At 43.2% G+C, this 287,808-nt stretch overlaps 2 protein-coding genes and 1 long non-coding RNA gene across 6 annotated transcripts; 2 read left to right on the forward strand and 1 right to left on the reverse strand.

Moving 5' to 3' along the window:
- Window positions 1-775: 775 nt before the first annotated feature.
- ODAD4 (outer dynein arm docking complex subunit 4) lies at window positions 776-152,160 on the forward strand. 2 transcript variants are annotated; one of them, XM_073607557.1, is made up of 12 exons: window positions 776-1,027; window positions 23,775-23,906; window positions 28,262-28,415; window positions 48,157-48,218; window positions 91,670-91,829; window positions 92,640-92,861; window positions 93,223-93,427; window positions 107,118-107,204; window positions 108,330-108,526; window positions 126,643-126,743; window positions 127,286-127,361; window positions 151,916-152,160. In XM_073607557.1, the coding sequence occupies exons 1-12, from the start codon at window positions 908-910 to the stop codon at window positions 152,017-152,019; spliced, it is 1,620 nt and encodes a 539-aa protein (XP_073463658.1). In that variant the 5' UTR covers window positions 776-907; the 3' UTR covers window positions 152,020-152,160. The 2 variants fall into 2 exon arrangements, with proteins under 2 accessions (XP_073463658.1, XP_073463657.1); XM_073607556.1 differs by having other exon boundaries at window positions 783-1,027; window positions 151,913-152,160.
- A 63,149-nt stretch (window positions 152,161-215,309) lies between these two features.
- LOC141114084 (uncharacterized) lies at window positions 215,310-231,882 on the reverse strand. Its single transcript, XR_012236867.1, has 4 exons — window positions 231,644-231,882; window positions 228,301-228,460; window positions 216,320-216,478; window positions 215,310-216,238 (listed from the first exon to the last, which is right to left on the reverse strand). It is a non-coding gene; the product is annotated as an uncharacterized lncRNA (long non-coding RNA).
- Window positions 231,883-236,815: 4,933 nt separating this feature from the next.
- On the forward strand, window positions 236,816-269,941 carry CNP (2'',3''-cyclic nucleotide 3'' phosphodiesterase). 3 transcript variants are annotated; one of them, XM_073608398.1, is made up of 5 exons: window positions 236,854-236,971; window positions 241,583-242,241; window positions 244,082-244,757; window positions 252,291-252,421; window positions 266,200-269,941. In XM_073608398.1, the coding sequence occupies exons 2-5, from the start codon at window positions 242,167-242,169 to the stop codon at window positions 266,659-266,661; spliced, it is 1,344 nt and encodes a 447-aa protein (XP_073464499.1). In that variant the 5' UTR covers window positions 236,854-236,971; window positions 241,583-242,166; the 3' UTR covers window positions 266,662-269,941. The 3 variants fall into 3 exon arrangements, with proteins under 3 accessions (XP_073464498.1, XP_073464499.1, XP_073464501.1); XM_073608397.1 differs by lacking the exon at window positions 241,583-242,241 and having other exon boundaries at window positions 236,816-236,971; XM_073608400.1 differs by lacking the exons at window positions 236,854-236,971; window positions 241,583-242,241 and adding an exon at window positions 243,691-243,820.
- The last annotated feature ends 17,867 nt before the right edge of the window (window positions 269,942-287,808 follow it).

Here is a 287,808-nt window from a genome sequence, read left to right on the forward strand (position 1 = left end):
GTACAAAGAACACACCATCGGTCTCCTCTCATCTGACAGGACATGAATCTGTGTGTTTACACACACAGATCCACGGTCCTGCTCAGTTACCGGGCAATCGCGGGTGCCCGGCGGACATCGCGGCCGCCGGGCACGCGCACCGGGACCCGAGCGATGCGGCGGGCGCGCGCGCCCTGGAAGGCTGCGCCGTCATATGACGGCGGCCCAGAACAACAGCTGCACCGTCCCGCCGTCATATGACAGCGGGCGGGCAGCAAGTGGTTAACAGAAACAAAAGCAAAACTTTTATTTTTTTTTAAATTTTCGGTCTTTTTTTATTTGTTTAGCAAAAAATAAAAACCGCAGAAGTGATCAAATACCACCAAAAGAAAGCTCTATTTGTGAGAACAAAATGATAAAAATCTACTTTGGGTACAGTGTTGTATGACCGCGTAATTGTCATTCAAACTGCGACAGCACTGAAAGCTGAAAATTGGTCTGGGCAGCAAGGTGTATGTGCCCTGTATTGAAGTGGTTAAACAAACAAAAAAAAAGCTGGAGTGGAGGCCACATGTTTATTGTAGACAGTGGAGCTACAGCTAAAGCCATTCATTGTTTGTTACAATAAAGTTCAATTTTTTAAAAAAAGTGGAATGAGGCCACGTGCTTCCTGTCAAACGTGGAGCTCCACTCCGCAGCCAGACCCCTCTCTCACAATCTGAGGAATTACTTTATACCAGCTGCACATGACTAAACTCCGCCCCATGAGCACTTTTTATTGGACCTCGACTTCCCTGCACATCATTGGCTGTTCGAGGAAGCTGGAGACGCCATGATTGTTTCCCTGTTGCTAAGCGATAGCCTTGGTTGCTAGGAACACTTTGCGGGATAAAGTTTGTGTGTGCAGACGGCTGGTGTGATCTCCGTGATGGCTGAAGAGGCGGATGGAGAGCAGGGACCCCGCAGTACCTTCACCACGTACATGGCTGAGGGGGAGCAGCTTTACCACAAGGGGGAGTACAGCAAAGCCAAGGAGAGCTTCAGCAATGTAAGAGAAGGGGTTGTGCATGGGGCTGGGACTTGTAGTTCTACAGAAGCTGGAGACACTTGTGCTGGGTAGAATCCGTAGGTGGGAAAATACAGGTTCTAATGGGGTTTAGCTGTTTTAAAGTGTATATAGCCATTAGTTTGTACTGTATAAAGTTGTAAAGGGTAAAACAATTGGTAAGTTTTTCATTCCTCCTGAGGAGATTTCTTGTCACTTCCTGTCTTGGAGGTGGAACTGGTGACAGTCGTACTGTCTGTAGATTTACTGTCCAGTCAGACACCCTAGGGAATAAAATAGCGGTCGTTGCAACTTTTTATGTCACAATTTTTCAAATACGTTTTTTTTTTTAATGGAAAAAAAAAACATTTTCATGAATTAAATAACAAAACAGTAAAGTTAGCCCAATTTTTTTTCTTGTATAATGTGATCGATGATGTTATGCCGAGTAAATGGATACACAACATGTCACGCTTTAAAAGTGCAAACACTCGTGGAATGGCGGCAAACTTTGGTACTTAAAAATCTCCATAGCCGACACTTTAAAAACTTTTTACAGGTTACCAGTTTAGAGTTACAGAGGAAGTCTAGTGCTAGAATTGTTGCTCTCGCTCTAATGCACGCGGCGATACGTCACGTGTGGTTTGAACAATGTTTACATATGTGGGCGGGACTTGCGTGCACATTCACCTCTGTGAGCGCACAGGGACAGGGGGCCCTTTAATTTAAAAAAATTTAATTTTTTTTTTTTTTTTTTTTTTTTATCACTTTTATTCCTATTACAAGGAATGTAAACATCCCTTGTAATAGGAATATGGCATGACAGGTCCTCTTTATGGAGAGATAAGACCCCACATCTCTCCTCCAGGCTGGAAAGCATCAGATCAAAAAAAAATGACAGATCTGATGCTTTCCAGCCGAGATCTCGGCTAACATCCGTGGCCCGGACGTGACATCATAACGTCATGCCCAGGCCTCCGACAGTCATAGAGATGACTGGTGACCATCTGGTCACCGGAAATCTCTATGCTCTTCATCCAGAGGCGGCTTCTTTCTCCGGGTTCCTGATGGCACAGGGAACCCTGGAGAAGCCACAGAGGGCAGAAATGTCCCCTCCTGCTGCCTGTAAGACCGATCAAGCGGCTGAACTGCCACTATGATCATTCTTGTGGTGCACAGAATCGCCGGCTGAAAAAGAAGATATCTGAATGATGCCTGTAGCTGCAGGTATCATTCAGATATCACCACTGAAAGTCAAAGATGTCATATAATGTCCTGGGGCTGGAAGTGGTTAAAAGAGAACTCAACCCATAACAACTTGATAAAAAAAAATAATGTTCTTTAGCAAGGAACATACATCCCACATGACTACTGTATTTATTGGCGTATAACACTCACTTTTTCACCATGAATATCGGGTGCAAATAGCGTGTGCGTGTTATACGCCAATACTTCAATTTCAGCTGCCTCGGAGGCAACGGGGGGGGGGGGGGGGAGGGCGGAACGAGTGCCGTCAGATTACATACAGTGAGAATCTCCTGTTTACTTGGTGGCCTCTGTAATAGGAAGTCAATAGATGGCAATGGCGAGGCTGCTGCATTGATGGCAATGGTGAGGCTGCATTGATGTGGACTAATAAGGCTGCATTGATGGCACTTGTGAGGCTGCAGGTGGGCCTTAATCAGGCTGCATTGATGGCAATGGTGAGGCTGCAGATGGGCACTGACCCTTATTTTGCTTCAAAGTTCCTTATTTAAAATTTTAAGTTTTTTCCTGAAACTTCCCTCTTAAAATGAATGTGCGTGTTATATGCCGATAAATACGGTAATTAGGCTACCAAAATTAGTGTGTGCTGTGTATCTCCTGCAGCATTGCTCCTTTCTCTTCTTGCAGGAGACTGCCATTTTGCTGAACCCCAGAGCCCCTGAACAGCAGTAAATCATAAAGTGGAACTAAACCCATCAATTTAATGGTTTCCAAATGTAGTTAGCAATCCTGGCATTCCAGGAATGTAACTCACATTTGTGAATCAAAATATAAGAGCGCTACCCAATGTTAATGCTAACACAACCGTGGGTGGTGACGCAATTTCCGGCTGGTAAGACGATGGATACTTCCGGTTCTGTTTTTTTTTTTTTTTTTTTTTAAAGTTTTATTTATTGCTTTTTTAACATAACAGATACAAACAAGACCCATTGGGTCACGCACAAAATAAACTATTTACATTTCTTCAGCATTGACTCTCTCCTCCTTCCTCCAGACCTCCGCTCCGTGAAAAATAAAAAACTAAGATAATAGTAATTAGGCCACCTTATCACAATAACAGTCAATAAAAGATTTAAGACATGTCAGATAGGTACATGTTAAAACCCACTGTACGCATATTCCATTAGGTACCACTCAATCCGCCACCGTAGTTTCACTATTCAACCAACTGCTCCACACTTTATCACTTTTTTTGTGGTATGCCCCTGCTAATGTATGTAGCCTTGTATAAAGGTGCAGCCCTATTCACCACACCCTTCCACGCTGACACAGATGGAGGATTAGGCTTTTTCCAAGACAACACTATCATTTTTCTAGCATAATAGATCAGGATCGTTAGCAACGTACGAGTTGCTCTCCTTGGGGCTAGATTGTCCACCAGCCCCAAAAGACACACCTCTATTGTGGGCTGTATAGGAATGGCTGTTACTTCTGCTATACATTCTGTAACTCCCGTCCAATATGCTTGAATGTTCGAGCAATTCCAGAAGATATGCATGAAATCAGCAGTGAGGGAATTGCACCACCAGCAACTAGGTGACCGGGAAGGGAACATCTTAGCTAATCTAGCTGGAGTAAGATATATGCGATGAACAAATTTAAATTGAATGAGTTGGTCTCTAGCAGAAACCAATCTAGTAAAATTAATGTCCCATACATTGTCCCAGTCATCCTCGTCCATCTGGGGGAACACCTCACCCACATCGCTCTACACTTTGCAAGGAGATCTCCCCCCCCTCACCGAACAGTTGTTTGTATATTGTAGACAAGGCCTTGTCCAAAGTGTCCTCCCTCAATAAAGACTCTATGCTCATTTTCGGGGTAATTCCAGTATTTCCAAATTGGGCATTGTATGCATGCCTTAGCTGAAGATAACGGAACAGGTGGGTGTTGGGAAGGTTAAACTTAGTTTTAAGGGCGTCAAACTGTAGAAGTTCCCCACCACCCACTAAATCTTTCAGTGTCTTAATACCAAATTTAGTCCAGATGATCGGATCTGGGTGCTCATAGCTAATTTAGGATTCTTCCAAAGTGGTGTGTGAGGAGAAATCTCAGAAGCACTGCCCATCTTAGTCACTGCCACCTATGCCCTACTGGTCGCACGCATGAATAACGTGAATCTATACGGAGCCCTGAAACGGGAGATGTTTCAGTGCCTCATAAGAACCAACAACCGCTGCCTCTAGTGTGTTAGCAGTGTCATCCTCAGGCACAACAAACCACCTATGTACGACTACTAGCTGACCCGCAAAAAAATATCTGTGAAAGTCTGGGACCGCCAATCCCCCTTATTTCCACGGCAGCTGTAACACCCGAAATTTAATGCGGGGGTGTCGTCCCTGTCACAGGAAAGTCGTTCTGAGCTGATCTATTCTTTTGAATATATATCTCGGAATCCAAACGGGAATTCTGAAATATATGCAGAAACAGAGGCAGAAATTTCATTTTTACTAAGTTCACCCTAGCTATGAGTGTCAAAGGTAAATTCTGTCATGCCTGTAGCCTGGATTTTAGTTCAGTCAAAAGTGGATCGACATTCAAAGCAATAAAGTCTGTTACGGAGTTGGATATATGTAACCCCAGATATCACCTCTACCCTCTGCAAAGGACAATCTGTGGGAATCTCACATCTGAGGGATGACGTCCTGAGTGATAGAATCTGGGATTTCCCCCAGTTGACCCTCAGACGCGAAAAACGAGCAAAGGAATTTAGGATGTCTAACGCTGCCGACAGGGATTGCTTGGAGTCTCGCAAAAAAAGAACCATATCATCCACATACAGTGCCGTTTCCTCAGTCAGGCTACCCACCGTTATCTCTTGTACCTCCTCAGAGGCTCGCAAGGCCGCTGCCAAGGGCTCGATCATGATAGAGAAAAGACCCAGGGATAAAGGGCATCCTTGGCGAGTGCCCCTATATATTCGGATAACATATTTAACTTTATGGCTATTGTAGGGCAGTGATATAGAATGTCAATCCACTTCCGGAACCTAGGACCGAATCCAAGTACCTCCAATACCACCCTCATGTAATTCCAATCCACGGAATCAAAGGCCTTTTCCAGATCTAGAAAGACCAGTATTCCACCACTGGAACTATCTGGGCCCAGCTGAGTGTGGGTGAAAACCCTGCGCAAGTTAATATCCGTGGCCTTTTTGGGCATAAACCCTGTTTGGTTTGGGGAGATAACCTGATGCAGGACCAACATCAATCTAGTAGCTAACAGTTTTGTCAGTATTTTGAAGTCCATATTTAATAAAGAAATGGGCCTATATGATGAACACTGTAATGGGTCCTTATTGTATTGTTGGCTAAGCCAGATATGAGCCTCATAAAAGGAGAGGGGGAGGCTTCCCTTTTGAAAACAGTCTGTGTATAATTGAAGCAGTCTGGGCACCAAGGTCTCCGAATAATGGCGGTACCACTCAATTGGCAACCCGCCGGGTCCAGGAGCCTTACCACTAGGGAATTACCCCATTGCCAAGGCTACCTCTTCCTCCAAGAACTCGACATCCAGAAAACTGCCAGATTCCTCTGGCAGCCCAGGCAACTGTAGGGTCCCCAAGGTGTCCCTAAGGTCCTCAGTGTCATATGAATCTATAGGGGAGTACAGTGACCTATAGAAGGACACAAACTCCCGTATTATATCTTCTCCGTCTCTCAATATTTGTCTGGACGGAGACAGTATGCAGGGAACTACTGTCAGGGACGTGTCCCCTACCGTCAGTAAAGCTATTAGTTTACCATTTTTTATCTCCTTTTTCAAAGACTCTTGCTGCACTCCTTTGCAACTGGGAAGTAACCACATCATGATAATGGAGGGATATATTCCTCCTTGCGAACTGCAACTGAGCCAACGTGGCAGGGGAAGGCAAATCAGCATGTGCCTTAGCGCATTCTTGCTCTTTGTCCTGAAGTTGTTGTTTTTCTGCACTATTCTGTTCTGTTCTCAGTGCTTTTATGGCTATGTATACCCCCCGAGTTGTGGCCTTGAAGCCTCCCACTCAGTGTGTACCATTGCTGATCCTTCATTAATCTGCTAATATGTATCAATGTGCGGTTTCAGCATCTCCTCCACAGTGGGTTCGTCAACCCACCTAGGAGACCAACACCAAACTCTCCTTGAGCTCCGGGAGCCCAGTCGCAAGGTAATCTGCAGTGGGTTGTGATCCGATAAGCCTCCTGGAAGATAGGCCACCCCAGTCACCAGTGATAATAATGTCCCATTGGCGAGCGCCAGGTCTATTCTGGAGGACGAAGCATGTACCGAGGACAAATAGGAATAGCATCTGTCCGCGGGATGCTTCCACCGCCAGATCTCTGTGAGACCCGCAGCTTCCGCCCAATGCGACAAGTCGTGGTTCGGAGCCCTATGTGGATTGGACGTGTCCAACGTATAATTAAGAATATTATTGAAATCTCCAGCCACCAGCAACTGAAATGGAGCATGTGCTGCCAACTTCTCCAACACCTCATACAGGATATTCCCTGTAAAAGGAGGGGGAATATATACATTTACCAGGGCCAACCTGCGAGAATAAACTTCAATTAGCACCACTAAGTGTCTGCCCCCAGGATCTGTAATTACCGTTTCTATGGAGCAAGGTAAGGACTTGTGCAACAAGATATACACACCTCTAGCATAAGATGAATAAGTGGCATGTATGGCTCTGTGTATCCAGGGACGTTTCATGGCCAAAATTTTGTTGCCTAGTAAGTGAGTTTCCTGTAAAAACATTATGTGAGGATGTTGGGCCTGTAAAAACTTCAGCACCAAAGCTCTCTTAAATTTTGAATTCAACCCCCTGACATTCCAGGAGATGATGCTAATATTCAAGGACATGACTGTAATTTAGAAATTTGCCACTAGATGGAGGCCTAGGAGCACAACTGAAGTATAGAGGCACACAGAGCCACACAGAATGCTGAAGAAAAACATTTACCCACCTACAAACATTACATTTTGGTGGAGCCTGTTTCCGAGTGTCCCCCGGTCTGCCAACCGTGCAGTTCCGAGGATGACACCACAAACGCACCACCACCAAAAAGGTGGAGCAGATACAAAAAAAAACAGAATATAAGAGAAGGCATGATCAAAAACTTCACTCCAAAACAATTCCCTGTCTTGCCAGCTTAAAAATGGGGTAGAAAACGAAAAAAAAAAAACACAAACCCCGCATCAGCCGGCAGACTTGATCCCCAAAACCAAAAAAACAAAACAAAAATGGAATATTGTCTTGTAGAATTATTCCATATGTCCCTTAGAAGGAACAAGTTCAGAGGGTGAGCACTGGCACTATACGCTTCCGTGGGTACTCTTTGCAGAGCGAGCATCTGGCTCCATATGTATTGTAGCCATGAAGCACCAAGCAGCTATACACATGCTGCAACATCTTGCAGGGAATGTTTTACACAGTACAGACAGGGTCTTTACAATTGCATCCCCTGACAACGCATACCGCCATTAAATCTACTGGAAAGAAGAACTTTGGATAGGATTATATGCAAGTGTATGCGCCTGCCAGAGCACAGTCAGCCTTCACTGTACCGGATTATGGTAAAGAACAAAAAACAAAACAAAAATAAACAATGATTCACTTCAATCCAAGGTATCCAGCCAATCTGAGACATCCGAGGGGACCTCAAAGAATTTCACAGTACCCCGGTGTTCCACCCGCAGCTTACTCGGGTACAGCATACTATATGTGAGTCCCTTTTCCCGGAGCCTCCTCCGAACCTCCACAAACATACAACGGCGCCTCTGCAGTTCCAGGGAAAAATCCAGGAAAAAATGCAGGGTCGTATTCTCAAACCGGAGCTGTGGTTTCTTCCGGGCTTCAGCAAGGATGGTAGTTTACAAACCTCACCAGGAATGGTCTAGGCAAGGCGCCTTGTGGTCTTGGGCCCGTGGGGACCCTATGAGCGCGCTCCACAATGTAAGCTAAGGATACTTGCTGTAAGTTGAGGATGTCCTTAAAGAAATTTTCAACAAAGCTGGCTGGATAGGAGCCCTCCGCGCCCTCAGGAAGGCCCACCACGCGCACATTATTGTGGTGCACTCTATTTTCAACGTCTTCAGACCGCGCCATCAGGGTTTTAACCGTGCGTTGTAGGTCAGCGTTACAAGTAGTAAAAAATTAAATATAAATAGAAAATGAAAAATTAAAATTTATATATAATAATTTTTCATTTTCTATTTATATTTATTTTTTACTGTTTATATTACCATTATTCTTTCAACACGCTATACCTTCAGCAGACTTACCCATATGATCTGTTGTGTATTCATACATTATGTGCATGGGTAATGTGTTTTTATTGTGCCTTGTTTTTACCTCTGTCTGTTACTGCATGTAGAAGAACGGGCTTTAGCTTAATTAGCTCTAGGAGGCAGGATCCTTTGAATGTCCGTGCTCTTGGCCGCCCCTTAGTATTATCTATCCACTTGCTGCTTGCAAGGAAGGGGGAGGTGCCGCTGAGCCCGCCTGCCTATATGAGACAGAGCGTGGAGTGTCGGCACCCCCTTTGAGAACGTCCTATGATGAAACGCGTAAGGCGGAGCACAGGTGGCACGCACGCCACGGATGGGCTGTCTGTTTATCGCTCCTGTGTTTCCTAGCCTATCATCGCCATAGCGATTGTGTTTTATACATTTATTTGTAATAAATCCTTTTATACTACACTATGGGAGCCCTTTTTTTGTTTCCTCCTGTGAGGACTGTGTTGTCTGCTGCCGAGGTGGAGCCCCAATTGGAGTACACTGTGAAACCCCAGTGAAGAAATATACAGGCCGGTGGAGGTACAGATCTAATACAGCCACTTTAGGAGAAAACCTGGATAAAGTTGCCCACTCTATGCCTATTACCCCTGTAGGGGTGACTACATTCGGTGAGTGGGGGAGCACCAAGTCACCATACCCGCTGTGAACTAAAGTCACCTGACCCTGTGGAATCTGTGGATAATTTTTCCCTTTAATATATTGCACTTATTGCTTTCAAGTTATTATGTTTGCCTAAGGATTTGAACTATACACTGGACACTTACTTATATTATGCAACCACTGTGGACATTCTATATATACATTTTTTGCACGTTTTATTAGGATGTGCACATACCCTTAGTGTTTATATCTAGGGTGGAGAGTGTTGTACCTTAGACTAGACTATTCACGTCTATTATTGTAGATTTGCACTATTGATTCACACCAGGTACACATTTATTATTCTATTATTATTTGGGTGGATTGATGAGGGTGGGCATGCATTCCACTGTGTCTCTTAGTGGGGGTTGCATCCCATTATCTCTCATCACTATCCCCCTATTTTAGCAGTTCCTAAACTCACACACTTAGTGAGTATCTACAAGGTGTAACCCCTTTTCTATTTTTTTTTTTTTTTAGACGATATCTGTACACGATTTTATTGCACTATTATATTTTCACGCTTTTAAGATTTATGTTAACGATATTTTGAGATCTACACTTTGGTTATACAAAATAGGCTTGGAGGTGAGCTGAAACATTTTAAATCTTATATTAAAGCCATAGAGGGTAGCGCCGTTTCCCCAACCACTCTATATTATTCTTGTAAGTTCCCTTGGGAACCCATTAGGGGAGGCTGCAACCTAATTTCCTAAGCGCGGATTCTTTGACATAATTGAGGTAGCTGCTGATTGCTCCATATCTGAGGGCTGCTGCGGGTCTTCTACATTCTGCTCCATGTCCCTCCAAAAGCTATAGAGCTGTTTGTATGGCCGCGGCTCGCTCTGCACCGGAGGACGCGATAACCACCGCATGTGTCACTGCCGGAGAACTCTGTGTCCTGGGAGGCGGCTGTTTCTTTGTCAATCGCCGTTTGGATGGCATCTAAGGAATCAGGAGGTGCCCCCAATCGCACTGTCTCCGTCCACCGGCCAAGAGACCACTCGCTGTAGGGTATCAGAACAGAGAGCCGGGACGGAGGCAGTAGGATGTGGATTATACTGGGCCCTGGGCATGGCTGTCAGCCCTCATATTGCTTGGCAGGATTATAGGGTAACTGAGGGCTATTATTCAGCGAGCTGGAGCAGGGGCAGGAGGTTATGGATGATGCTGGGTCCTTGGACACTGCTATCAGTTCTCGCAGGCAGTCTCCACCCAACACTGAACTGTTCTTAGCAATATGATGAGATAGCTGAGGGTTACTGCCAGAGAGCTGGGATGTAGGCAGGAGAATGTGGGTAGCGCTGGGCTTATTCCACCTGGCACTTTTTTCTGGGCTTGGTAGGACATTTAAGAGGCCGATGTCAGCAGCGTCCGCGCCCTGGATTACAGTCCGTACCGGCCGCGGCGCCCCTCCGCGGGCTGGCCTAGTAGGAAAATGCGGTGGGCGGCAGGCTTCGCTAGGCCGCACCAGGCCGGACCAGTTCGTGGCCGCTACAGGCAATCTCGGCGGCCCTGCAGATCACCGGACCTCACCAGGCACTATACAGGGCAGGCTGGATGATGATGGAGTCCCCTACCGTACCTCCAGGCTGGCAACAGCTCCCTCCATCAAGATGTAGGCCGGTAAAATGGCGGTGTCCGCGTATGTGCGGGCTCCGTGTTGCCCCTGCCAGTCCTGGACGGATCCCGCTCAATACAGACCCCGGGTCCAGCCAGACAGGTAGAGGGACAGGCTGGTAAAGAAATTAGCTAGATTTAGGCTGTGTAGCGTTTGGATGGCTAAGGATTAGGGTCAGGATGTCTGGAGCTCCTCTCTCCCACGTCTGTCTCCTCTCACCTCTCATCTGGACATGCCCCCCCCCCCCCCCCGGTTCTGGGTTTTATACATGTGTTAATATTTTCAAGTGTGTGTGTGTGTGTGTGTGTGTGTGTGTGTGTGTGTGTATTGTTTGTTCTTTGTGACCAATAAACGGAATTATGCTATATTGCTTACTGTGCCATTTGTTTACATCGCATGACGGCACATTGAGAATGACCTTTGCTGTAGGCTGAGACCTCGCCCATGGAACTACAGAGCCCAGCCATCTTCACAAAGCGCTTATGACTTCTGTCATGGGTGTCATAGTTATCTGGTGAGTGAGGACACATAGAGGGGAGCATGGATCGCACAGATTTTGTGTGTGTTTGTGGTGTTTTTGTTTTTGTTTTGTTTTTCCAGCACTTTACACTACATAATTGAAAATTTAAAGCTGCACTAGAAGATTATGATATGAAAATGTATGAACTTTTGAAGGATTTATGAATTTATTGACTTTAATTATGATGGATTGTTCTTTATATGGCACTGTGAGAATGATGTGTTAGCATTAACATTGGGTAGTGCTCTTATATTTTGATTCATGTTTAAAGGCACATGCACTTTGAGAGCATCAACCTAATTTATTAATTTGTTCACAATTTATAATTCTCTTATCAATTAATGCAGGAGTATATATTGGTGTAATATTTACATCTATACAGGGCTTTTTTTCTCCCGGAACGGAGTTCCGCCACCTCTGGCAGCCCTGTCCTTTCCCTCTTGTCAGTAACACAGAGTAACAAGTAAAGGAATCACTTCCTCCACCAGCTTCTGTGTATTAGGGCCCTTTCACACTGAGGCGGTTTGCAGGCGCTATTGCGCTAATAATATCGCCTGCAAACCGACCGAAAGTGCCGCTGCGGTGCGCTAGCAGGAAGGGAAAAAAAGTCCTGCTAGCAGCATCTTCGGAGCGGTGAAGGAGCGGAGTGTATACCGCTCCTTCACCGCTCCTGCCCATTGAAATCAATGGGACAGCGCAGCTATACCGCCGGCAAAGCGCCTCTGCAGAGGCGCTTTGCGGTGGTTTTTAACCCTTTCTCGGCTGCTAGAGGGGGGTAAAAAAACGCCCCGCTAGCGGCTGAATACCGACGGTAAAGCGCCGCTTACAATAGCGGTGCTTTACCGCCGCCCCCGCTTCAGTGTGAAGGGGCCCTTAGTGTCGGCACTGCATCCAGGGCACATGATGCTGGATGTTTACAGATAGATGTCCTAGGTCTCAACGCTGCAATAAACCACATTATTTGTAAATATAGGGCTTGAGGAGGCGGCTTCTTTCTCCACCTGCTGCCTGTTACAACTGTGTGTAGCACAGAGAGGAGTGAAAGTGCTGTGAAACTCCTCCTCTGCTCCTTGCTACATTCCTAATAGGCAGAGCTGCAGGAACGTCACTGTGTTGAAAAAAAAAAAGCCCGGGCACCAACTATCAGAGCCGTGATGACTGCATTCTGCAATGGGTGACAGAGCTGTGGGGGAGGAGGACAATCTGTGAACAGGTGAGAGAGCTTTTTGTGTGGGGGGGTGGGAGGATTTGTGAGAAAGCTGGGGGATCTATGAAAAAGGTGAGAGAGCTGGGGGGGGGGGTTGGTGGGTGTTTGTGAAAGGATAAGAGAGCTGCGGGGGGGGGGGGGGGGGGTCTGTAAAAAGGTGAGATTTGTGCAAAGGGGAGAGCTGGAAAAGGGGGGATTTGTGTAGGGGTTATAGCAGGGAAGGGGGTTTGCAGATCATGCAGAGGTGAAAGCTGTGAGGATAAGCTGTAGATGAGGGTGCTGAGGTGAGTTGTGGACTGGGGGTGTAATCTGTGGGGGGGGGTGCAGAGGTGAGATGTTAATGGGGTACAAAGGTGAGTTGTGGACGAGGTGCTAAGGTGAACTGTGGAAAAAGTGCAGAGTTGAATTGTGTATGGGACAGAAGAGGTGTGCTGTGGATGTTTGGCACAGAGCTGAGCTGGGGATGGGCACAGAGGAAAGCATGGTGGTGTGCAGAGGCGAGTAATTGATGGTTACTTTGAGGGGTGGAGGATTTTTGCTTGGAGAGGACAAGGGAACTTTGCTGGTGGGCAGCAAATTATACAGAGTTCAGTAACCAAGAGTATGTCATGTATGGCAGGGTATGCAGGGTGCAACAGTGAGGATTTAGTAAAATACCTTGTACATTACCTAGTCATAACTGTATGCTGTGCTATACATTACATACCTCTTACTGTCATATGTTACATTAATGGCCCCTGGATAATACTAATGAATTCTGCACTCTGTACAATGGGTTTTACATTATGTACTCCTGACCCCTGCACTCTGTATGCTGGACTGCACATTACACTCTATATTACATATTCCTGACCACTGTACTCTGTACACAGGGCTGTATGTTGAATACAGATTTCAGCAATCAGGAGTATGTAAGGTACAACACAACTGACAGAGCGCAGTGGTCAGAAGTATGTAACAGCCTAGTATAAAGAGAACAGGGGTCATGATTACATAATGTATAGCACAGTATACAGGGGTAGTGGTTAGGAGAGTGTATCATTTGCCTCAGATTATGTGTGTACATTACATACTCCTGATCATAGTCTCTATGCTGTGCTGTATGGTACATACTGTACCTTTTTCATGTTGTGTACTGTACATGTTTATGGCTACTGCACCCTGTATGATATGCACTTCTCTGCACTGCACAATGCATACTCCTGAGTCCTGTACTCTGTGTGTTTCACTTTTCTGAACCTTGCGCCTTCTGCGATACACAGTTCTGAACCTCAATCACACCCACTATTTGGCAACCGCATCATTTTCACTTCTAAAGGAAAGTGTGGCTGGAGGTGAGGTTGTGGGTGTGGTGGGGGCGGGGTTGTGGGTGTGGTTGGGGTGGGGCGTTGGCTGGGGAGGGTGAGTTCCAGCACCTATTTTCTGAGGAAAAAAAGCCCTGCATCTATATACCCATTAACCTAACTGTCACATTTCCTTGTGTCCTCAACCAAACTGTCCCTGATGTCCTAACTGATCACATGTGCAGCACCATGGCAATTGCAGATCAAACAGAATCCGCTTCATTCGCTGTAAAGGATAGGAGGGTTTAATTTTGCTTTAAAACTGTCAGCAGATTGGCCTCTACAAATTTGTCAGTGCCTAAAAGGTAGAGAGCAACTGAGCATATGCAGAGCAGGGTGAAACCGTGTATTACTGGATTTAACCTTTTTTGTACCACCTGCCCCACCCTATTAGATTGTAAGCTCTTCTGAGCAGGGCCCTCTTAATCCCCTTGTATTTTATTGTATTATAATTGTATTGTCTCCTTTTTTATACTGTAAACTGTTTGGCGCTATATAAATCCTGTATAATAATAATTTTAACCACTTCAGCCCCAAGCCTCTTTCTGAGATTTGGTGTTTTACAAGTTAAAAACAGGTTTGTTTGTTTTTTTGGAAAATTTCTTGGAACCCCCAAACATTATATATATTTTTTCCTAACACCCTAGAGAATAAAATGGAGGTCGTTGCAATACTTTCTGTCGCACCATATTTGCGCAGCGGTCTTACAAGCGCACTTTTTTGGGAAAAAATAATACACTTCTTTTTTTTAATTAAAAAATAAAACAACAGTAAAGTTAGGCCAATTTTCTTTTTTAAATTGTGAAAGATAATGTTACGCCGAGTAAATTGGCCCAATTTATGAGTAAAATGACCCAACATGTCACGCTTTAAAATTACGCCCGCTCGTGGAATGGCGACAAACTTTTACCCTTTAATCTCCATAGCTGATGTTTAAAAAAAAAATCTACAGGTTTTGAGTTACAGAGGAGGTCTAGGGCTAGAATTATTGCTCTTGCATTAACGATTAACAATTGTGACGATACCTCACATGTGGTTTGAACACCATTTTCATATGCGGGCCCTGCTTACGTTATGCGTCGCTTCTGTGCGCAAGCTTGGGGGGGGGGGGGGGGGCGTGTTTTTGTTTTTGTTTTTTTTTTTTGTTTGTTTTTTTTTCTTATTTATTTTACCTTTTTTTTTATTTTTATACTGTTCTTTAAAAAAAAAAAATTGTTTCACTTTTATTTCTATTACAAGTAATGTAAACATCCCTTGTAATAGAAAAAAAGCATGACAGGACCTCTTAAATATGAGATCTGGGGTCAAAAAGACCTCAGATCTCATATTTATACTAAAATGCAATTAAAAAAAAAAAGTCATTTAAAAAAAAAAAAAAAGACTCCTTAAGAGCTATGGGCGGAAGTGACGTTTTTGACATCGCTTCTGCCCAGCATTGGTATGGAGACGGGTGGGGGCCATCTTCCCCCTCACTTGTCTCCATACCTAACAGGACACAGGACCCGATCGCCTCTGCCACTACCAACGGCTCTAGTAAGCGGCGGAGGGCACCGGAGCGCGGCGGGAGGGGGGGTGCCCCTCTCCTGCCGCTGATGAAAGTGATCTCACAGAAAATCTGCTACACAGACCATTTTTATCTGAAAGCAGGCCGCCCGCTGAAGAAGAGGAAACCTGGGTTAGGGTAGCTAGCTGCTGCCATAACGATATCCCTCTTCAAAGTACCGACGTATAACGATGGCGGGCGGTCCGTAAGTGGTTAACCACTTAAGGACCGAGCCTCATTTTGAGATTTGTTGTTTACAAGTTAACCACTTAACAACCGGCCCATAGCCAAATGACGGCTACAGGGCGGTTGTTTAACTCTGGGAGGACGTCCAGGGACGTCCTCCCAGAATTCTGCTCTCGCGCGCCCCCTAGGGCGCGCACTCGAGAGCATCCGTGATCGCCGGGTCCATAGGACCCGGCGCATCACAGATCCCGGTAAATGGCCGCTGATCGCGGCCGTTTACCATGTGATCGCTCCGTCAAATGACGGAGCGATCACATGTAAACAAACCGGCGTCATCTGATGACGCCGGTTCCTCTCCTCCCCCTCTCCTCCCCTCCTGTGTACCGATCGGTACACAGTGACCGAAGAGGCGGATGGATGGATGGCTGCAGCGTTGTGGGCTGCATGTGTAGTGCCCACAGCGCTGCACAGAGACATCCAGCCATCCATCCATCCATGCTCAGCCATCCCCACTACTCTGCATGCCCTGCAATGCTGTGCAATACTCTGCAATTCCCTCTGCAATACCCCGCAATACTCTGCCATACCCTGCGATACCCCACAATACTCTGCCATACCCTGCGATACCCCGCAATACTCTGCCATACCCTGCCATACCCCGCAATACTCTGCCATACCCCGCAATACTCTGCCATACCCTGCAATACCTCGCAATACTCTGCCATACCCTGCAATACCCCAAAATACTCTGCCATACCCCGCAATACTCTGGAATACCCCGCAATACTCTGCCATACCCTGGAATACCCCACAATACTCTGCCATACCCTGCAATACCCCACAATACTCTGCCATACCCTGCAATACCCCGCAATACTCTGCCATACCCTGCAATACCCCGAAATACTCTGCCATACCCCGCAATACTCTGCCATACCCCGCAATACTCTGCCATACCCCGCAATACTCTGCCATACCCCGCAATACTCTGCCATACCCTGGAATACCCCACAATACTCTGCCATACCCTGCAATACTCTGCCATACCCTGCAATACCCCACAATACTCTGCCATACCCTGCAATACCCCGAAATACTCTGCCATACCCTGCCATACCCCGCAATACTCTGCCATACCCCGCAATACTCTGCCATACCCCGCAATACTCTGCCATACCCCGCAATACTCTGCCATACCCCGCAATACCCCGCAATACTCTGCCATACCCTGCAATACCCCGCAATACTCTGCCATACCCTGGAATACCCCGCAATACTCTGCCATACCCTGAAATACCCTGAAATACCCTGAAATATCCCGCAATACCCAGCCATACTCTGCAATACTCAGTGATACCCAGCCATACTCTGCAATACTCAGTGATACCCAGCCATACTCTGCAATACTCAGTGATACCCAGCCATACTCTGCAATACTCAGTGATACCCAGCCATACTCTGCAATACTCAGTGATACCCAGCCATACTCTGCCATACCCAGCCATGCGCTGCAATACCCCACAAAAATCTGCAATACTCTGCCATAACCCGCCATACTCTGCCATAACCCGCCATACTCTGCCATAACCCGCCATACTCTGCCATAACCCGCCATACTCTGCCATACTCTGCCATACTCTGCCATACCCAGCCATACTCTGCCATACCCAGCCATACTCTGCCATACCCAGCCATACTCTGCCATACCCAGCCATACTCTGCCATACCCAGCCATACTCTGCAATACCCAGCCATACTCTGCAATACCCAGCCATACTCTGCAATACCCAGCCATACTCTGCAATACCCAGCCATACTCTGCAATACCCAGCCATACTCTGCAATACCCAGCCATACTCTGCAATACCCAGCCATACTCTGCAATACCCAGCCATACTCTGCAATACTCGGTGATACCCAGCCATACTCTGCAATACTCGGTGATACCCAGCCATACTCTGCAATACTCGGTGATACCCAGCCATACTCTGCAATACCCAGCCATACTCTGCAATACCCAGCCATACTCTGCAATACCCAGCCATACTCTGCAATACCCAGCCATACTCTGCAATACCCAGCCATACTCTGCAATACCCAGCCATACTCTGCAATACCCAGCCATACTCTGCAATACTCGGTGATACCCAGCCATACTCTGCAATACTCGGTGATACCCAGCCATACTCTGCAATACTCGGTGATACCCAGCCATACTCTGCAATACCCAGCCATACTCTGCAATACCCAGCCATACTCTGCAATACCCAGCCATACTCTGCAATACCCAGCCATACTCTGCAATACCCAGCCATACTCTGCAATACCCAGGCATACTCTGCAATACTCGGTGATACCCAGCCATACTCTGCAATACCCAGCCATGCTCAGCCGTACCCAGCCTCTGTATGTGGCCAGGCTGTGGAAGTCTCACACATGTGGTATCGCCGTACTCAGGAATAGTAGGAGAATCTATTTTGGGGTGTCATTTTTGGTATATACATGCTATGTGTTAGAAATATTGTATAAATGGACAACTTTGTGTTAAAAAAAAAAAAAAGCGTTTTAACCACTTCCCGCCTTCCGTCATATGACGTCCTTGACTTTGTGCGGGGATATCTGAATGATGGGTGCAGCTACAGGCATCATTCAGATATCATCTTTTTCAGCCGGCGATTCCCTACACCATAAGAATGATCGTAGCGGCTGTTACACTGCTTGATCGTTCTTACGGGAGGCGAGAGGGGACGCCCCCCCCTCCTGCCGCCCTCCGGTGCTTCTACCGACTCACCGCTATGATCGAAGCCAGGATCCTTTTTTTTTTTTTTTTTTTTTTTTTTTTTTTTTTTATTTCAGGAACAGCCTAGAGGTGAGATGTGGGGTCTTATTGACCCCATATCTCACTGTAAAGAGGACCTGTCATGCCATATTCCTATTACAAGGGATGTTTACATTCCTTGTAATAGGAATAAAAGTGATCAAAAAATTTTTTTTTTTGGAAAAAAGTGTCAAACTAAAATAAATAAAGTAAAATGAACAATAAAAAAAAATAAAATTTTTTTTAAAGCGCCCCTGTCCGTGTGCTCGCATGCAGAAGCGAACGCATACGTAAGTCCCGCCCACATATGAAAACGGTGTTCAAACCACACATGTGAGGTATCGCTGCGATCGGTAGAGCGAGAGCAATAATTTTGGCCCTAGACCTCCTCTGTAACTCAAAATTTGTAACCAGTAAAAAATTTTAAAGCGTCGCCTATGGGGATTTTTAAGTGGTGAAGTTTGGCGCCATTCCACAAGCGTGTGCAATTTTGAAAGGTGACATGTTAGGTATCTATTAACTCGGCGTAACTTCATCTTTCATATTATGCAAAAACATTGGGCTAACCTTACTGTTTTGTTTTTTTTTAAAGCAAAATACATTTTTTTTTTTCCAAAAAAAACGCGTTCCAAAAATTGTTGCGCAAATATCGTGCGAGATAAAAAGTTGCAATGACCACTATTGTATTCTCTAGGGTCTTTGCTAAAAAAACATATATAATGTTTTGGGGTTCTATGTAATTTTCTAGCAAATAAATGATGATTTTTACATGTAGGAGAGAAATGTCAGAATTGGCCTGGGTGCTCCAGAACGCCTGAAGGTGCTCCCCTGCATGTTGGGCCTCTGTATGTGGCCACGCTGTGTAAAAGTCTCACACATGTGGTATTGCCATACTCGGGAGTAATAGCAGAATGTGTTTTGGGGTGTAATTTGTGGTATGCATATGCTGTGTGTGAGAAATAACCTGCTAATATGACAATTTTGTGAAATAAAAAAAAAAAAGAAAAAAAAAAAAACTTGATTTTGCAAAGAATTGTGGGAAAAAATGACAACTTCAAAAAACTCATCATGCATCTTTCTAAATACCTTGAAATGTCTTCTTTCCAAAAAGGGGTCATTTGGGGGGTATTTGTACTTTTCTGGCATGTTAGGGTCTCAAGAAATGAGATAGGCCGTCAGTACTTCAGGTGTGATCAATTTTCAGATATTGGTACCATAGCTTGTGGACGCTATAACTTTCACAAAGACCAAATAATATACACTAATTTGGGTTATTTTTACCAAAGATATGTAGCGGTATAAATTTTGGCCAAAATATATGAAGAAAAATTACTAATTTTCAAAATTTTATAACAGAAATGAAGAAAAATTTATTTTTTTACAGATTTTTCGCTCTTTTTTCTTTTATAGCGCAAAAAATAAAGAACCCAGCGGTGATTAAATACCACCAAAAGAAAGCTCTATTTGTGTGAAAAAAAGGACAAAAAATTCATATAGATACAGTGTTGCATGACTGAGTAATTGTCATTCAAAATGTGAGAGCACCAAAAGCTGAAAATTGGTCTGGTTATTAAGGGGGTTTAAGTGCCCAGTGGTCAAGTGGTTAAAAACAGTTTTTTTTTTTTTTTTTTTTTTTTTTCTTTTTTGCTAGAAAAGTACTTGGAACCCCCAAACCTTATACATTTTTTCCCTAACACCCTAGAGAATAAAATGGCGGTCATTGCAATACTTTCTGTCATACCGTATTTGCGCAGCGGCCTTACAAGCGCACTTTTTTTGGAAAAAATTGCACTTTTTTTAACTAAAAAATAAGACAACAGTAAAGTTAGCCCAATTTTTTTTTTTTTTTAAATTGTGAAAGATAATGGTACGCCGAGTAAATTGATACCCAACATGTCATGCTTCAAAATTGCGCCTGCTCGTGGAATGACAACAAACTTTTACCCTTAAAAAAATCTCCATAGGCGACGTTTAAAAAAATTCTACAGGTTGCATATTTTGAGTTAGAGGAGGTCTAAGGCTAGGATTATTGCTCTCGCTCTACCGATTGCGGTGATACCTCACATGTGTGGTTTGAACACCGTTTTCTTATGCAGGTGCTACTCACGTATGCGTTCGCTTCTGCACACGAGCTCGGCGGGATGGGGCGCGTTTAAAATTTTTTTTATTTTTACAATGTTCTTTAACCACTTGCCGACCGCCGCACGCCGATGTACGTCCAAACTTTGGCAGCGGATATCGTTGTTATGGCAGCAGCCAGCTGCCATAACCCCGGTATCCCGGTTTTCGTGTGGCGGTCGGCTTTGAGATAAAAGTGGTCTCCTGCGGCGGATTCGCCACGAGATCACTTTTATCGGTGGCGGGAGAGGGACCCCCCTCCCGCCGCGATCCGGTGCCCTACGCCGCTTACCGGAGCCATCAGTAGCGGCGGAGGCGATCGCGTCCTTCTCCTTGCTGTGCCTGGGGACAGGTGCGGCTAAGATGGCGCCCACTCGTCTCCATGACACTGATGGGTGGCAGCAACGTCAAAGCGTCACTTCCGTACATACGTCTTAAAGGCACGTTTTTTCTCAATGTCATTATTTTTTTTTTTTTTTTAAATGAAGAAAAAAATTTTTTAAAACGTCCCGACGAGCTCACGCGCAGAAGCGCCCGCATATGAAAACAGTGGTCAAACCACACATGTGAGGTATCGCCGCGACCGGTAGAACGAGCGCAATAATTCTAGCCCTAGACCTCCTCTGTAACGCAAAACATGCAACCTGTAGAATTTTTTTTAAACGCCGCCTATGGAGATTTTTGAGGGTAAAAGTTTGACGCCATTCCACGAGCGGGCGCAATTTTGAAGCGTGACATGTTGGGTATCAATTTACTTGGGGTAACATTATATTTCACAATATAAAAAAAAATTGGGCTAACTTTACTGTTGTCTTATTTTTTTTTTTATTCAAAAAAGTGAATTTTTTTCCAAAAAAAGTGCGCTTATAGGACCGCTGCGCAAATACGGTGCAAAAAAAAATATTGCATTGACTGTCATTTTATTCTCTAGGGTGTTCGAAAAAAAACAATATATAATGTTTGGGGGTTCTAAGTAATTTTCTAGCAAAAAAACCTAATTTTAAACATGTAAACACCTAAAATCCAAAATGAGGATGGTCCTTAAGTGGTTAAAAAAAAAAATGTCACTTTTTTTCCTGTTACCAAAGAATGTAAACATCCCTTGTAATAGAAAAAAAGCATGACAGCACCTCTAAACCACTTCAGCCCCGGACCATTTGGCTGGCCAAAGACCGGAGCACTGGCTCCCAAACAAACTTGACGTCCTTTTTTTTTTTTTTCCCCACAAATAGAGCTTTCTTTTGGTGGTATTTTGATCACCTCTGCGGTTTTTATTTTTTGCGCTATAAACAAAAAAAGTGTGACAATTTTGAAAAAAAAAAAAAAAAAGCTATATTTTTTACTTTTTGCTATAATAAATATCCCCAAAAAATATATTTTGGGACCATTCACATTTATACAGCGATTAGTGCAATTAAAAATGCACTGATTACTGTATAAATGTGACTGAAGAGGTTAACCACTAGGAGGGGGTTAAGTGTGTCCTAGGGAGTGATTCTAACTGTTAGGGGGCATGGCTATGAGTGACACTTATTGCTGCTCCCGATGAGAGGGAACAGACGATCAGTGACATGTCACTAGGAGGAACGGGGCGACGTTGTGTTTACACTGACATCTCCCTGTTCTTCAGCTCCGTGACACGATCGCGGGACACTGGCGGACATCGAGTCCGCGGGTCCCGCGGGCACGGTCATGGATCTCGTGGCAGGGCCACGCGCGTGCCGCCGCCGGCAAATTTATAGGGACGTACCTGTACGCCCATTTGCCTGTCCGTGCCTTTCTGTCGTCGTATATCTACATGCGGCGGTCTACGTGTGGTTAAATATGAGATCTGGCGTAAAAAAAAAAAAAAAAACTCAGATCTCATATTTATACTAAAATGCAATAAAAAAAAAAAAAAAAAAATTCACTTTTAAGAGCTATGGGCGGAAGTGATGTTTTGACATCGCTTCCACCCTGCAATGTTATGGAGCCGGGTGGGGGCCATCTTCCCCTCACTTGTCTCCATGTCAAGCACGGGGAAACATCTGACAGCTCCAGTAAGCGACGGAGGGCACCGGAGCGCAGCGGGAGGGGGGGCCCTTACCCGCCGTCGATTAAAAGTGATCTTGCGGCGAATCCGCCACAGAGACCACTCTTGTCGGAAAGCTGACCACCGGAAGAAGTGGATACCGGGGTTATGTTAGCTAGCTGCTGCCATAACGATATTCCTCTTCAAACTTAGGACGTATATTTTTGTCATCAGTAGTGAATTTATCTCAAGGACCCCTGTCCCACTACTCAGATCCATTCCCCTACACATGGACTACTCTCTCTCTCTCTCTCTCTCTCTCTCTCTCCCCAGTATCCACACGCCAAGCATGCCAATTTCTCACTCCCTACAGACTGTCAGGGGATTTCAAAATTGCTCTGACGCCACTTTCCAGTCTTCTATATTCTGCTCTCTCCACACTGACAGCACACCACACTATTCACTCACTGCTGTGTCTCCGCTGACCATTACTGTCTCTTATACTCTTCTCTCTCCCCACTGACTGTATTCCAAAACACTTATGGCTGTCTTCTATACTCCTTTCTCTGTCTACACTGACTGAGGTCCATGACTCTCAATGTCCTCTCCCAATGACCATTCCATGAATCTCAATGTCCTCTGCGCCCTGAGCTCACCCTTTTTTTGAAGTGAATTAGAGCCTCCGGGTCTAATCATGTGCTTAAAAAAAAAAAAAAAAAAAAAAAAAAAAACCCCATTGAAATCCATGCGTTCGATGCCCTGAATGTAGATTAGGGGGCGGCGCCCCTGCACCCCTAATGAAGCGACCGCCACTGATGCCTAACCTCGCTCCCCATTGTGTTTAGCCACTTTCCAACCCACGTGTCTATTCGACCCCCTCATACATTTTCTAGTTCTAGTAAACTATAAATAAAGCTATTACCTAGTAAGAACTGTTACAGCTCAGATTAAAAATAGTTACTTTGTAGTAATGTATTGTAGTCTTGTGTATATCAGGCAGTTACAGGTCAGTTTAGCTGTTTAATGTACTTGAACATCAAATTCACTCTGAGTGCTTGCTATGCACAACATTCCATGTTGTAAAATTCTTTCTGTTGTAAGTCCCGCTGAGTGCCCCTCCTGCCTGCTTTATATTTCACAACATTGCATTTTGTACCATGTTATAATTGCATATTTATTTTATATAATCTCTTTCATAGGCTCTGGAGTTACAGCCTACTGACAAACACTGCCTGGTAGCACGATCCAAATGTTCCTTAAAACTTGGAGATCCAGAAGCAGCTTTTAGGGATGCAGAAGCCTCTCTTCAAGAAGACGGGGACTTTTTTAGGGTAACATGGCATGCAGAATTTTCCTTTTTTAAATTACTGTCTTGTGTACCTGTTGGGGAGATTTACTGTCACTTCTTGTCTGGGCTGGGGGAGGCAACCACTGACACAGTATCATCAGGAGAATAAGTAAGGGAAAATCTAAAAAATGGAGATATATAAAGCCATAGAAGGCTAAGAAAGATTCAAACCCATCTCCACTCCTTTAGGGCTCTTTCACACAGGCGGGGAGGGGGGGTGCGTAAAGAAACGACTAAGCTGTAGTTTTGCCTGCCCACCCAAATGCTAACCTTTAAAAGATAGGTTCACCTTTGGGAACATGTTACAAGTTCCACCTGTTTTTAGGGTGTAACATGTCCCCAAGGCTGCAGCCGCTGCTTTCAGCCTTCTCTTCCTGTGACAGCCGTATGGGGGGTAGTTCCCCGCACTAGCTGTCACTTTTTGACACTGCCATGTCATTCATTCACAAAGTTCTATGAATGAATGGACTACAAGTACCGACAGCCTTTGCACTGTTGGGTGCTGTGGTAGTTCATTGAGTCTTACTGTCAGTGTAAAACTGCCTGCCCATGTGATGTATGGGCAGACAGCACTTAGTCTGCTGGTGTCCTGCTTGGCACTAGCGATCTGCTGATCACTGGTCCAATACTTTTCAGGCTCCTAAAACAAAAAATAGTAAATGCACATTTTGTTTATCTGCAAAAAAATGGGCATTTATTTATATTTTTTTAAAAGTGAACTTATCTTTTTAAAACCTGACAGGGCTATACACATGCTGTAACAGATGCTTTATAGCCATGGCATTTTTGCAGGGTTTGACAGGTGGCACCGCTTGCCAACCCCTGAAAAGTTATCCACCACAGAATGCCAATGTGAAAGAAGCCTTATATAAGTGTTTTTATTTCAGTTTGTGTCTTCTTTGAGAAATTTCACCTTCCCTCTCTCTCTCAGCAATAGGGGAACAGAAAGTAGGGATACATCTCCCCAGCGGGGGCAAAGCAGAGAGTGTGCAGTAAGAAATGCAGGCAGGAATATAATTCTAGCAAGAATAAATAATTTAAATGGTTCAAAGTCATTTCTTTTTCATACATCATGGGACATGGAGTCAGGTTAATATTCATTACCTACAGTGTTATAATCTACCTCCCAGGTGAATGGACACTGGTAGACCAAAGGTCTTCAGACAGGAAGTGATCCCCTGTATAACCCCTCCCACACAGGAAACACTTTATTTTTACCAGTGTCTGCAAGGTGGATGGCACAGTTTGTTTGAGTTCCAGGTCTCTAGTCTCACAAACGGTTCTTAAATGAATTAAGGTATTGACCGATTGGATCCATTTGAGCTGAACTCGCACGATTTCATTCCCGAATGTCAGTCCCGACTTCAGGAGCGATTTCAGAGACATCTGTGCAGGTTTCTGCACAGATGTCTATTGAAATCGCACCCTGAAGTCACTAGAAGTAGTACAGAAACTACTTTTGGGAGTCGGTGCAGTGCTGCAAATGCTGCGTCGCACCGACTCGGACGGTGCCATTGGTGGCGCTAGCCGCCGATTTGGCATGCGATTTGACATGTCAAATCGCTGCAATGTGAAACAGGGCTAATGATCATTTTTTACCCAGCAATATATATAACTATGAATGATTATGTACCAGATTTGTGTAAGTTAGTAAATAAATTATCAATAATCGCCAAACCAGTAGTAAAAAGCGCTTACCAGACTAGGTGGACCCCTTAATTATAGGAGGTCATAAGAGCCTGGGTTCCTTCAGGAACTAATTACAACCTGGATCTCTTGAGGGCACCGATCATCAACATCCGCCAGTGATCGAATAGAGACTGCAACTAGTTAATAGTAACGCTCTGTGGGTTTCATAATCGAATCCTGTCACCACTGCTGTGTGTGCAAGAAGACTGAGGAGCTTGTGGGAACGACACCAGCATTTTCTTTCCAGGACCAATGCACTTGTTTCATGAGTTTTAAAGGACATTTCATTTGCGCTGCACTAATTTTATTTTAAATTGTAATTTTGGGTTGGTGAATCCTGTAGTGTTCAGCTTGCATATTTTTCTTCTCTTTTATACATAGTGTGGTTTGTGCTGATTGCCCTTAGTTTAATTTATTAGTAAATAAATTATAACTGGCTTATTAGTACAGTGTAAGATAACCCATCAGGCCACGAGTGATATTGTGCTGGATCACAGACTTTTTTTTTTTTTTTTTTTTTTTTTTTTTTTATATTAAAGAAGTTTATTAATTTTAATATATCCATGGTACATACACATTATATCACATTGTTCCAAATGTAATATACAAAATTGAATAGACACTGTTAACAATCGAATTTCTAACAGATATTTGCTGTAACATACGTTTGACAATATGAAATAAAGACTTATACAATTGTGCGACCTCATGTTTTGTGTTCATGTCCTATATCATCAGCTATCCATATCTTAATGTTATTGAGCACACGACTCATAGGTTCAATCACGAGCAGGTTTCTAAATCTTGTAGCCATCTGTCCCAAATTTTTTTTCATATTTCATGGGGCATCCTCTGTTAGTGTATATAAATTTTTTGTACAGTAAAGTATTTATTTCTGCCCTCCATTCAGCAAATCCCGGGGGCGATCTCCTCATCCACTTCCTAGCTATTACTTTTCTCACTGAAAATAGAGTTTCTTGTAAAAAGATTCTAGTGTATTTGTCAACGGACTCAGGCAGTATCCCAAGTAGGCATAACTTAGGATCTAGTGTAATTGGTGATCCCATATTATCATGTAAGAACTTCACTACCTGGGTCCAAAGACCCTGTATCTGAGGGCATGTCCACATTAGATGAATAAATGTCCCCAACTCTTTCCCACACATTGCGCAAAGGCTAGACTGAGTCTCCTTGTATCTAGCAACCCTAAGCGGGGTTAGATATGCATGGTGGAGTACAAAAATCTGTATCAGTCTATCCGACAGTTTAGGTGAAGCAGCTCTAGTAGATTCCATGCCCTCTTCCCATTCCTCATCCTCTAGAGGTCCTATTGCTCTTTCCCAACGAGGCTTGAGACCATATGCTAGTTTAGAGGCTGTGGGGGTAAGGAGAATATTATAGAACGCCGAAATTAATTTTCGGGGGTCGTTATCCTTTACTATTGCCATAAGGGCATTAGGAATGGACTGAGGAAAGAGGGCCCGGAACTGTCTCTGCATTGCATGTTTGACTTGTAGATATCTACTGTATATAGCATATAAGGAGGGAGTGAAAATTCCTCTGTAAGATCACTAAAGGATTTGAGAGTACCATTTGAAATAAATTGATGTAGGTATAGGATCCCATAAGTGATCCATAATTCCACATCAGGTAATTGCATAAGTTCCGGTAGGTTCTTGTTAAACCATAACGGAGTATAATCATCATACTGAGGAATTCCCAATTTCTTTAAAGCTATGGCCCATATTTTACTATAATGGTATAGCATGGATTTGTTGTGGCTGTGTGGTTCTGTACTGCTGGATTCCACCACTATCGCATATATGGAGTCCTTAGTTCTCTTAACTCGTTTGGGGCAAAGTAATTGAAGAAACCTATCCCTATCTGTCTTATCAATATGATATAGTTGGGACATCTGTGACACTATATAATATAGGTTAAAATCTGGCAATGCAGTGCCTCCAAGATCTGTAGGGTTCTTGAGTACCTGCCAAGCCAATTTTGTGCCTACTGGTTCCCCACACAAATGGTTTAAGAAGAGCTTCAATTATTTTGAAGTATTTTAGCGGTCTATAAATTGGAGTATGCCATATTACATATAGAATTTTGGGTAGGAGAATCATTTTGATTACATTTATACGGCCCTAAACCCCTAACGGGAGACAAGCCCATACCTTAAGTTTGGATTTTATACGAGTGATTAACGGTTCCACATTTAATGAGATGTAGTCAGCTGGTTTCCTAGAAACATAGATTCCTAAGTATTTTATGACACTAACCCGCTGCAGTGGTAAGTTGGCCTGTATCTCAGATGGTGGGAAACTTTCTATAGACAAAATTTTAGATTTTTCCCAATTAATTTTCAAACCAGAGAATGTTCCAAACTGTTCAAGGATCACAGACTTTTAATGAAAATGAATAAAATAAAAATGGTAATTTACCCAGACTGTGTCATTGATTTTGTTAAACAATGTCTGAGTGTGATTATATGTTTGTTGGACAGGTAAATTGATCAGTTGGTTTCCAAAGACTGCTAACCTAGCTAGATCCCTTGTACAGTTCCCAGTCCACAGGCTCTGACTCAACCCCACCTACTATGTAACTATGTGACTAGCTTTATATAACTGATCTCTTCTCTCTGACTTGCAGGGCCTTTATCAGAAGGCAGAAGCTCTGTATGCCATGGGGGACTTTGAGTTTGCCCTTGTGTTTTATCATAGAGGGGTCAAACTACGTCCCGAGCTTCAAGAATTTCGTCTAGGAATTCAGAAAGCCCAGGAAGCCATTGAGAACTCAGTTGGAAGTGAGTATGGATTAATAGAATAAACTCTGTGCTTTCAAGAACTATGTCAACTGTTGTACCATTATGTTCATGTTGTTGACATTTATTGTGACTAACAGCTTTCTTCAAACATTGTGCATTTATAATATGGCTTTCTGCTTTACTAAGGGAGCCATGCTAATCGTTTTCACCAGCAGGTGGCACCACTCCGCTCTGGATCCTAGGGAATTCATAGTCCATGGCATCATCTAAGTAACAAAAAAAAATAAAAAATAAAAATTATTATATGTGTGTGTGTGTGTGTGTGTGTGTGTGTGTGTGTGTGTGTGTGTATATATATGTATATATATATATATATAATATATTATATTGTACTTGCATACAGTGCCTTGAAAAAGTATTCATACCCCTTGAAATGTTCCACGTTTTGTCATGATTTGTGATAGACCAACACAGTGGCACATAATTGTGAAAGAAAATTTATAAATGGTTTTGAATTTTTTTTTTACAAATATCTGAAAAGTGTGGTGTGCATTTTGTATTCAGCCCCCCTGACTCAATACTTTGTTGAATCACATTTCGGTGCAATTACAGCTGCAAGTCTCTAGAGTGGGCAAAAATTTCATTCTTCTTTGCAAAATAGCTCTAGCTCTGTTAGATTGGATGGAGAGCGTCTGTGAACAACAATTTTCTTGTCAAATTTGTTTATTGAATTTTAACAATTAGTATACATAAGTACATATGGTGGCAGCAAAAGTAAAGATCACATATATGGTAATAATATTGAGTTGTAGTTCCAACATAAACTAAAAGTAGTTTAACTAAAACCATTTTAGCATGGATCTTACTACCCAAAAGATTGTGTCATACATTGTATTAGAAAGGATAAAACCTCAGATGACCTCAGATAATAATTAAGACCTTTTTTTTTATTTATTTTTTTTAGTATAGTTTTTAACCACTTCAATACCGGCGTATTGTCAAATGACGGCCGCAGATGGGATCTCCCATCCTGAGTGGCCGCCATATGACGTCCTGGGCTTCCCGGCCCTCTAGGGGGCGCGCGCCCGCCGCGTTGCTCGGTACCCGGTGCGTGTGCCCGGCGGCCGCGATGTCCACCGGGCACCCGCGATTGCCCGTTAACCGAGCAGGACCGTGGATTAGTTGTGTGTAAACACACAGATCCACGTCCTGTCAGTTGAGAGGAGACCGATCTGTGTTCCCAGTACAGAGGAACACCGATCGGTCTTCTCCCCTTGTGAGTCCCCTCCCCCTACAGTTAGAATCACTCCCCTAGTAAACACATTTAACCCCTCGTGTCCCTCTAGTGGTTAACCCCTTCCCTGCCTGTCACATTTATACAGTAATCAATGCAATTTTATAGCATTGATCGCTGTATAAATGTGAATGGTCCCAAAAATGTGTCAAAAGTGTCCGATGTGTCCGCCATAATGTCGCAGTCACGAAAAAAATCGCAGATCGCCGCCATTACTAGTAAAAATTAAATAAATAAAACTTTTTTTAAAAATGCCATAAATCTATCCCGTATTTTGTAGACGCTATAACTTTTTTGCGCAAACCAATCAATATACGCTTATTGTGATTTTTTTTTTTTTTTTTTTACCACACATATGTAGAAGAATACATATCGGCCTAAACTGAGAAAAAAAATGGGGATATTTATTATAGCAAAAAGTATAAAATACTGTGTTTTTTTTTTTTTTTTCAAAATTGTCACTCTTCTTTTGTTTATAGCGGAAAAAATAAAAACCGCAGAGGTGATCAAATACCACCAAAAGAAAGCTCTATTTGTGGGGAAAAAAGGATGTCAAATTTGTTTGGGTACAGCGTCGCACGACCGCGCAATTGTCGTTTAAATTGCGACAGCGCTGAAAACTAAAAATTGGTCTGGGAAGGAAGGGGGTGAAAATGACCTGTATTGAACCAGTTAAATACAAAAAAAAAAAAAAAGAAACAATTTATTATAAAATCTTATACTACGTATTGGAACTATGTACAATTGGTATAATGATAACCAAGGAAATAAAAGTTCTGCTACCAGAACTATATAAAGAGTAAATTGAAAGAGGAGAGCGAGAATAGGGGGGGAAAGAGGAAGAGAGAAAGAAGATAAAAGAAAAAGTAGTCTTGGGTAGGAGAAAAAATAGGGAAGAAAGAAATGAGAGGTAGTAGGGGTCCCCGGGGAAGTACATGGTAATAAACACATACCATGAATACAGAGAATGGGAGTATAAATCGAGATTACCAAGGTCTTAGTAGGGAAGCATCAAAATTGGAAGGCAAAAAGTGAGTCACCCAGGGATTCCATATATTCTCAAATTCAGATATTTTATCTTGAGTTCTAGTCTCTGTTTTGCCATGGATCATTGCTTGATTGACTCCATTTTTAGTTTCAGCAATAATTAAGGACAGGCTGTAGTGATCTGTAATAGGAGTTTGAATTGGCGGTAGAAGAGTGGCTGGCTGGTTTTAAGTTAAAAAGTGCTATTGTAGGATCAGGATTGATAGGGATTTCAAACAGTTTTGAAATCGTAAGAAATGCATCTTTCCAGAAATTTTTTACTACCGGGCAATCCCACCAAGTATGAAGATGTTATTCAAGATCACCACAGCCACGAAAACAAGATGGGGAATAATTTGGAGCATATTCCGCAATTCTGACCGGGACCAAATAACACTGTTTGAATACTTTGTAATTTGTCTCGGTCGGACTTTGTTCGGACATTCCGACAACAAAATCCTAGGTTTTTTTCCGACGGATGTTGGCTCAAACTTGTTTTGCGTACACACGGTCGCACAAAGTTGTCGGAATTTCCGATTGCCAACAGCGCGGTGACGTCAAGCACGTACGACGAAACTAGAAAAGGCCAGTTCAGAACCAAGCGCGGCACCCTTTATGCTCCTTTTGCTAATCTCGTGTTAGTAAAAGTTTGGTGAGAGACGATTCGCGCTTTTTCAGATTCGTGGTTTTCAGATCGTTTTCTGCCGTTCAGTTTGTGCTTGTGGGTTTGTATCTGCTCTTCAGTGCGTGCAAGCAAGTTCCGCGTGACTTAGTCATTGTATTCTTGTTAGTTCGTTACAGTTTTTCAGGTCGCTCTTCACAGGCCTTGCTGTTCTTCAGTGCGTTCTGTTACTTCGTTCTGAGCAGCCGACCGTTTTCTAGCCATGTTGCGTATGCGTACTCCTCGTAGAGTTCGTGCTGTGCGGGGGCTTGGTGTTGGGGTCCTGACCTTGACACAAGTCCAGTCCATGAACAGGGTGGGGAGGAGTTCATGGACCAAGAATTGGTTGCTTCAGCGTGACCAGTTCTCTCATATGCCTTTGCTCCGTGAGATCCGTGAGAATAATCCTGATGATTTCAGGAACTTTCTCAGGATGACGGATCCCGTGTTTCACCGTCTGTTGGCTTCGCTGACCCCTTATATTAGCAGGCAGGATACCTGCATGAGGCAAGCCATCACTCCGGAGCAGAGGTTGGTCGCTACCCTGCGGTATTTGGCGACAGGGAGAAGTCTGCAGGACTTTAAGTTCTCAACAGGCATCTCCCCCCAGGCTCTGGGTATCATTATCCCAGAGACCTGTTCTGCCATCATACAGGTCCTGCAGAAGGAGTATATGAAGGTAAGATTTTTATCCTTTAATATCACATTTTATTGTATTTAATGTTTGCTAATATATTGCATTTCTTTCCTCGTTCCCTAATTACCATGATTGGAATATGCTGTGAATGTCCCCTTTGTCCTCATGCATGCTGGATTTTTATGTAATTTTTTTAGGTCCTTCAGACAGATTGTCCTTCACTAACCTCCCCAGCATGCTCTACGGGCCCTATATTCACCGCATGTAGTCACTTAACAATGTATTTTATCAGCTCCATAGTAGTGCTTTACCCCCAAACACCCCCTAAAATGTTTAGAAATGTTATTTTAGCTTTAAATTCTGGCAGAGTGACAGAGGCTTATTTTTTGTGGTGTCCCCAAATCATTTTTAGTAACCCTCCCTCCCCCAACTGCTAAGTCAGCTGATCCCAATTCTCTATCTATCCTCAATCATCTGTCTGCTGACTTTGCCAAACCCATACACACTATACCCATCTCTTTTGTGCTCTGATTTATGGATGAATTCCCCAAAGCATGTAGTGCAAGGGTCTGCCTGTATACTTTCCAATGGTACTGTTTGAATTTTTAAGATACTATTATTATCTTGAGTCAGGTAATAGCAGAATGTTCAAATGTGCTCAAATGTGTACAATGTGTATTTATATCTTTGTATTCGGACACTTCTTACCTGCCAATAGTGTAACTGAGGGGCTGTTCCAAGTAATACCCTGTATTTAGGCATTCATCTCTCAATGAAGTGAAGAGGGTTACCTGTCCAAGATTTCCACACCCCCCATAATGTTCGAAATGGCCCATGAGGGGGGGGGGGGGAATATGATAGGTGTACCTTATACTTTGGTGTTGTTGAATTCCCCTTAATAAATGCTATCTGGAGGTTGCCCCAGAATGTTTGTGCCTAATCTGCTTGCCATGTTTCTGTGCAAAAATATGAATTTATTTTTGTTTTCCTCAACAGTTTCCTTCCACGCCACAGGAATGGCAGACTGTGGCCTCCCACTTTGCCCAGCGGTGGGACTTTCCTAACTGCAGAGGGGCAATTGATGGGAAACATGTCCACATCATCCCACCACCCAACTTGGGGTCGTACTATTTCAACTATAAGGGGTTCAATAGTATTGTGATGTTGGCGGTGGTGTCGGCTAATTACGACTTCTTGTATGTGGACGTGGGGAAGAATGGCCGGATGTCCGATGGTGAAATCATCGCCCAGACGGAGTTCTACAGGCATCTCCAGAATGGCAGCTTGGACTTGCCAGCTCCAGAGGACAATGTGGAAGGACTCCCATTCATCTTCGTTGCTGATGAAGCATTTGCGCTGGGGGGACCACCTGATGCGGCCATTCCCGATGAGGACCCTCACCCCGGAACAGAGGGTTTTTAATTACCGGCTGGCCAGAGCCCAAAGAGTGGTGGAGAACACATTTGGAATCCTGGCCAGCCGGTTCCGCCTATTTCTGACACCTATCCATATGGCGGAGTATAAACTGAACCATATTATACTGGCGTGCTGTATTCTCCATAACTTTTTAAGGAAACATTCGGCCAACTATGCTGGCTCAGTTGGGCCTGAGGCCGGAGTGATACCTGAAACACTGACGGCGCTTGAAAGCGGCCGTCCTGGCTTGCCCTCCCTGAGTGCCCGTGATGTCCGGTTACGATACCTGGAGTTCTTTGCGGGTAGGGGGGCCATCAATATGCCTTCAAATTTTGTGAAGCCTTTTTCCAATTAAAAAAAAAAAAAAGAAATTCTTTGTGGACATTTACTGCTTGCGTTTGTTTTAGCTGACCCTGACAGCAATGTGTGTAGTCCTGAAAATGGTGTGATTGTGTAACCTTATACAAAGCACTGTTGGCTGTTATTTACTAAAGGCGTATACACTTTTTATACTACAAGTGCTCTTGAAACTGCAATGAAAATGCTCTTGTAGTGCAAAGAGGATTTGCCCTTAGGAAATAACCACCATTTTTTACGAAAACCGCAATTACATCACCACAAAATGTTGTCGCGTTGAGACAATAATCCACACATTCTTGATTAACAAGCTTTTTAATACCTGCACAATCACATGTGCATTTAGAAACGTTTTTTAGAACAAACCAACATGTTTGTTGTATAACAATTTTTGGGGTGGCATTATCAAAAATAGAAATGTCCATTTACGATAAAACAGGCCTGTGTAAAACCAACAAGAAAGACAAAAAACTTGAACTTACAAAGTTCACATATGGTAAAACCTGAAGGCAATATCAGACATGAGTATTTAGGAACTGTGTTTGATATTGCGTTCAGATGGGGTCAAATCACCCCTTGAAAAGCCAAATTTGGAAGATGCACACCAATTTACGAATGTCAACATGTGCGACCTGCCATCATGGGGGATCAAGGGACGTGTTTTGGGGGAGCAAGCCCTTCCTCACCGCTACTTTTATTATTGAGGAAGGGGTTGCACCCCCAAAACGCGTCCATTGATCTCCCATGATGGCAGATAGCACATGTTGGCACACTGTGTGCATCCTCCAAATTTGGCTTTTCGAAACATTTCAAAAATATTTTAAACATTGTACCAAACCAAAGTGATTTTGTGGGGTATTAAATTCGCCCCAAAACATCAATGATGTTATTATTTTTTTTTAATCACATCATTGATTTTTGACTTGAGGTTCTCCAATTCTAAATTACACCCCATGACCCCCCACGATCAGCATCTGGGCACTTTCTGATGTGAACGGATCTCGATCCCTAACAACACGATCACCTAAAAAGAGAGAAAACAAACAAAAACAGGTATCAAAAATCTGCCAGCATCCATCTCTTACCTGAGTCTGTGGTCGCAGACACTCACCTGTTGTGGTGCCTATTTCAACCACATCTTCTTCCTCCTCCTGCTCCACTTGGGTTGGGGGTATTTCACCTTCTTCCACAGGTGGGGGGTCTCTGGTCTCCTCGAATGAGGGGTGTCCTCCGAGTCTTTTCTCCCCTATGTAAAACAAAAAGGGTATAATTAGCACACAGTGATTTGATGGCAGAACTATAAATAGGAAACATTGCTTGGAAGTGGGGTACAATTGTCAATTTTAGCAGAGTTCAAAGATGTCGCTTTTTTATTGTCCTTTGTCAACCTGCAATACTTTACCTGTTTAGTACAAGCTTCACAGATGGAGACCCCCCTATAGTATACACTGGAGCACCTGTGTGCCCCCCCTAATAAAAATGGTGTTCTTGTGTCCCACACTAGTGCTCCAGTGTCCAGATGTGAAAACAGCTGCTGAGTGTCCTCTCCTTACACAGAATCTAGTTTGCATTTCATTCTAGTAACAAACCCATCTACACAACCAAATATTTTGCATCTAAGTAGGCCCTAAAAAATGTAGGAAAATGCATATGGCCTAAACAATGGTGTTTTTTAGAGGCCCGAAAAAAAAAATGTTTGATACGAACGAATAATGGGCCCATGAACATTAAAATTGACATTTTAAACTGTACAATTAAGAAAAGCATATGGAGCAGCACGAACGTAAGAAAGACAAAAAGAATAGGAACACAGCACAACTACTTACTTTTTTGCAGCACTCTCCAGATCTTTCGGTACTGCTTGGGCTCTCTTAATTTTAGGTCCGACCACCACTTCCTGAGCTGATCTTTCGATCGTCGTACCCCGAAATTCCTGTGCAGACTTTTGATCACTTTCGCCATGATCTTGGCCTTTCTGATATTGGGGTTGGGATAAGGCCCATACTTCCCGTCATAGTCTGCCTTCTTCATGATGTCCACCATCTCCAACATCTCCCCAAAGGACATATTTTTGGCCTTAAATCGTCTCCTTCTGGATCGGGACGTGTCCGGATCCGGGCTTTCCTCCTCCTCCTCCTCATTGCTATAATTAGCAACCCACTCTTCACCCACTGCGCCGAACGAAAAGGGGCGGGGAATAGACTAGAAAGAACGTCAGGGGCGGGCAGAGTTACACGCATGCGCAGTGTGTATAAAGCGTAACACGCGTGCGTAGTACGTACGATCTGTGAGCGGACGAAGGAGCATTGGACGCGCCAATCGTAAGAACGAAGGTAAGAGACAAACTTGTGCCTATACTGCTTCTAGATTGAGGCCTATATTGTAACAAGATTAGGAGAGTTTTGTCTGACATTAGGCTTTGTCTTGTGTTGTGTCTTGCAGTGAACATGGATATCTTATTAAAAGATAATGACTTCATGTCACTATTCATTGATATGTTAAGGGAGCTGCCATGTCTGTGGGAGATCAACAACCCACATTACAAGAACCAAACAAAGAGGAAGGCAGCACTGGATAAATTGTTGGAAATTGTGAAGCAGGTGATCCCCACGGCAGACATCACATTTTTGAAGATCTTAATTGGTGGCCTGAGGAGTACATATGTAAGGGAGCGCCGGAAAGTCCAGGATTCGCAGAGATCCGGAGCAGCAGATGACATCTATGTCCCCAGGATGTGGTACTATGACAGGCTGCATTTTCTGGCAGGCCAGACTTAACCCAGGTCATCCCTCTCCAGTCTTCCTTCCACACTTCCTTCCCTTCCTGGCCTTCCAGGCAACAACATGCGGAGGAGCCCAGCTTGAGCCAGGTATAGCATTCCTCTAAATATTGCTGGTTGTCCAATCAATGATGTTAACTAGATGTTAGTTTGGAGTACTAATTTAGGATTGTGATTGATGATGCAAAAACTAAAACCATGTCCCTTTTTCATACACAGGGAAGTCTCTGCCAGGGGGTGGCTGGGCCGAGCCGCCTGCCTGATATGCCGGTCCCTCCCCAACACCTGGAAAGAGAAAGTGGCAGGAGGAGGAGTGCCCTAGAGGAGGCTGCCATAGGTCTCTTTTGGAGGGCTACAGAGGCCCTGGGAGCACCACACACAGTGGAGGAGGACATTGCTGCCCTCATTGCCTCTAAAATGCAGAGGATGGAGGAGGGACAACAACTCATGTGTGAGTCGCTCATATTGGAGGCTCTTAATAAAGGTATGAGGGGCCAAATTACATCTCAGACACACCTTTGCGAACTCACAGATGGTCCTCCTCCTCCTTCTCCTCCTCCTCCCAGTCCTCCTCCTCCTCCAGGTCCTACTCCTCCTCCTGCCACATCTCCAACAGCACAGCCACAGCCCGGAACGAAACGTGGAAGGAAGACCATAAAGTGATGAACCTGGATCCAGTCTGGTCGGCCAAAAGATGCAGCCTCTTGTGGTACCACAGCCTGGGGACACAGATGTCATCTGCTGCTTTCCGGATCTCTGGGACTTCTGGACCAGACTACCCTCCCTTACATATGGACTCCTCAGGCCACCAATTTTGATGTTCAAGAATTGATGTCTGCCGTGGGGGTCCCAGGCTTCGCTAATTTCTCATGTTGATCCAGTGTTGCCTCCCTCTTTGTTTGGTTCTGAGCCCTTAATAAAGGAATTTTTGTTGGAATTATACTTGCCTATGTGTGTTTTACTTCAAAAAGGACAGTTTGTTGTTGAGGATTCAGGTACATTTCCAAAATACAATGTGAAATTAACAAGGGACACCAACAACAAACAATCTCCTTGAGATTAAATAATAAAAGATATCAATGGTGTTGTGGTAACTTGACACACAAAACACACACAAAAATATTCTGGAGTAAAACTAAAAATAACATTAAACAAAGATCAGCCTTGGAAAAAATACAAACGTAAAATCTAAACCAAAAATGGCTTAAAAAAAAAAAAAAAACATTCTGTCAGATGTGACAAATAACAATATATTCAGGGAATCCCAATAAAAAAAACAAAAAAAAAATGTTTGTGACAAGTATATGTGAATATGAGCAGCAAAACTACTTCATTCTTGTCACATTATAAAGAAGAAGAGAGTGCGCTGTATTAAAACCTTTTTTAACATTGCAGCGTGACAAAAGTGCTGTATCCATTGCGAACGCTAAGTTTACCCGACTGAGCTGTTCCGTGTCGGAATTTCTTCTGAGCATGCGTGGCACTTTGTGCGTCGGAACAGGCCATACACGGTCGGAATTGACGCGATCGGATTTTGTTGTCGGAAAATTTTATCTCCTGCTCTCCAACTTTGTGTGTCGGAAAATCCGATGGAAAATGTCCGATGGAGCCCACACACGGTCGGAATTTCCGACAACACGCTCCGATCGGACATTTTCCATCGGAAAATCCGACCGTGTGTACGGGGCATTAGGCAGCTATGTTTTGTGAGGATGACTTAGTTGTGATCCAAATCTTATCCCAATCGACTGCTTCCATTGAAAACCCAAGATCCTTCTACCACTTAGCCACATATGATGGTGGGTCTGAGTTGGGTTTAGTAATAAGATGAGTGTAAAGAGTTGAAATAAGTCCCTTAGTGTTTGGGTCACCTTTGCATATATTTTCAAAGCACATTCATTTATATAAATTCTTCCTTTGTATATAGGGCATAACCTACCGTATTTATCGGTATATAACGCGCACCCCAAGTTTAGGAGGGAATTTTAAGGAAAAAAACTTTTTAAGGAAAAAAACTTACATTTAAATGCCCATCAATGCAGCCTTATCAGTGTCCATCTGCATCCTTGTCCAGTGTCATTTGCAGCCTTGTTGTGTCATTTTGCAGCCTTGTAGTGTCACTGGCGTTTTTAAATATGGCGCTGCCGAGAGACACAGAGCCGGTCTTGTGGCTCTCGGCTGCTTTTCGGCTTCTCTCGTAGCCCTGTGGGCGGAGCCGAGAGCCGCCGACATTCATACATAGCCGAGTGTACTCGGCTAGGTTCGGCTAGCTCCGCTCACAGTCCTGCCCAGTCCCTGTGTTATGTCCATCATAGGGCGGGACTGGGCGTGACTGTGAGCGGAGCTAGCTGAGTACGCTCGGCTATGCATGAATGTCGGCGGCGATCGCTCCTCCGCTCACAGTCAGCGGGGGATCGGCGGGGATTGGCGTATAACACGCATCCGTGATTTTTTTTTTTTCCCCTGATTTTAAGGGGAAAAAAGTGCGTGTTATACGCCAATAAATACGGTATTTTTTTTTTTTAATCTGAAGATATCGAAAGAGCTCTGCATTAGGAAGTTTGTGTCTTTCACATCACTTATGGAAAGTTTTGAATGACGTAGAGGATGCTAGTTCACAGAGTTAAGTTAAATTAGTGGAGGTCCATGCTTTTAAAAGATTTAGGGGAAGACCAAGCAGGATAAAAAGGAGATTTTTAAGAAGTGATAAAACGGGTATATGGGGAGATTGTAGTCCATTTTATTAATTTTAAATGTATCCCAAATAGCTAGTGTATGTTTAGTTATAGGATTATTGAGTTTTTTTACGGTCGGAGGAATTGGACCATACGAGGTTGGTTATTGAAAGTGGGTCGCAATCTCTTTGATTCCAGCGCAACCCAAATCAGAATTTCACGTTTTGCGTGATATTTAGGGATATGGGCTAATTGAGCTGCATGGTAATAGGTGGTAAAATTAGGAAACCCTAGCCCCCCTTTGGGCTTTGGAAGGTAAAGAATGTGTTTGGGCATATGGGGTTTCAAGGAGCCCCAAGCTAAAGTTAATGCCTTACATTGTAGTATCCTGAGAAAGTATGCTGGAACAGGTATAGGTAAAACTCGAAAAAGATAAAGCATTTTGGGCAGTATAGCCATCTTTATTATGTTAATTTTACCTATCCAAGATAATGGTAGAGATGATCATTGTGTCAGAAGATTAGATATTTGACGCAAAATTGGAGGATAATTGGCAGTGAAAATGTCAGAAAGAGAGTTATCCCTAGGTAAAGAAGGCGTGAAGTGGACCATGAGAAAGGGAGGGATGTTTGCGCTTGTAAAATTATGAGGAGGTAAAGATATATTTTAAGACTATAGATTTTTGAGAGTTAATAATTAGACCAGATACGTGGGCAAAGTGATCAAGTTTACTTATAAGATTAGGAGCAGAAATATGAGGGAATAACAAAGATTAAGATATCATCAGCAAATAGGCAAAGTTTATGTTGGTGACCAGCTAAATCTAGACCTTTAATAGAGGGTTCAGTACGGATTGATTGAGCAAGGGGTTTAATAAGGAGGGGAAATAAGAGTGGGGAAAGTGGATATCCCTGACGCATACCCCATACAGATGTCAAATATATCCAGCATATTTAACATAAGCTTTGGCATTTTTGTATAATGAAGAGATCCAGCTAAGAAAATGAGGACCAAATCCCTAACGCTGCAGGACAAAATGTAGGTAATGCCACAAAACTGTATCCAATGCTTTTTTGATATCTAAAGATAAGAGACAGGTGGGTATTTGTCGCGATTCAGCTGCTTGAATTAGTAAAGTAGTCCTGCGTACATTATCTGCCGCTTGGCGCTGTGGGATAAAGCCGACCTGGTCTTTATTTATTAAAGAACCTATTACACTGTTAAAGCGGGTCGCTAAGACTTTCGCTAGTAACTTAATGTCAAGGTTGAGTAATGATATGGGTCTATAGTTAGAACAAGATGTATTATCTGACTGAGGTTTGGGGATCATTGAAATTATAGCTATTAATGTTGAGATCATTTCAGTCAAATTGGTTTAAAGGGGCTAGTTTTTTTTTTTTAGTGCTCGGGCTAAAAGAGTGTCTGGTTTATTCGCTTTAAGATAAAATTTATGTTTAGTCTTGCATAATATTTTTATCTACAGATTCTGATAAAGCACGTTTAAACCTTGACTTTTTTTTTTATCAAGCTGTAATTTAGTCACAGGGGTAGGCTTGTATTTAAATTCTGCTTCTAATTTTTGTTTTAGTTGTCTTTTGTTTTTCTCTTTGAAGAAATGAGGCTTGGCGTATACAAACCCCACAGAGAACAGGTTTATGGGCTTCCCATAGGGTCAGTGGGGATATATCGGGGGTCTCATTATTGCCAGGTAATCTTTTATGGCTATTTCTAGATCGGAGGAGTGTGATGGATGATTTAGGATTGAGTCATTTTAAAATGCCATGTAGAATCTTGTGTTTTGGGTATTTGAGAAGTGAAAGTACAGCACAGTTCAGGAGTCATGCCTACTGAGATCAAAATGTGATCAATACGGGAAAATGATTTATGGGGATGAGAACAAAAAGTAAATTGGCGCCTAGCAGGATTGATTTCATGCCAAGAATCTAATAAAGAGTGTTGTTGAAGTTGTTGGAACTTACGAGATTGAGAACTAGATGCAATAGGAGTATGGGATTTATCTAAAAAGGATAGAGGACTTGATTGGAATCTCCACAGATTAAAAGTGTGCCTGTTTTTATGAGTATAGGTATGCTGTGTTCCCCACATGGCTTCCCGCAAACTGCAAACAGGACTTCTTATGGCTTTCTTTCAACAATGGCTTTCTTCTTGCCACTCTTCCATAAAGGCCAGATTTGTGGTGTGCACAACTAATCGTTGTCCTGTGAACAGATTCTCCCACCTGAGCTGTGGATCTCTGCAGCTCCTCCAGCGTTACCACGGTCCTCTTGGCTGCTTCTCTGATTAATGCTCTTCTTGCCCGCCCTGTCAGTTTAGGTGGATGGCCATGTCTTGGTAGGTTTGCAGTTGTCATACTCTTTCCATTTTCGAATGATGGATTGAACAGTGCTCCGTAATATGTTCAAAGCTTGGGATATTATTTTTTTTTTTATAACCTAACCCTGCTTTAAACTTTTCCACAACTTTATCCTTGACCTGTCCGGTGTGTCCCTTGGTCTTCATGATGCTGTTAGTTCTCTAACAAACCTCAGAGGGCTTCACAGAACGGCTGTTTTTATACCGAGATTAAATTGCACACAGGTGGACTCTATTTACTAATTAGGTGACTTCTGAAAGCAATTGGTTCCACCAGATTTTAGTTAGGGGTATCAGAGTAAAGGGTGCTGAATACAAATGCATGCCACACTTTTCAGATATTTATTTGAAAAAAAAAACATTTGGAAATCCACTTCACAATTTTGTGCCAATTATTGGTCTATTACATAAAATCCCAATAAAATACATTTACGTTTTTGGTTGTATCATGATAAAATGTGGAAAAATTCAGTGTGTGTGTGTGAATTATTATTTTTCATATTATAAGGTATTGCCATATTGGGTAGTATGATGAGACAACACATCCTACAATATATAATACTGGTACTATATTCTGCTCAAAAGTGGGTAAATGCAACCTTCACTGAGACTAATGCCGCATACACACGATCGGAAATTCGGCCAGCAAAAGACAGATGAGAGCTTTTGGTCAGAAAATGCGACCGTGTTTATGCTCCATTGGACTTTTGCTGGCCGAATTTCCGCCAGCAAAAGATTGAGAGTGTGTTCTCAATTTTCCAGACGGAAAAAGTTTCTATCTGAAATTCCGTTCGTGTGTATGCAATTCCGACGCGCAAAACAACAGGCATGCTCAGAATTAAGTACGAGACGGAGCCGCTCAGTCTGGTAAAACGACCGTTCGTAATGGAGATGGCACATTCGTCACACTGCAAATTTTTAAATCTTTCAATGCAGCGCATTCTCTTCTTCTTTATAATGCTAGAATAATGAAGTTGTTTTGCTGCTTGTATTCACACAGACTTCTCACAAACTTACGGTATTTCTTTATTATTTCTCGTGATCTCCTGAATAATCTTTTTGGTTTTTAAAGCCAGATCTCCATAATAATGTTTATAATTAATTTTTATACTGTTGTGTGTGTGTGTGTGTGTGTGTGTGTGTGTGTGTGTGTGTGTGTGTATATATGTATATATATATATATATATATATATATATATATATATATATATATATATATATATATATATATATATATAATTATATATTTTTTTTTTTTTTTTTTTGTCACGTTTCCACAACACCATTATTATCTTGTCTTTGTAAATCTCAATGAGGTTGGTTGGTGTCCCTTGTTAATTTGAACGTTGTATTTTTTTAAATGTACCTGCCTACTCCAAAAAAAACTGTCCTTTTTGAAGTAAAACGCATAGGCAAGTATTTCTGAAAAAAAATATCCATATTTTTTGGGTCATAACAAAATAAAGAGGAAGGCAATACTGGAGAAACTGGTAAAATTTGCGAAGCCTTTGTACCCCAGGGCAGACATCAATAATTTTACAGTCAAAATTAATGGCCTGAGGAGTCCTTTATAATAGTGAGCACAATCCGGGCCAGGACTACAAGAGATCAGGAACAGCAGCAGATGACATATCATCTGTCCCCAGGCTGTGGTCATACAACAACCTGCATCTTTTATCAGACCAGACTGAACCCAGGCCATCACTTTCTGGTCTTCCTTAGACGCTTCCTTCCAGGCTGTGACTGTGGTGTTGGAGGCTTGGCAGGAGGTGGAGAAGGAGGAGGAGAACATGGAGGAGAAGGAGGAGGAGGACCATGGTTCAACTCACAAATGTGGCTTTGACTTTTGAGTTGGCCCCTCAAGCCCTTGTTTAGGGCTTGTAACATCACTTCCTCACATAAGAGGCGTTGGCCCTCCTCCATTTCCAGCATTTTGCAGGCTGTAATGTATGCAAAGTCCTCTTGAACACTGGGGGAGGGGGGGTTATGAAGGCCGCAGTAGCCTTCAGAAATAGGCCAATTGCTGCCTCCTTCACGTTACTCCTCTTCCTGCCACTTTTTGGTGGAAGGCGGAGGGGAGGGACCTGCGATTCTGGCAGGCTACTGGGCCCGGCCACCTCCTGGCTGCCACTTTCCACGGCCTGGCTGAGGCTTTCCTGTGTATTAAAAAGGGACCTAGTTTTAGTTTTTGGTTCATCAATCACACACAATTTTCAGCTCATGACTGTTGCAAATTTAATGTTAATAAATAGAAAAGACTATTATTCTGACCCCAGCATTTTTCATTCTTGTCCCAATCATTTGTGGCCACTACTGTCTAGTGATATGTAAACCACTTTGTGAAATCAGAAATTAGTAATCTAAATTAGCATATATTTTTACATCATTAATTTGACAACCAGAAATATTTTGAAGAATATGCTATACCTGGCTCAAGCTGGACTCCTCCACATGTTGCTGCCTGGAAGGCCCAGGTTGGACGTCAGAAGCCTCAGCTGGGGGGGAAGATAGTGTGGAAGGAAGACTGGAGAGTGCTGGCCTGGGTTCAGTCTGGCCTGCCAGAAAATGCAGTCTGTCATAGTACCACAGCCTGAGGACATAAATGTCATCTGCTGCAGCTCCTGATCTCAGAGAATCCTGGACCTTCTTGAGCTCCCTATTATAAGTGCTCCTCATGCCACCAATTAGGGCCTTCAAATAGGGGATGTCTGCCGTGGGGATCACTGGCTTCACAAATTCTACCAATTGATCTAGCGCTGCCTTTCTCTTTGTTTGTTATAATAGGGGTGGTTTACCTGCCACAGACAGGGCAGCTCCCTGTACATATCAATGAATATGGGCATAAAGTCCTCGTCATTGAATAGATCCATTTTCTCTGCAAGACACCAACACAAGACCAACCCTAATGTCAGATGAAACTCTCCTAATCTTGACCCAATATAGGCCTCGATCTATAAGCAGTATAGGCTACTGATGCACCAACTTAAAATTGTACCTTCGTTATAACGATCAGCGCTTCCGCTACACCTTCCTCCACTCACAGATCGTGCGTACGACGCACGCGTGTTACGCTTTATATGCACTGTGCATACGTGAAACTCCACCCGCACCTGACGTTCTTTCTAGAATATTCCCCGCCCTGTCTTTCGTCGCAGTAGCAGAGGAACATGGAGACACAGCAGGTGCTTAATAGCAGTAACGAGGAGGAAAGCCTGAAGCAAGAAATGTTCCGATCCAGGAGGAGGAGATTTAAGGTCTCAAATATGTCCTTTGAAGAGATGGTGGAGATGGTGGACATATTGAAGAGGGCCGACTATGTTGGGAAGTATGGACCTTACCTAAACCCAAATGTGAGAAAGGCCAAGATCATGACTAAAGTTGTGAAGAGTCTGCTCCGGAATTTTGGGGTACGACAATCCAAGGAGCAATTGAGGAAACGCTGGTCGGACGTCAAATTAAGGGAGCAGGATCAGTATAGAAGGATCAAGAAAGTGCTTCTAAAAAGTAAGTACTTGTCATGTGTTCCTATTTTTATCGGCGCTTCCGCTACACCTTCCTCCGCTCACAGATCGTACGTATGATGTACGCGTGTTGCGCTTTTTATACACTGCGCATGCGTGAAACTCCGCCCCCCGCCTGACATTCTTTCTAGAATATTCCCCGTCTCTTTTGTCGCAGTGGGAGACGACATGGCGGAGACACAGCAGGTGCTTAATATCAGTAACGAGGAGGAAAGCCCGAAGCAAGAAACGTCCCGATCCAAGAGGAGAAAATTTAAGACCTCAAATATGTCCTTTTAAGAAATGGTGGAGATGGTCGACATATTGAAGAGGGGCGACTAATGGGAAGTATGGACCGTACCTAAACCCAAATGTGAGAAAGGCCAAGATCATGACTAAAGTTGCGAAGAGTCTGCGCCAGAATTTTGGGGTACGACGATCCAAGAAGCAACTGAGGAAACGCTGGTCGGACCTCAAATTAAGGGGGCGGGATCAGTACAGAAGGATCAAGAGAGTGTAAAAGTAAGTAGTTGTCGTGTGTTCCTATTATGATTATTACTTGCATGCTGTGCCATGTGCTTTTCTTTACTGTTGGATAGTTTAAAATGGCTACTTTCATGTTCGTGGGCACAGTAATCGGTCGTAGTAAACATTGTTCATTTGCAAATGAATACAATGTTTTTGCCAGATACAGGGTTAACTACATTTGGTCATGATAAATTGTATTCAAAGAAGTTTAGGACATTGTCTAGATGTGTTTCGAATTGCAAACTTGATTCAGTGTAATGTAAGGAGAAGACACTCGGCAGCTGTTTACACATCTGGTCTCTGGAGCACAAGTGTGGGACACAAGAACAAACTTTTTAGGGTGTCCCACACAGGTGCTCCAGTGGATACTTGGGGTGTCTACATGTGTGAAAATTGTCCAAAAAAAGGGAAGTATTCCAGCATTGGTAAGGGAAAAAATCATGTCTTCAGCTTTGAACTGTGAACTAAGTATACCTTTTTGTTTCATTCTCATAGGGGAGCAAAACTCAGAAAATATGAGGACACCAGGGACCCCCCCCACACTTCACCTGAAGAAGGGGAACAAAGCTCACAACCTGAGGATGTGGAGGAAGGAGAGGTGGTGGAGGTTGTCACCACAGCAGGTCAGTGTCGGACACCACAGATTCAGGTAATAGATGGATGCCTGCATATTTATAATACATGTTGTGTATTTTTATTTTAGGTGATGTTCAGTTTGTGGTACCAAACTCCAGTGATTTCACCAGTGACAGTGCCCAACGGATGATCCAGGAAATCATGTTTTGTAGTCAGGATTTGGACATTATCCAAGAAAAAAAATAGGAGATTGAACAAAGACTGAAGAACATGATTGATGTACTAGGGAGAATTTAAATCCGAAAAAGATTCCTGGAATTTTTTTTTATATTTTTGACAAAAATGTTATCTAAAGTTTGAATACAGTTTAAAAGCCAAATTTGGAAGATGCACACAGTGTGTCAACATGTGCTATGTGCCATCAGGGGATTTCAATGTACACATTTTGTGGGTGCAACCCCTTCCTCCCAACTCTAGTAGGTGAGAGAAAGTGGTTGCACCCCCAAAACACGTCCATTGATCCCCCCCATGATGGGAGATAGCACATGTTGACATTAGGTATGGGATCAGAAAGAAAATCCCCATTTTGACTCACAATTTGTGTGCATCTTCTAAATTTGGCTTTTACAGGGGTGACTTCACCCAATCTGATGAAGGCAAGATCAAGACCTTTTTCACACTATAAAATGTCTGATATTGCCTTCTTTTTTGCAATGTTGAACTTTGTAAGTTCCAGAGTTGTGTATGTTATGTTTGTAAACATGCCTGTTTCTGTATTTTTTCAGAAATTTCAAGGTAAAACTTTGAAAAAAATAAATGTGGTGTGTGTTTGTTTTTTTTGTTTTTATGTTTTTTTTTTTCCGCCAAATGTTTTATTAAATGCACATGTGAATGTGCACGGAGTAAAAGGTTTTATACTCAACAATGTGTGGCTTCTTCTTTAAATGATCAATACCATTTTTTGTGTTAAGTTGGTGTTTACAGTGACAATGGGTGTTATTTAATAATGGAAAAACCACTTGGCACTACAAGTGCACTAGGAGACAGCTAAAAGAAACCCAAGCAGTAAATGAAAATCAAGATTTGATCTGATAAAAGAGAAAATTGTATTCAAAATGTGCTGGAATAGCAATGGCCCCCCTACCTGTAAAATATTCTACATACTTTTCTCGCACTTCATGGGCGCTTTGCGGGGGGCAAGCCAGGATGGCCAGCTTCCAGGGCCGTCATTGGAGTTTCTGAAAGTCCGGCCTCAGGCCCAACTGAGGCAACATAATTAGGATTATTTCACCAAGCCCCCACACAGCATGAACTCTACGACGAGTACGTACCTGCAACATGGCTTCAAAACGGTCGGCTGGTCAGAACGAACTAAACAGAACGCACTGAAGAACAGCAAGGCCTGTGAAGAGCGAGCTGAAAATCAGTAACAAGCGGACAAGAACGCACTGAAAAACAGATACAAACTGACTTCAGGCACTGAAAAGCAGATACAAACCCACAAGCACAAACTGAACAGCAGTGAAACGATCTGAAAAGTGCGAATCGTCTCTCACCAAACTTCCTCTAACATGAGATAAACACGAGATTAGCAGAAGGAGCCCAAAGGGTGGTGCGCTGGCTATTGAACTTCCCTTTAATAGTCCCGTTGTACGTCACCACAATCTGGACGGTTGGCCTTTGGTGTGACTGTGTGTACGCAAGACAAGCTTGAGCCAAATTCCATGGGAAAAACCACCATAGCTTTTTCCGACGAGAATTCCAATCCTGTGTACGCGGCTTAACAGTAATACTCTCATATATGGTACAACAGAATAAATTTTGCAGAATTTTGTTGGCAAAAAGAGAATGCTTCAGATTTGCATGTTGCCTTCGATATGTTTTCAGTTTAAAACTTTGGGTCTCTAGTTGTGGACAGCGCTTTAACCTGTTAATATTTACTTATGTTCTCAATTTAGCTCCGGCATCTGTGAAGTTGGAAAACAAAGAGGGAGTTGCATTCCTTAGCAAGCAAGAAGAGGTGAGTTATAAATCAGAGAAACATAATTACTGAAAATCTACTAAAATAAAACCTATTATGCTTGCAATAATGGCCTTTTGGGTTTTTGAGAAATATGGAATTAAAGGTACATCCTATTCAAAATATAAAAATAAAATCGATCTCCAGCTTTTAGTGAAGTTTTGAATTGTTCATTTGGACCCAGCTGGTCCAAACAAACTATTGCCTTCACTAACAAATGCAGCGACTGTGTGTGTTGTATAAACTGTGTGTAGCCTCAGCTACATACAGTATACAGTGCTGTGCTCCAGCAGTAGGATGGGAACTTCCCTGCCCACTCCAAAAATCAAGTTGAGCTGATCGGTGCTCAGCCATTCACAGGAAGCTTTGTATTCTATGAATACAAAGCTTCCCCCTGATTGGCCGATTTGGATATTGTGACATTATCTGCCTGCCTTTCTGACCCAGCCAATCAGATGAAACTTTGTATTCATTCATAGAATACAAAACACTATGTGAAAGGCTGAGCTCTGCTCAGCTCAAATTCATTTTGTTCTAGGAGTGAGAAGGAAAGTTCCTATCCCACTACCGGAACACAGTGCACATCTGTATCCCATCAGTGCACATCTGTGCCATGTCAGTGCTCTACAGTGCCCCATCAGTGCACATCTGTGCTCTACAGTGCTCATCAGTAAGTGCTCATCAGTGCCACCCTATTAGTGGATCCTCATCATCAGCGCCCGTCAGTGCAGTAAAAATGCGTAGAAAAATGAGTTTTCATTTTTTTTTTCCCACATTCCACAAAAACTTGTGGAAAAAAAATTACCTGTTCAAAAGACTCCTAGAATATATGTTGGGGTCATTTTGTGGGCGTTTCCATTGTCCTGGTGCTCCAGGGCCTTTTAAAAGTGATAGGTTGTCAATTTATATGTGTACACTAAGTTATGTCCCTAGAACGCCTGGCTGTGTAAAAGTCTCACACATGTGGTATTGCCATACTCATGAGGAGTAGCAGAATGTGTTTTGGGGTGTAGTTTTAAGTATGCATATGCCATGTGTGAGAAATAACTTGGTAATATGACAATCCTGTAAAAAAAAAAAAATCTTCATTTTGCAAAGAATTGTGGGAAAAAATTAAACTGAAAAAACTCACCATGCCTCTTACTAAATACCTTGGAATGTCTACTTTCCAAAAAGGGGTCATTTGGGGGGTATCTGTATTATTTTTACCACAGATATGTAGCAGTACAAATTTTGGTCTTAAATTGTGACAAATCCACACTGCTACCACTTGATCCTCTTATGTCGCCTCTTCCCCCAGCAGTGGATGAGATTAGGGTGGTAGATACATTTTGGTATCTAGGCATAGTTATTCACAAATATATAAGGGGTCCATATAGTGAACTTGGTGTTGAGTTATTCACTTTAGGGTCATCACAGAGGACAAGGGGGCACTCTTTACGCCTAGAGGGAAAAAGGCTAGGAGAAATAGGCTCCCTCCAGAGGTGGTTCTGGCCAGCTCAGTAGATTGTCTTAAGAAAGGCCTGGATTCTTTCCTAAATGGAAATATTACTGAGTACTAACATTTATAGGTGAAGTTGATCCAGAGATAATCTGAAAGCCTCTCTGGGATCAGGAAGGACATTTTTACCCTGTTGTAGCAAATTGGATCATGCTTTGCTGGGGTTTTTTGCCTTCCTCTGAATCAACTGTTGGGTATAGGTTTGTGTGTATGGGGTTGTATGATATAATATTTTTTATTTTATGTATTTTTATGGTTGAACTAAATGGACTTTGTGTCTTTTTTCAACCCGATTTAACTATGTAACTATGCTTTACAAATAGCCATTAAGGCTCAGTTCACACCTAAACTGGCCGCGGATCACCCAACAATTTTGGGTGTCCCTGTTCTCCATTTCAGGGATGAATCGGGGCAGAATCTTTGCCTGAATTCGGCCCTGAAACGGAGCCAAAGACCCACAGCGTTTCTGTGCAGTGCGCTCCGCAGCTGTCCCGGAGATATGTAAACTGGCTCCATAGAGAGCCGGTCACATTCTCCTGCTATGCGAATTGGATGTGGAAAACCCGCATCCAATTCACATAGGTGTGAACCCAGAAAACTGTGTATCCTTCTGCCACATAGATATCAATATAAAAAAATGTAAGCGTGATAGTAAGGAAGGTACATAGCGTATCATTTTTCAGTTACGGGTTTTATAGCATTTTAATCAGGTTGCATACATTATTCCTGTTACTTAATTGTAGCAAATATTTTCAGTGCAGACTGGCCAGTTGTTGGAGCCTTACAATGGAGTCCCTAAAGAAGGTCTCAACTCACTCGTAAACTTACTGGCTTATCCCCTTTAATCAAACCAGGGGTCTGCCTTAACTATAAGAAAAGGAAAGAAAAGATGGAAAGGAGGAAAAGGACTGCTAAAAAGAGTAGTCGTATTCAGTAGTCAGGAAAGGAAGTGGAAGAGAAGAGGGTTGTTCCTCCCATGACTCTTGAGATGACTATCAGATCCTTGGGTCGCACATTTTGTCAAATGTCTTATGAGTTTTGTAGTGCATTTGTCAGCTTTTTAAACCGTGATCCAACTTTTTGGTGCGTTTTTTGTTTAATGAGTTTTTTGGTGTTGTCACCCTTTTTTCCAGTTTTGTTCTATTGGGCAACCAGTAAGACATATGACCCTAGGTATTTAGTAATTTCCTCTTTGAATCTGAGAAATAAAGCAGGGTCTGGTAGTTTGGGAAGATTCACTTTAGTTATACTGTAGATCAAATTGTAAATCCTGATCCTGGATTTTTTTGGGTCATTACCTGCAAATATGAAACCTGGTCTCATCTGTCCATAGGATGTTGTTCCAGAACTGTGAAGGCTTTTTTAGATGTTGTTCGGCAAACTCTAATCTGGCCTTCCTGTTTTTGAGGCTCATCAATGGTTTACATCTTGTGGTGAACCCTCTGTATTCACTCTGGTGAAGTCTTCACTTGATTGTTCACTTTGACACACATACACCTACCTCCTGGAGAGTGTTCTTGATCTGGCCAACTGTTGTGAAGGGTGTTTTCTTCACCAGGGAAAGAATTCTTCGGTCATCCACCACAGTTGTTTTCCGTGGTCTTCCGGGTCTTTTGGTGTTGCTGAGCTCACCGGTGCATTCTTTCTTTTTAAGGACCTTCCAAACAGTTGATTTGGCCACACCTAATGTTTTTGCTATCTCTCTGATGGGTTTGTTTTGTTTTTTCAGCCTAATGATGGCTTGCTTCAATGATAGTGACAGCTCTTTGGATCTCATATTGAGAGTTGACAGCAACAGATTCCAAATGCAAATAGCTCCCTTTATTATCCTTTAAATTATCTGCTCCTTGTAAATGGGATAATGAGGGAATAACACACACCTGGCCATGGAACAGCTGAGCAGCCAATTGTCCCATTACTTTTGGTCCCTTTAAAAAGTGGGAGGCACATATACATACTGTTGTAATTCCTACACCGTTCACCTGATTTGGGTGTAAATACCCTCAAATTAAAGCTGAAAGTCTGCAGTTAAAGCACATCTTGTTCATTTTTCATTTCCATTTCAAATCTATTGTGGTGGTGTATAGAGCCAAAAAGATTAGAATTGTGTCGATGTCCCAATATTTATGGACCTGACTGTATATAATAACAAAAAATTTATAAAAACATTTATGCATACTTATAGGGCTCCATGCACAGAAATATATACATGTTCATGGATGGAGCGACTGAAAACGGAGTATCCTCAAATGAGACCAAAACTATCTTGCATAATTATATAACTGGTTACTGACAGATAAATCATCAGCCATCAAAAACAGGAGTGACTAAGGCCAGAAAACTGAAGGAGGAAGCTCTTCGTCAACTGTCCGATAGTAACACATATTGTAAGTTAAAGGAAAATCCCACTTGTAGCTATAAAAAGGTGTTGAGCGATCTTATAAGGAAAGGGGTTCGAATAGGAGTTTTGTCTGCGAAAGAGGGAGAGATTATGGTCCCTGACATCCCTATAACTCCAATATTTCACCACCTTTGAAAGACACATAAGGGTTTAACACCTTTGACTGGGCACCCCATAGTAGCTGGGTTTGGGTCCCTTTTTAATGAACAGCTTAGTTTCTGGGTAGATACCCAGCTACAACCTAATGTTAAGCTCCCCAACTCTTTAAGGGGCACTAAAAGACTCCTGTGGATAGTGTTATATGGGGACCCGACGACTGGTGGATTGTGTGTGATGTTTCTAGTCTCTACTCATCCATACCACATATTCTAGGTCTTAGAGCTGTCAGTTTCTTTTTGGGTCGCTACAGTAATTTTTCTGTGACACAGAGTTTTTCTTTCTCGTACATCACGGGACACAGAGCCTCAGTAATTACTGATGGGTTATAGGGTATCATTAGGTGATTGGACACTGGTCACACCCTAGACAGGAAGTTCAACCCCCTATATAACCCCTCCCCTTCCTGGGGATACCTCAGTTTTTTCGCCAGAGTCTTAGGTGTTGGTCATGAATAAGATGTGCTGTGCTGAGCTCCAAAGGAATATCCTATACTGGGACAAGCCATGCAGCCGGATCCATTCAAAGTGTCTTTTCCAGGCCGAATTGGATGGTACCCGGGCCTCGTGTCCGAAGAAACGAGGTTTTACCTGTAACGCTTCTCTTTTTAGAGAACTGGACCCCGGGATCCAGTATTTTATTTTTTTCAGCCATATCCCTGGCGGGGTGCTTTAAGGGGCCAGAACTGTGGATCCTCCTATTCATAGGGGGGCCCCGGTCTCTGAAGGTTTCTCTAAACGGAGCCCACCGTGAGAGGTGAAGATTGGGTCTGTTGCAACAGAACCCTGCAGCTGGATAAGGTAAGGGAGACTCCTTAAGAATTTTTCCAGTTCTTATAAGGTTTCTCCTTTAAGTAAATGTATGCTATGTCTATTGTCACCACCGGGGGCTGCCAAGAGCACATACCTTTTCATGCTTGATCTGTCTTGTCTCAGTTTCCACTCTGTACGCTCCTCCAAGCCATGCTCCAGGTAGGATGTGGGAAGGGGGGGTTTTTCCTACAGGGATTCTTCCCCCATGGCTTAGGTAAAGGCACAGGGAAGCAGTAGTATGCCGCTCCGCACGCCGCCGCCGCCATTACAGCGGCTTCCCATCCACCGGCCCTCCTCTCTCCTACGCCCCAGGCCCCCCCCCCATGCTATCCGAGGATCTAGAGCCTCGGCTCGCGCGGGAAACAGTCTTTTTTTTTTTAAAAAGGACGAAGTGGGGACGGGAGGGGTGGCAGGGGGGGGTGGAGCGTTAACGCAACGTCGGCGTGGTGAAATGCTCACATTGCAGGCTGCATACAGGCTATAAGGTGCACTCTTTTCAGATGCACATGGCCTATGGAGGGGGACACAGGCATTCCCAGGCAAACATTTACTTGAGCACCAGACTGAGACTTGGTAGCAGCGGCAGTTGCTGAACTACATTTCTCAGCAGTCAGTGCATTCTGGTAGTGCCTCTGCTTTTTGTGTTTTGCACTAGGGGCAAAAGAGGTACATATACCCCGAAAAATAGGGGCTCTAAGGGACTCCCTCAGGCTCTGAGGACCCCCCTTCTGCAGCACCTTCCCCCCTGAAGAACCTGGGGAAGCTGGCCAGGGTGAGCCGTCGGGGTCAGGCGCTGCAGCTGCTTCTGGCACTTCAGCCCCTGTATACATTACACAGGAGGTTCTTTCCTCAACCATTAATGGATTAGAGAAAAGACTGGTGGCCTTAATCGCATCTTTACTCTGTGAAAGAAAATGCACTAGGTCTCCATCTGCTACCCAGGACCCTCAAGCAGAGGAACTCTGGGGGAAAAAGGAGAGGAATCCCTCTCAGAGGATCGGGATGAGACTTATGATTCCTCTTCTGAGGAATCAAGTGGAGAAGGGCCCTCTTCAGCTTCTCAGGATGAGAAGGTGTTAGTGCAAATTTTGGCTGGATTGGTCCGCTCCACATTCAGGTTACCCGTATCTGAGTCAGTTAAAGAACCCACCTTTGGTTTGAGTTCACTGAAGCCTCCTCAAACTACACATGCTTTTCTGTTTTATGGTTACTGAAAAAGCCTATTTATTCTGAGTGGGATGACCCAGATAAACATTTTTTCCGCCTGGGGAAAAAAAAAAATTTTTGCAACACTTTATTCAATCTAGGAAAAATGTACTAAGATGGGAGGTATACCGGCAGTTGACTCCGCCATTCCTCCGTATATAAGTCTGGCTTGTCTTGTCGACAATGCTCAGATACCTAGGGATCCAACTGATAAGAAATTGGAATTCCTGTTGAAAAGTGTTTTTTTTTTTTTTTTTTTTTTCTTGGCAGGTTCAGTGGCAGAAGGTCCTAATAGCTCAACCTGCAGTGGCAGCAATCAGTCTGTCAATACTTGAGAGACCATGTTAAGCAGGTCCTCAAAGTTTTACCTGAACAGCAGGCCCGGGGGTTTGCCAACCTACCAGTGGCTTGCTGTTGACGCAATCAGAGATTCTATCATCCAAACCTTTCGCCTTGCGCTTGGGTTGGTACATATGCGTAGAATCTTATGGTTGAAAATTTCAGCCGAATCACCATGTAAGAAGCTTCTGGTTTCCCCTTCATGGTGCAAGGCTGTTCGGAGAGGATTTAGTATACGTCCCTCTTATAAACAGGCTCTGTCTCTAGTGCCAGGAGCATCAGCCTCCAGGCAGTCGCAACGGCCTCCTCCGTCATGCTCAAGAAATAAATCTCAGAGTCGACCCAGGGACAAAAGAAGTCCTGTGGGAGGAAGCCTACTAGACAAGATGCTAAAACCTCTTTATAAAGAAGTGCCCCCGCTCGCTCGGGTGGGGGGGAAGACTGCTACAGTTCTCAAGGCTCTGGTAGGAGGATTTCCAGGACAGATGGGTGATGTCCACATTAACTCTAGGTTACAAACTAGAGTTCCGAGAATTCCCCTCTCCTCGTTTCCTCAGATCAAATGTTCCCAGAAACCCAGAGAAAAAGAAGTCTCTCTTCTAGCATTGGAGCGACTTTTGTCGCAAAAAGTTATCGTGGTTGTTCCCACGCAAAAACGGGGATTGGGGTTTTATTCAAACCTTTTCACGGTTCCAAAACCAAATTGAGATGTCAGACCCATTTTAGATCTCAAGGATCTAAACCGATTCCTAAAGATACGATCCTTTCGCATGGAATCAATCCGGTCGGTAGTCTCCATCCTACAAGAAGGAGAATTTCTGGCGTCAATAGACATCAAGGACACATACCTGCATGTACCTATTTTCCCTGCTCATCAAAAGTACCTGCGTTTCAAAGTAGAAAGACGCCACTTTCAGTTTATAGCTCTGCCTTTCAGGCTAGCTACTGCACCTCAGGTGTTTACAAAAATCTTGGCCCCTCCACTGGCCAGATTAAGGGCCCAAGGTATAACGGTAATAGCATACCTAGACGACCTGCTCTTGATAGACTGCTTGGTAGCCCGCTTGGACCAAAGCTTAGTTACCACAGTCAACTACCTGGAATGCCTAGGTTGGCTCCTCAACTCAGAAAAGTCTTCCAGAAACCAGTAAGAAGACTAGAGTATTTCGGTCTGGTCATAGATACAGCCCAGAAGAGGGTATTTTACCCCAGACAAAGATCAGTACCATAAAGAACTGATTCAGGTAGTCAGGGCAAAGAAAGATCCTCCTATTCGCCTTTGTATGAGGCTACTGGGGAAGATGGTGGCTGCGTTCGAAGCAGTTCCCTATGCTCCGTTTCATTCGAGACTGCTGCAAAACAGTATCCTGTCTGCCTGGAACAAGGAGGTTCAGGCATTGGATTTCCCGATGCGTCTGTCTCCTACAGTGCGTCAGATCCTCAGTTGGTGGTTGATACTCGAAAATCTGCAAAAGGGAAAACCCTTTTTTTCCAGTTGCCTGGACAGTGGTAACAACAAATGCCAGTCTTTCGGGTTGGGGAGCAGTTCTGGAACAGTCGACTGTCCAAGGGAGATGGTCCAAGACAGAGAGGACCTTACCCATCAACATTCTAGAGATCTGAGCGGCATACCTAGCCCTAAAGGCCTGGACACTCAGGTTACAGGGTTGCCCTGTCAGGATCCAGTCCGAAAATGCCACAGCAGTGCCTTATAGCAATCACCAGGGAGGCACCAGGACTCGTGCAGCCAAGTGAGAAGTAAACCAGATCTTAATCTGGGCAGAAGCATGTGCCGTGCATATCGGCAATCTTCATTCTGGGAGTAGAGAACTGGCAGGCGGACTACTTGAGTCGCCGGCAGTTATTCCCAGGAGAATGGTCTCTTCACCCCGACGTCTTCTTGGCCATATGCCAAAGATTGGGGGTTCCGGATGTAGACCTCTTTGCATCCAGATTCAACAACAAGTTTCATAACTTTGTGTCAAGAACAAGGGATCCTCTTGCATGCGGGACAGATGCGTTGGTGACTCCATGGCATCAATTCTTCCTGATTTTTACATTTCCTCCTATTCTGCTACTGCCACGACTTCTTCGCAGGATCAGGCAGGAAAGGAAGTCGGTACTTCTGCTGCCCCAGCGTGGCCAGAAGAGCTTTGTATGCAGGAATAGTAAAGATGGCAGTAGGTCCCCCGTGGACCCTACCGTCACGTCCAGGCCTGCTATCCCAAGGTCCAGTGTTCCATCCTGCCTTACAAATGCTAAATTTGAGGGTCTGGCTATTGAAACCCACGTTCTGAAGAGTCGTGGGCTTTCAGGTCCTGTGATTTGTACCTTAATCAATGCAAGAAAGCCAGCTTCCAGAATGATTTATCATAAGAGCCTGGAAAGCTTAGATCTCCTGGTGTGTATCCAGGGCTTGGCATCCCAGAAAATATGTCATAAGTAGAATTTTTGACATTCTACAAATGGGATTAGAAATGAAGCTGGCCTTGAGTACCATCAAGGGCCAGGTCTCGGCCTTGTCAGTATTATTTCAACGGCCGCTTGCCTCACATTCTTTAGTCCGAAGCTTTATACAGGGGGTAACGCATCCTAATCCTCCGGTTAGGGCGCCCCTAAACCCCTGGGACTTGAATTTGGTTCTGTCATTTTTACAGAAACAGCCTTTTTGAACCAATACGTCAAATTCCCTTGGTCTTGTTGACAAGAAAGTTAATTTTTTCTGGTAGCCATTTCTTCTACTAGAAGAGTATCAGAATTAGCAGCTCTTTTTGGTAAAGAGCCTTATTTAATCATACACAAGGATAGAGTGGTATTGCGCCCTCATCCTAGCTTTCTACTGAAAGTGGTTTCAGATTTTCATCTAAACCAAGATATTGTTCTACCTTCCTTTTTTTCCAGATCCCTGTTCTACGGAAGAAAGGTCACTACATTCTTTGGATGTAGTAAGAGCAGTCAAGGCCTATCTGGAAGCAACTGCTCAAATTCGCAAAACGGATGTTTTATTCGTACTGCCAGAAGGTCCCAATAGAGGACAGGCAGCGCCAAGTCTACCATTTTAAGATGGATTCGACAAATGATTATTTAAGCTTACGGTTTGAAACAGAAAATTCCACCTTTTCAAATCAAGGCACACTCCACAAGGGCTACTAGTGCTTCTTGGGCAGTGCATCACCGAGCCTCTATGGCTCAAATCTACAAGGCCGCAACCTGGTCTTCAGTCCATACATTCTCCAGATTTTATCAGGTGGATGTGGGAAGGCGTGAGGATATCGCCTTTTGGGCGTAGTGTGCTGCAGGCAGCGGTACGAGGTTCTCAGGTCTGATTACACCCTACTTTGTGTGGTCCCCTCCCCTCAAATAGCATTGCTCTGGGACATCCCATCAGTAATTACTGAGGCTCTGTGTCCTGTGATGTATGAGAAAGAAATTTGGATTTTTATAACAGCTTACCTGTAAAATCCTTTTCTTTTGAGGTACATCACGGGACACAGAGGTCCCGCCCCTCTTCTAATACACTTATATTGCTTTTCTACAAAACTGAGGTATCCCCAGGAAGGGGAGGGGTTATATAGGGGGTTGAACTTCCTGTCTAGGGTGTGACCAGTGTCCAATCACCTATTGATACCCTATAACCCATCAGTAATTACTGAGGCTCTGTGTCCCGTGATGTACCTCAAAAGAAAAGGATTTTACAGGTATGCTGTTATAAAAATCCTATTTTTTTTGGAATGCTTGGACTATTTGCTGTGCCACAATTTCTTCTCCTTTTGATGACACCTATCTCCAGAGATGTGGAGCTGCTATGGGAGCTCTTCTTTTTTTTTTTTTTTCACCTCCCTCTCACTAATCTCTGTATGGGATGGTGGGAGAGGATCTGCATCTTTGGAGATGGAAATCCCTTCTGGACCAATATTAAACTGTACCGTCGGTATATAGATGATCTGCTGTTTATCTGCTATGGGGACATTAATAACTTAAATTAGTTTTTGGTCTATTTTAATGACAACTAATTAAATTCGCGATTCACTGGACAGATGAGTAGCGGATGAATCCCTTTCCTGGGCATCTCCCTCTCACACAGAGAAGGGCAGAGTAGTCTCTAGTCTATATAGGAAATCCCTGTTAGGGAACACACTCTTCCACTCCCATTCTGGACATCCCTGTCATATCATTCGTGGCATATCAACGGAGCAGTTCATACGGCTTAGGGGAATATGCAGTGAGGATGTGGACTTTGGTAATGAAAAGATGGCGATGACTGACAGGTTCCTTTCATGGAGGTACAATAGAGATGTTATGTTATCAATAGGGCTGTAGATGCCATGGATACCATCCAAAGAAGTGCATTACTACAGGATAAAAAGAAATTGCGTTCAATCGTTGGGGTTCCAGTGTTCTCTACTCCCTACAGCCTTGAATTTAGAAAGATTAGGAGGATAATAGAAGGGCATATTCCCATATTGAATGATAATGAGACCTTTGCCAAGATTTTGTCCAAAGGGTTTAAAGCTGTGTCTCGCCAAGCACCTACTTTGGGTAATGCTTTATCACCAAGCTATTTCAGTTATCGTGTCTACAAAATAGGGGATAGATTTATGGCATTTTTATTATTTATTTATTTTTTTACTAGTAATTGAAATACATAGCAGAAAGGCAGATCCCCATTCTGTCACTGCGGGGAACAATCGCGGGTGGCTGGCGGACATTGAGACCGCCGGACCATCTGATTGGCTGCCCCGCTGGCCAATGCGAGCGCGCTCATCCTTAAAAGTGCGTTCCCAGCTACGGCGATTTGCGGAAATGAGCCACCTTGCTGCAGTATAATGACGGCGGCTGGTCATGAAGCGGTTAATACAGATCCGGGCTATAGAGAAGATTTGGACACCCGGGGGGGGGTGACCGTTTCGGTGTTCTGTGCACGCGTAAAGTCTTTTAGATATTCACTTTGCAGACCAGAATTCTGAACAGCTTGAATTTTGAGTTGGACTTGACACACTTTTATAGTTGAAGGATGAATCAGATTGGATCCCAGGTGGTAATAATTTGGCTTAATACTTGTCTTTCTCTCCCCTGTTTTGGATGGTTCGATTTATTTGTCAGTAACCAGCCTAAATATACAAGATAGCTTTGGGATCACTTGAGAATGCCTTGGGTTTCAGTTGCTTCATAAATCAGATTTGATCCCGGGTGGTAATATTTTGGCTCAATACTTCAGTTTTTTGGGCTTTTGCCCTTCTGTTTTTGATGGCTTGATTTATCTGTCAGTAACCAGTTATATAATTATGCAAGATAGGTTTGGGATCATTTGAGGATACTCTGTTCTCAGTCGTTCCATCTATGAACATGTATATAGTTCTGTGCATAGACTCCCTATAAGTATGTATAAATGGTTTTCATACTTATTATATACGTGTTTTTGAGTTAACTGCTATACCATGAGTTCAACCTTTTGTGTGAGGACTTTTTTTTTTTTTTTGTTTAAACTTTCTTTATTGTTTTCCATCACATCTTACCTTACACATTCCAATATAAGCTCATTGATGACAGACATTTTTCTCATTTTAACATTAGCAATAACCTGCATATGTATAGATAACATAAATAATGGGTAGGAAGAAATAACAAAAGGAAGGAAGATAGAAGGGGAGGTAAATAAACTAGTGCTGTGTTGAAATAATAGTTGAGGCATTGAGAATGTGTGCCTTCAGTGGTGCCTGTGCAAGTTGTTTTAAGGTCCTGAATCCACAGGGGCGGAGACCAGCTGTGGTCACCACCAACCCCGGACCCCATAACCTGAGCCATATTGGTCTCCCAGGCCAGGGAGAGGCAGACCGCGGCATCCCGGACCGCCACCGCCCGGGGTCCACACCGGCGAAAGGGGGCTCAAGGCCTCCATCTAACCTCCCCCGGTGCGCCCCCCGAACCGTAGACGCATCCCCGCCCCCACAGCCCTCCCGGCCAGGAGAGCATCTCTGTTTCACATACACATAGTAACAGTATAATAGTTGCTAACATTCTGTTCAATCAACAAACAAATCCTCTAAAGACAGTGCTTATTAAAATAGAGAAAAGCAGAGGGAATAATTCGCAGGACATTTTAAAATACATTCATATGAATGCATCTGGTTCACATATGTGCGTTACATTCGCACTGCGCATTGCACAAAAAACGTGTGCGTTTTCTGGGCATTGCGGTGCGAATTACGAGCCCCTTATCTTCTATGGGAACGCATCTGCTTCGCAGATGCATTGCGTTCTGAACATGGATTTTCTCCTTCTCCTCACTACACCTCCCCCTCTCCCTGCTCACTGATCCTGAGCTAAAACGCAGAGAAGCCTTTGAACAGGAGATTTTTATCTCCCCAGTGAAACCTGAGCTTCAATTCGCACCGCACATGTGTGAAGCCAGGCTGACTCTATGTGGTATTGAGGAAGCACGAACTTCCGTGTGAAACATATCTACCGAGTTTTCCCACCCCTGCCTGATCAGTTAAGGTTGTTTTTATGGACTTTGTTCTACAATAAAGCCATTTTTTGCAAGTATTGAATGTGCAGCCATCCAATCGTTTGTATACGAGAGGCTGCAGCAGTGGCAGGGCGTGCATTTCATGTGCTGTGCAGTCTGAGCATCATGGCCGGCAAACATCACCTGTGAGCAGCGGTTTCTTATGGTACAGACTTGTCTAATATTAGACTTTAAAGTATAATTAAAGGCAAAACTTTTTTTTAGTTTTGGATAGAGTGCAGAGGGATTAGAATGCTTGTCAGATTTTTATTGCTGTCGTTAAGGAGATTCACCCTTTTTATTTGTCCTGTTTCCCATTCTCATTGAAAGTAAGAGTAAAAAAAAATCCCAAATTTTGGGCTGTCTCCAGAAAAGTAAGAGGAAAATTCTTTCAATGGGGGGGCACTAGTTCTGGGGACCCCAAGAAATTCATTTAATTCGCAGGGATTTCCTCTCTCTTTCTGTTTGGCTATTGGACAGGAAGTGAGGGGAAATCTCTGCAATGAGACACAGATGGCAGAAAAAAATCTGACACAGGTTATAACCCTCCCTTGTGCTATCCAAAATGGGAGGAAACATTTTTTTGCCTATAAGACCTCTTTCACACTGAGGCGTTTTTCAGGTGCTTTCACGCTAAAAAAAGGGCCAGCTCACAAAAACCTATTTTCATTCAAATCAATGAATGCTATCACACTGGGGCAGTGAGCTGGCAGGGTGGTGAAAAAACACCCCTCTCCATTCAAATGAATGGAAAGCGCTTCAAAAGCACCTGAAAAGCTCTTCAAAAGTGCTCAGTGTTTTACTGGCAGTTTACAAGCGCCTCAGTGTGAAAGGTGCCTTCTTCTACTTCAAAAAAAGCTCTCTAGGAATAACGATACATTTCTGGAAGGCCGGTTTCACACTGGGGCAGTGGGTGCGTCGGTGGTCAAACGGCGCTATTTTTAGCAGTGCTTTACCGTCGTTTTAGCGGCGCTATTTGGCTGCTAGCAGGGGGTTTTATCCCCCCGCTAGCGGCCGAAAAAGGGTTAAAAGCGCCCCTATGCCGGCAGTATAGCTGCGCTGCCCCATTGCTTTCAATGGGCAGGAGCGGACCGCTCCTTCACCGCTCCAAAGATGCTGCTAGCAGGACTTTTTTCAGCGTCCTGCTATCGCACCTCGGGCTTTCACATTGGAGAGACAGCAGCTGTTTCAGGTTGGTTTGCAGGCGCTATTTTTAGCGCAATAGTGCCTGCAAAACGACCCAATGTGAAAGGGGTCTTAGGGGAATTTTAACCGCTTGGCATCCGGAGGACGTCGTATGACGTCCTCGACTTTCAGGGCTTATATCTGAATGATGTCTGAGGCTACAGACATCATTCAGATACCGGCATTTTCAGCCGGCGATTCCGTACACCATAAGAACGATCATAGCGGCTGTTCCGCTGCTTGATCGTTCTTACGGGCGGCGGGAGGGGATGTCCCCCCCCTCCCGCCGCCCTCCGGTGCTTCTACCGACTCACCTCAGCGATCGGTGAGTCGGACAGCGGATCCGCCGGCGCCGGATGTTCACCATAGAGATTTCCGGCGGACCAGATGGTCGCCGGAGTCTCTATGATCGTTCGGAGGCCGGGCGCGATGTTACTGCCCGGCCTCTGCATTCAAAAAAACGGCGCCGCTTCGGTTGTGAAGCGGCGATCGTTTTATTTATTTTTTTGTTATTTTAGGCTTCCCAGCCTAGAGGTGAGATGTGGGGTCTTATTGACCCCATATCTCACTGTAAGGAGGACTGATCGTGTCATATTCCTATTACAAGGGATGTTTACATTCCTTGTAATAGGAATAAAAGTGATCAAAAAAAAAAAATTTTTTTTAAAGTGTAAAAATAAAAATTTTTAAGTAAAATTAACAATAAAAAAAAAAAAATTTTTTTTAAAGCGCCCCTGTCCCCGTGAGCTCGCACGCAGAAGCAAACGCATACGTAAGTCCCGCCCACATATGAAAACGGTGTTCAAACCACACATGTGAGGTATCGCCGCGAACGTTAGAGCGAGAGCAATAATTTTGGCCCTAGACCTCCTCTGTAACTCAAAACATGTAACCAGTAAAAAATTTTAAAGCGTCGCCTATGGGGATTTTTAAGTACCAAAGTTTGGCGCCATTCCACGAGCGTGTGCAATTTTGAAGCGTGACATGTTAGGTATCTATTTACTCGGCGTAACTTCATCTTTCACACAATGCAAAAAAATTTGGCTAACTTTGCTGTTTTGTTTTTTTTTAAAGCATGAAACTGTTTTTTTTAAAAAAAAAAACGCGTTTGAAAAATTGCTGCGCAAATACCGTGCAAGATAAAAAGTTGCAATGACCGCCATTGTATTCTCTAGGGTCTCTGCTAAAAAAACATATATAATGTTTGGGGGTTCTATGTAATTTTATAGCAAAGAAATGATGATTTTTGACATGTAGGAGCGAAGTGTCAGAAATGGCCTGGATGCGAAGTGGTTAAACTCCCCTTTTTTTTTTTTTTTTTTTTTTTTTTAGAATTTAGTTAGACCCCTTTCACACTGGGGCGCTTTGCAGGCGCTACAGCGCTAAAAATAGCACCTGCAAAGCGCCCTGAAAGAGCCGCTGCTGTGCCCCGAGACAGGACGGTAAAAAGAGTCCTGTTAGCAGCATCTTTGGAGCTGTGAAGGAGCTCCTGCCCGAATACCGCTGCTTAAACAACGGTAAAGTAGCGCTAAAAATAGGGCCGTTTTACCGCTGGCGCCCGTACCGCCCCAGTGTGACAGGGCTCTTAGCGCTATGTATTCCATTGCCCATCCGGAAGTCAATGTGAGTTAAACCTGTGTTTGTTTGTCCACTGTTTGGAATAGATGTAAATCTACTCCATGCTGAAATTCAATGTTACCTAAGATAGGTGCTAGAAGGATATAAGTTGAACTTAAAGTGGTTAAGACCCTTACATCCATTACTTGTATCCTCTCTGTTTTATAAATATCTAAAGTACTGTGAGTGAGTTTTTTTTTTTTTCTTTAAATTATAATCCTAAATACCTTTTCACACACCGCCACTCTGCAATCACATGAACCCCCTTCTCTCCCCTTCCCCAATCTATGGAGAGCAGCGGGAGGAGCTGAGATTCCCCTCTGACATCAGCCGGCCAGCAGAAGGGGGTCACATGCCCGCAGAGCGGCTCTGTGACAGGAAGTATTTAGGATTATAATTTTATAAAAAGCTAACCCACAGTACTTATACATCTGCCTAAAACAGAGGGGGATACAAGTAATGTGTGGTGTTTTTTTTTTTTTTTTTATTGTAGCGGAAATAGTGGCAGGAGGGAAGGGAAGGAGCAAGTAGCAGATTGGCTCTCGCACACATAGACTGAGCTGATAGGCAGGGGGAGAGAGAGGGACTGCGGGTTGACAGAGGCGCGTAAACTGACCACGATATCGTGGATCAGCAGCCACGATTACTGTGGTCAGCACACTAAGAGGGACCCAGGAACAGGCAGGATCAGTCAGGTATTTTACAGCACAGAGAGGGACAAATTACACTGCAACAGCACTATGTTGTTATTCATGCTTTAACCGGTTGCCGACTGCCCCACATACATATACTGCGGGGCAGCGGCTCCTACAGGTGAAATCGCATACCTGTACATGATCGCCTCTTCCGGGTTTGCAGCTCGCAGCATGAGCCAATCAGCGGGTCCAGCAGACCTGATGTCCTCCGGGTCCCGCCGATCGTTCACGAGAGAGACAGAATGGCGGTCTAACTATTTAACCACTTGACAACTGGGCACTTAAACCCCCTTCCTAACCAGACCAATTTTCAGCTTTTGGTGCTCTCACATTTTGAATGACAATCACTCAGTCATGCAACACTGTACCCATATGAAATTTTTGTCCTTTATTTGTGTAAAAAAAAAAAAAAAAGAGCTTTCTTTTGGTGGTATTTAATCACGGCTGGGTTTTTTATTTTTTGCGCTATAAAAGGAAAAAAGACTGAAAATTTGGTAAAAAAATGAATTTTTCTTTCTTTCTGTTATAAAATTTAGCAAATTAGTAATTTTTCTTCATAAATTTTGGCCACAATTTATAATGCTACATATCTTTGGTAAAAAAAGTACAAATCGGTGTATATTATTTGGTCTTCGTGAAAGTTATGGAGTCCAAAAGCTATGGTGCCAATATCTGAAAATTGATCACACCTGAAGTACTGGCGGCCTATCTAATTTCTTGAGACCCTGCATGCCAGAAAAGTACAAATACCCCCCAAATGACCCCTTTTTGGAAAGAAGACATTCCAAGGTATTTAGAAAGATGCATGATGAGTTTTTTGAAGTTGTCATTTTTTCCCACAATTCTTTGCAAAATCAAGATTTTTTTTTTTTTTTTTTTCCTTTTTTTTTTTCCACAAAATTGTCATATTAGCAGGTTATTTCTCACACACAGCATATGCATACCACAAATTACACCCCAAAACACATTCTGCTATTACTCCCGAGTATGGCAATACCACATGTGTGGGACCACATAGAGAGGCCCAACATGCAGGGAGCACCTCCAGGCGTTTTGGAGCACCCAGGCCAATTCTGACATTTCTCTCCTACATGTAAAAATCATCTTTTATTTGCTAGAAAATTACATAGAACCCCAAAACATTATATATGTTTTTTTAGCAAAGACCCTAGAGAATACAATGGCGGTTGTTGCAACTTTTTATCTCGCACAGTATTTGCGCAGCAATTTTTTGAACGCTTTTTTTGGGGGAAAAAAACAGTTTTGTGCTTTAAAAAAAAAAAAAAAAAACAGTAAAGTTGGCCCAATTTCTTTGCATAATGTGAAAGATGAAGTTATGCCGAGTAAATAGATACCTAACATGTCACCCTTCAAAATTGCACACGCTCTTGGAATAGCGCCAAACTTCGCTACTTAAAAATCCCCATAGGCGACGCTTTAAAAATTTTTACTGGTTACATTTTTTGAGTTAGAGGAGGTCTGAGGCTAAAATTATTGCTCTCGCTTGAACGTTCACACCGATACCTCACATGTGTGGTTTAAACACCGTTTACATATGTGGGTGGGAGTTGCGTGTGCATTCGCTTCTGCATGCGAGCACACGGACAGGGGCACTTTAAAAAATCTTTTTTTCTTTTTATTGTTCATTTTACTTTATTTTAGTTTGACTCTTTTTTTCCAAAAAAAAAATGTTTTGATCACTTTTATTCCTATTACAAGGAATGTAAACATCCCTTGTAATAGGAATATGGCATGACAGGTCCTCTTTACAGTGAGATATGGGGTCAATAAGACCCCACATCTCACCTCTAGGCTGGGAAGCCTGAAATAAAAAATTTAAAAAAACGATCCTGGCTTCGATTGTAGCGGTGAGTCAGGAGAAGCACCGGAGGGCGGCGGGAAGGGGGGACGTCCCCTCTCGCCTCCCATAAGAACGATCAAGCAGTGGAACAGCCGCTATGATCATTCTTATGGTGTAGGGAATCGCCGGCTGAAAAAGCTGATATCTGAATGATTCCTGTAGCTGCAGTTGTCCATTTATACAATATTTCTAACACATAGCATGTACATGCCAAAAATGACACCCCAAAATAGATTCTCCTACTCCTCCTGAGTACGGCGATACCACATGTGTGAGACTTCCACAGCCTGGCCACATACAGAGGCCGAGTACGGCTGAGCACGGCAGAGTATTGCGGGATATTGCTGAGTATTGTGGGGTATTGCAGAGTAGTGCAGGGTATTAGAGCATGGAGGGATGGCTGAGCATGGATGGATAGATGGCTGGATGTGACTGTATTTGTCACTGAGCAGCGCTGTGGGCACTACACATCCAGCCCACAGCGCTTCTACCATCGGATCCCTCCCCCTCTCCTCCCCCTCTCCTCCCCCTCTCCTCCCCCTCTCCTCCCCCTCTGTACCGATCGGTACAGAGAGGGGAGGGAGGAAACGGCGTCATGACATGAAGTCGGTTTGTTGACATGTGATCGCTCTGTCATTTGACGGAGCGATCACATGGCAAACGGCCGCGATCCTCTGGACCCGGCGGTCAAGGATGTTCTCGGGTGCACGCCCCAGGGGGCAGGCAAGAGCAGGATTCTGGGAGGACTTCCATGGACGCCTTCCCAGGATAAGCCGACCGCGCTGTAGCCGTCTTTCGGTTATGGCCCGGTCGGCATGTGGATAAACAAGGCAGATCGCCATTCTGCTAGTGGGGGAGACAGAGATCCTGTGTTTTTGCTAAACGGGAACATGGATCTCTGTCTTCTCACAGCCAAAGCACTCCCTAGGAGCACATTTAACCCTTTGATTGCCCCTGATGTTAACCCATTCTCTGCCAGTGTCATTAGTATTTTTTTTTTTCTTTTAGCACTGGTCCCCAAAAAGTGCCACTTGGTTTTAGATTTGTCTGCTGCAATGTCGCAGTCCCATTTAAAATCGCTAATCGCCGACACTACTGGTAAAAAAAAGTAAAAAGTCCATAAATATATCCCATAGTTTGTAAGTTTGTAGACACTATAACTTTTGTGCAAACCGGTTAATATACGCTTATTGGGATTTTTTTTTTACCAAAAATATGTAGCAGACTACATAGTGGCCTAAACGGATGAAGAAATTTTATTTATTTATTTATTTATTTTTTATTGGGAATGTTTTATAGCACAGTAAAAAATATTGTGTGTGGGGTTTTTTTTTTTGTTTTTTGTTTTTTCAAAATTGTTGGTCTTTTTGTTTTATAGCGCAAAAATAAAAAAATGCAGAGGTGATCAAATACCACCAAAAGAAAGCTCTATTTTTCAGGAAAAAAAGGACATCAATTTTATTTGGGTACAGGGTCACATGACTGCGCAATTATCAGTTAAAGTAAAGCAATGCCTTATCGCAAAAAATGGCCTGGTCATGAAGGGGGGTAAACTTTCCGGAGCTGAAGTTGGTTAAAGAAACGGGAACTTTTCTTCTATTTCCCCCCTTTTTTTAAATTAATTAGCTTTAAAGCTGTTATGGACCCCTATCTATCCCAGATTGCAAGGACACATGATAGAGGGTCATAATTTTTTAGGAAACCATATTGTCTATGGATAATGGTCCTCTAGGGCCCTTGTAAACTCACTGGGGACAAGGGCCCTAGAGGCGCCAGACCTTCCATATATTTTTTTTTTTTTTTTTTTTTTTTTTAGGGAGCATACTATGGTTTTTCTTGGCTCATGGTTTTGTGTTGCCCCATATGAAACAGACCGTTTTTTGATTTGGATATTGAGTAATTTATTTCTAGGGATCAGGAATGGAAGGGCCCAAAAGAAAAAGAACAGCCTAGGTGTAATATGTTTATTTACTGAGTATATGCTCCCAAACTACTGTACATTAACATTCTCTCTAGATCAGTTGAAGTTTGTTGAGCCTAGGCCTACACTGACACTACACTTCAGCTGAACTTGCACAATTTCATTTCCGCATTTCAGTCCCGACTTCGGGGGCGATTTCAGAGACATCTGTGCAGGTTTCTGCACAGATGTCAATGGAAATCACACAACCCGAAATCGCCAAAAGCAGTACAGAAACTACTTTTGGGAATCGGTGCAGCATTGCACCGATTCGGACGCTGCAATTGCTGCCGATTTGGTATGATATGTCAAATCGCATGCCAAATCGCCTCAATGTGAACCAGGGCTTAAACAGAGAGGGATAGTTTTGATGAAACCCTGTGCATTGCAGTTACCTGTATACCAAAATCGGGTATGGATTTGGATAACCATGTGAATTCGAAATTGGTTTGGAGTAATGCTTCTATGGGTGGTGGTAGATTCATGCCTTGGAAGTTTTAATGTGGTTGGTAATGCAGGAAGCAGAGAGAAAGGAAATTACAAAGCACAGGTGTCAGGAAGTAAACTCCTGCTGCCTATCCTGCTGTTCATGTATTCTACATTGCATTATATGGGACGCAGAATAGATGTCTAGAATTGCTTTAAAAAAAAAAAAAAAAAAAACGTATAAAAGCCAGTACTCAGTACAACTATTGGTCATGCATGGCTATTAGTAAATTAATCCTCACAAAAACAATACAATTATTTAAAAGTATTTTCCCTGTACTACTTTGTGTGTTCATCTGCCCTGAAACCCCAGCATTCAGCCCCCATTATGGGATAATTAGACAGACTCCTGTTTAGGGAACAGCCATTGTGGCCTTTTGTTGGATAACATAGCCTTGACTAATGACAGGTGGATCCTAAAGCTTCAGAAATTGTTGCTGGAACCAATTCGTCATTTAAATTATCTGAGTATAGTCCAAGATGCAGCTCAAGTGTCGTCAGGAAAGACTTCAAACCTTCTAGTCTTAAATTCACGATTTTCAGTCCAGGAGTCACCTGACTCTTTGCTTTTGCATGAGAGTCCTGGTCTTGAGACAATTTGCCCTTCACTGTGGACCTCAGTTTAGCTAGGTTCTATTGTCATGGGAGAAGTTAATCAAATTTCTGAGAGATCAATTCATTTGGCACGAAGGGCCAAGTTGTCTCTGGCCTGGTGGCTCATGAAGATCCCATATTCTGGAAGAGCCTCATGGTGGATGCCAGCATGTCGGGCTGTGGAGGAGTTCTGGACACTCTTATCGATGCAAGCCAATTGGTCATTGGAGGAGTCCCATCTCCCCAACAACATCCTTGAACTTCAGGTAATTTTTTGGTTTTTATTCATTTTTTTTTTTTATAACACAACGACAATTCACAAACGCACAGAACAATTCCCACATATATTCCCGCAAAAAAAAAAAAAAAAAAAAAGCATTACCATATTTATGCTTGCCAGTCTACGCTTCAATCTATATTCAGGACCCTTCATCTCTTTAATTACGCATTCAACTTAAAATTATCCTCCTCTTATGTCATTGTTGGATTGTTGGTTTTCCTCAGTATTTTTAACTTACTCATCATAGGCTCCTCCTATGTTTGTATGTCAATTCCTCTTGTCTTACATTAAGGTTAATTGCCTTGATCCATTGATCTATCGTTGGCGGGTATTTTGATATCCATTTTTGTAATATAAGTTTACGAGCCTTATAGATGGTTCTCAACCACATCACGTGCATTTCAGCTGGGAGGGTTTCTTTCGATATAATCCCTAATCATGTTATTTTTGGATCAAGATGGACCTGCGTGGAACCTAAAAAGTTTAAAGTGTTAAATACACTCTCCCAATAGCGATGCAATTTGGGACATTGCCACAGCATGTGTATATATGTACCTGTATCAGTGGTACATTTTGGGCAGTTTGGTGTAGCTGCTTTACCCCAAGAGATTAGCTTTAAAGGGCTATAATGGGCTCTGTGAATGATAAATAGCTGGGTTAGGCACTGTGAAGAGGATAAGCATACTTCAAATAAATTCTTCAAAGCTTGTTCACTTCCCACTCCTCATCACTAAGTGTCTCTAGATCCCTGCGCCACCACCCACAGCTACCCACTTGTGGATTAGTTCTAGCTATCATTTGTAAAGAGGAGTATATACTCCCTATAAGTCCCTGTTTTAGAGCATTTTGCAGTTACTGCCAAAGTTAAAATTGATAAAGAATTATATTTTAATAAAAAGGTCCTTGCTTGACTCTGCAGAGCATGCCGTAGTTGCAAATATTAAAAAAATAACTTATGGGTGTGGTCTGGACATGGCCGTGTGAGGACGTGCTGTTGAGGAGCTCCCGGTCCGTCCCAGCCTTTCATGCCCTTATATCAGTGGAAGCAGCAGTAGAATAGCGGCATGTACTCTGCTGGGAGACGCAGAGGGAAGAGCGCCAGACAGCACAAAAAAACACGGCCGAAAACACAGGAGAGCGCACAGCGGAACGGAGCCATCAGGCAGTACTTCCCTGACTCCCGAGAGCCATCCCCCGCTCCTAGATGGCGGCTGCCACGAGGACGAACGGATCTGTGAGTACCCCACAGCACTGCTCACTGACACCGTCCATGGCCCCCTGCACTGCAGACAGAGACATTACTACCCCTATGCTGCTCCGGGATGACTTCCAGGACACACAGGATCCGCATAATACACCTCTTACTCTGCATGCAGATGAGGAGCTGAGAGCACTGCTGCGGGCCTTACCGACCAGATTTTGAATCATTGGCCAGCAGGTTAGAGGCTTCTCATCACAGGGACATAGCCGCGGTGCGTACAGACATTACTGTTTTATCAGAACGTATGGGTGCAGGAGAAGCCACAGTAACAGATCTCTCACAACGTTTAAATTAGGTAGAACACACTCAAGCAACTCAGGTGAAATTAGTATTGACCCAGCAACTCCATCTAGAAGAGATTGAAGATCGCAGCAGGAGGAACAACCTTCGCATAAGGGGTCTACCTGAAGCCACGGGTACGGAAGATTTCCCAGCTACCGCTACAGCCATCTTCAGGGATATAGCGAGGGATGATTTCCCTACTACGCTAACCTTTGATCGGATCCACAGGGCGCTGGGACCGAAATCAACTGACCCGAATCGCCCAAGAGACGTGATCTGTAGAATACACCAATACACGCATAAAGAGATCATCCTACGAAAAGCATGGGAGATGAGAGATGTGGAGTTTGACGGAGCAACTCTCCAGATTATGCCTGATCTTTCAAGGGCCACCTTACAACGCAGAGCAATGCTGAAACCTGTACTTGAGCTTGCACAACATGCTGGCATCACATACCGCTGGGGCTATCCAATATCAGTGACTTTTAAGAAGCGATCACACTTCTTTACCTTGCGGTCCCATGCGGAGCTCCCTGCACTATTTGATTTTCTGGGGACGGACCCAGTGACTGTTCCAGATTGGCTTCAACTAATCCCAAGATTCACTCAGCGTTTTGGGGGTCCGAATCTAAGAAGACCAGGCTCGCCGAGACCACAACGTAATCGACGCAGATCCCGTGTCACATCTCCAGAAGAAGACAGAGAAGTTTAGAAATGATCGCTGTGGTGAGAATGTGTATGCTACCCCATTTGTTTTGATCTTATTTTCCGTTCCCCGGTGCACTTATAACTGGCTTACCTTTTTAAAGGTTTATCTGTTGAGCCCCCCTGACATTTTATTGAGTGTGCCAATTGTCCTCCCACCCCCTGAGGTGCAGCAGATGGACCATTACATCCGCTCCCCTGTCTGGCTACCCCAGGGCCGGGAACAAGTGCTGCGATGAACAGGGATATCTGAACTGGACTACAGGTATTGGACCATATTAACACTTCATTTCCCCCTGGTAGCTACAGACATATGGAACTTTATGCTGACGGTTGGTACAAAGACACCGTGTGTGTCGCAGGGTTCATGGGGACTTGTTTACTAAACTGCCTGTAGACTGGACACAACAGTTGAGACCCGCAATCTGGAGCTCAACCTGGGGACGGGGAGTGGGTCAGGTTTGAGTAAGTATCCCACCGTCAGACTATGTGATCACTTTCACGGCACTGAGACACCCTCGCTTCACATCAGTATGTCAGTCGGTAGGAACTATTCTAGCGGAACCTAGGCGCCCTGGGGATCCCTTGAGGGGTTGCCTCAGGGAGCCACTTCTCAGAACTTTGACAGCTCGATGTGGAATACTGTATGCAATTGAGTAACTGCCTTCCAGGGAGGTGACCAGTTAGAGAGATCAGAATATACCTGTTTTTGTTTAAACATGCTTGGGCTGGAGGGAGGACAGAAAACATTATTCAAGTTGTTGCAGGAGAATTTTTCCGTTATTTGAATATAGAAGATAAGCACTGGGGATGGGGTAGACTATACAGGGGACGTTTATAGGAAGTTACCCATAGTAATAATAATGCTGTGTTTTATGTTTGTTTTTTCTTTAGTTTTTTCTTTTTTCATCGGTTCATCTGGTAATGTTATATATGCTCACAATGCTCACATGCCTATATTATGTATAGGGGCGGGTGGGGGGGGCGGTCCGGGGTTAGCTCCCCTGGTCATAGTCCAACCTCATCCCCATTAGGCCGAAGCACCTTCCCAGTGATAACTGGAGTGTGTTTCATTGCAAGGAATTGCACATAGTTGTCTACCGACAATAATTACTTGAAAAGACAATCTATAGGATTGATTGTCTACTTTTGGTTTCTTGAGCTCCCTTTGCTCTTCCTTTCTCTCTCTTCCTTCCTCCTAACTCACCCCTTCTAATCTCTATATTTTAAACTAATTTTTTTTGGTTTATCCCTAGCCCCCCTCTTCCCACCCTTTTGGTACCAAACTTCGGTTTTGGCGCGAGCGCGATGGATCAAATTAACATTTTTTCATTGAACGCCAAAGGGCTGAATGTGCCTGAGAAACGACGCATGCTCTTGAATGATCTTAAAAGATCTAAGGCTGATATAGCGTTTGTCCAGGAAACCCATTTTAAAAAAGGCGTGCCGATGTGCTTGAAAAAACGATATTTCCCCTTTGCATATCACGCTACCAACCCCTCAGCCAAATTGAAGGGAGTGTCTATACTCCTCGCAGGGAAAGTGCCCTGGACACTAAAATTGACACAGAAGGGAGGTATGTGTTCCTTAAAGGACTGATAGGTGAGGTATTGGTGACTTTAGCGACGATCTAAGCCCCAAATGACAGACAGGATTTTTTCATATCCAAAACACTAAATGATCTGCTGACCTTTGCCGAAGGGCAGTTGATTATAGGTGGCGATTTTAATGTTCCCTTGAGCCCAATGGTTGACTCGTCAACGGGAACCTCCTCACTGCGGGGAAGTGTACACAAACGTATCACTAGGACACTGCATGAGGCCAGATTGATAGACGTGTGGAGACTTCTACATGCAGGGGAGAGGGACTACACGTTCTTCTCACCACCACACAAATCATACTCCCGCGTCAACTTTTTTCTTTTACCTCACAATCAGCTGGAAGTGGTGGAGAGAGTTGACATAGGGACCATCACCTGGTCTGACCACGCATCGGTTACCTTACGCTACTCTCTCTCACAGACAATGACGACAAAATCGAGATTTTGGAGACTGAACGAAAGTTTACTGCAGAATCCCACCGTATTAGCTGACGTCACAAAAGAGCTTAAACAATACTTTCTGACGAATAATATTGAGAATTGTGACCCTGGGATACTTTGGGAAGCCCACAAGTCTGTGATTAGAGGGATCCTGATTAAACACAGCACACATATTAAAAGGGAAAGGGAAAAACAGTTGTTGTTCCTTTTACAGAAAATCCACGATCTAGAAAAAAAGCATAAAAGTAACCCAACCCCAACAATAGAAACTGAACTCCTCACTTTACGTAGACAGACGGTTGACGTATTACAATATCAGGCAAAAGCAGCACTACAAACATGTAGGAAAATTTCATATGAATCGGGGAACAAATGTGGGAAGCTCCTTGCGAGAGCAGTTAGACAACAGAAACTACGTGCATATATACCCCAAATCATCTCCCCATCAGGGCAGAAAAAGGTACTACCCACACAAATTGCTGACGAATTCAGAAATTTTTACTCTTCTCTATATAACCTCCCGAAGACAGGTGTCACTGACACTGCAATAGGAGATTATCTTACCCTATCCAACATGTCTAAAATATCAGAAGAGGATGCAGCGGCCCTAGAAGAACCCATCACAATGGTAGAGCGGCAGGGCGCGCTTAAGCATATGAAACCGGGTAAAGCTCCTGGCCCGGACGGGCTGACCCTGCAGTACTACCAGACACTCCTACCGATACTAGGCCCACATATGCTGAAACTCTTTAACAATCTTACAGAGGGAGGCCATCTACAGAGAGACCTTAAGCGCCCACATTTCCCTTATACCTAAAGAAGGGAAGGATCCCTCGGCATGTGGCAGTTACAGGCCTATATCTCTTTTAAATATAGATCTCAAACTCCTCACCAAAGTCTTAGCAAATAGACTATCCCAGCATATGACAGACCTGATACATTTAGATCGGGTGGGTTTTGTCCCTACGCGCGAAGCCAGGGACAACACCACAAAGGTGCTCAACCTGATACATAGAGCCAACATAACTAAAGCACCATGCACCTTTCTCAGCACAGATGCTGAGAAAGCATTTGATCGGGTGAGTTGGAAATTTATGACGGCAGTACTTAAACACGTAAGATTAGGTAGCCATATGCTACAGTGGATTTCTAACGTTTACTCGAACAGCCAGGGTCAAAGCCAATGGAATCCTGTCTGATCCCTTCAACATTTCTAATGGTACCAGACAAGGATGCCCATTGTCACCCCTCCTTTTTGCCCTGGTACTCGAACCCTTTCTGAACACGATACGCAACAATCCAGATATCTCAGGGATCACTATAGATCGCCAGCAATACAAGATCTCGGCTTATGCCGATGATCTCCTATTCTCTTTAACTAACCCGATCATATCTCTCCCAAATTTAATTAGAGAATTCCAGAAATACGGGAACATCTCTAATCTAAAGATTAATTTTGACAAATCAACAGCAATGGGAATCAATATGTCGACAGAACAGCTATCCCTCCTGAAGACCAAATTCAATTTTAAATGGTCAGACAGTCACTTTACCTATCTGGGCACTAATATACCTAGGGACCTGAAACACACCTTTGAGCTGAACTTCCCTCCAATCCTTTGCAAGGTTAAAGAGCTGCTTGAAGAGTGGGGGCAAGGGTCTGCATTCGTAATTTGGGAGATGCAATTTAATTAAAATGTGCATTCTCCCAAAATTTCTATATTTCTAAATTTCAAGCCTTGCCAATAAGGATACCTGCTGGCTACTTTAAACAAATACATTCTTTGTTTATAAAATTTGTGTGGGCACATTCGAAACCTAGACTAAAAAGACGTTATATGACTCTGCCGAAACACTGTGGGGGTCTTGCCCTCCCTGACGCAAAACACTATTATCAAGCAGTACATTTAGGGAGGATCTTTGACTGGAATAGACATGAAAAATCCAAACTTTGGGTCCAAGTAGAGAACCACCAGGTTAATGTCCCCTTGAAAGGGGCTACATTGTGCTACGAGCAACTACCCAGGGACATGACTGTACACCCGATCATAGGGACTACGCTGTACGTGGGCTCAGGTATACTTAAAACCACTTCGCTAACATCTAAACAGTCCCCCTTATTTCCCATATTGGGAAATCCAGAGTTCAAACCAGGACTAGACTACTTAGAATACGATACGCTCTGGAACGCAGGCAAAGACTGCGCAACACATTATGTAGAAGAGGACCATTGGACCTCAGTACAGTCCCTGACGAAAGATAATGGGGGTTTTCAATTATCATTTTGGAAAGCAATTAGGTTGCACCATTTCCTTCATTCAATACCAGAACCTACAAGATTTAGACGCGACATGACAACCCTAGAAGAATATTGTAGAGGGGAAGGTACATTGTCCCAAGTGCTCTCCAAGACATACTCCCTACTCAACACACCAACGGAACAACCAGATTTGCTATTTTTGCGAAAATGGGAATGTGACCTACAATGCAACTTTACAGCAGCACAAACACAAAACATACTCCAACTCACACTGAAATCATCGATCTGTACTAAAATTCAGGAGACAAATGATAAAATTCTCACCAGATGGTATTACATGCCTCAACTACTACACAAATTTTTCCCTAACACTTCTGATAAATGTTGGAGGTGCTGCTCAGATAAAGGGACACTTTTGCATATTTTTTGGTCTTGCCCTCTATTACAAAATTTTTGGATAGCGGTTGAGACAATAGTCAAAAAATTTACGAGTCACATAACGCAGAGAGATCTCGCAATCTTTCTGCTACACGCCACTTCAAGCCCGATTAGATCATATAAGAAGCCAGTGGTTAGACATTTGCTTAATGCAGCCAAGTCCTGCATTCCAGCTTTATGGAAACAGAATACACCCCCTACGGTGGGGATGTGGCTGCGCAGAGTTGAGGAAATTAAAAAGATGGAAGACCTGGTACTTACGGCCCAACACAAACAAGACAAACACTCTAAAAATTGGTTGGCTTGGAATATGTATATCTTCTCAGATGAAGGACAAACTTTATTAAATTCTTGAGAATCCCCTTAATGGGGCTCTGTTGCAGGATGGGATCCTGACTCGGTCCATCGCGCTAGCGTCGACCTTGTACTCCCCCCCCCCTCTCTTTTTTTTCTCGTACTCTTTCTATTCTGTTTATATGTTCTATGTATTTAATTTTTTCTACTTCAACTAGTGGTCCAATAATCAGATAATAGACGATTTTCCATTTATACTAGAGATGTGGGAATTACGCAGAGGCAAACAATTACTTGGAACATGTTATTTATGGTGTATAATAATACTGCACGGTTGTTGATACGTTCACAGGTTACAAAGATAGATCTAAGAATTAAATGAAGCTTTGTGATGTTATAGATTAGTTTCCCTGCAGATAGAGTGGAAGCACTTATGGGAAAATATATGTCTGTTATATTTATCAGAATGATGTAAAAGACCACTGTTGTATTATGCCTTTAAGGTATTTCTTTCCTTTTTTATTTTTTATTTCTTATCTTTATTGAAAACCTTTAATAAAAATTATATTTGGAAAAAAAAAAAAAAAAAAGAAAAAATAACTTATTAGGCAAATGATATCTCTCTGCCAGTTTATCAAATGGTTGTAAAACCTCATTATCATAAAGTTGACAAAGAAGCAGAATTCCGGCCTTTTTCCATAAATCAGTATTTTCAGGCTTTGCAACCTCAGGTAATTGTGGATTATCCCATATGGGCATATATGGAGTATATCCCTCGTATTCAGTATCTTGTTGAATAGTAGTCCAGGTCATATGTATTAAATTCAATTAAATGTAGGATAGTTACATTTACTATAGAAGTAATAAGCTACAATTAACTGTACCGGTGGATCGATCGGCAGCTGGGAAAATATCATTTTCTGTATGGGGTCCTCATAGTCTATAACATTCCATCCATTTATGTATTTATCGGCGTATAACATGCACATTCATTTCAAGAGGGAAGTTTCAGGAAAAAAATTAAATTTTAAATAAGGATCTTTGAAGCAAAATAAGGGTCAGTGCCCATCTGCAGCCTCACCATTGCCATCAAAGCAGCCTGAATAATGCCCATCTGCATCCTCACAAGTGCCATCAAAGCAGCCTCATCAGTCCACATCAATGCAGCCTCACCATTGCCTTCAGTGCAGCCTGATCGATGCCCATCTGCAGCCTAGAGGGGACAGGGAGGGGGGCAGGACAAGTGCCGACAGGTTACATATAGTGAGAATCTCCTATGATAGATAGAACAGTGGTCCAATGGCGGCCCAGGAGACGGGACTTCCTATTACAGAGGCCGCCAAGTACCCAGGAGATTCTCACTGTATGTAATCTGACGGCGCTCGTCCCCTCCAAGTTAGCTAAAATTGAAGTACACGGACACGCTATTTGCACCTGATTTTCAGGGTGAAAAGGTGCATGTTATATGCCAATAAATACAGTAATTGCTGAAATTGGGATGCCAGATAATACAATCTGGCATTCGGAACAGCCAGGCCTCCTTCATCTTTTGGCAACTGTAAGATTTCTAATCTAATTCGAGGATGTTTATATTTCCATATAACTTCTCTAAACAAGGTATCTATGTGTTTGAAAAATTTCCAAGGAAGCCATACAGGGCAATTATGCAACAAGAATAGTAATTGTGGCATCCAGATCATCTTTATCAAATTAGCTCTACATATTATCGTTAAAGGGAGTTTACTCCAAATTTTTCCCACTTGCTTAAACCACTTAAATTATGGGGCTAGATTTCTCTCCACATATGTATTAACTTGTGATGTAACTTGTACACCTAGATATTTAAATGTAGAAACTACAGCTATTTGAGAGGCTAAATTTGGCAGACTGGTCACCAGGGGGTCAATCGGCAAAATAACTGATTTATCCCAATTTAATTATAAAACCTGATAAAGAGCCAAATGTATTGATTAAAGACATCACTGGCTTCAAAGAAGATGTGTCTCCCAAAAATAAAAGTGTATCATCTGCATATAAAGCAATCTTATCCTCTTCCAAGGGTTTACGAAACCCAATAATATTCGGCGATTGACGGACGGATAGAGGCAGCCAACGGCTCCAAAGCCAATGCAAAAAGCAAGGGTGATAATGGACATCCTTGTCTTGTTCCTCGTTGTAGGGGAAATGGCGCCGATATATGTCCATTTACCTGCACCTGTGCCACCGGTGCACCTTATAAACTGGGCTCCAAAACCAAATCTTTCTTATCAATGCCTCAAATAGTCCCATTCTATACTATCAAAAGCTTTTGCCGCATCAAGCGTCAGTATAGCTCTATTACCCAGATTTTCAGATGGGACCTGCAGGTTAAGAAATGGATGCCTTATATTCACTGCAATAGATCTATTCGGAATAAAACAAGATTGATCTATGTGCACTATCTTAGATATTACTTTCGCCAATCTAATGGCTGTCAGGAATGGCATGCCAGCACCCAAGATGGCTGCCGAAGAAGATGACCTGTTACCTCTGCCCCTGTCAGAATGCCATTGGTGCACACACACCCTGTGACCTCTTTTGATGCCCAAACAGGCTGCTTAAACTCAGTCAGTTTCCAGACTCAGTGCTGTCTGCTCTACAGCGTTCCCTGTGTATCCTGCAATTACTTACCTGACTTCCGTTCCTGTTGTGACCCGGCTTGCTTCCTGCCGTTCCTGTTTCCTGCCTGCATCCGAACCCGGCTTGTCCTCTACTCCGCACTTGCCTGCTCCTTCTGCCACTTCGCTGCCAGTCTGCTTATGACCCGGCCTGTAATCTGCTTCCGCTTCAGCCTCTGTTCCTTAAGTGCCCGTTTGTGTATGACCCGGCCTGCCTGTACCTGCCTTCTCTTCAGCCTAGAGGGTGCCACGATCCCTTCTGCTGCACCTGCACTTCTGCCTGTGGTGACCGGTTGTCCACTTGCTCCAGCTACCTGCCTACCACTGCTCTGGGATTCCTACAGACACCTCTACAGCCCGGCCGAGTGCTCCGATCCAGCGATCCTGCCAGGCACTCGTGCGAATCTGCATCTCGGTGCTTCCTGTCAGCCCTATCAGGGGCTCCAAGTCAGAGTTGTAAGAGAGGCCCTCCTCTGCATATCAGGCTCCATCACCAGGTACGTGACAGTAGTAGACAGCCATGTCTGAGCCTGTGCAAGGACCCTCTCCTATGGAGGAACTCTGCCAGCACCTAGCCGGATTAACACAAGCTGTAAAGGACTTACAACAGGGTTATACCCAGCTGGAAGGCCAAATGCAGACCTTGTCTGCCTCTGCTCCTGCTCAAGCACCTTCCACTTCTGGGATACCAGCAGCTCCTGCATTCGTTATGCTACTACCTGAACCCAGAGTCCCAACTCCTGAAAAGTTCCATGGAGAAAGTAACGAGTTCAGAGCCTTCCGCAACGCATGCAAACTCTATCTTTCGCTACAACCACGAACCTTCTCCCTGGAAGCCACCAAGGTCGGGTTTGTCATTTCCTTGCTTCAGGGGGAACCACAGGCCTGGGCTCACCGGCTCCTTGAACAAAAGGCCACATCTCTGACGGACTTGGCCTCTTTTTTTGGAGCCATGGCTCAATTATATGAAGACCCCCAGCAAGCCGCTACTGCCGAAGCCGCCCTTCACACACTTCAGCAGGGTCACAGGGCCGTGGAGGACTATGTTTCAGAATTCAGGCACTGGAGTTCCAACACCACCTGGAACGATGCTGCCCTGCATTACCAGTTCCGCATGGGCCTTTCTGATAATCTCAAGGATGAGCTAGCACGAACAGGTGACCCCTCCACCTTGGAGACACTTATAAATTTGTCAATCCACATTGACCGTCGCTTAAGGGATCGTAGGTCGGAACGAGCCACCGACCAGTCCCATCCAGTATGGATGCTTCCACGAGGGTCTGGTTCTTTAAGTCCCGCTTCACCTGCTCCTGCCGCATCCGCTTCAGACGCATCTGAACCCATGAAGCTTGGTCTCCTCCGCCCTTCTCTGACTACTGCAGAACGCCAGCGCAGACGCCAGCTAAATCTTTGCCTGTACTGTGGAGGATCAGGACATTATGCGAGGTCTTGCCCAGTCAAAATCCACAAGTGCCTCTCAGTTACATCTGCTTCTCCTCCATCTCTACCCAATCACTCTGCTCATCTTGCTCTTCCCATTTTGTTACAGCTCCCAGGAGGAACTATCCAGACCCCCGCTATAATTGACTCTGGAGCTTGCAGCTGTTTCATAGATTTAGCATTTGCTGCCAAACATCATATTCCTCTACTACCAAAGGCTCAGAGACTTTCTGTACATCTGGCAGACGGATCCATCATTAAATCTGAATTGGTTATTAACGAAACCATCCCGTTATCTACCACTATTGCCAAGAACCATCAAGAGCTTCTACGCCTAGATACAATAGCTTCCCCTCTGTTCCCAATCATTCTGGGTATGCCTTGGTTAAAAGCTCATAACCCCCACATTAACTGGGTTACAGAAGAAATCAATTTTCTTTCCCCCTATTGCCTTCAGCATTGTTGGCAAGAGAATCATCAGGACCAATCCCCCCTGCTGTGCAACGATTTGAAGTCCGCCAAGTCGTTCCAGTAGCATATCACGACTTTCTGGATGTTTTCAGGAAAAAAAGAGCAGAAACGCTTCCTCCTCATAGGGCTTATGACTGTCCAATCGAGCTCCTTCCTGGGGTTGAAGTTCCTTTTTGGCAGAATCTGAACTTGTTGCTTTTAAAGACTACATTGATGACAACCTTAAAAAGGGGTTCATTCGCCCCTCCACATCTCCTGCCGGTGCAGAGATCTTCTTTGTAGAAAAAAAGGACCACTCATTACGGCCCTGTGTGGACAACCGTGAACTTAATAAGGTCACTGTTAAAAAAACGTTACCCTCTTCCACTTGTGCCTGAATTATTCCAGCGACTCGGTACGGCCACCATTTTCACAAAATTGGATCTTCGGGGTGCTTATAACCTGGTTCGCATATGAGAGGTGGATGAATGGAAGACGGCGTTCCGCACACGGTTTGGGCATTTCGAATACCTTGTGATGCCCTTTGGACTTTGCAATGCCCCAGCTACCTTTCAGCACTTCATCAATGATGTCTTCTGAGATTTCCTGTATCTATTTGTTGTTGTTCTTGATGATATACTAATCTTCTCTCTCTCTCTAGATCACCACCGTAGTCACGTCAAGAATATATTGAGTCGCCTTCGACAACACGGACTTTATGCAAATCCAGAGAAATGTGTATTTGAACGCCAAAGCATCCAATTCTTGGGTTTAATCCTTTCCACCAAAGGCATCCAGATGGATCCCCAGAAGGTTACAGCCATCCTGGATTGGCCTGCTCCCAGTGATGAGAAGGCTGTCCAACGTTTCGTGAGGTTTGCAAATTTTTATCGAAAATTCATCAGAAATTTTTTTGCAATCATATCCCCATTACAAGTTTAACCAAACAAGGTACACGATTCTCTTGGTCTCTGGAAGCTCAGGAAGCTTTTGACACCCTAAAAAGACTTTTCACATCTGCATCTGTCCTGAAACGCCCTGACCCAGCCTTGCCCTACGTCTTGGAAGTAGACACCTTAGAAACAGCGGTCAGAGCAATATTGTCTCAGAGGCAGGGGGCTAAGGCTCTACTGCATCCACTTGCTTTTTTTTCCCGCAAGCTGTCAAATGCCGACAAGCCAGGTGGGCACTATTCTTTTCTAGATTCACTTTTCACTTAACATTCAGGCCCGGATCCAAGATTGCAAAACCTGATGCGTTGTCACGCTTGTTCAGCAAATCTGAAGAAATCTCATCTCCAGATACCATTCTATCCCCTGGGAACTTCCTGTTACTTCAAGGAGAGTTAATAAAACAAATTAAACAAACTCTAGTAATTAACCCTTCACCAGCCGGGGTCTCTCCTGGCAAAGGATGGGCTACTTTGGTATAAAGACAAGGTCTTTGTGCCGGAAGACCTCCAAATGGCCATCCTGGTGCGATGCCATGATCGTGTGCTGGCAGGTCATTTTGGCATTGGCAAGACAACGCTCATTTTGGTGGCCTGGGGTGGAAAATGATTGTAGGAAATATGTGGAATCTTGCACCACTTGCATCCGCAATAAAACCAGCAGATCCAGAGCCTGGGGTCTGCTAAAACCCTTACCTGTCCCCAGTAGACCTTGGAAGATGATCGCAATAGATTTTATTGTAGAACTTCCCCCATCTGAGGGCCACAACACCATTTTTGTAGTTGTTGATAGACTATCTAAGATGGCACACTTCCTGCTCATGAAAGGCACACCATCTGCTCGAGAAACAGCTCAAACTTTTGTCAAGGAGATTGTAAGGCTTCACCGGATTCCGGCCAATATTGTGTCCGACCGTGGAGTGCAGTTTACATCCAGATTCTGGAGAGCCTTCTGTGATTCACTTGGGATTGAACTTTCATTTTCTTCTGCATATCACCCAGAAAACGAATGGGCAGTGAGAGAGGACTAATCAAACCCTCGAACAGTACCTGAGATGTTTCTCCTCATTTTCTCAAGACGATTGGGCTTCTCTGCTTCCCCTGGCCGAGTTTTCTTATAACAATTCAGTCACTCTGCTACAAAGCAATCTCCATTTTTTGCAAACTACGGTTTCCACCCTTCTTTTATGTCTAATGCAATTCCAGATTCCCCTGTACCAGCTGTTTCCGAAACTATAAATTTCTTGGAACAAGACTGCTATCAGCCTCTGATAATTCTGTTAACATAAAAGAATTAAGGAAAAGTTGCAGTTCAGCCTCCCTATAGGATACTTTACTACTATACAAATTTTTACAGAAATCAACAAACACTGATGAAATCTCCAATGTGGTTTGTACCATTTCAGTTGAAGAAACTTGTAGTTCTACTACTTGTGCCATTGGTTTCTGAGATTTCACTATTGCTGCTAAAAGATGGCCCGTGTTTTCCCCATCCTCAAAATATGGTTGCTTGATCAAGAATGTTCTGCTTTTTTACGAGAGATATAAGCATATATCTGTTTTTGTACTCACTTCTGTTGTGTCTCTATAGTAGGATTCACTATATATATTGAAGTTCGGCCTTTAAAACATCTTCAGTCACTGAATGTTCCCAAGCCCTAGATCTTTTTTTGATCCTTCAAATCTGAGAGATAAATAATCCTCTCATATAAGCTTTTAGAGAGTCCCAGTAGATCTGTGAGCATACAGAGGGCTTGTTAACAGTACCATAGGCCAAAATATCAAATATTAACTTCTGCTTTGATGGAAAAAGGTCAAACCAGTAGGGATTAAGTTTCTATAGAGTGCGAATCTTGATTGAATTTAAGGCTAACTTAAGAACCAGCGGGGAGTGATCTGACAATCCTCTACCTGCATAGGTCACCTCAGTTATTGCATGCAGCATCATAGAAGTAACTAGTGCCAAATCAATTCTAGATTGGGTACTAGAGAAGCAAGAAAACACTCTTTCATTAGAGTGTAGCTTTCTGCAGACATCCATGAGACCAATTTCCCGAATATATTCGGCAAAAAAGGTACATACTGGAGTTGCAGAAATGGCAGCCAAACCAAAGAAGGAGGGTCGAGATGGTTATTAAATTTCCTACTATTAACCAAGGGACATCAGTTTTGTCAAAAGTAAAATTCAATAGTTCTTTAAGTATCTCTGAAGAGTATGGGGGTGGTATATATATTGGCTAACACATAATTTATTTATTTTTTCTATACATTGTGCGATATAAAAAGATATAGCGACCTTTTGTGTTTATTTGTACTTGTCTGCAGGAGAAGTCAATATCATTTGCTATCAATATAGATACACCTCTAGAATATGTAGTATAAACAGAATGATATTGCCTACTGTATTGTGCACGTTTCGAGTAATTTATTACTTATTAATTTGTGTATATTTAAATGGATCTCTTGCTGGCAGATAATAAGCAGAGAAAACTGTTTCAATGTAATAAATATTGCTTGTCTCTTTACTGGATCGCTAATTCCCCTAGTATTCCAAGATACTAAATCTTGCAATACATTTTACCATGGCTTTAAATCAAATCATCTCTAACAATGGAAAAAAGTCCCTTCTTTGTGAAAAAAGAAGTTCTATATTTATTTTAGCTATCTGGTGAGCACTTGTTTTCATTCTCATTTTACAATAGGCTGGGAGGGAAGAGGTTAAATGCTGTTTAACAGCCATGTCATTGCATGATGCTTAAAGCTAGGAAGATTACTTCCTGTTAGGTTTATCACTGGACATAGAAGGTATACTTCACTTGGTGAGTTACGTGGGAAGAATCCTCTCCTTACTGCAACTGGGTATGGACTCTGTGTTTTGGCTCTCTTCACTTTCAAGGGACAGATTTCTAACCGGTTTGTCTTATTTCAGAGATCATTTCTCTTTCACTCCTTCACCTTTGTGCAGGGTGTCTCCTATATACTTCTGCCTTTGCTTTCCCCTGTGAATCCATGAGATATGAATCTGATTCTCTCTGTGCTTCTAAGATTGTAAACTCTTTAGAGACATTACGGTCTACTCTCAACAACAAGATGGTGTTTCTTGTAGCCATGTCAAGGAATGTTTCTGAACTGGTAGCCTTAGGGCTCAGGCACACGGGCACCTTGGGGCCATACTGACAGTTTGCATCCAGGGTTGCACGTCATGCACACGCACTTTTATGCCTATACTATCATATACCCACACGCAGTCATTGATATTTATGGACAGCTGTACACATGAACTGTGGCTCCTAGGCATGGAAATAACTCAATTTTACATTTTATGGTGCCTGGGAAACCCTTTCTTGTGTTTGCATAGGGACAAGGTGATGTTGAGGCCCAGGACTTCCTTCGTGCCTAAGGTAGTTTTTAGACTTCCAGCAAAAAACAGACATTGCTCTCATCCCTCTGTCCATGTCCAGTTCCCCAAAAGGAAATGTCTGGATGAGGTTTTTTTCTGTGTGAGTCTGTTTCTCAGCCACTGCTTCTTCAAAAAAACAGTTTTTTTGTATTCTTGATTCCTTTTTCCTCCAAATTTCTGTTGTCCTTTTTCTTGGGCCTGTTAACCTCTGTATATGATCTGCCCCTCCTGGATGGCTTTTGGACATCCTAAGAGTCTTAAGAATACAAAAAATGTGTCCATAAAGAAAATAGGAATTTTGTACTCACTTTAGAGTTTATTGAAGGACACAGGACCATCTTCTCTGTGTTATTTCATGCTCTTGGTACTACTGTGCTACACAATCAGTGGTGTATCATCCATGTGTGCAGAGTGTACGTTGCACACGGGCATCCGAGGATAGTTGGGCCCACTGTGCACTGACTAAACTGCACAAATGGATGAGGCGCTGCAGCTGCGCCGGTTACTGCCGGTGCCAGCTCGGCATCACCATGAATGAGAGACACACAGTGCCCCTGCCAGGCTGCACTACAGACATAGTGCCGCTGTCCACTAATTTGTGAGAGGAGTGGTCAGGGGGCAGAGCCTGGCTTCCTCATGGTCAGTGCAGTCATTGACAGAGAGGAGAGTACAGCAATGAGTATACAGTGTATACATGGCTGCTGATAAGGGGGGCCCAGGCAGCTGACAAGCACATTTGTGGCCACTAAACTACAGTTCGTTCCTCCTGTCATTCTCTCGTAGCACGGCTTTGCTCTGATATTAGCTGCTGTGCTCAGTCTGACTCCACTTGTTATATATATATATATATATATATATATATATATATATATATATATATATATATATATTGCAATCCGCCTCAATCTTCCGCTCTTCTCAGTCCCACTGATTGTACTGGGTTAGTCTCCCTGCAGTCCTTCACTCCTGTACTCCTCCTCTTATCAGACCATCCTATCTCTCTGCGATCCCAGTGCCCCAGCTGCCCAGCTTATATATTATCTGCTCTCTCCCCTCTCAGCTACATTCTGATGGGATGCACAATTTGCTTCAACACCGTTCAGCAGCTACCTTTTTATCTTGTGCCCTATGTAATGTGCCCTGCACCCCTCCCCATGTTATGTGCGCTACTGACCTCCTGTACACTGCCCTGTTGAGACCCCCTGTTGATTTCGGTAAGGAATGAGTTTGAGGTTTTCTCTTTTAGGGTTTTTCCAGACCTGCTGTAGTCCCTCTGAAAAGTGATCCACTAAGGTGATATAACTGTGTCTGACAGACATTCAGAAGGTGGCACTGCACTCCTCTCCCTGCATTAACCACTGACCACCATACCCTGCACTCCTCTCCCACACATACTGCCCACCGCCATACACACTGCACCCCTCTCCTACACGTACTACCCATCGTCATACACTCTGCACTCCTCTCCTACACATACTACCCACCGCCATACACTCCACACTCCTCTGCTACACATTCTACTCACTGCCATACACTTTGCACCCCTCTCCTACACATACTACCCACCTCCATACACTCTGCTCCCCTCTCCTACACATACTACTCACCACCATACACTCCTCTCTTGCACATACTACCCACCTCTATGCACTCTTCTCCTGCACATACCAACCACCGCCATACACTCTGCACTCTTCTCCTGCACCTACTACCCACGGCCATACACTCCACACTCTCTTCTTCTGCACAAACTAGTCACCTCTATACACTCTGCACTCCTCTCCTACATGTACTACTCACCACCATACACTCCTTTCCTGCACATACTACCCACCTCTATGCACTCTTCTCCTGCACATGCTAACCACCGCCATACACTCTGCACTCCTCTCCTGCACATACTACTCATCGCCATACACCCCACAAAGTACATTTCCTATTTAACATTACCACATTCTGTACTATGTAAGTCATCTCAGACACTATTTAACCAAGCCTCCTTTAAGCCACGCACCATATTTAGCATAATTTAAACCATGCCCACTTTTTGCCATGGCGCACATTTTTTTTCCCAGCCGTCCTCTGGGCTCACTTTTTTGATTTTGCACACGCGCCCACTAATTTCATGATACGCTCCTGTACACAACTGAGGCATTATGGTTGTGGGTTGTCCTGTGCTGGCCAACAGCGTTATTGTTGCTGGTGTCAATTACTCCTGTAGGCAGCAGTATAACCCAAACGTGTAAGAATTATAACATATATTTCTGTGTCCCTTTTTTAAAAGACTTTAAGAAAATAATTTTACCATGAACACAAAAATACTGTTATTCTGAAATCTGTTATCGAGGATTACAGATGATCATTTTTTTTTACTATGTCTCTCTAGGTCTACTGAATAATTCTGCATTCTTGAAAGGGAAATGTTAATGGGCTGTGCCCTCTTTTCATCTTTATATTAGTGTTTTAAGATTAGTGTTTGTATCCCCAGAGTATTATGGGTTCTTATTGGCTATTATGGCAAAGGGCACAGCAAGAGCTGTGTACATTTTATACATTTACATTTGAGCAAAGCAGAAGCTCATGTCCACATATGAGTTTTGGATATACATTACACTTTTGCATGTTCCAGCTCCTCCAGTTGCATACTCAGGAAAAAATAGTTGCATTCAAGAAAAAATAAAGACAGGAAAAGTGGGACCCTCTCCTAAAGGCCACAGCATGTATGCAAACCCAGACTCAAACTCAGATATTTCACCACAATCTTTCTGAGGGATGTAAAAAAAATGTTAGTTTAACTTTAAATTTAGGTTGAACTAAGCTATTAACATAAGAAAGTACACTAGAGAAAGATTCATACTGATCTTCATATACATAGAAGTGTACTGTCTACCACAAACACATATAGTGTCCTTCATGTATGCTTTTACTATTTTCCAACCAAGAGTTGAAAACTAGCGGACCATGTCTAAAATGGGAACAAAATCTTAACATCAACCTTACAGAAGAAGACTGGGATCACATGCTACATAACATCCACAAAGGCTCAGTGAATACCACAATCCAAGAATCCGGATATAAACTCCTGGCGAGTTGGTATCTTACACCCATCCAATTAAGCAAATTTTCTCCCACATCATCCTCACCTCTTTGCTGGAGATGTGGAAATGAACGTGGTACCCTGTTACATATTTGGTGGACGTTCGAAAGTACAACCCTTCTGGAAGGAAATACACGAAAATATAACAAAGATTACCACCTATACACTAGACTTTACACCTGCACAATACCTTTTACACCACACATCCCTTCCACAATCCTTATACCACAAATCCGTGGCTCTACATCTTGTAAACGCAGCTAAAAGATGCATCCCACTGAAATGGAACTCTTCTACCCCACCATCAATTTCAGATTGGATACGCTATGGTTACCAAACAGCTGAAATGGAAGAGCTGATACATATGAGACAACCCCTCCAAATTCAGTAAAACATGGACTTGTTGGATCCACTACTCAAACTCTACACCAGTGTTTCTCAACCTTTTTACTGTGGAGGAACCCTTGGCGAAAAGTTTGAAATCTCGGGGAACCCCTAAAAAAAAATTGCAGATCTACAGCTCGTGGAATATTGGATCTGATTAGCGAGCTGTAGATATAACCACAATTATTGTAGAAATAGCTTTAAATATTAAAATAAATATTAGAACTTGCCTGACACCAACATTATAGTGTGAACAGGGGACATCAAAATCAATTGTTTTATTTATGTCCTTGCAGAGACCTACATTAGAACAAGCCCAAAATTTTCTATGCATATTTTTCATCAGTTTCTTTGCACATATGCTGTGAACGAGGTCTTGCTGAACTTGAACAAAACTCCCAAATATTGTGATCCATAAATAAGACAGCAGACTACGGGAACAGTTGGGCCTTGTTAACAACATACATGCATAATTGATGGGAAAATTGTGCAGATTTGACCTGCATAGAATACTTTGGTCTTGTCCACATCCGGAGACATGCTCTCTATGTGCTGTTCACACCATAATGTTGGTGTCATTTGAGTATCTTTCTCTGCATAAAAATGCATACATGTTGCATATTTCTGTGCAGAAAAAATGCACGATACCAATGTTGTTTTCAATGCGCATCGATACCTGGTGCTTCCTCTTAAGTTCCAACTCCTCTGAACCTGTGAGGGTGGTGCCAGGAGGAGTGCTGACAGTGGGAGCACATGGCTGATTGTTGCAGGAGGTGAGATCCTGTGTATGGTAGTGGCTGAATGCAGACTGCAGAAGGGGGAGCAGAGTATGGGGGCACACAGCTGGATCAGCCTGAATGTAGCAGGAGGTGCGACTATAATACCATTATGTACAATTATGGCATAACATAAAGCTATTATAATCTCACCTCCTGCTACATATAGGGCTGATCCAACCGTGTGCTCCTGTTCTCTGCAGTCTGCATTCAGTGCTGCCATATATACATATAGGATGTTGCCTCCTGTTCTCCGTTCTCTGCTCCTCCACCCCCCCCCACCCCCCCCCTGCAGTCTACATTTATCCTTTCTGTACATAAGGACTCGCATTCCAATCGAGCCATGTGCTCCTTTTTTCTGCTCCCCCTCCATAGTATGCAGCACTGCTACCGTACAGACAGAATCTCACCTTCTGGTCTGGTGCTTCCTGCCTTCATTCTCGGCTCTTGTCACAACTCCCTCTCTGTGCTCCCCACCTCCTTGGTCTTTTATCATGGCTCCCATTTTTCAAAAAATGGAGCACAATCTCGGTTCCCTTCACGGCTCCCTGCCTCCACAGTCTGCATTCTTGGCTTCATGCTCTGCAATTTCAGAACTCCCGCTCAGACTCTCTGCATTCCTCTTGACCCCGCCTTCTGAGTTCTCTTAGCCGGAACTACAGAGAAGGCATCAGGTATCAATGCACGGTGACAGTACTCAGTGTCAGCGCGCATTGGGAACAATGGAAACAACATTGGGCGGATATACATCCGCCACAATGTTGAATTGCGGCGGAACCCCTGGGGACTAGGTTTCTGCGGAACCCCGGTTGAGAAACACTGCTCTACACAGAGACCACACCCCTTGAATAATTAAACAAGATTTATTGGATATATCTTTCTCTTTTCCATGACCCATCTGCACCCCACTAATAGGAACCTCATACCCCTAGGTTGTAGAAACATCCTTCAAAAATGATTTGTTTACAGAGTCAAAATTCTAATGAAAATTCAATTAAATATTAAGATAATACAGTTTCTTCAAATAATCAGAAAAAAATGGCATAAGCACGATTGTAAGGACATACCCACACCCGGACACAGCTTGTTCCCCTTGGGGTGTACGGAAATGTTGGTAAAATATCCGACATCACTAAATTATTGTAGACCTAATAATACATATTACTTGTATGATATTGAGATGCTCCTTTTGTTCTTGGGCACTAACTACATGTTTAGTTTAGCATATCTATATGTACTCCATTATTGTTAGAAGCTTACAAATGTTGCATCTGAATTCTTGTAATTCTCTATTTATTTTCTTGCTTTGAAAAATTTCAAAAATTCAGTAAACAATTTGGAAAAAAAAAGTGTACTGTCTGAAAACTGTTAGACATTATCACAACAAATTGCTGTTTTGCTTTTTGTGTGTTACAGAGCAAAAAGGCTAAACAAAAAGCACCAACAAAGGTTCCCAAAAAAGACCCCAAACAGCAGAAGAAAGCAGACCCTTCGAAAAGTCAAAAGACTACACGTCAGCTACTGGGAGAAATATACAATGATATGGAGTATCTGGAGACACTGCTAAAGGATGAAGGTTGTCATCAACTTATGTAATCAAAATGTCATGGAGAAGTACAGTAGAAGGCTTCCTAGGATCTTGTATATATGTCCTCTATTAACCTTGTTCTGACACTTGTTCTTAACCTTGTTCTGACACTTGTAAGCATGCATCTCTTGGTCTTTATGGTGGATATAAAGTTTATATATATATATATATATATATATATATATATATATATATATATATATATATATATATATATATATATATATATATATATATATATATATATATATATATTATATGAGCTGGAATCTGGTGGTTGAGTCAGCCCCTATTTTTTATAAATATATTTTGTACACTCCAACAGTGAGATCACTCTGCCTATCTGCCTGGAAAATTAAAAATCCATCAGGGAGAGCAAGAACCATCATAATATCCACGGCAGGCATACAGACCCAGTAAATAAAGCATAAAAGTCATCAGACGATGATGGGTGATTTTAACTCCCCATCATCTACAAAAAACTGAAATATCTGTTTTGGGCGGACTAAACCATTAATTCTCATTACAGTACCTCTTTGCTAAAATAGAGAGTTACCATGAATTGTACACAGTATTTTTTGTGTTCTACATACGCCTAGTCAGCAAAGCAGCAAGAAGTAGTGATTTACCTGTATACATCTTTTATAGAGATCTAGAGAACTAGCATGCTTGTTTCCAAAGAAACACCAGATATAGGAAGACTTGGATCTGATGATAGAAATGTGCTTAATCTAACTGTAAAAGCTGGTGAATGTATGCTAATAATTCATATTTAAATTTTCATTTTAATTGTCATAGGCCTGGTGAAAGGAAATACTCGAAGTGGGTTGAAGCTGCAAGACCTGATAATGAATGCAATCACCTACCTGGACACACGCACAGAGTTCTGGAGGCAGCAAAAACCTATCTATGCACGTGAGAGGGACCGCAGAATATTGCAGCAGAAGTGGAAAAAACAACGGGCCAAACCATCTGATCCCCACCAATACCTCCTTAACAGCATGGAAGAGATTGACTTGTGTATGTACATATGTATTATATAGATATATAGACATATAATATTGTTTGACAGCCACTCCAAGACTTGTCTAATTATTTTTTCTAAATAAAGTCTTCAAGTAAGCTGTTCTGGGACTCCAGAATGTCCAAACTGTGAGATGGCCACAGAGCCCTTTCTACTCTCTTTCAGCAGTTCCGTTGTCAATTTTCCAACCTTCTACTTTCTATAAGTGCCTTTGTTGTAAGACGCTTGGTCTTTTTTCCCAACTTTGTGTAATATATATTACTACCACTGGCGTAAATCAAGGTCGTTGTTGAACATGAAGGTTAACTATGGTTTATTGACCGTATATAACTTACCATATTTTGGATCTTCTTCTAGTACTCTCCAAAGGAGATGCAGAGGGAAGCTACAAAAAGGCACAGCAAGTCCTAAAGAACATTAAAAGCTGGAAAGATGACATGCCTAATAAGCAGGAGATAATTGGGAATCTACATAGTTGCATAGGGGCTGCTCAGATGGACATGGGGCAAATGGATGAGGCTCTAAAAAGTCACAAAAAGGATCTGGAGATAGCAAAACAACGGTATGTTGTATAACACAGTCATTGCTGAATGTTTATATTTTCATGCAAAACTTTTAATGGCTTGGGTGAAATTTTATTCATATATTATTTTTTTTATTCTATACGTTATCATGCTTGTATTTATTACATGTTCAGTTTTAACAATTACATTCAATGCAGATATAAACACATCTAATGCATTTAAGTAAGGTATTTTTACATACAACCAATAGAAGTATCTAAATATGTCTTGATATCAGGGGCAGCTCTAGGAGCCAATCAGGCTCTGCTGCGTATACATGTGTTGACAGAGAACATGCTAAGAGGTAAGGAGAGCAGAGGGAGCTGGGTTGTTGAATTTTTAGTGTGTTATACTTTACTGTCCAGTCAGCAGGTGGGGAGGTGGCAACACTGTATTTCTTTAAAGCCCATCTCTGGCTTTAAAAATACACCATCATAAAGTATATGTAAAACCCAAACTTTTTTTTTTTGTTTGTTTTTTTAGTTCAATCTTTTTTTATTGAGAGAAGAAATGTGTACAGTACACAAATCATTCAATAATACATAGATATAAAGAACATTACATGTTTAGTATCATATATTCTTAGGGTATAGAGAATTCGTTAGCATCAACAGAAGTAGTTGGGTACATAGGCCTATGAAGCTATATCATCTAACATGACATATTAAGGGTCGTGAGCACCACTATTCACTCAACGAGCGGTGCCCACGCATTACAAACTTGTTAAGGCTTGTGGTATTGTGCTAAATGAAATTTCTCGTATGGAGAAACACTGTGAATCGCATATTTTCTGTCTGGCAAGACTAGAGATTATGATTAGGGTGTTCGTGTAGCACTTCAACATGTAAAAAATAGAGGAGGGAAAGAAGGTGGAAATAGGGGGGAAAAGACAGTATGGTAGGTAGATATTGAAAGGTAGACATTCCACTTAGGCTAGTCAGTTACGTTGGTAGAATCCTCAGCAGCCCATGAAATAAATTCCGAGGAATACCGAAACATAGACCATGAGGTCCAGGTCTTGGAGAATTGCTCCTCTTTACCTGATTCCTATGACAAGAGTCGTTCCAAACTATAAATTCGGTCCACTTCAATTGCCCAATCTCCCAGGAAAGGCATGCTTGTTGACTTGGGTAGAACCGTTCTAGCTGCTGCCAGAAAGTGGCGCAGAACATCTGTTTTGACAGATTTAAGTGGTCCAAGGAGCATAGATAACAGAACTACTTCAGGAGAGGGTGTAATTGCGGTCGCCATGGGTCTGCAGTACAGGTCGAGGATCATTTGCCAGAACTTCCGCACAGGGGGTCATTCTCACCAAATGTGGAGTAAAGTTCCCCTGGTTGGCGAGCAACACCAGCAGGTATCCGGGAGCGTCGAGTTTATCCAGTGTAAAGTGGAGGGGCATCTTTACCAACGGGTCAACAACTTGAACCCTTTTTCTTGAGCCTTGGAGGCTAGGGATATTTTGTGAGTCAGAATGAAGCACTTTTGCCAGTCAACGGGTGAAATGGAATGACCCAAATCTACCTTCCAGGCATGTGTGCATGGGGGGAGTTCGGAATTGAAAACCATATGTATGAGAGAGTAGAGTTGGGAGACCACATGCGTAGGGGGATCGAACCTGAAGCAACATGTTCTCCAATTCTGTTAAATCAGTAAGTATATTGGGCAAAGATGGGAAGGTACGAATGTAGGATATCACTTGTTGCCGCTGCAGCCAATGCGTCTAAGTATGAGGGGATGGGCCGGAGGGAACGTCCATATTTAGAGAAGAGTCTGAACGAAGGACTTGGGCAAGTAGTCTGTGGTCCTCTTTACACCAAGGTCCAAATCTCAACCCCTGCAGGGCCGGTGCAAAGCCAGAGTCCCAAACAGAGGCGTCATGGGTCCCTTTAGTGGGGATGAGGCCTTGGAGGAATTAAGTTGGGTCCAAATTTGTATTGTTTGTTGGGTGATATTGCCAAGGGGTATATCCCTCCTTTCAGGAATTCAGCGGGCGTCCACAGCAAAGCGTGGAGATCTATGGGATTTAGATGGCTCTCTATTTGTACCCATAATTTGGTGGAGGAATGGTGAAACCAGTCAAGTATACACATGAGCACTGCTGCTCTATAATATATAGAGGCATCTGGAGCGCCAGCTCCACCTCAAATTTTGTGGAGCGATAGAGTTTCATAGCGTATCCGTGGCCCAGCCCCCCTTCAGATAAAGGAGGAAAACAGTTGGCGGAGCTTCTTAAAGAACGAGGAGGGTATGTAAATAGGAATTGTCTTGAACAAATATAGAAACTGAGGGAGAACGTCCATTTTTAGAGCATTCACCCTGCCTAGCCATGACAGGCATTTCTTCGTGTAGTTTGAGAGATCCATCTTGGTTCTTATCAGAAGGGGAAGGAAGTTCATGGAGAACAATTGGGACCCGTCTGTGGGCACTTGGATTCTGAGGTAACGGATGGAAGCGGAGCCTGTTTTAAAGGGAAACTTAGTGGAGACTTGGCGGAGGACCTCTTGGGACAGTGAAATATTCAGGATTTCTGACTTGGTATGATTCACTTTGACGTTGCTCAGCTTCCCAAACCTCTTGAATTCCTGCATTATGGGTGGTAGGGATAGATGGGGTTGGGTCACAAACATTAGTAGGTCATCGTCAAAGAGAGCCAGTTTGGAGTGAGTGGGGCCTACTGAGATACCTGAAATGGTGGGTTATTGCGCAAAGCAATTGCCAGGTGTTCCATGGCAAGGACATAGAGAAGGGGAAACAGAGGATAGCCTTGCCGTGTCCCATTGTGGATAGAGAATGTGGGGGACCATGATCCATTCACCCAAATTCTAGCGGATGGAGAGGAGTAGAGGGACATCATTCGGGATAGCATATTGGGGGCCAGACCTATCTGCATTAGAGACAACTGGAGGAATTGCCAGTCGACCCAATCAAATGCTTTTTCCGCATCGACCGTCAAAAGGCATATAGGGACATCATGGGCGTGGGCATAGTCAGTAAGAAGCAGGGTTTTCAGGGTGTTGTCCCTTGCCTTGCGACCACTTACAAAACCAGGTGTATGAGGTGGTGGGTAGCAGCGGCTGCATTCTATTGGCTAGAATTTTGGCATATATTTTTAACTCTACGCCAATTAATGATATGGGCCTATAATTTGTACACAAAGTTGGGTCCTTATCTGGTTTTGGCATAATGGCAATGTGGGCTTCAAGCGTTTATGGAGGAAACGCTGAGCTTTCTGATAAGGAGTTGAACACCTTAGTTAAGAAGGGGGTCAGTAGGGAAGCAAATATTTTATAGAATTTAAGAGTGAAGCCATCGGGACCCCCGGGCTTTTCCCGGATGGGGTGGCCGATATCGCTCCTATGACCTCGTCTGCAGTAATTACCTGCTCCAGCTCTTCTACAGTATCGCCGTCCAATGTAGGAAGCGCTGTTTCTGCAATCTAAGACTGTCTATCAGTCACAGGGGTGGGGGAGGGACTAGACAAAATGCCAGGCGATGGGTTAAATAGTGATTGGTAGAAATCTCTCAATGTGTGCGTTATCTTGGAGGGCTCACTGATCGTTTCCCCAGATGGGGCCTGAATATAAGGTATAAGGCATGCAATCGTTTGATTACCATTTAAAAAAATTTTAATTGCACACACAACTCCACATATATACAACTCGCATTTCAAATGAATAAAAAACGCCTTTAAAAGTGCTAAGGATCACCAATGTGGGGGCTCGTTTATGATGGGTTTCAAGATCTCAAAGCTTTTGCATTGCAGACATTACTGCGGCCGATCGTTCCTTTCTCAAGCGGGACCCTATCTGAATAAAGGTTCCTTTCCAGGACAGCTTTAAGTGCCTCCCACTGTAAGGGTAGTGGGGTAGTGTCCAAGGCATGATCTGTAAAGAAATAAATGGTTTCTGAAAACTTTTGGGAACAGTCAGAGTTCGTAAGGAATTAATCATTCAGCCGCCATGTCCATTCCTTCACCGGAGTGGGAGGGGCCGATAGTGTCAGAGATAGATAGGTGAGTGGTCACACCAAACCATAGGGTCTATCTCACATTCGGGTGACCAATCCAAACGGCTATGATCAATGAGAAAATAGTTGATATGACTATGAGTGATGGAACTGTTAAAAATGAGTATAGTTGCAATTTTTTTTGGAAACCGAACCCACCAAATGACGATTAGACGGAGGTCGTAAATAGCCCGTTTGAAGGCCCTCAGCTTAGTAAAGGAGATGGATGAGGGAGAGGTTGATGAGTCTAGGAGCGGATCCAAGGGGGTATTAAAATCCCCACCTAAGATTAGTTTACCTTCTGCGAAGTCTGACAAGATCCTCATATACCGCAGAGCAAACGTTATTTGATTAGTATTCGGTAGGTAGAGGTTGGCGATCATGAAGTTCTCTTTATGGGGTACGGAATTTACTAACAACACATACCTTCCCTGAGGGTCAGAGAGCTGGTCTGTCAGCTCAATCGGAAGTGTTTTGTGGAAGGCAACAGAAACACCTTTAGTTTTTTGAGAGGGGTTTGTACTGTGGAACATCTGTTAAAGTATCTGTTGGAGCAGGAAGGGGTGAAATTAGAATGGAAATGAGTTTCCAACACATTGACCTGTTTATGCATGTGGTAGAGGATTTGCCCTCTTTTGGATGCAACATTGAGGCCATTTACATTGTAAGAGCAAAATTTCAGGTGAGGACGAGATATCACTGTGTGGGCCATAGTTGAATGGGAAAGAGAAAATCAGATTATAGACAGCAGAAAGAGGGGTGGGGAAGGGAAGGGGAAACTAATAAGCTGGCAGAGATATACCAGGATAAAAATTTGGTAGGGGGACACCTAAATAAGGAGCCTAACAAACTCTAAGGGGTCCGCAAGGACTGGGACACCATGTGAAAAATCACGTAATTAGGCACAGTTCGTGCCAAGCCTATTGAGAGTGGGAGGTCGAGATGGAGAATCTGAGCAGTGAGCCCAGTAGCATAACAGGCACAGATAGCTTAGTTGAGGCACATCAATATAGTAAGGCATTTAAACTGTAGAACACACAGCGGATCATTTGAGAAGGAGGGTGGCGGTCTGTGTGGGCAAATATTCTTGATTAGGATCACCCTCACCCCTTCACAGAGGAATTTTCTATGCATGAAGTAACACCATGGGGGGGAGGTATTCATTTTCAACATATGTTATCCATAAACTCCAACAGGAACCCTGGAAACATAAACCTGAGTAACAATACTGAAATCCGTAAAAGAATAGCTTAACATCTTAAAGTGAAACTAGGCGGCGTAGGAGACACCGTAAATGGGGAGCTATAGAAGCCCACGTGGACATTGGCAAGAGACCATGGACCCAGCAAGTCCATCCATTGGCCCCTCCGCCTGTATCCAGGTCGGACATCTCTGCCAAACGCATACAGATTGGGCAAGTGCAGTAAAGTATATTGGAAGCTCAAGGACTGCATATTCAGATCCCAGCTAGGTACAGCACACCAGCAAAGGGCAGGGAGGAGACCCGATATTTGTTGCACCATATGCTCGTGAGGCATTTGAGTTGGGGGCTGGTCATTTCATCGCCCACGGTAACACATCCGGATGAAAACAGCAGCAATAAAAAAAGGAAAACGCAAAAACAAAAAATAAAGGGGTCCAAACACAAACCTGTCCAGGAAACAAGAAGTGTGCAGTGAACTTGACTGGTGCTGGGTATATGAGGAGTGTTGATTTGGCTTCATGTAGCAACCCAGAGCTGTCCTAATCTTCCGGTGAGGTAAACCGACGCACACTAGGGCCCATAGAATGTGATCTGTACCTCAGATGCCTACAGCGTTGTGGGAGAGGGTCACGTACTTGCACCCTGGTGCGGTCATCTGGTGGATCCATCCAGTTCGGTACATCAATTTGGGTCCTGCTCCAGAAAGAGGAAGAAGGGTGGGAGTTGATCTGGGTCAGATAGGACAAATTTATGGTCAGCCCTGGTCACCTTAATACTGAAAGGATGACCCCAGGTGTAAGTTGCTCCGGCTTGGCATATCTGGTCCAGCAGCGGGCGGACCATGCAACACATATAGAGTGTTGCGAAAGAGGTGGAGATGGATTTCAGAACTGTCAAAGTCCACTGGTCATTTTGAGTGTCAGGGCAGACACTGCGGTCCCAGTAGTTGAGACTTGCTGTTGGAGGGCATGGAGGACCTTGTGGAGCGAGGTCTCCATTTTGACCGCCCCAGGACTCAAACTCTGCCCGGAAGGCCGACGGGAGGGCAGAGGCCTAAGATCTGGAAGATCCTCCTGAGGCCTGAGGGGTCATGCCCACTGGATCTGTGTCAGGGAGCGAGACAATAGGGGGGGATCATCCGATAACTCACTGCTGTCTGTCGCCGCCTGAGCGGAGGGAGGAGGCATGCTCTTCCCTGTGTTCCGAGCGGGCGCCATCTTGTCCTTGGGAGTACGGGGTTCTAACTGAGATGTGCAGAGCAGGTACTGCTGAATCGTGCCCCGTTGTAGCTCTGTGGATTCAGCAAATCAAGAGCTGTGTGTAGACATACTTTTTAGAGATAGCCTGTTAGCTTTGGGCGGTCATGAAGCTCAGCAGCACACGTCTTCAGCCATCTATGGTCGGCCATGCCCCCAACTTTTTTTTTTATTTTTTATAGTTTTGAATAGAGCATGGAAGGTGTAGTACTCCTGTCAGGTTTCTTTTTTGCTGTCTGTTCTTTTGGGGAGGTTTCCCTAGAGATGCAAGTAAGAGCAGGGAACTCTTAGACAGTTATCAACGGAATAGGTGTGATCACTGGAACATTTTCCTCACCTCCTGCTCCTGTGACAACTCAAATTTTTTTAAGACCTTTTCTTTACTTCCTATATAAAACACAGTGGTCACCAGGATCAATAGAGATGGGGTAATCTTCCTAGCAGAATCAAAAAATAAGACATTACAGTTTAAGACACTTTAAATAAACATTTAATATGTGAAAATATATTTACATGAGCACTATGGGCTTTCCAAAAATAGAACACAGGGGAACTTTGTACCCCTTTTTAGACCTTTTCTTCAAAACGTTGAATGGAATGATTTAGGGGTAAAGGGGGAGAAGGAATCAGGAATCCTCATTCACGCATTAAATTGTATGTGTAGATTTCTGCTTGAGCTCCTAAGCTACTGTCATTTATAGTTTTACATTAAGGACTTTATTAAAATTGTTTTTTTTTTCACCTCTGTGCATTGCTAAATTAATTTTTACAAATGGCTTCTTATTTTTGAGGTCAGGTGCAGTTCAAACAACATTTCTTTCTGGAACATCACGGGACACAGAGCCTCAGTAATAACTGATGGGTTATATAGTTATCACTAGGTGATTGGACACTGGCACACCCTAACCAGGAAGTTCAACCCCCTATATAATCCCTCCCCTCACAGGGATACCTCAGTTTTTACGCCAGTGTCTTAGGTGATGGACGTGTAAAGATGTCCTGTGCTGAGCTCCAAAGGGAATATCCGATATCCTATACTGGGGCAAGCCAGGCGAACCGGATCCATCTCAAAGTGTCCTTTTCTAGGCCGAATTGGATGGTACCCGGGCCTCGTGTCCGAAGAAACGAGGTTTTACCTGTAACGCTTCCTCTTTTTAGAGAGCTGGACCCCGCATATCAGAAAATGGTTTTCTATCCTTATTTCTGGCCGGGTGCTTTACAGGCCCAGAACTGTGGATCCCCCTATTCGTAGGGGCCCCAGTCTCTGAAGGTTTTTTCAAACGGAGCCCACCGTGAGAGGTGAAGATTGGGTCTGTATAACAGAACCCTGCGGCTGGATAAGGTAAGGGAGATTCCACAGAATTTTTTAATTCTAGTAGGTTTTCTCCTTTAAGGTAAATGCATGCTATGCCTATTGTCACCATCGGGGGCTGCCAAGAGCACATACCTTCTCATGCTGATGTCTGTCTCAAGTGTTGACGCTGCACAAGCTCCTCAGGCCAGCTCAAGGTAGGATGGGATGGGGGCTCTCCTCAGGGATATCTCCCCCCAGACTAGGGGGAGGCCGCTGGTGGTCTGTAGAGGCGGTTGTACACCGCACTTTTGCCGCCGCCATTGCCACGTGCAGGCCCCATCACTACCGGCCACTCTCCTTCCTCTCCCCTCCCCCAGCTTTCCCTCCATGCTGTCCCGGAGGGTCGGCTCGCGCTGGAAGCGTGCGGTTTTCGAAAAACGAAGGGGGGGGGGCTGGGCGTTAGCACAGCGTCCAGCGTGCTTAGACGCCCACAGGTGCTGGCTGCAGGCTATTAAAGGCACAAGTTACAGGTGCACTAAGCCTTTGGAGGCACACAGAGCTGACGGTCGCATGTAAGGTGGGACACAGGCATTCTCCTAGGCAGCATTTACTAAGGTAACACCAGACTGGGCATTTGGTAGCCGGACTACATCGCTCAGCAGTCAGTGTTCATTTTGTGATACCTCCACCTTGTTGCTTTGCAAAAGGGGTAGAAGAGGTTCAAATACCCCAAGAACCAGAGGCTCTAGGGCAGTGATGGCGAACCTTGGCACCCCAGATGTTTTGGAACTACATTTCCCATGATGCTCCACTACACTGCAGAGTTCATGAGCATCATGGGAAATGTAGTTCCAAAACATCTGGGGTTCCAAGGTTCACTATCACTGCTCTAGGGGATCTCATTCAGGTTCTGAGGATCCCCTTTCTGCAGCATCCTCCCCCCCTGAGGAGCCAGGGGCGGCTAGCCAGGGGGAGCCGTTGGGGTCAGGGGCTACACCTGCTTCTGGCACTTCAGCCCCTGTATACATTACACAGGAGGTTTTTTCCTCAACCATTAGAGGAAAGATTAATGGCCGTGATCACATCTTCACTCAATGGAAGAAAACGCACCAGGCCTTCCTCTGTTCCCCAAGACCCTCAGGCAGAGGAGCTCTGGGATAAAGGAGAATCCCTTTCAGAGGATCAGGATGGGACGGATGATTCCTCTTCGGAGGAATCGGGTGGAGAGGGACCCTCTTCGGCTTCCCAAGAGGAGAAAGTCTTAGTACAGATCCTTACTGGATTGGTCCGCTCCACATTTAAGTTGCCCATAGCTGAATCAGTTAAAGAACCCTCTTCTTCTTTAGGGTCACTGAAACCTCCTCAAACAACACATGCTTTTCCTGTTCATAATTTACTTGAAAAGCTCCTTTATTCTGAGTGGGATCACCCAGATAAAGTTTTTTTCCGCCGAAAAAGTTTTCAACACTTTATCCTATGGAAGAAAAGTTTATGAAAATGTGGGGAACACCGGCTATTGATGCCGCCATTTCCTCCATAAATAATAGTCTGACTTGTCCTGTAGACAATGCTCAGATGCTCAGGGATCCTGTGGATAAAAAGATGGCATCCCTATTGAAGGATGTTTTCTCCTTAGCAGGTTCAGTGGCTCAACCTGCAGTAGCAGCGATTGGAGTCTGTCAATACTTAAGAGACCATGTTAAGCAGGTCATCAAAGTTTTACCTGAACAGCAGGCCCAGGTGTTGGCTAACCTTCCAGCAGCCTTATGTTATGTTGTTGATGCCATCAGAGATTCTATCATGCAAACCTCTCGTCTTTCACTGGGGTTGGTGCATATACGTAGAATCCTATGGTTGAAAAAATTGGTCAGCCGAAGCACCATGTAAGAAGCTGCTGGCTGGGTTTCCATTTCATGGTGAAAGGTTGTTTGGAGAAGACTTGGATAACTATATCAAGCGAATCTCTTGTGGGAAAAGCACTCTCTTACCTGTTAAGAAGAAGAGTAAGCATCCCTCTTTCAAACGGACTCTTTCCCCAGCGCCTGGGGCTTCAGCCTCCAGGCAGTCTCGAAGGCCTCCTCCATCTGGGTCAAGAAACAAGAGTCAACCCCAGGGACAAAAGAAGTCCTGGGGAAAGAAGCCTACTAGGCAAGACACTAAGACCTCTTTATGAAGGGGCGCCCCCGCTCGCTCGAGTGGGGGGAAGACTGTTACAGTTCTCAAGGCTCTGGCAGGAAGACTTCCAGGACAGATGGGTAATCTCCACGGTAACCTTAGGGTACAAGCTGGAGTTTCAAGAATTTCCCTCTCCTCGTTTCCTCAGATCAAGTGTCCCCAGAGATCCAGAGAAAAAGCAGTCGCTCCTCCTAGCGTTAGAGCAACTTTTGTCGCAGGAGGTCATTATGGTGGTTCCCGTGAAGGATCAAGGATTGGGCTTCTATTCCAACCTTTTTACGGTCCAAAAACCAAATGGGGATGTCAGACCCATTCTGGATTTAAGGGATCTAAACCGATTCCTAAGGATTCAATCCTTCCACATGGAATCAATTCGGACAGTAGTCTCCATCCTGCAGGGAGGAGAATTTCTGGCATCGATAGATATCAGAGATGCATATCTGCATGTGCCCATTTTTCCCTTTACGTCATTCAGGACAGCCACTATTGAGAGATAGTCTCCTCCTCTTCCTGTAGGAAACACTCCGCCAGCCCATAAAACTCTCACTTCCCCTGCCAGACCTCAGTTAATAGTGTTTCCTCCGGTGGGGAGACACTGTGCAGAGAACCAGGCTGATACAGTCAGGGAGATTGTGGCCTCTCTTAAACATCCCCAGGGAAGCAGGGGCTTTCAGCATTTGGATGGCGGTACATACCTGTAAACAGCAGCCACCCCTTCCTTGTCAAGCGTGGCATCAGGCTGTGGGGGACCCCTATCGCGTCCACAGGGCCGCAGCAAGGAGACACTCCGCTCTCCCTGTACACTGTACAGGCCGCATTTTTTTGTTGGAACGAGCGGGCCGGACGACGGGCGACGTCATTTCCGGCGGAGGGTGGATGTCTACCTTTGACCCGCGACTTCTGGTTCTGGGTCGCGGTGCTGATAGGGGGTCGGGCTCAGGCTGGAAGGAGTCGTTTTACACGTGCAGACAGTGTGAGACTCTGCACAGACAACCACCTGCAGTCATGTCTGAGGCAGATGCTGCAACTCATGCGGACGCTATCTCCAGCCTTCCGAAGGTGAGAGTTCCCTGGGGAGGGGTCCTCTCTACCTAGGATTGTCCCCCCCCATGTATGGTTCCTTACTTAGAGGGGGGACAGACCCCCTGGGTGGTCAGGGGGTGGGGGTGACTCAGATCCCTACAGGTGGGTCGGGTACACTCCCAGGGTTGTTTCCGTTAAAAAATCGCTGAATGTAATATGTTTTCTGTATGTAATTTCAGAAATCCACCGAAAAGACAAAGTCCACTCATGTCTCTAAAAAGAAGTGTGCCTCTTGTAGGGACAGTTTAGGGGAAGTTTGGACCAAGGTTCTGTGTAAAGAATGCATAGACTCCCTGGTAAAGGAAATGGACTCTGAACAGCAGTCTGGCTTGGCAGCCTCTGTAAAGGAACTGTCATCCACCTTTTCATCTTTTAAAACGCTTTTTGAGAAATTTCAGCTTCCCCCTAATCCCATTCAGCAGGATACAACCCCGCCTCATGCTCAGGGCTCTGCTCCTGCCAGATCTACTAATATAGCTACGGCAGAGGAGGTTTCAGGCCCTTCCGGGGTGGAGCTTAGGCAACCAGACAGTGGCACTTCTGACTCCCATGAGGAATCAGAGGGAGAGGACCAGGACGGGGAGTCAAGGAAAATCTCCAGGTATAAATTGTCCCTAGAGGAGGTGGAAGATCTCCTAGGGGCAATATATACAACCCTCGGTATACATGAGGATAAAAAACCCCTATCACTCCATGACCTTATGTACAAGGGATTAGGAGAAAGAGAAGATTTCCGCATTCCCGCCTATTCTGCTACTGCCACGACTCCTTCGCAGGATCAGGCAGGAAAGTAAGTCAGTACTTCTGGTGGCCCCCGCTTGGCCCACAAGGACTTGGTATGCGGAAATAGTAAGGATGATGGTGGGTTCCCCGTGGACCCTACCGGTACGCCCAGACCTGTTATCTAAAGGTCCAGTGTTCCATCCTGCCTTACAAACGCTAAATTTGACGGTTTGGCTATTGAAACCCACGTTCTGAAGAGTCGTGGGCTCTCAGGTCCTGTGATATCTACCTTGATCAATGCAAGGAAGCCAGCTTCCAGAATGATTTATCATAGAGTCTGGAAAGCTTATGTTTCCTGGTGTGAATCCAGGAGTTGGCATCCCAGAAAATATGTGATGGGTAGAATTCTTGATTTTCTACAATTGGGATTAGAGATGAAGCTGGCCTTGAGTACCATCAAGGGCCAGGTCTCGGCCTTATCAGTATTATTTAAACGGCCACTTGCTTCGCATTCTTTGGTCCGAAACTTTATGCAGGGGGTGACGCGTCTTAATCCTCCGGTTAGGGCGCCCCTAAACCCCTGGGACTTGAACTTGGTTCTGTCTGTGTTACAGAAACAGCCTTTTGAACCAATACGTCAGATTCCTTTGGTCTTGTTGACAAGGAAGTTAATTTTTCTGGTAGCCATCTCTTCTGCTAGAAGAGTATCAGAATTAGCAGCTCTTTCCTGTAAAGAGCCTTATTTGATTGTACACAAGGATAGAGTGGTATTGCGCCCTCATCCTAGTTTTTTACCGAAGGTGGTTTCAGATTTTCATCTAAACCAAGACATTGTGCTGAATTCCTTTTTTCCAGATCCCTGTTCTCCGGAAGAAAGATCACTACATTCTTTGGATGTAGTAAGAGCAGTCAAGGCCTATCTGGAAGCAACTGCTCAAATTCGCAAAATGGATGTTTTGTTCGTGCTGCCAGAGGGTCCCAATAGAGGACAGGCAGCGTCAAAAGCTACCATTTCTAAATGGATTCGACAATTGATTATTCAAGCTTACGGTTTTAAACAGAAGATTCCTCCGTTTCAGATCAAGGCACATTCCACAAGGGCTATTGGTGCTTCTTGGGCAGTGCATCACCAGGCCTCTATGGCTCAGATCTGCAAGGCCGCAACCTGGTCTTCAGTCCATGCATTCACCAGATTTTATCAGGTGGATGTGAGAAGGCATGAGGATATCGCCTTTGGGCGTAGTGTGCTGCAGGCAGCGGTACAGGGTCCTCAGGTCTGATTGCACCCTACTTGGTTGTGTTTCCCCCCCCTCAGGTGGCATTGCTCTGGGACATCCCATCAGCTGTTACTGAGGCTCTGTGTCCCGTGATGTTCGAGAAAGAAAATAGGATTTTTTATAACAGCTTACCTGTAAAATCCTTTTCTTTCGATGGACATCACGGGACACAGAGGTCCCGCCCCTCTTCTAATTAACTTATATTGCTTTGCTACAAAACTGAGGTATCCCTGTGAGGGGAGGGATTTTATAGGGGGTTGAACTTCCTGGTTAGGGTGTGCCAGTTTCCAATCACCTAGTGATACCTATATAACCCATCGGTTATTACTGAGGCTCTGTGTCCCGTGATGTCCATCGAAAGAAAAGGATTTTACAGGTAAGCTGTTATAAAAAATCCTATTTTTAGGCCTTTCCTTTTTTATATCTTTAGTTGGTTATTAGACATAGATTATATTTATCTCAAGGCCACTCAGAATTTCAATTCATTAGTGTTGCAGACACCTGGAGCATTGCTCTGCATTCTTTCTCACAACCAATGTATTTATTCATTGCCCAACATATTCATCAAAAACTCTTCTTCGTGGTTTCTTGTGGATTTTTCATCAGGAATATATCCGTACTAAAAAGAGCTCAAACAATATTTTTAATTAAAATCCATTTTCTTTTCAGTGACTTACCTGAAGCAAAATCGCGGGCATTGGATAATATAGGAAGAGTATATGCACGGATTGGGAGATTTAAGGAAGCCGTTAAAGTGTATGTATGTGAAAAATAAAGTATTAGAAAAAAATTTGAGCAAAAGATTGGAATTGGGTGTGCCTATTGTATTTTCAGTTAGGATATAAATACAGGGCTGGTTTATGCAATCCTTTAAATCATCAAAGAACCATTAAAGTGGTTGTAAACCCTTACATATACCCCGTGAAGTGACTTGCCTCAGGTGTTACACAGAGCTGAAACAAATTCTCCTACATAAGTTGTGCCTGTTTATCTGCAGTCTTCTCTTCAGCAGTTCAAAGCCCAGAATGTATAAAGCTTGTCTGAGCTGTCAGGAAAAAAGGGGGCAGAGAGCTGAAGTTTCACACTGCAGAGGTCAGCGAGGAGAGCTCTAAGAACTGATTGGAGGGAAGGGACACTCCCCCTTCTTGCAGCACACAGGAACAGAGCTGAGGCTGTCAATCAGCTGGAGGTCCCTCTCCTGTCTCATGGTGTCAGGAAAACAAACTGGTCAGAAGTTATTCATGCTGATAGAGGAACAAAGCAGCAGGCAGAAATGTCACTCAGTGCTCTGAATAGAGTACACATTATAGAGGGATGTGCTTTGTTCATATTTCATGTCTGAGGTTTATAACCACTTTAAACTTGCATGCTCTGTTAGTCAGCTGCCATGTGAAGCTTTGAACAATGATGTTCTGGCACTGTCTTGATAAGTTGTGTATTAAATTTATATTGCAATAAACATTGTGTTTGATGTATAGCTGTAACTCCTGCCCTTAGACCTCCACAGTAAACCCCTAAAATTGCAGACTGGGTATTTCCTGCTGCTGATCGAGATAACTCCCCAATCTGTTATTTCAGGGCATCCCAGGTGTCTGCAGTATGCACATGCTGTCTGTTGCAACATTTTCTAAAGGTACTGCACCCAGCACCTCCTGCAATGCAGAGCCCCTAACAGCCTACTGAAGGGTACCCTACATCGCATTGTGGGAAATTTAGGAGGTTTTTCTGCAGTAATGGACTGGAAAGTTATTTGGTTCGACCAGCACCTCGTGGTCTAGTTTGCATTGAGGGTTGATTCTGGGGGATGACCAGATTGCTTTAAGGTGCTGGTCAGCCATGGCCATTTCATCAAACTTGTGTTCTCAATATATTATAATATAGGTGGGAAGAGAAGATTCCACTGGCAACATCAAGCCTAGAGAAGACTTGGCTGTTTCATGAAATTGGGAGATGTTATTTAGAACTGGGATTGTTAGAGGATGCAAGAAACTATGGGATGAAATCTCAAGAGGAAGCAGAAGAAGCTGGAGATGTAGAATGGCAGCTCAATGCCAGTGTCCTTGTGGCACAGGCACAAGGTAACCACCTGGTTTTCTGTACAGTAATGTTCCAAATCGATACATTTGTTATACAGAAGCTTTTATCGCATTCTAATCTATAATTGGGCATGCTAGAGACTGAATCGGACAAAATGCGGTTCCCCATAAAATTTACATTTGTTTTGCCTACAATTACTCATTTTCAGTTTTCTATATTACATGATTACATTTAAAGTGAACCTATGTTCATTTTCATGGCAGTAAACTACAGGCAGATTCATAGAGTGGGTACTTCACTTCAAGATACCTGCACATCTGGTCACATGTGAGAGTCACAAAGCCCAGGATGTTCTGTTATATAAAAAGCAACTCTTTGAGCAAAGTTGCATTCGACCCAGCCCTTCTATGCTATTGTGTTTTTTTTTGTTTGCTTTTAATTCTTTATTTATGCATTGTACACTTACAGAAGATATTTTGGGTCAGGCTGAGTATAGCCTACACAATTGCATCCCAAATAGACAGTACTGTCTTATAACATGTATGCTCTTACACAGACATTGTACATCCAACATTCTGACCGTGTGTAGGCTCCATCAGACATTTTCCATCGGAATTTCCATCACACAAAATTTGAGAGCTGGTTCTCAAATTTTCCAACAACAAAATCCGTTGTCGGAAATTCTGATCGTGTGTACGTAATTCCGACGCACAAAGTTCCATGCATGCTCTGAATCAAGCAGAAGAGCAGCACTGACTATTGAACTTAATTTTTCTCGGCTCGTCGTTTGTGTTGTACGTCACTGCGTTCTTGACGTTCGGACCAACTTTGTGTGACCGTGTGTATGCAAGAAAAGTTTGAGCCAACATCCATCGGAAAAAAAACATGATTTTGTTGTCGGAATGTCCGATCGTGTGTATGAGGCATTAGAGAGGACAAAATAATGTACAGTCAGTGGGACATCAGCATGCGCTATACTGCATGTTTACAGAAGGATTTGGCAGATGCCTCATAAATTTACTGGACCTAGGACAGCATCACCGGTCTTGGAACTAAAGGAAGAGAAGTATGTTGGTCAGCACAGTGCATGAGTTTTTAGTCATATAGTAGGCTTCATTCCCTAATATATTGGGAACAAGGAGGGAAGCAAAGGGGAACTTGAGGGGTAGGGATCCTGAAACTAGGTGGGATGAATTTTAACTTCAAAACAAGAGAACAGGGCATAAAGGGGTAAGAGGAAAAAAAATTGGGTTGGGAGGGTGGAGGAAGGGAAGAGGGCAAAATAGGTGGAAAGGTGACTGGGAGGAAAAAAATGACAATAAGGGGGGAGTGGGAGAAGCAGAGAAGACAAACAATTCTCCGCTCCATCAACGCCCATCCTACCCCCACGCGAGACTGTCGAGGTTGCGCAGTGTTTCTCAAACTTTTTTTGTCTTGCAGGTCACCAAAAAGATGTAAAAATCTTCATGGCACACCGGAAAAGATTTAACAATTTTTTAACAAACTTGGACTATTATAAAGAGGAGAAAAAGGCGATTGTGGCTAAAGTCTATTTTTGTAACCAGCCCTTAAAAGTTCATGGGGGGGAGAGAGAGAATCCACCTGGCCTGCTGGTCCAAGTACTCAGACACATCATACATAGGAGGTGCTTCCGGTGCTGGTGAAGTTGGTACAGGGCTCGTGCTCTCGGAGAGCTTGAGAAAGGAGCGTTGCGGCCTCTCTATGGACTACCGCACATGCTTTGAAACGCGGTGCATCATTTCCTCCCATAGATCCACTTCCGGCAGGCGCTGCGTCTCACGCTGCACTCTAGCACTTGCCGATTGCCATCAAGTCCTCCCACCCTGGCCCCGTGGGTCTGACCTCTGTTAGTCTTTGCTGACGGCTCCCAAAAATATTTTTCAAAACTCCCATGACACACCTACAAATCTCTTGCGGCGGCACACAGTTTGAGAATCACTGAAGTAGGGGATTAGTTATGGTAGGGGTTAGGTCCCAGCTGATCAATGTAGATAATTCACCTAGAGTCCTGGGGTTCCAAGTATTAAGTCTAGGTACTGTGAAGTGCAAGTATAACCCGTCCATGGCAGCCCAGAGTCCCTAAATTTGTCCTCTCCATTATAGTGTGTTGCAGTTAGGCTCTTCATGGATCTAATTTCATTCAGTCTAGCAAACGTAATGTTGGTGCAAAGGTATTAAGGTGATATGTACCAAATATCCCAGGGGGTCTGTGCCGAGATCCACAGATGTCAGTTGGAGGACCACGTTCTTAACTCCCATGCAGAACTGCTGTGATAGGGGATAGTGTCAGAAAATGTGCAACAGTGTACCTGGCCCCTTTGACACCTCCAGCACAGCTTTGAAACTTTGAAAGTTTGTACCCCTGTTCTTGGAATCTGCTAATTATGAATTTGTGGACTAAGCAGATACATCTTTCCATTTGTGCTTTGATGAAAGAAATTTCTAAGTCCCATTTTCAGATGTATGGGGGCACCGCTGTAGGGTATATTCAGCATCTTCTATATTAAGGATAAAAAATGGGATACAAACTTCCTTTTGTTTACATAAGCATTTAAAGGAGGGCATTGGTCTGGTGTAGAGGCCCAGATCCGGGATTGATTGCAAAAAATGTCAGGGGCTCAGTGGGACGCTGCACCAGGTCAGATGTGCTGCAGTGGCAGACGACCTTCCTAAGTTGTATAGTGTATACAGTGGGGAAAATAATAATTTGATCCCCTGCAAATTTTGTAATTTTGCACACTTAAAATGAAATGAAGGGTCTATCATTTTTTTATCATAGGTGTATTATAAATGATGGCAACAGAATATAAACCAAAAATCCAGAAAAAACACATGATACAAATGTTAAAAATTGAGCTGTAGTTCAGTGAGTAAAATAAGTATTTGATCCCCAAGCAAAACATGACTTAGTACTTGGTGGAGAAACCCTTGTTGGCAAACACAGAGGTAAGACATTTCTTGTAGTTGGTTACCAGGTTCGCACACCTCTCAAGAGATATTTTGGTCCACTCTTCTTTACAGATCTTCTCAAAATCCTTAAGATTTCTTGGCTGTCACTAGAAGTTTCAGCTCCTTCCATACAATTTCTATAGGATTAAGGTCTGGAGACTGGCTTGGCCACTCCGTAACCTTAATGTGCTTCTTCTTAAGCCACTCCTTTGTTGCCTTGGTGGTATGTTTTGGGTCATTGTCATGCTGGAAGACCCATCCACGACCCATCTTCAGTGTTCTAGCTGAGGGAAGAAGGTTCTCATTCAAAATTTTACAATACATGGCCCCGCCCATTGTCCCATCAATGCGGCAAAGTTGACCTGTACCTTTAGCATAGAAACAGCCCCAGCAGTCAGCATTTTTCTTCCACCAAACACAGTGAGTCGCGTTAATGCCAAAGAGCTCAATTTTGGTCTCCTCAGATCCATAGCACTTTCTCCCAATCCTTCTCTGAATCATTTAGATGTTCATTGACAAACTTCAAACGGGCCTGTACATTTGCCTTCTTTAGGAGGGGGACCTTGCAGGTGCTGCAGGATTTCAATCCATGGCGGCGTATTGTGTTACCAATGGTTTGTTTGGTGACTGTGGTCCCAACTGTCTTGAGATCATTCACAAGCTTCTTCTGTGTAGTCCTGGGCTGATCCCTCAATTTTCTCATGATCATCCTTACCCCATGAGGCAAAATCTTGCATGGCGCTCCAGATCGAGGGCGAATGATGGTTATTTTGTATTTCTTCCATTTGCAAATAATCACTCCAACAGTTGTCTCCTTCTCACAAAGCTTCTTGCTGATGGTCTTGTAGCCCCTTTCAGCCTTGTGAAGGTCCACAATGTTGTCCCTGATGTCCTTTGACAGCTCTTTGGTCTTGCCCATGATGGTAAGGTTTGAGTGGAAGAAAGATTCTGTGGACAGGTGTCTTTTATATACATAACAAGTTGATGTTAGGAGCACCTTCTTAAATTGACAGGACTATTCTGTGTACCACATGAGCACATACTGTAGCCAGTCCATGGGAGCTAGAATTCTTGTTGGTTGGTAGGGGTTCAAATACTTTATTTCTTTCTCGTACATCACGGGACACAGAGCCTCAGTAATTACTGATGGGTTATAGGGTATCATTAGGTGATTGGACACTGGTCACACCCTAGACAGGAAGTTCAACCCCCTATATAACCCCTCCCCTTCCTGGGGATACCTCAGTTTTCTTTCTCGAACATCACGGGACACAGAGCCACAGTAATTACTGATGGGTTATATAGGGTATCACTGGTGATTGGACACTGGCACACCCTATCAGAAAGTTCAACCCCCTATATAATCCTTCCCCTTGCAGGGATACCTTAGTTTTTACGCCAGTGTCTTAGGTGATGGACGTGTAAAAGATGTCCTGCGCTGAGCTCCAAAAGGGAATATCCTGATATCCTATACTGGGGCAAGCCAGGCAGACCGGATCCATTCAAAGTGCCTTTCGTGGCCGAATTGGATGGTACCCGGGCCTCGTGTCCGAAGAAACGAGGTTTTACCTGTAACGCTTCTCTTTTGAGAGAGCTGGACCCCGCATATTAGAAAATGTTTTTTCTAGCCTAATTTCTAGCCGGGTGCTTTACAGGCCCAGAACTGCAGGATCCCCCTATTTGTAGGGGGCCCCAGTCTCTGACGGTTTTTTTCAAACGGAGCCCACCGTGAGAGGTGAAGATTGGGTCTGTATTAACTGAACCCTGCGGCTGGATAAGGTAAGAGGAGATTCCACAGAATTTTTAAATTCAAGTAGGTTTTCTCCTTTAAGGTAAATGCATGCTATGCCTATTATGACCACCGGGGGCTGCCAAGAGCACAAACCTTGTCATGCTGATGTCGGTCTCAGTGTTCATCGCTGCACAGCGTCTCCGGCCAGCTCAAGGTAGGATGGATGGGGGGGATTTCTCCTGATTGAATGTTCCCCCCAGGCTAGGGGGGGAGGCCACAGGGGTCTAGACAGCGGTTATACCGCTTGGGCACCGCCGCCACCGCCGCCATTGCCATTTTTTCAGGCAGGCCCATCACTACCGGCCTCTCTCCTGCCTCCCCCTCCCCCAGCCTTCCTCCATGTTATTTCCGGAGGGTCGGCCAGCGCGGGAAGCGCTCATTTTTTTTTAAATTCATAGGGGGGCGGGACGTCAGAACAGGTGCTTAGACTCCCACTCAGGCCAGCTGCAGGCTATTAAAGCACTCTGCACAGGTGCACACAGCCTTCGGAGAGACACAGAGCTGACAGTCGCATGTAAGGTGGGACACAGGCATTCTCCTAGGCAGCATTTACTAAGGTAACACCAGACTGGGCATTTGGTAGCAGGGCTTTTAGCCGGACTACATCGCTCAGCAGTCAGTGTTCATTTTGTGATACCTCCACCTTGTTGCTTTGCACTATGGGCAGAAGAGGTTCAAACACCCCAAGAACCAGAGACACTAGGGGATCTCGGTCAGGTTCTTAGGGCCCCCTGTCAGCAGCATCCTCCCCCCCCCTGAGGGGCCAGGGACGGCTAGCCAGGGAGAGCTATTGGGGTCAGGGGCTATACCTGCCTCCGGGAATTCAGCCCCTGTATACATTACACAGGAGGTTTTTTCCTCAGCCATTAATGGTTTAGAGGAAAGATTAATGGCCGTGATTACATCTTCACTCAGTGGAAGAAAACGCACTAGGCCTTCCTCTGTTTCCCAAGACCCTCAGGAAGAGGAACTCTGGGATAAAGGAGAGGAATCCCTTTCAGAGGATCGGGATGGGACGGATGATTCCTCTTCGGAGGAATCAGGTGGAGAGGGACGCTCTGCGACTTCCCAAGAGGAGAAAGTCTTAGTGCAGATCCTTACTGGATTGGTCCACTCCACATTTAAGTTGCCCGTATCTGAATCAGTTAAAGAACCCTCTTCTTCTTTGGGGTCACTGAAGCCTCCTCATACAGCACATGCTTTTCCTGTTCATAATTTACTTGAAAAGCTCATTTATTCTGAGTGGGATCACCCAGACAAACGTTTTTTTCCGCCGAGAAAGTTTTCAACACTTTATCCGATGGAAGAAAAGTTTGTTAAGATGTGGGGAATACCGGCCATCAATGCCGCCATTTCCTCCGTAAAGTATAGTCTGACTTGTCCTGTAGACAATGCTCAGATGCTCAGGGATCCTGTAGATAAAAAGATGGAATACCTATTGAAGGATGTTTTCTCCTTGGCAGGTTCAGTGGCTCAACCTGCAGTAGCAGCGATTGGAGTCTGTCAATACCTAAGAGACCATGTTAAACAGGTCATCAAGGTTTTACCTGAACAGCAGGCCCAGGGGTTGGCTAACCTTCCTGTGGCCTTATGTTATGTTGTGGACGCCATCAGAGATTCTATCATGCAAACCTCTCGTCTTTCACTGGGGTTGGTGCATATACGTAGAATCCTATGGTTGAAAAATTGGTCAGCCGAAGCACCATGTAAGAAGCTGCTGGCTGGGTTTCCATTTCGTGGTGCAAGGTTGTTTGGAGATGACTTGGATGACTATATCAAGAAAATCTCTGGTGGGAAAAGTACTCTCTTACCTGTCAAGAAGAAGAGTAAGCGTCCCTCTTTCAAACGGACTCTTTCCCCAGCGCCAGGGGCTTCAGCCTCCAGGCAGTCTCGACGGCCTCCTCCATCTGGGTTCAGAAGCAAGAGTCAACCCCAGGAACAAAAGAAGTCCTGGGGGAAGACGCCTACTAGGCAAAGCACTAAGACCTCTTCATGAAGGGGCGCCCCCGCTCGCTCGAGTGGGGGGAAGACTGCGACAGTTCTCAGAACTCTGGCAGGAGGACTTCCAGGACAGATGGGTAATCTCCACAGTAACCTTAGGGTACAAGCTGAAGTTTCAGGAATTTCCCTCTCCTCGGTTCCTCAGATCAAGTGTCCCCAGAGACCCAGAGAAGAAGCAGCCGCTCCTTCTAGCGTTAGAGCGACTTTTGTCGCAGAAGGTCATTATGATGGTTCCCGCAAAGGACCAGGGAGTGGGTTTCTATTCCAACCTGTTTACGGCCCAAAAGACAAATGGGGATGTCAGACCCATTCTGGATTTAAGGGATCTGAACCGATTCCTAAGAAATCAGTCCTTCCTTGGAATCAATTCGGACAGTAGTCTCCAACCTGCAGGGAGGAGAATTTCTGGCATCAATAGACATCAGAGATGCATATCTGCATGTGCCCATTTTTCCTGCTCATCATAAGTTTCTGCGCTTCGAGATAGGAGGGCGTCATTTCCAGTTTATGGCTCTACCTTTTTTTGATAGCCACTGCACCTCGGGTGTTCACAAAGGTCTTGGCCCCTCCTCTGGCCAGATTAAGGGCCCAGGGTATAGCCGTCATAGCATACCTAGACGACCTGCTACTAATAGACCGTTCGGTAGCTTCCTTGAACGGGAATTTGAGGACCACTGTCGGGTATCTGGAACACCTGGGTTGGATCCTCAACCTAGAAAAATCTTTCCTAAAACCAGTAAGAAGACTGGAGTATTTAGGTCTGATCATAGATACAAGCCAGGAGAAAATATTTCTACCTCAGGCAAAGATCACTGCTTTAAGAGAGCTGATTCTGGCAGTCAGGGCCAAGAAGGGTCCTTCTGTCCGCCTTTGTATGAGGCTGCTGGGGAAGATGGTGTCTTCATTCGAAGCAGTTCCCTATGCTCAGTTCCATTCAAGAATGCTGTCGGCCTGGAACAAGAAGGTTCAGGCATTAGACTTTCCGATGCACCTGTCGCATGCGGTGCGTCAGAGCCTCAATTGGTGGCTCATACCCGAAAACCTGCAGAGGGGGAAATCCTTTCTACCGGTTACCTGGACGGTGGTAACAACAGATGCCAGTCTGTCAGGTTGTGGAGCAGTTCTGGAACAGTCTGCGATTCAGGGGCTATGGTCCAAGACCGAGAGGACCTTACCCATCAACATTCTGGAGATCCGGGCGGTATACCTGGCCCTAAAAGCCTGGACTATCAGGCTACAGGGTTGCCCGGTCAGGATCCAGTCCGACAATGCCACAGCAGTGGCTTATGTCAATCATCAGGGAGGCACCCGGAGCCGAGGTGCTCAAAAGGAGGTGAACCAGATCTTACTCTGGGCAGAGATGCATTAGCCATGCATATCGGCAGTTTTCATTCCAGGGATAGAGAACTGGCAGGCGGACTATCTAAGTCGCCAGCAGCTACTTCCAGGGGAATGGTCTCTACATCCCGACGTCTTTTGGAATATATGCCAAAGATGGGGGGTCCCAGATGTAGATCTCTTTGCATCCTGATTCAACAAAAAGATAGACAGATTTGTGGCAAGGACGAGGGATCCTCTTGCATGCGGGACGGATGCGTTGGTGATTCCGTGGCAGCGGTTCTCACTGATTTATGCATTCCTGCCTATTCTGCTACTGCCACGACTCCTTCGCAGGATCAGGCAGGAAAAGAAGTCGGTACTTCTGGTGGCCCCCCGCTTGGCCCAGAAGGACTTGGTATGCAGAAATAGTAAGGATGACGGTGGGTTCCCCGTGGACCCTACCGGTACGCCCAGACCTGTTATCTCAAGGTCCAGTGTTCCATCCTGCCTTACAAACGCTAAATTTGACGGTTTGGCTATTGAGACCCACGTTCTGAAGAGTCGTGGGCTTTCAGGTCCTGTCATATCTACCTTGATCAATGCAAGGAAGCCAGCTTCCAGAATGATTTATCATAGGGTCTGGAAAGCTTATGTTTCCTGGTGTGAATCCAGGGGTTGGCATCCCAGAAAATATGTCATAGGTAGAATTCTTGATTTTCTACAATTGGGATTAGAGATGAAGCTGGCCTTGAGTACCATCAAGGGCCAGGTCTCGGCTTTATCAGTATTATTTCAACGGTCACTTGCTTCGCATTCTTTGGTCCGAAACTTTATGAAGGGGGTGATGCGTCTTAATCCTCCGGTTAAAGCGCCCCTAAACCCCTGGGACTTGAACTTGGTCCTGGCTGTGTTACAGAAACAACCTTTTGAACCAATAAGTCAGATTCCTTTGGTTTTGTTGACAAGGAAGTTAATTTTTCTGGTGGCCATTTCTTCTGCTAGAAGAGTGTCAGAATTAGCAGCCCTTTCCTGTAAGGAGTCTTATTTGATTGTACACAAGGATAGAGTGGTACTGCGCCCTCATCCTAGTTTTTTACCGAAGGTGGTTTCTGATTTTCATTTAAATCAAGACATTGTTCTGCCTTCCTTTTTTCCAGATCCCTGTTCTCTGGAAGAGAGATCACTACATTCGTTGGATGTAGTAAGAGCAGTCAAGGCCTATCTCGAGGCAACTGCTCAGATTCGCAAAACGGATGTTTTGTTTGTGCTGCCACACGATCCCAATAGAGGACAGGCAGCGTCGAAAGCTACCATTTCTAAATGGATTCGTCAGTTGATTATTCAGGCTTACGGTTTGAAACAGAAGATTCCTCCGTTTCAGATCAGGGCACATTCCACAAGGGCTATTGGTGCTTCTTGGGCAGCGCATCACCAGGCCCTTCATGGCTCAGATCTGCAAGGCCGCAACCTGGTCTTCAGTCCATACATTCACCAGATTCTATCGCCTTTGGACGTAGTGTGCTGCAGGCAGCGGTACAGGGTCCTCAGGTCTGATTGCACCCTACTTGGTCGTGGTTGCCCCCCCTCAGATAGCATTGCTCTGGGACATCCCATCAGTAATTACTGTGGCTCTGTGTCCCGTGATGTTCGAGAAAGAAAATAGGATTTTTTAAAACAGCTTACCTGTAAAATCCTTTTCTTTCGATGGACATCACAGGACACAGAGGTCCCGCCCCTCTTCTAATACACTATATTGCTTGGCTACAAAACTGAGGTATCCCTGCAAGGGGAGGGATTATATAGGGGGTTGAACTTTCTGATAGGGTGTGCCAGTGTCCAATCACCAGTGATACCCTATATAACCCATCAGTAATTACTGTGGCTGTGTGTCCCGTGATGTCCATCGAAAGAAAAGGATTTTACAGGTAAGCTGTTTTAAAAAAATCCTATTTTTCCGCCAGTGTCTTAGGTGTTGGTCATGCATAAGATGTGCTGTGCTGAGCTCTAAAGGAATATCCTATACTGGGGCAAGCCATGCAGCCGGATCCATTCAAAGTGTCTTTTCCAGGCCGAATTGGATGGTACCCGGGCCTCGTGTCCGAAGAAACAAGGTTTTACCTGTAACGCTTCTCTTTTTAGAGAGCTGGACCCTGGGATCCAGTATTTGTTTTTTTCAGCCATATCCCTGGCGGGTGCTTTTACGGGGCCAGAACTCTGGATCCTCCTATTCATAGGGGGCCCCAGTCTCTGAAGGTTTCTCTAAACGGAGCCCACCGTGAGAGGTGAAGATTGGGTCTGTTGCAACAGAACCCTGCAGCTGGATAAGGTAAGGGAGACTCCTTAAGAATTTTTCCAGTTCTTATAAGGTTTCTCCTTTAAGCAAATGTATGCTATGTCTATAGTCACCACCGGGGGCTGCCAAGAGCACATACCTTTTCATGCTTGATCTCTCTTGTCTCAGTGTCCACGCTGTACCCTTCTCCAAGCCATGCTCCAGGTAGGATGTGGGAAGGGGGGTTTTTTCCTACAGGGATTCTCCCCCCCCACGGCTTGGGTAAAGGCGCAGGGAAGCGGTAGTATGCCGCACTGCACGCCGCCGCTGCCATTACAGCGGCTTCCCACCCACCGGCCCTCCTCTCTTTTCCGCTCCTGGACCATGCTATCCGAGGATCTAGAGCCTCGGCTCGCGTGGGAAACGGTCTTTTTTTTTTAAAAAAAAAAAGGACGAAGGGGGGGCGGGAGGAGTGGCGGGGGGGGGGGTGGAGCGTTAACGCAACGTCGGCGTGGTGAAACTCTCACATTGCAGGCTGCATACAGGCTATAAGGTGCACTCTTTTCAAATGCACACGGCCTATGGATGGACACAGAGCAGACGGGCGCATGTGAGGTGGGAGACACAGGCATTCCCAGGCAAACATTTACTTGAGCACCGGACTGAGACTTGGTAGCAGCGGCAGTTGCTGAACTACATTGCTCAGCAGTCAGTGCATTCTGGTAGTGCCTCTGCTTTTTGTGTTTTGCACTAGGGGCAAAAGAGGTACATATACCCTGAAAAATAGGGGCTCTAAGGGACTCCCTCAGGCTCTGAGGACCCCCCTTCTGCAGCACCTTCCCCCCTGAAGGACCGGGGGGAAGCTGGCCAGGGTGAGCCGTCGGGGTCAGGGGCTGCAACTGCTTCTGGCACTTCAGCCCCTGTATACATTACACAGGAGTTCTTTCCTCAACCATTAATGGATTAGAGAAAAGACTGGTGGCCTTAATCGCATCTTACTCTGTGAAAGAAAACGCACTAGGTCTCCCTCTGTTACCCAGGACCCTCAAGCAGAGGAACTCTGGGGGAAAAAGGAGAGGAATCCCTCTCAGAGGATTGGGATGAGACTTATGATTCCTCTTCTGAGGAATCAAGTGGAGAAGGGCCCTCTTCAGCTTCTCAGGATGAGAAGGTGTTAGTGCAAATTTTGGCTGGATTGGTCTGCTCCACATTCAGGTTACCTGTATCTGAGTCAGTTAAAGAACCCACCTTTGGTTTGAGTTCACTGAAGCCTCCTTAAACTACACATGCTTTTCTGTTTTATGGTTACTGAAAAAGCTTATTTATTCTGAGTGGGATGACCCAGATAAACATTTTTTCCGCCTAAAAAAAAAAAATAAAACTTTATCCTATGGAGGAAAAATGTACTAAGATGTGGGGTATACCGGTAGTTGACGCCGCCATTCCTCCATATATAAGTCTGGCTTGTCTTGTCGACAATGCTCAGATACCTAGGGATCCAACTGATAAGAAATTGGAATTCCTGTTGAAAAGTGTTTTTTTTCTTGGCAGGTTCAGTGGCAGAAGGTCCTAATAGCTCAACATGCAGTGGCAGCAATCAGTCTGTCAATACTTGAGAGACCATGTTAAGCAGGTCCTCAAAGTTTTACCTGAACAGCAGGCCCAGGGGTTTGCCAACCTACCAGCAGCTTTGTGTTTTCTGTTGACGCAATCAGAGATTCTATCATCCAAACCTTTCGCCTTGCGCTTGGGTTGGTACATATGCGTAGAATCTTATGGTTGAAAATTTCAGCCGAATCACCATGTAAGAAGCTTCTGGCTGGGTTTTCCCTTCATGGTGCAAGGCTGTTCGGAGAGGATTTAGTATACGTCCCTCTTTTAAACAGGCTCTGTCTCCAGTGCCAGGAGCATCAGCCTCCAGGCAGTCGCGACGGCCTCCTCCGTCAGGCTCAAGAAATAAATCTCGACCCAGGGACCCAGGGACAAAAGAAGTCCTGTGGGAGGAAGCCTACTAGACAAGACGCTAAAGCCTCTTTATGAAGGAGTGCCCCCGCTCGCTCGGGTGGGGGGAAGACTGTTACAGTTCTCAAGGCTCTGGTAGGAGGATTTCCAGGACTGATGGGTGATGTCCACATTAACTCTAGGTTACAAACTAGAGTTCCGAGAATTCCCCTCTCCTCCGTTTCCTCAGATCAAATGTTCCCAGAGACCCAGAGAAAAAAGTCTCTCTTCTAGCATTGGAGCGACTATTGTCGCAAAAAGTTATCGTGGTTGTTCCCACGCAAGAGCAGGGATTGGGGTTTTTATTCAAACCTTTTCACGGTTCCAAAACCAAATGGAGATGTCACCCATTTTAGATCTCAAAGATCTAAACCGATTGCTAAAGATACGATCCTTTCGCATGGAATCGATCCAATCGGTAGTCTCCATCCTACAAGAAGGAGAATTTGTGGCGTCAATAGACATCAAGGACGCATACCTGCATGTACCTATTTTCCCTGCTCATCAAAAGTACCTGCGTTTCAAAGTAGAAAAACGCCACTTTCAGTTGATAGCTCTGCCTTTCGGGCTAGCTACTGCACCTCGGGTGTTTACAAAAATCTTGGCCCTTCCGTTGGCCAGATTAAGGGCCCAAGGTATAACGGTAATAGCATACCTAGACGACCTGCTCTTGATAGACCGCTCGGTAGCCTGCTTGGACCAAAGCTTGGTCACCACAGTCAACTACCTGGAATACCTAGGTTGTTTCCTCAACTCAGAGAAGTCTTCTTTAAAACCAGTAAGAAGACTAGAGTATTTCGGTCTGGTCATAGATACAGCCCAGAGGAGGGCATTTTACCCCAGGCAAAGATCAGTACCATAAAAGAACTGATTCAGGTAGTCAGGGCAAAGAAAGATCCTCCTATTCGTCTTTGTATGAGGCTACTGGGGGAGATGGTGGCTTCATTCGAAACAGTTTCCTATGCTCAGTTTCATTCGAGACTGCTGCAAAACAGTATCCTGTCTGCCTGGAACAAGGAGGTTCAGGCATTGGATTTCCCGATGCGTCTGTCTCCTACAGTGCGTCAGAGCCTCAGTTTGTGGTTGATACCCAAAAATCTGCAAAAGGGAAAATCCTTTTTTTCCAGTTACCTGGACAGTGGTAACAACAGATGCCAGTCTTTCAGGTTGGGGAGCAGTTCTGGAACAGTAAACTGTCCAAGGGAGATGGTCCAAGACAGAGAGGACCTTACCCATCAACATTCTAGAGATCCATGCGGCGTATCTAGCCCAGGTTACAGGGTTGCCCTGTCAGGATCCAGTCCAACAATGCCACAGCAGTGGCTTATATCAATCACCAAGGAGGCACCAGGAGGCGTGCAGCCCAAGGAGAAGTAAACCAGATCTTAATCTGGGCAGAAACATGTGCCGTGCATATCGGCAATCTTCATTCCGGGAGTAGAGAACTGGCAGGCGGACTACTTGAGTCGCCGGCAGTTATTCCCAGGGGAATGATCTCTTCACCCCGACGTCTTCTTGGCCATATGCCAAAGATGGGGGGTTCCGGATGTAGACCTCTTTGCATCCAGTTTCAACAACAAGATTGACAACTTTGTGTCAAGAACAAGGGATCCTCGGGGATGCGGGACAGATGCGTTGGTGACTCCATGGCATCAATTCTCCCTGATTTTTACATTTCCTCCTATTCTGCTACTGCCACGACTTCTTCGCAGGATCAGGCAGGAAAGGAAGTCAGTACTTCTGCTGGCCCAGCATGAATAGTAAAGATGGCAGTAGGTCCCCCGTGGACCCTACCGTCCGGTCCAGACCTGCTATCCCAAGGTCCAGTGTTCCATCCTGCTTTACAAATGCTAAATTTGAGGGTCTGGCTATTGAAACCCACGTTCTGAAGAGTCGTGGGCTTTCAGGTCCTGTTATTTGTACCTTAATCAATGCAAAAAAGCCAGCTTCCAGAATGATTTATCATAAGAGTCTGGAAAGCTTAGATCTCCTGGTGTGTATCCAGGGCTTGGCATCCCAGAAAATATGTCATAAGTAGAATTCTTGACTTTCTACAAATGGGATTAGAAATTAAACTGGCCTTGAGTACTATCAAGGGCCAGGTCTTGGCCTTGTCAGTATTATTTCAACGGCTGCTTGCTTTGCATTCTTTAGTGCGAAGCTTTATACAGGGGGTAACGTGTCCTAATCCTCTGGTTAGGGCACCCCTAAACCCCTGGAACTTGAATTTGGTTCTGTCAGTTTTACAGAAACAGCCTTTTTGAACCAATATGTCAAATTCCCTTGGTCTTGTTGACAAAGTAAATTTTTTCTGGTAGCCATTTCTTCTACTAGAAGAGTATCAGAATTAGCAGCTCTTTTCGGTAAAGAGCCTTATTTAATCATACACAAGGATAGAGTGGTATTGCGCCCTCATCCTAGCTTTCTACCGAAAGTGGTTTCAGATTTTCATCTAAACCAAGATATTGTTCTACCTTCCTTTTTTCCAGATCCCTGTTCTACGGAAGAAAGGTCACTACATTCTTTGGATGTAGTAAGAGCAGTCAAGGCCTATCTGGAAGCAACTGCTCAAATTCGCAAAACGGATGTTTTATTCGTACTGCCAGAAGGTCCAAATAGAGGACAGGCAGCGCCAAGTCTACCATTTCAAGATGGATTCGACAAATGATTATTTAAGCTTACGGTTTGAAACAGAAAATTCCACCTTTTCAAATCAAGGCACACTCCACAAGGGCTATTAGGCTGCAACCTGGTCTTCAGTCCATACATTCTCCAGATTTTATCAGGTGGATGTGGGAAGGCATGAGGATATCGCCTTTGGGTGTAGTGTGCTGCAGGCAGCAGTACGAGGTCCTCAGGTCTGATTACACCCTACTTTGTGTGGTCCCCTCCCCTCAAATAGCATTGCTCTGGGACATCCCATCAGTAATTACTGAGGCTCTGTGTCCCGTGATGTGCGAGAAAGAAAATAGGATATTTTTAACAGCTTACCTGTAAAATCCTTTTCTTTTGAGGTACATCACGGGACACAGAGGTCCCGCCCCTCTTCTAATACACTTATATTGCTTTGCTACAAAACTGAGGTATCCCCAGGAAGGGGAGGGGTTATATAGGGGGTTGAACTTCCTGTCTAGGGTGTGACCAGTGTCCAATCACCTAATGATACCCTATAACCCATCAGTAATTACTGAGGCTCTGTGTCCCGTGATGTACCTCAAAAGAAAGGATTTTACAGGTAAGCTGTTATAAAAATCCTATTTTTACTCATTGAACTGCAACTCTATTTATAACATTTGTATCATGTTTTTTTTTTTTTTTTCTGGATTTTTGGTTGATAGTCTATCTCTATCATTTAAAATACATCTATGATAAAAATGATAGACCCTTCATTTCTTTGTAAGTGGGCAAACTTACAAAATTGGCAGGGGATCAACTAACTATTTTCCCCACTCTACATCTAGTGCGGCCAGTCTCCACTAGGCATAACAGCTGTCTATTGTCAGTGCCCAGAGAACATTTCAGGTTAGATAGCACTGGTGTCTGTGAGGATGGCTATGGCGATGGCCCCTTTTGTAGGGAAATGTGATGGAACACCTCTATTGTGGTGCCAATGGTGGTGAGGTGTCCTTTTGATAAATGTTTAACCATTGCCCAGGGAAGGGCAGAGAGGGTGACGGGAGAGGAGTGTTGTTCAATCTGAGCCCATAATTTGGATTGCGGAGTAGAACACCATGTCGCCACTCTGGATAAATGTAAAAGTTTATAGTATTATGCCAAGTCAGGGAGACCCATGCCTCCTTTTTTTTGGGAAGAGTGAGGAGAGCAGGTCTCGTCTGAACCACCTTGTCATTCCAAATGGAGAACGCTTGAATTAGGTATGAGATCTTGGGTGATGTCTTCATTTTGAAGGCATTGCAGCGACCGAACCATGTGAGGGTTAACATATGCCATTTGCGATGAATCGATCGGATCTTAGCTAATAGGGCATTGAAGTTGACTTTGTATAATGGTGATGCGTTTGGAGTAATTTTAGTACCTAGGTACTTGATAGCCGATGGGGCCCAGTGGAATTGGTAGTTTTGTTTTACTTTGACCACTGTATTGTGTGAGAGAGTGATATTCCGATATACATATTTTGAGTGGTTGATGGAAAAATTTGAGTGCTCCCTATACAGAGTAAACCGATTTAGGAGTTGAGGCAGGGAGGACTCCGGCTTCGTGAGGAAAAATAAGCGCTCCTCAGCAGTGATCTTGTGGTCCATATTCATTAGTTAGAATCCCCGGATAGCAGAGTTAGAATGCACCTTACACAAGAAGGGTTTGAGGGACAGGGGTCAAAGGCCTTCTCCATGTCCGTTGACAACAGCATGAGGAGTTGGGCCTTCAATCAGGTGGAGTGTATCGGGTCAAAGATTTTTGTAGTATAGTCTCTGTGGAACAAAGCCTACCTGGTCAAATTGAATAACCTGCGGAATGTGGATGAGCAGCCTATTGACTATAATTTTCGATAGAATTTTTGAATCCACATTCAGGATAGTGATGGGTCTATAGTTCACTGCACAAAGTGTGGTCCTTGTCATAGTTTGGAATACCCGTTTATGTGAGCCCTAAGTGTATCTGGTGGGAGGTGTCCTGCAGTAATAGAATTTTATATGCTCAAATTAAATAAGGGGAGAGTAGGTCTTGAAAGGTTTTGTAGTAACTAAGATAACTTGTCGGGGTCTGGGGCCCTACCTATTTTAGTGGAGGCGAGGGCAATGTCTAACTCGCTACTGAGATCGGGGGCTCAGTAGTGCCACCAGACGCAAGAAAGGAAGCGATCAAATTGGCTCTTCAGGAGGGGTCTGCGGCTCAGGGCTGTTGAGGCTGTATAACCTGTGATTAAAATGTGTAAGGGACTTGGCTATATAGGCCGAGTCAGTTACCTTAGAGCCTTCAAGCCTTCATGGGTGGTTAGTTGCATTACGAGTTGCTTCAATTGCATTCCCCACAAGGCCTGCCCTAAAAGGGTTCTTGGTTTATTCCTGAATTCATAAAAGGAGTGTTTACATCTGCAAACTTTATACTGAACCTCCTTGTATAGAAACTAATTGAACTTCTGTCTCAGAGCCAGCAGCTCCTTCTGCGTAGAAAGAGAAAGAGACTGTTTGTTTATGTACAGCCTCTAGCTGCCTTATTTGGGTATATAAAGCAGCAGTCTGGTTAGTCCACTCCTCCTTCAGCCTGGCCCCATGTTTAAGGAATATTCCCCTAATGGTACATTTTGCAGGCCTCCCATAGAACTAATGATTCAGCCTCCAGAAACATCATTCAGTTGGAAATGATGTGAGAGCCCGGGATACCTCAGTCAAGGTGGTACGGTCTGTTAGTAGTACTTTATTCAACCTCCAAGATGACGTTTTGGCCATGGTAAGTAACTTGTCTAACTCCATGTGTATAGGAGCATGGTCTGAAAGGAGGATTAAATCAATCAAAGTGGAACGAACCCTAGACTGTTCCTTTGGGGGAGAAAGAAGTAATCTATTTATGAGTATGTCTGGATGGGGGGGAAGATGTATTCTTTCATTATGGTGTCCGAAATGACAGATGTCCACCAAATTGAGAAGGTGGAGTTCTGCCTTCAACCATCTCAAATAAGAGTAGGAATAATGGCGTGTCCCCTTGGGATCTTTATAGATACAGCGTGGCACTGATTGATCCTTTTGAACCATCTGCACCATTATATTGTTTTGCAGCACTAAGTTACAGAGTACCGGTAACTTCATGTGAGATGCCAATTTTTCACTCTTCCTCATTTTCAGTGAAACTAAAGGATTACCAGTCGGCTGTTGGCAACTTTGAAATCGCATTAAAAAAAGCAAAACTTGTAAAGAATACGGAGGCAGAGCAAGCCATCCTTACTGTGAGTAAACACTTCCTGACTTGTATTTTAAACCAGTAAAACCATTAGGGAAAGAATTGTGTAGGTGATCTGCTTCCCATGATCAATCTTTACCCTTTTTGTATAAAAACTAGAGAAAGTGATAATGTCTCTTGTCCGCAGGATCTAGTTAGAACCTTATACCCGTTTTAAAGCGGAATTGAAGTTCAGCTATAATAAACGGTGAGCAGGTAGGCTTTTGGCAAAAAAACATACAATGTCTCTTCTGCAACAAAATGACCCTACTTGCCTGCTCACTATCTTCTCTGGTGCTGTAAACTGAGCTGCGCATTACCATGCAGCATATACCAAATTACCATGTAGTAAACTGTATATGAAACAATGTAACAAATTGCGGACAGGTAGTTTTACCAGCAGCTCAAAATGGCTACTAGCCTAAAACAATAGGTACTTTTACACATGTACAGGTATTTGTAAATGCCAAATGCTCACACAACTCTTGTTTTAGGTTTATTGCTCCTTAAAATGTCCTGAAAATATAAACAATTTGTATATTTTTGTAGGCCCTTGAAAATGCAAAAAGGGAAAGTGAAGAGCCGCTGAATTCAGAACATAGTGACAAAGAAGATTCTCCTAGAGGTATGCTTCAAAATGGGGCCCACACCTTGCCAAATCCCTGTCTGTTGGGTAGATCAGAAGGTCTCCCAGAAGGCTGGTGGACCTTTACCTGTAGCAGTTCTCTGGCCTTTCATGTCTTGGTTTCCCCTCTGCAGCATCTGTAGTGGTGTCTGGGATTCCTTACCTCCCTATAGTGTGTTCTGTCCTTTTTGGGTGTATGATTGTTAAGCTGTGTTGGAACCCTATCCCATCCTCAGGTTAGGCATCCCCATTTCCATTTCCCCAATGTCCAGATTCCCATCTATAGGCTGCTTCCCCTGAAGTTCTTTGGAATGTGTCAGCCACCATTTGACACCTTTGGGCACAACAGAATATCATACATTCCAGCTCAGAGCCAGTGGGCAGGGCAACCCGTGGAGCAGTTATTTTAATCTGTTTTGTGTGCAATGCTATGGCTCGAGGCTGCTGTCGATCGAGTAGACAGTAAATTACCTGTTCATTTCACTTGACAGCTGATGCTGTAAAGGAGGCAGTGAGGGCTACATGTAAGGATACTGCTGACAAGGAAGCAGTTGTGCATGGCACAGGCCAAGGGGTGGTAAGTGGAGGAATTTAGTGACAAGTGCCTCTTAGTTATCATAGTTTCCCCAACTGCAGTTTGTATCATGATTTTGAATGTTCACAATGCCCAAACCTATCCAACATTTTTAGGATTTTAAATTCTACAGTACCTTTTAGCCAAGTAGATTAAAAATGTAGTTAAAGACAATGTTACTGCTCTTCAGATGTGCAAACATGTAGAGTTGATGTCAAATAACCACATGTATTGGGATATGCAGGAGAATAAGAGCCAAGGGTTTCTTGTTCAACAAACAATTAAATATGCTATTTTCAAGGAGTGGAAAGATTAAAAGTGGAGAATGTGTTTTACCTTTTACATGAAGAAGTGCTTTCACTTTTCAGAGGGCACAGCAGCTATTTGGTGACGTAAGCCGTTCGTATGTCCTTATATATGCATCTATCTGCAAAAACATTTCTAAACTGAATGCTTTCCTACCCTGATGATATTGGCTATTATAGAGCTTCTATGAATGATTAAACTGATTTTCTGTTCATATAAATGAAAATATAGACAGCGCCTGCTTCACCTTAACACTGATTCCTCTTGTGCATGGTGCCGTTTGGACGTGGATAAGGAGAGCTCTGTCCAGCCGCCAGCCTTATAGCTCCAGCTATGACAGCCAGAACTCCTAAACCCCGCTCTACGCTCGGCAATTGGTCCGGGTCCGAATCGGTGTCTCATCCGCCCTCAGTCGGCTCCATTAAGCGGTATCTGGCCGCAGACAGATCCAGTCCCGCCAGACGCGGCGGGCAGGCCTGAGCCCCGAGGTCAAGTATCTCCCCCTCCTCACACGCCGCCTCTGTCAGGGAGAGTTCGCCTGCTTCCTCCTGTTGCTCAGATATCATGGAAGATCCAGGGTCGCCCGTAGATTCAGACGTGACAACGCTGGTGAGTGGTCTTAAAAAAGATCTAGCTGGGATGTTCCACAGTCTAGAAAAAGCTATTAAGAAAGAAATCACAGCTGTTAGAACAGACATGTCTCACACCCTGACCAGAGTAGAGGAAACTGAACAGCGCCAGGATTCTCATGCATCAGCCATTAAAGAACTACTGGAGTCTGTCACACAGTTAGCTTTTTCGCACCGTGCCTCTCTATATAAACTCGAGGATCTCGAGAATTGCGATCGCAGAAATAATCTGTGCATCAGGGGGTTGCTAGAAGCAACCGGAGATAATGATCTTGAGCCATCTATCCGCGGTATTTGCAATACAATACTGGGCAACCCCGTTACTGGCCCATCGACCGAGTTCACCGTGCTCTGCGACCTCCTAATGTCACATCAGACCAGCCTCGAGATGTTATATGCCACTTACACTATTTTGAAGATAAAAACGCCATCATGACCAAAATACGGAACACCCCTTCTTTTGACTTTGATGGCGGCCATTAATATCTTCCCTGATCTCTCCAAGGAGACCCTAGACCGGCGCAGAATTCTGAAACCGCTCCTTGAGCACCTGCGCTTGGATGGAATCGTATATAGATGGGGCTTTCCTGCATGTTTAATTGCTACTAAAAATGGTCGCCCTCACACCCTCAGATTCCCAGAGGAGCTCCCTTCCTTCCTGCAGGATCTCAACTTGCCACCATTGGAGCTCCCGGGTTGGCAGGACCCAATCCCAAAATTTTCAGCTTCACAGGATCTTACATGGTGGAAAACCCCTTCAAAGAAACGGCGCTCTTCGATTCCAGGATCCTCACAGAAGCGCAACTGAGACAAATGTTCTTTAACCCGGATTCCCATCTCATACACTTGTGCCCATCGCTTTTGCGTCCTTTACGCTGCATTCAAGCCTCTGAGACATTTGTCCAGTCCTCACTACATCGGAGTTGATGACGCAGGCTTGAATACATATTGGGTAATACTGTGTCAGTTACCATTATTTTTGTTTGGTTTAGTTCTATACTACGTTATCACGTTTACTGAGTTCTTGTTTTTTCTGTATTACATTATATTTTGCTGGAGCTAATCTCCTAAGGTGTCCACGCTTTTCTTACAGGCTGAGTGCTGCCGGAGCACACCGCTCTTATGCACTTATCTCATTGCAGGTTCTCTACCCCCCACCCCCTGGGGTTGGTGAGTGCGAGTTGTCTACAAGGCGCTCTATTCGATCTCTTTTTAGGAATCTGGATGGCGACTTGCTCTCTCCCTCCCCACAGGGATCACTGCAGATTTCTGCGTGAGCTTCTTGTAATTCCCACGAGAATATCATTACTGAAAGAGGCCAATTTACCTCAGTTGCCCAGATTGGTCCTTAACCACTTGCCACCCACTATATAGCAGAATGACTGTGGCAAAGTGGTTTCAACATCCTGACTGGGCATCATATGGGCGTCCTATTAAGCCGCTGCGCACCCCCGGGGGCGCGCATCGCGGCGATCTTTGTTGCGGTGTGTCAGTCTGACACACCGCAACTCCGATCTAGGTAAAGAGTCTCTGACGGAGACTCTTTACCACGTGATCAGCCGTGTCCAATCAAGGCTGATCACGATGTAAATAGGAAGAGCCGGTGATCGGCTTTTCCTCACTCGCGTCTGACAGGCGCGAGTAGAGAAGAGCCGATCGGCTGCTCTCCTGGCGGGGGGGTCTGTGCTGATTGCTTATCGCCACAGCCCCCCCTCGGATCCTGCCCAGGACCAACATCAAGCCGCCCAGGACCACCAGGATGGCCATCCACACTAGACCACCAGGTATGCCCCCCCTAGATCCCCAGGGAAATGCCAATCTGTGCCCAGGCAGCTGCCAATCAATGTCCAGGCAGCTGCCAATCAGTGCCCACTCTCAATGCCTACCACTGCCAGTGCCACCAAGGATGCCTATCAGTGCCCATCAGTGCCATGTATCAGTGCCCAGCAGTGCTGCCTATCAGTGCCACCCATAAGAACCCATCATTGCAGCCTTTCAGTGCCCACCAGTGCCGCCTATCAATGTCCATCAGTGTCGCCTACCAGTGCCTGCTCATTGGTGCCACCTTATCAGTGCCCATCAGTGAAAGAGAAAACTTAATTATTTACAAAATTTTATAACAGAAACAAAAGCAAAACTTCTTTTATTTTTTTTCAAAATTTTCGGTCTTTTTTCATTTGTTTAGCAAGTAATAAAAACCGCAGAGGTGATAGAATACCACCAAAAGAAAGCTCTATTTGTGGGAACAAAATGATAAAAATTTTCTTTTGGTACAGTGATGGATGACCGCGCAATTGTCATTCAAACTGCGACAGCACTGAAAGCTGAAAATTGGTCTGGGCAGGAAGGTGTATAAGTGCCCTGTATTGAAGTGGTTAAAGAAATGAAGGCTGACTTCTCTGTTGAAGAATTTCATAGCGTGTTGAAATCCTCTCCCCCTGGAAAGGCCCCTGGACCTGACGGGTTCACCATTTTATACTATAAAACTTTTAGCGACATCTTAATCCCGTGTCTTACAGCCTATGCCAATTCAATTAACCACTCTTCAGGTTTACGTCAAGAATCTCTCTCAGCCCACATATCTATTATTCCCAAACCCGGAAAGGGCACCACCCTTTGTGGCAGTTACAGGCCAATTTCTTTGCTAAATATTGATGTTAAACTCTATGCCAAGGTAATGGCGAATCGACTACTTCCTTTACTGCCCAGATGGATCTCTGCAGACGAATCTGGCTTCATACCCCTCAGAGAAGCAAAAGACAACTCCCTGCGGACCATTTCTTTTGATCCAGTATGTACGTAGAGGTGCCCAATCCACCCTACTCCTTTCTACGGATGCTGAAAAAGCTTTTGATTGTCCCAATCCACCCTATCTTAAGACAACCTTGCGTCATTTTGGATTCGGGCCTAAGATGTTCCATCCTATTTCCTCCCTGTACTCCGATCCTACCGCACAAATCCGCATAAACGGAACACTGAGTGATCTCTTTACCCTACATAACTGTACTAGGCAGGGTTGCCCCCTATCTCCCCTCCTCTTTGCCATCACCTTAGAACCTTTCCTTGCCACAGTTAGGCATAATGTTAACATACATGGCATTAAGGTAAATAATAGAATTCATAAATATGCAGCTTACGCTGATGACATGCTATTTTTTATCCAACAACCCCGCATTTCACTTCCAAATCTAATGTCAGCTTTTCCCACCTTCCAAACGATATCCAATTTTAAAATAAACCTCTCCAAGTCTGAAATTCTGAATATTAACATACCGAAATCAGAGGCAGATTCACTGAAGCCCCTCTTCCCCTTCACATGGGAACAAACGACCATGAAATACTTGGGCATATATCTCACCCCTAACCTCCACTCCCTTTTCAAACATAACTATATTCCCCTACTAAACAGTGTTAGAGAAGGTTTAAGAAAATGGTCTAGCTTATCTCATTCTTGGTTAGGTAAAATTAATATAATTAAAATGAACATATTGCCTCATATCCTTTTTATCTTCCAAATGATTCCACTGGGTGTTCCTATAGGGTTCTTCACTATAATGCAGTCCATGATCTCCCGCTTCATCTGGCGGAACAGCCACCCCAGAGTATCTAGAGAGGTGTTATTTCGCTCTAAACGTTTCGGAGGCCTGGCTCTTCCCAACCTTAGAGCCTACTACCACGCGGTTGTGTTGTCAAGATTGGCAGATTGGAAATATGCTAAAGACTCTAAGTTATGGGTACAACTAGAATACTCTCTGAGTGGCACAGACTTCTCGGTTGCCCCTTGGATACCCCAATCCTTCAGGGACCTCGCCCACACGACCTCGGCACTCACCACATCCTCCTTAGATGTTTGAACAAAAAAGTAACTAGCTCTTCTAGGTTTATAAGAGGGCCGTGCCACATCCATGAAATATATATCGACTAAAGAAAAAAATTCCCCTAATTGGATTTTCCGGCACTTGCACAAAAATTGTATAGAGTATAAACTCATATAAGAATAAAAGCAATGTTTTTATTTAAAGATTATAAAAAACATAATAAACATTCCAAGCAACGGAAACATGTTTGATACATACAATTCAAAAACAATACTGATTGTGTTAAACTAAACAATCATATTTCTAAGATGGGGGCTCTTATCAAGCCCATTAGTTGTATTCCACTAAACAGTGGTATTAATACAGTGGAAACCCTTTTCAAGCCCAACGCGTTTCGGGGTGTATTAGATTTCAGTCCTTCTTCAGGGGCTTAATTGGAAAGAGGAATTCATCTGAATTAATTAAAAAAGCGTAATAGGTAAGTTACCATACATCTTTTTATGTAGATATCTGTCTATGTAGGTTGAATGATCCATTGATCACCTACCTGTGATGTTAGCGTTGCTTATTTTAGAACCAATGGTAAAAGGGAGAACGAGAGTACTTGAGAATAAGATGACAGATGGTTGTAGTTTGTATATATGAAATGCTGCTCTCTAAGTACTTCACCCGTCTGTCTCAGTCCCCCAAATTATGGGTATGTAAAATTACACCTACCCTGCCCGTCCCGGATGTGTGCCGGCCACAGCGGTGCACTGGAGCAAAAAAAGGGGAGAAGGCAAACCTATAGGTAAAGTTTGAATAAATATAAATAACAATAAAAATCAAGTAAATTCCTATTCAATATAGTTGATTTTGGGAAAAAAAAAAAAAATTTTTTTTCTTTTCTTTCTTTTTTTTCTTTCTTCTCCTTTTGTGTATATACACATATATGTATGTACGCGTAGCATACACACATACACATACATACACAGAATTCAAATGGGTCATTTTTATTGCCTCCTTGTAGACGGATACAGATGAGAATTAAAAAACATCAATATCAAAACAAAAAAGTATGAGGTAAAAGTATAAAAGGCAATAATAAGAACTAGTGAAGAGGAAAAGCCTCTGGAGTATTGCTGCATGTGAATCTTTTAATGTCCCAAAGGCAATAGTGTGGTATTATCTATGGTATTACTACTTATAAGTGTTTTGAGTATTCCAGAGGCGATAGTACATCATTGTAGTCAAGGCAAAATAATATAGAAATGTATTAATAAGATATATACATATTTAAAGTGTTCTATAGCAAAGACGGTATAGACAAGAAAGTTGCCTTGCATAACTTGTTAGGATAGTTACCATATCATCTCTGCAGAGTGCACCTAAATTGCACCTGTAGACATGGGTATTTTTAATTTGAATTAGGGAGCAGCAAATATTCACAGGACATAAGAAGCAAAACTAGTGTGAATAAATGTGGATCAAGAAAAGACATAAGTATAAATAGATTCTAGTGAAGTAATAATAAGTAAATACCTGTAGTTGAATATTTAAAGTTTTGGCCAGCCACAGATCCCAGCATCCGGCAGACACGGTGTCTGAGCTGGGAATGAGTGAAGCTGGTTTTTAAGTAGAGTGAGTTCCAATCAGCTGGCGCGATAATCGCGCTCAGCTGATAGATGGAACTCATCAGTTGGAGAGCCTTCATATTGCTCCCTGGGACAGAGATGCGCGGCGCCGCCCCTACCGCGCATGCGCGAACGCAGCTACGTTGGGACGGCGTCACGCACGTCCGCCCCACCGGCACGGAATGCCTCGCCGGCGGACTGCGCATGTCCGCCGGAGTGGCAATATGGAGGAAAGGGGGGCGTGATGTTAGGTCGCCCTGGTAACCTCCTACGACGCCGCCCAGATCAACATTCTGGGTGGCTTTCCGTGCCGGGTGACCGCTGAAGCCACACGCACCCAAGGCGAGACAGTGGAAGGCAGACGCAAATGGGCATATGTGTCATTATTTTAGAAGTAAAATGTACATACTATGATATTAAATAAGGTATACATGCTTCGGTATAAAGTAATCAGGGAGCAGCAAAGGTATCAGCAAAACATATATTTTCTAATCAGAAGTCATCATATATTCGTAGGATTAAATTAAGGAGTGGGCAAAGAACTGGTACTACAGATGTTTCTTCTAGAAAAAACATGGGGCAATAGACATAAACATAAAAGGAAAGTACATTCCATAATTATTTGTTGATTACAACAGACTGTGCTTAATTAAATGGACAGTATACATTTGGTGATACAAATATTATTTTTCATCAACGTTCTGTATGACAATGGAAAACAAACAATTGATGTTGGTAAACAGACTGATATATTAACAAATATAGTTATGAAGGAAGACAACAAATTTAAAAGTATTATCATAGCAATACTATTGATTTGCCTGAATAAATGCACACAAAGTCTCTGCATCCAACTAGTCCTGATGGAGAGACTACATATGTATGGATATGTTTGTATTTACATCCAAGAATAGGTAAAATGATTTCGTTGGGTATAGTGAGATTTTACTATATCAACACTAATAATCGATAAAATCGCCATGTGTTTATGCAGAAGTCGTGTGTGCATCGCGACAGGCATCTCAAGAGTTTACAACGCAAATGTCAAATGCATATTATTATATGGCGTTCAAATGTAGTTGTGCTTCGAAAGACCCGAGTCACAGGGGAGGACGACCGGGACAAGACTCCGATCCGTGTCATGTGTTGTTTCTCTATCCTTACTGTGGATTGTAGAAATTCTTATATTAAGGTAAATCTATTGTTCTATTTTTCCATTCCACCGGAGTTGAAGCCTTCGAGAAATGGTTTAAAGCATACAGCCTCATTAAGGCCAGGGGGCGAGGTAGCCTTTAATAGGTAAATCCATTTAAGCTCTTTCTGGAGCAAAATCTTGTTCCAGTCGCCCCCCCTGGGACTCGGGTGCACTCGATCCAGAATTAAGAACCTAACCCTGGGGAATTTTCCCCCATGTACTAAGGCAACATGGCGACCCAGGGGAAGGTCAGGATCAGAAGTTTGCATGGACACAATATGTCTGTATGCTCTTTTCCAAAATTCTTGTTTTGTTTTCCCTATATAGAAACAGCCGCAGTTGCACTGGAGTAGATAAACCACTCCAGTGGTTCTGCAGTTAGCAAAATGTCTCGGATACAGTTTCCTTCCATTAGGGAGGATAGGGTTCTTTTGTGTACACATATATGCACAGTAACGGCAAGAACCACACATGAACGTTCCTTTATATTTGCAATGTACCTTTGTTGATTCGTTTCTAAACTCACTACTTGTTATCTTGTCACCAATAGATGTCTCTCTCCTAAATGTAAACTGAGGTTTGTTTGGTACTAGATGACCCAGAGATGGATCATGGGTCAGTAAATGCCAATATTTCTCAACTATTTTTTGTACTTGGCGGTGTTGTTGATTGTATGTCGTTATAATACGGAGTGGGTTGGTGTCTTTCTGTCTGGGGGTCTGAAAGAGCGTGTCTCTAGGTTTACTCATTACTCTTTTGAAAGATTTTTTCAAGGATTTGTGTGTATATCCTCGTGCTAGTAATCTATTTCGTAAGTTCGCCGCTTCTTTCAAAAATGTATCATTATCGGTACAATTTCGTTTGATTCGAAGAAATTGTGAATACGGTATAGAGTCTATAAGAGGCTGTGGGTGGAAACTCGTAGCATGCAGTATAGTATTTCCTGCAGTACTTTTTCTAAACAATTTAGTGGACAGTTTTCCTTGTTCTTCTTTATATATTTCTATGTCCAAAAAAAAGTAATTCGGTTTTGATCAAAAGACATTGTAAATGTCAGATTGAAATCATTTTTATTCATTCTTAATAAGCACTGCTCGAGCACATCCAAAGGGCCGTCCCAAATGATCAAAATATCGTCTATGTACCGATACCACCCCACAGTGTGGTTGGTATATTGGGTAAGGCCATCATCAGAGAGGAAGGCTTTCTCCCACTCCCCCAGGTACAGGTTGGCATACGACGGGGCACAACATGTCCCCATCGCAACCCCCTGCACCTGGAGGTAGTGGGAGCCATTAAAAGTGAAGATGTTATGAGTAAGAATGTGCTCGAGCAGTGCGACGATAAATTCATTGTAGATAGGGTCTAACTGTGGATTCTGTTGCAATATATGTCTGATTGCTGCGAGTCCACGTTCGTGTGGTATCGAACTGTAGAGCGTTTCTACGTCGATTGTAACTAGGAGGGCTTGATCTGGTACATATAGAAGGTCCAAGATTTGTAGAAGATGAGTTGTGTCCCTTACATATGATGTTAAAGCAACTACAAAAGGTCTCAGGTATTCATCGACCAGCTTACTTGCGTTGTCGCTGATCGAACCAATACCTGAGATAATGGGCCTGCCAGGTGGGTCTGTCAGGCTCTTGTGTACTTTGGGAAGTATGTAAAATGTCGGGATCCTAGGAAAATTATTTCTTATAAATGTCCAGGTAGATTTATTGATTGTATTGTTCAAAAACGCCGAGTCTATCAAGGTGTAAAACTCTCTATTATATTTCTCGACAATGGAGGCCGGCATACGACGGTACCAGTCTGCATTGTTGAGAATTTCGTTACAAATGTTAATATAATGGTCATTGTTTAAGACAACTATGTTTCCTCCCTTATCTGATGACTTTATCGTGATTTTATTATTGTTAGCTAGGGAGGTTATTGCCTCAGATTCTTCTGGCCTTAGATTGAGGGGTCCCTTCATCTGTATTTTGAGTTTCTCTAAATCACCATTGACGAGTTTCAAAAAAGCTGCTGCATTTGGGCACGTACTTGGCGGACATATATCAGATTTTTTCTTGAGTTTCGATATTATTGGATAGGTACAATCGACCATATCCAATTTTTCCACCGATTCCAAAATTTGAGGAAGGTCTATTCGATCGATTAGATCGGTTGTATCACTCTCCTCAAGGAGGGCGATTATTTGATCCAAAGCTTGATTTTCTTGAGGAGTGTATTTGAATGTGATGTCCTGTTTTTGATAGAGTTTTTTTAAGATTACTTTACGGATAAATAGCTGAAGGTCCTTATAAAGTTCAAATTTGTTTAAATTATAATTAGGGCAAAAATTTAGACCCTTCTTTAAAACCGATATTTCAGCTGTAGATAAAGAGTGTGAGGACAAATTAATGATACTGAGATCCGAATCTGTAGATGTCGGTATCTTAGAATAGTCCTCTATAGTGTCATTTGTGTATAAGTATTGAGATTGGGTGGAGGCGGTCTGACGCCCGCCAATACTTGATCTAAAAAAGAAGAATCCTTATGACTTGGATCTTGTGTATTTGTAATGTCCTGATTTAGAAGAGATATATGTTGTTGTGATGCATGATACGGTGTGGGCAAGTTAGAGGGTTTCTCAAGAGGTGCGGTGCTGGTGTGTGGGGTGGTAGGTGTCCTTTCTGAGATTTGTTTTTTAGATTTGTGTTCTAATGTTTGGTCACCTTGAAACTGTCGTTTAGTGCCAAGTGTGGGTTTAGTTTTAGAAGAAGTGGGAGGGGGATTGTGAGGTAAAACTTTATTAGAACGAGGATTAACTAGTGCATTAATGTTTCTTAATGTGTTTCTATTTTGGTTCCATTTATATGCCTTACCGCCTTCGAATGCATTTTTATCTCTTTGAAATTTTTGACTCTTTTTAATAAGGATATCTTTATTAAAAGATTCCAAGTGAATCTTAAGTTTTTTCTCTTTATTCATGACTGATTGATGTGTTCTAAATTTTTGTAGCTATTCACAAATTTTTGAAATTTAGATGTTTGAGACGCTTTACGCAAAATATATGCCTGGGCTTACGACTCCCCCTTGATGCCTCTCCTTAACCACAAATATTTTCTACCAGGCTTACTGGACCCAGGATTCAAATCCTGGGCATCCGAAGAACCTTTTTTGCTACATCATGTTCTCCGATCCAATACGCTTAAACCGATTTCCGAACTTTTCCATTCCAAAACAATCACATTTATGGATAAATTGAGAGTTAATCAAATCTAACTCTACTCAAGGACTCTACCTCAACCTCTACGTGGTTTAAAAGAGCTCCATAACGTTGAGGAGGTGTTCAACCAAAAAGACCCACCTCTACATTGCATCTCGCTATTTTACAAAGTTCTTATCAAGCTTCAAAGTCCTGCTCACCTGACCTTCTTGGCTAAATTGGATACGGATCTAAACTCCCCCCTCATGGACAAGCAAAAAGACAAAGTCTTATGCCGCGTACACACGATCGGACTTTACGGCATACTTGGTCCGGCGTACTGGATTTCGTCGGACAATTCCATTGTGTGTGGGCTCCAGCAGACTTTGTTTTATCTAAAGTTTGACGGACTTAGATTTGAAACATGTTTCAAATCTATCCGGGGAACTTGAGTCCGGTCGAAAAGTCTACTTGTCTGTATGCTAGTCCGATGGACAAAAAACGAGGCTTGGGCAGCTATTGGCTACTGGCCATGAACATTCCTTGTTTTAGTCCGGTCGTACGTCATCACGTACGAATCCGTCGGACTTTGGTTGATCGTGTGTAGGCAAGTCCGTCGTAAAGTCGGTTGAAAAGTCCACCGGGCAAAGTATGCCGTAAAGTCCGGTCGTGTGTACGCGGCATTACAATTGGCTCATGTCTCCTCTCTTGCCTCAAAAATGGCAGAAGTTAATTATAAGTTACTTACTAGGTGGCACTATACACCATCTAAACTGCACCAAACGTTCCCCACCAGTTCCCCATTGTGCTGGAGGAACTGTGGGAACAAAGCTACCCATGCACATATATGGTGGACCTGCCCAATTATCCGTCCCTACTGGACCAACATCCTCAACCTACTACTTCAAATCACAGGTATCTCTCTTCCTAATGACCCATGGACCATCCTATTTCACGCTACTAAGGACTCCATTGGCATATATAAGCATTCACTTATCCCTCATTTGCTGAACACGGCTAAGGCTCTAATACTGACCCTTTGGGGTCATTCAACAATCCCAACCATGAAAATTTGGCTGCAAAAAGTGCCGAGGTTCATCTCATAGAAGACATTACCCATAATATCAGAGACACATATAAACGACATAAATTAACCTGGGCTCCTTGAATTGAATTTATGTCCACCCCCGACTACAAAGAAATTATGTCAAAAACCCCAAAAGACTCCCACTCAGGTTCCTCTAATTAGTTATTATATATATATATATATATATATATATATATATATATATATATATATATATATATAATCTTTTCGCTGAACAGGACTTATTTCTCTCTCGCTTGACCCTAACGGTCTAATTTTAGTCACTTTAGGATTGATGACATGCATGCCAACAACCCCATCTACCCCTCCTACCCTTCCCCATACCCCTTTACTAGTCCCGTCCTCCACCTCCCTTCTTCTTTCATCCCTAACTTCTTCCTTTTTCCCCCCTCTATACTTTACCTCTAGTTCTGTTTAATTGAAACTGTTCCTAAGCCGGACAAGTTCCTTCCTTTTTTCTTCCTTCTGGAATAGTTTAAAGGTATGCACAGATCCATGCCTTTTTGTAAGTGCATACAGGTCTTAACCCCTCTTTTAGTTTGGTGATCATTGCATGTTACCTATAATAAGACTATATTGAACGTTTACGTGGCCCAGTGTACTTTGTACTTTGCACTTTACCCTATAGTCTGTTATGTATTTCTCTCTACTCTGTTTGATATCAGAAAACAGTTATTAAACAAAAAAAACACTAATTCCTCTTATAAATGTACCCAGTTGGTATACTTGTACGTAATATTAACCTAGGATAATTGGATACAACATATGGCTATGTATCGACATAATTGATCCATTACTAACATGAATGCATGATTAGTGTGAACCAAATATCCATTATTAAAAAAAGTGAAAATGATAAAGTAATAAAAAGTGACAAGTGTTGATTAAAGGTGACAATAATACAATTAATTAAAGTGCATAAAGTGATGAAAGTGCAAAATAGTCCTTTTCTTTGTGCAAGAAAGTGCTATAGTGCTCCGTGTCCCAATGGAGTTAAAGATCCTCCTCCTGGGGATGTTGTAAAATTCCAAACTCACCAAATGGGTTGGACTCCTTTGCCTTACAGCAAAAAAAAGTCAGACGTGCCTGTAGGTCATTTGTTGCGGACCAAACCCAATGCTGTAACCTCTGGTTGCTTCTGGTATCTCCTCTGTGGTGGGTATCCTCCAATTGTGGCTCTGGAATTTCCAGGGTAAATCATATGCATGCTGGAAGAGATGTGTTTGTTTCATAAACTGTTTGTGATGTAACGCATAGAAATGGCTCTGCATACATGTGACCATCTGCTCAATAGGGATAAGGTAGGTGGATCAATGCATGAAAATAGGGCTGTCTGCTCGATAGTTTTTGTTATGAAAACCCACATCTACAGATAAAATCCTGCTTGATGTTCATTAGCTTTAGTCTGGTCACCTTGCGGGTTCCATAGCTGGCCTTCAGCCAGTCCTTAAATTTAGGTCAACATATTGCGGCTCGGTTCACACTACTTCGACCTGAAAGTCGTGCGACTTTGCCAGGCGTCTTCCTGTCGATTTGCTGGTGACTGGATTGGACTTAAGTTCTACTTTATAGGACTTTCAGGAAATGCCTGGATGATAATCCTGTAATGTCAGATTTCAAATACATCAATATAGTTGAGAATCTGACTTGAAGGCGACTCCCATTAAAGTCTATGGGCACAAGTTGGATAGAAGTGCCCTTGAAGTAGTACAGGAACTTTTTCTAAAGTTGGAGGAACTTCAGTAGTGCTAATTAAAAAAACTTTTTTGTTTGTATGCTCTCTATGGCTTCAGGAGCCCCAGCTAAATCCAAGCTAAGTCGGTAGTGTACCCATACACTATTAGTCGGTACGGATGTTAATACATTTTTTTTTTTTCCTCCATAGGTTCTTTTTTTTATTTTGGATTGTTCACTTTTTAATCTTCTTTTGATCTTAGGGGAACCGCTGAAATAGTTTTAAACACTGGTCTGGTGTGTACCTTATTCAGAACCTTCACCAATCATTAAGTGTTTATATTCATACCACTTGTGTCAGTCCTTCTCCTATGGCTTTTTCAGTTGGGGATGAAATAGAGGAGGAGATTAGGGCAGTATTTTCTCAAGAATCCCGTGAATCTGTTAATGCTGGTAATGATCAAACAAGGGGGCTGTTTAAACCGCATCAGAAATGGAATATAACATTTCTAAACCATAAATGGGATGTGTCATCCCTCGAATCATATGTCCGCAAAAAATAATACCACGGGGGCTCAGAGAACGTGTCATCTCGGCATAGCACCTCCACACTGAGCCTTTTTTGCTTAAATGAAAGGAATTATTTGTGGAGCATGGTCTTGGTGTTATGCGAGTGATAATTGAGGAGGAAAGAAGACAATTGATTGAACTTAATGCTCAGATTGAGGAAAGTACAATATTACTTAAACCCAGGGCTTTTTTTCTCAGAGAAAAGGTGCAGGAACTCACCCTCTCTGTCCAACTCTCCGCCCCAACCATGCCCAAACCCCACCCCACCAAACCCCACCCCCAGCCACACCTTCCTTAGAGGAGAGATTTACAGTGGCGCCAAAAAATTGTAATGCGTTAAGGCTTAGAACTGTGTATCACATAAAGAAAATTCCCCAAAATCCCCCCCCCCACCAGCTCTCCTCTCATTACAAATCCTCCCAGCTCTCCTCTCATCACAAATCTCCCCCCAGCTCTCCTTTCTGCTGACCTCCCCCTCCTCCTCTTCCTCATCCTCCACACACATACTTTCTCAGCTCACCTTTCATCACAAATCCCCCCCAAGCTCTCCTCTGTGTACAATGCTCTCCCCTCTGCTAAACACACACAAACTTTACCTCTCTGCACATATTTCCCCTCCCCCACACACTTCCACAGTGCACTCCTCTCTGAATGAACTCTCTGGTCTCAGCAAAGCTCTCCCTCGTTTTCACAGGGACAGATCCCTCACCTCTTCTGCCATCACCGCTCTCCATGGTATGTGCAGGCTTTTTTTTCTGCACAGTGCAGTGGACTGGAGAGCTCCTCCTAGTGTAGCACAGAGCTGAGGAGGTGTTTCTGGCTTCTTCTGCTCCGTGCTACAAAGTCTGAGTAGCGGCGGCAGGCAGGGATGGAAGCTTCCTCCCAAATCACTGCAGCAGCTGAAGGATGGGACATGAGACCTCACAGTGATCGAGGGCAGCAGCCCTAATTGTGCAGCGCTAGCACAGAGAAACCAGTAGAGGAAGTGCGCTGTGCAGAAAACTTCCTCTACTGGCTTCAATATTAAATGACTGGCTGGCAGGGCCGGACTGGGAATAAAAACCAGCCCTGGAAATAATTTTATACCAGCCCCATAGCATTATTATACCAGCCCAACAGCATTCACGTCATTATTTTCTTGTTCATAAAAAGGGAAAACCATACATTTTAAAGCACATTTGAAGACCGTATTTATATATAGATAAGACAGATATGAAAGCACATAGGGCTAGGGAGACCACCTTCCACAGAAAGAATACACTAAGGTGGGGTGGGTTACTGATATAGGGGGGAAACCTTTATATCAGTGCCCCCTTACATTATTGTATTTACTCCCCCCTTACATCAATGCCCCCCCTCAGACTGGCCTGGCGGCGGTGTCACTGACCTCCTCTCAGGTGCACCTTGCAGGGATCAGTCGGCTGGCTCCAGCTTGGTGGTTCTGGTTTTCCTATAGTTTCCTCTCCACAGTCCACACATGTCTGACTTTTCCCATGACCCCCTTCCCGGCGGTGCTCCCATTCTTAACTCCTCTCCAGACTCCCTCAGAGACTGCAGACATGATATGAGAGAAGAGATGGTCAGAGGTTGCTGGCATGATACAAGAGATGGTTCGAGGCTGCGGGCATATTACAGGAGATGTCAGAGGCTGCGGGCATGGTACAGGAGATGTCAGAGGCTGCGGGCATGGTACAGGAGATGTCGGAGGCTGCGGGCATGGTACAGGAGATGTCGGAGGCTGCGGGCATGGTACAGGAGATGGTCAGAGACTGAGAACATGATACTAAAGATGTTAAGAGAATGTAGACATGATTTAGGAGATGGTCAGAGACTGCAGACATGATACCAGAGATGGTCAGACTGCGGACATGATACAAGAGATCAATGTAGCCTCACCAGTGCCCATCATTGCCGCCTCACCTGTGCCCATCATTGCCGCCTCACCGTGCCCATCATTGCCGCCTCACTGTGCCCATCATTGCCGCCTCACTGTGCCCATCATTGCCGCCTCACTGTGCCCATCATTGCCGCCTCACCGTGCCCTCATTGCCGCCTCACCGTGCCCTCATTGCAGCCTCACCATCATTGCAGCCTTACTGTGCCCATCATGGCCGCCTCACCGTGCCCATCATGGCCGCCTCACCGTGCCCATCATGGCAGCCTTACCGTGCACTCATTGCAGCCTCACCATCATTGCCGCCTTACTGTGCCCTCGTTGCAGCCTCCCCCACCATAATTGCCCCCTTACTGTGCCCTCATTGCAGTCTCCCTCACCATCATTGCCGCCTTACTGTGCCCTCATTTCAGCCTCCCTCACCATCATTGCAGCCTCCCTCACCCTCATTGCTGCCTTACTGTGCCAAACAATGTAGCCTCACCAGTCAGTGTGTGCATTACGCACAGCGGGCATCTCCTGCTCCTGCTGTCATGGAGCTCAGTGTTAAATGTTCAGCCGAGCTCTGACAAAAGTCCCGCCCTCCTCCTATACCAGCTTGTGTGATAGACAGAACATTGCATCTATCACACGAGCTGGTCTAGGAGGAGGGCGGGACTTTTGTCATAGCATGGCTGACTATTTAACACTGAGCTCCGTGACACAGCAGTCTCCCGCTCTGTGTTACAAGTAGGCAGGAGAAGCGCTGCAGCCACAGCATAGATTAAAGCGGCCCCAGAGCAGGTAGCCTACCGGGAAATGTCCCGGTATCCCGGGAGGCCAGTCCGGCCCTACAGGCTGGAGAGGAGAAGGCTGCCAGAGGTCCCGGAAACCCTGTTCCGGTGAGTTCCGGCTGAAAAAAAGCCCTACTTAAACCCTATAGTGATAAACCAGACTTTATTAAGTATAATGAACTGTGAAAGAAATTGATAAGGTGCAGAAAAACCTTAAACTTACTAAACAGTCTAAATTCCAATGGGACTTGGATGACTAGAGGAGATGTGTTTTGATATTACAGTGGATTCCGAATGCAGTAGTTCCAAAAAACAACTGTATCGCTCCCACTTCTCAGGCAGAGGTCCCCACACGTCTGAGAGTGATCAGGATGACCATCGTTCAGTCACTTTTTTAAAGGAGGAGACCCCTGTCGAATGAAAGGGAGACCCCCTCATGGGAAATTTTGAAGCCCACTGCTTCCCAAAGGAGAAACCAAAACGGAAAAGATGGAGGAGGAGACAGGAATATTACCAGAGAGCAGCATAAAACAGCCACCAGAAGTCAGAAACATCATTGACTGACTCTGAGGCTGTGGTGGCATCTCAATCTGAAGGTGATAAAAATATAGATATAATTAACCTCTCAAACTTTAAACTTGAAGATGGACATATAAAACTCCTCCGCCGTGGCCTCTCCTTTTCTCCAACTAGCAAGATGAATCAGTTTGAGGTCTTCAAGGATGTATCCTTATTTCTTCGGAAAGTGTACCTCTGACTGATCCATCAAACCAAGATTTTGTGAAGGGCACTATCCCCGGGGATAGACAGGCACAGGAAGATCTCATTTCACTACTCGAGGAGAACCCCAGCTATGATGAAATGGAGATCCCAGTTGAGGATCCATGGAGGAGACCGGCTAATCTTACTATTCGATCCATTAAGATGCCACAATTCAGGAAGAATTGCTGGCTGGGGGTTTTCCTAGATTTAGTGGAGGAGGATCTTAACAAAATTAGATGAGAGTTGCCCTGAGAGAACTCACTGAAGCTCCAGATTTGATTATTAAGCCCAGTGACAAGGGAGGGAATGTCCTCCTCTTATCTGAAAAGAATTATGAGGAAGAGATTCTAAGACCATTATCAGATCAATCATCATATACCAAACTTGAGACTAACCCCTTCCCACTAGTTATTGGTTCACTTAATTATAAGCTCCTTCTTGCGTTTGAGACTTCTCTTCTTACTAGAAAAGAATTTTGATTATTTAAGTGTAGATGTATTTAATATCCCCACCATATACACTATTCCCAAAGTTCATAAGGGCATTACCAGCCCCGCTGGGCGCCCAATAATCTCTGCTATTGTGGGACCATTGGAGTGAGTTGGGAAGTATCTGGATGCCCTGATCAAGGGAATTGTAATGGAATTAGCTTCCTATGTTCGGGACACACGTAATGTCCTAACTAGAATAGCTGGGGTGGAGGTACAGGGGGGTGCTATACTCGTTGGTATTGATGTGGAGTTCCTCTATACCTCCATCCCTCACCACTGTGGGATGGCTGCGGTGGCCCACTTTTTCAAAATCAAATATTCCACCATGGCATCACAGAATTGGTTAATTCTGGAACTTTTGGAATTTGCCCTCACAACTGTTTTCAGTTCATGGGGAAAAACTATGGACAAATTAGGGGGACCTCTATGGGGGCGCCTTGGGCACCTGCATACGCCTGTCTCCACGGGGGGTGGTGGGAGGAGTTCCTGATGTACCAGTCACCGATGTACCTTGGTACATCGATGACATCCTCATGGTCTGGAATGGAGGGGTACAGTAGTTTCATGTCTGAGCTTAATGCAAATTATAAAAATATCAGGCTCACATATACATGGAACCTCAAAACCCTGCCCTTCCTGGACCTTTTGATTGCCATTGACAGTGGTCGGCTGGAGACCAGAACATTTAGAAAAACTACTGTAGCCAACACGCTTCTTTTGGCCTCCAGCCACCATCTCCCATCATTAATCAGGGGACTCCCAACTAGCCAGTTCCTCCGCATTCTGAGAAACTGCTCAAATGAGACTGCCTATCAATCTGAGTCAGAGTCACTATATCAAAGATTCAGGCAAAGGGGATATTCCCATAAAAACATCAGGCATGCACGCAGGAAGGCCTCATCAACCAAGCGTAGCGATCTTATTACCCCCCAAAAGACACAATATCTGTACCACACAGCCACTACACAGCAAATTTCTCCAGTATGAATTATTACATGCTATGGGGCACAATGGGGGAAGGTCCGGTCAATTTTGGCCAAACATTGGTCGATCTTGACGAGATCTCCCGTTCTTTTGAATATTGTCGGTCCAAGACCATTATTGGTCTCTAGGAGAGCAAGGAACTTAAAAGATAATTTGGTGCACTCAGAATTCACAAGCACTCCATCTTACAACTGGCTGATGAACATCCCCCGACCTAAGGTCTCATGTGGCCACTGCCATGTCTGTCAGCATGTAGTACGCACAGATAAATTCACCGATGCTGATAATGAGATGGTTTATCAAATTAAAGAATTTATCAATTGCAGTACAGAAAAGGTCCTATACATTTTTGAATGTCCATGCCAAAAAACTATACGTTGGCAAGAGCAAATGACAGTTACGAGTACGTATTGGTGAACATCTGTGCAGCATTAGGAACATACAAAAAAGTAAGGATAAGGACAACTCAAAATGGGGTCCCATTGCACAACATTTTGAGAGGTTTCATAATTCCTCCATTGATGGATTTTAGTAAGGGGCTTTTTTGCCTTATCCTTACCCAACCGCAGAGGTGACTATGACAAAGTGCTTCTGCGGAAGGAAAAGGAATGGATCTTTAGGTAACGTACCATGATCCCGAAAGGGTTAAACACTGAACTAAGCTTACAAATGTTTCTTGAACATTCATTTTTCAGATTGGTATTTATACGGTAAAAACATTAAAACCAGCACAGTAGTAACTATTTATATATGGTTACAATTCATGTGGTATTTAAGGAGTAGGATTAGGTGCTCCTTATTATCGATAGGACATTTATATGATGGTTTACTCTCTCAACAATCTCCTCCTCTATTTTGGAACTGTGAATTTTGCTTTATCTTCTTTTATAATATGACTGCCTGGTATGAATGCCGTAGATGAATTATCTAACTGGTTAAATTGTGCAGTAGTGATACCAGTATTATCACAGATTTGAACTGTAATAACACTGTTTCAACGAATTAGAATTTTAATTGTGACACTATAGCTGTAAGTAATCCAGTGGCCGTTTTAAAAGTGAGGAATGTTGAAAGGGGAGGAGTATTCCCATTATAAGCATGCCAAGAAGCCCATTGCATTGTTCTGACGAAGCTCACAGAGTTACATAGTTACATAGTAGGTGAGGTTGAAAATAGACACAAGTCCAACCTATGTGTGTAATTATATGTGAGTATTACGGAGTTACAGTACATTAGTATTACATTGTATATCCCTGTATGTTGCGGTTGTTCAGGTGCTTATCTTATAGTTTTTTTTAAACTATCAATGCTCCCTGCTGAGACCACCGTCTGTGGAAAGGAATTCCAAATCCTTGCTGCTCTCACAGTAAAGAACCCTCTACGTAGGTTAAGGTTAAACCTCTTTTCTTCTAATTTTAATGAGTGGCCACGTGTCTTGTTAAACTTCCTTCCGCAAAAAAGTTTTATCCCTATTGAGGGGTCACCAGTACGGTAGTTATAAATTGAAATCCTATCCCCTCTCAAGCGTCTCTTCTCCAGAGAGAATAAGTTCAGTGCTCGCAACCTTTCCTCATAACTAATATCCTCCAGAACCTTTATTAGCTTAGTTGCCCTTCTTTATACTCTCTCCATTTCCAGTACATTCTTCTTGAGGACTGGTGCTCAGAACTGGACAGCATACTCCAGGTGCGGCTGGACCATAGTCTTGTAGAGCAGGAGAATTATCGTTTTATCTCTGCAGTTGATCCCCTTTTTAATGCATGCCAATATTCTGTTTACTTTGTTAGCAGCAGCTTGGCGTTGCATGCCATTGCTGAGCCTATCATCTACTAGGACCCCCATGTCCTTTTCCATCCTAGATTCCCCCAGAGGTTCTCCCTCGTGTATAGATTGCATTCATATTTTTGCCACTCTTATGAGCGAAATGCATTGACATCTTGGGGTCCTACCGCCCGGCTCTCTTGCCGCACCCATGTGGATCCATCCTTCGCTTCACTCTGCTAAGCACGGAACCGGTTGAGCACCACAGTATCACGGACAGTCCCGGGGTGGAATCGCTCCAAGTAATGCATACCTGGATGAGGTTTACTCTAACGATGTCATGGAATGCAAGACAGCCTAATTGGGAGACCCTGTGAGCCTTCTGGTGGTGATCTCAAGGTCACAGACGGACCATTGGAGCAGGCTACGTGACGGGTAAGATTAGTCTATGGGACGGCTTGTCCCGCTTCTATATCTTCCCACTGCGTTTAAGATTAGAGACTCTCACACCAATATATTGCTGCAGCTTCACATACTAGAGATAATCTATCTCCACCTGTAGGCTCTTTTATTAATGATTTCAATGTCTATACCGTTCCCATCCGAGATTTACCTGCATACATCCATATGAATGATTTTTGGACAGTGCATCTCAGCTCTTCCCATACTGCTGGTTACTGTGGCTGTTTCTTCAGAGAGGTATTCTTGGCTCTGAGTTTGTGACATTTTCGTCTCGTCTGTTGATTTAAGGGATCCTTAAACTGTATGCTCCTCCAGTATGTAGTGTCACTTGAAGCCTATTCCCAGACTGTTTAGCATCCAGTCCCTCCCGTGTATGTGAGAAGCGAATGTTTGTGTGCAAGTTAACCTGGGCTGTTTTTATTTATCTATATTGTGACAATGTTCCCATAATATTTTTATATTTTTGGTGAAGGTTCTGTCCATTTTGGCTCATTAGCCAATTGTTACTTTTTTATAAACTTTTTATTGCATCCAATAAAGTTTTTGTACTCATTCCGCAGTGTGTTCCATCAGACGCTTCTAATTAAACCTATGTTGGGTTCTGCCTGAAAGTAGACACTCACCACTTGACTAGTCCCAAATATTGCACTCTGGTGCTGTCTGCAGTGCAACATTTCAGTAGTTCAAGGAGGACCTAACACACCAAAGTTGCACCTTAGTGTGAATCCCCCTTCACATGCTGTTGGCAGACAAAGAGAGTCCACCACACCCTATACCAGGAGACATTTCTCACTGTGGTCTGTGCAGAGTTAGCAGTAGTACTATTGCTTAGTTTTTTAGTAATATATAACGGAGAAGGCCAAAAAAGGTGCAGAAAAGCTACATAGTGTAGTAATGCCTTTATTAAACTTGCACACAAAAAGACAGACAGTAAGTATTGCACTCAGAATTGTAGGCACAGAGGGCACACGTGTAGGAAAGCTCAAGGGCTATGTGATGCATCAAATGTGAAGCCTGTGCAGCTGCCGCTGGAGGACAGAGAGCAGGATCGCGCTACAGAGAGATAGCAACTGGCCACTCCTACGTCTATCAACTTGCACAGGCTTCACTTCACATCGGATGTGTCACTATGCCTTTTGAGGCTGAGTTTGTTTTTTTTTGTACATGTGTGCCGTCCGTGCTTACACTTCAGCAATACTTGCTCTCTGTTTTTATGTGCAATGTCTGCACCCCTTTCTGCCCTTATGGATTGCTAGATTGCTCTTTGGATTCCCAGCCCAGTTTAAAATGGCAGCAAAAACACATAGCAAGTGATGGCTTTATTATGTTTAGTACACAGTTATATCTCCTAGAATATAAACGCTGTGATTTTGGTACTGTACAAATATATCATGTGACATGTAAGCTAATATTTCATATTTAATGTTTTTTATATTTGTATGTTAATTGATTCATTGATTTATTTAAAGCTATAGGCAGTAGTTGGCTTTTGGTCACCAAGTGCCTTGGGTTATAGTTTTTAGGTCTTTGCTAGTTTTTAGTAATACATGTGATATCAGTTTAAGTTTAATCTTTTTTCATGTATAGTTTGTAGTCATATTTGTACATGAGGGTGGCCATATTTGGTCATTACTCATAAAGGTTCTCATTCCTGACTGTACCTTGTTAATCCTTTTCTTCTCATTGCAAGTCTGTCAGGGAGGGTCAGGTTGATTTAAAATAATGGTGTGTCTGCAATCTGTGATGAAACACCCATAATGCTCTCTAATGCTTTTACCACACGTAATGGATTGTAAGCTGCAATATAATACATTCTTGCTTTTCAGTTTAATACCACTTTAAGGTAATTGCTAACAGAGAAGTTAGGAGTTTAGGGGCATGTTAAAAGTTAAAGATTTTTAATTTAGGGGTTAATTTTTTATCAATCTATTTCTATTAATTCTCAAGACTAGGTTCCATAATCTGAAAGATACATAGTAGGAGGACATCAACATGCTTACATAAACCAGTGTTAAATTGGAAAATGACATAAAAAAGCATTATGCAATCAAGACAGAAATTGACCAGGGCATGAAATCAGTTAGGTGTTTCATTTTAAGAGTTTTGATGCACTTTAACTTTAATTCCTTGCATGTGTGGATGCCAGAGTTCAAGGGCACCATACAGTTTGTTTTCATAGTAGTGTGATTATAGTAGTTGTTTGCATTTTTTTTTTTTTTCTGGAGCTGTATCTAATCAAGGGACATCTGATCTATCCCTCCATATCCCTTTACAGCAGGATTGTCAAACTGGTGGCCCTCCAGCTGTTGCGAAACTACAAGTCCCATATCATGCCTCTGCCTGTGGGAGTCATGCTTGTAACTGTCGGCCTTGCAATGCCTCATGGGACTTGTAGTTTCGCAACAGCTGGAGGGCCGCCAGTTTGAGACCCCTGCTTTACAGCAACAAATCAGTTGTGATGATGATTTTTTGTTTTTGCTCCTTCAGCAGGAAGTAGATTACTTTTGCAAAGATCTTTTGCTGCAGACTTTACTACTGTAGATACTGTTGTACAGCAAAAGGTCCCACCTGCTGTTACACAAGTCTATAGTCAGTGCATGCCTCTCATGCATACTTTTGTATAGATATTCTAGTTTTAGAATGGCACATAATAGAAAGATTGCTTGTCATGAAAGCAAACAAACCTAGGCGTTTATCATTTGTTATATACGCTGGATTTTGATGGTGTCACCTTTTGTGTCTTCTAGAAGAACATGCATCAAGTGTAGAGAATCAAGGGGAACATATGTCAAGTGGAGAGAATCAGGAAGAACATATGTCAAGTGGAGAGAATCAGGAGAGAGAGTCCAGATAATTATGCTTAAATACGGAGTCTGAGGATGTAAAATTAATTTACTTTGGGTATATTACAGCAGAATGTCAGTGCAATGGTAAATTGTGCTCATTGTCTGTTTATTGAGCAAGAACATGTAAATAAAACATTGCATTTACAATCTTTTGTTTCCGAGTTTGCATTATTTACGTTATTTACATAAAACTGGCAATTCTTGTCGCACATGTAACAGTATTAAATTGAATTTACATTTTTGCTGAGAAAAAATAATGCTCTCTGTCTAATTAAATAATAAAAAATATATATACATAAGCACACACAGAGCTGTGCAAATATTTTAAATGGGTGTGAAGAAATCTACAGGTGGCGAACAGGAGCTGAAGCCATCTTTTACCATCTCATTTACATTTATGCAACCGGGAGCACCATTTTGTTGAAGTCTACTGGAGCCTGACAAGCTGATTCTGTCTTGCACCAACCTTCTCACATACTGATCCAACTGACACAGATTTGGAGGGGCATTCGAGCGGTACTATTTTCATTGTTTTGGCTACATAGGTGTGAAGAAATGTTGTGATGTAAGAATGCTTTAAAAATATATATTTTCATTATTTATTTCTCTCAATTTACAAAATGCAAAGTGAGCGAACAGAAGAAAAATCTAAATCAAATCAATATTTTGTATGACTACCCCTTTGGCTTCAAACCAGCATTAATTCTTAAGCTGGATAGATACTATACAACTTTTGTTGTTCAATTTCCTTTTAGATTTACCTTCAACTACAATGATAGACCAGATATAGGAACGGATTCCCCTTCTATTTTATTATCACTTATATTTTAGCCATTTTTGTTTGTTTTGTTGTTAATCTTTTCAGTGTTGATATAAATAAATAACTTTTTCATGCTTTGTATCAGAAATGTAATTTTAGTGCCATTCTAAATCTTTACACTCCCTGCCCACTTTATTAGGTACACCTGTTCAATTGCTTGGTAACACAAATTGCTAATCAGCCAATCGCATGGCAGCAACTCAGTGCATTTAGGCATCTAGACGTGGTGAAGACGACTTGCTGAAGTTCAAACTGAGCACCAGAATGGGGAAGAAATGGGATTTAAGTGAACATGACATGGTTGTTGGTACCAGAGGGGCTGGTCTGAGTATTTCAAAAACTGCTGATCTATTGGGATTTTCACACACAACCATCTCTAGGGTTTACAGAGAATGGTCTGAAAATATCCAGTGAGTGGCAGTTGTGTGGACAAAAATGCCTTGTTGATGTCGGAGGAGAATGAGCAGACTGGTTTGAGATGATAGAAAGCAACAGTAACTCAAATAACCACTCGTTACAACCAAGGTATGCAGAATTCCATCTCTGAACGCACATCGCATTGAACCTAGGAGCAGATGCGCTACAGCAGCAGAAACCCACATAAGGTGCCACTACTGTCACCTAAGAACAGGAAACAGGCTACAATTTGCACAGGCTCACCAAAATTGGACAATAGAAGATTGGAAAAATGTTGCTTGGTCTGATGAGTCTCGATTTCAGCTGCGACATTCAGATAGTAGGATCAGAATTTGGCGTAAACAACATGAAAGCATGAATCCATTCTGCCTTGTATCAATGGTTCACGCTGGTGGTGATGGTGTGGGGGATATTTTCTTGGCACACTTTGGGACTCTTCGTACCAACTGAGCATCGTTTAAATGCCTCAACCTACCTGAGTATTGTTGCTGACCATGTCCATGCCTTTATGACTACGGTGTACTCATCTTCTGATGGCTACTTCCAGCAGGATAATGCACCATGTCACAAAGCTCAAATCACCTCACCACTAGTTTCTTGAACAATGAGTTCACTGTACTCCAATGGCCTCTACAGTTACCAGATCTCAATCCAATAGAGCACCTTTGGGATGTGGTGGAATGGGAAAATTACATCATGGATGTGCAGCCGACAAAGCTGAAGAAATTGTGTGATGCTATCATGTCAATATGGACCAAAATCTCTGAGGAATGTTTCCAACACCTTGCTGGATCTGTGCCACAAAGAATTAAGGCAGTTCTGAAGGCAAAAAGGGGTCCCACCTGGTACTAGCAAGGTGTAATTAATAAAGTGGACAGTGAGTATATGTCTAGAGGAAAAGAGATTTAGCCTCCACATACAGAAAGGCTTCTTCACAGTAAGAGCAGTAGTAAAATGTGGCATAGACTCCCTCAAGAGCTAGTTCTGGGCAGCTCAGTAGATTCTTTGATTTATTCAGGGAAGCCTATTCCACACCCACCTAACAACAACTGTCCCCGAGCCCCCCCCCCATCAAATCATTCTCTGCAGCTATTACCTTTTGTACCACCACCCCCTCCCTTTAGAATGTAAGCTCTATGAGCAGGGCCGTCCTGTACCTTTTGTATTGTACTGTATTATAATCGTGTATATCGTGTATTACAATAATAATAATAATTTGTTTTAAAAAAGAGCTGGATGTTAACATATATAGGTAACAAAAAAACAAGAGAAGTAGCCCTGGGACTTTAGATGAGGTAAAAGAGGTTTAGCCAATGTTCACAGCGAACACTGAGACAAAATCAATTTATTTGTTTCAAAATGTTATGTAACGGAGCGACAACAACAATGATCGTGAGTTACCGGGCATAATAGCCAATGCACACAACACAGATGAAATTAAATATACAAAGATTTATTACAAGTGTTATACATCAATGAGCAACAATAAAACTCGAAAGTTGCTAGGCCAGTAAATACACATACACAATAAGAAAATAAAATGTACATACATATGGACAGGAAAGTATGTAGACATAATGCAGACATCAATAATACCCAGCATGTACTGGCATAAAACAAGCATCAATAAGGCCCTATGCAATCCACGAGACCCTGCTCGCTTCTTCAGGGGCGGATGCATGAATGTTGTATCTGCAATGTAAGTGATCAGATCAATAGGTGTATATTGTTGATAAATGGGGGCAGGTGGAATGATTGGCAAGAGAGGTCTGAAACAGAGACCTCATACTTACCGAATGGCTGAGATAAATCGCTAAACACTGGATATCAAGATGGCGGTCATGTAGTGCATCCAGCTCAGGAGCTGAGGAGGTGGAACAAACAAAAGCCACAACAAGGGAACATCCGGAGGATCAGCACGGTCTGGATAGGGGTATTTCTCACTACGGTCTCCACTTGGCCCCTTGAAAATCATGTCTATAAAATGTCTGCAAGGATGCACATATAACAGAGGGCATAATAATTGCAAAATGAGCTTAATGTATAAGGTTCTAAAATGTAGTTTATATATACATAAAGATGTAAATAAATTAAGCTTATTAGAGTATGTTAATATGAAGGACTATCTGAGATATGGTAAATATGGTATTGTGGCTTTTGTTTGTTCCGCCTCTTCAGCTCCCGTCACTCCGTCACATAACATTTTGAAACTAATAAATTGATTTTGTCTCAGTATTTGCTGTGAACATTGGTTAAACTTCTCTCACCTCATCTAAAGTCCCAGGGCTATTTCTCTTGTTTTTTTGTGCACTATTAGGGATGGAGGGGTCACATCAGACCTTAATCTCCTTTTTTTCTTTTTTTTTTTCTTTTTTTTTCTTTTTACATATATAGGAAATAATGTCCAATTGCCTTCTGGGTGATCAGGAAGGATTTTTTCCATCATTGAACCATGCTTTGTTTATTGTTTTTGCCTTCTTCTGAAAAGGATTGTGTACATGAAGGTTTTTTAATGTATTTGTTTTCTATTGGTTGAACTTAAATGGACTTGTGTCATTTTTCCTTGTCAAAAGAAGTTTATTGAGTATACAATGTTATAAAGATACATAAAGTAAGTTTACAAGGATCTATAAAGTAAGCTCATTGTTTTACAGTAGGGTTTATGTAGGTAAATATCATGAAATTTCAAATATTAAACATTGGGTTCACGTAAACCTAAATTAAATTAAAGATATATATCATTTCCTTAGTTACTTTTGTAGGTATTTAAATGATTTATACCTACTATACATATTGTTTACAAGTAGAGTGTATATAGGTCAAATAAATTCTGATAATGAGCTTTAATCGTAAGGTGGAGAAAAGGAAAGAGAAAGAAGAAAAAGGGTTGAAAGGTAGAGGTATGGTCCACAAGGTTGTCCCGCTCCTCAGTTTATTATTCTTTTTAGTTCTCTTTGAAGCCTTAGAATGGGTGTCTCTGTAAGTCATTTAATCTGTTACCATGGCAACAGGACAGAGTCATTGAAGTTTGACAGGAACTGTTGTTTTATCCAAGGATGCCAAAGTTTTTCAAATTTTGGAATTTGATTTTGATCGATGGCTACCATCTTAGCATGGGACATTGTATTATTCATTCTGTGAATTGTTTCTGCTAGTACCAATGTAGGAGATTTCCATGCCTTGGCCACTGTTTGTTTTGCAGCCGTTATTAATTGGATCATAAGTTTGAATTGAGAGAGTGTTAACCATTCCGGCTTTAGATTAAGTAAAGTTAAATATGGATCTGGTTGTATTATTTTTTTAAATATTTTAGATGCAATCACGAAGACTTCCTTCCAGAAGGTTTGGATTACTGGGCACGTCCACCATATGTGTAAATATGTGCCTATTTCTGGGCATCCTCGAAAACAAAGAGCTGAGGTATTAGGTGAATATTTTGCCACTCTAGCGGGTACAAGGTACCAGCGAGTTAGGACTTTATAATTTGTCTCCAGTGCTAAGATGTTGGGTGAAGATGACTTAGATGTGAGCCATATGTTAGACCAGTCCGTGTCTTCTAAAGTTCGTCCCAGGTCCTCCTCCCACCTCTGAACGTAAGAGGGTCTATTAAGATTTGCTACTCCATATAATTGATTATAAAGTGATGAAATTGTACCTTTAGCAAATGGATCTTTTGTACAGATTGATTAAAAAATGGATAATTGGGATAATGGTGTATCCCCCTTTAGGAATGGTGTATAGAAATTTTTGATTTGGAGATATCTAAATATCTCAGAGTTTGGTAGATCATATTTTTCTCTAAGCGATGGGAATGAAAGGAATGATTTAGATGCTATGAAGTCATTTAGTGTCTGAATGCCTGATGTTGTCCAAGCTTTAAAAGAATTTGGGTAGATCCATGCCGGATAAAAGGCCGGATTTCTGATAAAAGAAAGGAGAGGATTGTGTGGAGATTGTAACTGATATTTGGTTTTTTAGTTTATCCCAGAGAGATAAGAAGTGTTTAGTTATGGGATTATGAATTTTAAAGCGGTCTTTAGGATCAAGCCATAATAAATTTGATATTAATAGAGGGTCATTTTCTGAAGCCTCTATAAATACCCATAATGGGATTTCCTGTTTTGCATGGTATTTGGACAGACTGGCCAAATGTGCTGCTCTGTAGTAGTTAGTAAAATTAGGGTATCCCAGGCCTCCTTTATTTTTGGGAAGCTGTAGTGTGTGTATAGGTATACGTGGTTTAGAAGAGTCCCATATAAACGAAGTTGCTCTTTTTTGTACTATTCTCAAAAAATAGGAAGGAATTGGAATAGGGAGGACTCTGAATAGATAAAGCAATTTGGGTAGAATAGTCATTTTGATTGCATTAATCTTCCCTATCCAGGATAAAGGAAGTTGCGACCATTGTTTTATTAGATTTGTGATTTGTCTTAATACAGGAGGATAATTGGTTGAGAATAAGTCAAAATGAGATGCTGTTAAATGAATTCCAAGATATGGAATTGATTTTTCTGCCCATGTGAATGGGAGTGCAGCCCTAGCCGGGATCAATTCCATGTTTGTGAGTGAAATATTAAGCACTAGGCATTTCTTAGGATTAATCATAAGGCCGGATAGGGCTGCAAATCCATCAAGAGCTGGTATTAAGTTAGGACCAGAGACCTGTGGTGATGATAGAAAAAGTAATATATCGTCTGCAAATATACATAATTTGTGTGTAATACCTCCTACTTCAATGCCAGTTATAGTTTGGTTTGTTCTGATGTATTGGGCCATGGGTTCGAGTATAAGGGCAAATAATAAGGGAGATAATGGGCAACCCTGTCGGGTACCTCTTTCGATATTAAAGGCTTCAGATTTGTATCCAGCATATTTTATATAGGCTTTGGGTTTATTATATAATGCTTTGATCCATGTTAAAAAGTGGGGTCCAAAACCCCATTTTTGTAATGAATATTGCATATATTGCCAGGATACTGTGTCAAATGCCCTCTTAACATCGAGAGATAGAAAATATAAAGGGATTTTCCGTTTTTTAGCAATATGTGCCAATAACACTGCCCTGCGTATATTATCGCCTGCCTGTCTATTTGGCATGAAGCCTACTTGATCTCTATGTATTAATTTTCCTATAATGCTATTGAGGCGTTTTGCTATTATTTTTGCTAATAATTTAATATCGAGGTTTAACAGAGAGATAGGCCGATAATTCACACAGGAAGTATCATCAGAAAGGGGTTTTGGGATCATACAAACAATTGCCATTAGTGTTTCTTGCCGAAAAGAATGTCCATCTAGAAGTTTGTTAAAAGTTTCAGTGAGAATGGGAGAGAGTATTTCTGAGAATGTTTTATAGTATAAAGCCGAGTAGCCATCTGGGCCTGGTCTTTTGTTAAGTTTTAGGTCTTTTATGGCGTTAGCAACTTCATCTATAGTTATAGGCTCATCCAAACTGCTTTTTTGATTCTGAGATAACTCAGGTAAGGTTATTTTTGAGAAGAAGGATTCAGCCTCTGTAGGATTAAATTCATTGTTTGTCTTGTATAAAGTTGCGAGATGTGAGTGAAATTTATGGACTATTTTAACTGGATTATAAGTGTAAACATTTTTTGATAATTTCAAAAGTATTGGTTTGAAAGATTTGTTAGTTGAATTTAATGCCCGAGCCAAATATGTACCTGGTTTGTTTGTATTCATGTAGAAATTGTGTTTGGAGCATTTGAGGGATTTATCAACTGACTCAGTGAGAAATAGATCGTATTCCAATCTAGATTTTTCCAGATGAGATTTTGTACTCTGAGATGGATTATCTTGAAATGATATGTAGGCTGCATTAAAATTGAGTTCTAGTTTTTTTGCTAGATTTTTGCGTTCCCGTTTAAATAGTGCCATTTGTCTTTGTATTGTACCACGCAAGACAGGCTTATGAGCTTCCCACAGTGTTATTGGGGAGATGTCTGTTGTATTATTAATTGATATGTATTCCTTTAAAGCTTGTTCAATGGCCATCTGATGTAGTGGGTGTTTGAGCATTATGTCCGGTAAGTACCACGTTGGGTCATGCGCTTTTGGTATGGCTGAGGCTATAGTAGTGTATACTGCATTATGGTCAGACCACGGAATCGGAATTATATCTGATGCAATAATTTCTGGTATCATTCCTATTGTTAGAAAAATATGATCTATTCTGGTGAAGGTTTGATGGGGGTGCGAGAAATAAGTGAATTTCTTTTTCATTGGGTTACTTTCTCTCCATGAATCTACCAGATTGTATTTGGAAAGAAGTTGAGAAAAAGGTAATCTAGAGGTTATTTTGGATGGTGTAAAAGGTGATTTATCTAGAAATGGGAGGAGGACCTGGTTCGAATCCCCACACATTATCACTGTTCCTATTTTGTGTGTATTAATCACTTGTAATATATGTGAGAGGAATGGTGTAGGTTGTTTGTTAGGAGCGTAGTAGGAAATCACCGTGATTGCTGTATCCATTATATAACCCATGAGTATCAGGTATCTACCTTCTGGGTCTTTAATTTCTGATGATAAGGTGAATGGTGTGGATCGGTGAAATGCAATTAGAGTTCCCCTTTGCTTGGTACAGGCAGAAGCCGTGTAAATTTGTTGATAAAAAGGAGAAATATATTTTGGAGTAGAATCTTTGGTGAAGTGTGTTTCTTGGAGGCATACTATGTGAGCCTTCTTGTTATGGAAAGTACGGAAGGCTTTGGTCCTTTTTTGAGGGACATTTATTCCCTGAACATTCAGGGAAAGTATATTCAGTAGTGCCATGGCAACAGATCAAATAGTTTTGACTTACTTTTTGTTATGCAGAGCTGACTGCGCAGATCAACCTGTGTGGACTGAAGAGATGAATAGATAGAAAAGAAACCAGTGAATTCTGGAGTAAAGAGTAAACAAAAAACATATGAGATTAGATGATACATTGTATAAATTATTTTTTGCAAGTAATCACAATTTATCCGTGAAAGAGAATAAATATCTCTCTCAGGGGAATAAGTGCCTTCGTCACACTCCCACATAATATGGTTGGGAGAATGAGGAGGGCTAATGGGGGTACACGGATCTTCCGCTTACAGGAGAGAAGTGCTATGTCAAAAGACATCAAAATGATGTTTCATTAATTGGAGTGCAGAATATAGTTTTTGTTGAAATTATTTATTCCAGGGTGGTTGTATATGGTTAGTCTTGCCCTGGGCTAAATAATTCAGTTAGAAAGGTACTGTTAATAACTTTGGTATTGATGAAGATAGTTTGAATTATTTTGTGATTTTAACCCTTTTAGAGTAAACAATTACATATTTTATTCATATGTAACTGTTTAGATATGTTAACTCATAAAATTGAGGTTGTATTGCTTCAGATTAGAATAAACAAAAACATAATTCTAGGAACTAGTTAGGTAATATATTAGGTAATATATTTGTTTTAAGAAAAGAAAGAAAAAGCTTCCATTACTTCTGGATTATTGAACATATTTGTCCTAAAAAGTAATAAATCTATTGTTATTACCTGATAATATATAACTGAACAAGAATTTCCTTATTTCACTTATATATTCTAAGGCTATATGAATCAGAAGTAATAAGAAATATAACTGGAATGTAACATGATCCCACACAGTGTGTGACTATCAGAATGCAGTTACATTCAGTTATAAATACAGGTTTTTTATAGAGAACCATCTCTTAGTATAATAAATGAAGAGATATCAGGAATTAGGATGTCAGTCCATTGAATCTTCTTGGTCCATGGATGATGTGGCATAACGGCCTCTTTTGTGAGAATGATGATTCCCATTTTGTTCTGATATTTTCTGGGTGCTGCCTGAAGGTGAAGATGATGCCATTCTTCTGCGTGTGGGAGTGTTGCTGCTTGTGGGTTCTGTCAGATTTAATTTTAAAAGGGTTTGTTGTAGTTCATCTGCTGATCTGCTTCTGTAAATTGTACCTTGGTAGTTAAATCTGACTGAAAAGGGGAAGCCCCATTGATACATAATGTTGTGGCGTTGCAGTTCCATTAGTTGGGGTTTCATGGATCGTCTTTTAGTAATAGTAAGTTGGGATAGGTCAGCAAAAATTTGATAATTGTGTCCTTGAAAATTAAGTTCCTTTTTTTCTCTTGCAGCAATTAGTATTTGTTTTTTCGTTCTGTAATAATGAAATTTTGTGATTATATCACGTGGGGGTCCATCTTTCTTTTTGGCTGTGAGGGCTCTGTGTACTCTGTCCAGTTCTAAACGTTTAATAGGGATATCTGGCTTTAGTTCTTGTAATAGAGCAGTAATAGTAGATTGCAGGTCTGTCACAGTTTCAGGTATTCCCCTTATGCGCAAGTTTGAACGTCTGGCTCTATTTTCGTAATCTTCGAGCTTAGTTTGAAGTATTAAATTCTCTTTTTTTAATTGTTCCAATTCTGTTATATTTTCTTGGGTTGTAATTTCAATTTCATCCATTTTTATTTCTAAGGCTGCGGTGCGGTTTCCCAGCTCTCTTATTTCTTTGGTTAGGCTTTTTGTTATTTGGTCTGAGGTTTGTTTTAAAGCCTTATGAAGCATCTTTTCAAATTGTAATAATATTACTGGGGATGCTGAGGAGGCTTGTGGAGAAGTTTGTGAGAGGATTTGTTCTGTATCTGACTCAAATGGAGAGTCTTGCTGTGACATTTTCTGTCTGTGAGAGCGCCCTGATGCTGTATCTTGTGAGGTGATTGGAGCTGCTTCAGCTGCAGTGAGTGCCTGTGAGCTCTTTGTGAGGTGATTTTTATTTCTGCCACGGCTTCCTCCCAGTACCATATTTCCTGCCCAAACTTTCACAGTTTGTTCCCAGGGGTAAAAAGGTTCAAATGGATACCTTTTGAGCCTGCAGGCTCCGCTTTGTCCTTCTCTTCTCTCCTCAGCGGTGTGGAGCTCTAACAATGCATGTCTGCTCTGCTAGGCTCCGCCTCCTGCCCCCCTGGACTTGTGTCATTTTTCAACCAGACAAACTTTGTCTATGTAACTATAAACAGTGGGGCAAATTATAGAGCAAAATGTGCACTTGTTGTCTACACTTGTCAAATGTTGCAAAACGAGAGCCTTGTGTGTACCTTAAAGCGGAGTTCCACACAAAAATGGAACTTCCGCTTTTTGGAACCCTCCCCCCCTCCGGTGTCACATTTGGCACCTTTCAGGGGGGAGGGGGGTGCAGATACCTGTCTAAGACAGGTATTTGCACCCACTTCCGGCATAGACTCCCATGGGAGTCTACGCCACTTCCCGTCCCCACCGCGCTGTCTGCTGGGAACACACAGCTCCCAGGAGAGAGCGGGGACCACTTGGGATGCGCAGCGCGACTCGCGCATGCGCAGTAGGGAACCGGGAAGTGAAGCCGCAACGCTTCACTTCCTGATTCCCTCACCTAGGATGGCGGCGGCAGCTGCCGAGAACCGAGCGGGTTCTCGGCGTCCCCTGCCGACATCGCTGGACCCTGGAACAGGTAAGTGGCCATGTATTAAAAGTCAGCAGCTGCAGTATTTGTAGCTGCTGGCTTTTAATATTTTTTTTTTTTTGGCGGTGTGGGTGAACCCCCGCTTTAAAAACAGACATCTATAATACTTTGTTATCCTAAAGTAGTATTAGAGCAGGGGTAGGCAACCCCCGGCACGGGTGCCACAAGTGGCACGCAAAGCCACTTTTGCCGTCACACGACTCCCTCCCCATCAGCAGAGCAGCACAGGGAAGTGTCAGTGAGATACAGCTTCTGCCCCACTAATGCATTCCTATCTCAGAATTCCCCATGCTGCACCTGCACTAAGGGGGAGGCACTGTGCCCTCGCACATTGTAAAAGATGGGAAACATTGTTTGGTTCTCTAACTTTGCTGTAGCTGCGATCGCCAACTCTTGTGATGGGGATGAGATTGGGTGCAGTTCTGCTAAGGGGGTGGCCCCTGTTTCCAGGAGGATGCCTGTGATTGGCCACTGCTAAAGCTAATCACAGTCCCTTTAGCCCCACCCATCATCAGGAGGAAGATGCCTCGCTTAAGTTGCCACTACCAATCTCAGAAAGAAGGGATTTTACTGTGATTGAGAACACCACAATCAGGTGACAGTTTGTTGAATTACTGTTGAGCTTCTGGGAACTTTGTTGAAATATATACATAGTATATCAATACTTGTTCTGTTTTGTCTTGGGTGGGTATTTTTGATTTGTGATTTTATTAAATGTACTGTTTTAATGTTCTCTAAGGGTTAAAGGGTGGAGCAATCTTTGCCACACCTTAAAATTTAAGGGGGTCTGAATACTTTCCATCCCCACTGTATATATAGTCGAAGCTCTTCAACCGGGATGGGTGTTGAAGTAAAATAGTAAAGTATCGAACAGGCAGAACTTCAGCAATGCAGGTTTATTAACAGCTGATAACATACAGGTTTATGTTCAAAGTATTACAAGATACAGGTCTAATTTATACAGTTTCTTACAATGCAAGCATATTAGATATAGGTATTCTTATCCTCTAACCAAATTGAAACAATTGTGAATTGTTCTCACCTTGAACCAGAATGGGTCTTTTCTGGCAATTCTTGGGAACCCGTCACCTGATAGGGAAAGTCGATCGGCCGGTGGTCTGGTCCCCTCACAGTTCTGGGTTCCAGCTTGACCAAGTTCGTGAGGGAAATTCACCTGAGACCACATTCTGGAACTGAAGTGGCAACGAGGGTCAGTTTATGTGGCCATAGAGTTATGTGTGCAGTAAGACTGATTTAGAATTTCAGCTAAGAAGTCATTCCTGTACATTTATGTTAAGAACATTTGTGACAGGCTGTGGTTAAACACAGAATCCCCCCCCCCCCCCAGCATAGACATCTGTGCTCACCACACTGACGCTCACCTTCCTGTAGCTAGAGTATGTCTAGCTGATTAATAAGATAGATAAGGAAACCGCAAGAGCAAGACCTGCAAACTTTGCAAGAGTACAAAGGATTCGCTTTGCTAAATTGCTTTGCATCAATAAGAGTAGGTTGGCTGTTTTAAAAGGTTAGAATATTTTGTATAACGGAAATGTACCGCCTGTTCGCTTGTGACACAATATGCTGAAAATTATATGTACTCTGTATGAGATGTATTGGGCACTCTTGACATGTAGACACTAGTCGGGTCAGGAGTATCCATTCTTTTTGGCCAGAAAGATGGAATAAATCTCCCATACCAGAGTTCTTTGTCCAGCAATGTCATTCACTGATATCCTGCCTTAAACCTGCTACTTTATTTGGTGCATTGGCCGTGAGGGGGGAATATTGGTGTGACCTGTTGAGGCAGGTGGCACCGTTTTCCACCAGACCTACAAGGAGTGGTCTGGGGGGCCAGCCCTGTGGGCTATATCGTATTCTCAAAAGGCGCCTTCTAGAACTGTTATCTAGGAGACTGCGCTGTGTCCCATTTGGTGGCCTGCTGTGGACGACCTTGGTAGCGTCAAAAGGACCTGGGAATCTGAGAAATATATAGCTGGAGCTCCAACGGGAACAGGTGAGAGTCTTTTTACTTTTGTTTTTGGATAACAGTCAGACAGCCAGCCAGCCTCTGGACGGATCGAGAGAAGGGAAGCCTGATCACCTTCCGAGAGAGACGTCCGTTCAGATGATTGTGCATCTTTCGGACGAATCCACAGCCAGTCAGTAATTTTTGGGTGGGAGTGTCTGGTATGATGTGTGTATGAGACATCACTTTGTGGTGAGGTGACAGTGGACCTCTTCTAAGTGCGTTTCCTGGCCGGGAGATCGCGCCCAGGCCACTGACCGAGGGAAGCGTTGTCTATTGTTCCTACTTGTGTCGAGGATTCAGACCCCTTACTGAATTCTCATTATTTACCCTACCCTCTGTGTCTGTCTTGGTGTCTGTTAGGTTACAAGAATGGGTGGGAAACATAGTGTTGAATCTCCCCTACAAGCCATGATCTCCAACTTTAGGAAGGGATTTTCTAAAAACTGTAATTTAAAAGCTTAGTCCTGAGAAATTGATAACATTGTGTGAGAAAGATTGGCCCCACTATGGAGCGCGGTGGCCCCCACAGGGAACCTTTGACTTAGAGACCATTGACCGATTATTTGAGAATATTATGTCAGACTCACAGAAACATGACCAAGACGCACCTTCCAGGAGAACTGTTCGTTCGGATGATTGTGCATCTCTTGAATAAATCCTCAGCCAGTCAGTTAGGAGGAATATCCGTCCGGATGATTGTGCATCTCTCAGATAAATCCTCAGCTAGTCAGTCAGGAGGAATGTTTGTCCAGATGATTGTGCATCTTTCGGACAAATCCTCAGTCAGTCAGCTAGGAGAAAACGTCCGTCTGGATGATTGTGCATCCTTTGGACAAATGGGAGATAAAGACCTGCAGTGGATAGAAGCCACAAAAAGAGGAACAGTGCAGAATTATGGTTATGACAAGAGTAGTGCCACTGACAAAACAAACAAAACACATATATTCTCAACCCGAAGAGACAGATCAGCCTCCCCCGTATGTAGAGGAACGGATCTCAGATAGAGACAGGTCAGAACCATGTCCAAATGCCCTGTCCAGTAAACAAGGGGACTCAAGATGTTGTGCACCTACATCAGATTCAGCAAGTTTTCAATGCCAAATCTCAGTAAATATACTCCGAACTGTAACACTCTGGGTATAGGCAGGACAGAAATAGGGAACTCAGTAGTAGTCAATGGGCTCCCCAATCAAGTGTCCACTTCCACTCCGAGAAATCCTGATGCAAATAGCTGGACCCTTGCCCCGTCTTTCAACATACCTCTGCAAATGCCCCTAAGAAAACAGGCGACGGAGGAACATCGGACTCTAGTTTACACCCCTTTTTACCACAACAGATTTACTGAACTGGAAGATTCATAACCCTGCCTACTCTAAGAAGCCCCAAGCCATGACAGATTTGCTCTGGTCAATAACTCAGACCCATAACCCCACTTGGTCAGACTGCCAGCAACTTTTATTGACCCTTTCTAATACTGAGGAGAGACACAGAATTAACCAAGCAGTGCAGAAATAAATAAAGTCAAAAGACCCTTCCTATTAGAAAGACTTTGTAGTTTTGGAGGGGGGCATCAAGTCCAACATCAGTTCCTGTACATGCCAGATTCCCCTATTCCCTTGCTGGGCAGAGACTTACTTGCTAAACTCAGAGCACACATAAACTTCCAATCTGACGGACAGGCTATCCTAAAATTGCCCCATCCCTTTGAAGCCCGCATACTGCAAGACATCCTGGGACTATGGGCAGAAGACAACCCACCAGGATTAGCCAGACACATTTCCACAATCCTTATTGAATTAAAATCAGGAGCCACTCCAGTCATCCTGAAACAGTACCCAGTCCCTCAAAAAGCCCTAATAGGAATACAAAAGTACTTAAACAAATTCCTACACTATGGGATTCTAAAACCCTGTCAGTCTCCCTGGAATACACCTCTACTCCCAGTACAGAAACCCGGAACAGCTTACTGTGGTCCTGTTCAAGACCTCAGAGCGGTCAATCAGGCTGTAATGACCATCCACCCAGCGGTCACTAATGAACTGTTACAATTACTGTGGGAGGCAGGTTATAAGGTGTCCCGGAGAAAGGCGCAATTGTGCCAAGAGACTGTAAAGTACCTGGGATTCAGAGTATCACAAGGACAAAGACAATTGGGAGAAGGCAGGAAAGAAGTTTTGTCAGATTCCCACCCGACTACCAGACGGCAAGTACGTGAATTCCTGGGAGCGGCAGGATTCTGCTGAATCTGGATACCGGACTTTGCCACAAAAGCCAGACCCCTCTATGAATCCACAAAGGGAGGAGAAAAGGAACCCTTTCCAAGGGGAGAACAACAAAACAGAGCATTCCAAGACATTAAGGTCTCCCTAATGCAGGCTCCTGCTCTAGGCCTGCCGGATAGCCAAAAAGTCTTCTATTTGTATGTCAGTGAAAAACAAGGAATAGCAGTAATACTTGGGGTCGTGGCAGCGCCCTGTAGCATACCTTTCGAAACAACTGGACACTGTAGCTCAGGGATGGCCATCCTGCCTGTGGGCCATCGCAGCAACAGCCCTCCTTGTGGCCGAAGCTGACAAATTGTCATTAGGTCAGGAGACCTATGTCCGAGTCCCACACCAAGTACAGGCATTAATGGATTATAAGGGAAATCACTGGTTTACTAACAGTCGAATGGTTAAATATCAAGCTATGCTGTGTGAAAATCCTCGTATCCACTTAGAGACTGTAAACACTTTAAACCCAGCCACTCTGCTCCCCACCTCACAAGAACCCCTAACTCATGACTGTCTCCAGGTAATGGATGAAGTATATGCGAGTCGACCAGACTTGAAAGACAGCCCCTTAGAAAAGTCAGACGCCAAATACTTCACTGACGGGAGCAGCTTTGTAAAAGATAGGGTCCGCTATGCAGGCTACGCAGTTGTCACACTGGAGGCAGTGGTGGAGACAGGATCTTTACCGCAGGGAACCTAAGCACAGAAAGCAGAACTGATTGCACTAACTAGAGCATTGCAACTGGCTGCGGGACTGAAACTAAATGTCTATGTAGACTCTAAATATGCTTTTCTGACCCTTCATGCACATGGAGCCCTGTATAAGGAGAGAGGACTTATTACATCTGGAGGGAAGAGCATCAAATATGGGACAGAAATACTAGAACTGTTAGAGGCAGTATGGGCCCCCTCCTGAAGATACACTGCGGAGGCCATCAAAAGGGAGACACCCGAGTGGCTAGGGGAAATAGGAAGGCAGACCAAGCAGCCAGAGATGCAGCATGTCAACAACCTCTACAACAGATAATGGCCCCACTGTTTCCTGTCCCACTTTCTGAATGGGATCCAATTTACACAAAGGCAGAACAGGAATGGATAAAGACGGAACCTGGGGAGTACCGGGAAGACCAGTGGTATCAACTGCAGGATGGGAGAATTGTTGTCCCAGCTGCTGTAGCAACTGAACTAGTGACAGAATTTCACAAGGGGACACACATGGGAAAAACAGCCATTGAGAAGGCCCTAGAGGGACCTTTTTATATTCCCAGGCTACCCACATTGGCACAAGCTGCATCCAGCAGATGTGTAGAATGTACCCGCAATAATCCAAGACAGGGACCTATACCACCCCCTGGAGTGCAAGCTGTAGGTGCCTCACCAATGGAAGAATTGATGGTTGACTTCACTGTCATGCCCCCTGCAGGTGGATACAAATATTTGTTAGTAGCCGTTTGCACCTATTCAAACTGGGTAGAGGCATGGCCCACACGGACTGAGACTACAAAAGAAGTGGTTAAATGCCTGACTCAGGAGATAATCCCCAGATATGGAATCCCCTCTGCCATAGGCTCAGACAATGGCCCTGCCTTTGTCCACAAGTGCCTCCAGGAATTAGCAACAGCACTTAAGATTACTTGGAAACTACACACCGCATATAGGCCACAAAGTTCTGGAAAAGTTGAACGGATGAACCGCACACTCAAGTCACAACTGGCCAAGCTCTGCCAGGAAACCCAAATGAAATGGACCTTGATGTTGCCCATTGCTTTACTGAGAATTCGGAGTACCCCAACAAAGAGGACAAATCTGTCCCCTTTTGAGGTACTGTATGGTAGGCCCCCACCCATCATCAGAGGGATAAGAGGAGACTTGCATCAGATAGGAGGGGTTGTTAACCGTGAACTGATACAGAGACTTGGGGAAAGTATGTAGGACATAGGGAAATGGGTTCAAGAGAAACTTCCCGTAAGCTTGTCGAACCCAGTACACCCCTTTAAACCAGGAAACAGTGTGGGTAAAGGAGTGGAACTTAACCCCACTAGGACCAAAATGGAGAGGTCCTTACACTGTTCTGCTATATACCCCAACAGCCATTAAGGTAGCCGAGGTGACACCCTGGATACACCACTCCAGGGTAAAACGAGCTGCTGACCTCACAGACTCCTGGAACAGCACAGTAGATCCCCAAGATCCTTTGAGACTGAGATTGACCAGAGAAATCAGAAGGAAGAACTCCAGCCCTGTGTTCAGCACACCCCTGGAAGCTGCTAAATTTACGCACGGCAGAAGATAGACTGCAGCCCTGCGGCCAACACACTCCTGGAAGCTGCTGGCTCAACGCACGGCGGAAGATAAAGGATATCTACTAAGCTCTACTCCAACCACACCCCGGACGCTGGTTGGTCTATGCATAGGCTAAAGCCTGAGGACATTCATTGGTGTAATGTTTACTAAAATCTTTATAATGAGACTGTTAATAGACATAATAGTGATACTGACCGGGCTAAAAGAGGGGGAGAGTAACTCATGTGACCCTTGTATAAAGACCACTAGAGTAGCATCCATAACTACCAAGATGTTACTATGGCACTCCCATTATCAATGCAAAGGCATAGAAACTGGTACTTGCATACATAATGAGACTACCTATTCAATGTGCTCCGTTGAAAATCAGATAACCTGTTATAACCCCACTTATGCACCCTATAAAACCTGGCTAACCGTTCGAAGCTTTAGTTCCACCGGTAAGCTGAAATAGTATGTAATGGGACCTCTGCGCTACTAAATATACATATAAAGTAATCCAAAGTGTATAGAAACATAAGAGTGGTGCTGCAAAATCAAATAGTGCTCACTGAATCACCATCAAAATAAACTTTGTAAAATAGGATTTCGCGCAAACACATAAAATGAAAATAAATGATAACTGATAAATCACATGAATGGTGTGCAACTAATAAATAATAAAAAGTGTCCAATAATGGTGAAAAGTGCAGGCTTCTAATTTCCAGTTGGACAATTTAGTGAAAGATCAGCTGGTTGATAAACTTCCATATATAATCAATGGTGAGATAGCTTCTTTCCCTTAAAAAAGGTCTCCCATTGCCCTTACCTTAAGGGGCTTAAGATAAAGCCTTAATGTAGATACAGGTGATGACCTGGGAGAAGTAGGAGGGTGTCCCCTGGTGGTGGTTCCTGGTGAGTGGATACTCTAGTCACTTCTGATCTGGAGCGATTCAGGATCATGGGCTCCAATCCAACCAAGTAAGGAAAAAAGAGGGAAGGAACACGAGGGCTTCCAATGGTGTAGTTTGTTAAAAAGATGGTTTTATTGCATCAAAAAAATAAAAAATAACTTTCCAAAACGGTGGGTTAAAAACATACACACTGTGGGTATAGTGTGCGGTGGTGACAGACAAAGATGGCGGCGAGACGCCGTCACCCGGTGCAAAACTTCCGGTTCACATTGATAGCGCTTCTGGGTTAGAGCAGTGTGTAGTGTCGTATGCGATGGCTAACGGGATCCTACGCGTTGCGTCACGTGACCTCGTGACTTCATCAGGGATTCTGATTGGTCGAGACCTCCGTAGATTTATAATCAGTAGCCGGAAATTGTTTTGACGCCATGTTTGTGTAGTCTAAATGATCTAATAGCGTCAGAGAGTACTGTTCTATCGAAATGCTGAAATGTTAACATACTGTGCAGGTTTAAAGTTAATAGATAATAAGGCAGTGATTCATATGTAATCAAATGGTGATTAAAAAGTGCAAGTATATTATAAATATATGAACTTAAATATGTGCAATGTACTGGTACGTGGACATACTGCCATCTTGTGGTGAATCAAAAAAGATACTATGTAATTGTGCATATACCTACAGGCAGTAATAAAGTGTCTCGCAGTGCAAAAGAGGTAAGTGATCGTATATCATTTCCTACATGGATAATAAAAAAGTGGATGGTAGAAAATTAATATAAAATCATAATAAATTAAATTAATTGTATAATGTAAATAAGATTTGTTTCAAGTGCTGCCATCATGTGGTTAAGAATTAAATTGCAATCCTCAATCATTCCTTTTAAGATTAGATGGGAGGAAATCTCAATTATGTATTATGAACATCTAATATTTAGGAAAAATACAAATTCAAATTCCATTGTGGGGATTGGTACTCAATTATTAAAAATGTTAAAAATATTGTTAAAACAGCTTATGATAAAAATGTTGATTTAAAAAATGATGAAGTGTCCCGGAATATTGGCACAAGGTTTACAGTGATAAAATCAGATAATAAAACAATACATTAATAATCACTGATGAAGCAGTTTAGGTCAAAGTCTATATTTAACCCATTAGGTGCTAAAGTATTCATTTTGTATATCCACTGAGATTCCTTTTGGCTAAGATTACGAATTTTATGACTACCTCTCCATGCCTTGTGGTAACGTTCTATGCCCCAGAACGTCATTTCGGCTGGGTTACTATTGTGGACCTCGGCAAAATGTCTCGAAACATTATGTTTCGGGAACTTATTTATTATGTTTTGCACATGTTCTTTGATTCTGACTTTTAAGGCTCTTTTTGTCCTTCCCACATATTGCAAGTTACAAGAACATTGCAAGACATATATGACCCCTTCTGTGTGTCAGCTAATAAAATCCTTGATTGGGTATGTGTGTCCTGTGTTGGTTGCTACAAACTCAGTTTTTTTACTTTGAAATTTTCTCGACCTTTGGCATGCAAAGCAGTATTTACATGGAAAAAAACCTTTTCCATTAAAAAAAGAAAACGGATTGGTGGATGGGGGATCCACTACGTTTTTAACTATTATATCTCCTAGTGTGGTAGCTCTCTTGTAAATAATGAGTGGTTTATCTGGTAATATATTTTTCAGATGTTTATCTTCTTTTAAGATATGCCAATGTTTCTTTATTATTTTTTCTATGTCCTTATGGTGGACATTGAAACTCAAGATTAATGCCGGTACCTCAAACGGCATGGTAGGTTTTTTTTGGGAGTGTAGCATTGTTGTCCTGTCTAGAGATTGAACCAATGAGATTTGTTTATTAATGAAGTTGGAGTCGTATCCTTTTTCCAAGAATCTTTTTCCGACTACATTTGCTTGTATTTCGTAGTCCGATTCTTTCGTGCAGTTACGTTTGATTCTGATTAGTTGCCCTTTTGGTATGTTGAAGAGCCATGGTTTATGGTGGCAACTCGTGATGGGCAAGTAACTGTTTCTTGATACCTCTTTGAAATGGGTTTTCGTAATCAATCGATTATTATCAATGATGGTATCCAAATCCAAAAATTGGATCTGCTTGTCATCAATCTTCCAGGTGAGAGAGATGTTTTTGTCATTCTGGTTAAGTCTAGTTAGGTATTGCTCCAGTGACTCCCTATCTCCATTCCACACAATTATGATGTCATCTATAAATCTTTTGTATAGTTCTAATTGGCATGGGGTGTTAAAAACCGCTTCGTCTTCCCATTGTGCCATGAACGCATTAGCCACACTGGGGGCATATTTTGCTCCCATGGCAATTCCTGTTATTTGTTTATAGAATTCTTGATGGTGCCAAAAATAATTATTTTGGAGGGAGAAATGGATACATTTGATCAAGTACTTGCGTTGTGTACGATGTAAACTGGAAAACTGTTTTAATACCCACTTGGTAGCTTCACACGCCTGGTGGTGTTTGATACTAGTGTATAAAGAACACACATCGGTTGTGGCCAGCAGGGTTCTTCTCTCAAGGACAGTTGGTGCATCCAGTAGTTGTAAAATGTGTTTTGTATCCTGTAGGTAAGCTTTTGTGCATTGAACGGCTGGTTGGATGAAGTTATCTATATATTCGCCCAATCTGGCTGTTGCTGAATTTATGCCGTTTACAATAGGTCTTCCTGGTGGGTTTTCACAATTTTTAATGTATCTTTGGAACCGTATAGATTACTGGTATTCTGCACAATTCTGGTACTAGGTACTTGGCTTCTTTATTATTAAGTATTGATTTTTTGACTCCCTTTTGGACTAGTTGTTCAAGTCCACGTTTAATTTGTAACGTAGGGTTTCTCTGTAATTTAGTGTATGTGGACTCATCAGAAAGTTGGCGTTCTATCTCTTTTAGATAGTTATCTTTGTTTTGTAACACTACTCCTCCTCCTTTATCGGCTGGTCTTATTACGAGGTCCTTTCTTTTGGTTAATGCTTGTATGCCCTTTTTAATGTGAGCTGGGTCTTTGATATTTTTTATTTTTAGTTGGTCCAATTCTTTTAAAACTAGATCTTTAAAAACTTCAATGTGTTGTTTGTCCTGTATCTGGGGGTTAAAAAGAGACTTATTTCGTAAAGTGCTATGTTGCATTAAGGTTTGTATGCTTGGTCCGTCATTATTCTTTACTTGTGGGTTACTCATGATGGCCTTCTTGATCGTAATTTTTCTTACATACTTGCGAATTCCAATGTATGTGTCGAATTTATTCAGATTTTGGATGGGCGCATATTTTAGACCTTTGTCGAGGACCGCTAGTTCTTCTCTGGTTAGTTCCTGTCCGCTTAAATTGAATATACCCTCGCCTAATATTCTCGCTTTCTTTTAGGCTCTCTTTCCCGCTCGGCGTCCTCTCTTGGTTCTGGGGATCTTCTGGGATGATCCTCGTGGTGTCTTCGTCTTGGTGTGCCGTGTCTCTCTTGTTGGTGTCTTCTTGGAGATTGTCGTGTGCGTTCTTGTCTCCGTTTCGGTGAGTGGTCTCCTCGATCCTGATCTAAAAAATCAGCCCTATGTTGTTCTTGATAGTGATTTGATTGACGGTAGTCTGTATCATGGTATGTTGGTTGTCTCAGTGGTTCAAATCTATTGTGAGTTGGAATTGGGCTTCTTTCCCATCTGTTGGAGGGTTGGGGATACGTATATTCTCTGTATTCTCTATTTTCCCTTTGATATCCCTCGTATTGGTGTCTGTTTGGGTACGATCTATCATAAGTTGTACCCCCATAAGGTCTGCTTAGTTGTGGTTTCACATAATGGTCTCCGCTGTGGTATGGTTTCCTTGGTTGTTTTTTGAAAGGTTTCTTTCTGTTGTTCCTTGGAGTCTGGTATCTGTAATTGTAGTGGTCCTGGTATTCTGATTCCCGTCTTGGTGTCACGTGTTCCCCATTTCTCCAACCTTCTGAAGTGTGGGTTGTTGCAGAGGTGCTTGCTTTTGGTTCCTCTATTCTCACTTGGCGTTCTGGGGTGGAGTAAGTGGAGGTGACTAAAGCGTTTTCTAATTTAGACTGCCATTTAAAAACCTGATCTTCTTTGTAGTCCGCACAGTCTCTATGATACTTTTTTATCTTCCTTTGTTGGACTTCCAAGTCTTTAGCTAAGAGGTCTTTATTCATTTGATTGGCTAACGTATTAAAATCACTAGAGGCTTTAAACGGTTCAATCTTGAGTTTCAATTCTTCTATTTGTTGTTCTATATAGAGCATTTTCCTTCATTTTCTTTTGAGCAGAAATTCCAAACCTTCTAAGCTCTTGCTATTAAAGAACGCCAAGTGAGAATAGAGGAACCAAAAGCAAGCACCTCTGCAACAACCCACACTTCAGAAGGTTGGAGAAATGGGGAACACGTGACACCAAAACGGGAATCAGAATACCAGGACCACTACAATTACAGATACCAGACTCCAAGGAACAACAGAAAGAAACCTTTCAAAAAACAACCAAGGAAACCATACCACAGCGGAGACCATTATGTGAAACCACAACTAAGCAGACCTTATGGGGGTACAACTTATGATAGATCGTACCCAAACAGACCCCAATACGAGGGATATCAAAGGGAAAATAGAGAATACAGAGAATATACGTATCCCCCAACCCTCCAACAGATGGGAAAGAAGCCCAATTCCAACTCACAATAGATTTGAACCACTGAGACAACCAACATACCATGATACAGACTACCGTCAATCAAATCACTATCAAGAACAACATAGGGCTGATTTTTTAGATCAGGATCGAGGAGACCACTCACCGAAACGGAGACAAGAACGCACACGACAATCTCCAAGAAGACACCAACAAGAGAGACACGGCACACCAAGACGAAGACACCACGAGGATCATCCCAGAAGATCCCCAAAACCAAGAGAGGACGCCGAGCGGGAAAGAGAGTCCAAAAGAAAGCGAGAAATTAGGCGAGGGTATATTCAATTTAAGCGGACAGGAACTAACCAGAGAAGAACTAGCGGTCCTCGACAAAGGTCTAAAATATGCGCCCATCCAAAATCTGAATAAATTCGACACATACATTGGAATTCGCAAGTATGTAAGAAAAATTACGATCAAGAAGGCCATCATGAGTAACCCACAAGTAAAGAATAATGACAGACCAAGCATACAAACCTTAATGCAACATAGCACTTTACGAAATAAGTCTCTTTTTAACCCCCAGATACAGGACAAACAACACATTGAAGTTTTTAAAGATCTAGTTTTAAAAGAATTGGACCAACTAAAAATAAAAAATATCAAAGACCCAGCTCACATTAAAAAGGGCATACAAGCATTAACCAAAAGAAAGGACCTCGTAATAAGACCAGCCGATAAAGGAGGAGGAGTAGTGTTACAAAACAAAGATAACTATCTAAAAGAGATTGAACGCCAACTTTCTGATGAGTCCACATACACTAAATTACAGAGAAACCCTACGTTACAAATTAAACGTGGACTTGAACAACTAGTCCAAAAGGGAGTCAAAAAATCAATACTTAATAATAAAGAAGCCAAGTACCTAGTACCAGAATTGTGCAGAATACCAGTAATCTATACGGTTCCAAAGATACATAAAAATTATGAAAACCCACCAGGAAGACCTATTGTAAACGGCATAAATTCAGCAACAGCCAGATTGGGCGAATATATAGATAACTTCATCCAACCAGCCGTTCAATGCACAAAAGCTTACCTACAGGATACAAAACACATTTTACAACTACTGGATGCACCAACTGTCCTTGAGAGAAGAACCCTGCTGGCCACAGCCGATGTGTGTTCTTTATACACTAGTATCAAACACCACCAGGCGTGTGAAGCTACCAAGTGGGTATTAAAACAGTTTTCCAGTTTACATCGTACACAACGCAAGTACTTGATCAAATGTATCCATTTCTCCCTCCAAAATAATTATTTTTGGCACCATCAAGAATTCTATAAACAAATAACAGGAATTGCCATGGGAGCAAAATATGCCCCCAGTGTGGCTAATGCGTTCATGGCACAATGGGAAGACGAAGCGGTTTTTAACAACACCCCATGCCAATTAGAACTATACAAAAGATTTATAGATGACATCATAATTGTGTGGAATGGAGATAGGGAGTCACTGGAGCAATACCTAACTCGACTTAACCAGAATGACAAAAACATCTCTCTCACCTGGAAGATTGATGACAAGCAGATACAATTTTTGGATTTGGATATCATCATTGATAATAATCGATTGATTACAAAAACCCATTTCAAAGAGGTATCAAGAAACAGTTACTTGCCCATCACGAGTTGCCACCATAAAGCATGGCTCTTCAACATACCAAAAGGGCAACTAATCAGAATCAAATGTAACTGCACGAAAGAATCGGACTACGAAATACAAGCAAATGTAGTCGGAAAAAGATTCTTGGAAAAAGGATACGACTCCAACTTCATTAATAAACAAATCTCATTGGTTCAATCTCTAGACAGGACAACAATGCTACACTCCCAAAAAAAACCTACCATGCCGTTTGAGGTACCGGCATTAATCTTGAGTTTCAATGTCCAACATAAGGACATAGAAAAAATAATAAAGAAACATTGGCATATCTTAAAAGAAGATAAACATCTGAAAAATATATTACCAGATAAACCACTCATTATTTACAAGAGAGCTACCACACTAGGAGATATAATAGTTAAAAACGTAGTGGATCCCCCATCCACCAATCCGTTTTCTTTTTTTAATGGAAAAGGTTTTTTTCCATGTAAATACTGCTTTGCATGCCAAAGGTCGAGAAAATTTCAAAGTAAAAAAACTGAGTTTGTAGCAACCAACACAGGACACACATACCCAATCAAGGATTTTATTAGCTGACACACAGAAGGGGTCATATATGTCTTGCAATGTTCTTGTAACTTACAATATGTGGGAAGGACAAAAAGAGCCTTAAAAGTCAGAATCAAAGAACATGTGCAAAACATAATAAATAAGTTCCCGAAACATAATGTTTCGAGACATTTTGCCGAGGTCCACAATAGTAACCCAGCCGAAATGACGTTCTGGGGCATAGAACGTTACCACAAGGCATGGAGAGGTAGTCATAAAATTCGTAATCTTAGCCAAAAGGAATCTCAGTGGATATACAAAATGAATACTTTAGCACCTAATGGGTTAAATATAGACTTTGACCTAAACTGCTTCATCAGTGATTATTAATGTATTGTTTTATTATCTGATTTTATCACTGTAAACCTTGTGCCAATTTTCCGGGACACTTCATCATTTTTTTAATCAACATTTTTATCATACGCTGTTTTAACAATATTTTTAACATTTTTAATAATTGAGTACCAATCCCCACAATGGAATTTGAATTTGTATTTTTCCTAAATATTAGATGTTCATAATACATAATTGAGATTTCCTCCCATCTAATCTTAAAAGGAATGATTGAGGATTGCAATTTAATTCTTAACCACATGATGGCAGCACTTGAAACGAATCTTATTTACATTATACAATTAATTTAATTTATTATGATTTTATATTAATTTTCTACCATCCACTTTTTTATTATCCATGTAAGAAATGATATACGATCACTTACCTCTTTTGCACTGCGAGACACTTTATTACTGCCTGTAGGTATATGCACAATTACATAGTATCTTTTTTGATTCACCACACGATGGCAGTATGTCCACGTACCAGTACATTGCACATATTTAAGTTCATATATTTATAATATACTTGCACTTTTTAATCACCATTTGATTACATATGAATCACTGCCTTATTATCTATTAACTTTAAACCTGCACAGTATGTTAACATTTCAACATTTCGATAGAACAGTACTCTCTGACGCTATTAGATCATTTAGACTACACAAACATGGCGTCAAAACAATTTCCGGCTACTGATTATAAATCTACGGAGGTCTCGACCAATCAGAATCCCTGATGAAGTCACGAGGTCACGTGACGCAACGCGTAGGATCCCGTTAGCCATCGCATACGACACTACACACTGCTCTAACCCAGAAGCGCTATCAATGTGAACCGGAAGTTTTGCACCGGGTGACGGCGTCTCGCCGCCATCTTTGTCTGTCACCACCGCACACTATACCCACAGTGTGTATGTTTTTTACCCACCGTTTTGGAAAGTTATTTTTTATTTTTTTGATGCAATAAAACCATCTTTTTAACGAACTACACCATTGGAAGCCCTCGTGTTCCTTCCCTCTTTTTTCCTTACTTGGTTGGATTGGAGCCCATGATCCTGAATCGCTCCAGATCAGAAGTGACTAGAGTATCCACTCACCAGGAACCACCACCAGGGGACACCCTCCTACTTCTCCCAGGTCATCACCTGTATCTACATTAAGGCTTTATCTTAAGCCCCTTAAGGTAAGGGCAATGGGAGACCTTTTTTAAGGGAAGGAAGCTATCTCACCATTGATTATATATGGAAGTTTATCAACCAGCTGATCTTTCACTAAATTGTCCAACTGGAAATTAGAAGCCTGCACTTTTCACCATTATTGGACACTTTTTATTATTTATTAGTTGCACACCATTCATGTGATTTATCAGTTATCATTTATTTTCATTTTATGTGTTTGCGCGAAATCCTATTTTACAAAGTCCACCGGTAAGCTGATAAACCGTACACTGATCACTAACCCCAGCATTGCAGCAAGCCTGATTTTTGATGTGTGTTCTGCCATCAACCTCAACCACTTCCCAAGGGGAAGGTGTGGAGGATTGGGATGGGAGAGAGAGTATTTAAAAAATGACAGGTACATCTGTTCAGGGAAACTGGGACCTAGCTGTGCAAATGTGGGATGGAACTACTGCCCCCATTGGAGGTGTGCTGCTTGGGGAACATGGGGAATGAAAAATCAGGATGCAGTTCTACAATCTTTAGCTGGTTCATCCAGCTGCGCAGTGGAGAGTTGCACCCCTGTGAATTTCACCATACATAACCCTGCCCGGTTTTTAACACAATGGGGAAATAAATTTGGAGTTCATATTTATGGTAAAGGATCAGACCCCGGTACAGTTGTGTATGTCTCAGAGACTGAACATACAAAGAGTGCTAATCATCAGCTATTCCATTCCCTATATGAAGAACTAGCCACTGGTATGGAAATACCCCCTAGCACAAAGAAACTGTTCATTGAACTGGCAGAAAGTGTGGCTGAAAATTTACAAGTGACAGATTGCTATGTGTGTGGAGGAACTAACACGGGAGACTAATAGCCTTGGGAAGCCAGGGAAAAAGATTATGATGTGCCATTCAGTGCCACCTCTGAGCAGCCCCCTGAGCGAATAAGGTCAGAATGGCACCTGAAAACATCAATAATTGGGAAATATGGTATAGCCAGGTCGGGTCCCCAGTATAGAACACATGTAGGAGAAATGGCCTGTTTAGGACAACAGTTTTATAATAACACTTCTAAAAATACATCCTGGTGGAGTGATACAAACGTACCTGTGCCTGACCCACACCCTTTTACCAATTTTACTCATCTAAAAGGGCTATGGGAAAATCTCACCAAAGAATCTAACTGGAAAGCCCCAGAAAACTTGTACTGGATTTGTGGGAATAAAGCCTATTCAGAGCTCCCCCAAGATTGGTCAGGAGCCTGTGTCTTAGGCACATTAAAACCTTCATTTTTCCTCCTTCCACTGGGGAATAGAGAAGAGCTGGGAGTCCCTGTGTACATAGGTTCAAAGAGGAAGCGGAGGTCATCTAGTCTAAAAATAGGAAACTGGAAAGATAATGAGTGGCCCCCAGAACATATCATCCAGTATTATGGTCCGGCTACATGGGCCGAAGATGATAGCTACGGTTATAGAACACCAATTTATATGCTTAATCGAATTATAAGGTTACAGGCTGTATTAGAAATAATTACAAACGAAACGGCTGCTGCCTTAAATTTGCTTGCTAAACAAGGAACTAATTTACGTGCTCACGTTTATCAGAATAGACTTGCCTTAGACTATCTGTTAGCTACTGACGGTGGTGTCTGTGGAAAATTTAATCTGAGTAATTGTTGCTTAGAAGTGGACAACACAGGAAAAGTAGTTGAGGAAATCACTGGTAGAATGAAAAAGTTAGCTCATGTGCCAGTCCAGACATGGGATGGCCTCAAGGCTGGTAGCTGTTTCGGAGATTGGGGTTTCCCCAGTGTATATGGGGTAAAGGCTATATTGGGGATCGTTGTAATAATACTTGTAGCATGTCTGCTGCTGCCCTGTCTGATTCCCCTTGGGACTAGAATGATCCAGAGTTTAATTGAGGCCACTGTAGAAAGAAAGGCTGTGACCCATATTATGGCTATGTGGAAATACCAGCCATTAACCCCCCCAGGACTAAATAAAAATGAAATCTCAATCACATTGGGCTCTGATCCATTAGAAAGAAGAACTGTATGCTATTTAGTGATGCTTAATCTCGCTCATATTAATCGCTATGATTATGATCAAAGGGGTGAATGAAGTGGCAACGAGGGTCAGTTTATGTGGCCATAGTTATGTGTGCAGTAAGACTGATTTAGAAGCTAAGAAGTCATTCCTATACATTTATGTTAAGAACATTTGTGACAGGCTGTGGTTAAACACTGAATTCACCCTTTCCCCCCCTTCGCATTGACATCTGTGCTCACCACACTGACGCTTACCTTCCTGTAGCTAGAGTATGTCTAGCTGATTAACAAGATAGATAAGGAAACCGCAAGAGCAAGGCCTGCAAACTTTGCAAGAGTACAAAGAATTTGATTTGCTAAATTGCTTTGCATCAATAAGAGTAGGTTGGCTGTTTTAAAAGGTTAGAATATTTTGTATAACGGAAATGTACCGCCTGTCCGCTTGTGATGCAATATGCTGAAAATTATATGTACACTGTATGAGATGTATTGGGCACTCTTGACATGTAGACACTAGTTGGGTCAGGAGCATCCATTCTTTTTGGCCAGAGAGATGGAATAAATCTCCCATACCAGGGTTCTTTGTCCAGCAATGTCATTCACCGATATCCTGCCTTAAACCTGCTACTTTAGAACAAGTTAAGAAGTCTTCTCTGACTCGTACGAGGAGACAAGTTACGGACAGATACTTGCCCATTGGTTCTGACCTCTATGATCCTTGCAATAGGGCAGCATACACAGAGTTCAGCCTTATGAGCTCCTATCTGACTTGTCTGTCTAACAATTGTAGAGCTTGCATTTATATACCCTTTTACAAGTCTTATCTTAACCATATCTCTTACATATTATTGGTCGCTAAGATCTATGTGTAACGAGCCCCTTGCTCGCTCTGTTCCACTCTCCCGACACTCCTCTGCAGCTATTGAATCAGATTACAACGTCTGATGGTTCGGTCATCCAATGCTCCGGGATTAGAACTTCAGCTATGTGCCGTTCTAACCCAGTTGTGATAGCTCAGAACAAATACCAGGCAGGCTGTATGTAAGTTCAAACAGGAATTCCTTTATTGCAATATACGGGCTCTTTTATACACTAAAAGTGGAGGTGCATAACTCCGACTCATATTACTCTAACAATACACCTGTAACCTAATTAACATGAGCTAATTAACTAATCCCTTTAGACAGCCTAGATGACTCAGACATGACCTTTAGGCCAGACTGGCCGTCTTGTAGGTCAGAAAATCCAATCAACATTATTACAATAGCAGAGTTAATTAAACACAAACAAAAATGGGGATCTAATGACTCTTTGATCCCATACTAGAGACTTATTTACAATACACATTTTAGCAGACAACAGACAGGCAGCTGGAATTGATGACATTAGCATTTAACAGTAGGAGTCCCAACGGTATGAATCAGTCACTATTCCAATATGGCAAATCCAGGGTCCCCAGAGTCTGTATGTCCTGGGGGACCAGGACCCGAATCCACAGTAATACCACTTCAAGGGTCCCCAGGCATACAGCTCACAAAGAGCATGGTTCCCCCAAATGCCAGGGTCCACGATCAATCGGCAAGAGGCTAGCATACAGTCCCCTCCAAAAGTCTCTCCCGGCTAGGTCTGTCACATTTCTCCCCTTTCGGCAGGAGACTAACACAGGAGGAGACCCCAGACGGGTTGACTCCGAAGTTAGTCAGTAGTTCCAGTCCTCTAATGCCTGTACCCACACAGTACCCCAAACAAATTGTTCCAAACAGAGTAATACTCACCTAGCCAACCTCTGCCTCTCTCAGAGAACATATTTGCCGCTGGGGAGAGGCCTGGACTGGCCCTTCTCCCTGGAGTCCTTTCTGCCGCTGGAGAGAAGACAGGGTGTCTGGGCTCACTCCGTCATGCTGTTGGGGATCTGGGCTGACTGCCCAGCATCCCTGGGGTATACAGGTGGAGACTTAAGTCCCATCCACCTTCACAGGAAATCCATCCTCTGTTAGTTGAGGGCAGAGTCCAGCAGTACTCTGCCCTGTTGCCAGCCCTTCTGCTGGAAACCCCACACCATCTGCTCCGGCTAACTGTTGGGGAGGGACAACACACACCTCCTCTCCCTTCTCCTCCTGTATCTGCTGCTGGGAAGTGATTGCCACCTTCTCACCCTGAGCCTCCGAAACTGCCACAGGTGTGGGGCAGAGGTCTTGGACCCTCTGTCCGGTTGCCAGCGCTTCAGCTGGGGAAGTTCCTTGTAACTTCACAGATACTTCTATTGGTGCTGGGCAGAGCACAGTGAAGTTTGGCCCTAATAACAGCTCTTCTTCTGCTGGAGGCTCACCAGGTTGTACTTCCTCAGCAGAAAAGTCTATCAAATCCCCTGTCTCTGCAACTGGTGTCTGTAGATAAAGGTTCACCATCTCCTCTCCGTGGAACCCAGAAGATGCTATCAGTGCTGGGCAGAGGTTAGCAGAGCTCTGCCCCGTTGTCAGCACTTCAGCTTTGGGGATAGTGATCTCCAGATTTTCCACTGCCGATTCTCTGGCATTCTGCTGGACAGGCACATTCCTCCATCCAAGATCATCCAATGCAGGAACAGGTTCATCAAGGTCAGTCAGCACTTGCTGCATCCGCCATAAGACCTCCGCCTCCATAGCTGCGGGTGCAGGTTGGCAAAGCACACCGTTACTCTGCCACATTGCCAACTCTTCAGCCAGGATTTCAGAGTTGTCAACTGGTATTTCCTGATAGTCCCAAGCAAAGGGAGCACCACCCTGCTGCTGAGCAGAGTCTAATAGCTGTTTGTAGGCGATCTCCAGCTCCCATTCCTGAACGGCCAGAAACTCCAAATCTTCCTGTGCCCAGTGCACTTCTGAGACATTCAGTCTCCGCTCTCTGTGCTCCATTATTTCCTCCAAACACCACTCCCGATCACTCCCAAAGTCAGGGTCCCTGGACAGCCTCCAGTATAACAATCCCAGGCCATTGTAGTCAAAGCCTTCCGTGGGGCTGTCATCCGCTGTCCACGGGCACACTTGGGCTACATACCACTGGAGGGCTCTGTAGCTCTCGTCCAACCGCATTTCTGCCCGGATCAGCCTGCTTAACTCGGCTGTCCACTCCTGGTTTGGCTGTTCCCCCAAAAACAGCATTCGCACTTCATACTGCGACCAGTACCTCACATGGATGGAGGGGAGAACTTTTCCCTGGTGTCGCTGCTCACGGGCTAGCGCTTCCTTCCAGAGTTCACAGTGGATAGAATCAAACCATCCTAGCATCCTAGCATCCTGCTCTGATACTGGTCCTCTGTGCTGTATCTGCATCTCTCGCAACCTCCTTCTGAATTCCTCATCCATGGTGGCTGGTATCTCTCCTCTCCTGCTATCCTGCTACCTTGGATCCAGGTGATGGTTTGGATGTGTTCACGGCAAGGAAGCATGATCCCATCATTCCCTCCACGGCTCTCACGTAAGTCTTTCAGCGTGGCTCTCCTGCAGGCTGGTTTGGAGTGTCCCAGTAACTGGAGAGCAAATCCCACGGCTGCCAACCAATGTAACGAGCCCCTTGCTCGCTCTGTTCCACTCTCCCGACACTCCTCTGCAGCTATTGAATCAGATTGCAACATCTGATGGTTCGGTCATCCAATGCTCCGGGATTAGAACTTCAGCTATGTGCCGTTCTAACCCAGTTGTGATAGCTCAGAACAAACACCAGGCAGGCTGTATGTAAGTTCAAACAGGAATTCCTTTATTGCAATATACAGGCTCTTTTATACACTAAAAGTGGAGGTGCATACCTCCAACTCATATTACTCTAACAATACACCTGTAACCTAATTAACCTAATTAACATGAGCTAATTAACTAATCCCTTTAGACAGCCTAGATGACTCAGACATGACCTTTAGGCCAGACTGGCTGTCTTGTAGTTCAGAAAATCCAATCAACATTATTACAATAGCAGAGTTAATTAAACACAAACAATGAGGATCTAATGACTCTTAGATCCCATACTAGAGACTTATTTACAATACACATTTTAGCAGACAACAGACAGGTAGCTGGAATTGATGACATTAGCATTTAACAGTAGGAGTCCCAACGATATGAATCAGTCACTATTCCAATATGGCAAATCCAGGGTCCCCAGAGTCTGTGTGTCCTGGGGGACCAGGACCCGAATCCACAGTAATACCACTTCAAGGGTCCCCAGGCATACAGCTCACAAAGAGCACCGTTCCCCCAAATGACAGGGCCCACGATCGATCGGTAAGAGGCTAGCATACAGTCCCCTCCAAAAGTCTCTCTCCCGGCTAGGTCTGTCACACTATGTCAATGTAACTAACCATAAATCTGACACCTGTTCTACAACCAGATAAACTTAATTATTCCCCAAATTCCTATATGTTCATTAAATTGATTTATAACTGGTTTTGTCCAATTAAAAACACCTGTGTAGAGACAGTCTGGCACCCAGCTGTGTTATCAAACTCTTCTCATCTTGATAAGATTTTACTAAGTTCAAGGATTACAGATTTGGGAGAATGAACTTTCAATAACCCCACCAGATGTTTTATATGTTTCACTATATACATGTATTTTAACAGTTTTAATGAGGGCACAAGCAGACCTTTGTTTGACCGTGTCAAACTTAATTTAATGTGCTGTACATAACTTTAATTATTTCTAAACCACCTGTTTTCTTATCTTTATCTGTCTGATTTATATGCATTTCAGACTTGAGACAATTCTTTTTAACTTGAATCTATCCTAATGAACTTTTACCCAGTAGACTATCTTAATACATTTTCGAGAACACCTGTGTACAAGTACTTGTCATAAAGCAGAGGTCATTTAAAGTTCAACACTTAAAAATGAAGACTTTCTAAATCTGGAAAACACAGTATACATTATTAAAGATTAATAATTGTTGCTTTACTTATTGAATAATAATAATGATAAAACCACTACTATATGATAATATGAATAATAATAATTATCAATAAAATATATGCAAATCAATATGAATAATATGAAATACATTGGCTAAGATGAGATTCTACAACATTTCCCCCCTGTTGAGGCATAAGCCTCACAGCAATTATGGTAAAGATGACCCATCATGCCCTTCAGAGACCCCAATTAACCTGACACTTATCACAAATTGTCCAGAAAATAAAAACAAATCAGTCCAAAAAATAAATAAATCAGTCCAATCAAAAACACTGCATCTTCTTCTGTAGCTGCAAAGTCCTTCTCCATATGTGGCACGGAAAACATAGTTGTCAGTCTCAGTGGCATCGTGATCATTCTTGCCACAAACTTCTTGTAACAGGCAACAGTTACTCAGCAACATCACATCAAGGATAACAGGGAAGAGGAACAATCCGTTTAGCTAGTGAACGAAAGCCAAGTATGTGGTTCCAGGGAGCATTCAGCAGTCTCAGTCCCATAAGGCTCTGCCTTTTCCTGCAATAGGTCTTTTCAGCTTAGCCAAGTGCTTGAGGTTTTTTGGAGAGATCTCCTTCTTCATCATCATTTGCTGGTCCAGTATCATAGCACAAGCTGCTTTGGATGCTGTAAGACACAAGTTCAGTGCATACCTGTTCTGCAAAGGTACAAGTCTCAGATGTTCCTTTATTGCATGAAATCCTTCCTTTGTAGCAATTAACATTTGTAACAAGTTGCATCATGTCTTCTGCGATCACCCGATATTTGTCTGGATATAAAATACACTTCAAAATTATAGTTATAAAAAAATTAAAATAATAGTCAGTGTCAGGATACAATAGGTCTTTGGCAAGCACTTCAGGGCAACCTACAAAGCAATGGCTCCTACACTCTCATTTTATCTAATAACTTAATTTATTGTGTTCCTTTTACTTCTACAACATCCGCTAAAATAATATACATGTATCTATATACTATATACTCTTAGAATATTAATAATAATTATCTGTATAAATCCCTTGAAGTACATATTTTCAGTACAAAGTATTTTATATAGACTATTCTTTTACATTTCCCAACCTATACTATTTCCCATACAATAATTGTAAAATTCTTATAATTTCTTAACCTTGACTCTACCTATCAGTCACTATTACCCTGGTCATGTCATGCTGTCAATATAGTCAGTCCAGATATTTCATTAGTTTTAATGTTGTAGTCTTCCCACAAAGTTTGCTAAACCCAAAACCGTTTCACTTTTTGTCCATTGCTGCACATACTATACTGCAGAATATTATACAACAGTCAGCATGGGTCTCTTCTGTCAGTCACAGCTATATTGTCTAAGTTAGTAGCCTACATCTCCTATGACTTAAAACTTGAATTATAAAACAATATCAAGATAAATATCAACGTATCTTATAAAGCATCAATATCATACATTCTTATCAAAAATGTCATAATCCTTACATTTTACTTCCCCACTTAGTTTTATCATTTTTTGAAAAAAAAAAATTGTTTATAATGATTGAAGATTTACTCAAAATGTAACTCTACTCACAAAAATGTGATAAAATAAGGTTCATTAGCTAGAAAAATACATTCCACATTAATTATTATGCTACCATTCTACTGAAGCCCAGAACCTTTGAGCAGCAGTAGAATTTCAGGCCTCTAGATTTTAATCAAAGCAAAAAAAAAAAATAAAAATAGAGCACAACTGAGCCTGTGTAGAGCAGGGTGGAACAGTGGATTTTAAACAGTATAGGCACTTATTTTTTACTGTGTTTCATAGCTGCACCTGCAAAAGGGGTCAGCCTCAAGTAACCCAGCGGGAATTAATTTTCTGACCAAAGTTCCACTTTAAGGAGTTCACAATAATAATACTTATAACATATATAACAAACAAAACAACAGTAAGTCTCTACATACAGAGTATCACAAATAATTAATTAGAATTGTCCATTATGAAATACTTCCAATGTCTTTGTCTGCAACAGTCTCTTGTATGTATTCCACTTGCACTTATGTGAATAACACTCCTGCTAATCTCACTCAGACTTTGACTACTATAGAAACGGAAAATGTCACTGTCACAAATGTGGACTTAAATGGACACTTGAATTGTGAATTCTTTCACTTCCTTTTATGATCTTTAATGTACTTGCAGTCATCAAGAGTTACTGACATACATTCCTTTAGTGGCTTTGACTGGAACAAGAGATCACATCTAAAACAAGGATCTGTTTAGAAACAAAACTACACCAATTTGGTTAATTATTTTAAACACATGAACATTTTATCTCCCTCTGTACAGCATGAAGTCTAAGCAACTATCATTTGCCTCTAGAACGCCTAAACTTAGTGACAAATCTATCCAAAGTTTCATATGGCCCAGTAAATTGTATTTAATTTGGTCTACAACAGCCCATACAACCTATTCACAAATGAATATGAGTGTGGACACAAGGTTCTATTGTCTATGCCAAGCATAGAGCAGAATGGAACTGATTTTTCATAAAAATGGGTATAATTATCTGATATCAGTGCTGTATACACCCCAATCCTGGGAAAAACTTCCTACATCAGACACTTAGCTGTTGTCTCGTACATTTGCATGACCATATGAAAAACTTTGATCTACTTTAAAAAGGAGCAGACATTTATTAAAGTATATCTATATCTACAGCTTTGTTCTTTCATTGCAATATAGTCTATATTCAGGCACACAAAATAGACTTTGTAGAACTACATTTTGTGAAACTACATTGTGATTGTTCATAATTAAAAAGAAATCAAAATAAAATTACATGGTCACTTGCACAGTCTGTTAAATCTAAAGAGGTTAAAATGTGCATTACGATGTCCCTTCCTTAAGAATAATTATATACAAATTGTATTATTAATTAGATCATATTAATGCAGAGTGACCCTAATCCAAAAACTGTCTTTGCCACCTGCAGTAGCATAACTAGGAACTTGAATAATAAAAAATCAAAAGGAGTGAAATTTTACATATGTAAACGTGCTGGCTGCTCCTGGAATAAAGAAACAAATTATTTCTTTAGGCAAACTAATAATCAGCCTGATGATTACTAAATATTGTAATCAGGTAGGACAAAATATGTTATAACCAATACCAATAAGGGACCTTGCTCACCAGAGCTTACAAGCTAAGATTAAAAATTAAGACTTTAATTATCTAACTCACCCCCCTGTATGTGCTACATATAGCACGTATAATAGGATGGTAGCACTGTTGTTACCATGCATCACTCTTCACTATTCTTTTTAGAAAATAAGAAACAAATATAAATTTGGAGTTCCCTTGTACCAAATAAATAAATCCCATTGCTATCTTTGTGACTACTACTAAATAGGCAAATATATAAAGATGACAGTATACATAATACTGTACAATAAGATAGGGACATGACAAAATAAACAACAAAAGCTACAAGGGAGAATAAGCACCCTACTTACAAGAGTGATACACTAAAAATAAAATGCACCTTGCACTACTGCAGTCCATAATATAAAAGACATAATACCTATTATAACCTACAGTTTATATTCTAATAAAAAATCAACAAATGTTTAAGAATAAGAACGTATTCTGAGATTCTTCTGGTCAGCTCATCACGTTTCTGTCTAAATTCACCAGACAACTCCTTAAGCATGCGCCTTACAACTCAGTACATAGTATTGAGATGAACTGTCACAAAGTGATTTAATGTTTTTGCACATATGTGCTGACAACTATTTCTAAAATGGTGGTTTTACCTTCTAAGCTCCTAAACACATACTGAAAAAAATACAGTATTTCTACAACTGTAAAATCTTTTTAAGCATGACATGAATTATATTAGCAGCATTGAATTTATCTACAGATTCAAGCTATGCTGGGACTTGTGGTTCTACAACAGATAGTACTTAGAGAGCAGCTACAACAATGAGATATATACATAAATTGTATCTAAGCACCCAATAAGGGGAGAGATCATTACAGTCATCTGTATCATCAAAACGCCTAATATTCTTATGAATATAAACTTCAGTATTATTTATGTCACATTGAATCCTCTGCCTATTGCAGTATTTTTGTTTTCAGTTTAAGATGCTATGATTACCTACATACATTTTCCTGCCAGAAGCAGTATGCTAGATACAAAAAAATATGGGTGAACTTTGTGTCGTAAATTACTTAAAACGAACAACTTTCTTTTTTTTTCTACAGTTTAAATAACTTCTAACTCCTCAGCCCATTCATGGCGCTATCCAGCTGAGGTACATATTCAAAAGAATATAAAAAAGATTAATGAATCGTGCCTTCCACACACACACTCACTCACTGCCAATAACATTTAGAACTTTGACGCTAAAGTCAATCAGTCACCACAGATGTATCAATCCCTAGCCTCTCCACAAAAGACACATACAATCATTCACATAGGGATTCATTTTACACCTCATACAAAAAACACACACACACACATTTAACTCATATAAATCCTCCTATCAAATACTAATAACAAGTGTCACGAAATCAAAGATATGACAAAGAAAGTTCTAATTGTATTTGTATGGAAGATACATACCATTTCCCTATTCATCATACACTATGCAGAATTCAGCATCATTTGCATACTTCTTACAATTCACTCATAGAACTAGCACACAGGGTCCTTCCACACCGTTTTTACAACCACTACAGACTTATTCTAAACTAATTTGGGAGATGATCAGTCTCCCTCACACATACAATATTCCCTAACAGTTTACAAAGATTACAAAGAAATTAACTTACATTTGTGAACATTCATTAACAAAATGTCATTATCTTCTGTTTTCTATATAGCAATACACAGTCACTCCACCTAGCAAAGTATGCATACACATGAACACAAATTCCTGACTATATATAAATATACAAATATTCACAGAATTATTAAAACTGACAGGTTAGTTAGTAATTACTTATGGACAACAGTGCTCAGAGTAAAGCCAATAGGCCCCGTACGCGCATACGTCTCCTTACCAAAACGCTTGTCTCAAGACATGAAAAACCGCCAAGTCCTGCTTGCCAAGGCGATCAGGAATGTATCAACCTGATCTTAACTCAGTTAGTACACAGACCGTCATAACAGATACATATACACACATACACTTATAGCACAAAGACAATACATACCTTTTAACTTTAACAAATGGAGCTCCAAAACCTTTACCTCATTTACCTGTCAGGACTTACCTCTCCTGACATTTCTAAATTCATGAGTATTATTTTACACCACAATTTTTATGTTCAATATTATACAAAACAAAGGTACCTTTTTCTACTAGTAGCTACATATCAGTACTGTTTTTGTTTTTAACTTAGGCTTTCCAGGGGTCTGATATCCCCAAAGCCTCCTCCAGATTGATTCCCAATCCAGGATACCAACATGCATGTTAATTTAGGCAACTCAAGAACCTCTACCAAACTGGACTTACCAGTCTAGGATACCAATTCTTCCAGACCTCTTGTAGGTCTAGGATACCAATCAAAAATAAACGTCTTCTAGACTGATTTACTCAGTCTAGGATACCAACACGCATGTTAAAGGTAGGTTCTCTAGGGGTCAAAATATTTACCCCAAAACCTCGTCCAGACCTCTTGTAGGTCTAGGATACCAATCCAAATAAACCTCTTCTAGACCGATTTACTCAGTCAGGATACCAACATGCATGTTAAAGGTAGGTGCACACAGAGAGTAGCTAGCCTTCTACAGGGGTTCCCCTTCGGAAAAAAATTGAAAAAAAAATTCTACCCAGGGTATCTCATCCTGTACAATGCACTTTAAGGCATTCAGAGTTGAGAAAACCCAACCTGCCATCACAAAGATCTACCTGGTGGACAGCGATACCCCAACAACAACCACCTGCCCCTCCTAGCGCTAGCAAAACACGGCACAACACAATGCAGAACTAATAGGTGTCTGCTAACCTGATATATTGCGCAATATTGTGTTGAGCTCAGTGCCTCACCAGCAGGGAGTTAGGCAAGATCGGAGTTGAGGTTATGCTGTCCCCGTACGGGTCACCAAATGAAGATAAATAGTAAAGTATCGAACCAGGCAGAACTTCAGCAATGCAGGTTTATTAACAGCTGATAACATACAGGTTTATGTTCAAAGTATTACAAGATACAGGTCTAATTTATACAGTTTCTTACAATGCAAGCATATTAGATATAGGTATTCTTATCCTCTAACCAAATTGAAACAATTGTGAATTGTTCTCACCTTGAACCAGAATGGGTCTTTTCTGCCAATTCTTGGGAACCCAGTCACCTGATAGGGACCAGTCGATCGGCCGGTGGTCTGGTCCCCTCACAGTTCTGGGTTCCAGCTCGACCAAGTTCGTGAGGGAAATTCACCTGAGACCACATTCTGGAACAAGTTAAGTCTTCTCTGACTCATACGAGGAGACAAGTTACGGGCAGATACTTGCCCATTGGTTCTGACCTCTATGACCCTTGCAATAGGGCAGCATACACAGAGTTCAGCCTTATGAGCTCCTATCTGACTTGTCTGTCTAACAATTGTAGAGTTTGCATTTATATACCCTTTTACAAGTCTTATCTTAACCATCTCTCTTACATATGATTGGTCGCTAAGATCTACGTCAATGTAACTAACCATAAATCTGACACCTGTTCTACAACCAGATAAACTTAATTATTCCCAAAATTCCTATATGTTCATTAAAGTGATTTATAACTGGTTTTGTCCAATTAAAAACACCTGTGTAGAGACAGTCTGGCACCCAGCTGTGTTATCAAACTCTTCTCATCTTGATAAGATTTAACTAAGTTCAGGAATTACAGATTTGGGAGAATGAACTTTCAATAACCCCACCAGATGTTTTATATGTCTCACTATATGTATTTTAACAGTTTTAATGAGGGCACAAGCAGACCTTTGTTTGACCGTGTCAAACTTAATTTAATGTGCTGTACATAACTTTAATTATTTCTAAACCACCTGTTTTCTTATCTTTATCTGTCTGATTTATATGCATTTCAGACTTGAGACAATTCTATATAACTTGAATCTATCCTAATGAACTTTCACCCAGTAGACTATCTTAATACATTTTCGAGAACACCTGTGTACACATACTTGTCATAAAGTAGAGGTCATTTAAAGTTCAACACTTAAAAATGAAGCCTTTCTAAATCTGGAAAACACAGTCTACATTATTAAAGATTAATAATTGTTGCTTTACTTATTGAATAATAATAATAATAATAAAACCACTACTATATGATAATATGAATAATAATTATTAATAAAATATATGCAAATCAATATGAATAATATGAAATACATTGGCTAAAATGAGATTCTACAACAATGTGAACCACATGAACGTGCCACAAGACTTACATCATGAAATGGACCTGAAGTGTACCCTGGTCTGCTGGTCAGTATACCAGAAAAGGGGGCAAAAACATTCAGATAGGGTTGAAAGCTCTTTATTGGTTTAGTGTTATTCACTGTTGTTTGACTTGAAAAGATGGATGTTGACCCACGGGGCCAGACTGCTAGGTTTTGAATACTGTGAGGTGGAGAATGAAAATGATCTTGGAAGTGAGCCAGGTGACGTCTACACAGTACCTGGGCAGCAGGGCTATTACTGGTAAACTCGCTTAGGCCGTAGAAACCATAGTAGGCCAGGTAGATGGCTGCTTGAATGACCAAGCTGGAAAGAACGCCAAATGGGGAACGAGAGAGGATAGACGACATGTCTCTGAAGATGGTACTCGTCATGGGCAAGCGTTTGGAGTTGGCTATGGGCTGCTGCTTCTGAATGCCGTGTGGAAATGGCTTGGATCGCATAGGTTGTGAAGGAGGATGGCTTTGCGAGATCCTGTAAGGCCAGGAAGTGTTGGATGCCGGCTAAGTATGGTCTGATGGTGTTGGGTGATAGAGCCAACTGAGTATGGCAATATGAAATGAAAGCTAGTATGTGCTTAATGTCTGTTAACTTTGCCGCGGGCAGGATGCCAGAAACTTGCAGAAGGCATTCCAAGCTGTGTGGTAGGCCTTGAGTGTGTTGCGGGATAAGGATTGATTGGTGAGTTGGGTCGTGCTGTGAGGGTACTGCTTTAACGTCAGCTGAGACCAAGGTGGGATAAGAGATGACGTTGGGTCGGCTCCAGGTTTCTGCTGGAAAGATGAAATGGAAAAAAAAAGTTAAAATGGGACAGTGCATCTGTTGTGACGTTGCACTTGCTCGGAATGTATGTGCAGTGCACATTGAACTGATGCTGCAGGGATAATTGTACCAGCCAGCATAGGAAGGACATAACAGGGATCGACTTGGACCTGCCCTTGTTAATATCGGCCATGGCCTGGTTGTCGGTGGCAAAGACCACCGTTTGTCCGGTCCGGGTATGGCTCCAGACCTGAGCGGCTGCCACGATCGGGTATAGCTTGAAATGAGGAAGACTGGATGAATCCGGGAATTAGGAGCATCTCTGGAGGCCAGGTCCTGCAAACCAATGATGGCCAAAAATTGCAGCGAATCCTGTGGAGGCTGTGGCATACGTTGCTACCTGCGGTGATAAAGGTGACGCTGATGGTATGAACATGGATATGCCATTCCAACTAGTAAGGAACTCATCCCACATAGACAAATCCGCTGCTGCTGCGTCTAGTCTAAGTATTTGATCGGGGTCCTGTCTGAGAGAGTAAGACAGGATCGTCCCTGGGGAATAATTCTCATTGAGTTGAGCATCCCTAAGAGTGATTGAAGCTATTACTTAGTACATCCCTGTGCACAGGTAAAGTCATGAAGAACCGACCTGATACAGGTTGGTTTGTCGGGGGGCAGGCTGGTCTGCATGAAGCGGGTGTCAAGGTTGACCCCGAGGAAGGTGATAGTGTGCTGGGCCTTCCACTTTGTGTTCTGCTATGGGCACATTGAGATACCCAAACACCACTCCTAGCCTATCTAGGTCTACTGGTGAGGGATTGTGCGAAGGTGTCAAAGAGCCACGGCTGTTTTTTTGCTTTTTTTTGAGCCGAAGGTCAGTTTAGTGGCGAAGTGATATGACTCTTTCTATTTAATGCCGTGCCAGCACCAGAGGGACGGTTGGACGGGTAGAAGCTTAAATGCGTCTGATATGTCTGTCTAGAGAGCCAGGCGCTTGTGCCTATTTTTGATGATTGGAGGACGAAACGCGTCAATGAAGTGACGTCATCATGCCATTCAATCCGGCAATGGAACTTACACACAAGCTGCAATACTGCAATACTGACTTGCTGAAAAGAGACTTTAAGAAAGGCCGGCTGGCCCTGTCTCTGGTATAATAAAGCAGCACCTGGTATTGACAAAAGGATTGCAACTACCTTTATCCAGCAAAACTTTTAAAGGTTTGAAATACAGCTCTGTGACCATCATCTAATAGATCCAATCAATGGTTCATTGAACCCCAGCTCCATTGAAACAGTGTAACAGTGAGTACTTTCTCTGGCAATTGGCCATCTATACTGTTTCAAATAACACTGCATTGCTGAGATTTGACTGGAAAAACGATGTGTTATCCTAGCCGCTGTGAAGTTGTTACATCTACAGATATGATGACATTTGTTTACTAAAACAGAGAAACTAGCTGCCTTGAAAATAGATCAAGACTTTTCATCTGCTGTTCATGTCCTTCCTAATTAAGGATTTACTATCTATTGCTGCTTTCTCTGTGAAGTCAAGAATCAAAGGTTTGCATTATTCAATTGCAACACTTTTTGGCCAACATTATTTGCAGTTTTACATAACCATCCATTTACTATATTGAGTGAATATTTGCTGGTTGAAATCAATGACCAATTATAATATACACGATTATAAGGAGACATTAATTTGCTACATACGGAAAGCTACCTCCATTAGGACTTGATATAATCAGTGTCTATTCTTTATGTAAATCTTTGGTCATTCATGTGTTGGCCCTGGTAATCAAAGATATCCCTTTGTCTTCAACACAATTTGGCAATTTTGCTATTTTTGCTCAGTGTGCACTTTATCTAAAACGGGAATTCCTACAGTTTTTTGATACTTAGATTTTTATCTTTATCATAGAATTTCCAGCATGTGCGTTGACAATCCAGATTGTCTTTTTAAGGTGTCTTATACAGGAAGTCTGTCATTGATACAAATTTCAACTAATAAATTAATTGAATCAAACTGCTTGGTTATTGGTGCTCTTCTTTTCATAGTGTTGTCTCACTGTTCATTCCACCAGATGTCTTGCTGATTATTTGTACCTGTGTTGTTAAATTTACATGCAAAATATGATATTTACTTAAGACAATCATATGTGGTATGCCGGCTCCATCTAGCGTTCCTTTTTGGTATTGCTGCAGTTGTTCTGTTTTATTTGACTTACTGTATGTGTAGTTAAGGAAGTTATCAGCAAGCAGGGAATGCTGGGTAGAATCTTCACAGGAAGTGAAGCAGCCACCAAGATACTCAGGAAACAACACATGTATTTCTCAATCTATCGCCATCACCCCTTAGAGAACTTAAAATATACGTTTTTACGATCATATCTTGTATTGTATATCATTGTTTCTGCAATGTATGTTGTATTGTATGCAATATTGTACTTATTGTAGTCTATTTCTGTTATTTGTAGTTTCACCTGGCTTGTTCTAATAAAACTGAGATCAAAGAAATATGGTATCTGAAGTTATTGGGACAAGAAGGTTTAGCTATCTGCCCCAGAGACAGAACACTCACTATCTCAATTTCTTTATGCTAATTACTAAAGGCACAACCACACTAAACAGGTGAGCCAGTTGATTCTTTACCTCTCTTTAAAACTGTGTTCCGTTTTCCTTTTTATTACTATTTTGATGGCGAGGATCACCTTGTCGACTGAAGCATATTTCAGGGAGAATTCCTCTGAAGGATTTAAGGAATTCAAACTCGGGTTGTGGGAAGAATGAGGCGCAGGCAGGTCGTATACTGAACAAAATTTTATGTGAAGCTGAGAAATGGCAGAGGACATGGACTGAAGAGACACCTGCTGGGAGCTGAGCCCATCTGTTGGTGGTGGGAAGAGGAGCCTGAAGAGCTCGGCTTTCCTGGCTGTAGCGGGGAAGGGCACGCCCCTGTGCCTTAGTTCCGCTGTTAACTTGGGGATGGTTCTTCCCCTGTGGGACTGCACGCTGCCGCTCTCTGAAACCAGAGAGGGTGACAGAGGGACAGATGTGAGGTCTTAGCTGCTGGCCTGTGACATGGCTGTGGCTGACTTGTGCCCTAGTTGCAAAGTCCTGGTTTTTGAGGTCAAAAGCTTAGTCGACCGGAACCTGGGGGAATAACGTTCAACCTGGTGCAGGATGGAACTACCTGAACTCGACTAACCTAGAGGAGAAATGACAGACGGGCAATGGAGAGTGGCTTTATGCCATTAGAAGGTGAATGAGGGTCTCTCAACTTTAAGATGCATTTTCTAGCGACTGCAAGGGAAACCTTATCGGGAGGTGAACGATGGTTAAACAAATGAATTTGAAACCATGAATGGAATTTGAAGGAAAATGGCTTTGAGAACAGTTGGTCTGAAGCTATGTGGGCCTATGTGCCTTGTTGTGACTAGGTTCAAACTGGACCGTAGGGTGAGCCGTACTGAGGGATGTCTGTCAGTGACGTGACAAATCATACAGTGATCTGAATTTTAAAGTGAACCATTGCATCGCTGAGGCGACCAACATCGAACAACAGTGGAGCGTGTGACGGGATAAAATAAACAAAAATGCACAAATGACCCGACGCAAAGCGACTGCTGGACCTAAGGAGAACATGACAGACAATATGCAAAATGAGATCACTGAATGATTGAAGTGATGGTGACACGAATCGGGGTGCCATAACTGTGACTTGACGGTGAACCGAACTGTGGAATATGGGATGAAATGAGGGCAAAATGAAATGAGCGTATTTTTTATTTTATTTTTTATATAATGAAATCAGTGAAATGATTACCATGACAGAGGCACGAATCGGTGTGTCGCGAATGCGACTGACAACGAGCCAGACTGGTGGACAATTGGAAAAAAATGGAACCGCGCTAATGAAACAAACTATGCAAGTGACATCTGTCCATCATTTAGTGAAAAACCAGGTAAAAGGTATATGAAACATATATAGTACACATCACTAAACATATGCATTAAATGAACATACAAAAGTGCATATTCCATGTGCAATAGTGAAAATTGCAAAGTAATTTAATAAAGTCCATATAGGTAAATGGGATAAATCACCCAGGTGTTGATAAAAATGTGGTTAAAATCCTGATGGCTAAGGATAAAGTGTTTGGTCCACCACTACCAATGAAGATACTGGCCGCTTACCAGAGACCCATGACCCCCCACTACAGAGGGTCTGGGTAAGCTGTTAAAACTGGTTGCTCCAGACCACCATCAAGGAACCAAGTAGTGTCACTACGATGAGACATCAGGGGCCTCGATGTCAGATGGATTAATGGCACAATGGCGGGACATCAAACTCTCAGCAACGTGGTTAACCATCTGTTCCTGGAGATCCTTTTTGTTTGCAGCATGCACCACTGTTTCTGTTTTTAGCAAAAATCTGTATGCTCCGCTGTGTTCTTGAAGTACTGATTCCTGACAGTGTGTACAGCAGAGCATAGAGCTGGAGGCAGCACAGTACTGGACGGAGGGTGGAAGTGGGGAGCAGGGAATGAAATGAGATGAAATGACTAAAACGAGCCGGCACGAATCAGTGCATCGTAGATGCGACTGGGTTCAAATCAGAGTGACGGGTGTATGAGACGCATGGATGATTGTCACGAAAGAAGTACAAATCGGTGTGCTGCAGTTGCGACTGACAACGGACTGGACTGTGGAGCATGGAACTGTATGAGACGGAATGACTAGAATGAGCCGACACGAATCGGTGCATCACAGATCACAGAATCTGTCTATGGAACAGGAAATAATGGCTAACACGAGTCGGCGTGAATTAGTGCGTCGCAGATGCCACTGAATTTGAATCGTAGTGAAGAGTATGTGAAATGAACGAATTAAATGTTTGCCATGACAGTGGCACGGATCAGTGTGCCGCAATTTGCGTCTGACAACGAACTGGACTGTGGAGCATGGAATGAAATGAGATGAAATGACTAGAACGAGCTGGTACGAATCGGTACATCGCAGATTCGACTGGATTCGAATCGGAGTGAAGGGTATGTGAAATGTAACAAATGAAATGATTTGCCATGACAGAGGCCGGAACAGTGTTCGGCAATTTGCAACTGATAACGAACCAGACTGTGGAGCATGGAATGCAAGAAATGGGACGACTAGCACGAGTCGAGACGAATCGGTGTGTTGCAGATGCGACTGGCTTCGAATCGGAGTGAAGGGTATGCGAAATGTAACAAATTAAATGTTTGACATGACAGTGGCACGAATCGGTGTGCCGCAATTTGCAACTGAGAACAAGCCGGACTGTGGAACATGGAAATGCATGAGTTGGAATGAGTCAACATGAAACGGTGTGTCGCAGATGCGACTGGGTTCGAATCGGAGTGACAGGTGTATGAGATGAATGGAATGATTGCCACGACAGAAACACAAATCGGTGTGCCGCAGTTGTGACTGACAATGAACAGGACTGTGGAGCATGGAAATGTATGAGATGGAATGACTAGAACGAGCCGTCACGAATCAGTGCGTCACAGATGCGACTGGATTCGAATTGGGGTGAAGGGTATGTGAAATGTAATAAATGACATGATTTGCCATGACAGAGGCACGAATCGGTGTGTCGCGATGGCGACTTACAGCGAACCTGTCTATGGCACAGGAAATAATGGCTAACAGGAGTTGACGTGAATTAGTGCGTCGCAGATGCGACTGAATTCAAATTGTAGTGAAGGGTATGTGAAAGGAACGAATGAAATGATTTGCCATGACAGAGGTACGAATCGTTGTGCCGCGATTGCGACTGACAACGAACTGGACTGTGGAGCATGGAATGAAATGAGATGAAATTACTAGAACGAGCCCACACGAATTGGTGTGTCGCAGACACAACTGGATTTGAATCGGAGTGAAGGGTATGCGAAATGTAACAAATAAATGACGTCCATGATGGAGGCACGGATGAGTGGCAATTTGCGACTGACAACGATCTGGACTGTGGAACCTGGCATGAAATGAGATGACAAAACTAGCCGAGACGAACCAGTGAGTCGCTGATGCAACTAGATTCGGACCGGAGGGTAATGCGAACTAAAGCAACTGAAATGATAGACACTGTGTTTCTTAAGTGAAATGGGCCTACTACGGTGTGAAACAACGAGGTACGAGAATGTACGAATGAAATCGATGAAAAACGACTCGGTGTTTGTGCTCACGAACTGAGCCACAAGTTTGTGGTTTTGCACGAGGCTAAAATAAGGCTGCATACGGAGAATTAATGATGACTCGCAAGTTCCGTAGCGGGGTTTCAGTTACACGGGGTATCTGGCAAACAACGATGCGTGAAATGAAGAAAGGATATACGAGTCCTACCTGCGACAGTTTGAGCACGACACGAATTACGAAAACCACGAGTGGAGAACCGAAAGCCTCTGGAAGTACAGACACGCAACTCACGAACACCGAATGAGTTGGAAGAGTCGGCCTAGTGGCGTAACGATTGGGCACCGGAACCGACAAAGACCACAGACGAGTGGGCTGCTTAAATACCCCCTGGACTCCTACCATAAATTCAGGCCACCATACTGGCCTTATATATTATATATACACATACATACACACACTCTATAAAAAATTCTGTATGTGTCACTTACTACTGACCCCTCAGCTCTGCATCATCTACTACTATCAACCTCTGCATCACCTACTCCCAACCTCTGAACTTGCGTCACTTACTACTGAACCCCATGCACTCAGTGTCCCATTAAGCCACAGCCAGTGTTCAGCACAATGAAAATCCCATCCAACTTTTGCTGTGGCTCAGAGCGCCGCACTTTTTCTCAGCTGTGGGGGCCCAACTTATGACCCTGCACACCGGCCAACTGCTTTTAGAAAATGCCCCTGACCTGAGCTCATCATTGCGTGTCCATTCCGGATGCTTGTATGTGACATCACATACAAGCACGTGGGCTGGATGCGAGATGCGGATCAGCGGATGAGTGGTGGTACACATGGGCAGGGGGTTACAGTGGTGGGACACATGAGCAGGGGGTTACAGTGGTGGGACATGTGAGCAGGGGGTTACAGTGGTGGGACACGTGAGCAGGGGGTACAGAGGTGGGGCAGATGTGCAGGGGGGTATAGTGGCGGGGCAGGGGAGAAAGGAGGTACATTGGTGGGACGGATAAGCAGGGGGGTACAGAGGTGGAGCAGAGGAGAAAGGAGGTACATTGGTGGGACAGATGAGCAGGGGGAACAGAGGTGGGAGAGAAGAGCAGGGGGGTACAGAGGTGAGACAAATGCACAGGAGGTGCAGTGGTGGGGCAGATGAGAAAAGGGGCTACAGTGTTAAGACAGATGAGAAGGTGGTTCAGCGGTGAGACAGAAGAGCATGGGGGTATGGCGGTGGAGCAGATGTTCAAGAAGGTACAGTGTTAGGCAGATGAGAAAGGGGGTACAGGGATCGGACAGAAGAGCAGGGTGGTACAGTGGTTGGGCAGGGAGTTACAGTGGTGGGACAGATGAGCAGGGGGTACAGTGGCAGGGCAGATGTGCAGGGTAGTACAGTGGTGGGTCAGATGTACAGGGGGTTACAGTGGTGGGGCAGATACACAGGGGGTTACAGTGATGGGACAGATGAGCAGGGGGGGACAGTAATCTGAGGTGTGGAGTTGCAGGAATTGGGGCTGATCTGAGACATGAGAGTGCAGGATGTTAATTTGTCACCATTACTCAAGTAGTTTACAGCATTTGCTTTATAAACAATCCTTTTTGTGATTGAGGTGTGAAGTTGACATTTTTTTGTTATAAAATTGGCACGCTCAATTTCTTTGAAAACTTTTTTCGGCACACTGTTCAAAAGGTGGCCTATTAGAGACAAATATATTTATATTGTTTATAACAACAAAATAAAAATAGAGGGATACCCTCACATCAAACATCAAAATCGTAGTATTGATAAAAGATACAATGGTTTTGCATGTATCAAATTGTTGAGAGTAGTAATTGTGGTTGCAGAAAAACACGATCACATACTGAGAACAGAAAAGGAAAGGCTCAAGGTAGCATAAAAAGAAAGTGAAGAAAGGGCAAGAAGGAAAGAACGGGGGGGAGAGAAATCACGGTATAGTTCCCGATGCACCAGTTAATAACATGTCTTTCAGGGTATCAGAAGTGGAGAAATTGAGCCAGACTTACCATAGGAGGCCCTGTTTTCCGGATGCCACCGAGCCCGGGAGCATGGATAAGAGCGCTATCTCCGGAGTGGGTGTCAAGCTAAAGTAGTATTAAACCCCTCGTCATTTTTAGCTTAAAGTGGTAGTAAAGGCCAATTACAAGTATTCCTAATAATGCTGCCTCCCCCCTACCTTACCTATGCTGCAAATCCTGTATAAAGAAAGATCTGTGTAAAAACCTTTTTTTTAATCCACTCCGGCACAATCGCATGATCCTGCAGCTCTCCTGTAGAATGGAATGCTCCACAATGGCTGGAAGCCATGATGTCACCTGCCTCTCCCCTGCAGCAGCCTCTCTCTGAAACAGGGCAGCCAGGGCTGCAGGATCATGTGACTGGACCAGAGCAGATTAACTACCTCCCACCTGCCGTATTGTAAAATGACACCGAGTGGGATGCTCTCTTGTTCTGGGGAGCCATCATATGATGTCACCGCTATTGCGCGCCCGTGGGGTGGAGTGGGGGGAGGGGGGCGATGACTCGGCTCTTTAACCACAACTTTAACTCACATGTAAATGCGGAAGTGCCATTTTTCGGCTCTCCTCGCTTCACATTCTGTCAGTGTGAGGCGAGGTGAGCCAATCAGTGGCATCTCCTCACAGCAGAGTGTGTAGAGGAAATCAGGGCACTGATCATCAGTGCCCTGATTATTAATGTAGCCCCAGCAGTGCCACCAATCAGTGCCCATCAGTGACACCAATCAATGCCCTTCAGCGATGCCAGTCTGTGTTGCCTATCGGTGCCACCTATCAGGCATTTTTATTTACTTTTTTATTATGTGCAATTAGCCTGATCTTCCACTTTATACACTGAGCACAATAAAATAAACATTCCCAAGTAAATTGTAAAAAATTCTTACCCTAGCGCTTGCAGTTTACAATTTTCAATGCTGTTGGCTTATGCGCTCTCAATCCTGCTTCCCTGAATTTCTGGTTCTCATAGAAAAAAGTTGGACAGTGCAGTCTGGAGTTAGCCTGTTAGCTTAGAGAAGGAGGAGAAGGGAGGAGCAGGGGGGGTACCTTACCATCTTAGGCTATGGGGCTGTGTGCTTCTGTTGGCCAAGTCACCACTAGTGGCGGCTGGTGAAAACATTTTTTGATTTTTTGGTGGAGCGCAAACCCCTCAAGTTTCTTTCAGCAGGGCTGTCATGCGGCACCGAGCACCCCTTGTCTGGCCGCAGTGATCCCGTAAACTTTACCACTCCACCAACCTCAGGATGTGTTTGCTATCCATCACATTGAGCGCTGAATACTAGACTCCCTGGGCCGGCTGTATACCGGGGACACCGCAGTCCCGGCACACTTTCATGCCTGGCAATGGAAGGCAGACTGGGTCCCCAGCGGGGTGATCGGACAGGGGGAGGAGGTGAAGGGGACTTACCAGATGATGATGAGGATGATGCAGCAGAGGAGAATGTCACACACCACTGTAGCCTCTCATTGTACTATCACTGATCCCTCCTCCCCGGATCACACTGAGACCATCCCTCCAGTGTGCACTCCATCCTCTCAGTAGTTCTCTAGCCGGCTAACCGATCGCTCCTCCCTGCAATCACAGGCATGTGCGATCCTATCGGCAGAGCGGAGAGGGGCAAGAGCTGGAGACTGAGTGTGCACGAATCAGCATCAGGATAATCCAGGATCATCCCCACAGCCAGGAGATACAAGAGCCATAGGGAGGACATGGACAACAGGTGACGGTACCCGGAACTCGGCCCCTCCACGTTTTCCTCTGCGTCTCCTCCCGGCCTACCCGATCCACCTCCTGTGCTGATTGGCTGGGAGGAGAAGCCAGAAAACAATAGCAAATATTAATTGGCTATTGTCACAAATGAAAGATGAAAGGGAATTGGGACTTTATATAAGGCAATGACTGGGTGGATTCATATACCTCCATCCCTATTATATACTGTATTATGAAAGAAGGGGGGGGAATTAATGGGTCTTTATATGAAGCACACAACTGAATGAATGAACCCATAGGTAAATAATGGATGTTTAATAATGCAAAGGAGTATACATACATCTTAGTAACAGTAGAAAATAGTAAGTCTCAATAAATAACATCTAAATATTTCATGAATGTATACAAATAAGTAATCCAACATGATACATCATATAATGGACATTTAGTATGCATACCCAGAAAGCAATACGCATAATCACATAAAAATATGATAATATACAGGGAACGATTCAGGAAATGCTGTGCTCCGGGGAGAGCACAGCTAAGGGAAGGGAGAGCCGGGACTGCATGGTGGAGTCCGGGGATGATATAGAGGAGGTCGGGCTACTGCATGCAGGGATGTGGAGAGGCCGGATATGGTATAGATGAGCCTGTAAATGGCTGAAGATGCTTTACCAGAGAAGGCATGTCAGTTGGGTAGCTGCTGCTGGAGAAAAAAACCAATGCCAAAGGACACGTTGGAGAAGTGCAAGGCCTAGGAGTAGTAGGGTTAATCATCAGTCATGGAAGTCATACTTCACTTGGTGTGAGTCTCAGCATATCCACCCCAGGAGTTTCTATGTGGGATGAATCCTCTCCTTTCTGCAACTGGGTCTGGACCAGCCTTTGGCTCTCAGCATTATTAAAGATACATCTAATTTGCATTAGCTCCTGATGAGTGAAACAACCACGAAACACGTAGAGCTTACTTACAATGCTACGTCACAGCAACTATTTGTATTATATCAGAATTTTTATACTATAATGAACCGTTCCCTATACATTATCATGTTATCTGGGTATGCATACTAAATGGCCATTATATGATGTACCATGTTGGATTACTTATTTGTATATATTCATTAAATATTTAGACTTTATTTATTGAGACTTACTATTTTCTACTGTTACTAAGATGTATGTATACTCCTTTGCAATATTAAACATCCATTATTTACCTATGGGCTCGTTCATTCAGTTGTGTGCTTCATATAAAGTCCCATTATTTGCCCCCTTCTTTCATAATATTGTCACAAATGGGTGGGCTCACCCTTTTTCGAGTAAATTAGAGCCTCTGGCTCTAATCATGTGGCTTGCAAAAAAAAAAAAACTCATACAAATGAATGAGTCCAGCACCCTGCAGGGGGCGGCGCCCCTGTGCCCCTGTGTCCCTAATGCACCGGCCGCTCCTGGTCACCACTCCCTACTCTGCCCCTTCAGTGCTTACTGGAGTCCCGGGGTGGGGAGGTCACGGCAGAGGCTGGCTCAGACTCTCAGTGGCTTGCTAAAAGGCTGAGCCAGCTTCCAATCGGGCATCTGGGTGGATCCCGACATTACTGAGCCTGGAGTAGGTCTGTGACATCCGATTCTGCGTCATAGGAGAGCACAAGTAAGTGCGCTCCTATGACTCACATGAGAAGTATATCCAAAAAAGCTTTGGCCATACTTCTCTTTTAATAAAAACTGTTAAAACAAATGCTCCTTAGGCCTAGTTGACACTTGCGATCGGGGGTGGTAAAAATAGACTAAAGGCACAAATACGCATCTATGCTCCAACAGTCTAATGTCTGCGAGGTCCCTGGCTGGGGCTGGCATCTTCTCCCTGGTTTCTTCTGGATGCCTTCATGATTGGCCAGTTTGCACAGGAATCAGTTGTGCCAGTTGTGCACAGGAGTCATTCTTCCAGGCACACTGGCACTGTGCCAGAAATACATGTGGAGTTGTACATGCACAGCTCTGTTTACATTCAGGGTGGATTGTGAACAGGCAGGTGCGTTTATTTTATTACAGAAGAGACATTTTTTAGGTTCAGTTCCACTTTAACCTGCAAAGGCAGCTAGATGGGGATATATACAAGTGAATGGGGCTGCGCCGCAACTGGTTGCAATGCACATGGTTGTGGTGAGGTGCTGCGGGCGTTAAAATAGGAGGCAACATATTGCTTCCCAGCCAAAAGCCCTCTGAAAACGATCCACCACAAATCACTATTCAGAGAGCAATGCAAGTATTAACAAGCCCTTAAAGCTGAATTCATACACAAGAGAACAACCTTGAGTTTTATCGCACAAACATTAAAGAGCGATCATGTGGAAAGTGGAGATAAGCATATCGAGCACATTTCTGTTACCTGCAGTTTGATCACTGATGAATGATAGCCAGGCATTTGCTATAGTTCACTGCACTTTGCCGTGTGTTGGTACATTTATTTTGGCTGTTGACTGTTGGCTGTTGACCCTGTGTCCACTAGAGTGCGCTGTAGACAAAAATAAAAAAGAAGTCCTCTTGTAGTACAATGGCTTTGTTCGTATTTTCACTCAGAGGCTCATTTACTAAGTGGAGAATTTTCACACATTAAATTGTGTGAATATTGAGTTTAATTTTCCAATCATGTGAAAAGCAAATTTCTGTTTACCCATTTTATGTCATCTCCATATGATTGGATAACTGCAGGGACTATTAAAGCGGTATTAAAGTGGAGGTCCACCCTGAAAAAAAAAAATTGCACAAAAGAATACCTATAAAATGGAGGAAAAAAAAAAAATTTGTTTACTTACGTGAAATGGCTGTTGCTCGGCAGTCTAACTAATCTGCCTCTTCCTACGCCGCGGTGATGTTCTCTCTTCTCCTTCCCACGTTGTCTTCTGGGAAATGGGGCGCGGGGTGTTAGGGGAACTGTGTGTGTCCCATTCACAAAGCGCTGCGGACTCACGCATGCGCAGTAGGAAACGGGCAGTGAAGCCATAAGGCTCCACTGCCTGTTTCCCTTAGTTAGGATGGCGGTGCCGGGACCCGAGAGCCGAGGGACGGGTCGGCCTCAGGCGTCCGACATCGCGGGCACCCAGGACAGGTAAGTACTTATTTAAAGTCAGCAGCTACAGTGTTTAAACCCAAACCCAAAAATGTAATATATTTCAGCTTACAAACCATTGCATGTGGTGGCTGCATTAGATTTATTTTTTTAGGCTTTTTTTTCTCTGTTTTCACATGGTAATCTGGCCAGTAACACACCACCTGTTAAAGTGCCCCCACTCTGGATGAAGGAGCACAGTGGGACAGCAGCATTGCTTTGGAAAGCAGCATTGCATAATTGCCAACCTTTCAAAAAAGTTTCCCCAGACACCTTTTTCTTTCTGTGTGTCCAACAAGCCATTGTAGGGAGGAGCATGCACTTTTAATTAGAAGTGGGGTATTATTTTTAAAATGTGCATGATTCTACAAGAAGCAGGTGGTTAACCCAGTAATTTATTTGTTACAGGTTTGTTTATATCGCCTACAATTTTCACAGTGCTCTGCATACTATATGTGTAGCCATGTCCCCTTAGGGGTTGCTGAATGCGGTGGTTCACCTGTCACCCTGCCCAGCCAGACATCCATCTCTCAGTCACTCAGAGACACAGAACAGTCCATAGCTTTGTTTTTGTTTTTTTATTGAGGGGATTGAACTTGAATGGGAAATTGGGAATTATGGGATGCCCAGAAATATTCAGTGCAAACTCGCTCGGGACTTCTATATACTTTCCAGTATACACACTCCAGTCTTCTCTCCAGTATATAAACTCCAGTCTTCTCTCCAGCACTAAAGCCTCGTACACGTGATCAGATTTTCCGCCCACAAAACCACGGACTTTTGTCCAAAGGGCGTTGGCCCCAAACTTGTCTTGCATATAAATAGCACACAATTGTCGGCCAACAAACCTGAACATAGTGACGTACTACGAGCCGATTAAAGAGGAAGTTCAATTGTCATGCACCACCTTTTGGGCTCCATCTGCTAATTTTGTGTTAGTAGAAGTTTGGTGAGTGTCAATTCGCGCTTTTCAATTCGTGCTTGTCAGTTAATTTCTGAATGGCTGTTCGTCAACCAGCCATGTTGCGTTCTTGTCGGAAAGATCGTACTATCATTAGGCTTGGAGTTATTGCTTTGACCCAAGTCCAGTCCAGGAACAGGAGGAGGAGGAGTTCTTGGACCAAGAATTGGTTGCTTAATCGTGACCAATTCTCTCATATGCCTTTGCTGCGGGAGCTCCAGGAGAATAATCCTGATGATTTTAGGAATAATCTACGGATGACGGACCCCTGCTTTCACCATCTTTTGGCATTGGTGGCCCCCTATATTAAGAAGCAGGACACATGCATGCGGCTTGCCATTACTCTTGAGTAAAGGCTCATAGACACCTTGTGGTATTTGGCGACGGGAGAAGTCTTCAGGACCTCAAGTTTACGGCTGGGATCTCCCCCCCAGGCTCTGGGACTCGTTATTCCAGAAACCTGTTCTGCCATTATTCAAGTCCTGCAGAAGGACTATATTCGGGTAAGTTTTAGCCTTTTAGCATCACATTCTATGTATTTAACGAACTGTTTGCTAATTTATTGTAATCATTTCTTGATTCCATAATTCCCATTATTGTAATATGCTGTGAATGTCCTCTTTGTCCTCATGCATGCTGTAAGCTTTTTATGCTCTTTTTTGTCCTTCATGCATATTTTCCTTCACTAACCTCCCCAGCATGCTATCCTGGGCCCATACAAACCTAGCCTAGTAACTTAACAATGTATTTTGTCAGCTACATTTTGTGCTTACCCTAAACACCCCCTAAAATGTGTCCAAATGTTATTGTTGTCCTCAAATTCAGGCAGAGTGCAAGAGGCCATTTTTTGAGGGCAAAAACTCATTTGGACCCCCCCCATGCTAAGTTAACCGATACCAATACTCTATCTGCTGACTTTGCAAAACCCATACACACTATTCCTCTTTTGTGCTCATATTTCTGGATGAATTCACCAAAGCATGTAGTACAAGGGCCTGCCTGATTACCTTCAAATTGTAACGTAGAAAATTTTTGTCTCATATTATCTTGATAGGTAATTTATGAATGTCAAAATGTGCTTCAATTTGGACAGTGTGTATCCATATTTTTAGATTATGACACTTCTTACCTCCTGTCCACCGGGCTGCCAATAGTGTAAGTAAGGAGGGGTTGGCCAAAGTATCACACATTATTTATGCATTCAGCTCTCATTGAAGTGGAGATGGTTACCTGTACAAAACATCTACCCATTACCTCCCCCACCATAACATTTTTCTAATGGGCCACCAGAGGGGGTGAGGAATCTGATAAGTTGACCTTACACTTTTGTCTTTAGATACTCATTTCAATTTTATACTTATGTTGGCCAAGAATGTTTTTGTCAAATCTGCTTGCAATGTTATGTACAAAAGTAGTAATTTCTCCTTTCTTTTTTGATTCCACAGTTTCCTTCCAACCCACAGCAATGGCAGGATGTTGCAGGCCAGTTTCAGCATCAATGGGATTTTCCCAACTGTGGTGGTGCTATTGATGGGAAACATGTGAGGATTGTCCCACCACCCAACTCTGTCTCATATTATTTTAATTACAAGGGCTTTTGAAGCATAGTGCTGCTAGCTGTTGTTTCTGCAACATATGAGTTCCTTTTTTTGGATGTTGGGAAGAAGAACGGCCGAAACTCGGATGGAGGTGTGAAGGTGTCTTAATGCAGACGGAGTTCTATCATCGGCTCCAGAAGGGCACCTTAAATTTGCCACCTGCTCAGGACAATGTTGAGGGCCTCAATTTTGTTTTTGTGGCAGATGAGGCCTTTGCTTTGGGGGAACATGTTATGAAGCCCTTTCTTATGGGGAACTCCACCCCAGAGCAGAGAATCTTTAACTACAAGTTCTCTCGTGCCAGAAGGGTGGTTGAAAATGCCTTTGGCATCCTCTCCAGTCGCTTCAGGCTGTTTTTAACCCCCATCAACCTGGCACAATATAAAATAAACTATGTTGTTTTGTGCTGTTGCACTCTCTTTTTTACAGAGGAATGCCATCAGCTACCTTTTCCCACTGCCAGCTGATGTTGACCCCGCAGTGTCAGGCCCAGCTGAAGAGGCTGCAGCTCGTCCGTCAGTTGGCAACATGACGGCTCTCGAACCTGCCCGTGCCCTGCCTCCACGGTTTAGGAGATATTTACGAAAGAGCCAAGCGCCGATGACTACGTCGACGATGTCATCAGCGCATGTGCACGTTTCTAATAGGGGTCATACCGTGACTGGTGGCTTCCGTGCGATTCCGGACAGTCACAGAGCCGTAGGGACAACGGTGACATTGCAGGCTTTGGTTTCAGGTGAGTGACACATAATGGGCTACTATGGGATGCATAGTACCTCATTATGCTTTACCTTTGCAGGGAAATAAAGAGGAGTTAAAACCTGCTAGTGGGGACAACGGTGACATTGCGGGCTTCGGTTTCAGGTAGGTGACACATAATGGGCTACTATGCGATGCAGGGAAATAAGGAGGAAGTAAAACCCACCAGGGTTCACTTCCTCTTTAAGTTTGAAAACATTATGCTTTTTCAACTCCTTTAATTTCTTTGAGATCATAAAATTACCTGAGTTGGGCACATTTTAGAGCACAATGTCACTGTAACTACACCAACTTAACAAATACACTGGTATTGAGCATTGAAATAATAAGCCACACATTGTTTAGGAAAAAACATTTTACTCCAAGCACATGCACATGTGCGTTTTAAGGTTTTATAACAAACCAACATCTTAGTGTATAAACATGTATGTTTGCCATTATTTTGCCTTTTTTGGGGCTAAACAGCCATGTTTGAAAACATAAGATACACATCCCCAACCCAGGAACTTACAAAGTTCGAGTTTGTTAACCACATGCCGACCGGGCCATAGCCGAAAGACGGCTACAGCACGGTCGGCTTATCCTGGGAGGGCGTCCATGGACGTCCTCCCAGAATACTGCTCTCGCACGCCCCCTGGGGCGCGCACCCGAGAACTTCTGTGACCGCTGGGTCCAGAGGACCCGGCACATCACGGATCGCGCCCGTTTACCATGTGATCGCTCCATCAAATGATGGAGCGATCACATGTAAACAAACCGGCGTCATGTCTTGACGCCGGTTCCTCCCCCCCCTCTCTGTACCGATCGGTACAGAGGGGGAGGAGCGGGGGAGGGATCGGATGGTAGCAGCATTGTGGGCTGCATCTGTAGTGCCCACAGCGCTGCTCTGTGACAAATACAGTCACATCCATCCATCCATCCATGCTCAGCCATCCCTCCATACTATAATACTCTGCAATACCCCACAATACTCTGCAATACCCCACAATACTCTGCAATACTCTGCACTACTCTGCAATACCCCACAATACTCTGCAATACCCCACAATACTCTGCAATACCCCACAATACTCTGCAATACTCTGCACTACTCTGCAATACCCCGCAATACTCTGCAATACCCCGCAATACTCTGCAATTCCCCACAATACTCTGCAATGCCCCACAATACTCTGCAATACTCTGCACTACTCCGCAACACCCTGCAACACCCTGCAATACTCTGCACTACTCTGCAACACCCCACAATACTCTGCAACACCCCACAATACTCTACAATACTCCGCAACACTCTGCAATACTCTGCACTACTCCGCAACACCCCGCAATACTCTGCAACACCCCCCAATACTCTGCAATACTCCACAATACTCTGCAATACTCCGCAACACCCCACAATACTCTGCAATACCCTGCACTACTCCGTAACACCCCGCAATACTCTGCACTACTCTGCAACACCCCGCAATACTCTGCACTACTCCGCAACACCCCGAAATACTCTGCAATACTCTGCACTACTCCGCAACACTCTGCAATACTCTGCAATACTCTGCAACACCCCTCAACACCCCACAATACTCTGCAATACCCTGCAATACCCTGCAATACTCTGCACTACTCCACAACACCCCGCAATACTCTGCAATACTCTGCACTACTCCGCAACACTTTGCAATACTCTGCACTACTCCGCAACACCCCGCAATACTCTGCAACACCCCGCAATACTCTGCAATACCCTGCAATACTCCGCAATACCCTGCACTACCCTGCAATACCCAGCCATACTCTGCAATACCCAGCCATACCCAGTCATACTCGGTGATACCCTGCCATGCGCAGCCATACTCAGCCATACTCAGCCATACTCGGCCATACTCGGCTGTACGCGGCCTCTGTATGTGGCCAGGCTGTGGAAGTCTCATACATGTGGTATCGCCGTACTCAGGAGGAGTAGGAGAATCTATTTTGGGGTGTCATTTTTGGCATGTACATGCTATGTGTTAGAAATATTGTATAAATGGACAACTTTGTGTTAAAAAAAAAAAAGTGTTTTAACCACTTCCTGCCCGCCGTCATACGACGTCCTTGACTTTTTGCGGGGATATCTGAATGATGCCTGCAGCTACAGGCATCATTCAGATATCAGCTTTTTCAACCGGCGATTCCCTACACCATAGGAATGATCATAGCGGCTGTTCCACTGCTTGATCATTCTTATGGGAGGTGAGAGGGGACCCCCCCTCCATCCGCCCTCCGATGCTTCTACCGACTCACCACTACGATCGAAGCCAGGATCGTTTTTTTATTTCAGGCTTCCCAGCCTAGAGGTGAGATGTGGGGTCTTATTGACCCCATATCTCACTGTAAAGAGGACCTGTCATGCCATATTCCTATTACAAGGGATGTTTACATTCCTTGTAATAGGAACAAAAGTAATCAAAAAAATTTTTTGGGGAAAAAAAGTGTCAAACTAAAATAAATAAAGTAAAATGAACAATAAAAAGAAAAAAATTTTTTTTTAAAGCGCCCCTGTCCGTGTGCTCGCATGCAGAAGTGAATGCACACGTAAGTCCCGCCCACATATGAAAACGGTGTTCAAACCACACATGTGAGGTATCGCTGCGATCCATAGAGCGAGAGCAATAATTTTGGCCCTAGACCTCCTCTGTAACTCAAAACATGTAACCAGTAAAAAATGTTAAAGCGTCGCCTATGGGGATTTTTAAGTAGCGAAGTTTGGCGCCATTCTACGAGCGTGTGCAATTTTGAAGGGTGACATGTTAGGTATCTATTTACTCGGTGTAACTTCATCTTTCACATTATGCAAAAACATTGGGCCAACTTTACTGTTTTGTTTTTTTTTTTAAGCACAAAACTGTTTTTTTTTCCAAAAAAAGCGCTCAAAAATTGCTGCGCAAATACCTTGGCTTGATCTTGGCTTTTCTAGCATTTGGGGTTCTCTAAGGCCCATGCTTCCCATCATAAAAATTTGCAACAACCGCCATTGTATTCTCTAGGGTCTTTGCTAAAAAAAAAAACATATATAATGTTTTGGGGTTCTATGTAATTTTCTAGCAAATAAATGATGATTTTTACATGTAGGAGAGAAATGTCAGAATTGGCCTGGGTGCTCCAGAACGCCTGAAGGTGCTCCCTGCATGTTGTTGCTGCATGCTGTATGTGGCCACGCTGTGTAAAAGTCTCACACATGTGGTATCACCATACTCAGGAGTAATAGCAGAATGTGTTTTGGGGTGAAATTTGTGGTATGCATATGCGGTGTGTGAGAAATAACCTGCTAATATGACATTTTTGTGGAAAAAAAAAAAGAAAAAAAAATCTTGATTTTGCAAAGAATTGTGGGAAAAAATGACAACTTCAAAAAACTCACCATGCCTCTTACTAAATACCTTGGAATGTCTTCTTTCCAAAAAGGGGTCATTTGTGGGATATTTGTACATTTCTGGCATGTTAGGGTCTCAAGAATATAGATAGGCCGTCAGTAATTCAGGTGTGATCAATTTTCATATATTGGCACCATAGCTTTTAGACTCTATAACTTTCACAAAGACCAAATAATATACACCGATTTGTACTTATTTTTACCAAAGATATGTAGCAGTATAAATTGTGGCCAAAATTTACGAAGAAAAATTACTAATTTGCTAAATTTTATAACAGAAACAAAGAAAATTTCATTTTTTTACCGAATTTTCAGTCTTTTTTCTTTTATAGCGCAAAAAATAAAAAACCCAACGGTGATTAAATACCACCAAAAGAAAGCTCTATTTATGTGAAAAAAAGGACAAAAATTTCATATGGGTACAGTGTTGCATGACTGAGTAATTGTCATTCAAAATTTGAGAGCACAGAAAGCTGAAACTTGGTCTGGTTAGGAAGTGCCCTGTTGTCAAGTGGTTAAAGTGAAGGCCATATGAGACATTAGTATCCCAAGACTGTGTTGATGTTGCCTTCCTCAGATGGGATGATCTCATCCCTCTAAAAGCCAAAATTTGAAGCCACGTCCACGTAGAGACATAACTGTTAAATGTCCCTTATGATCCCCTGCCTAAAATGTGTATAGGTACAAACAGGTTAGTCTCTAAAGATGTGCTATCTCCCATCACAGGGTATAAATGGACGCATTTTGGGGGTGCAACCCCTTCCTCATAACTAAAGTAGGTAAGAGGAAGGGGTTGCACCCCCAAAACGTGTCCATTGATCCCCCATGATGGGAGCTAGCACATGTTGACGCATTGTGTGTTTTGTGGCTTTAGCAAACTAGATGTAGGGAAAGACACACATTTTAGACATGGGATCATGAGGGAAATAAGGATATTTTGTCACCATTTGTGGGCATGTTCAAATTTTGGCTTTGCGATTCTTAAAAACACATAAAGATTACAATTAACATTACTTAGGCAGTGTTTCCCAACTCTCCTTCTCCAGATGCATTCCCAGGTCAAATTTTCTATATTTTTTACTTTTGTCACAGATGATAAATTCATTTTCAAGGTTAGTAATTCACACAGTCGTTTTTATACTTACAAAATACAGAAAACAGGACCTGATGATGCACCTAGAGAAGTGGAGTGCAGAAACACTGACCTCGGACATTAAACCCTAGGTTCACATTGGAGCGATTTGTCATGTATTTGAGAGATAAAATCGCATGACAAGTCTCAGCCTATTGGAGGCAATGGCACTGTTCCAATCTGTGCGACACAGAATTAGCGGGGCCGCACCAATTTGAAAAGTAGTTCCTGCACTACTTTTGCCGATATCAGGTGCGACTTCAATAGACATCTGGGCATGAAGCCACACAAATGTCTATCAAGTAGCACCTAAAATTGCGCTGACCTTGCTACATAGAAATCGCGCAACTTCAAGTGAAGTAATGCGATTTCAAAGTAGCATGTGAACCAGGGCTTACATTCATTTTTGCACTCACCTCATAAGGCTTTGTTGCCCAAACCGATTTGCATCCTAAATGAACAAAGTACGTATTTGTACTTTCCTGCAAACAAAATACAGCATTCCTAAAGAAGCAAGGACAGACACAAAGTTGGTTCCTACTTTTATAACTTGGCTAACAGACACATTTCTTATAAAAGTTTCTTAGAAAACTAAAAACATTACAGGTAAACATGTAACTAAAACTGGTGAAGGTATTTAAGTTTTTGGGTGAAATAGTAATATACAAAACAGGGATATTTGTACAATGTGTGAAAGTACACCTTCAGCTCTGATTGGCCACAGGCAAAGTCGCCTACACTGGGGGCGAGTTGAAATCGTGTTGTAAATCGCTACAAGTCGCGTTGAAGTCGCCTTGCAAAGTCGCGCTGAAGTCGTGTTGCCCATGTGTGAATTGAGGCTCAAGCTTTTTTGTACATGACAATACTTTGGACAAGCTACCCCACCATATTCAACAATGTGCTTTGTCCAATTTGGTGCTGTAGCTGGGGAGCAAACAACCCTGAAAAATGGGCAAAGTTAAAATCGGAGCTGGCAACTTGATGATTCCTCTTTTTCTCACCAAAAATGTAAATAGGAAACAAGCTTATGTGTTTCATCTAAAGCATAATTACTCATCTGAGGAAGACTGCAAGTGCTGAAACGCATCAGTTTGATCCTGTTTAACACAATGTAGGCAACAAAAAAGATCATGACAAGTCATGGAGCAGTTTCATATGTCAATCTTTTGCTAAAGTGAAATCGTACATTCAAATATAACAGTAACAACTATTAAAAAAATGTGCAAAGGTTAGTCAATTTAAAGCTGTACAAACACATGTACAACAGAACGAAAAAAAAAAACATGTTTGGTTTTTAAATTTTAGCTAAAATATCGATGATGTTGATAACTCTTTTGGAGATCATGCATGTTTTCTTTCATTTTCTCCAATTCCCTATTGCAAACCAAGAGCTCACTGATATGTATTTGTGCACTCGCACTGCTAAAGTGAGTTTGGTCTTCCACAACATCCACATCACCTAAAAAATATAAAACACACCATGTATTAGAAATATGCAGGCATCCATCTATTACTTGAAGCTGTGGTCTCAGACACTGACCTGTGGTTGACACAGTTTCAAGAACTTCACACAGTACTTCCTGCACATCAGCACCAACATCTTCTTCAGGGTGTGTGGTGAGTTGACTTTCTGTATCTTTAGGAGGTGCTGGGTTACTGGTGTCCACACACAGCTCTGATGTTCATCTTCTTTTCTCCCCTATGTGAATCCAAAAAAGGTATACTTAGCAGACAGATACGTTAGGCTAGAAATAGTAATATGAAACATTGTTTGGAAGTATCTTTCAATTGTCTGTTTTGGCAGAGATCCAAGTTGAATACATGATTTTTTCCCTTTCCAAAGCAGGAATACTTATCTGTTTTGTGCAAGTTTCACACATGGAGATACCCCTTAGTATCCACTGGAGGACCTGCGTGGGACACCATAACAACGGTGTTATGGTGTCCCACACTGGTGCTCCTGTGTCCAGCTGCGTAACAGCTGCTGAGTGTCCTCTACTGACACTGAATAAAGTTGACATTTCATTAGTTCTGAACACATCTAGACAACAATCTAATGAACTTTTGTTACATCAAAATAAGTCATAACAAATGCATTTAATGTGCATCTCCCGATAACTAAGTATTAGTGGTCGATCAAAACGATGTTTCATATCCCGCAAAAGATTTCTGTGTCCACAAAAATAAAACTTGGCATTTAAAACTGTAGCACAGTAAAGAAAAGAACATGGACCAGCATGAAAGTAATAATAGGAACACAGGACAAATACTTTCCTGATCTTTCTATACTGATCTTCCTCTCTCAATTTAAGGTCTGACAAGCGTTTTCTCAACTGATCCTTGTTTCGTCGTACTCCAAAATTCCTGTGCAGACTTCTTACAATTTTAGCCATGATCTTGGCTTTTCTAGCATTTGGGGTTCTCTAAGGCCCATGCTTCCCATCATAGTCTGTTTTCACAAAGATGTCCACCATCTCCACCATTTCTTCAAACGACATATTTGTGCCTTATAGCTCCTCTTGGGTCTGGAAGTCGCCTTCTCCAGGTTTTCATCATGGCTGCTCTCACCACACACCTGCTGTCTCGCCGCCATTTGCTCTCCCACTGCCCCGAAAGAGATGAGGCGGGGAATACACTAGAAAGAAGGACAGGGGCAGAGTTTCAAGCATGCGCAGTGTATATAAAGCCATAACGTGCGATCGATGTAACAGCTCTAGGAACGATCTGGGAGTGGAGGACAAATGATCGCCATTGCCAACACGTAAAAGGAGCCATAAAACGAAGGTACAATTGTAAATTGGAGTATCGGTGGTTAGTGGCCTATACTGCTTAGATTGAGGCCTATATTGGGACCAGATTATGAGTTAAGCCTGATATTATGGTTTCTCTTGTGTTCTGTCTTGCAGGCATCAAATAAATAATTGAAAATGGTGGATAAATTCACTTTCCCGACTTTTTTCCTCAGTTTATCGACCAATACTGGGAGCTGCCCTGTCTGTGGAAGGTGAAAAGTGGGGATTACTCTAATAAAATCAAGAGGAAGGCAGCGATGGAGAAACTTCTGGAATTGGTGAAGCTTCTGCACCCCAGGGCAGACATCAATTTTGTGAAGAGCAAAATTGGGAACCTGAGGAGTACGTTTAATAGGGAGCACAAGAAGGTCCAGGAATCACAGAGATCGGGAGCATCAGCAGATGACATATATGTCCCCAGGCTGTGGTACTACCACAGCCTGCGTTTTTTTGTCTGACCAAACCCAACCCAGGCCATCACTCTCAACACTCCCTTCCACATCGGATGAGGCCACAGTTCCTGAGGTCCACCCTTGTCCTTTGACACAGGATGAAGATGTAGAAGAGCCCAGCTTGACCCAGGTATAGCATTGTTGAACATATTTGTAACCAAAAAATAGAATGATGATAACTAGACGTTATTGTTAAAAAAAATTCTGCCTTAACAAAGTGGTTTTCATATCAATAGACAGTAGTGGCCAAAAATGATTGGGACAAGAAGGAAAAATGCTGGGGTCAGAATGATAGCCTTTTCTATTTCTCCACATTCAATTTGCAACAATCATGAGCTCAAAATTGTGTGTGATTGATGACCAAAAGAAAATACTAATTATGTCCCATTTTCATACACAGGAAAGTGGCAGTTTGGAGGAGCCAGTGGCCAGCAGCCACACAGAGTCCCAGATCCCTCCCCTACGCCCTCCTGCTAAAAGGGCCAGGAAGAGCAGGAGCCTTGACAAGGCCACAACTGCCTTCCTCAGCCACGCAACAATGGCCATCAGTACGGCCCCAGATGCAGCTGAGGCATTTGGCTGTCTGACAGCGAATAAGTTAAGAGACATGGATGGGGAGCACAGGAGGATGTGCGAGGAATTAATTCTGCAGCTCCTCAACAAATTTACTCAAAAACACATATTACAGATTTGGATGCCCCACCACAGCAACCCCACCCACCACAGCAGCATGCCAGACATTGGCAGTTCCAGCTCCAAGATCCCAACAAGGCCGATGGGCTGGGGATTTTCATCCATACAATTTTTAATTTGCTTTTTTTTTTAAATTATGATTTTAGTTGTTATACTTTATTTATTTTTGTATGCAGATAATGCACTTTTTGTTTTCGTTATTTAATTTTGATTTTGATGGCAGATAACATGTCTAATCTATTTGAGTTTATTTTTGGAATAATGCACAAGAAAAAAATGGCCTCAGCCGATGTGGAAGGGAGCATTGACAGCGATGGCCTGGGTTTGGTCTGGTCTGTCAAAAACTGCAGGCTGTGCAATACCCCAGCCTGGGGACATACCAGTCACCTGCTGCTGCTCCCAATCTCTCGAAGTCCAGGACATTCTTTTGATCCCTTTAAATGTACTCCTCAGGTTCCCAATGTTGCTCTTCACATAATTGAGGTCTGCCCTGGGGTATAAAGGCTTCACCAATTCCAACAGTTTCTTCATCGCTGCCTTCCTCTTGATTTTTATAGGACCTTCTTGTGATCCCTATTAAATAAAAAAAAATAATTTGAAAAATACTTGGCTATGTGTTTTACTTGAAATGACAGTTTGGGAGTAGGCAGATACATTTAAAAAATACTGTAAATGTAAAATTAACAAAGGACACCAACATAGTTGTATCTTTGATCTTAAAAACTATGGGATAATGGTGTTGTGGTAACTTGACCCCAAAAAATAAATAAATAATTCTTCTTGATATCACTATAAAAAACGCCTTTTTAAATACGTTTGGCAGAACTCCGTCAGTATCACCAGCAAAGCAGCTTCATTATTATTCCATTATAAAGAAGAAGAGAATGTGCGCTGCATTTCTAGATTTCATAATCTGCCGCGACACGAATGTGAATTCTCCATTACGAAGTTTTTCAAGACTGACCACTTCCGGCTCATCCTTGCTTCCGAGCATGCGTGTTTGTACTTTGGACTTTTGTCAGACGGACTTGTGTACACATGCTCGGAAAATCCGACAACAGACATTTGTCCGTGGAAAATTTTAAAGCCTGCCATCCAACATTTGTTCGCCGAAAATCCGCCAACAGCCTGTCATCACACAATTCCTGTCGGAAAAGAGTTCCACCCAAAAATGAAACTTCCGCTTTAAATGTTGGTGACCCCCTGACATGCCACATTTGGCATGTTATTTTTTTAGGGGGCGGGATGCTGATACCCTGTTTTTACATGTACCAGCTTCCACTTTCTCCCCTGGCGGCATGGCGCCAGAAGGAGGATCACCTCTCCCCCCTCCCTCCCTGCAATCTTCTGGGACACGTCACAGGTCCCAGAAGATTGCCCGGCCAATCACAGCATGGCTCACAGCCAGGCGCCCGCAGTTAGAATACCAGCGCCACGGAGAGAAGGAGAAGAGGAGCGGGGCTTCGTGTGCCCACATCGCTGGACCATGGGACAGATAATTAAAAGTCAACAGCTACACTTTTTGACTTTTAAATGGGTGGAACTCCGCTTTATGACCTCTTACAGTTCACTCCTACAGCATTTCCCTTGTTGCACACCGTTACTCCACAAGCACTTCACTTGCTGCAGACTGTTACTCCTCCAGTCTAGTTAGTACTGCATTGGTTAGGCCTGACACTAATTCAGCCAGTGCTCAATGAACTGCCTTTTGCGGGCAGGGACCTCGGGCCCCTGTGGAGTAGAGATAATTCAGGTGCTAACTGTTCTCTGTTCAGTTACCAATCCCAGATGGCTCTCTTCAGGCCCTGCCAGCCAGCCTGGCTGCAATTACCTCTCTCCACTGCCCTTCCCACAGTCCTCTCTTCTGATTCTGTACCCATCTACAAACTGCAATCTCCCAGTTCTCTCAGGCGTGCCTCCCCAGTCCTCCCGACTGTGCTTACTCACCAGCCCTCCTGGCTGTCACCAGTTGTCCTCCCTGGACACTCTTAGAAGAGTTCTCTCCCGCTGTCCTCTACTTACTCTCTCATTTGCCTCTGTCCAGGATCTCTTCACTCCTGGATGCACCCGAGCTCTGGCCCAGGGTCACCCCCCCCAGACTGAAGTGCTCCCCGTGGGCCCCGACAGCTTCCACACTCTCTCACTCCAGTTCTTCCACCCAACAACTCCTCCCCAGGAGGGCTGACCCCAGGTATTTAAGGAGGTCTACCCCCTGCCAATCAAAGTTGGGGATTGGTCAAGGCTCCTCAAGATACCCCAGGTAGCTCCTCCTTTACTTCTAGCACTTTCTAGAAGGAAGAGGGGTGGTGGCGGTGATGCTACCTGTATGTCACTCAGCCCTGCCCTAGGCCACTCCCAGCCCAGAATGAAAAGAAGCAGGCCTAGCCACCAGCTAGGCCTGCTGAAATTTTTTTGCTCTCCAGAAAAATCCCCACTCTAGCACCTAACTAGAGGGCGCTACACGTGTAACTATTTAGTTTTTAAAATACTGTATATACAGGAAGATTTATCATAAGGATGGAAACACAGCCAAGAAGGCTTTGTTGGTTAGTAAAATCATTGCTGTATTAATTGAGCTATAACAGTACGTCTCTTTAAAGTGCTGCTACCCATCAGATCTTACAGAGAATTATATTGCAAATAAATTTTGTATCAAATGCTCTAAAAGCATTATTTGACACTGACCATTCTGCTGAGTACTGCAAAGCTTGCAGGGTCAATAGTAGGTTGGGCAGTGTACAGAGGTCAGTAGTATAAAGGGCAGTGTATAGAGGTCAGTAGTATGTAGGACAGTGTATAGAGGTAGGTAGCAGGTAGAGCAGTGTACAGAGGTCAGTAGTATGTAGGGCAGTATATAGAGGTCAGTAGCATGTAGAGCAGTGTATATAGGTCAGTAGTAGGAAGAGCAGTGTACAGAGGTCAGTAGTAGGCTGGGCAGTGTACAGAGGTCAGTAGCATGTAGGGCAGTGTACAAAGGTCAGTAGTAGGATGGGCAGTGTACAGAGGTCAGTCGCATGTAGAGCAGTGCACAGAGGTCAGTAGTAGACTGGGCAGTGTACAGAAGTCAGTAGCATGTAGGGCAGTGCACAGAGGTCAGTAGTAGGAAGGGCAGTGTACATAGGTCAGTAGCAGGTAGGGCAGTGTACAGAGGTCAGTAGTATGTAGGGCAACCAAGTTGCATCTCAGTGCACTATTTTGTTTGATAAGCTTTGTCTTATTGCTGCACAAAAACTTTTCTCTTATTGTAATCGCTGTAATGTTATAACAGTTTAATAAACATACCCTTCAAACAAAAAGTAGTATGTAGGGCAGTGTACAGTGCTTTGAAAAAGTATTTATCATGTTACAACCAAAAACGTAAATGTATTTTATTGGGGTTTTACAAGATCAACGCAAAGTGGCACATAATTGTGAAGTGGAAGGAAAATGATAAAGGGTTCTCAATTTTTTTTTACAAACAAATATCTGAAAAGTGTGGCATGCATTTGTATTCAGCCCCCTTGACTCTGATACCCTTAACTAAAAGCTAGTGGAACCAATTGCCTTCAGAAGTCACCTAATTAGTAAATAGAGTCCACCTGTGTGTATCTTAACCTCAGTATAAATACAGCTGTTCTGTGAAGTCCTCAGAGGTTTGTTAGATAACCTTAGTGAACAAACAGCATCATGAAGGCCAAGGAACACACCAGACAGGTCAGGGATAAAGTCGTGGAGAAGTTTAAAGCAGGGTTAGGATTTTTTAAAATATCCCACGGAGCACTGTTAAATCCATAATCCGAAAATGGAAAGAGTATGGCACAACTGCAAACCTACCTAAACTGACAGGCCAGGCAAGGGCAGCATTAATCAGAAAAGCAGCCAAGAGGCCCATGGTCACTCTGAAGGAGCTGCAGAGATCCACAGCTCAGGTGGGAGAATCTGTCCACAGGACAACTGTTAGTCGTGCACTCCACAAATCTGGCCTTTATGGAAGAGTGGCAAAAAGAAAGTCATTGTTGGAAGAAAGCCGTAAGAAGTCCTGTTTGCAGTTTGCGAGAAGCCATGTGGGGGACACAGCAAACGTGTGGAAGAAGGTGCACTGGTCAGATGAGACCAAAATTGAACTTTTTGGCCTAAAAGCAAAACGCTATGTGTGGTGGAAAACTAACACTTCACATCACCCTGAACACACCATCCCCACTGTTAAACATGGTGGTACATGGTGGTGGCAGCATCATGTTGTGGGGATGCTTTTCTTCAGTAGTGACAGGGAAGCTGGTCAGAGTTGATGGGAAGATGGATGGAGCCAAATACAGGGCAATCTTATGCAGCGTACACACGGGCGGACTTTCCGACCGGACTGGTTCGACGGACCTAGTTCCCGATGGAGTTAAGGCGGACTTTCCAAATGAACGGACTTGCCCACACACGAAAAAGTCCGTTCATTTTGAACGTGACTCGGTACGACTAGACTAGAAAAGGAAGTCAATCTCGCCGCTTTTATCGGCGAGATTGGCGCCTTGCGAGCCCCGTTGCGGGGCATACCAGGCCCTTAGGTCTGGTATGGATTGTAAGGGGAACCCCCTACGCCGAAAACACGGCATGGGGGTCCCCCCAAAATCCATACCAGACCCTTATCTGAGCACCCCACCCCCTTATGACGTCACAGTCCCGGGGCATGAGGAGCCGGCAGAAGAATCGGACACCGGGAGAAGAGGTCAAACACCGGAAGAAGAGGCCGGAGAGCGGGAGAAGAACCGTACACCGGGAGAAGAGGCCGGAGACAGCGGTGAAGTCGGAAGAAGACCCCCGGAACTGTCTAATAAATTACTTAAAAAACCTGTGTAGTGTGTTTTTTTTATTGACACTTTTTTCCCTAGGTGAATGGGTAGGGGTACGATGTACCCCATACTCATTCACATAGGGTGGGTGGCCGGGATCTGGGGGCCCCCCTAATTAAAGGGGTCTCCCGGATTCCGATAAGCCCCCCGCCCGCAGACCCTGACAACCAACGGCCAGGGTTGTCGGGAAGAGGCCCTTGTTCTCTTCAACATGGGGACAAGGTGCTTTGGGGTGGGGGGGCGCCCCCTCCCCCAAAGCACCCACCCCCCATGTTGAGGGCATGCGGCCTGGTATGGTTCAGGAGGGGGGGCGCTCGCTCATCCCCACCCCCTTTCCTGACCGGCCGGGCTGTGTGCTCAGATAGGGGTCTGGTATGGATTTTGGGGGGACCCCACACCGTTTTTTCGGCATAGGGGGTTCCCCTTAAAATCCACACCAGACCTAAGGAACATTGTCGCCTCCCCCTGGTGCTCACCGCAATAGGAAAATTTGTTTTTCCTTTTGCAGCGAGTGCAAGATATAGTACCCTGCCCTTGCGTCGTATCTGGTCTGTCGGACCAGCATACAGACGAACGGGCTCTCTGTTAGGAACTGAGTCCGGCGGAGTTACGACGTAAAGATTTGAAGCAGGTTTCAAATCTAAAGTCCGTCGGATTTACGACCGAAACGGTCCGTCGGAAGTCCGATGCAGCCCACATACGGTCAGATTGTCCGCTGGATTCGGTCCGTCGGACCAGTCCGGACTGAAAGTCCGCCCGTGTGCACGCGGCATTAGAAGAAAACCTATTAAGTCTGCAAAAGATTTGAGACTGGGGCAGAGCTTTACCTTTCAGCAGGACAACGAATCCTAAACATACAGCCAGAGCTACTATGGAATGGTTTAGATCAAACCATGTTTGTGTTAGACTGGCCCAGTCAAAGTCCAGACCTAACCATTTGAGGATCTGTGGCAAGACTTGAAAATTACTGTTCTCAGATGCTCTCCATTTAATCTGATAGAGCTTGAGCTATTTTGCAAAGAAGAATGGGCAAAATTTCACTCTCTAGATGTGCAAAGTTGGTAGAGACATCCCCAAAAAGAATTGCAGCTGTAATTGCAGTGAAAGTTGGTTCTACAAAGTATTGACTCGTGGGGGCTGAAAACAAATGCACGCCACACTTTTCACATATTTATTTGTAAAAAAAAAACTGAAAACCATTTATAATTTTTCATTCACTTCACAATTATGTGTCACTTTGTATTAGTCTCTCACATAAAATCCCAATAAAATAAATTTTCGTTTTTGGTTGTAACATGACAAAATGTGGAAAAATTCAAGGAGTGTGAATACTTTTTCAAGGCACTGTGCAAAGGTCAGTAGCATGTAGGGCAGTGTAAAGAGGTTAGAAGTAGGTAGGGCAGTGTACAAAGGTCAGTAGTATGTAGGGCAGTGTATAGAGGTCAATGGTAGGAAGGGCAGTGAACAGAGGTGAGTAGGATGTAGAGCAGTGTATAGAGGTCAGTAGTATGTAGGGCAGCGTACAGAGGTCAGTAGTATGTAGGGCAGCGTACAGAGGTCAGTAGTATGTAGAGCAGTGTACAGAGGTCAGTAGTATGTAGAGCAGTGTGCAGAGGTCAATAGTATGTAGAGCAGTGTGCAGAGGTCAGTAGTATGTAGGGCAGTGTACAAAGGTCAGTACTTTGTAGGGCAGTAGTATCTAGGGCAGTGTACAGAGGTCAGTAGTATCTAGGGCAGTGTACAGAGGTCAGTAGTAGGAAGGGCAGTGTACTGAGGTCAGTAGTAGGTAGGGCAGTGTACATAGGTCAGTAGTTTGTAGTGCAGTGTATAGAGGTCAGTAGTAGCTAGGGCAGTGTACAGAGGTCAGTAGTAGGAAGGGCAGTGTATTGAGGTCAGTAGTAGGTAGGGCAGTGTATAGAGGTCAGTAGTAGGAAGGGCAGTGTACAGAGGTCAGTAGTAGGAAGGGCAGTGTACTGAAGTCAGTAGTAGGTAGGGCAGTGTACAGAGGTCAGTAGTAGGAAAGGCAGTGTACTGAGGTCAGTAGCAGGTTGGGCAGTGTACTGAGGTCAGTAGTAGGTAGGGCAGTGTACAGAGGTCAGTAGTAGGAAAGGCAGTGTACTGAGGTCAGTAGCAGGTTGGGCAGTGTACTGAGGTCAGTAGTAGGTAGGGCAGTGTATAGAGGTCAGTAGTATCTAGGACAGTGTACAGAGGTCAGTAGTAGGAAGGGCAGTGTACTGAGGTCAGTAGCAGGTAGGACAGTGTACTGAGGTCAGTAGTAGGTAGGGCAGTGTACTGAGGTCAGTAGTAGGTAGGGCAGTGTACATAGGTCAGTAGTTTGTAGGGCAGTGTACAGAGGTCAGTAGTAGGAAGAGCAGTGTACAGAGGTCAGTAGTAGGAAGAGCAGTGTACGTCTCCTCCCACTACCTTCCCCCACCGCATGTTCCAGCACTCCTCTGGTGCTTTGCAGGGGGTAAGGAAGAACCTCTGAGATCATGGAGCATCTTACTATTACTACTGCTGCTTGCGTCAGGCAGGATGTGTGCTGCTCTGATCTCTGCTGGCCCTGCTCTCCTATTTATCCCATGTGATCGGAGCAGTGCACATCCCGCTCACACAAGCAACAGCAGTAGTTCGATTGGGGGGCGTACAGGGGAAAGATGTCATTCTGACTGCAGATTTAGCCAATGATAGGCGGCTGCTGTCTGTTGGAACTGTTGGCAAGTATGGCATTGTCTGTTAGATGTACTAGCAGATTTAAATACACTAAAAATGGAAGCCAAACTTCAGCTAATACTTTATAATCAGTTATAGCAAACTTTTTTTTCCTTTTGGGATTAAGGTTTTACATAAATACATAAAAGCTGATCAATGTAAGCCCCTCTGTCAGTGGTAAATAATTTGCTTCATTCCTGTAGCTGATGCATCTGCAAGACAGCTTGTTCTGGTGAAAAACAACAGACTTACTGGCCAGACCACCAGGTGAAAAATGAAAGAAAGCCTAAATATTGTTAGATGAACCACTTAGATGGCAATCACAGTGAACAGCGTGGGCTATAAGGATGTGTGCAAACATGAATATCTCAGAATTAGTGGATTAGCACCACTTTTTTTAGCCTGGTGACCTATTTCCTATTGGTAACATTTGAAAGAAGTCAAGTCATTGGTCAGACATCAGTAAATACCAGGCCAGGTCACAACCTTATTCACAGATGTAATTATTTCCTGTAATTGCTGAAGGAAATGTTTACAGAAAATAGGTGCTATTATTGATTTATTAGATTGCCTGCCAGTCATATTAAATGACAACCTGACACATCTTCTTAACATACCTATGTTGCAGTGCACAAAAATGATTGGGAATGCACTGCTGTGTGCTGTGCTGCACTAAGCTGGAGAAAATGTTGCAGGTGAGGGGTGACCTTGAGGTCAGGGATGCAGAGATGGAGGAGATAGTGGAACAGACATGTTTAGGGGTTTGAGAGCTCACTCCTGTGATAAAGGTGAGTAGTAAGGGCTGGGATTGTCCTAGCAAGGTCCTAGAAACAAGGCAAGACAGGATAATGCCATCTTCAGTCTGACATCTGCCAGTTTATTGTCCAAGCTTTAGAAGTTACATAAAAGGCCTACACCTATAGCAAGGGCATTATTTAACTTTAGTCAAAGCGGCACTGTTTGATTTTATCTACAGGCACCCCTTACCTACATAGGCAGATTTTTGGTAAAGGTGAACTAACCCTTTAACCATTACTGCAAATATTGTGAAACAAATTATTTTTACTAACAATTTTTATTCTATAGATCTTCTGCTTGAAAAAAATATACAGATTTGGGGATCTTAAAAAAATGTAGAAGCCCATTGTTTTTTTTTGTGATATCACTGGAATATGTGAACAACTGTCACATACCTGTTAGAGATCGAGCTGGAGAGGGGGCTGCTATTGCACCACTTGTCTAACACCCCTGGTAATAGTGACAGGAGATGTGAGGTCACAGAGTGGCACGAGGGCCGATGTAGCATGCAGCACCAGCCGTTGGTTGCAGGGTATGGATGACTGTGGATCACCAGACAGGGACCAGAGGCTAGAACACAGTGATCAGAAGACAGGGCATAGCCAGGACACAAGCCAAAAGGTCATCAACAGTTAGACAGTAAGGTACAGGAATATAAAGCTTAGACAGAGTCAGGATACAAACGTGAGGTCACAACAGGTAGGCAGGAATCCAAAGACAGCTCAAAGGCAAGCCAGCTCATGCACAGGAAATCAAATGTAGCAGGTCAGGGCACATGAAAAGCAGGAACTAGCTAAAAACCGCTCAGCAATCTGTTTATTCCACAATCCAAATTAAATGGGCCATTTGGCACTGAAACCAGTGCCGGGTGTGCTAGTGTGCCTTGCATACACTGCTTAGCAAGCATAACAGGTTTGTGCATGCGTGCTAATGCACGTTGTTGTTCTGATACATTCTGGACTCTTCTTACAACAGCATATGCATATAGGGTCACCACCTTTTTTGGGAGAAAATACCAGCCTTGTAATCCTCTTATAATCAATCAATAACATTGGCAACTACTTCCCTTTTAATGGCCAGGCTGGTGAAATACTGGGAAGGTGGTGACCCTACATGCATAAAGAAGTTGGCTTCTATAACTAAGCCACATACGGGGAGGAACGCATCAGAAGAGAGGAGTACAGTCTGGGTGTACCTGATTTGCTCTATGGACAAAAACAATTGAGTGCTGTCTATGATTCTTTTTTGTATTACCAATAAAGCTTGTTGATTTGAAAGAAGAAGAAATGATTCAGCAGTAGTGACGTCTATTTCCATTGTCCTTAGATGTGGTGGCTGTATTGTTTTCTTTTTCCAAGCTTTTTTTCTTACTTTATTTTCACCCAATGATTCTTCCAGTAACACGCTTCCTGTCCTAGAGTGACAACATTAATTTACCACACTTTAGAAGGTCAATAGAAACAAGATAGGACTACAGAACCCTGCCCTCTTTATTAGTCCTCAGTAATGCCCCGTACACATGATCGGAAATTCCGCCAGCAAAAGTCCGATGTGAGCTTTTGGTCGGAAATTCCGACCGTGTGTATGCTCCATCGGACTTTTGCTGGCGGAATTTCTGCCAGCAAAAGATTGAGTGCAGGTTCTCCATTTTTCTGTCGGAAAAAGTTCCTATTGGAAATTACGTTCGTCTGTATGCAATTCCGACGTGCAAAAAACCACACATGCTCAGAATCATCGCTTCGCATGGAACTTCCCTTTTCTAGTGCCGTCGTATGTGTTGTACGTTACCGCGTTCTTGATGGTCGAAAGTTCAGAGAACTTTTGTGTGACCGTCTGTTTGCAAGCCAAGCTTGAGCGGAATTCATTCGGAAAAACCATCCAAGGTTTTTTCTGGCCAAAATTCCGATCGTGTGTACAGGCCACAAGGATGAGCTCAGGCGAACAGCACGTGCAGAGCCCGCCAGGAAGTCAGCATTGCGGAGTGCTAATCACAAGCAGTGAGACATTGTCTTGATGTGCGGCTGCAGAGATTGGGAAATGTCTCACTGCTTGTGATTAGCGATGTGCAGTGCCGACTTCCTGGCGGGCTCTGCATGTGCTGTTTGCGGACACGCCTGAGCTCATCCTTAGTTCTCAGAGATACCCAAGAACAATGTAATTGATAATAGTATACCTCCCAACAGTCCTGCCATTTTAGTAATGTCCTGTTATTTTGCAGATCCAGGCTGTCTTGCTCACAATTGCACCCTTGCAAACAAGGTGGGTGGGGGGTGCTTATTACTCAGGCAGTGGCAGGGACACCTAAGCCTCACAGTGGGCAGTACCAGAGGCAGCTGCTGAAGGGAGCCACAAGGACCCCTGAGAGAGGGAAAGGAAGCTGAGAGCTCCAGACTGACAGGAGACAACAGTACATGCTTCTGCATCAACACCTGTGAAGACGTAGATAGGTGTGTGTGAGAGCTTATTTTGGGGGTGGGTGGGGGGGTAAGTTGTAGTGTGTATGCGTCTTATGCCGCATACACACGAGCGGACTTTACGGCAGACTTGGTCCGGCGGATAATTCGATCGTGTGTGGGCTCCAGCAGACTTTTTTTTCCCAAAAGTTTGACGGACCTAGAAATGAAACATGTTTCAAATCTTTCCGACGGACTCGAGTTTGGTCGAAAAGTCCGCTCGTCTGTATGCAAGTCCGACGGAAAAAAACGACGCTTGGGCAGCTATTGGCTACTGGCTATGAACTTCCTTGTTTTAGTCCGGTCGTACGTCATCAGGTACGAATCTGTCAGACTTTGGTTGATTGTGTGTAGGCAAGTCCGTTCATTCGGAAAGTCCGTCGAAAAGTCCGCCGCACCAAGTCTGCCGTAAAATCCGCTCGTGTCTATGCGGCATTAGGCCTCTTTTACACTAGCGATCTGCATTGCCACTTTTGACCCCCTAAATGATGGACTACCATGCTGCAACCACATGCTTTGTGCGCAATTGTGGGACAGTTGCAGCGTGGCCCTATTCACACCAAGTGTGGCACAAGATAGAATTCTTGCTGTGGCATGTGTACACCCCTGGCCGCAGCCTTTCCAGCTAAAAAGTGGGTGGTTGTTGAGGGGTGGTAAAAATGCAATACTTAGTATTTGTGTTAAGCCAGCCATAGACAGAGTGATTTCCTTGCAGTCTGTATTAATGAAGGAATCCCTCCCACAGAGCCATTGTATTCTCCCTGTGGGGGAAGCTGTCCTCACTGGGAGAACACAGTTATTTTTTCTAGCTACTATAATTCATTGCATGTGTAGCGATCTGTGAGGAGGTGTTCCACAGAGTTGCTGCCTACATAGTGCGGATCGGAACAGAAACCTTTGATCCTGCCTTACATCACAGCGTGCTGGAGTAGCAGTGTGATCGTTCCAGAGACCCTTGAAGGAGGTAACCGAGGACTCCCGGTCGTCTGTGAAACGGAGCAGTGTGATGGCGTGGCCGTAGCAAATAGACTGAGATCTGGTGGAGCGGAGGCATCCATCTGTCGGGACCCAGTGTGGTGAGAGTGCTGCCGCCCAAAGTTTTCCTAACGCACTTTTATACACCTGAATCTGTAACACAGTGTGCTGGGACTTGTAGTCCCACACAGGAGATCTTAAGGAACTAAAGACTGAGTTCAAATAGGCCTACCCTTTTCTATACTACTAGCACTGTGTTACATAAAGTTCATAAAGTTAATTGCATCCGAGACAGTTGCAGGTTACTACACTACAAGGATAATTTTCAACATCCACTTTATCTAACCCTGGTTTATTTAACCGTTGGATTACAATCTATAATTCATAAATAGCTAGCAGAAGACAGAAGACCTAAAAGACTGCCTCTTTCATTGCAAGGCCTTGTATCCTATTTCTGGTTAATAGAGAGTTTACACTCTAAAGCAGGGGGAGCTCCCTGGGCATTGCATTTGTGTTTCATTTACCAACATTGTCTTCTTGTGCTATAAGGGCGCACTGGAAGTGGGAAGGTGCCCAGAAGTAAGGTGTTTCCCATTCTGGCATTAGTCCCACTTGGAGACGCACTTCCAGAGACCAGTTGACACAACTTTATATGTACAAATTGTTGTGAATACTTGTTGGACTGTTGCACTACGTTTGTGTGACGGTGCAAATACTGTAATTATTTTCTTTATACCAATTCCAGTAAAATTACGTTCCTGGTTGAGTACAATTTGTGTGGAGTGTTGTTCCTTTTCCAGCAGGTGGAACATCGGACACCCAAGTAATAACAAAGATATATTATTGATATACTGCACATTGTGGGGTTGTCCATCACTATTAGTTTCACACTAACACTGCACCACAGCTGTGTCAAGGGGACTGAGCCAAGTTATAGGGGGTGTAGGAGCAGAGTACAGGCCCAATCAAATACCAGCAGCTCCTTCGGGGGTCAGTGCTACACATGTAAAATCTGACAGGCTGGAGGTACCCAAGTTGATCGATTCATCCTGCTCATACATGGTTTGAAACCTGCTGAACAGGCCGAGATTCAAATTGTCTATGGCCGACTTTAGTGTGTATATGTGATTTTGTGTGTGTGTGTGTGTTAGTATGTACTGTATACATACCTCCCAACAGTCCTGGATTCTGCAGGACTGTACCTGAATTATACCAAATTCCTGGTGTCCTGCGGATCTGGGCTGTGTCCCGCTCACAACCCGACCTTTGGATTGTTTCAAATGGGGAAGAGATTGCAGAGAGTGGACTGAGAACAAGGAGGAGGATACAAGGAAGCTGGAGAAACAGTTGGAGGCACAGATGTGACTGCATGTTCAGTGATGTGGAAATACAGGAACAGCATGTTACATAGTCAGGTTGAAAAGACAAAGTCCATCTAGTTCAATCAAAAAAAAAAAAAAAATACAATCCCTATACACAATCCTTCACCCACAGTTGATCCAGAGGAACGCGAAAAACCCCAGCAAAACATGCTACAATTTGCTACAGCAGGGTGAAAAATTCCTTCCTGATCCCCTGAAAGGCAATCAGTTATTCCCTGCATCAACTTTACCTATAAATATTAGTACCCAGTTATATTATGTACATTTAGGAAAGAATCCAGGCCTTTCTTAAAGTATCTACTGAGCTTGCCAGAACCACCTCCGGAGGGAGTCTATTCCACATTTTCACAGCTCTTACTGTGAAGAAACCTTTCCGTATTTGGAAACTTTTTTCCTCTAGACGTAAAGAGTGTTTTTTACCTGTACAGTATTTTGGGAGCAGCATAGTACCTAGCATATATAATGGGGGTTTACTAGGTGAGAAATTCCTCAATTAAATGTGCTTTCAATGAAGCCAAGGTGCTAAAGAAACTCTTCCACTGATATCCATTGTCTTTGCAAAAGGTTTGAACTGACTTAACTGCTGACTGGGGCTTTTTTTGAGTTACAGCTCACATTATTATGAATGATGCTTACATCTATGACCGGATTATTGAATTAAAAGTCAGGGAGGTCCGGTTAGTAAAATTTCATCTTTAGGTCATCACAGTCGCCTTTTTACATCAGTGGCATCAGTCCTCCTCTTTACCTCACAACTCCCCTCTTTTACATTGCAGCCCCCCCTTATACCACAGTACCCCCTTTTACATCACAGCCACCCGCCCCCCTTTACATTGCAATCACCCTCTTTACACCAAAGTGCTCCTTTTACATTGCAGTTCCCCCTTTACATCACAATTCCCCCTTTTATCTCACAGCCCCCCATCTTTACACAACACCCCCCCTTTATGCAACAGTGTTCCCTTTTACCTCGAAGTCCCCCCTTTACACCAAAGCATCCTGTTTTACATCACAGAATCCCCTTCTGTGTCTTCAGCCCCCCCATTCACATCACAGTCAGCCCCTCCCACATCACAGCCGCCCTTCTGTGTCTTCACCCCCCATTTACAACACAGTCACCCCTTTTACATGTCAGACATCCCCCCCTTTACAGCAGTGTCTTTTGGTCTCTCCTTCACATCACAGTCCCTGTCAGGGACATGCTGGCCATAGCACGGCTGAAACTCCAAGGCAAAGGCCAATGTGCAAATATTTACACGCAGATGTGAACGCCTATGCACATGCGTGCACGTGTTAGCCATTAACACTGGTGCCAAATGGCCTATATAAGTGCAGCAGCTGCACTAGTGCTTTGCTGTCTGATCTGCAGCTTTACCTGTATACCCGTTCCTGTGATCTCTGCTTGATTCCTGTGTTTGACCCGGCTTATCCTGACCATGCTTGCTCTCCACCTATCCTGACCTTGGCTTGCCTTTAAGACTTTGTTATATCTTTCATCTGCCTGATATCCTGTTGCCAACCTCTGCCTGTACTATGACCATTCTCTGCCTGCTGTTTATATTTGTATCTGATCATCCGTTGCTGACCTGGCTTGTCTGACCCTGCATCCAATTACCTGTCTGTCCTGCTCTGCATAGTGCCCGGTGACACCGGTCCTCCATTCACTGTGTGTCTGCATCTACGTTTTCTGCTGCTTCAGTCATCCAGCCCAGCTCTGGTGACGCACCTGCCACACACTTCTGTGACCAATGGAAGATCTTGCAGGCACTCTTACCTCACCGCGCTCTTGCGGCCACTGTCGCAACTCCAGTGGCCCTTTGAGCCAGGGCTGTATGAGAGGTATCCCTCTACACCTCAGGCTCTGCCACAAGATACGTGACAGTCCCCCTCTTTACACCCCTGTTCCCTTCACATAATAGTCCTCACTTTCCATCACAGTTCCCCCCTCCTTTCTTTCTTTTTATCCCAGCCCACTATACATGAATGCCCCCTTCCTAACATTTTCTTTTTCCAATCACAACCCTCCTCCAACCTTTAGAATCCTACCTTACAGCAAGCAGAGGGCATGAGCTTTGAAACTCCCGTCCTCCATCCAGCCTAGCCACGCCTCCTGCCCTCTGCTTGCTGTAAGGACGAAACCTGTGGCCGTGGTGAGGGAATAAGGAAATCATCCAGGAGGGGCACTCAGGCTGCTAGGTGGCGTAATGTGGTCTGGATAGGACTTTCATTTGGTCCTACAACATTTGGCACAACATTTATTGTATTGAACCGTTCCTTTTATTAAGGCCCCTTTCACACTTGTGCGACTTGTCCTGCGACTTGGGACTGCAAAGTCGTGTAGCACCCTCTACCAATAGGTAGGTGCTAGTAATAGGATTTTTACTAAATAGAATGTCAGCACAGGTAAATTTAGGCAGGTCTATGCTGCAAGCTAGGCCTGTCTGTTTTGAAATGGGGGCTGGGAGTGGTTAGTGTAGCAGTGGGTGTGACCACCTGTGCTCTAGTTCTGAGATGCCTCCCCTGCTTCCAGGGAGAATGTTCTGGAAGAGGGGCAGGGCCTGGGACTGGAGTGGCAGGCAGCTCATGTAGGAGCTGTGACCAATCCCCAACTGGTATTGGCAGGGGCGGGCCTCCTATATAAGCTGAGGTAGAAATGGAGTGCAGTGTGGGACTGCTGAGAAAAGGTCACTGAAGGGGAACTGCAGGGTGAGCTCAGCGGCCAGGGTCCCATCCAGCGTCACACTGGCATGACAACAAAGGGGAGACAGCACGGCAGCAGCCGGACCTAGTTACCATGTGTCAGCCAAGCTGAAATAGCACACGCCTGCGTGAAGGGACGCCCACTGGGCGTCGCACACAGAAATCGCCTGCCCAATCCCCCATCCCCATAATGTGTGGGAAGGAGGGGAGAGGGAAGGCATGCAGCATGCATCCCAGCTCCCATGCAAACAAAACACCTGCCAACCTGTCGGCTGCAGAACACACTGAACCAATTCAGCTCAAGGGAGTAGAGACAATTACAGCAGCAGTGTGTCCATCAAAATCAGCTGTATTCAATGCGGTATCTGGTAACTTGACCACTAGGGGTCAGATACAAGGAAGTGAAGGCTCTTGAACCACACACACCTCCATCCCTAATCAGTATCAAAGAAAAAAGGGAATATTTGGGACTTTAAATGAGACGCAACAGGGAATATTGCTCCTCCATCACAGCTTGACATGTTAGGGAGTGATTTCTCAACAAAATAAAGCATGGAGACAAGGATGGATGGATGGGTGAGTTTGCTTTGCATAGCATTTTTGGTTTGTGGTGCTTAGTTAGTTAACTTCCATTGCAAGCTAAAGCCACCTCCAGGAAAAGGGTTTCCTTGCAGTGGGGCCATGCCCACACTGCAAGGGTAAAGCGGAACGAAACCCATCAATTTTATTACATTTTTGACTGGGGAAAGTGACACAGGGACCCAATAGTGACATTTTATATGTTGCTTCCGGGTCAGTAATGGGAAGAGGAGATGGTGATAGTACTACATACGTGAGTGGCAGTAAAAAGAGTTAAAGCGGTAGTAAACTGCAGACTTTAACCCCCTAATGCAAATATGCAGCCTCTCAGCGGGTGGTCCTTGGCGCCAAGCGACCGCATATAGCGTGTGCCCTCTGCGTGCTCCCACAAAGTTACTGGTGGCTAACGGAAAGCAAGTAGTGATCAGTAGCTTTCCTATCATGTGACCGCTGTGACAACCAATCATGGCAGTCACATGATCATAAACCCTGCCCTGCCTTAAAGGGCCAGGAGGTGCCAGCTCCAAGGGGTTAAAAACAAATTTCTCTGTAAGGCAATGGCATAATGTGTTAGTAGCCTTGCCTTCCTCTGAATAAACTGTGGGTATAGGAATGTGTATATTGGATTGTATAATCTTCTTCCCCCTTTTTTTTTTTTTTTTTTTTGTGGTTGAATTAGATTTAGTGGTTAAACTAGCCAGACTAACTATGTAACTATGCATCACATACAAGCACATTGTGAAATACTTAGAATGAAGCACTCTGGTGGTGTGTTGTCACGACTTTCCTCTTCCCCCAGTCTTCGTTCTGGGTTTGCAGGCCCAGGTCCTGTGAATGGCTGAGCCGTAATGACGTAACTCCCATGCACAGGGCTCTGAAGGGACAGCATGGGTATGCCATCTATTCACAGCGCATGTACCAGTGATGTCACCGGCTCCATCCAGTGTAAAGATCTCCTAAACGCTGCAAATTCAGGAGATATTCACTGTACCTACAGGTAAGCTTTATAAGCTTGCCTGTAGGTACAAGTTCAAAAGCAGAGTTTACTACCACTTTAATGTCTCCAGACTGCTGCATGTTATGATGACCAGCAGTGCTATCCAATGAGCTTGGGGGGGAAAATGTAGCATAGCCGCAGCTTCTCTTCTGATTGATTTAGACTCCATTTAAACTCGATTGTCCAGGGGTGCATCAATCAGCAGCATTGGGATACTTTGTTTATGAACTTTATTCTATTTTGATTGATAAGTTTGCGTGGTAAAAACAGACATGTAATAGACAACTTACAATGTTATCTTTCAACTATTGATCAAATCCACTTCCCATAAATGTCATATCAGTCAAATGGGTTATTAACTATAGATCAGGTATTCCTATTGGAAGAAACCAATCGTTATAGAGAGTGTGGCCACCAGGGGGAGATTTTTGGTGGATTATATGAGGTAAATGTAATCAGAAGTGCTGGGAGAAGAGGGGCAGCTGGGTGTATGCACCAGATGGAGGGTTTAAACTATAGTCAGGACGATTCAAGACTCTTGGGAAGAGTTGGGGGGATTCTCAGCAATCTATAAGCATCATAAAATCTGCCTGGGCTCTCCTAGTAATGTAGTGTGCTGTGTGTGTATAATGGCAGGCATTGTGTGATCAGTACAATACACAGTGTATGGGGGGGAGGAGAGGCAGGCCAGGGGGAGTGTCTGTAGTCTGGGCGGTGTGGTGACATGGGAAGAAATGTGTACCAGGGTCACCAGTACTCTGCAGCTGTCGGGGCTCCCACACTGGCTCTTCCCATCTCCTGTGCTGTGCAACACACTGAGAACATTCACCTGGCATAAGGTAACTGTTACCACTATATTACTGCCTGCTATGGGGGGCTCCAGGAGCAGACTGTGCTGGGAGGAAGTCACAGGCACGTGTACTAAGCACATGTGTATGAATAGGGATTGAGGATGTGTGTTTACTATTACTATGTGTAGTAGATGAGAACTATGTACATAGGAGGGTGCTTATCTGGTTACTGCTGTGAGATGTCTAAGGGCTCATTCAGATGGCAGATTAGTGCTGTCCTCTGTACTATACTGCTGGCAGATCTGTGTTTATCCACCTTAGAGCTGCACGTAGAGGCTCTGTGCTGGGATCCATGCAAACACTTCTGCCTGCATGGATTGTGTGGGTTTTATGAACTGCCTGCATGCAGCTCTGAAGTGGATGCACACACCTCTTCCTGCTGCTCAGCCCGGGGGAAGCGACATTAATCTGCTATTTGAATGAGTCCTTACATGGTATTAAACTAAAAAACAGTTTGGCAATCTTTAGATGTGGTGACTGCATTTGTTTTGTTTTTTTTTCCTTTTGTAATCTTTTTTCCATTATTTTACCTGGTGCTTCTACCAGTCTGTTATTTTTTTCAACTCCATTTAAAGCGGAACTAAACCCATTCAAAAAACAGATACATTCCTGGCATGCCAGGAATGATAACTGTCAGATTTGCTTGTGCCAAACTGTCAAACCATTAAATGGCTGGTGTCCTAACTAATCACGTGAAGCACTATGGCAGTTGCAGATCAAACACAGGCAGAGATGGCAGCTTTTTTGGCTGAAAAGGATAGGAGGATTTAGTTCCGCTTTAACAGACTAGGCTGTCCAGGAAAAGTGGCAGCTAGAGGGTTGAGAAAAACCATTTAAAACTGAAAGGAGTGCTTACAATGGGCAGCTTTTATTCCCAAAAGGAAAGGAACACTTGCTATAACTGCTTAAAAATGTTAGCTGGAGCTTGGTTTTAATTTGTTAGGCAAGTCCATATAAATCTGCTAGTGCATCTAATACTACCGTCTCCCCAGATTGAAAATTTTGTGAGGCGGTAAGCTGTAATTTGGATCGAGGAAGATCTATGTCCATGAATTTTGTTACATTACCCCATAAAAACGTAATTGACAAATGAAGATCTTTTGCCGTTGATATTGTAAGTATATACCTGGATAGGATGGTTTCAGGAGCGCATCCAAAGAAGAGATTAATGGCACATTTTCTGAGTCCTCAAGAATTGTGAGCGGGGTACCCCAGAGATCTGTCCTGGGACCAATTCTGTCAAACTTGTTCCTAATGCCATCCTTTTATTGATGATACAAAGCTTAGCAGGGAAATAACCTCAATACAGCAACTTTCCAAGAAGACCTCGATAAAATAGAGAGGTGGGCAGCTATAGGGCAGATGAGGTTTATTATTGAAGCATGTAAATCAATGCACTTGGGAGTCAAAAATATACATGCAAGTTACTGACTAGGTAGGGGGAAAACTTCTGGGGGAATTGAGGATGGAAAAGGATCTGTCTAGGGGTTCCAGTAGATCAGATTCAACAACAGCATGCAATTCCAAGCTGTAGCAAGCAAGGCTAGCAGACTGTTGGCATGCGTTTTAAAAATAGTATTTACTCAAGAGATAAAATTTATAATTCTAGCACTTTACAAAACTCTCTGGTTCGGCCGCATCTTGAATGTAAAGTCCAGTTCTGGTCACCAATCTTCAGGAAGATGAAGAACTGGCAAGAGTCCAGAGAAGGGCAGCAAAGCTAATAAGGAGGCTGGAGGACCTCCGATATGAGGGATGACTACAAATATTAAAGTGGGAGTCCACTTAAAAAAAAAAAAAAAATATTAAAAGCCAGCAGCTACAAATACTGCAGCTGCTGACTTTTAATAAATGGACACTTACCTGTCCCAGGGTCCAGCGATGTCGGCAGCTGACGCAGATCACTCGCTCGACTCTCAGCAGCTTCCGCCGCCATCCTAGGTGAGGGAATCAGGAAGTGAAACGTTGCGGCTTCACTTCCCGGTTCTCTACTCTCTGCGCGTCGTAACTGGTCCCCGCTATCTCCTGGGACCTGTGTATTTCCCAGGAGACAGCGCGGAGGGATGGGAAGAGGCATAGACTCCCGTGGGAGTCTATGCCAGGAAGTGGGTGCAAATACCTGTCTTAGACAGGTATCTGCACCCCCCCCTCCCCCCTGAAAGGTGCCAAATGTGACACCAGAGGGGGGAGGGTTCCAAAAAGCGGAATTTCCATTTTTGTGTGGAACTCCGCTTTAAACTTCTCTATGAAAGAGTAATCTGTAACAATGCTGCTGGTTCAAAGGTGTCTTTGTTGCTCCTCCATCTAGAGCAGAGACACCGTAAGATAGGAAGTTTGTTACTGGCTGGACGTTCAGGCGAAAATGAAGGAAAGCAAAAACGAATGTAACCACCACATTTCAGCTGCAATAGAATACATTTTTGTTTGTAATGCTTCTTTAAGCTGGCCATACACTGTTAGATATTTTCGTTCAGCCTACAGTTGAACAAAAGAAAACTAGCAGATTCCTCCATCCACACTAAACAGCGCAGATGGACATATCCTTCTGCTGGACTATTGTATTCTGACAGCCAGGGCTATTGTTTTCTGATTGGATGCAGCTGCTGTTTGGCCAAATAATCAACCTTTGTCGAACAGAACAGGGCCACCCACTGAGCGAATTTTGGCTGAAAATGTTCTCAATGTATGCCCAGCTTTAGTTTACAGTTATCAGGAGGTGAGTGGATTGGGTACTGATGAGTATGTGTGAGGATTCATTTTAGTGTACATTTATCTTGGCAAAAGTCTACTGGAGAAAATAATTTATTATACCTGCAAGGTCCAAGTCCTGTTTTAGGTGGAAGCAAAAGTGTATATTTTTTATGCGTATTTTAGAGAAAAGTAATGAAGATGCATCTTCATTTATGGGTAAGGACCAAGAAGTAGCTAGTTTGATGGGCAAGGCTGGATTTAGCATTAGGAAAGGTAGGCCTGTGCCTATATGTGGCTGAGAGGCTGGTTTCCTTGCATAGTCATTGGCCACAGATTATGCTCCCATTATCTGATAAAATACTTGCTTATTATTTGAGCTTTTTTTACACATTGTCATGATATCCTAAGCCAAGATAGTACCAGGTAAACAAAAAATTGTATAGGGTAGAGATGCTTTGGGTATCAAATGTTGTGTGCTTACAGCTCCATTGAAAGTAATCTTGCCTTGTTCATGGATATTGAAATGGAGAAATGGAGCAATGCTGTCACTGACTTAATGGGTAGAGGGAGGAAAGAAATAGAGGGGTGTCCTCAATAATTCATCGGTATTAAGTAGGGTCGAAACAACTAATCGATTCTGAAATTAATCGATTAATATTTTCATAATCGATTAATCAGCCAGTAACATAATGGGGTTAAAAAAAATAAAATTAGCCCTTTATAGTACAAAAAGAGCAAATCGCTACTGTAAATATTACTTTCGCTGTTCCACAGTAAAAAAAATGAACCCCCTTAAAGTAGGGATTGTCTGCTCTTTTTGTACTAGGGCTAATTTTAGTTTTTTTTAACCCCATTATGTTACTAAACGTCTTAGGCCTGGTTCACACCTATGCGTTTTTTGGTGCTTTTTGCAGAAACGCACTACAGTTCATTTAACTGCTTGCCGACCAGCCGCCGCAGTTTTACTACGGCAGAATGGCACGGCTGGGGGGTGAAACGACGTTACCTTACGTCGCTTCGTCTTTTGGCCACTAGGGGCAAGCGAGATTAAATACCACCAAAAGAAAGCTCTATTTGTGGGGGGGGGACGTCAAATTTGTTTGGGTACAACGTCGCATGACCTCGCAATTGTCAGTTAATGCGATGCAGTGCCGTGTTGCAAAAAATGGCCTGGTCATTGAGTAGCCAAATCTTCTGGGGCTGAAGGGGTTACTATGGTCTCCTATGGGACATGTTCACATCTATGCTTTTTTCAGCAAGGGTCAGGGACTTTTTTCAACGCAAAACTGTGCTTTTTTGGCCCAATATACTTCAATGGAGAAGCTGCAGAAAAGCATGTAATGCGTTTTTGTAGCAATTTGTGTTTTTATTTAATCTGCCTGACAACAAATTGGCCAAAAAAAATCTAAAAACGCAAATCGCAGCAAAAACGTGCACAAAAATCAAAACGCACAGGAAAAAGCACGGCAAAAACAGATCAAAAGCAAACTGCATAGGTGTGTACCAAGCCTTATGCTGGCCACACGGATCAATTTTCAGATGAGAATATTCATACGAAAAATCTTTGTACGTTCGCTGAATGAAAGAATGTTGTTTGAAATTTTCACTTGCTTTTAACATTCTGCTTTTAAAACCAATGTAATTTCTTAACGAAAACCACGTACACTGTCTGAAAATTCCTTTGAAAAAGATGTTTTCTATTATTTCTAAATTTTCCCGTCACTGTGGTTGAAAACGAACGTCGATTTGACCCCACCGAGTACAAAATCGAACGAACATTCTTAAAATAAATTTTTTTTTGAAAGAAGACATTGTTTTTGTATGGCCAGCATATAATATATTACAGTTCTGTTTGAAAATCTGCAAAACAGTCTAACTTTTTTTTTTTTTTTTTTTTTTTTTCTTTAGATAAAAAAATGTGATCTCTGAGTCTGATGATATTTACCAGCTTCAACTTCTAATAGTATTTACAGTATATCTCCTCTAATAGTAAATACAGTATATATCCTCTAATAGTATATACAGTATATCTCTTCTGTCTGTTATTATTGGATTCGAGATTTTGCTCCCTAACCATATACTGTAGTTGGTTATTTATATTTACCACTTCATATAGATATTTAAGAATAAATCCCCTTTTTTTTTAAACTTAACTAAATTATACACCACACTTTTTTTAAGGTTATTAACCAATTAATCGAAACAATAATCGGCCAACTAATCGATTATGAAAATAATCGTTAGTTGCAGCCCTAGTATTAAGAGATGAGGGATGCTGTCACTGACTAATGGGTATTGGGAAAGGAGCAATAGAGAGGTGCTATCATTAACTCTTTGATATTGGGAGACGAGAAATTGAGGGGTACCACTGACTCATGACTTTTGGGAGAGAACAAATGGAGGGGTGCAATAACTGACTCGTGGGAATCGGGAGACCATAAACTAGGGGGTGCCCTCACTAACTCACGGGTAGTGAGAGGAGAAATTGACAGATGCCAATACAGATTCATTGGTATTGGAAGAGAATTAATGGAGGATTGCCATCAGTGACTCAAGGGTATTATGAGGTAAGGAATTTGAGTACTGAATCATGGATATAGGGAGAGGATTTGAAGGATGTCATAACTGTCTTATGGGTTTTATGACAGGAGGAAGACGCTGACGCTCTCTGATTCGTTAGCATTATAGCTGAAGGAGATTAAAGTTTACTAGACACAATACAATATCCTTTAGATCTTTCAACAAGTATGTAGTGCAAGAGCCTGCCTAATTGGTTGCAAATTAGTAGATGGTTTAGACAGGTTTAATTGTTTGGTCAGATTGTAAAATGTGCGAGATGAATCTAATCTGTCCTGATTTGAAAGGTATTCTGAGTGCATGTGAAGAAAATTTATATATATATATATATATATATATATATATATATATATATATATATATATATATATATATATAATTATAAAATATACTGTAGGTTTGAGAGCCACACTTTTTGTGTGTATAAGAAAAAGGTGCCAGTGTAGGAATAGTCTTAAATTATTGCTAATGACTTTGACGTTAAAATCTGGCCATACATGGTTCGTGTCCCTTTTTTTTGGCAGCCGAGTAAACGGGAAGTGACCTCGCTTCCGTGTTTACAATTCGGAGGCTGGAACGAAGCCGCTCACAGCTTCGTTCCAGACTGTCACTAGCCGCCGGAGGTGGCGGATTGTTGATCGGGCCTCCCGGTGGAACGGGAGGCCCGGTAAGAGCGGCGGGAGGGGGGGACGTCCCCTCCCGCTCCTCCGGTATAACAGCCGAGTGGCTTTTGGCTGCATTGGTTGTTATCGCTGGAAAGCCGATCGCCGGCTCTAAAAAAACAGTACCGGGATGATGCCTGCAGCTGCGGGCATCATCCCGGTATAACCCCCGAAAGCCGAGTACGCACATCTGCGTACGCTCGGCGGGAAGGGTTTTTTTAATGCAAATGTAATAACATCATATAGTCCTATAGAGGACAGAGTAGGAAAGAAGGAGAAATTAGAAGAAGAGAAGTGAGAGATGGGAAAGCATGTTACCAGAGCCTCCCACTGTTCTACCCTATGACATCATTCACATGGTCATCCTAATTTTAAAGTGTGTTTTTGCTGGAAACTGGTCCAAATATGCAACGAGCAGGATTATTTTAAAAGTGTAAATGCATCCTAACAGTCATAATTCCAAGTTTTGACAGGTTTCAACAATAATCTTATATTTTATGAGAGTACAGATGCCCACAAATAATAATTGCCCCCACTAATCAAAAATCTGTTGGATTCAAAGCTTTAAACTAGTAAAGAAAAAAACAAAACTTTTTTTTCTTCATACTTTTATTTATTTATTTTTTTTATTTATTTTTTTTTTAAATCCCCTACACATGTCTATCCTGAAGGACAATAGCTAGCCTGTTAAGCAGAGTGGAGATGTCAGTGGGAAGCAGTGAATGGTATTGGTTATAGTGTCACAAGCTCACGAACTACTCCTTTGTTTTGTTTGTAGTAGGAGTTGGTTGTTGGGTTGTCAAAATGAACAATAGATTCGTTTGCACACAGAACTGATAACATTCCTCTGCCTCCGAAAAATTGTGCAGTATTTTATATTCATAGAGGACTGAAACAATAACCACAAGTATGCAGCATTGGATTTTAAGATCTATTTTAATTACCATGTATTTATTTAACCTTGAACTCCACAACCAATTCTAGGATCTGCAGAATAAATATATCATATTTATTAGAAATTGAGTCTGTGAAATTGCTAAATTAATGAAAAATATGTCAAATTTTATTTATTTTTTTTTTTAAACGCAAAGCCTTTACTTGAAGTCCCTGTTTGACAATAACGTATCTTGTTTTTTTTTTGTTTTGTTTTGTTTTTTGTTTTTTTTAGGTTGGGGCTATTTTCAAGAGGTCCAAGCCACGTAAAGAGAAGCCTCTAAACTTCAGGATGTCCTCACAAGCCTCGAAGGATCAGCTAGAAGGCCAGAAGCCCCCACTGTTAGTTGATGACCACACTGTAGTTACTGTCAGAGAATCAAAAGTTCTAGTTCTTCTAAGGGGTCTTCCTGGGAGTGGAAAGTCAACACTGGCTAAAGATATTGAGCTAAAATATAAAGAAACCTCACGTCTCTTCTCTGCTGACCAGTATGAAATCAAACCAGTAATTAGGAGTTCTAGTGGAGGAGATTATACTAAATTGGATGACGAATTAACAACTTGTTTTGAAAGACGTGAAGCCAATCTGGTTATCCTTGATGACACACATCATGATCATGAGCGCCTTGATGAGTTGTTTGATTTGGCCAACAAGTACCATTTCACTGTAGTTATTCTGGAACCCAAGACACCTTGGAGACTGGACTGTGCACAGTTGAAAGATCGAAACCATTGGAAGTTATCATTAGAAGAGCTTAAAAACCTAAGGCCCTCACTAGAGAAAGATCTGCTTCCTCTGTACTTTGGATGGTTCCTAGCCAAGCGGGATGAGGATTCCCTGAGGAAGACCAGCCATGAGTTTCTGGAACAGCTGGGAAATTTGAAGGCCTTTAAAAAACGTTTACAAGCATGTAGGTATAAAATAATTAATAGAATATAGAAATTTTTAATATAGAAATATATTTATTTTACTTGTTGACAATCCTCATAACTATTGGACTAAAAGGCAAGATAAGTTAGCAGTGTAGGAGACCAAGAGTGGTCGTTTTTAAAACATGTTTGCCCCTGTGCTTCGTATCACTTGGTTTTTAATGCTGTCACCAAGAAGTTTCTTGGTGTATTTGCTAGTATCTGACAAGCATGCATGTTTATATGCACAATAGATGCCTCCACTATAATATTTAATGAACAATAGACTTTTGGCCACAGAGGTCAACCTGGTTAATGCTAATGAATATTGCTGCACTCCTGATCCTTTTTATACTTTTCGTTTCATTAAAATAAATGGGCTTAAATTCTAAATCCACCTCATAGACCATGTTGCACCAATATTTAGGGTGTAACGTGGTTGCAAACAGCCCCCACCCCCCCTGTGAAGGCAGGCCTGTGAATGAATGAACTACAAGTCCTGCCTGGCACCGCAACAGATGCATTTGTAGTTCTCAGTGGAACACAACTATGATAATTACCGCACTCCTAGTCCGTTGACATTTCTTCTGCTCAGTAACAGAAAATCCTTATATCTGTTTGGACATAGAACTTGAGTAAAAATTTACAGGAGCTTTACACTAATCACTAAAAACTGAAATGCTTTGCAGGCTCATTTGCAAAAAATAGTGAATACACTTTTTTTTTTTTTTTTTTTTTTTTTTTTTTGTTGCTGCAAATAAGGTAAATATTATTTTTTGAAAAAGGTGGCCTTTAAAGCACCAGGCACATTGTATGGTCAGAAATAATGTAAGAGCTGAAACATTCCCTTTTTTTAATTTTCAGCAGATATATATAATTGATTACGCTTTTAGTTTTCTACAAGCATGCGATGAGTGTTTTCCCATGTTTCTGTTTTATCTATTGACAGAAATTTCGGAGAAAAAAATTGTAATATGCCATTCAAGTGTATCTGTTGCACCACTAACTGCCAGTTTGTCCAAACTGTAATTTTTGGTATTGGGCATTATGACTAAAAGTTTTTAGAGTAACTTTACAAGACTACATAAATCCGTTCCTGACATGTCCTTTTATACAGCAGGAACAGAATTAAATCTGAACTCCAGGAAAAGTTAAAAATGACCCAAGCAATGCAAAGGTTAAATTCTTGTTTTGTGTAGGGGGAACAGAAAGCAACTATACTTGCCCTACTCCTCATTCTTCTGGCAGCCGGCACTCTCCAACATTCCTGGGATGTGGGCAACTTGCCACACTCGCATACAATGTAGAAATGCTGGTCTTGCATTGTACATGATGACATCGAAGTGCCTGTGGCCAGCAGAGCAGTGAAAAAAACATGGCTTTGTGGAACTGTTCATGCAGCTGGGAGGAAGCCTGCAGGAGTGAGGAGTAAGGTAAGTATTTTTGCTTATTCCTCTACCCCCAGACCTTCAAACATTTAACCCTTGCAGTACAGGGGAAAGCCCCACTACGACAGCATTTTAGAGTTTTGCTAAAGCTGTACCACAACGCAGTCCTTTAAAAAAAGAGAGTTTGAATAGCAGTATGAATAATTCAAGCTACTTTTAGGATAGTAATTGATTGATCCACCCTCTATTTGTCATGGTGACCATTGTTACCAAGGAAGAAAGTAAAAATTTACAGTTGTCACTAGAACAATTGTAGAGGGAAATTTTCCAATGAAGACTGCTTTTTCGGTGACAACTGTTTAGGAGGCCATGTCCTCCCCACACATTTGGAGATTTCTACTCCCTTTTGGAAAGGTTTTCAGTGGCCTTCCATTTCTAACCAGCTAATCAACTGGTTGTTGTAGGTTGGTATGTATTGCAATGCAAACACACGCTAATATATAAACCTACAGTATGTTTATCTGGTAAGACCATATTGTCCTCAGACCTTTAGAGGGCTTTCACACCGAGCTGAGGGGGGCGTCGGCGGTAAAGCGGCGCTATTTAGCCTCTTATCGTCGTTTTGACCCCCCGCTAGCGCCCAAAAAGGGGTTAAATCCACCCACAAAATGCCCCCGAAGCGGCGTTTTGCTGGTGGTATCGTAGCTCTGCTAATTGATTTCAATGGGCAGCAGCGGTGGAGGAGCGGTAAACACACCGCTCCTTCACTACCCCAAAGAAGCTGCTGGCAGAACTTTTCCTGATGTCCTGCCAGCGCACCGCTCCAGTGTGAAAGCCCTTGGGCTTTCACGCTGGAGACAATGGAGCAGCTGTTTGAGGGCGGATTGCAGGCGCTATTTTTAACGCTATAGCGCCTGCAAAACGCCCTCGGTGTGAAAGGGGTCTTGGACATGGCAGATGTGGTAAAGGATGATGGAAATAGAGCAGTTGTCATGTTCCCCATGATGGGAAGCTGCTTTAGGTGGACCTTACTGTAAGGCTTAACAGGTATTTTAGAGACTTTGCAGGAGGCCATATTTTTACCGACCCCTGAAGTAATTTATAATCCCTTTACATTGTTCCCCTGCAGCACCATTTGCTTTCAATAGCAAATAAAAATATCCACTACTTCAGGTGTGGTGAAGCATGTGACTCTCTCCTCTGTTTCTCTGTTGACAGTGCTGGCGCCTGTCAATTGGTTGGGCAATTGGGTTTGCCTTCGATAAGCAAAGCACAAGTGCTCTTTAAACCTAGGTATACATATATTGAAATTCAGGACTAGATAAATTTGGATCTGTGTGTATATACCCATCTCTGTTCAACAGAAATCCCCAAAAAAGATAGCTGTGCTGCCCCCTGCACTCTATACAGTATATACCGTGCCACAATTCATAAGATACAACATTCAATTGCTAATAGTCCATAAACGTGCTTTAAATAAAGTGCTCCCATTTTTGAACAGGCAAAAGGACAACTCTACGTGTCTGGAAATTGTACAAAGCATTGCCCAATGAGATCTTGTTGGTTCCTTTCTCGTGTGTGTGGTTTATTGCAGGGCTGTGGATGGTGATTCACCTTGAGAGGCTGAGCACAGATATTAAGCGCAATTTGACCTACCTCAGTATATACAAGGTCAACAACTTGTGGTGAGTTCGGTCCTAGAAGGGCACGAGAGTGGTGACATTTTCAGCACGGAGCACAGTCACTTTATGTTCAGAAATTGGAGCATTTTATCTGAAGCACTTTTATGGATTATTAGCACTTTAATGCATCTTATGAATTGTGGCACTGTATACATTATACAGAGTTCAGGGGGCAGCGCGGCTACCCTTTATTGGTGATTTCATGAGTTTTTCGGTCTACCCGCTGGTTGAACAAAAACAACCTCAGTGTATACCCAGCTTAGCTGTATCAGCGTGTTATGCCCATAACACTTTCACTTTCTTTTACTTTGTTTAGTGATGATTTGTGGCAGGAAAGGTCCCTTCTATTGCTTTTCCAGTCTCCTTTCTGTCATTTGTCTGCCTGTACTTGGCAAAGCCAAAGCAAACCATCTCTATGCAAATATTGTCACATTTTAATTATGTATAATTAGCCAGGGCAGATATTACAAAATGTATTTAATTATTTCTAAACTCTTTGTGAATTAATTAGCTAAATATCAGGCTGTATGAGATCCTTGGTGATTTCCTCTTACAAGTCAAGTTGTGCTGAGTTTCCTTAACCAGTTAGGGATGTTGGTGGGCATTGCTTATAGAGCTCCATTGAATCATGTTAGGAAGAAATCTGGTAATACACACAGGAGCTGAAGAAAATAAGATGCTGTGTGTTCCCACTTGGTGGGAGTGGATATTGAGTAGGGGTTGTATTTGCTTCTACGGTTTCCCCTAACACTGCTAGGTCTAAATAGTGCCCTTTATAGGGAAATCACATTAACATGTCCTTCTTGAGCAGCAAGGGATGAAGACAGCGCCACATCATTGTAAGTCGCTAATGCAACTTTATAATCGCAAATTGACCTTCTGGTAAACCCTGGGGAAACTCAGTGTGGGTCTGATACAATGCATTTGCTGCTTTCATATGTATTGAAAGTAAAGGGAAGAGACACGCGGGGATAAGTCATGACTATTGCAAAATAGCAAAACCTAGGTCAGAAGCAGGATATGTAAATGGTTAATGCAGATTGGAAGTGTAATTACAAAAATGGGGAACAACCACAAGACAACTGACAGGAGTGAGGGATGAGAGGGCAGTCACAGCCGCCTTAGTGATCATTTTTTCAGAAGTGGGAACAAACAGGTGTAGGTGCACTACATTTGTGACCTAGTTTTAAAGTGGTCCACGGACCTACACTTCTAAATGTGTGTAAAGGCCCTGATTGTTGTTTTGCATATGTATTTTCTACCTCAGCAATGACAGTTCGTAGTTAAAGTGGTTGTAAACCCTCACATATATCCAGTGAGGTGACGGGCCTCAGGTGATGCACAGAGCTGAGGCTGTCAATCGGCATGAAATCCCTCCCCTGTCACCATTTTTCTCTTGGTGTCAGGAAAAACCTGTCAGAAGTGATTCTTGCTGATAGTAGAGATTTCATGTCTGAGGTTTACAACCACTTTAGGCTTAGACAGAGCGCCTTCATCCATAACAATGTTTAACATCTTGGTTCACTGTGACCAATAGATTGCTTTATTGATGTTGAACCCAGCAGTTCTATGAGGATCTGAGGAGGAGTTAAGTAAGATTAGCGCCATTTGCTTGTGGGACGTTCAGTGCAATTTAGTGTGTTAAACTACATTGCTATGTGACCATTCTCTGAAAATCGACCAGCCATTGCTGAAAGTCCAAATCCTTTCCATTGTGTCAGCAAGTACCATTCAGGCAGAATATGGGGGCCTACACCGCGTTTCTCAGTTCATTCCAGTTCAATAAAATTGTCATGAAAAGGAGAACCTGATTTCCTGAGGCATCATACAACCAGATAAATGTTTTTCTTTGTTATTTCATGTCATAATTAAAAAAAAAAAAAAAGAAAAAAAGAACCCTGATGTTAATTTAAAGTCACTATACTGCTGTTTTTAGATCTATATCAGGGTTTGATAAAACAGGCATTCCTTTTACAGAAGTAACATTTCAGTATTTCTTACTAGCCTAACTTTGTATTTGCAATAGCTAAAGAAAAATATGCAAGCTACTGATACCGACCTACCTTCTCAAATTGTAAGTTGTCTGCCAACTGCATCTGGCTTCAAAACTGAGTCATAAACCCAGAGTTAGCTGACTGAATTTGGCATTTCTGATCTTCATTCTTTTTCAATCTCAGTTTCTGAAAGTGTTAAATGCACTGGGTGGTCATTTTCAGGAGGAGAGGTGAGCAATGGCAGCCCACAATACGTTTTAATATAAATATGAATGGGGTTCAGCAAAACCCCCTCCTGGTGGACAATACCAGAGGGGCTGTCTGGGGTCAAGTGTAACCACACACTGGATAAGGGACCTGGCTTCTGACGCACTTGTAAATGTATCGTATGTATTGGTCAGACTTCAGATAAGTTCTGCAAGTGGATGTAAACCTGATTCATGAAATTTGACCTGGGCACATATATCTGTAGTGTTTACTTATCTCTCTCTAAAACCTTAAGTCCAGTGTCTTTCTGCTGTTTTGTTGCTCTGTTATCAGCATGATAACTTCTGACAAGTTCTCCGACAACCGAGATAAAAGCAGCCTGAAAATTGTGTTGGAGTGGGTGATATAAAATGATTTGCAGAGAGCTTGTCTTGTCACAGCACAGCTCTGCAAGGATCTTTGTTCCTCTGCCTATGTGGAGGGGGGGGGGGGGACAGCTGTCACACAGTGTAAACCAAGAATCCACACCCAGTGCTGAATGAGGAAGTGAAAATTCTGACGCAATGTTAGAATTCTAAAGAATATAGCAAACGGAAGACAGCAGATCTACATGTAAAACTTATGTAGGGAGATTTGTTTCATCTCTGTGTATCATCTGAGGCTGTTCACTTCACTGGGTATAGGAGAGGGTTTACATCCACTTTTAAGAATTGGCGCTTAAAGTAGAACTAAAAGCAAAATTTTTTTTTTTTTTTTTTTTATTTGATAGAGTAAGGGAGGCTTATAACCCCTGTCAGGTGTTTTTTTTTTTTTGCCATATATCCCCCGTATGGGAGATCTCCCTTCACTTCCTGTACTATAGCCAAAACACAAAGTCAGAGGAAATCCTGAAGTGCCACCAGGGTCACTAGTTCCCCCGTTGGAAGATTTTCTTTCTGTTATTGTGCTGATGTCAACTCCAAAATTTTGTGATTTTCTTTTACTATCGATTGATGACCATAACCAGGACAAATAGAGAAGTAAATCTTCTTAACAGAGCACAGACAGCAATAAAAACTGACAGGTGTTCGAATCCCTCTCCACTCTATCCAATACTAAAAAGATTTTGGCTTTAATTACACTTTTAGGGTTGGGGGTTACTGCAAGTAAAGCATATTTATGGACAAAATCGTATATGTATTTGCACATTGTATTGCAATTATTTCTAGTCTAATTCTAGTAATCTGAATGATCTTGACATTTGTGAATGTGCTTTGTGAAGATCCCCACACATTTTATTTCCTTGAATTCTGTGACATATTCATTATGACCTGTGAGTAGACACTGCCATGTCACACATTTCACAGAGCCTGCCTTCTGAACTACTGAGTTACCGAGTAGAAGTCTTTTTATTAAGGGTTTCAGTTGGCAGAGTCAGTACAGGCGTCAGTACAGGCATCGCTGCTTGCATGCAGCAGTGGGATACCATAGGATATGTTGTCCCAGGAAGTTGTGGAAAGAGATGGCCAGCAGACAGGCAGAACAAAAATAACTAATGTTTGTATTGCTATTAGAATGTTCATGTTCTAAAATGAAAGTGTGTGCTAGGAAGATAGATTTTCTTTAAGAATTAGCACTTCAGGTTATTGGTTCACAAATGTTTCCCAGAACCCCACACCAATAAAATCAATCACAAAATGGCCTTCTCTACTATTGAGCCTTTCACAAGTTAAACATATATTAGAGGAGGCTTTCCCGATGGGTGGGGAGCCAGCTGAAGCCATTTTGTGATTCACTATATTGGTGTGAGGTCCTGGGAGACATTTTGTGGCTGTATGGGTGGGCTTGGCTGTATGGGCGAGCTTGGCTGTATGGGCGGGCTTGGCTATATGGGCGGGCTTGATGTGCTCTTATCAGTGTCCCAGCAGCAATGTTTGAGCCGACTGGTATATCTGACAGGAGCATGTGAGTGTGATTCTGTTTATCATTCAGTTCATAAGGTTATTGGTTACTTTACTCAAACATTGACACTTTTAAGTTAAGAAATCTTTACTGAATAGGGTTGTTTAGATTAATTCTAATTGGCCGTGTGGTATTAAAATGATTCTAGCTAAAGATCTATGGTTCTCGCACACAGAACAGTTATAAGAATTCGATAATGACAACTTAAATCTAAGGCTTTCTGCAAAGGTATTTTGCTTCTTAGCAGATCCCTTTTTTTTTTTTTAAAGCGGTAAATTCCTCTCTAATATATAAATATTTCTTTCTTTATTTTGTGGTACCAGATGGTTATGAAGATAAACACAAGTTGGATCTTTTGAAACATTTTGCCAAAACTCCCAATATACTGCACTGTACATCCAAATTCTGTGACTATGGGAAGGCTGCAGGTTCAGAAGAGTATTCCCGTCAAGAGGTAAGTGGTCCCTGTGAGATGGGAAAGCAAAAATCTCCACTATAGAGGTTTTTAAATGTGATATCTGCCACCTACTGCAGAGTGTGTAGGGAGACCTTTTGTAGGCTGGAAGGGTCCAGGGCAGCCTTTCTCAAAATTTTCGGATGGTGGAACCCTTTACACAACTTTCAGGTTTCAAAGGAAGACTTAGCAGGGTGATCAGTGGAAAGAATCCCCCCTACAGATAGCTAAACGTGCTAAAAGTCATTGGTGTCAGTAGCTTATCTGAGAGGCAGAAATTTCTCAAGGAACCCCCCAGCAAACTCTGGAGAGACCCTAGTTGAGAGAGGCTGGTTTTCAGTAATTCCTTGTGACTTAACCACTTCAGCCCCGGAAGATTTTACCCCCTTCCTGACCAGAGCACTTTTTGCGATTCGGCACTGCGTCGCTTTAACTGACAATTGTGCGGTCGTGCAACGTGGCTCCCAAACAAAATTGGCATCCTTTTTTTTCCCACAAATAGAGCTTTCTTTTGGTGGTATTTGATCACCCCTGCGGTTTTTATTTTTTGCACTATAAACAAAAAAAGAGTGACAATTTTGAAAAAAAAAGCGCATTATTTTTTGCTATAATATCCCCCAAAAATATATAAAAAAACATTTTCTTTCCTCAGTTTAGGCCGATACGTATTCTTCTATATATTTTTGGTTAAAAAAAATCGCAATAAGCGTTTATTGATTGGTTTGTGCAAAAGTTATAGCGTTTACAAAATAGGGGATAGTTTTATGGCATTTTTATTATTATTATTATTTATTTTTTACTAGTAGTGGCAGCGATCAACGATTTTTTTTTTTTTTTTTTATCGTGACTGCGACATTATGGCGGACACATCGGACAATTTTGGCGTGATTTTGGGACCGTTCACATTTATACAGCGATCAGTGCGATTAAAATCTCATTGATTACTGTGTAAATGTGACTGGCAGTGAAGGGGTTAACACTAGGTGGCGCTGTATGGGTTAAATGTGTCCTAGGAATGTGTTCTAACTGTAGGGTGGATAGTCTAGCTGTGGCACACACTGATCTCTGCTCCCAATGACAGGGAGCAGAAATCAGTGACAGAGTCACTAGGCAGACCGGGGAAATGCTTGTTTACCTTAGCATCCCCCCGTTCTTCCTCTCCGTGAGACGATCGCGGGTATTCCCGCGGCGATCGAGTCTGCGGGACGACTCACGGAGCTCCCGGCCGGTGGCGCGCACGCAATGGCACGGCGGCAATTTCAAAGGGACTTACAGGTATGCCCTTTTGCCTAGCCATGCCATTCTGCCGACGTACATCGGCGTGCGCCGGTCGGGAACCGGTTAATGGGCTACATATTTCATAGCACAGTGAAGCTACATCTTTGTAGTGGGGTCTGAAGAGTAAAAGTCACGAACTGAGAGTAATGATGTGAAAAATGACATCCATTTTCAAACTTTGCATTTGAATGTTCTACTGTCTTACCCCTTCACTACTTTGAATTGCACAAAAAATGACCAAAACGTCTTCGTGGTCTTAATGGTTCCCAAAGAGTTAGGAGGCTGCATATGTTTGAATATGCTCAGAAAGTTGCCATTGGGCATAGGTTCCGCAGTATAGTCACAAAAAAATAAGACTCATTACTTCCAGGTACTAAAAATCAAAGCTGTTTCACCAACATAATAGTTTACACGTGAGGGTTTATACATGAACCACAACTGAAAAATACAAAAATATAGTCCCACTATAGTACACGTTGCAAGGTGGTGCTACCTTTCTAGTACCAAGGTGGGTGTAACCAAAGTCAAATCTCGCACAAAAAGAAAAGGTACAAACACCTAACAAGCTACCACTTTATTATCCAAAAAATTACAGTACATTGCATGCATTTAGGACTGCAGCCCTTTGTACCATTCATCAAAACAATTCCCTCTATTACTCAATAGCATGCTTCCAGGGAGGTTGGGGGCACGTGGTGGGGGGGAGGGGGCACTGGGCATGCAATGCTGTATTGTACTATGTTTTTGGATAATACATTTTATTGAAGAGGAACTGCAGTCTGCTCACATAATTTGTAATAAAAACATCTTTGCCATTCTGAAGCTTCCCTCCAACCACTTTGAATATTTTTATATATACTGTGATTCTGTACTTGCCAAATATGCAGCAGAAATCTCCCTCCACTGTGTCTGGCTGCAGCCATTTTAACTGTGGGCAGCTGAAGCTGCTGTCTGTTCACTTTCTGGATTTACACAGAGGCACACCTCCAGCTCTGCAGCTCTCATTGGCCCTCTTAGGACTCATCTCCCCCCCCCCCCCCCCTCCTCCCTTTCTGGCAAACTTTCACCAGAGTGAGAAAGAAAGCTGTGCATGATGTCATAAGCCTAGGCTTTTTACCAGACAAGAAACAGGAAGTGGGCTGTATAAGGATTTTACTGGCAGAAAAATGTTTTACTATCCAAAGTTAAAACAACAAGGTCCGCTTTAAGGTGGTAGCGTGTTGGGAGTTTTGTACCTTCTTTTTTCCCACGTGTATGTGTTTTGTTTTTTTGTTTTTTTGTTTTTTTTTGTGCAGTTGTACATGAACCAAATTTTGTATAATGACTTGAAGGTGTTCAAAGAAGGAGCACTTCTTGCTGGCAGACAAGTAACAACTGACTAAATGCACCAAAGGCTAGAGAGTGGTGACTAGTTCTAAGACTGGTTGTTTTTGCTTGTGCGTCTCGGCTGACCTACTTCATTAAGCCATAGTTGGCTCCTTCTAAGCAGAGGGAGGCATTGAAGAGATCACATGGAGATATTACAGAAAACTGGTAATTCTCTCAAAGTTTAACAATCAGCAGATAAAGATATTCCAAACACCTGGTGTTAGCACTTCAGTCATCCCCGCACCATGTTTGTTGTGGTGTCAGGATGATTGAAGCACATTATTCCTATTATTACATTGTAATATAAAATGAAATCATTCAACTCGCCATAATGCAAAATCAGTGGGAGCCCTGAGCATGTCACTAGCCACATCGCCTGCCACCAGATGCCATCAGGTGTCCCTAGCGGAGTCCGTCCTTACATCTGGTGCCCCCAGCGGAGCCCCTCCTTACATGCAGCTTGTGTCACATCAAATGCAGTGAGCCTGTGTTCCATCAAATGCAGCGAGCCTGTGTCACATCAAATGCAGTGAGCCTGTTTCGCATCAAATAATGCAGCCAGCCTGTGTCACATCAAATGCAGCCAGCCTGTGTCCCTGTGTCCAGCCTGTGTCACATGAAATGCAGCCAGCCTGTGTCCCTGTGTCCAGCCTGTGTCACATGAAATGCAGCCAACCTGTGTCCAGCCTGTGTCACATGAAATGCAGCCAGTCTGTGTCCCCGTGTCCAGCCTGTGTCACATGCAATGCAGCCAGCCTGTATCACATGAAATGCAGCCAGCGTGTGTCCCTGTGTCCAGCCTGTGTCACATGAAATGCAGCCAGCCTGTGTCCCTGTGTCCAGCCTGTGTCACATGAAATGCAGCCAGCCTGTGTCCCTGTGTCACATGAAATGCAGCCAGCCTGTGTCCCTGTGTCCAGCCTGTGTCACATGAAATGCAGCCAGCCTGTGTCCCTGTGTCACATGAAATGCAGCCAGCCTGTGTCCAGCCTGTGTCACATGAAATGCAGCCAGCCTGTGTCCAGCCTGTATCACATGAAATGCAGCCAGCCTGTGTCCCTGTGTCCCACCAAATGCAGCCAGCCTGTGTCCAGCCTGTGTCACATGAAATGCAACCAGCCTGTGTCACATGAAATGCAGCCAGCCTGTGTCCCTGTGGCCAGCCTGTGTCACATGAAATGCAGTCAACCTGTGTTCCTGTGTCCAGCCTGTGTCACATGAAATGCAGCCAACCCGTGTGCCTGTGTCCAGCCTCTGTCACATCAAATGCAGCCAGCCTGTGTCCCTGTGTCCAGCCTGTGTCCCATGAAATGCAGCCAGCCTGTATCACATGAAATGCAGCCAGCCTGTGTCCCTGTGTCCCACGAAATGCAGCCAGCCTGTGTCCCTGTGTCCCACGAAATGCAGCCAGCCTGTGTCCCTGTGTCCCACGAAATGCGGCCAGCCTGTGGCCCACGAAATGCGGCCAGCCTGTGGCCCACGAAATGCGGCCAGCCTGTGGCCCACGAAATGCGGCCAGCCTGTGGCCCACAAATTGCGGCCAGCCTGTGGCCCACGAAATGCGGCCAGCCTGCGGCCCACGAAATGCGGCCAGCCTGCGTCCCACGAAATGCGGTCAGCCTGCGTCCCACGAAATGCGGCCAGCCTGCGTCCCACGAAATGCGGCCAGCCTGCGTCCCACGAAATGCGGCCAGCCTGCGTCCCACAAAATGCGGCCAGCCTGCGTCCCACGAAATGCGGCCAGCCTGCGTCCCACGAAATGCGGCCAGCCTGTGTCCCACCAAATGCAGCCAGCCTGTGTCCCTGTGGCCCACCAAATGCAGCCAGCCTGTGTCCCTGTGGCCCACCAAATGAAGCCAGCCTGTGTCCCACGAAATGCGGCCAGCCTGCGTCCCTGTGGCCCACGAAATGCGGCCAGCCTGCGTCCCTGTGGCCCACCAAATGCGGCCAGCCTGCGTCCCTGTGGCCCACCAAATGCGGCCAGCCTGCGTCCCTGTGGCCCACCAAATGCGGCCAGCCTGCGTCCCTGTGGCCCACCAAATGCGGCCAGCCTGCGTCCCACGAAATGCGGCCAGCCTGTGTCCCACTAAATGCGGCCAGCCTGTGTCCCACCAAATGCAGCCAGCCTGTGTCCCTGTGTCCCACCAAATGCAGCCAGCCTGTGTCCCTGTGGCCCACCAAATGCAGCCAGCCTGTGTCCCTGTGGCCCACCAAATGCAGCCAGCCTGTGTCCTTGTGTCCCACCAAATGCAGCCAGCCTGTGTCCCTGTGTCCCACCAAATGCAGCCAGCCTGCGTCCCTGTCTCCCACCAAATGCAGCCAGGCTGTGTCCAGCCTGTGTCACATGAAATGCAACCAGCCTGTGTCACATCAAATGCAGCCAGCCTGTGTCCCTGTGTCGAGCCTCTGTCACATCAAATGCAGCCAGCCTGTGTCCAGCCCGTGTCACATGAAATGCAGCCAACCCGTGTTCCTGTGTCCAGCCTGTGTCACATGAAATGCAGCCAGCCTGTGTCCCTGTGTCCAGCCTGTGTCACATGAAATGCAGCCAGCCTGTGTCCAGCCTGTGTCACATGAAATGCAGCCAGCCTGTGTCCCTGTGTCCAGCCTGTGTCACATGAAATGCAGCCAGCCTGTGTCCCTGTGTCCAGCCTGTGTCACATGAAATGCAGCCAGCCTGTGTCACATGAAATGCAGCCAGCCTGTGTCACATGAAATGCAGCCAGCCTGTGTCACATGAAATGCAGCCAGCCTGTGTCACATGAAATGCAGCCAGCCTGTGTCACATGAAATGCAGCCAGCCTGTGTCACATGAAATGCAGCCAGCCTGTGTCACATGAAATGCAGCCAGCCTGTGTCACATGAAATGCAGCCAGCCTGTGTCCCTGTGTCCCACGAAATGCAGCCAGCCTGTGTCCCACCAAATGCAGCCAGCCTATGTCCCTGTGTCACATCAAATGCAGCCAGCCTGTGTCCAGCCTGTGTCACATGAAATGCAGCCAGCCTGTGTCCCTGTGTCCAGCCTGTGTCACATGAAATGCAGCCAGCCTGTGTCCCTGTGTCCAGCCTGTGTCACATGAAATGCAGCCAGCCTGTGTCACATGAAATGCAGCCAGCCTGTGTCACATGAAATGCAGCCAGCCTGTGTCACATGAAATGCAGCCAGCCTGTGTCACATGAAATGCAGCCAGCCTGTGTCACATGAAATGCAGCCAGCCTGTGTCACATGAAATGCAGCCAGCCTGTGTCCCTGTGTCCCACGAAATGCAGCCAGCCTGTGTCCCACCAAATGCAGCCAGCCTATGTCCCTGTGTCACATCAAATGCAGCCAGCCTGTGTCCAGGCTGTCACATGAAATGCAACCAGCCTGTGTCACATCAAATGCAGCCAGCCTGTGTCCCTGTGTCCAGCCTCTGTCACATCAAATGCAGCCAGCCTTTGTCCCTGTGTCCAGCCCATGTCACATGAAATGCAGCCAGCCTGTGTCCCTGTGTCCAGCCTGTGTCACATGAAATGCAGCCAGCCTGTGTCACATGAAATGCAGCCAGCCTGTGTCCCTGTGTCCAGCCTGTGTCACATGAAATGCAGCCAGCCTGTGTCACATGAAATGCAGCCAGCCTGTGTCCCCGTGTCCAGCCTGTGTCACATGAAATGCAGCCAGCCTGTATCACATGAAATGCAGCCAGCCTGTGTCCCTGTGTCCCACGAAATGCAGCCAGCCTGTGTCCCTGTGTCACATGAAATGCAACCAGCCTGAGTCACATCAAATGCAGCCAGCCTGTGTCCCTGTGGCCAGCCTGTGTCACATGAAATGCAGCCAACCTGTGTTCCTGTGTCCAGCCTGTGTCACATGAAATGCAGCCAACCTGTGTTCCTGTGTCCAGCCTGTGTCACATGAAATGCAGCCAACCCGTGTTCCTGTGTCCAGCCTGTGTCACATGAAATGCAGCCAACCCGTGTGCCTGTGTCCAGCCTGTGTCACATGAAATGCAGCCAGCCTGTGTCACATGAACTGCAGCCAGCCTGTGTTCCTGTGTCCAGCCTGTGTCACATGAAATGCAGCCAGCCTGTGTCACATGAAATGCAGCCAGCCTGTGTCACATGAAATGCAGCCAGCCTGTGTCACATGAAATGCAGCCAGCCTGTGTCACATGAAATGCAGCCAGCCTGTGTCACATGAAATGCAGCCAGCCTGTGTCCCATGAAATGCAGCCAGCCTGTGTCCCTGTGTCCCATGAAATGCAGCCAGCCTGTGTCCCATGAAATGCAGCCAGCCTGTGTCCCATGAAATGCAGCCAGCCTGTGTCCCATGAAATGCAGCCAGCCTGTGTCCCAGTGTCCCACGAAATGCAGCCAGCCTGTGTCCCAGTGTCCCACGAAATGCAGCCAGCCTGTGTCCCAGTGTCCCACGAAATGCAGCCAGCCTGTGTCCCTGTGTCCCACGAAATGCAGCCAGCCTGTGTCCCTGTGTCCCACGAAATGCAGCCAGCCTGTGTCCCTGTGTCCCACGAAATGCAGCCAGCCTGTGTCCCACGAAATGCAGCCAGCCTGTGTCCCACGAAATGCAGCCAGCCTGTGTCCCACGAAATGCAGCCAGCCTGTGTCCCACGAAATGCAGCCAGCCTGTGTCCCACGAAATGCAGCCAGCCTGTGTCCAGGCTGTGTCACATGAAATGCAACCAGCCTGTGTCCAGGCTGTGTCACATGAAATGCAACCAGCCTGTGTCCCATCAAATGCAGCCAGCCTATGTCCCTGTGTCCAGCCCATGTCACATGAAATGCAGCCAGCTTGTGTCCAGCCTGTGTCACATGAAATGCAGCCAACCCGTGTTCCTGTGTCCAGCCTGTGTCACATGAAATGCAGCCAACCCGTGTTCCTGTGTCCAGCCTGTGTCACATAAAATGCAGCCAGCCTGTGTCCAGCCTGTGTCCCTGTGTCCAGCCTGTGTCACATGAAATGCAGCCAGCCTGTGTCCCTGTGTCCAGCCTGTGTCACATGAAATGCAACCAGCCTGTGTCACATGAAATGCAACCAGCCTGTGTCACATGAAATGCAACCAGCCTGTGTCACATGAAATGCAACCAGCCTGTGTCACATGAAATGCAACCAGCCTGTGTCACATGAAATGCAACCAGCCTGTGTCACATGAAATGCAGCCAGCCTGTGTCCCTGTGTCCAGCCTGTGTCACATGAAGTGCAACCAGCCTGTGTCACATGAAATGCAACCAGCCTGTGTCACATGAAATGCAACCAGCCTGTGTCACATGAAATGCAACCAGCCTGTGTCACATGAAATGCAGCCAGCCTGTGTCCCACGAAATGCAGCCAGCCTGTGTCCCTGTGTCACACCAAATGCAGCCAGCCTGTGTCCCTGTGTCACATCAAATGCAGCCAGCCTGTGTCCAGCCTGTGTCACATGAAATGCAACCAGCCTGTGTCCAGCCTGTGTCACATGAAATGCAACCAGCCTGTGTCACATGAAATGCAACCAGCCTGTGTCACATGAAATGCAGCCAGCCTGTGTCACATGAAATGCAGCCAGTCTGTGTCCCTGTGTCCAGCCTGTGTCACATCAAATGCAGCCAGCCTGTGTCCCTGTGTCCAGCCTGTGTTACATCAGATGCAGCCAGCCTGTGTCCCTGTGTCCAGCCTGTGTCACATGAAATGCAGCCAACCTGTGTCCCCGTGTCACATGAAATGCAGCCAACCTGTGTCACATGAAATGCAGCTAACCTGTGTCCTGCCTGTGTCACATCAGATGCAGCCAGCCTGTGTCCCACCAAATGCAGCCAGCCTGTGTCGCATCAGATGCAGCCAGCCTGTGTCCCACCAAATGCAGCCAGCCTGTGTCCCTGTGTCCAGACTGTGTCACATCAGATGCAGCCAGCCTGTGTCCCTGTGTCCAGCCTGTGTCCCATGAAATGCAGCCAGCCTGTGTCCCACCAAATGCAGCCAGCTAGAGAGATATAGATAGATATATACTTTTTTATAAGGCGTTTTAAGACTAGTTAGGTGTAAGCTGGAACTCCACTTTAGGCATCGAATTGGGGGCAAAAAATAGGCAATTTTATGTACGTTGCAGTGCTGTTCATTGTGAATGGCACGTTAATGCACTGTAAAGTAGAGTGCAACACACCATATTGTGTGTTGTGGGGATACAAAAAAAGGGTCATGTGTCTTTTGATTTGTTGTGGGGTGTTGATAGCCCATTCACAATGAATGGGCTTCCTTAAAGTGATCCTAAACAGAGAAGTGTTAATTGCCACAATTCATTCACATAAATCATCTATATCACGGAACTATATTTTGTTGTTTTTATATTCCTCTAGGGTGTACGTTTGAAAAGTGCGTTGTTCTTCCTTCCTTTTTTTTTTTTTTTTCTCAGTTCAGTTCTTGGCAGTTCTTAGAGGAAAATGATCTCCTCTGCAGCCTGTTCATGAATCCAAAAACTTCTTCTCGAGTTCACCCTTTGAGAAAAGAAGTGCTTAAATACTCCCCTTATGCATAAGTAAGTTCCCTATCCCCATGACTAAGCTCGAGGGGGGGGGGGACGAGAGAAACGCTTTAGGGGCATGGCCTGGTCAGAGTCCAGGCTGAGGTTGCCGCTCCATTCATCACAGCAGGACACCATAAATGTGTGACTTCCAGGGGTCACCCTTCCTTTCTTGAACCTTTGCAGGAGCCAGGACGGGCTCCATCCCCTGTCAGCACTCTAGTAGCAGCTGCGGATGCACTACCTACATACCCCCTCCTTATCGAGCCTGAATGGCCCACACACTTTTTCCAGGTCACTTTTATATGGGCACTAACTCCAACCAATTACATAGTTCTCCTTTACCACACTACTTTGGGACAGAGCCACCTAATGGCAGACTAGCTAACTGCACCTGCCTTTTTTTATTTTGGTGTTTTAAATTCAAGATGGTCTTTTTGGTTACTAGTAGAAGAATATTTTTTTGTAACAAGGAATCCTTTATTTTTTTTTTTTTTTTTACTTAGGCTGCTTTCACACTGGGGTGGTAGGGGGCGTCGGCGGTAAAACAGCGCTATTTTTAGCGCTGTTTTACCGCGGTATTCGGCCGCTAGCGGTGCGGTTTTAACCCCCCGCTGGCGGCCGAAAAAGGGTTAAAACCACTCGTATAGCACGGTTATAGCCGCGGTATTTCCACGGTATAGCCGCACTGTCCCATTGATTTCAATGGGCAGGAGCGGTTATCGCTCCAAAGATGCGGCTGGCAGGAGATTTTTTCTTCTCCTGTCAGCACACCGCTTCAGTGTGAAAGCCCACGGGCTTTCACACTGAACAAACAGCGGAGGCTGTTTTGGGGCGGTTTGCAGGCGGTATTTTTAGCGCAATAACGCCTGCAAACCGCCCCAGTGTGAAAGGGGCCTTATACACCCTCCTGCCCAGACCAATTTTCAGCTTTCAGTGCTGTCGCACTTTGAATGACAATTGCGTGGTCATGCTACACTGTACCCAAGCTAAATTTTTATCCTTTTGTTCCCACAAATAGAGTTTTCTTTTGGTGGTATTTGATCACCTCTGGAATTTTTATTTTCTGCTAAACAAATAAAAAAAGACCGAAAATTTTGAGAAAAAAATGTTTTTTTTTTGTTTTTGTTTGTTACAAAACTTTGTAAATAAGTTTTTCTCCTTCACTGATGGGGCTGCACTGAGGGGCACTAATAAGTCGGCACTGATGGGCACTGATAGGTGGCACTGATGTACATGGATGGTACTTATTGGCATCACTGGCAGGCATTATTGTTTGGAACTGATTGGCATCCATTGTGGGCACTGATTGGCATACCTGGTGGTGACTAGTGGTGGGCATCCCTGGTGGTCCAGTGTGGGCATCCTCGGGGGGGGGGGGGCTGCGCTGATAATCAGCACAGACCCCCCCTGTCAGAAAAGCAGCCGATCGGCTCTGCTCTACTTGCGTCTGACAGACACGAGTGAGGAAAAGCCGATCAATGATGATCAGCCGTGATTGGACACGGCTGATCACATGGTAAAGAGTCTCCGTCAGAGACTCTTTACCTAGATCGGAGTTGCGGTGTGTCAGACTGACACACCGCAACAATGATTGCCGCGATGCGTGCCCCCGGGGGCAGGCAGTGGCTTGTTATCCTGAAAGACGTCATATGACGTCCGGTCAGGATAACGCAACCACTTTGCTTACATCATTTTGCTATATGGCGGGCGGCAAGTGGTTAATGGTTGTAATACCGTTAAAGTGACATGCAAGGCAATTTTTTTTAACAAACATGTCATACTTACCTGCGCTGTACAGCGGTTTTGCACAAATTATTCCCAATCCTCCTCTTCTCGGGTCCCCCGCTGGTGCTCCTGGCCGCTTCCTCCTGTCAAGTGCCCCCAGAGCAAGCAGCTTGCAATGGGGGCACCCAAGCAGGCACGCTCTCCAGCCGCTGCTCTGCGTGTCCCTTCAGACACGCCCTTCTCTCTCCTCTCCCTCCTCATTGGCTGAGACAGCAGCGGGAGCCATTTGGAGATTGAGTCCCTGGAGAGCTGATGATCTCGTGCACATCACTGAATCAAGAGGAAGCTCAGATAAGTATTAGGGGGGACTGCTGCACACAGAAGGTCTTTTACCTTTGTACATAGAATGCATTAAGGTAAAAAGCCTTTAGCCTTTAGAACCACTTTAAAGTAAAACAAAGGGTAAAACTTTTTTTCTTTAGTTTTGGATAGAGTGGAGAGGGATTCGAACACCTGTCCAGTTTTTACTGCTGTTTGAGCCCCTGTTGGGGAGATTCCCCCCTCCTATTTGTCCTGTTATAATTCCCAAAAATTTGAAGGTTGAAAGTGATACAAAACCCCTTATTTTGGGTTGTCACTAGAAGAGTGGCAACATTAGTTTTGGTGACAATCCCAGATTCCCTCTTTTTGGAGGGATTTTCTCTGTTTTCACTAAGGGACTAGAAATAAAGGGTAGTCTCTCCAATGGGTATAGCAAAAAAAAAACCTTACAGGTGTTTTAACCCTTCTTTACACCCTCCAAAAGCAAAGTTTTATTGCTGTCTGTGTGCCTGTCACCCATTTTATTTTTTGATGACCATTGTTACCAAGACATTGAGCAGAAATCCAAAGTTTTAGATTTACTCCTGGAACAAGTGTCAAGGGGATATCTTCCAATGGGGGCACCTGTTCTAGTGACAACAGACAAGTTTGGGCTATATATTTTGATGTATATTTATGCTTTAACACAAGATGTATGCAACTTTCACCCACGATTTATGCATTAAGAGTGAATCTTATGTGAAAACCTTCATGAACTGACCTGTTTAAGTCTAATGTTCGTGGCTGCACCTGTCATTGGGTAATTATTGGTGACCATTGTACGCTGTGTGTTGCGAGACACAATATAGGAATTTTTTATGTAAAAAGGAATCTTCTAACTAATCTATAAGTCATGCTGTATATATGAAATGAGTGGCACACGTATGTTGCATATTTTTATTTGATAACCAATAGTACTATTTTTCAGTGAATGTTTTGTAACATGGGAACCTTCATATCGTCTGCCATAGCCCTCCCCCTAGCTTTCCCCATTCCACCCACCAATAGTGGCTGACCCCTGTCTGACCCATTATAAACTAATTCACCCTCCCCCCCTCAATCTTAGTTTAAATACTCTTTCAGCCTTCCCATAAACTTCTCCCCCAGCACAGCAGATCCCCTTCCATTTAGATGCAAACCATCTTTAGCATATAGGTTGCACCCCAATGAAAAGCCAACCCAGTGCTCTAAAAACCCAATCCCTCCTTCTTACACCAGGTCTTTAGCCATGCATTCAGTTCCCTAATCTCCCCATACCTTTCCTGTGTTGCGCATGGCACAGGCAATATTTTGGAAAATATCACCTTGGAGGTCCTTCCCTTAAACATGCAGCCTAGTTCTTTAACTGGGTTCTTAAGGAGCCTCCACCTTCCATATATTCTGTCATTGGTTCCAACGTGGACCAACGCAGCTGGGTCATGCCCAGCCCCTCCCAGTGATTTATCAACCTGGTCCACCACAAGCTGACCTCAATTGTTCAATTGGGCAACTGTGTGGCAAATGAGATTTAATGTTGAAAAATGTAAAGTTATGCACTTGGTGACTAAGAATATGCATGCATCATACCTACTAGGGGGAGTACAACTGGGGGAATCCATAATGGAGAAGGATCTGGAGGTTTTGGTAGATCATAAGCTTAATAATAGCATGCAATTCCAAGCTGCGGTTTCCAAAGCGAGCAAAGTCCTTTTTTGTAATAAGAGAGGTATGGACTCCAGAGAGAGAGATATATCATTTTGCCCCTGTACAAATCATTAGTAAGACCTCATCTGGAATATGCAGTTCAGTTTTGGGCACCAGTTCACAAAAAGGATATCTGGGAACTAGAGAGTGCAGAGATGGGCAACCAAACTGATAATAGGCATGGAGGAACTCCGCTATGAGGAAAGATTATTAGATTAGAGGAACTGAATTTTATTCTCTCGAAAAGGAGATTAAGGGAGGATATGATCAACATTTACAAATACATAAGTGGTCCATATAGTGAACTTAGTGTCGAGTTATTCACTTTAAGGCTATCACAGAGGACAAGGGGGCACTCTTTTTATGTCTAGAGAAAAAAAATGTAATCTCCAAGTACAGAAAGGGTTCTTCACAGTAAGAGCTGTGAAAACTAGGAATAGACTCCCTCCGGAGGTGGTCCTGGCCAGCTCAATAGATTGTTTTAAAAAAGGCCTGGATTCTTTCCTTAATGTACATAATATAACTGGGTACTAACATTTATAGGTAAAGTCGATCCACGGAATATCCGATTGCCTCACAGAGGTTCAGGAAGGATTTTTTCCCCCCTGCTGTAGCCATATGGATCATGCTTTTCTGGGGTTTTTCACCTTCCTCTGGATCAACTGTGGTTATAGGATTGTGTATATGGGATTGTATGGTGTGTGTGTGTTTTTGGTTGAACTAGATGGACTTGTCTTTTTTCAACCTGAATAACTATATAATTAAGGCGCATATATTGTATTTACCTGATGGGTGAAAACCCAGTGGCAAGCCTAGCCTTGGGGAATTGCTAAACACCTATTCTATTCTGTTCCTCTTTTTCTTAAGGTTGTGAAGAAGAGTTACTCCAAAGGTTACACCCTGCATATCACATCTCTGTTTGCTACTCCCAGGACAGTGGGAGCACGAGTAGAACTAACAGAAGAGCAGCTATTACTCTGGCCTCTAGATGCTGAGAGAGAAGTGATGCCCAAGGATACATTTCCCCGTGGAAGCCGTGCCCACCTCACCCTGGGCACTGCAGCTGAGGTCCAAGATGTTCAAACTGGTATTGACCTTCTGGAGTTTATAAAGATTCAACAAGCTGGCAGGGATGGGGAGAGTTTGGGTGAGCTGACCGGGTCAGTTGCTGGTAAAGTCTCCTACTTTGATAATGGCATGTGGATGGTAAACCTGGCCAGAAAGATTGAAGTGAAGTCCATCTTTTCTGGTTACTATGGCAAACCAGGTGTCAATGTCCCCCTGCGTGGTAGCAAAAAGGGTTTATTACATCAGTGTCACATTATGTAACTAACTGGAGATAACCAAACACTTTGGGTCCAAATAAACGTAATGTTTTTTCTTTTTTTTTAAAGTTGCACTTAACATTTATTATTTAATAATAAAAGACTGGTGTATATGAAGGCACACACTGTATACTAATAGTAGCATGTAATACAAGTACTGCTTTCCACAGTATTTTTTGGTTTAAATATAAAATAGCAATGTAAAGAAGTCAGATGTAGTTACCTTTTTAAATGTTGCCTTCCACTGCTCTTATATTTCTTGGATGTAGTTACTAATAAATCTCAATGAAAACATCTTCTTTTTTATACATAAAACCTTTCCAAGTGATCACATGACTATACAGCTCTGGCTTGTGAGCCAGTGCCTTTAGAGTTATGGACACTGTTGGGATGATGTCGCTGTTCTAACGATTCAGTGATGGTGTTGGTCCTTCATAAACACACACTTGCCGGAGCTTTGCAATCATATGACTGACCACTTAGAAAAAGTTTTTAAAAAAAGATTTGTATTTAAGATTTATTAGAAACTGTATGCAGGAAATATAAGTAGGGAGAGAATGTTAATAAGCTTGGTGTGTATTAGAGTGTAGTCGCATACATGCATCAAACTGGGTCTGATAGGAGTGATGGTGAGTGTAGTTGTTACCTCCATGTTCTCATTCCATCCCTCAAAAACAGACAACATCCCAGTCTACCACCATAGGCATTTGCAGGGAAATCTGACATTTGAACTTAGGATTAGAGAGAAAGTCCAGTACCTCCCCAGAACATTTAAGAGGTAAAATTTAGTACTGGAGATTATTTATTTTATTTGCTTTTCCCTGCTGAATTGATACCCACTAGATAGTCAGTCTTCAAGCTTCTAATATGTACCACTTTTTGCATTGGCTACAGCATCCAAGAATATTTGGCCTTAGGCCTTTATAAAGGTGATAATGCTAATGCTTTTATAAATGTGTTTTGTTTTTTTTTTTTTTCTTCTTTTCAAGATCTGTACAGATACTTGCATAAACCAAATATATATGCAAATGAGTTTAACCCTCAACATTTATGAATATTTGAATTTTATCCTCCTAGTTTAAAAAACAATAATAAACAACCGTGTTTGGTTTAAAATGTTTCTAGTAAACCTGAAAAAACTGTAGGCATTTTTTTTTCTCCAGAACATTGATTTATGTTATTAATCAAAATATTCCAGTAAACAAATCATCTCTCTGGTGAACAAGACCTTTATCTTCTTGAGGTCTCCAGCAGGTTTCTGCACCAGAATTCCCAGCTCCACTCAACTATTAAAGCCATTATTAGGGTCTCATTCCCTTCTTACATATGTGAAATGCAGCAGTTGGACCATATGATGCGTGATAGGAATTCTTATGGAGAGATCTGACTGACAGAGTTCCAATGAGAAGCCAGCAAGAGATTATTCCACTAGCATCCACTGATACTTTCTATTAAATCCAGGATATAGGACAGACTTGCTCCTCATTTGCTTCCACTTTGAGTGGATGTGGACATCCTTTTATCAGTCGAGATGGTCAAATTATATAAAATGACAGTTAAGGATACCACTTTTATACCACCTCAACAGCAGTACAATGTATCCATCTCACCCTTGATGGGAGATTAAAAGTGCATACTCATATATAAACTGCATGTTTCGGATGTTCAGTTACAGACCCCAGGCTTCTGATATATAATTAATACAACTAACCTCTAACTACAAATCAGTGGTGGATAGAGGCGGAGTGACATAAGATGTATGAAGATGATTGAGGCTGGGTGAAGGAAAAATATCCCCTGTGGCCAGTGCAGAGGCGCATGGGGTTGGCATCTATGAAGCAATACACACTTCGTATTTATTGATGGGGCTTGCTGTCTATATATCTACTATGCAAGTGTACTTTATTAAAGAAATGAAAGTTGTTCATGAAATGCATAAAGTTGCTACACTTTTGTTAATGGATTATGTGAATATATACAGTTTGGTGTTATCAATGTGTGGTAGAATATATGTAGAGTACTCGTGACATTTCCAGTCTTACAATATGTTATTTTATTTGGTTATCCTATGGTGGATCTTTTTATTCAATGTAAACAAATTATTCATTCCAAGAAAATCAGACTTGCTGTACCTTTTTAAAAGTCCCATTAATCATAATACAAAAATATGTTTAGATAGTTGAGATGTTTTGGTACAGCCCCAGCATATGATATTAAGTATGGACATCACTGATGAATGTGAGGAACAGCAAGAAAGAGTTGACCAGAAAAGTATACATAGTTCAAGTTCAGGCCTTGCCAAATGTATTAAAAAAAACCCTGTTTGTGGTGCAGATGGGAGAACTCCATCCTTGGATAAATTTAAAGGGGAATTTACATTTTCTTGTGAGAGAGAGCTTAGTTGGAAACTGATAAATTTCAGCTTCTGGAAAATTTTACATGTGATTTTCTTTCATGAACAAATAAGTATCACCCAGATGTGATACTATCTACTGAACACACTAAGCCTTCTTCACACCTATCATTTAGAAACAAGTGAGTTGATTGGTCTGAAGGCTAAACAGCCATTTTTATCCAAACCAAATATCTTCCACAAGCGTACACATTTGGGACCAGTCTGCACATTAAATGTTCTTGGTATTTGACTAGCCAGTTATATTGCTTACCAGAATTTGATTTGGTTTTTAACTTTGGTTTGTTGGTGTTACAAAGGGAATAATGTAATGTGTAGATTCAAAATAAATGTTATCTCCCCTTTGCAGTGAAAATATGGTGTAGTTTATATAAAAGAAATGAATGAAGAAACATTGCTAGCACAGTTTTCACTTCCTGTACAGGAAACGAGTCATGTCATTATTCTGTAGGAGGGTATTTTCCTCTATATCATAAACATCTGTCAAAATCTTTCTGCAGCAATAAGCACAGTACTGCATTTATAATTATGTAAAGTAAGGGAAATGTTATATATAAACTGCAGATTTCCTGTGTAAAATATACTAAAACAAAATTACTTTGTAAACTGTATGAGACAAACTGATTTGTATGACAAACTCATGTTTAACATTCACTTCCTCCTATAGTACAGACTTGTAATTTCCAGTTTTATTTGTAAGAATTCTTGATTGTACTTAAAGGGCAAATCCATACAAACATCTGAATACACAGCTGACATACAACTGTGGTAACTCCAATAGTTTCATTCCAGTGCCTTTTTCCTTTGTCCATCTGAGCAGGCATTTTCACTAAAGGCATAATATTAAAAAAAAAAAAAAAAAAAAAAAAAAGGCATTTTTCCTGCAGAGGGATTATATTGACATTGGCTGTGCCCCATGCATTCCTTCCCCCATTTTGGTTTTGTAGCTGCCTCAAGTCTCTTTTGGCATTTGACTCATCCATGAGTGTTCCTTGACACATACAGTACTGTGGCTCTGTCCTCCAACCCCTATGTCACTACAGGAAACAGCAATAATATGGGGTCAGAGAATAAAGCCATAGTTCAAAGTGGAGGACACAGGCATCTGACACTCCTGGAAGTGTCAAATGCCAAAGAGTCTGGTGGCGGCTGCAGCACTGGAACCAGGGAAAGGTAACATAGGTGTCGGAGGATCACACCACAAAAATGCAACACTTCTGAAAGGTATGAATGGCGCACTGTTGGAGCAAAGGAAAGGTTGTAGACGTGTTCAACCATAGACTTAAGTATGTAACTACTTCTGTTGCAAGAAAATTACTTTGGTACAAAACAGATTTCAGCTCAGTAAAAAATGTTTTGATGTATTTGCCTGGAGTTGATCTTTTGTGTTTATTGGTATTTATAAAATTTTGTTTTTGGGTTTCAATATACTTTAATATTCCTTATTGGAGCTGATGGGTGCCAAAGCTTGCTGAAATCTGTGAAGATGCTTTGTAAATACCTGCTTTATATACTGCACCTATTCAAGCTTGAGCCTGTGTAAACAAGATTTGGGCAGGTGTTAAAAAGTTTCAAGTTTGCTATTGCTTGCCAAAGGCCTGTTTTAAAGTGTATGTCAAACCAAAAACAGTTTTTCTAGTTCTGGATAGAGGGGACAAGGATTAGAACTCCTGTTGGATCTTTATTATGTGGTGCTCCATTAAAGAGATTTACCCTCACTTCCTATCCTATGGTCAACAGTTTGTATGGACATACACTTTTGAAGATCATTGTGCTGTTATGTTAAAGCAGTCCATTCATTTGAATGTGCTGCGGAATACACCCAAAAGCCTGCATGTACCATTTTTGGCAGTGCAATGAATTTCGATTAAAGGGGTTGTAAAGGCTCAGTTTAAAAAACAAACAAACATGTCATACCTCCGCTGTGCAGTTGGTTATGCACAGAGAGGCCCCAATCCTCCTCTTCTGGGGTTCCTTCGCTGCTCTCCTGGCTCCTCCTCTTCTCGAGTGCCCGGTTGGAGAAGCGCTCTCCTTCATGGACACCCGTGCAAGCGTGTTCCCGTGTCCTGCTTCTGTGTCTATTGACACTGAAAGCAGGACTTGACCCCCCCCCCCCAGTGTCCACGTCATTGGATTTAATTGACAGCAGTGGGAGCCAATGGCTGCGCTGCTATCAATCTATCCAATCTGGACACAAGACACCAGCTAGAGCTGGTGTGCTTGTCCATGGGGAGAAGAAAACTGGGTTCAGGTAAGTGGCACTGGGGGCCTGCCGCACTACAGAAGATTTTTCACCTTAATGCATAGAACGCATTAAGATGGAAAACCATGAGGATTTACAACTCCTTAAAAGAGGTACTCTGGCTTGCCATTCAACATGATTTGCACCAGGGCACATTACTACAGCAAAATAGAGTACGTGCCCTAAAAATGACAGCCAGTACTACTATTTTATTCCTATTACAGCCATTATATATTGCCCACAGTTGATATGGTGCTTTGCATTCATATCAACCCCTGCCCTCAACGGGCTTACAATCTAAGGTCTCTATCGCAAATGCGCATGTACAGTTGTGCTCATAAGTTTACATACCCTGGCAGTATGTATGATTTCTCGGTCATTGTTCAGAAAATATGAATGATAACAAAAACTTTTCTTTCACTCATGGTTAGTGTTTGGATGGAGCAATTTATTATCAATCAACTGTGTTTACTCTTTTTAAATCATAATGGCAACAGAAACTACCCAAATGACCCTGATCAAAAGTTTACATACCCTGGTGAATTTGGCCTGATAACATGCACACAAGTTGACACAAAGGGGTTTGAATGGCTATTAAAGGTAACCATCCTCACCTGTGATCTGTTTGCTTGTAGAGTGTGTGTGTGTGTGTGTGTGTGTGTGTGTGTGTGTGTGTATGTATGTATGTGTATATATATATATATATATATATATATATATATATATATATGTGTGTGTATATATAAAAGGCCAATGTGTTTCTGGACTCCTGACAGACCCTTGAATCTTTCATCCAGTGCTGCATTGACGTTTCTGTATTCAGAGTCATGAGGAAAGCAAAAGAATTGTCAAAGGATCTGTGGGAAAAGGTAGTTGAACTGTATAAAAACAGGAAAGGGATATAAAAAGATATCCCAGGAATTGAGAATGCCAATCAGCAGTGTTCAAACTGTAATCAAGAAGTGGAAAATGAGGGGTTCTGTTGAAACCAAAGCACGGTCAGGTAGAGCAACTAAAATTTCAGCCACAACTGCCAGGAAAATTGTTTGGGATGCAAAGAAAAACCCACAAATAACTTCAGGTGAAATACAAGACTCTCTGAAAACATGTGGTGTGGCTGTTTCAAGATGCAAAATAAGGAGGCACTTGAAGAAAGATGGGCTGCATGGTCCAGTCGCCAGAAGAAAGCCATTACTATGCAAATGCCACAAAGTATCCCGCTTACGATGCGCCAAACAGCACAGAGACAAGCCTCAAACCTTCTGGCACAAAGTCATTTGTGCCATAAACGCTACATTTGGAGAGGAGTCAACAAGGCCTATGATGGAGGTGGATCGCTGATGTTTTGGGGATGTGTGAGCTACAAAGGCACAGGAAATTTGGTCAAAATTGTTGGCAAGATGAATGCAGTATGTTATCAAAAAAATACTGGAGGAACAGTTGCATTCATCAGCCAGGAAGCTGCGCGTGGGACGTACTTGGACATTCCAACATGGCAATGATCCAAAACACAAGGCCAAGTTGACCTGTCATTGGCTACAGTAGACTAAAGTGAAGGTTATGGAGTGGCCATCTCAGTCTCCTGACCTCAATATCATTGAGCCACTCTTGGGGGATCGCAAATGTGCAGTTCCTGTAAATTCTAAGGCTGTCTTACATGAACTGGAGGCCTTTTGCCAAGAGGAATGGGCAGCGTTACCATCTGAGAAGATAAAGAGCCTTATCCACAAATACCACAAAAGACTTCAAGCTGTCATTAATGTTAAAGGAGGCAATACACGGTATTATTAACTGGGGTATGTAAACTTTTAATCAGAGTCATTTGGGTAGTTTCTGTTGCCATTATGATGTAAAAAGAGTAAACAGTTGATTGATAATAAATAGCTCCATCCAAACACTAACCATGAGTGAAAGAAAAGTTTTTGTTATCATTCATATTTTCTGAAAAATGGCCAAGCAATCATAAGTTCTTATGAACACAACTGTATACCAGGGTCATTTTGAGAGAAATACAGTAGCAGTTAACCTACTAGCATGTCTGGATTGTAGAAAGAAACCAGAGGAACCCACACAAACTCCACGCAGATGGCTTAGCTGTGCTTCAAACAGGTGAGGTCCATAGTGCTGAAAGGCCGACATTTTAACCACTAAGCCACTGTGTTGCTTATTAGGATTGATGCTGCTTAGGCTAGAATTACAATGCTCATGTGTTCAGGGCCCACAGCTTGTTGAGTAACTGACCTGGCACAAGCTTGTAGATCGAAAATTCTGACTTCCTCTGAATATCTGATCTGTGTGCTTGACTCCCAACAGTAAAGAAGCCAGAGACATCCAGGCATTTAAGCAGGAAGTTGGCAATGGGAGTACAGGTTGATTTTAACCAGGTATGCACATGATGTACACAGCTTCTTGAGGGTTGACTGATTAGAAGAAAATGAGCTGGTAGTGTGCAGACCCCTAATGGACATCAGCTTCCACCCAGCCAGCTGCAGATTAGATAAGTAATTAGTCCACTCTACATCAGATATTGCAGAATAGTGTAATAGGTTTTCTACAAGGTGGGTTTTTCTTGTCTTGCTTTTATGACAAGCTTGTATATAGTGTTTTTGTTAGCAATAAGTTGCCCCCTAACTCCACGTCTTGATGGATGTCGCTACATGTCCATTTCTTAGACTTCATTCTAAAAGTACTGGGGTTGCACTATAAAAACTGTGGCTACTTAGATCCTTGGTGTTACTAAAGGGTTCCTTTTTTAGAAACCACTTTTATAAAAAATTTACGCATTATATCCTCTTACTTTATGTATCCGCTTCAAACTGGACTAGACAATGTTACGTATCACTAACTGTATTTTACATTAAAAAAGTCAAACTAAAATGTTACAAAATTTTTAATAAAACAAGTTTTGTGTGTGGGTTTGATGTTGTCAGTGCTTCTGGATGTTTACACTACAAGGGAAATTTAATAATGCAATGATACAAATGGTCAATACAGAAATTATTTTTACGTGAATAAGTTGGCATATAAAATCTAAACCGTACTGAATAAAGCACAGATGAGCAGCTGTTTTGGTCAATAATGACTGAATCCAGTCTTCCTTAAACAGCTTTGTTTACAACACACTGTACAGAGCCAAAATGAGCAGCTACGCACCTTCAAATCACAGCGTTAAGTCATGGAAAGACCCATCACGGTGATCAAATGATGTAATGTGTATGTCAACATCTGTGAGCCCTTCGCTTTTAGAATGGCGGAAGGGTAGAAAATTAATGAATGAGCCCTACATTAGTTCCCCAGTCACAGTAAAATCTCAGCTGCTGCTGCAAGTAAAGTTTTTAATCCTTTCATCCCCTCCTCTCCTATGCCAAACATGGTACGAAAATGGTAGTAAAGGAAGGTTTCTCTCCCCTTTTAATAAACCCCCCCCCCCCCCCCCCCAAAAAAAAACCATATAAAATTAATTTGGGCACAGTGTTGCACGCCTGAGTAATTGTCAAAGTACTGGAAACTGAAAAATGGCCTGGTCATGAGTGGGTACTACAGGCTGTTACTCAAGTGGCTAAAGAACAGCTGTACCTTTCAGAAGAAAAACTCTGTGGTGCCAGGCAAGGCCACACAGCGAACAATGTTGAAATGGGGACAGAAATAAGTATTGGACCATGTGGGCTACACTTAAAGTGTGGAGGTATGTCCTGAATGCTAACAAAAGTTAAAACATTTAACGTGATTATAAAAAAAAAAAAAAAAATTCAATACTTTACATTGAACATGTCATACTTACCTGCTCTATGCAATCGTTTTCCACAGAGCAACCCCAGAACCTCCTCTTCCAGGCTTTCCCACTAGAGCTCCTGGCTCCTCCTTTTCGGCGAGTTCCTTCATAGAAAGCCACTTTCTATATTTGTATCCTGTGACACAGAAATTTTTTTTTTGTTTTTTTTTTTTACCTTAATGCATGGAATGCATTAAAGGATAAGTTCATTTTTTTTAAAAATGCAGAAAGAAATGCAATATTTTTTTGCAGGTATACATGTAACATGTTATGAAAGGTGAACTTCTCCTTGATATTACTCCGATAGTTATTGTGTAAAAAGCATGCCCCTTCTTTATGAGCACTTTTAGATGTGCATACGTTTTATTAATATTTTTAAATAATGTATGGGAATAAAAGTATAATTTCAGTGTTTGCAGATGACACCAAGCTATGCAGTGTAATAACATCCTTACAGGACGTCCCAACTTACAAGTCGACCTCAATGCACTGTTTAATTGGGTAACTGTGTGGCAAATGAGGTTTAATATTGATTTTTTGTTAATTCTTTATTTAGAAAAAGCAGAAAAACAAATCCTTTTATAACAGAGATATATCAGCATTAGGTGCAGTAAATTTCCTACACAAAAACATAACGTCAAGTACAGAAAAAATGGAGGCAGCCCATGTTTGATGAAAGTATTCAGCAGAGCTTCCCATGCACACAGCTGCAATATACCATTTCTTCAACTGTGTTTTTTTTCAATTATTATTATTTAATGGGGAAAGCAACATTAAACCCCAATAGAAAAAATGAAAAGTGGGAGGGGAAAGGTGACAGAGGGAATAATAGAAAGGAAAGAGGTGGGAGCAAAAACCAACCCGTTTTCCCGGCCTGATGCCCAGATGATCAAATCACCTCCCAGGTAATGGAGAAACCCATGCAATACCTCACCTCAGCCTATGGTTGGGAAGCTAGTGAAGTTTGCTCCTTATAAAAGAAATGAGTTGTCCACATTTTCCAATACTTTTCCTCCTACTGTTTTAGCACCATGGTCAGATTCTCTATCTCTTGGATCTCATTGATTTGAGCAAGCCAATGTTTTATTGGGAGGTGCAGTATTTGGCTGGAATGCAGGCTTTGGCTGTGTTAAGGCGATGTTTCAGTAATGAGTATAGTAAAGACCCCTCAGCAGGGCCATCTTTAATACTGATTGGACCCTGGGCAAACTTTTTCTTGGGTCCCCCCTCCGCATACAATTTCGCTCTCCACCTGCTCTGAGACATACAATAAATTGCAGCTAGACTTAAAATTAGTTTACTGTATCAGATCAGGCAGTGATTGCGATTGGTTGCCAGAGGTGTATCATTACTGCTTACTGACTGGTTCCTAGAGGTTAGAGAACTCATTACGGCTCACTGATTAGTTGCTAGATGTTACAGCACATGATTTCTGCTTGGTTGATTCGTTGCTAGAGATTACTGTACAGTAATACTGCTCACTGATTGGTTGCTAGAGGTTACAGCACATCATCTCCTCACTACAGGGGGCATGATATACATATGAATGCCGCCTTTATTTACATATCTATGCCGCCGCATGCAGATATTTACATATGATTGCCGGTTATTTACATGTAAACACAGGGTCTGCAGGTGAGTCATCTGTACACAATAGGGCAGAGCTGGGCAGCATTAGTAGCAGCACTTCACACTGAGATATCAGGACACAGCACAAAACTAAAACTTCAAGGGACAAGGGAATTTAAACTGGGATAGTTGGCAAGTATGAGGCAGATGCTTTGGGCCCCACAACAATGACCGGCCCAGGGCAACTGCACTCTTTTGCCCTGCCTTAAAGACGGCCCTGCCCCTCAGAGTTCAGGTCACTGCTAGCAGGTGTTCGGGCCAGGGATGCTCTGTAGAGATGCACCGAATGGAAATGGTGCTGAAACTGAACATGCAGGATGCACTTGTCCGAAAACCCAAACCAAAAATAACAGTTTTTATAAAATATTTAGATTTTTTTTACATATAATTGTATTGTATTCAACTTTTTAACCACTTCAGCCCTGGAAGGATTTACCCCCTTGCTGACCAAGCCCTTTTTTGCGATACGGCACTGCATTGCTTTAACTGACAATTGCGCATTTGTGCGACGTTGTACCCAAACAAAATTGACGTCCTTATTTTCCCACAAATAAAGCTTTCTTTTGGTGGTATTTGATCACCTCCTGCGGTTTTTATTTTTTGCGCTATAGACAAAAAAAAGCGTCCATTTTGAAAAAAAAGCAATATTTTTTACTTTTTGCTATAATAAATATCCCCCAAAAATATATAAAAAAAAACAAATTTCTTCCACAGTTTAGGCTAATATGTATTCTTCTACATATTTTTGGTAAAAAAAATCACAATAAGCGTACATTGATTGGTTTGCGCAAAAGTTATCACGTCTACAAAATAGGGGTTAGATTTATGGCATTTTTATTAATATTTTTTTTATTAGTGATGGCGGTGATTTTTTATCATGACTGCGACATTGCGAGGGACAGATCGGACACTTTTGAGACTATTTTGGGACCATTGGCATTTATAGAGCGATCAGTGCTATAAAAATGCACTGATTACTTTGTAAATGTCACTGGCAGGGAAGGGGTTAAACACTAGGGTGTGATCAAGGGGTTAACTGGTTTCCCTTAGCATGTTCTAACTGTAGGGGGGATGGGCTCACTAGAACATGACAGAGATCACTGCTCCCGATCACTGGAAGCAGTAGATCCCTGTCATGTTGCTAGGCAGAACAGGGAAATGCCTTGTTTACAGAGGCATCTCCCCGTTCTGCCTCTCCGTGCAACAATCGCGGGCCACCAGCGGACATAGAGTCCGCGGGCTTGCGTCCGCTAGCCGATGATGATGCAGCGACGTATGTGTATGTTGTTTTGTGCACCCGTGCCACTTTGCTGACATATATCGGTGTGAGCTGGTCGCCAAGTGGTTAATTAATTCATCAATTCAAATGAATATGAATTTATTGCTGGCCATTGTTGGCACCTTTAGTGCAAGAAAAGCTCAAGAAAAATGCATCCCTTTAAATTCTAGGTACCTCATCACACTGGTGAAAAAATTATTAGACCCCGCGCTTATGGTGAAAATGAAAAATGAGGAGCTGCAGCCTCTATCAATAAATTCACCCTAAGGTGAATTTAGAAGAAATGTGAAAAAGAGGGGATAGGTATGGCGCTGCTCTTATTAAGAGGTGACCTACAACCTCTAAATACTTGAGGGGTGTGTGTCACGGGTGCATTTAGTGCAAAAAGTGACAATAAAAGTGCAGAAAATAAATATTTGTATATTCACAAAAATCCACAAAAAAATCCTACTGTGTAAACTACCTAACCGCTTATATATAATGCATATTGTTATGTTCAAACGAAAACACAATCCTGTGCAAACCTGCAATTCCAAGTGACATTTCTGTGCAAAAAAATCAAACATATATGACTGGTGTATATTGTTGCTGTGAAACTGGGTTCAGAAATATGCATATACTGTCCTTAAACCCTGGTGTATAAAAAAGTCCAATAAAGTGACAATGTGCTCCTTCCAATTGTTCTGTGCTTCTTGGAAAACAGTGCCCCATAAGAAACGCACTCACTGCTATTACTCACCCCACAAGGAGGTATTTCACCTTCACAGTATGAGCCACTGTGCAGCCTGTGGAGTGGGAGGAAACTTCCTGTCTTGTGTTCTCCAAGTGCCTCCTTGTCTGCGATGTAAGTGGTCTCCTCCCTGTTAACCTCTTAGATGTTGCCCACATGTAGAGAGGAAAGAGACTCCATAGTGTGATACTGTACAAATATCCAAACATTTATTAATAATACTGATGGGTACTCAACATTTATTAAAAATCATTAAAAGTGAAAACAGTATTTAAAAACAGGAAACTGGAGCGATCTGTGCTCCACGGCTCGAAACCAGAAGTGATGTAATGACGCTTTATAGTCCCGACCTACGCGTTTCGTCTATGGGACGTCATCTGGATCGGTGCCATCCAGCTACGCCATCTGGTTTTTATATGGTGTGAGGTGTGTCCTAAATCGATGGCCATGTGACCGTGGCCATTTTTGGTTAGTCCAGGCTTCAGCATGGCGGATGCTATTGCTAGTAGTGTGATTTAAAATGCCAATAGATAACACTACTCTGCAACATGATGAGGGATAATTTTAAAAGGACTACTTAACTCCAAGTTATAATGGACACACCGCATAATAACAAAATATATATCATAATACACAATATTACAAATTAAAATTAAGTTGATAAGAAATATAATTGCATTATGGTATTCTGCTGGACTAGAGGTAAAAAAATGATGTTAGAGGATGTATAGTGACATCTGAAGGTGGACATAAGAGAAAAGAGGGTATTATTACGATAAAAAATTGTAACAAATCGCAGCGAGTCGCATAAAGTCGCAAGTTGCAAAAAAATTGCTTAAAAATTGCTAGAAAGTATGTAAAGTGCATTTATACATGCCTTCATCATTAAAAAATGCAAAAGAAGGCAGCAAATCGCATAAAGTCGCAAAATGCAAAAAAATTACTAAAATGCTAAAAATTGCTAAAAAAAGGTTGTAAAGTGCATTTATACATACAAAAATGCCTTCATCATTCAAAAATAGCCTTCATCATACAAAAATAGTGCAATGGTGTTATACTAGTGGCATCTTAGATTAAAGGTGGAAGTGATGTATAGTGTAGTAACATCAATAGGTCATGAGAAATAGGAAAAAAGGGGGTGCAATTGCGGCAAAAGTGCAAAAAACGCTGTAAATCGCATAAAGCCGCAAATAGCTAAAATTACTGAGAAATGTATGTCAGATGTATCACATGCATACAGAAATGCTTTATAAACATATGATGAAGACCATAGTTGATGGGGAACTTCAACAAAACGAGATAAAATTAGAAGTTGGTGAGGAAGCAGTTTAAATCTATGTCAATGTTCAGGCCTTTAGGCTGAAGGGTGTCTAAAGTAAAGATCCACCTGGACACAATATTTATGGCATTACGTTCACAGGAGTATGGGACAAAGCACTGATTATCTGGACCTCCAAATTTTTAAGGCAGGAAGGGAATTACACACCAGAACTTTTTTCAAGAAGACCGATCACAACGGATACATTCCCGCTAATAGCTGTCATCACCCCGAATTGGTAGGAAATTTTCCAAAAGGCCAACTTATGCGCATCCGACGTAATTGCAGTACCCTCAAAGACTATGATTACCAGGCCAATATACTCATTGAGAGGTTCTTGGAAAAGGGATACAAAAAGAAGAACCTGGAATCCCTACAGAATCAAATCAGAGCAATGGACAGAAATAACATTGATAGAGCAGAAGAAGAATGAGAAAAATAATCGGTACAACAAGATGGCCTTCCTCACAGGTTTCAGCCGACAGCATAAATTAGTAGAAAAGGTTCTTAAAAAACACTGGCCTGTTCTACGGTTGGACAACATTTTAAGAAACTTACTTCCAAATAAACCCTCTTTCATTTACAGAAGAGCTCCTGCTCTAAGAAATAGGTTGGTGCACAATGCACTAGATCCCCCCTAAACAAATCAAGATTTCCAAAGATCTAAATGGATTTTTGAAATGTGGAAAGTATCTTCCCTGCAGAAAAAGCAAAAAAACAGAACGAAAGAAGGTGGCTTTAGATCTCTTACTACAGGGAAAGAATACAAAATAAAGGAGTCAATAACGTGCACCAGCACACATGTCACATATGTTCTGGAATGCCCTTGCCACAAGCAATATGGGGGCAGAACTACCAGACCCTTATTCGTTAGAATTAGGGAACACGTAAGCAATATCAAAACAGGCTTTACAGAGCATGGTGTATCCAGACAATTTAAAGAGTGCCACAATGAGGACCCATCTGGTCTAATTTTTTATGGTATAGACAAGATAAAGGGACATTGGAGAGGAGATAATAAAAGAATAAAAATCTCCCAAAATGAGACCAGGTGGATCTTTACTTTAGACACCCTTCAGCCTAAAGGCCTGAACACTGACATAGATTTAAACTGCTTCCTCACCAACTTCTAATTTTATCTCCTTTTGTTGAAGTTCCCCCATCAACTATGGTCTTCATCATATGTTTATAAAGCATTTCTGTATGCATGTGATACATCTGACATACATTTCTCAGCAATTTTAGCTATTTGCGGCTTTATGCGATTAACGGCGTTTTTTGAAATTTTTAGCCTTTTTGCCGCAATTACACCCCCTTCTTTTTTCCTATTTCTCATGACCTATTGATGTTACTACACTATACATCGCTTTCACCTTTAATCTAAGATGCCACTAGTATAACACCATTGCACTATTTTTGTATGATGAAGGCTATTTTTGAATGATGAAGGCATTTTTGTATGTATAAATGCACTTTACAACCTTTTTTTAGCAATTTTTAGCATTCTAGTAACTTTTTTGCATTTTGCGACTTGCGATTTTCCACCTTCTTTTGCATGTTTTGCATTTTTTAATGATGAAGGCATGTATAAATGCACTTTACATACTTTTTAGCAATTTTCTAGCAATTTTTTTGCAACGTGCGACTTTATGCGACTCGCTGCGATTTTTTGCAATTTTTTGCATTTTTTATCGCAATAATACCCTCTTTTCTCTTATGTCCACCTTCAGATGTCACTATACATCCTCTAACATCATTTTTTTTACCCCTAGTCCAGCACAATACCATAATGCAATTATATTTCTTATCAACTTAATTTTAATTTGTAATATTGTGTATTATGATATGTATTTTGGTATTATGCAGTGTGTCCGTTACAACTTGGAGTTAAGTAGTCCTTTTAAAATTATCCCTCATCATGTTGCAGAGTAGTGTTATCTATTGGCATTTTAAATCACACTACTAGCAATAGCATCTGCCATGCTGAAGCCTGGACTAACCAAAAATGGCCGCGGTCACATGGCCATCAATTTAGGACACACCTCATACCATATAAAAACCGGATGGTGTAGCAGGATGGCACCGCTCCAGATGACGTCCCATAGACGAAACGCATAGGTCGGGACTATACAACGTCATTGCATCACTTCCAGTTTCGAGTCGTGGAGCGCAGATCGCTCCAGTTTCCTGTTTTTAAATACTGTTTTAGCTTTTAATGATTTTTAATAAATGTGAGTACCCATCAGTATTATTAATAAATGTTTGGATATTTGTACGGTATCACACTATGGAGTCTCTTTCCTCTCTACATGTGGGCAACATCTAAGAGGTTAACGGTGAGGAGACCACTTACATCGCAGACAAGGAGGCACTTGGAGAACACAGGACAGGAAATTTCCTCCTACTCCACAGGCTTAACAGTGGCTCATACCGTGAAGGTGAAATACCTCCTTGTGGGGAGAGTAATAGCGGTGAGTGCGTTTCTTATAGGGCACTGTTTTCCAAGAAGAACAGAACAATTTGAAGGAGTACATTGTCACTTTATTGGACTTTTTTATACACCAGGGTTTAAGGACAGTATATGCATATTTCTGAACCCAGTTTCACAGCAACAATATACACCAGTCATATATGTTTGATTTTTTTTGCACAGAAATGTCACTTGGAATTGCAGGTTTGCACAGGATTGTGTTTTCGTTTGAACATAACAATATGCATTATATATAAGTAGTTAGGTAATTTACACAGTAGGATTTTTTTGTGGATTTTTGTGAATATACAAATATTTATTTTCTGCACTTTTATTGTCACTTTTTGCACCAAATGCACCCATGACACACACCCCTCAAGTATTTAGAGGTTGTAGGTCACCTCTTAATAAGAGCAGCGCCATACCTATCCCCTCTTTTTCACACGTCTTCACACTGGTCCATTGCGCTGTTAAAAATCCTCCTTGCTGCATTTTTTTAAAACGCAGCAACAAGCATCCCGTGGCTCTGTTTGCGTGATTTTATTGCGATTCTTCTGGCGACAATTGCGGCAAAATCGCACCACGATTTGGGTGCCATTAAAAGTAACGGGGATCGCAAGCACATCCCGCATTTTGCGGTGATTCTGCCCTTGATCCGGAACACCATGGTGTGAATGGAGCCTTAGCGCTATCAGAGAGGCACAGAGATTTGCTAGCGAATGCCGGATGGGTTGACCTTCCCGGTAGGTGTGCTCGAACGAGTATGGTTCTCTCACTTTTCCAAACTCAGCAGGTAAGAAATGCAAATATGCGCTCAGTTGTGCCGTCGGAAAAAATCTAGATCTTGTGAAAAGTTTAGCTCGACTTCATGAGTCATCATCGGATGGTGATTTCTAGAGAAGTGTAATAATCAGAAATGGCCTCTCTGTAAGGCAAGTTCGTGCAACTTGTCCTGTGCAGGCACTACTTTGGTCCGACTTTGATGAGACTTGAGGTCCAAAGATCTCAAGGTTACACAGGCATTGCTTCAAGTAGCGTCAAATTTGCACAGCAAAGTCACAAAACTTTCAGGTCGTACAAGTGTGAAAGGGGCCTAAAAGTGAGGTGAAACAGTCATACAGTCCACTTTGAAACTCAGTCAAACCCAATATAGGAGTCATAGGGCTAGGATATAGTGAGATGGAAGTACATTTAAAAACTCTTGGTCACCTGAAGAGTGTCTCCTGCAAGCGGGTGCTGCTTAATTAGTGGTAGTAACAATCTGTCCAAATGCAATGGGTGTCCTGCCAGAGGCAGAACAGTGGTCACCTGTTCCAGATGTACCCATAACTTTTTGTTGTGTTGCACACCAATCAACCACCCTCGCCAGGTGGACAGCTTTGTGGTACTTCACAGGGTCGGAGAACCCTGTTACTTTGGGTAGAGCAAGAATGGATCTCCGCAGCCTCGCTGCTTTGCCTATTCAAAAGATTTTTGAAAATTGGAGCATAGCCCTTCAAAAACCCAAACGGGAGTTTTATCAGAAGGGCTTGAAGTAGGTATTAAGCCTGGGCATACCATTAATTTTTAGGATGTTTATACGACCGAACCAAGTAAACATGTCCCTGCCCCACCATTGGAGAATCCTGTTTGATTTTTCAGGGCAGAGGGGCGTAGTTACTGTAAGTCAATTTCCTTCATAAGTTACAAGGGACATTCATTCCCAAGTATCTTTTTTGTTTTTTAACAAGAAAAGTTTATTCAGAATCTTTGCAGTGCAAGCGATGAACAAGCACATTCGACATCAATTTCGTAACTATAGGAATTACCACATATCCAAATCATCCAGCATCCCAGGAGGAAAAGATGTTTAACTTATACAATATAAAGTAAAATATTTCTCCAGCAGGTTTGCTGTGTTATATGGATGAGGAGGTAGTCCGAAAAGAGAGGGAACAGTAGGAAGGGAGAGAAGAGGGGGGGGGGGGGGTACAAGCAGGACTATATGGCAGAGGGGGAGAAGAGAGCGAGGAAGGGGAGGAAGGGGTGGGGGGCACAAAAGAAAATATTGGGTACAGGCTCTGTAGTGGGATTAAGAAACATAGATATATATGGGTAAATATATATCAGGGCATAACATTATGACCCATTGGATCAACGTTTGCATTCTCAGAGCCCCAGGCATCTATCCACCCTGACCAGATTTTGTCAAATTTTTGGGGGCAATTCCGGTTAAGATAGGTGATCATATATAGTGGCAAAACAGAGTTCAAAACAGAGCGCCATGTAGATACTATGGGTGGTGCAGCATCTTTCCAATGAAGAAATATCTCCCTATGTGCATAAAAGGTGGCGTAGCTTAGGAACAACTTGGTATATGGACCCTTAACGTCATCGGCAAAGCATTGAACCACAGAAACTTGGGGTCCGACTCAAGGATTAAAGAAGTAACTCGATTGAGATCAGCAAGAACTGCTGACCAATATGCACCTTGGCATGCACATGACCAGACCATATGTAAAAAGGAAGCTGCCTGTGAACCGCATCTAGGGCAAGATATTGGGACCGCAGGGTTTATGGCTGTTATGTCTTTTCGGGGTGAAGTAGGCTCTATGTAGGAATTTAACTTGGAGAAAACGGTCTCTGGCTGAGATCATGTTAGTAACAAAGGAAGCCAAACAACCCAGCCCTCCTCAGTTAAACCAGGGATGTCCACCTACCATTTACTAAAGGCCCTCACTAATTGGGGGCTATAGATAGGTAGAAATATAGGGCAGATAAAGGCTTGTCCACTACCTCGGCAGTAAGTAATCCCTCTACTGGGTCCGACTCCAAGGTGAGGGGGGGGGGGCCTCGGCAGTAAGTAATCCCTCTACTGGGTCCGACTCCAAGGTGAGAGGGAGGGGACTGTTTCTGAAATGCATGACGGAGTTGGTAATACCTAAACAGCATCCACTGTGGTAGTGCATACGCAGCCCTGAGGTCTGGAAAGGAACGCAGCCCGCCGTTCAGAACCACATCTTCGAAATCCACTATCCCCCTCGTTGCCCACACCTGTGGGTCTGGAACACTATTTAAATGTGGGATGTTCGGATTGCCCGGGGGGGAAAAGTCTCCGGGAAGGAAATAACGGGCCCTTGCCCTGTGCCATACCAAGACAGTGGTACGCAGCAGGTCTTTAATCCCAGCGTGGGATCTTACTCCCCTGAACACTGGATTGCTAAGAGTGGAATATGACCCCATGATTGCCACTTCCAGAGTAACAGCAGGGTTATCTCTAGCCAGGGAGAACCACCATCTTACCGTTACCAGGACTGCCGCCCAGAAATAAGCCTGAAAGTTAGGTAGGGACAAGCCCCCCCTGAGTGAGAGGTAGCTGTAAGGTTGAAATGGCCAAACGCAGAGGTCTCCCATTCCACACAAAGGAGGAGATAATGCCATGTAGTTTATTGAAAAAGGATGCTGGAAGGAGAACTACGGAAGAGGTACAGGAATTTGGGTAAATATACCATCTTGACAAGGTTCACTCTGCCCACTGGAGTGAGAGGGAGAGACCTCCAGGCCATGCACCTCTGAGAGAAGGCCCTAAGCAATGGCAAAAGATTCAAGTCATAATATGAGGACAAGGGGGCCTGCTCTCAAATTCTTAAATTCATTAGTCCAAGCTAACGGAGTATTAGTTGGGGGAGGAGGATCTGAGGCGTGCAGGGGGGACAAGAGTGACTTTCCCCAATTGACCCTGATGCCCAAAAAGGACCCAAAGGTATCAATAATTTGAAGGGTCGTTGGGAGAGAGGAGACATCTTTCAAAAACAAGAGAGTGTCGTCTGCATATAATTATATCTTGTCTACTACCACCCCCACCTGGATGCCTTCGACCAAAGAAGCAGATCTGATGTTTGCCGCCAAAGGCTCTATTGCTAGTGCAAACAGGCCCGGGGAGAGCGAGCTACCCTATCCCGTACCTCGAGTCAGGGGAAAAGGAGGGGACAGAGTTGTTAGTATGTACCCTAGCCCTAGGATCATGATAAAGCAGCGGAACCGACCTGATAAACCGAGGGCCAAACCCAAATTTACTTAGGACGGCCCAGAGGTAGCACCACGCCACTGAATCAAATGCCTTTTCAGCAGCTAGGAGAGACCACTACCCCGGAACCGTCCCCATCCGCCCTAGACAGATGCGTAAGCAGCCGTCGGATGTTAATGTCTGTTCCCCTACCTCACATAAACCCAGATTGGTCTACAAGCACCAGGGCGGTGATCACAGTGTTCAATCGACCGGCCAAAACCTTAGCTATTCCCAAGTATCTTAAATGAGAATTCGTCCCCTAATGTGGAATTGGGACGCAATCTGCTGTTGTAAGGAATGGTCAACAGCGACACCCATAGCCTCTGATTCAGAGTAGTTTATTATAAAATTAGAAAGATTTTCAAAGAGGCAGAGTTCTTGCAACAAGAATAGTCAAAAGATCACAAAAAAAAAAAATATCAGATTGTCTGCTTAGGCAGCCAGTTTATGTCTGCTACCCTTAGTGGTGATGCCTCTTATATCCATGTGAGCTCTGATGGTTCTCAGAAAGGGTTCTATCGTTAGAACAAAAATAAGGGGGGGGGGGGGCGGGCAGTGGTTAGCCGTGTCCCATTATGTATGGGGAACGTTTCAGAGAGCACTTCATTGACCTTAACCCGTGCTAATGGAGTTGAGTAAAGTGCCGTGATCGATTGAGACATCCCATCACCCAGGCCTATATGGTCTAGGGTAGCCATAAGAAATGGTCATGCCACCCTGTCAAATGCTTTTTCCACACCTGCGGACAAAAGTACTAGTGATTCATGAAATGTGTGGAAATAGTGTATAGTGCTTAAAACACGCTCGCTGAGTATTGTCCCTACATTCTTTATCGGGGGTGAACGCCAACTGGTCCAGGTGTATCAGAGATGGGAAGTATTTCAACAATCTTGAGGCCAGGATTTTAGTACTGATACCTGGAGTTAGAGTAGGTCCATCTGACCCAGGTGCTTTGCCCAGTTTCATAGATGTTAAGGCACCTAGGAACTCACTCACCTGTTGTCAAAGGGGCTTCCAAGTTGGAAACAGCTACCGCTGACCAAAGGGCATCCCCAACGTCTGTAGGTATGCCTGGGCACATAGTCGACTAGGTTATAAAGGGAGTATACATGTAGTAGGCGATTACCGAGAATCAGGTGAGCACTGTGTTCTCTTTAGATTTAATCTGGGATATATAGGTTCTTGCTCTAGCATTCATCAGGGCATTAGCCAGCATTTTACTGGGTTTTTTCCCTTATTCAGAAAACGTT

The sequence above is a fragment of the Aquarana catesbeiana genome, linkage group LG12 (genome assembly GCF_042186555.1).
Source record: "Aquarana catesbeiana isolate 2022-GZ linkage group LG12, ASM4218655v1, whole genome shotgun sequence".
Lineage (NCBI taxonomy): Eukaryota > Metazoa > Chordata > Amphibia > Anura > Ranidae > Aquarana > Aquarana catesbeiana.

Bases quoted from the DNA above. Each gene is read 5' to 3' on its own strand.
- ODAD4 (XM_073607556.1), top strand. From the start codon at position 908: ATGGCTGAAGAGGCGGATGGAGAGCAGGGACCCCGCAGTACCTTCACC. The intron at 48,219-91,669 runs GTGAGTTATAAA...TGTGTGTTACAG, and splicing joins TCCTTAGCAAGCAAGAAGAG to AGCAAAAAGGCTAAACAAAA. The intron at 126,744-127,285 runs GTGAGTAAACAC...ATATTTTTGTAG, and splicing joins CAGAGCAAGCCATCCTTACT to GCCCTTGAAAATGCAAAAAG.
- CNP (XM_073608397.1), top strand. From the start codon at position 236,867: ATGTGTACCAGGGTCACCAGTACTCTGCAGCTGTCGGGGCTCCCACAC. The intron at 236,972-244,081 runs GTAACTGTTACC...TGTTTTTTTTAG, and splicing joins GAACATTCACCTGGCATAAG to GTTGGGGCTATTTTCAAGAG. The intron at 244,758-252,290 runs GTAGGTATAAAA...TTGTGGTACCAG, and splicing joins TAAAAAACGTTTACAAGCAT to ATGGTTATGAAGATAAACAC.